At 39.2% G+C, this 288,358-nt stretch overlaps 1 protein-coding gene and 3 pseudogenes across 6 annotated transcripts; 1 reads left to right on the forward strand and 3 right to left on the reverse strand.

The window, feature by feature from the left end:
* The first annotated feature begins 3,209 nt into the window (after nt 1-3,209).
* LOC121233000 (nipped-B-like protein) lies at nt 3,210-177,280 on the forward strand. 6 transcript variants are annotated; one of them, XM_041121548.1, is made up of 48 exons: nt 3,212-3,515; nt 36,773-36,835; nt 74,668-74,811; nt 77,558-77,723; nt 78,927-79,057; nt 87,393-87,492; nt 89,082-89,233; nt 90,303-90,463; nt 93,742-93,835; nt 104,838-105,470; nt 118,257-119,762; nt 131,664-131,846; nt 135,588-135,785; nt 135,934-136,005; nt 136,091-136,180; nt 137,345-137,448; nt 139,052-139,138; nt 141,556-141,787; nt 142,091-142,242; nt 142,573-142,653; nt 144,345-144,448; nt 146,314-146,452; nt 146,657-146,739; nt 147,772-147,904; nt 148,828-148,971; nt 152,377-152,466; nt 152,691-152,905; nt 153,006-153,108; nt 154,051-154,149; nt 154,253-154,399; nt 155,587-155,721; nt 157,174-157,272; nt 159,088-159,141; nt 160,321-160,429; nt 160,986-161,122; nt 162,763-162,903; nt 163,232-163,325; nt 163,436-163,590; nt 163,854-163,944; nt 167,261-167,434; nt 167,981-168,171; nt 168,882-168,989; nt 171,514-171,714; nt 172,185-172,331; nt 173,799-174,094; nt 174,419-174,593; nt 175,235-175,420; nt 175,983-177,280. In XM_041121548.1, exons 3-48 carry the CDS (start codon nt 74,748-74,750, stop codon nt 176,346-176,348), a joined length of 8,322 nt encoding a protein of 2,773 aa, XP_040977482.1. In that variant the 5' UTR covers nt 3,212-3,515; nt 36,773-36,835; nt 74,668-74,747; the 3' UTR covers nt 176,349-177,280. The 6 variants fall into 6 exon arrangements, with proteins under 6 accessions (XP_040977483.1, XP_040977482.1, XP_040977481.1 ...); XM_041121549.1 differs by lacking the exon at nt 36,773-36,835 and having other exon boundaries at nt 3,210-3,515; nt 175,235-175,461; nt 175,983-176,155; XM_041121547.1 differs by lacking the exon at nt 36,773-36,835.
* A 9,765-nt stretch (nt 177,281-187,045) lies between these two features.
* Nucleotides 187,046-241,925, reverse strand: LOC121233028 (annotated as a pseudogene).
* Nucleotides 217,344-230,803, reverse strand: LOC121232996 (annotated as a pseudogene).
* Nucleotides 241,926-256,056: 14,131 nt separating the features above from the next.
* LOC121232997 lies at nt 256,057-266,154 on the reverse strand (annotated as a pseudogene).
* Nucleotides 266,155-288,358: the final 22,204 nt, after the last annotated feature.

Consider the following 288,358-nt stretch of genomic DNA (forward strand, 5'->3'; position numbering starts at 1 on the left):
CGCATACTGTCTATAACTAGAAAGCTTTTTATCTCAGTACACAGTTGTAAACAGCAGCAAGAGAGGTACCTACAACTTAACATATTTTTTTGTGAAAATTGCTTGAGAAATAAATTTTAAAAACAGTACTGTCTGCATGAAGGTCTTTAATTCCTGCCTTTTAAAGTTACACTAAAAATACTGAATTATTGGTTCTCTTTGAAGAACAAGAAATTAGTCTCAGAATAACTGACTGTGCAAATAGCTTAGATTTATGGGAGCCCAGTCATTTGTTTAGGGCAAAAGACACGTCCTCCCTTGACATAAAAGGGAGTGGGATTAGATTCTAAAGCTTTACCCTGAAACTTGCAGTTCATTTTCAGGACTATATAGGTGTGGATTTGTCAGAGGAATTCAGAGAGCTTTACCTTCCTTTGCACTGCCACCAGCTTTGTTTAGTGCAGTGTACACTCCTTAGTGTGCCACAGTCATGGTTGTATGACTTCATAGCTCCTCCCATACAGATTAGGGCCACCTCCACCCCATGACTAAGGTCTGGAACAGAAATAAGGTTTAAAGTATCTTTTGATATGCTTTCTGGTAATATTCTGAAATACTTGTTTTTTCTGGGAATTTCAGGCATAATGAGATGAACCCCATTCATACTAAAATATTTTTTAGCAACATAGTGAGCCTTCATTCTGCAATAAATTGTTGTGAGTGGACCTTTGAAGACAAAAGGAATACAAGGAACCACTTGTCCGAATGCAACTGAAGAATTTGCACTTTCCTTTTTAAAAGTGGATTACAGTAATATCTAATGGAATAAAACATATTTAAGTATTTAATTTCCCTTAATGAAAAAAAAAATCCTGATTTGCTCATGTGTGTTACAACACCACCTTCTAAAACAACTAATGACTTAAATTAATTGTTTTCTTGTGCAGGTAATAACATAGTACTCAGACAAAATAGCCATTTCTACAAATTCTTTTAGTTGAACGGGATTTTGGAAGCATAAAATGGTCCAGTGACATTCTCACTGGAAAATTCCAACAGAAACAAAGTAGTCAAATAGGTGTTGTGTTTTACCATGATGTTTGTACTGGCTAAACCATATTTGATACAGAAGATACCTGGCATTTGAAAAGCAAAATTTCAGTATTTACATTTTATTTACACACTAAATCACCAATTAAGAAAAAAAAAATCATTATATAAATAAGTTACTAAAATCACATAGAGTCCATCAACATGAATTGGTAACAGTCAGTTAGAAGTAGATTGAAGTAGTATTCCTGGGCCAACGTTGTCATTTTAGAATCACATTTTCCTTTGAATTCATAGGTGTATATGTCCACATATATACGCGTATGTGAACTTTAAACAGGTAGTTTATTAAACTTTAGTTTGTTACCAAAAGGAGATAAATATTTTCCCCCTTGACTTATAGAGTTGCACTGTATTAAATTAAGCACAAAGACTTATGAACATACTTAATTTACTGCACCAATTATTTATCTTTATTTCAAATGGATAACTTGAAGTTGTGAATGAATAAACAATTAAAGGATTGGGACCTTTTATATTAACTTGTAACAAAGGTATATAATACATTTCTTTCAGAGCCCAGTTTGTCTCCATTAAACTTACATGAGCATGTACCCATTAGATATTAGTATTTTCAGTACTGAATTACCGTATTCTCCAGTGCCATTTTCATTTCTGTACTTTCAAACAAAAACACATACACTTGTAAAACGAACTTTGATTCATCCAACATTACAAATTTAATAGTTCTTTAAGCTTGAGAGAGGCATTTTAAATCTGTATTAAAGACAGAGCATTATTCAGGAAATCCTAAGACTTGGAAAGATTCAAGTGCATTGGTGTAAGATATTATCCCTTTGTGCAAATAATATCCATCCAGAGCTTAAAGGGTGTGTTTATATGTCACAGGGTATTTAAAGTTAGCCGTGTCCAACTGTATGTCTGAATCCTGAAGTCCACAGACAAGGAAGGCTTCCTCTAAAAATCAAAGTACTGAGGAGCAAAACGACATGAGTAGGAAAAGACATAGTTAATTCATCAGATATAAATGCTATTATCCCGTTCTATGATTATTCACAGTTTTACCTGTACAGAGGAAAACCAGAAAATCTTTCAGACTAGGACATTCTCTTTCACCAAACACTCCTTCACAACCCAGAATTAAAATATTTCCAGTAAATCTGGTGGTGGTAGGGAGCATCAGCCTCCAGCAAAGGGCCCTTCATCTGAACATCAGCATTTTTCCCCGTGCTCGTCCAAAAAGGTTGTTTTTAAAAGCCGCTCCAGTTCGGTATGTCCAGCTGGAAATTCCTCGCCCCGGCAATGCTTTCAGCATCGGGTGTTTCAGTTCCTGCGACGCGGCCTACAGAGGCGGACATGAACGATAACAGTAACTCCAGCAAGTGTCTAAAGTCTGACACATCCGCTGGGGCGGGGGGACAGGACGGGACTACCACCTTTGTGGGTTCATTTTAAGATACCTTTATAAGTTTGCCTCCTGCGAGGTGGCATTTTGAAGTCCTCCTTCCCACCATCCTTAAGGAAGGCAAAAATAAAACCCAAAACGTGTGTTTTTTTCAACGGCCGCTTCATCACAAATCACTGTCTTCCTCTCAGCGCAGGCCTAAGCGTAAACTCCGGTTTTCTTCCGCACACCAGAAGGAGAGAGAAAAGAAAGAGAAACTCAGGCAGCAGCTGAAGGGGTGGGGAAGGGGAGAGACAGCCACGCAGCGGAGACTCAGTTGTGCCCGCCGCTACCAGGCAAGGCAAGGCAGAGGGAACCACTCTAGCGAGCGGAGTGGAGCAGTGCAGTAGCAGAGGCGGAAGCGACGCTAGTTGAGTGAGAAGGAGGTAGTGGAGGGAAGGGGGAGGCTGTTGGCGTTTGGCGCCGGTGGAGGGAGTCATTCCTGCAGCTGCACTTCCGGTCGGCATTTTGTTCTGAGAGGGAGCGAGAGAGAGACACACACAGGATCCTTTCCTTTCCTTTCCTTTCTTTTCTCCTCCTCCTCCTCCCCCTCTTCTTCCCCCACCCCCCGCTCGGTACCGACTCACTGGGCCCAGGCTACCACCTCCCCCATCTTCCTGCACTCGCATATACAGAGGGAGCGGCGGCGGCCCCTTGGCAGCTGCTTCCCCCCCCCCCCCCCCCCCCCCGCCCTCCCCCTGCGGCTCGGAGTGTGTCTCGGAACCGGTTCGGTTCGGTTCGGCCCAGCCCGGGTTGATGTTGTGAAGCAGGCTCAGAGGGAAGGGATTTGTCTCGGCCGCTCACCCCCCAGCTCTACATGTTCGCTGCACTGAGGAGGAGACGGAAGAGGAGCCAGCCCCCCTCCCGGCCCGGATTATTGTTGTTATATTATCTCCCCTCCTCCTCCTGCTCCGCGGTGGCGGCGGCCTAGCAGCAGCGGCAGCTCCTCTGAGGAGGGAGGGGGCGGATTTCTCTCCCCCTCTCTCGGATTCTTGTTGGATTCAGACGCCGATTTGCTCAGGTAATCCCCCCTCTTATCTCCCCTTCCCCTCCCTGCCCTCTCTAGCAGCGGGCTGGGCCTCCTAGCCCAGGCGGCCCAGCGCTGCTGGGTGCAGAGGGAATTAGCTGTTATCCGGGGTAGAGGGGAATAAGTGGTAACCGGAGATGTTTATTTCGCAGCCCTCCTTCCTGCTCGCTCGGGTTTGGCGGAGGAGATTGGTTCCTCCAGGGCTGCCGGGAGGCCTAGGCCCGGTAGAGAGCGCAGGCCCGCCGGCCAGCGCCTTTACTCTAGCTTGGGGATTAGGAAGGCATAAGCGGCTTCTCAGTAACAGGCCTTAACTCGGAGAGGAGCAGGAGGAAGAGGAAACAATAAAATTAGCTGCAAATGTGCACTTATCTTTTTGCCGTATTTACAACTTCACCAGGGCAAGGAAGGAAGGTCCCAGCGCAGACAGCCCTCTGAGGTGGGGAAGGAGTAAGTGGAGGAATAGGGGAAGAGAGACAATATAAATACCCAGAAACAAAAATACCAGCTCTCTTCGCTATTACCTTCTCCTTCTGACCAACTCTATTGTGAACATTCAAAAGTTCGAATGCACATGGATTTATAATGTGCCAGAGGTTTAATCTCTAAATAATATAGTGATTGATTAGTGTGTTAATCACTTAGTATATTTATAGCATAAAACTAGCGCTTGTGGGATGATTGACACAACATGGACACCTGCAGACCCAGGAAATACAGATAGACAAGCATATTATGTCAGGTACTCCACACAATCTCAGTGTTTATGTGCTGTATATGTTATGTGAATATGTACTAAATTCAGACGAAATACTATTTTATACTCTTAACAAACAGAAAACGGGAGAGGGGTCGTGTGTAAAGTGCTACATTTATGACATTTCAGGGGTCAAGGTGAAGATGAGATCTTACCCTAAGTACTTGAGAATCAAGAGTAAATTTAATTAAGTGAAAAGTAAGGAACGCTTAAAAAGTGTTATCCTTTCTTGTCAGGCCATATCACTTTGAGATCCTGAGGTTGTTATTGGCTGTTTGTGTCCGTGATGTTTGAATATGTAATTAGGTGTCATTTTAACAGGTCAAATGTGTTTTGTAAATGACATTTGATTAAGTGTCAGGTCTTTATAAATGGTAGCTAATTTACAGTAAAGTAAATCTTGGACTTACTGTATGGTAGAGTTGAGAGTGTTATTAAAAATTGAGGTAGATTTAAAACAAACACCCTGTGAACTAATAAAAATACTCCTACAGAAATTACATAATTGAGGGAAATTTTAAGATAGAGTTTCATCTTTCATATAGAAAGGAAATTTGTAAATGGCAAACAATTATCAACATTACATAATTTGTCTTTTTTTCAGTAGGTTTTTTAGTTGTTCAGGCAGATCTGTTGTAATAATAAGTGGTTAATGTATCTAATAAAGTAACTTGTTGGTATATTATGTTTAGAGTTATAAATTGTGCTATCATGTCTCTGAGTGCCCTGATACATGTTTAAAAGGGTGAAGTTAATATAGCTGTCACATAGAAGGTGCGTTTTTAATGCTGTAAATCCGTATAGTAGTCAGTAGCGTGTCAGTGATTTGTATTGGTCAGGGAGCAGTTTGAATTTTAAAAAGCCTGAAGATCCTGCTGAGCCCCAATCCCGGCCTCCCTCCCACTAATCTCCCATTCCTGTCTTTGTGCTGCCTGGTCCTGTTAGACACTGTTTGCAACAGGGCCTCAGGCCTATGTGCGTGGAGAGGAACCATTTACGCTTCGAAAAAGCAGCTTTTTATTTTTAAACTTTGTGAATTGCAGAGGGAGCCACTAGTTGTTTCTAACTGCCCCTATCTCTGTGTGTAGCTGAATTGCTGTTTTCTTTTGGTCCGTAGTGTAACTCTGCTTTACAGGAAAGAAAGGACTGTGCAGAAGTAGTTGTAGTTCTTGGGTAGTTTTCATCATCAGGAAGCGACATGAGCTCCAGCGTTTCTTTTGTCGTCTGTTTCAAACAGTTCTCATTTTAACAAAAATGGGTTTGTTAAGCTAACAGTAGTGAACTTCTCTGACTTATTTTTCAATTAAGGAGGTTTGCTTTAAATATACCAGATAAGAGCAGGAAATAAGCTACTGTAGTTATGTAGTTCCTGTCAAGTTTATCTTGCCAGGGTTGTGTTTATGGTGTGTGCTTTTTTTTTAATCAGAAAGCATGCACTTTTCTGGTATGACAAATAGGCATATTTATAGAGGGAAATTTAAGGTGCTGCCTATTTGTAATGAGTTTTTTTGGTTTTGTTCTTCTGAGCCATATGTGGTTAATCCTGAATTAGTTGCATTATCGCAGTTGTAAATTTCTTTATCTCAGAAAAATGTATTTGGCATACAGAAATACTTAATGTGGAAATGTTTGAGATGACTTATTTTTGGTTTAGATTGTATTTTTAGCACGTTTAAGTGTGTGTGGGAAGCAGGACTGTCACTTTCATACTCCTTTTTCCCTAGTGTTAGGAGTTTATACTGGTCCACTGTTATCACAAGAGCTAGCTGCTTAAGGAGGATGTAGTTATTTTATTCATGTTACAGAAATACAAAATTAATTATTCTCGAGGTGTTAGTTGTAACAATTATTTTAACTGAAAGAGGAAAATATTTTCTTCTTATTATCTTTTATTTTGTGCTTTCGAATACCTTGTACATTTTGAATTTTTCCTGTGTACAGGTTTTATTATTTTTATTTTATTTTTTTTTAGCCTTTGCTATCTTTTAAAGCTGGTTTTGTATTTTTTTTTTAAATATTTTTTACATTTTGATTTAGGAGAAACAGAACAGGATCAGAGAAGTAAAATTATACCACTGAAACCATTCGCAGATCCCTGTTCTACATAAGAGTACATGTACCCCGGTGCAACCTCATTGCGTGTTTGAGACTCCGTGTACATTAATGTTCATATGACTCTTCTTGCAGAATCAAGGCAATAGATGGTTCTAACCCAAGGAAATGACTGTGGGTTTTTTTGTTGTTTGTATGATGATGTGGTGGGTTGACCCTGGCTGGATGCCAGGTGCCCACCAAAGCTGCTCTATCACTCCCCCCCCCCAGCTGGACAGGGGAGAGAAAATATAACCAAAGGCTTGTGGGTCAAGATAAGGACAGGGAGAGTTCACTTGCCAATTACCATCACAGGCAAAACAGACTCAACTTGGGGAAAACTAACTTAATTTATTGCCAATCCAATCAGAGCAGGGTAATGAGAAATAAAACTTAATCTCAGAACACCTTCCCCCCACCCCTCCCTTCTTCCTGGGCACAACTTCACTTGTGATTTTTCTCTACCTCCTCCCCCCAAGTGGCGCAGGGGGACAGGGAATGGAGGTTGTGGTTAGTTCATCACACATTCTCTGCTGTTCCTTCCTCCTCAGGGGGAGGACTCCTCACACTTTTCCCCTGCTCCAGCATGGGGTCCCTCCCATGGGAGACAGTCCTCCACGAACTTCTCCAACATGAGTCCATCCCACGGGCTACAATTCTTCATGAACTGCTCCAGCATGGGTCCCTTCCACAGGGTACAGTCCTTCAGGAGCAGACTGCTCCAGCATGGGTCCCCCACGGGGTCACAAGTCCTGCCAGAAAACCTGCTCCAGCATGGGCTCCTCTCTCCGCAGATCCACAGGTCCTGCCAGGAGCCTGCTCCAGCGCAGGCTTCCCACAGGGTCACAGTCTCCTTCAGGCACCCACCTGCTCCGGTGTGGGGTCCTCCATGGGCTGCAGGGGGACAGCCTGCCTCACCATGGTCTTCACCACAGGCTGCAGGGGAATCTCTGCTCCAGCACCTGGAGCACCTCCTCCCCCTCCTTCTTCACTGACCTTGGTGTCTGCAGGGTTGTTTCTCTTACATATTCTCACTCCTCTTTCCAGCTGCAGTTTCTGTTCTGCAGCAACTTTTTCCCCTTCTTAAATATGTTATCCCAGAGGTGCTACCACTGTCACTGATCGGCTTGGCCTTGGCCAGTGGCGGGTCTGTCTTGGAGCTGGCTGACATTGGCTCTGTTGGACATAGGGGAAGCTTCTAGCAGCTTCTCACAGAAGCCACCCCTGTAGCCCCCCAACTACCAAAACCTTGCCATGCAAACCCAATACAGGTGATTAAGGTAATACAGCCTTAATCCTAAATGTTTCATGTATATGTTCCTCTATAATATAAATAAACTATATTTTGAAGGATACTAGATGAAAAATAGTCAGTGTGAATTGATTTGAGCCAGGAAGTGGTATAACAAGTTTCCTATTGCAATTTTCTGTGTGTTCAGTGGCAAGTGTGGTACTTTTATGTGTGTGTTATATTAAAAAGTGTTAAAGTCATGATGTTAATATAAATTTAATATTTACTTCATAACTATTGCACAAGAAATGCAAAGTTAGTCAACAGTTGCTAGTAACTAGAAGGAAAAAATATACTTCTCTTCTGAATATCTAGACATAGGAAAGAAATTAAGTCCTCATTCAGAAATTTATGCTTTCTAGGAATTATTATAGAGGAGTATATAATATTCATCAATGTGTGGACATTTTGACAGCAGTTATGGGCATACTTAATTGGAAAAATATGAGTCGTGATAACTTTAGAGTTTGTCTGGTAGGTGTGTGGTGGATCATCCAGTGTTAGAACAGCTATTTAGTGTCGCAAAATACATCACTAGAAATATTTAACAGTTGAAAAAAATTGTCCATTTGAATGTGATACTGCTTATTTTCAATTTTGCCTTTCATATGCCTTTATTAGAAGTAGTACAGGTTAGCTTAGCTTCTGATTTTGAATCATCATCAGTAACGAGCACTCAGTTGCACAGAGATACCCACAAGGAAATGCTCAAAATTGGTGATACATGTGTATTATTGCTAATAACCCTGTATAATAATGATCCTTTTTAATAATCAAAAAATGAAGTGTATGTGTATCGGTTCTAAGTGGTTTTCCAATCAGAGATCTCAGAATTCTTTATATAGGTAGATATTTTCATTTTTCAGATTATTGCTGTGGCTTGATTTGAAGCACTTTGTTTTTTGCAGGAGTGTGTATGTGTAGACATGCAATGCATTTTACAGGAACAGTGTTTAAAAAACACTAGGCTGCAAAGTCAGGGACTTGGATAAGGAAACAGCAGACTAAGATTGCAGAAACAAATGTAATCCAGCCCCCTTCTCCGTACGCTGGGCCTTTAACTATATTACTGTATTTCCCCCTTACCCTCATGGCCCTAATTCAATGCCTCATACAGTGCCTGGGAAATCATAGCTGAATGGTATACTGTTATAACCTAGTTGATATATTTGTTTTTCTTTGTCATTCAATGTGTAGCCTACTGCTTTATTATCTGCTGTATACCATCCAAATCTTTCATGAATGCTGAAGTGTTTTCATCTATTCATTTGTAGGAATTATCTCAAAATACATATCTGCACTTCACAAACATTAGAGGTTTTTTTTTGCACATCTGTAAAATATTATTTCCATTTTACAGATGTAAGACTGAAACCGAGTCAGCGAGTTTGAAAATTGCTTATAAATCTTGTGTAATTTGACATGCTTTATTCTTGAGGCTCTTAGAGTTACTTTACAGCACTTAGGAACTTCATAACGTTTTCTTTGGCTTTATTTGTGGTTGTGAGTGCCCTGTGTTTCAACATATCAGGCTCATTGTTTCTCATGGTGGATTCCTAATAAGTATAGAATGGTTTTTCACTGATGGTCTTAAACATCTATTCAGTTTTAGCTGTCTTGATCATGCCAAGAGCTGGACAAGAATAGATTTCCTGTCCCGAAAAATTAAAAAGAATCATCCTCCTTATTGTGAAGAAACCAAAATCTCTTAAAGTTTATCAGGAATAACAGAGACAACAACTAGATAATAACCCAAATCCTGCAAGTAATTAAATGGCTTGCCTGCAATATTGGAGACAGAGATTCAAAATATTACTCTGTTAACTTCCAGCAGGAATTAGCAACCCTGGAGAGTATCCTAAGTATTGGTTATTGGCTGTTAGGGATAAAACTCTGCCTCTTAAACTGATAATTGTTGCAGTTGATGTAAACTGGTAGAATGGAAACCTCTGCAGCCTAGTGGTCAGACCATTTCATTGTAATGTCAGTCTGTTGTCCAGCTGCTGTACAGCTCTGTTAGGAAAGCAAGACTATTCAGAGGTGTAGTAAGCATGTTCCTAGCCAGAACATTGCTTTTGGGATGTAGGAAGTCCAAGTTCAAATGCCTGATCTGTATCAGGCAGAGAAGTTCTTGAGCTTTTCCTCCCCCATATGGCTTTTTGTTCTAATCGTATGCTCTAGGCATGACCCTGAGGCTGTGGGTATATTATGGAACAGGTAGAATTTTTATTTCTTTCTTTCCTTGTGATGGAAGTTTTCTGTGAAAATAAGCGTCTTTTTTTTTTTTTTTTTTTTTTTTTTTTAGAAGAGTTGTTTTTTACAAACTGGCAGTTTCCAGCAAAAGATCTCTTGGATGGGAAACTTTTTTTTTAATTGATTGGATTTATTAACTATGTTTTATTCAAATTCCTTAGTAAAAAAGTGTAATGTCCCAAAGAAGGCATCTCCTTTTACTGTGTAACTGATTTGTTTCATGACATATACGTCATGTGCCATATATGAGACAGGGATCCTGTGAATAACAAAACCAATATATGATCATTTAATGAATGACTATTATAATGCACAAGGGACTGAATTGTAGGTGTAAGCAACCATAATTCTGATATTTCTTAATACTTTAATGCTTGGTTTTATCGTTCTAACCTTTTTTCTCTTTTTTTATAATGTAATTTAGCAAGCTCCTTGAATGTAAATGCGTGTCTGTGATAGTGCAACCCCTTTCTCTCATGATTGAGCTAACAATCTCTCCTCTGTGTTGACTAGGTACTTGGAAAGGATGAGGTTACAAATACTTTGTCTCCGAAATTTTGTTTTCAGGTCTTAGGTTTTAATAGAGACTGTCCAACTGTCTTGTATGTTATTTTCCATTCGGATATATTGCTTCCTCTTTTTCTTCAGATATGCTTTCTAGATATTAATGATGGAGGGAAAATTTAGAGAGCCCTCGTAGGATGCTACGTACACCAACTACCTTAGCACCTGTAGAAAAAAATAAGCTGGAACATGCTTTTTGCAGTCTAAAAGCTGGGAAAATTTTGATAAGACTCTAATAAGACTGTGGTGAGAACTTGTGGACAGTGCTTTGTGGAGATCTAAAATCAGTTTAACTTCAATTTCATTTTCTGAAGGGAAAATTAAAAATCTGCCTGATGATTTGTCTGTTAAATTCCTAGTTCAAACTAAGGAGATATGATTGCTTTTTATTACAGTGGATGCTAGGGTTTTTTTGTTGTTGTTGGGGTTTTTTTGTGGGTTTTTTTGGTGGTTTTTTTTTTTTTTTTTTAATAATGGGAAATGAATTTTCTTCTACTAGAATTCTCAGTGATGATTGGTTCTTCCTGGCAGGTTCCTTAAAAACTCTTGTTGAGGCATAACCTGTAACATAGAAAAACTTCAGTGTATCCTATTAAAATTTGGCAGTTATAAGCAATTGAAACATTGCTTAACAGAGTTGCTAGTCAACTTTAAGAATGCATGTTGCTCCCTGCTTGTTTTGTATAGGTGAGGCTGGTAGTGACTCCTCTCAGTTTCTTGACACTTACTATTTAAAGGCACTGATTTTACTTCTGACTTTGCTAAACTTCAGTCATTCGGGCCAAAATCTTCCATGTTGGGTGACTGCCCTTTATTGACTGACACTTTTAATAAAGCTTGAAGCCAAAATAGTTCACTGGCTCCTAAGGGTCATGGTAGAGGAAAAAAATGTTTAAAAAATAATTTCTGACCTTTTCTTCAAGTCATTTGAACACCCCCATTCTTTGTGAGAGGAACTTAAAATTTGAGTGAGGTGACTTTTTGCATTAGGGACGTGCATTTTGTTGCAATTTGAAAATCTGTCCAAAAATTGGGCAAGTTATTAGTGTCTGAAAAATTAGCTGACTTCTCTGATTGTAGGCATTAAAGCTGAAAAATTTTGTATGCGCAACAGGACTTTCCTAATAAGTATGGTTCTAAGCAGTGAGATGTGGTACAGACTCTTAGTTTTCTGGTGTCCATTCCCTGCTTATCTGCGGTGCTGATTCATTTGAATGTGGAAAAGACAAGAACTGAGGTTACAGATGGCTGGAAGGGTGAACACATGGAGGAGAAAAGTGGTGGACTGGAACCAGACTTGCACAGATGGGAGGGAATGGGAGTTTGAAGGGCAGGAATTGGGAGGAGAGTAGGAGCTTGGAGTTCCTAAGGAAGTAATAACTGAACTGAGAGGACTGGATAAAACAGCTGGTGGGGCAGATAAAAGTGTCCTTAGTGAAGATACAGGAAGAGCTGTGAAACAGCCTTAGCAAGAAACTGAGATAGAAGGGTACTCTGGAATTGGGTGTACAGTCAAGGGAAACACTTTAGGGATGGGAATGGGTGGGAATTATGTACTGAGAGAGACTAGAGAGGGGAAGAAGAACAAATTACCTGAGAAGCCAGAAGTATAAAATGAGGATTGGCTGAGCAAAGAAGCATTATTTCACACACAGGAATTCATTGTTTGAATTGTCTTTTTTTTTTTTTTTTTTCCCCCTGAGGAAATCACATAGTAGGAAAAAAAAACACCTCAGAAATGTGGAATACTTCTTGTAAGAGCAAATGGTAGGGAATCCTGTAGTTCAGATTACCTGTGTAGTCTGGATTTGGCATCTTTGTGAATGCATTGTGGTAGTCTTTAAGTCTGTCATAACTATTTTTTTTTTCCTAGAACAGGATGCCTATTTCATAGACTGTGTAGAATGAATGTAGCCTCCTTAATAAGAGATTAAAAAAACAAACAACCCCCCCCCAAAACAAAACCAAACCCAACACCCCACCCCCCCACCCCCCCAATAAAAAAACCCAGGTTATATTAATGTCTCCTAGGCTTGGCTTTAGATATTGTTGATCCTGCCTTGGGGAAAGGGATAGACTTGAGATTGCTTCCAGTCCTGTCTTTTATGATTAAATATTTTGATTTCTCTTGGTGTTCAATGTGTATCTTAATCACATCATTACACCCTGCTCCAGAGACAGAATTTTTAATTTTCTCACAGGCTTTTCTGTGATGTGTATTGTAATATTGGAATGCTTCACAAATACTTATTTGTTTAATGTTTTTGAGGAGAGTATGTAATCATGCAGGTTGGGAACTGAGATGCAAAAGTTGGTCTTTATAACTTTGGAAGTCCAACTGGAGCAACTGTAGGACCTGAATTTTAAATTAACTTGACTTTTTTGGTATCATAATGTGTGTGATAATATTATAACAGATTTTGTTAATTTTGGTTATGAATATGACTAATCAGTGCTTCTTCAAATTGGGCTTCGGAGCATGCAGGAAGAAAGGAACTGTCATGGTTTAACCCCAGCCAGCAACTAAGCACCATGCAGCTGCTCACTCACTTCCCCCCCACCCAGTGGGATGGGGGAGAGAATCGGGGGGGGGGAGTAAAACTCATGGGTTGAGAAAAGAACAGTTCAATAGGATAGAAAGGAAGAAACTAATAATGATAATAATAATAACAATAATAAAATGACAATAATAATAATAATAAAAGGATTGGAATATACAAAACAAGTGATGCACAATGCAATTGCTCACCACCTGCTGACTGATGCCCAGTTAGTCCCTGAGCGGCAATCCCTCCCAGCCCCACTCCCCCCAGTTTATATACTAGGCATGACGTCCCATGGTATGGAATACCCCTATTGACCAGTTTGGGTCAGCTGTCCTGGCTGTGTCCCCTCCCAACTTCTAGTGCCCCTCCAACCTTCTTGCTGGCTGGGCATGAGAAGCTGAAAAATCCTTGACTTTAGACTAAACACTACTTAGCAACAACTGAAAACATCAGTGTGTTATCAACATTCTTCTCATGCTGAATCAAAAACATAACACTACACCAGCTACTGGGAAGAAAGTTAACTCCCAGTCGAAACCAGGACAGATATATACATATATATATATATACACACACACACAGAGGTGTCATTCCCTTAGTCTATGGGCCATCCCTATAAAATGTCTATTGAGTTCATCTAGTCCATGACTCTGGGCTCCATCTGTCATACCAGTCTTTCTGGGCAGGAGGGATGGTGCAAAGTCCGCTCAGTTGGCAGAGCAGGATCAGGCTTTGGGGCAGCATGGCGAGTGGGTGACATTGGGCGCAGCAGGAGGATGGTGTGTAGTGTTGGATTGTTGCATGCTGGAGTCAGTTCTGGTCCCATCACTACTGCGCTTTGCTCAGTTTTATCAAAGTTAATTCTTGCTAAATCTAAATGATTCTTACTGTAGTACTATGGATATAGCATATAACAATTATAGTAATGATGACATACAGTAGCAGGGTTATATAGCAAGTAACATCATACCATTCAAATCATTGGCTATTCTCACCTAAAATCAAATCCCCTTGAGGCACACATCGGACTTCCCCATCCTTTCGCATCTCCCACCAAGTGCACCCAGGTCCTTGAGCAAAAGCAACCCCACGAATGGGTTTGCCTTTGCCTGAGGCAGGAGTAACCCAGACTGTCTTCCCTAACATATTTTTAATGTGCACTACAGGGACTTTATCCCCTTCTACAGTATGTAAAAGTTCTGACTGGGCAGGGCCACCCTGATTGGCAGATCCTCTGGTGTTGACTAACCAGGTGGCTTTTGCTAAATGTGTATCCCAATGGTTGAAGGTCCCACGTCCCACCCCCCCCCCCCCCCCCCCCCCCCGCTCTCAATGTAGTCTTTAACAGTCCATTGTATCGTTTCATTTTTCCTGGAGGCTGGTGCATGATAGGGGATGTGATATACCCACTCAATGCCATGCTCTTTGGCCCAGGTGTCTATGAGGTTGTTTCAGAAATGAGTCCCGTTGTCTGACTCAATTCTTTCTGGGGTGCCATGTCACCACAAGACCTGCTTTTCAAGGCCCAGGAGAGTGTTCCGGGTGGTGGCATGGGGTACAGAATATGTTACCAGCCATCCGGTGGTTGCTTCCACCATTGTAAGCACATGGTGCTTGCCTTGGCGAGTTTGTGGGAGTGTGATATAGTCAATCTGCCAGGCTTCCCCATATTTATGTTTCAGCCATTGCCCTCCATACCACAGAGGCTTTAACCGCTTGGCTTGCTTAATTGCAGCACGTTTCACATTCATAGATTACTTGTGCAGTAGTATCTATGGTGAAGTCCTCAATCACGAGCCCATCTATATGTTGCATCTCTTCCCTGATGTCCTCAGGTGTCATGGGCCCACAGAGCCATAAATAGCTCACCCTTATGTTGCCAGTCCAGGTCCATCTGAGCCACTTCAATCTTGGCAGCCTGATCCACCTGTTGGTTGTTTTGATGTTCTTCAGTGGCCCAACTCTTGGGTACATGAGCATCTACATGACGTACTTTTACAACCAGATTCTCTAGCTGGGACGCAATATCTTGCCACAGTGCGGCAGCCCAGATGGGTTTACCTCTGTGCTGCCAGTTGCTCTGCTTCCATTGCTGTAACCACCCCCACAGGTCATTTGCCACCATCCATGACTCAGTATAGAGATAGAGCACTGGCCACTTTTCTCTTTCAGCAATGTCTAATGCTAGCTGGATGGCTTTCACCTCTGCAAACTGACTCAATTCACCTTCTCCTTCAGCAGTTTCTGCGACTTGTCCTATAGGATTCCATACAGCAGCCTTCCACCTCCGATGTTTTCCCACAATGTGACAGGACCCATCAGTGAACAGGGCATATTGCCTCTCATTTTCTGGCAGTTTATTATACAGTGGGGCCTCGTCAGCACGTGTCACCTCCTCCTCTGGCGACATTCCAAAATCTTTGCCTTCTGGCCAGTCCATGATCACTTCCACAATTCCTGGGTGACTGGGGTTTCCTATGCGAGCCCGTTGTGTGATCAGTGCGGCCCACTTACTCCACGTGGCATCAGTCACGTGATGTGTAGAGGAGACCCTCCCTTTGAACATCCAGCCCAGCACTGGCAGTCGGGGTGCTAAGAGGAGCTGTGTTTCAGTACCAACCACTTCTGAGGCAGCTCGAACTCCTTCATATGCTGCCAACATCTTTTTTTCAGTTGGAGTATAGCGAGCCTCGGATCCTCGATATCCCCAACTCCAAAACCCTAGGGGTGGCCTTGGGTCTCCCCGGGTGCTTTCTGCCAGAGGCTCCAGGTAGGGCCATTCTCCCCGGCTGCGGTATAGAGCACATTTTTAACATCTTGTCCTGCCCGGACTGGCCCAAGGGCTACTGCATGAACAATGTCCCGTTTAATTTGTTCAAAGGCTTGCTGTTGCTCAGGGCCCCATTTAAAATCATTCTTCTTCCGGGTCACTTGATAGAGAGGGATTACAATCAGACTGTAATTTGGAATATGCATACTGCAAAAACCCACGACACCTAAGAAGGCCTGTGTTTCCTTTTTAATAATCAGTGGAGACATAGCTGCTATTTTTTTGATCACATCCTTTGGGATCTGACGACGCCCGTCTTGCCATTTTATTCCTAAAAACTGGATCTCCTGTGCAGGTCCCTTGACCTTACTTTCTTTTATGGCAAAACTGGCTTTCAGAAGGATTTGGATTATTTTCTTCCCTTTCTCAAAGACTTCTTCTGCCGTGTTGCCCCATACAATGATGTCGTCAATGTATTGCAGGTGTTCCGGAGCTTTACCTTTTTCCAGTGCAGTCTGGATTAGTCCATGGCAAATGGTGGGGCTGTGTTTCCACCCCTGGGGCAGTCGATTCCAGGTGTACTGGACACCCCTCCAAGTAAAGGCAAACTGTGGACGACACTCTGCTGCCAGAGGGATTGAGAAAAACGCATTAGCAATGTCAATTGTAGCATACCACTTGGCTGCCTTTGACTCTAGTTCGTATTGAAGTTCTAGCATATCTGGAACGGCAGCACTCAGCAGTGGCGTAACTTCATTCAGGCCACGATAGTCAACTGTTAGTCTCCACTCCCCATTAGACTTCCGCACGGGCCATATGGGACTATTAAAGGGTGAGCGAGTTTTGCTGATCACTCCTTGGCTCTCCAGTCGACGAATCAACTTGTGGATGGGAACCAGGGAGTCTTGGTTGGTGCAACATTGCTGCCAGTGCACCGTCGTGGTAGCAATTGGCACTTGTTGTTCTTCAATCCTCAGCAACCCCACAGTTGAAGGGTCTTGAGGGAGACCAGGCAGGGTAGACAGCTGTTTAATTCCCTCCGTCTCCAAGACAGGTATACCAAAAGCCCACCGATACCCCTTTGGGTCCTTAAAATACCCTCTCCTGAGATAGTCTATGCCAAGGATGCACAGAGCCTCTGGGCCAGTCACAATCATAGAATCATAGAATCATTTAGGTTGGAAAAGACCTTCCAGATCATCAAGTCCACCCATTAACCATGCCCACTAAACCATGTCCTGAAGTACCCTGTCCACTCGCTTTTTGAATATCTCCAGGGATGGTGACTCAACCACTTCCCTGGGCAGCCCATTCCAATGTTTGACAACCCTCTCAGTAAAGAAATTTTTCCTAATATCTAACCTAAATCTCCCTTGCCTCAACTTGAGGCCATTTCCTCTTGTCCTATCTCCAGCCACCTGACAGAAGAGACCAACACCCACCTCACTACAACCTCCTTTCAGATAGTTGTAGAGAGTGATAAGGTCTCCCCTCAGCCTCCTCTTTTCTAGACTAAACAGCCCCAGTTCCCTCAGCTGCTCCTCATAAGACTTATGCTCCAGGCCCCTCACCAACTTGGTTGCCCTCCTCTGAACATGCTCCAGCAACTCAATGTCTTTCCTGTAGCGAGGGGCTCAAAACTGAACACAGTACTTGAGGTGCGGCCTCACCAGTGCCGAGTACGGGGGAACAATCACCTCCCTGCTCCTGCTGGCCACGCTATTTCTGATACAGGCCAGGATGCGATTGGCCTTCTTGGCCACCTGGGCACCCTGCTGGCTCACATTCAGCTAGCTGTCAACCAGCATGCCCAGGTCTTTCTCTGCCAGGCAGCTTTCCAGCCACTCTTCCCCAAGCCTGTAGCGCTGCATGGGGTTGCTGTGACCGAAGTGCAGGACCCGGCACTTGGCCTTGTTGAACTTCATACAATTGGCCTCAGCCCATCGATCCAGCCTGTCCAGATCTCTTTGTAGAGCCTCCCTACCCTCAAGCAGATCGACCCTGCCTCCCAACTTGGTGTCATCTGCAAACTTGCTGAGGGTGCGCTCAATCCCCTCATCCAAATCATTGATAAAGATATTAAACAGAACAGGGCCCAACACCAAGCCCTGGGGAACACCACTTGTGACCCGCCGCCAACTGGATTTCACCCCATTCACCACTACCCTCTGGGCTCGTCCATCCAGCCAGTTTTTCACCAAGTGAAGAGTGCACTTATCCACGCCACAAGACGCCAGTTTCTCAAGGAGTATGCCATGAGAGACAGTGTCAAAGGCCTTGCTGAAGTCAAGGAAGATAACATCCACAGCCTTTCCCTCATCCACTAGGCGGGTCACCTGGTCATAGAAGGAGATCAGGTTGGTCAAGCAGGACCTGCCTTTCGTAAACCCATGCTGACTGGGCCTGATCCCCTTCTTATCCTGGACTTTCCATGTGAGTGCTCTCAAGACAAACTGTTCCATAATCTTCCCCGGTACTGAGGTCAGGCTGACAGGCCTGTAGTTCCCTGGATCCTCCCTCCGACTCTTCTTGTAAATGGGAGTCACATTGGCAAGCCTCCAGTCCTCTGGGACCTCCCCTGTTGACCAGGATCGCTGATAGATGATGGAGAGTGGCTTGGCAAGGACCTCCACCAGCTCCCTCAGTACTCTTGGATGGATCCCATCAGGTCCCATAGATTTGTGAGTGTCCAGATGGCGTAGTAGGTCCCTAACTAATTCCTCCTGGATTAAGGGGGGTATGTTGTGCTCTTCATCCTCGCCTTCCAGCTCAGGGGGTGGAGTACCCTGAGGATGACTGGACTCACTATTAAAGACTGAGGCAAAGGAGGCATTAAGTACCTCGGCCTTTTCCTCATCACTGGTTGCTACGTTCCCTTCTGTATCCATTAAAGGAAAGATATTGTCCTTGGGATTCTTTTTACTGTTAACATAATGGGGTGTTTATCCCACTCATTCCCAGTTAGACTCACTTTAGCTTCCAATACAGTTAGCTGTTGGGATCCCCCTGTCATACCAGAGATACAGATGGGTTCATCCCCTTTATAACTTGGTGGCATTAGGGTACATTGTGCACCAGTGTCTACTAGAGCCTTGTACTCCTGTGGGTCTGATGTGCCAGGCCATCGAATCCACACAGTCCAGTAGACTCGGTTGTCACTTTCCTCCACCTGGCTGGAGGCAGGGCCCCTCTAATTCTGGCCAGAGTATCCAGTATTCACTTCTCGTAAAATTGGCTCAGAAGTCCCTTCAAGAGGATCAGAAATAAGATCAGCCCTTCTAGTCTGGAAACTGGAGTGGCATTTTTCCTGGGAGAATCCCCTTTTGTGGTGGTTTTTCCTCACAACTCACGTACCTGTGCATCTAGGACCGAGGTAGGTTTTCCATCCCATTTCCTCATGTCCTCTCCATGGTCACACAGGTGAAACCACAGGGTACCCCGTGATGTGTACCTTCTATATTCTCTCTCTTGGGCAGAGGAACGCTCACTCATAATAGCTGAGACATTGCACCGTATAGGTGGGTAATATGATATTCCATCAAGTCGATCATTTTTTTGGACCTTTTTTCCACAGCTGAAATGCAGGCTCGTAGAGAGGGAGAGAGATTTTCTTCATATTGATGTAGTTGGCGAGCCATTTCATCCACCGTCGGTGCCTCTTTGTCTTTCCAGGTCAGTACTGCCAATGGATTGGCATAGGATGATGGTGTGCTCTGTAGAAACTTCTGCCACATGGGTCATGTGCATTGGATTTTGTCTGGGTCTTTGGGTAATTGTGCATTTTCTGGGTCATAATACATTATCTCTAGCATTGCTAATTCCCTCAGGTACTGGATACCTCTCTCCATGGTGGTCCACTTGCCTGGTTGACATACAACATCTTCCTTGAAGGGGTACCATTCCTTCACACTTGACAGGAGTTGCCTCCAGAGGCTGATGGCTTGTGTCCCTTTTCCAATTGCCTTGTCAATGCCACCTTCCCTGGCAAGCGATCCCAGCTGCTTGGCTTCCCTACCTTCTAATTCCAGGCTACTAGCCCCATTGTCCCAGCATCGGAGCAGCCAGGTGATAATGTGCTCACCTCAAGGACAGCTGAAATCTTTTCGCATATCCTGCAGCTCACTCAGGGATAGGGATCGGGTGATTACCTCTGGTTCTGCCTCTTCCTCCTGTTCCCGTGATGACCCCAGTTCATCTTCATGCTTCGCTAAGTGAACTGATTTTTTTTTGTATATTTCTTCTTCTGTATGGGGGCAAATGAGACTGGCAGAGGTTGGTTCTCAGGTTCAGCTGCAGTGCCTGTCGCTGGGGTTGGAGTGGCTGTAGTGCCTGTTGCCTTGTTAGATCCAGAGACCTTCTCTTCCCCTTGTGGGTAATGAATGGCATTGAACAGGGCTTGATAGGCATGGGCCAGGCCCCAGCTCATTGCAGTGATTTGTGTCTCCCTGGAATTGTCGGGGTGATGACAGCATACTTTTTCCAAATGTTCTACTAGTTTTTCAGGATACTGCACTTGTTCAAGGGTGAAGTTCCAAAGCACTGGAGGTGCCCACCTCCCTAGGCATTTGCCCATACTACCCCACACACCCTGCCACTCATAATTATCCAACCTCGGGGCATATCTCTGATCTTATTAAATAGTTGTTTAACCTTAAACAAGACGTGAACCACATTCAGGAACATGCTAGTTCTTAGCAATAGGACCATGCTGGTTTCAACATCCCAATGGTATTCAAATTTTTCAAAATTCTCAAATGCTATTGTAACTAGACTGGAGGAGAAGGGAAAGGGGAAGAAAGGTGTCTCCCCCATAGATTGGCTCTCCGAGGATGTAAGCTAAATGGTGTAATTATTAATAGTTTCCCACAGATGGCTCCCGAAGTATAGAGGTGACGACAGTGCTGAGTACAAATACTGGATTAGTCCCATGACCGATAATTTTATCATACTATAAGCCAGTATTACACAATTATGGTGGGTTGACCCTGGCTGGATGCCAGGTGCCCACCAAAGCCGCTCTATCACTCCCCCTTCTCAGCTGGACAGGGGGGAGAAAATATAACAAAAGGCTCGTGGGCCTCAACGACTTGTTGTGTGGGACTCCACACAGCAGCTTTCCACTTCTGATGGTTCCCTACCACACGACAGGATCCATCAGTAAACAAAGCATAATGCCTTTTGTCTTCTGATAACTCACTATATGGTGGTGCCTCTTGGGCACGAGCCACCTCCTCAGGCGATGCTCCAAAATCTCTGCCTTCTGGCCAGTCCATGATCTCTTCCAGAATTCCCGGGCGGTTGGATTTGCCCAGTCGAGCTCGTTGCGTGATCAATGCTATCCACTTACTCCATGTAGCGCTGGTTGCATGATGTGGAGAGGGGATGTTTCCTTTGAACATCCAGTGTAGCACGGGCAATCGTGGTGCCAAGAGGAGATATGCTTCTGTACCAACAACTTCTGCAGCGGCTCGAACCCCCTCATATGCTGCTAGTATCTCTTTTTCAGTCGGGGTGTAGTGGGCTTCTGATCCTCGGTACCCCCGGCTCCAAAACCCTAATGGTCGACCTCGGGTTTCTCCTGGTGTTTTCTGCCAGAGGCTCCAGGTGAGACCATGCTCCCCAGCTGCAGTGTAGAGTACATTTTGTACATCTGGTCCTGTCCGGACAGGCCCAAGAGCTACTGCACGAGCCATTTCCTGTCTGATATGCTCAAAGGCTTGTTGTTGCTCAGGGCCCCATTCAAAATAGTTCTTTTTCCGCGTTACTCGATAGAGAGGGCTCACAAGCTGACTATAACCTGGAATATGCATTCTCCAGAACCCCACGAGGCCTAGGAAAGCTTGTGTTTCTTGTTAGCTGGTGGAGACATAGTTGCTATCTTGTTGACCACATCCATAGGGACATGACGGCGTCCATCCTGCCATTTTATTCCCAAGAACTGAATCTCCTGTGCAGGTCCCTTGACCTTGCTTTGTGTTATGGCAAAACCAGATTTCAGAAGAATCTGAATTACTCTTTTTCCCTTCTCAAACACTTCTTCTGCCTTGTTGCCCCACACGATGATGTCATCTATGTATTGTAAATGTTCAGGGGCATCGCCTTGTTCCAGTGCAGTTTGGATTAGTCCGTGACAAATGGTAGGGCTGTGCTTCCACCCCTGGGGCAGTCGATTCCAGGTGTATTGGACACCTCTCCACGTGAAAGCAAACTGTGGCCTGCACTCTGCTGCCAAAGGAATGGAGAAAAATGCATTGGCAATATCAATTGTAGCATACCACGTGGCTGCCTTTGATGCCAGTTCATATTGGAGCTCTAACATGTCTGGTACAGCAGCACTCAGTGGCGGTGTCACTTCATTCAGGCCGCGATAATCTACTGTTAACCTCCACCCTCCATCAGACTTTTGCACTGGCCATATAGGACTATTAAAAGGTGAATGAGTCTTGCTGATGACTCCTTGGCTCTCTAGTTGATGAATCAGCTCATGGATGGGAGCCAGGGAGTCTCGGTTGGTGCGATATTGCCGCCGGTGCACCGTCCTGGTAGCGATTGGCACCTGCTGTTCTTCAACTTGCATCAATCCCACAATGAAGGGATCTTCCGAGAGGCCAAGCAGGGTAGATAGCTGTTTGATCTTCTCTGTGTTTACAATGGCTACACCAAAAGCCCATCGGTACCCCTTTGGGTCCTTGAAGCACCCTCTCTTGAGGTAGTCTATGCCAAGGATACAAGGGGCCTCTGGGCCGGTCACAATGGGGTGCTTTTCCCACTTGTCCCCTGTCAAGCTCACTTCAGCCCCCAATACAGACAATTCTTGGCATCCCCCTGTCACTCCAGAGATCCAGATGGGTTCTGTGCCCCTGTACCCTGATGGCGTACACTGTGCACCAGTGTCTACCAAAGCCTTATACCTCTGTGGGTCTGATGTGCCAGGCCTTCGAATCCACACAGTCCAGTATATCTGGTCATCCCTTTCCTCCTCCTGGCCGAAGGCAGGGACCCTCTATTGCTGTTCCTCATCAGAGTATTCACTGTCTGACCCTTGCGGTGCCAGACCAGAAGTCCCCTCACCAGAATCAAGGGAGGTGGTTTCAGTCCTTCTGTGCCTGGAGGATCGCTGATTGCTTTCTTGGGCCTCTACAGCAACAACACTGACAGCCGCCTTCTTGGGTGACCCCTTCTTAACAGCTGTCTTCCCTCTCAGTTCACGTACGCGGGCTTCCAGCTTAAAGGTGGGTTCACCATCCCACTTCCTCATGTCCTCCCCTTGGTCACGCAGGAAGAACCAGAGTGTACCACGTGGCATACGCCTTGGGCTCCCTTTCCCTCTGACCGGGGCAGGAGAGGACTGATTTCTTGGAGCATCCCTAACAGCCAAGGCACTGTCCTGTAGGGATGAGGAAGTACAGAGATTTTCTTCAAAGTTTTGGAGCCAAGACGACACTTTCTCCACAGTTGGTGTTTCCATATCTGGGCAATACATTGCTGCCAAGTTGTTAGAATATGACGCTGGGGCACCTTGAATCACTTTCCTCCACATGGCCCGTGTGCACAGGACATCCTCTGGATCTTTTGAGACTTCCTCATCATCTAGATCACTGTAGATGACTTCCACCACTGCTAACTCTCTCAGGTACTGGATGCCTTCATCTGCGGTAGTCCACTTTCCTGAGGAGTTCACAAGATCTTCCTTGAATGGATATCTTGCCCTCACACTTGAGAGGAGCCGGCTCCAGAGACTGCAAATTGCTGCCTCTTTTCCAATCCCTCTTTCAATTCCCCGGTTTCTAGCGAGGGATCCCAGCTGTTGGGCTTCCTTGCCTTCCAATTGCTGACTGTCGGCCCCGTTATCCCAGCATCGGAGCAGCCAGGCAGCAATCCGCTCACCTGGCTGGCGGCTGTAGTCTTTCTGCATGTCCCGAAGTTCTGAGGATGTCAGGGACCGGGTAGTTTCTGCTTCCTGTTTAAGTTCCCTCACTCCTTCCTCCAATTTCTTTATTGAAGGACCAGCTTCTAGATTAAGCCTTTCCTCTTCTTCCCTCACTAATTGATGGTATGGACCTGTTGATCTTGTCCACTGTTTCTTTTTCACTATTGGGGCAATTACTGTGGTGGTTGTTGTTGTTTGGGTCCCTATCTCAAGCATGGTGTCCTCAGATGCAGTCTGGGTCCCTGCCTCAACCGTGGTCCTCTGAGAGTGTTGAACTATGGCTCGGTAGGCATAGGCCAGGCCCCAGTACAGTGCGAGAAGCTGCTGGTTTTCATTGGGATAGGCAAGGCACCCCTCTGTCAGGTGGCGCGTCAGTTTGCCAGGGTTACTTGCCTGTTGGGGTGTAAAGTCCCAGATTATGGGAGGAGATAACCGTCCTAGGAATCTGCCCAAATCCTTCCATGTACCCTGCCACCCAGGGACCGGTCGCTTGAGGGCACATTTCAGTATTGCCTCACCCGAAACTTGTCTTCTCTTATACCAGGATGAGACCAGATTCCACAATACCCATAATATACCACCAGTATTGATTAGTAGTATTGAACAGGTCACATAAGGGTGAACAAGGACCTCAGGAGCCTGCATAATAAAACCATTCACATCAATGCCTGGTAGGGAGAGGGAGATGTATTCCCTCATCTCCTCCACAAGATAGCTCCCACAACACAGCAAAGCCATCAGTGCCAGGACAAAGTACATAGCCATTATTTGCATTACCATGTTCCCAAACTCAGCAAGATAGAGATAAGCAAGCAGTCAACAAGCTCCGTGACCTGCACAGGAGCTTGCCACTTAATAACTAGCTATGGCACGCTTAATGCAAAACTGCCATTGTCGAGCCCCACGTTGGGCGCCAAAAAGGACTGTGGTGGGTTGACCCTGGCTGGGTGCCAGGTGCCCACCAAAGCTGCTCTATCACTCCCCCTTCTCAGCTGGACAGGGGGGAGAAAATATAACAAAAGGCTCATGGGTCAAGATAAGGACAGTTTAATAAAGTGAAAGCAAAGGTTGCACACGAAAGCAAAGGAAAACAAATGATATTATTCTCTACTTCCCATCAGCAGGCGATGTCTGGCCACTTCCTGGGAAGCAGGGCTTCAGTACGCGTGGTGGTTGCTCCGGAAGACAAAAATGACCCCCTTCCGTCTCCCTTTACTTAGCTTTTATATCTGAGCTGACGTCATATGGTATGGAATATCTGTTTGGGTAGTTTAGGTCAGCTGTCCTGGTTATGTCCCCTCCCAAGATCTTGCCCTGCGCCAGCCTGCCATTGAGGGGAGGCAAAAATGTTGGGGAGACAGCCTTGATGCTGTGCCAGCACTGCTCAGCAGTAGCCAAAACACTGGTGTGTTATCAACACCTTTCTAGCTACTGATGCAGAGCACAGCACTATGATGGCTGCTATGGGGAGTATTAACTCCATCTCAGCCAGACCCAATACAACAATACATCGAAGCAAAAACCTTAATCCACCTCCCATGGATGATAAGCAGCAGAACAGGGACTACATACAGCAAGTGAGGTGATAAATAACAGAACTCTAAAAATGAGCGTCAGAACTCTAAGAGCCCATAAATCAACATTGTGACCAGTGACTATTAGACCAATATAATGAATGCTTGTAACAAATTTAACACGCTCTGGTCAGATCCGTCATTATCTCAACCCTTCGGGCCCCACGTTGGGTGCCAAAATGGACTGTCGTGGTTTAACCCCAGCCAGCAACTAAGCACCATGCAGATGCTCGCTCACTTCCCCCCCACCCAGTGGGATGGGGGAGAGAATCGGGGGGGGGGAAGTGAAACTCGTGGGTTGAGATAAGAACAGTTTAATAGGATAGAAAGAAAGAAACTAATAATGATAATAATAACAATAATAAAATGACAATAATAATAATAAAAGGATTGGAATATACAAAACAAGTGATGCACAATGCAATTGCTCACCACCTGCTGACTGATGCCCAGTTAGTTCCTGAGCAGCGATCCCCCCCAGGGCAACTCCCCCCAGTTTATATACTAGATGTGATGTCACATGGTATGGAACACCCCTTTGGCCACTTTGGGTCAGCTGCCCTGGCTGTGTCCCCTCCCAACTTCTAGTGCCCCTCCAGCCTTCTTGCTGGCTGGGCATGAGAAGCTGAAAAATCCTGGACTTAGCATAAACACTACTTAGCAACAACTGAAAACATCAGTGTTATCAGCATTCTTCTCATGCTGAACCGAAAACATATCACTATACCAGCTACTAGAAAGAAAATTAACCCTATCCCAGCTGAAACCAGGACAGGAACACAGAAATATTTACCATTAGTAATAGAAAGTGAATGAGATTCCCAAGAGCAGCATTTTTCTGTGTCCTGTGATCTGATCTGCAACCTCTTTCACTTCGTACTTCTCTTTCATTTTTACTCGAAGTTGGAGAGTCATGTATACAATTGACCATACAGCCTTATGAATAGCCTCTGATTCATTTCCAGAGCCCATCCTTCGTGTAAGCTGAATGAAGATTGGGCCCCGGGGGTGGGAGGGGAATATTACACAATTATGGAATCCGAAGTCTGTGTTAGAGTTCTTGAGCACAAGGGGAGTTTATTAACTTTTGATTGACTTTGCAAATGTGATCTTTAGCTGGGGGGTGTGGGATTTTCTGGTGGAAGTCTAGAAAGCTTTGAGTTGATACACAGAAAAAGTAATGTTTGAGTATTTGTTGATATCAAGTTTTCTGTTTTGAGTGTTGTGTTTTAGAGAGCTTTTTAAAAGTCAGGTCTTCAACATCAGTTTTAGTTATATGAATTTTAACATATGGAAATACATTTAATATATCTTTTTAATCATTGCCTTGTAAACCAGCTGTCACAGTGCAGTAAGTAAAATTTGTAATCTTGATTTCTGCATCACAAAAAGGAATTGGAGTGAGATCAAAAAGGGACTTCATTGTGATACTGCTGTTGAACAGGTCAGCCCCTGAGTGTCAATCACAAGTTTGAGATGTGTGAGCATGCAAAATGGAACTCACGACTCCTGTGGTACTGAGCAAAGGATCCATATTGGTTAGCGAATAGAAAACATTGAAGATATATTTACCTCCTGAAAGAGAGTTTAAATCAATTTATTTGATAATCATATTCTGTCTTTCAGGCTTTTCCCCTGTTGTAATTAATTTTCTTTGCACTGTGATGTAGTATTCCTTCAACAAGGGGAGAAGGGAGTGCTCGCTACCCCATAAAATCTTAGAGCCAATCGAAGACGCTAATGGATAGTGATAAATGCATGTTTGAACCTCCTGCTACTGAGGAGGATGTTAGTATCTGGGTGTGTGATATCATGAGCAAGTGCCCTTCCTCTGTCCTGCTGAGATTTTAGAGTGAAGGGATGGAAGCGGTGGCTAGTATGCAGTGCAAAGTACTCAGTTTTGTGTTAGGCATGTTCAAAGCATGTGTGTATGACTGGACTTTCCTACTCTGAGGATCTTGCCCAGGCTTAGGTGTAAAACAGACGTTGAGCTGCTTAGTTCTGCAAAAATAGTGGCTGTTCTGGCATACAGTGAAGCAAACCTGTAGGTGAACTTTCCTCGTGATAATTTAGGTGACTAATGGCTTAGAGAGTTGTAGGGACACACTGTGCACTCTAAGGTCACTATTATAAAAGATTATTTAGAGTAGTAGCAATTCCCTCTGGTTCTGTCTAGCATGATGTAAAGTTTAGTCGTGTTATTTACAGAAATAGGTCATTTATTTTTACCATGGAAAATATCATTAAAATATTTTAGGAATTGAAGTAAAAATGGTATAGTTTAAAAATCTGTTTTGTCTGTAATTCTCTAAATATCATTACACGAACAAGCCATCATAATACTGCAAGGTAAACATTCTCAGTTTTCACATCACACTGTAATCTTAGCTTGCAACCTGGAGGAAGAATAATGAAAGCTACTTATTTTATTTAGTGACATGTTAAATAATTATATTGAATTAGTAGACTTCAGAACAGGAATTCTCTCTTTTTCTGTAAATGTTTGTGTTTATTCCTGACAAATCCTTTTTCTAGGCTCGGAGTAGACATATGATGTCATGGGATTAAGCAAATTCTTAATCATATCTTGATAAATAATTAGCCAATGAAGTCTTATAAAAAGCTCTGTAGATGGACTTCTGAGGATTCAATATAACTAGTTAAGTCCTGGCAATTTGAAGTTATTGCATGCTCAGTTACAGTGAATGTTCAGTTGTATATATGTGGCCTGTGGCAATTGCACATAACTTGATTTAATTTAACCCTGTTTCATTGCTGGCTAAGGAAGGTTGAATTAGTTTGCGTTTTTCATGGGCTAAGTGTATATGTGCAATTATTGAAAGTCAGCTGATGCACAGTAACTTGAGAATCTGGGCTAATCAACTTGCCCAAATGTGGCTGAGACTCCGTGTAACCCTATGCGAATTTTGGGAGAGAAGGATATTTGTCTGAATCAATCAAAACTGTTGAAGGTCTCCTACCTGCACCTAATTACTGATACAGGTGTAAATTTGAGCAAGTGTTTTGGGAAGGACAGTAAAAATGGATGAAATATCTCATTGTAAAATACACTAATTTTGAAATCCTGTTAGAATATATCACAAAGCTTGTTATGGATATATGCAGATAACTTTTAAGTAACAACAACAAAACCTCATCTGTTTTACGATCATGAAGCTTACATGCTTATGCTATTTTGTAATGAAAACTGAAGAAAAATTAGAAGATAGATGTAGTTTAGTTTTAAAAGTGACCCTATAGAAATAGTATCAGTTATCAAAGATGCTAAATTTGCTGTACAGAACTTAGAGGTTTTATTAGTAAAATGACATTCACCTTGATAGAAAGAATTCAGTTTAGTTTCATGTGCATGGTTATGACAAATAAATATTCTGTAAACCAAGTTGCATACAGGTTCATTAGTGGAGTTGTGTGTCAAATAATGCTTTAAAATTATACTTCTGCAAATGGATTGCCTTCAGTGGGTTTACATAGGTATAATTACTTGAAACTGATATATATCAACATATTTGTTTCCTGAAATAAGTTAGAATTTCAGTTGGACTTTAAATAGGCTAGTCCCTAAATCTTAGGGTATTCAAATATAGTAAAATATTTATTCACTGAACTCAATGATTATAAATTGGTGCACACAAGACTATTTAAGAAGCATTTTTGTTTTTCTTTAAATAATGTATAATAATTTTGTAGATTAGATTTACCCTGTTAAGACCAACGGTAGCTTTAATGATTCTATCATAGTTACTTAGCATTTTTCTTGTGGTTGATTATGACAAAACCCAAATTATTGTTAAGCATTTTATGAATCTTTGTGAGTTAAAGATGCTTGTATTTTTTTGGGGTGGGGTGGGTTGTGGCCTGGAGTGCTAATTGCTAATATGTAGTGGTAGGCTCCCACTTGTGATTTCTTTGCAATAACTTTCTGAATTCTGAACATAGTTTAATAAATTCAATGCTCATGTAGCTTACTAACATACTCATCAGCAGTATGTTAATGTAGATGTTAATTAGCTTCAGATAACGAGAGAATTTTTATAATCACCTGTGTAAAAGGCTTATATATATGATTGGATAATAACCCGGATACTTTTCCACTGAAAAGGATAGAGTCATGTTTGAAAACTTGCCTTAAAACTTTTAGAAATAAGAAACACCTACTTGACAGCAAATGTCTTAGAAGATCTAGAAAAGTATGTTTGCTGTGAGTAAACAGGAATAATTAGCAGTGGGGGGAGCTCAAGTTGTTTGTAATATGAACCTGGAAAACACAAATGTAAATGAATATTGGATAATGTGAAATAGCAGTTTAGTACTATACAGAATACTACTGTCAGTATAAATTTGTGTCTCGGATATAAATGTTATCATGTATGCCAAAGCATGCAGAAAGTCATGTCAAATGTGTGGGCTGGGAAGGCCACTTGTGGTTCTGCAAGCTTTAATTTATGGTCTCCCATGGCAAATGTTAAAGAGAGAAAAAAGGTTTATGAATTGAGATGTGTCCCTGGATCATGTCCTGTGAGTTTAATGTCAAGAGTTTAATTTTTTTTTTTTTGAGGAGGTAAACAGCCTGTTCTCACAGGAACAGATCTTTTCCTTGTTGCTACTTCTTAGCTGCTCTCCTCTCAGTTGTATGTTTTATCACAGAGGTTGGTGGCAAGTTAGATATTACACTACTGGAAAACAGGACAGGAACTCAGTAGTTTGAAAGCCTGGGTGAATAGCTAGCAAAAGATAGTGTCCCTAACCATATAGGTGCCTCAGTGTCAAATGAAAAAAAGGAAAGACAGGGAACTGAGAACTAGCTACTCCTTATTGCTACTTGAGTGTATACGTCAGTCTTGATGCAAGTTTAAGGTAGTTGAGGCCTGATCCATTTTGGCTGCTTCTGGTCTCTGTTTAAATGGCATGTGAATGAAACTAGAAGGGTACCATGCTTCATTTTTAATGCTTCTGTATTGCCAGAATATTCCTATAAAGATGTGTAGTCTCTGGGTCTCCTTTGTGCTAAAGTAATCTCCAGTTTGGAAAAAAAGCAAATTGATTCTATTCCTTCTACAATAGCAAAGCTGCAGAGAACTGAGAATCTTCTCCAAAATGAGCCTGTGACTTGTGAAATAATGTTTCACACTGGAAAGATTGAGCTACCTCTCTAAAAGGTGGGTGTATATCACCTGCATCCCAGGGAAGACTGCCAAGATCAGCTTTAGTTTTCCCTCGCAGGTACTGCCCTACATATATATAGCAGTGCTGTGCTTCACATCTTTCTTTGTACATACTCATTTTCATTTGTCAGCGAATGATGGTAGGCAAACAGCTATAACTATTTTTCTCATAACAGGATGACCTGAAATACATAACATTTAGGATATTTTTAAATGTTTAATTTTTAAGTAATTAAAAGATATAGTGATGATAATTGCATTTCAGTGGGGGTTTTATGGTTTTTTTTTTCAACATACGTAAAACTCTGTGACACTTCAAATATAACTTATCTGCGTTTTAAAATCCATCCTCATTGCATACTTCATTGCAAATTGTTGCAGTTGAACAAATTACGAAAATAAAGTGCTCAGCATGCAATTGTGTAAATTCTATTAAAACTAAAAAATTAAGCATGACTAAGTAATCTAGTCTTCAGTTTATTTATTGATTTGATTTATCTGCATGGTCAATTGTGGCTGTTCATGTATCTAGCATATGGGCCACAGTCCATCTTTGCCTTAGCAGCAGCCAGGACAATAATGCTGTTTGAATTCTGTAGTAGAAAGTTTTGTATTAAAGCCTCAGAGAAATTGAGGGCTATAATTAGCCCTCTCTTCCACAGTAGTGAGTTTTAGATCCTTAAGAAAAGAAGATGGTAGTCATTTGGAGTGAAGTGCCTGGAGAATAAAGTACATAGAGGATAAGCAGAACATCTGTAGGTTGGATACAGGCAGAGATGGAAGGATTCAGTGTGGATTGTCTTGGTGTGATCCTGTGAGGACTGATCTAACTTCATGGAGCAGTTCTTGGGCCTTCTCCATATGCCCATAACATAGTCAGCTTGGCAGTTCAGTCAGTAACTTGGAACTGTGTCCCTGGCCTAAGACTTGCTTCTCTTTTATTTTAGCATATCAGTTTAGAATTGAGAGATGTATTTATAGGATGCATGTGGATTTTTATTTAATCAATAAAATGATATCTGCAACTCATACAAATAAAGAAAATTCACAAATAGGAAAATGCAATTTTTGCTGTTTCAGTCATTAATTGATGGCCAACTTTCTCATATTGGAAGGTGTGACTTATAAATAATGAAAAAATATTTGTCATATATTAATGAATAGTGAAGTAGTAGTAGTGCATTTATCCTCTCTGAGATTTTACCAGTCACTCCTTTGAAGAAGTAATTTTAAGAGTGCTTTTTTCTTTTACTATGTAGTTTTTTTGCCATATTTTTTATTTGTCAACCTCATTATCTCCTTGCTTTTGTAAGTGAGAGCTTGTATATGTGATATAATTTGAATATGCTTTTTGGAAAGACCACATTCCAACTTCAGTAACTGAAGTTGGAAACAGGTTTAACTAAACCAAAATAAGCCGCTCTTACACTGAGACTTAGATTTCTGCATTTCATTGATGTTATTTTTAATATTCTACTTGAAAAAGGATAAACCTTTTTTTTTTTTTTTAAATTAGTAAAGGCTTACTCATCTCTCCCCCTTCCTACCCTCCCCCCAATTTTGAAATTGGCTGTTTAATCACTAACTCTCATAAGGCAGTGAAGAAGCCCCATCATGAAAGACCTCTCGGGGGGGGGGGGGGGGGGGGGGGGGAATTCTTGTCCTGTTTTACTTTGGAGCATTGACAGAAGAGGTTGGTTGGGTGGAGTATGAATGTGGCTGTCTTTCTCTGGTTTGTGTGTTATAACAGATTAACAAATGAGAGCTTTGCAAGTGTGTGAGGTTAACAAGATGAAAGGCTTTAGTCCCTTTCTCACCTTGCAAAATATGAACAGATATATTTCAGCTTGGGTGAGTTGGGTAAGTTTGTGGGAGAAAACTTGATTTCTGAGGGTTTTCTGAGGAGGAATGTTTGTTGATTTGCAATAATTTCATTGTTTGCTTTACAGTATTGCAGTGTTTGGTTAAAAATATTTATAAATGAATTAGGAATACTGACTTTCAAAGTGTGTTACTAAAATAGGTCCTGGGAAATGTTTTGGCTGATTGGAAGATGTTGACAACTTACAAATTTTAGTATAATAGAACACATAGCTCTGCATGGATCTTTTTGTTTCAATATACCTCTTATTTCCTTGGCTTTCGGGGAAGTATGGATTAGCATATATGAATATGTTGTCTTGTTTGCTTACTTGTATTTAGTTTTAGCAATAATGTGAACTAGCGTGAACCTTCTCTCTGTATGGTATGTTGTACGATTTTCAATGATATTCTACTCCAAAGCAAAATAAAAAAAATGTGTGGCATCTCTGATCAAATTTCTAGAAAAGTTATGTCAGTAAAAATATTTAGATTGACATTTGAAAACGACATAGTGATATTTGTGGAAGAAAATAAAATCAAAGTGTGCTAAACCTTAAATTAGAATGTAACTGTTTTGTTTTAGAAATATTTTAATGGTATAAAATGGAAACACCTTAGTTCTGTTATTTTAAAATAAAATCTGTTTAAATGGAAGCATTTTCTATGTCCACTTTGACAGTGAAACTTTCTAATTTAAAAATTTCTCATTCAGTTTAATGGACAGCTATCTGGGGGCAAGGATCCACATAAATCCTTTCTCTCTAGCCATTAATGGTGAGGGAAGTGGAATTTTCACTAGTGTTTCTCCCCTGTACTTTATTTGTAGGGGCCTATTATTATAAAAAGTATTATAAAAGAAAAAAACCTAAAGACTTGCAACTTTTAAAGTTTCCAGCACCTTATCAGCAGAGAGCATTTCTGCACCCTTTATCTAGTCAGGTATCATACACAGCTTGTGCCTTATGACTCTTGAAATTGGATGACTGAGATTAAATTGTAAAGAAATGCCTTTTTCCATCTACTGGTCGAGAGATCTCAGTCATGTTGTGGCAGAAATCCTGACAATTGGATAGCAATTTTTTTTTTTAAGTTAACCAAGAGTTAACTTAAAAAAACAAACAAACAAAAACCACCAGTGAATTGCAGTACACTGTTTTTGGGAAATGGCATACATATTGATATTTTTAAAAAACACTTTCTTACAGTCTGTTGGTTAAGCTTTGCCTTAACCATATATTTTGAATTTAACTTTGAATTTGCCGTTTGCTTAGTAGGTCTCACTGAATTTCTGTGTAAGGTTATACAAAGTATACTTTGATCTCCAGAACTGTCAGTGGTACTTGATCTAGGCAGTTTCAAAGATTCTCTCAGTTTCTACAACCAAAGATGGACTTATAATGCTTGCTCATATTTTCTCAGAAGCACCAGGTGCTGGAGTATGCAGGCTGAATCTGGTAAAAGTGAGGGAAATCTTTCTTAGCTGACCTAGGCAATGAAATTGCTTTTCAGAGGTATTAAAACCACAAACAAGTATTATAAGAATTAACTGAAAAAAAAATTAATGAAAAGCTTTTGGGTAAGAAGGGCGTTTTCCTTTGTGTTGTGCATTACCTAACATGTGGAATCTATTCTTAATTAAACTCTGTTGCTAGTGGAGCTGTATCTGACTGTGAGTAGTATAACAACTGACACAGCCTATGATTAAATCATTTGCTGGACTAATGCAGTTTTGTAAAGCAGTCATAATTCTGAAACTGTGCCATATGTGCCTGGATAGGTTTGAGGTATTTTTGGTCCTACTCAAGCAAAAGCCTCTGTTTCTTCTTACTGCTCATGCTGACTGAAAGATTAGTATTGTTTTGAATATGTTATGCTACAAACAGCAATGCAGAAAATATAAGCAACTGCAGGTATTAATCTTTCATTTAATAAGTTACTTAACAGGCAGGTCCTGTTTTGCTCTGTTATGTTCGTAACATTTTTAAGTATTTGGTACAGTCTTTTTTCTTACGTGACCTACGTTAAATGAATGTAAGAAGATGAGAATTATGCATTCTATAAATTTATTGTAGCTCTATCCGTGCTTGTCAGTCTTGTGCTGAAGTGCTATTGCTATTCAGAACGTGAGCCTATTTTGAGCGGCAACTGCTAGTGATGTTTAATTATATGGTAATTTTTAGTTTAGTGGTGTGGACAGGCTGCTATCTTTCAAGTTAGGGTATGATCACTCAATTTGGATTGCTCTGTCATTTGTTAAAAGTGGGATCACTTAGCTATTTAGGTGGAGTGGCAAACCTAGGAATAAATTATTTACTTAGAATAGCTTATTCTTACCTCTGACACTAGTGTGGCTTATGGCTTTGACAATTTTAGACAGAATATGAGGAAAATTCTGTTAAGAAAAAAAAAGTACAAATGTAAACAGACAACCAACCCTAAACCTTGATACATTAAATTTAGCTTTATGAATGTATTATATTAATTCTTTGGCATATTTCCCTGGCTTTTCCTGTCATTGTTATGTTTAAATTTGCAGGGTTTGTTTTTTTTTTTTCTCTTTTATTATCCTGATTGAGATGGTGATGTCATTTCTTCTAAGGCTTCCCCTTACTGGCTTAGGAGAACCTTGCTTTAAGAGTTGTTTCCAATATTTTGCTGTTACTGAATGTACTTTGAATTTTTAACACCACGACATTTTCATGTGCAATGTTTCTCTCTACTATTTTTTCTTTCCTAAACTAAGAATCAGAGAAGGTTTTTTCATATTTTAATATTACAACTTTCAGATTGCATATGTTGTGTTCAGAATTATCCCTTTGTAATCGAGGGGAAGAAAAGCAACAAAACCAAACCATATCAGAAGTTATGGAATTTGAAAATGCTTGTTCTTAGTAAATTTGATCATATGTTTAATTTTGTGATGGTAATTTCCAAAAAGATGGAAAGGAGAGAGAGGTTTAAGGATGCTGTCATTGTACGAGCCATATTCCTTGTTTGCAGAATTCAAGCATAAGAATTTTTTGCTAAAAACTGGAAGGAACTACCTGCAGTTTAATGGACAAGTGTCTCCCTGTCCACCGCATCTTCTATTGATCAAACATCTTTGCCTACTACCTTCTAAAACCCAGACAACTTTCTGCTCCTTGACAGGCCAGTGAACAAGTCTGTAAGACCCATAAATATTTCTGAGAAATACTGCTACTCAAACCTGGGCCTCTTCATAAAAGTACTACTTATTTTCTAGTATTCATTAGTGCTGTTATTCATGAATCATAAATCATCTTGGGTCATTAAGCTTTTTGAAGAGGATTACCTGACAGTGTTGGAGGCATTGCCAAAGTTTTCCTGAAGTTTCACCCAGAAGCTGTTACTGCTTTGAAGGCATGTATGCATAATTTGGAGTTGGAGGTCAGGCTGTCCACTGAATAGAATTCAAGTTAGAGAAGAGCTTACCCTTAATATCTGAAATAGGAACCTGTACAAAATGAATCATTTTCAGTAGACAGTGAGGATCAAATTTGAAGTATGCTATATATTCATGAGTGCTGTCTACACAATGTTACATAATGGGTGTCCTTATTTCAGCTGGGATAGGGTTAATTTTCTTTCTAGTAGCAGGTATAGTGATATGTTTTGGGTTCAGTATGAGAAGAATGTTGATAACATACTGATGTTTTCAGTTGTTGCCAAGTAAGGTTTAGTCTAAAGTCAAGGATTTTTCAGCTTCTCATGCCCAGCCAGTAAGAAGGCTGGAGGGGCACTAGAAGTTGGGAGGGGACACAGCCAGGACAGCTGACCCAAACTGGCCAAAGGGGTGTTCCATACTGTGTGACATCATGCCTAGTATATAAACTGGGGGGAGTTGGCCTGGGAGGTGGATCGCTGCTCGGGAACTAACTGGGCATCGGTCAGCAAGTAGTGAGCAATTGCATTGTGCATCACTTGTTTTGTGTATTCCAATCCTTTTATTATTATTATTGTTGTCATTTTATTATTATCATTATTATTATTATTTTCTTCCTTTCTGTCCTATTAAACTGTTCTTATTTCAACCCATGAGTTTTACCTTTTTTTTTTTCTTTTTTTTTCTCCCAAATTCTCTCCCCCACCCCACTGGGTGGGGGGGGAAGTAAGTGAGCGGCTGCGTGGTGCTTAGTTGCTGGCTGGGGTTAAACCACGACAATGGGTTAGCTATCTACATATATACAGATGTTTTAGAGTTTAGCTGTGAGTTGTTTTCAGTCAGTCTATTTATTCAGTAGACCAAAACTTCCAATGAACTGCTATGGGTTTGTTGGCAAGTGAAACATCAGCTGGAGTTTGAGTCTGTTAGTTTGGTTTTCCAGAGACCACCATGGTTAATTCTTGTACGGTATAAAAATAGAAATAGTAGTAACTTGGTTAAGTCTTAGATGTTTTTTCTTTACAGTAGTACCAGTGAAAATGGCCAGAGCTTGCCAGTGTTATGCTGCTGTATTGCAGAAGGTGTAAGGTAAGGTTTCATGGATTCTGCAGAACAGCATGTTAGAAATTCTTCAATGACCTAAGTCAATTTGAATAGTGGATGTTATAGTGATTGTATGTCTTTATTTTGATGTGGATATAGTATATGGTGTTATTTTAAATCCAGCTTATTTTACATTTTTCTTGCATGTGATTTTTGACATACTGATGCTTGTCATTATATAATTATCCTGCTAGAGGTACAGGTAACCCTAGGATTGGGCTAGAATTGCTGAAGACTTTTGTCTGGTGCATGGGACCAGTAGGGTGTTTAACAGTGGACTGAACATTTGGATGTGAGTGTTTGAAGTGACCAATTTCCCTGTGTAGACCAACTCTTGATAAGATAGTAGCAACAGGTGAAACAAAAAAAAATCTACTTTAGATCATCAGATAGTCTCTGTAGTACTTGGAGATAAGAGGCCTTTCATTAGACAGTCATTTTCATCATTGATGATCAAGTTCCCATGACCTTTCTCTGTCTTCCCCCCCCCCCCCCCCCTTTTTTTTTTGTAGCTTTTTGCTCATATATATCTGGGGTCAAGTACACATCTCAAGTTTAAATTATTACCATATAATATTTAAGAATTTGGAAATATTGGCAGACTGGACAGAAGAATTCAGCACATCTGTGCTCTCAAAGATTGCATCACTTTCCCACCACTGTTTCTATTAATACTTATATTGAGTACACTACAGTGTTGCTCTACTGTCCTGAGGGAGAAAAGGAGCAGGATTAATCCTAGTTTTTCTTGGTGTTTCAGTAGTAATAGTTTTTCTTGATTTTTCTTTTTTTTTTTTTTTTTTTTTTTGCATGAAGCAGTGGGGACAGTGTGGAAGGAAACCTGGCTAATGAGTAGAACTGAGAGAAAAGGAAAGCAGTAAGACATAGAATACTTGAATTTGAGGAAAGATTTTTGCAAAATAGTATTTTTGAAGAGTTGCCAGTAGCAACAGTAGTAGGAAAGGAGGCATATTTGGTTTTGCTCTAGCGGTTGAAAATGCACAGGAGGCGGCAAAGGGAGATAAACGATTAGTGCTTTTCTCCCATTTCTCAGTCCAACTCTTAATTGCATTAGAAATTTAAAATAAAGATTTCTTCCTGAGTACTCCCTTTCAGGATAAGATTAGGTCATCTCATTCTTACCCTCCTATTTGTTTACTATATTGTCCTTTCTCATTGAAATTAATAACGAATCAGAGAGTGCTGTGAGAGCAGTAGCTTTCAGTGGCATTAAGCCACTGAAACAGTTCAGCTGTTACATGGAATTTTATCCTGTGCTTTATGTCAGCACCTTTAGTGGTATTACTTTCACTCAGCATCTCTGATTCTCAGGTTGTCCTGTACTTATTGTTTTTTATATTAATTTCTGTTAATTTATGTTTGGAGGAGTTGTGGACTCCCTCGAGGGCAAGAGAGGCCTTACAGAGAGATCTGGATAGACTAGAGAGCTGGGCAATCACCAACCGTGTGAAATTTAACAAGAACAAGTGCCGAATTCTTCACCTGGGATGGGGTAATCCTGGTTATACATACGAATTGGGGGGCAAGAGGCTGGAGAGCAGCCCCATGAAAAGAGATCTGGGGGTTTGGGTTGATGGCAAGTTGAATATGAGTGAGCAGTGTGCCCTGGCAGCCAAAAGGGCCAACCGTGTCCTGGGGTACATCGAGCACAGCATAGCTAGCTGGTCGAGGGAGGTGATTGTCCCACTCTACACTGCACTGGTGCAGCCTCACCTCAAGTACTGTGTGCAGTTTTGGGTGCCTCAATATAAGAAGGACAACAAACTGTTAGAGTGTGTCCAGAGGAGGGTGACCAAGATGGTGAAAGGCCTCGAGGGCAAGACTTATGAGGAGCTGCTGAGGACACTTGGTTTGTTCAGCTTGGAGAAGAGAAGGCTGAGGGGTGACCTCATCACAGTGTACAACTTCCTCAAGGGGGGCAGCAGAGGGGGGAGGTGCTGATCTCCTCTCTCTGGTGACCAGCAATAGGACACGAGGAAATGGAATGAAGCTGCGAAGCTGCGTCAGGGGAAGTTCAGATTGGACATGAGGAAAAGGTTCTTCACTGAGAGGGTGGTTGGTCACTGGAACAGGCTCCCCAGGGAAGTGGTCACGGCACCAAGCCTGTCAGAGTTCAAGGAGTGTCTGGACGACGCTCTTAGTCATATGGTTTAGTTTTAGTTAGTCCTGTGAGGAGCAGGGAGTTGGACTTGATGATCCTTATGGGTCCCTTCCAACTCAAGATATTCCATGATATTTTGATAAAATTACCATGCTAATGCAAAAGTAAATGAAATGGAAAGCTTCCTGATGTATAAAGCAGATGTTTTCTAGGGCTAAACTTACACTGTCAGAGTATGATAGCATAATGTTTTTGTATATTGACAGAGGCATATTTACACTTTTACTATATATCAGTTGCAAAGCTGCAGGAAGTCACATGCAGTTACCATATGTCGTGGTTTAAGCCCAGCTGGCAACAAAGCACCACAAGGCCACTCGCTCACTCCTTTCCTCCCCCAGTGGGGTGAGGAGGAGAAAATATAAAGAAAAGCTCGTGGGTTGAGACAAGGACAGGGAGGGATCACCTACCAATTATGGTCACAGGCAAAAAACAGATTCAACTTGGGGAAAAAACCAAAATCAATTTAATTTACTACCAGTCAAATCAAAACAAGGATAATGGGAAGTAAAACCATATCTTAAAACACCTTCCTCCCACCCCTCCCTTCTTCCCGGGCACAACTTTACTCCCGATTTTCTCTACCTCCTCCCCCCAAGTGGCGCAGGGGGACGGGGGATGGGGGTTGTGGTCAGTTTGTCACACATTGTCTCTGCCGCTCCTTCCACCTCAGGGAGGACTCCTCACTCTTCCCCTGCTCCAGCGTGAGGTCCCTCCCACAGTAGACAGTTCTCCATGAACTTCTCCGGCATGGGTCCTTCCCACAGGCTGCAGTTCTTCACAAGCTGGTCCAGCGTGGGTCCTTTCCGTGGGCTGCAGTCCTTCAGGCTCAGGCTGCTCCAGCACGGGCTTTCCCATGGAGTCACGGCCATCTTCAGGGGCATCCAACTGCTCTGGCGTGGGGTCCTCCACGGGCTGCAGGTGGGCATCTGCCCCACTGTTCACCTCTATGGGCTGCAGGGGGACAGCCTGCTGTCTCGCCATGAGCTGCAGGGGAATCACCTCCTCTGGCGCACCTCCTCCCCCTCCTTCTTCACTGACCTTGGTGTCTGCAGAGGGGTTTCTCTCACATTCCACTCCCCTCCTCTGCTGCAGGTTTTCCTTCTTAAATATGTTATCCCAGAGGCGCTACCACCGTCGCTGATGGGCTTGGCCTTGGCCAGAGGTGGGTCCAACTTGGAGCCAGGGAAGCTTCTAGCAGCTTCTCACAGGAGCCACCCCTGCAGCCCCCTCCCCCACTACCAAAACCCCGCCACACAAATCCAAAACACCATAGCTCAGCTGATGCACAGTAGCCTGAAGAGCAGCCCTAAGCTAGAATACTGACAATATATGGATAGAGAAAATCTTGATGACCACAGTTCTTGTACTGAACTAAATTAAAACTCATTCAGCAATTCATCAGGAAAATAATAAAAGCCATTCCTGAAATAAGCAGTTTTCAAAAATGGTGAGAGAGTAGCTCGTTACCTCTGCTGTGTAACTGCCTTCTAAACTAAAAGCTGCAATAACCTTTCAGTCTCAGGAAAGATGGGATAATTTGTGGGTACATGAAGTAGGGAAATACAGTTATGTTTACAAGTTTATGTAAATAGGGTATATAAGTTGTACCTTGTGTATGACAATCAACAAGTGTTCCATGCTTTTCAAGGAGAATATTGTTCACAAGAGATTTCATGGTGGAGAATGCAAAGGACTTGTGGTGAATCTAGGAAATGTACTTTGTATACAGAAGACAGAACAAAGCCTTTGGCTGTTAGTGTGAAAGGGGCTAATGGTAGAGGGAGCTGGCCTTGTTGACAGCATGGAGGAGGTGAAATGGACCATGTTGTGAGACAGTGTGTGACAGTGTGTAAGTGATGTGTAACATCAAGTGGGGAAAAAAACCATGCAAAGTCTTGTAGCTGTAACATAGTGGGGTAGAAATGGAAGCTGGTTGAAGGGACAAGACGAAAAGGTGGACTCAAAATGCCTAGAAGACAGTTGTAACAATGAAGTATGCTGTAGCCTGTGAGGACAGTCTGAAACCAGAATGTAAATGACATGATCAGTTAAAAAAAAAAAGATGCTGACAAACTGGAGGGAGTATAACAGAGGGCCACTAAGATGGTTAGGGAGCTGGAACATGAAATGTAGAAGAATCTGAGGTAGCTGGGTTTGTTTATCCTGGTGAAGAGAAAGCTAAGAGGGCTTGAAATGCTGCCTTTAGCTAATGAGTGTTTATATAGAAGGTGAAGACAAGCTCCTCTGAGGTGCACAACAAAAGAAGCAACAGCTGCTGTTGCAGTAAGGGAAATACTGATTGGATTTAAGGGGAAAAAAATTCACAATGAATCTCCATCCTTGGAGATATTCAGAACTTGACTGGGAAGGCCCTTAGAAACCTGATGTAACTTTGAAGTTGTTCCTACTTTGAGCAGAGGGTTGGTCCAGAGGTCCCTCTAAGCCTAAATAGATCTATGATTTTGTGGTAATTTCTGTTTAGAATCATTATGTATACTTGTGTAGCAACAGGAGTTATTGAGGGAAAGCAGTGTTAAAATACTGGACCAGTTAAATCTTACTTGGATGACATATTGAATGTAATCCAAGCATGAACATAAAGTTTCATTTAAGCACAATACTTGGCAGTTATTCTCCTGTCTAAGATAAGTTATATGGTAGCTCTCATGGATTTGATGAAATTAAATATTTCAGTTAGATTAAGATGCTTATTTAAAAGGTAGCTTTTAAAATTTCTGTATCTAACTTACTGCATTTGCATATCCAGTTTTTGAAATTCTGTGTTTAAATGATGAAAGAAAGAGTGGCAATAGTTGTACTGAAGTATCTTGCGCAGTGGTGTTTTCTACAGGGTGTTACTCAAAGCAATCATAATTACAAGTTCAGTTGCTACATAAGATTTTTATTCTTTGTCTCCTGTTCCTATGGATGGACTTTTTTTTTTTTAGATAGAGGCTGTTGTATAGCTTTAACTCAGTGTTCTTTCACAGTAGTGATATTTAAAGAATATAATTTGATCTTTTCTAAAGAACATATTCTCTTAACTACTGAAAAGTTATATGTTGGTATAGGATCTCATTTTGTAGGTAAGTGCAAGAAGGAATGCACTTTTATTGTAAAGCAGTGTTAAACGTTAAAAGATTGTTAATATTAAATACAAGTTCTGAAGATGGGTTGTTCAGCCTGGAGAAGAGAAGGCTCCGGGGAGACCTTATAGTGGCCTTCCAGTACCTAAAGGGGGCCTACAAGAAAGCTGGAGAGGGACTTTTTACAAGGGCATTAGATTAGATGTCAGGAAGAAACTCTTTACTGTGAGGGTGGTGAGGCACTGGAACAGGTTGCCCAGAGAGGTTGTGGATGCCCCATCCCTGGAAGTGTTCAAGGCCAGGTTGGATGGGGCTTTGAGCAACCTGGTCTAGTGGAAGGTGTCCCTGCCCATAGCAGGGGGGTTGGAACTAAATGATCTTTAAGGTCCCTTCCAACCCAAACCATTCTATGATTCTATGTAGTTAAGACCCTGTTTTGGAAAGCTTACTTTCTAAATACATGTTGTATTATTTGTTCTCTCTACCAAAACTATTTTTCTTGCTAAGGTACATTCCTTCATTTCAAAGGAATAGGCTTGTCTGTTTCATTTCTAGTCCAAAACAGTTTTAGTCTGTCCTCATGACTTTTCAGAGGGGACATTTATTTGTGAATGCTTTTGTGAATGACCATGTTGGATAGGTTTTAGAAATGTAAGAGTGTGGAGGGGATGAAGGAGGCTGAGGAGTTTTGTGTTTTGTTTCCTGTTTAACTTATGGTAGAAGTGCTTAGAGTCTCGAGCAGGTGTACCATTCCGTTTCTCTTCAAATTTGAAGAAATGTAGACAAAAGGGATAAAGACAGAAGAAAAATTGAGGCACCAAGAGGTGAATTTGGCTAGGTTGAAATCACATAGCAAATGAATTGATAGTCAAAAAAGGAACCATGGTCTTTCTAGCCCAATTTGAAGCCTCATTCTTTTGCTGATTTCAGCCCAAATGCTGGGAGCCAAAGAATGGGTTGGTTATGATAGAGAAACCTATACTCTATGAAAATCAGAGAACATGAGTTTTATTACCACCTTGGACTGCAACCCTGTAACAAAGGCAAAGGACTTGGTGATGAATCTTCCCTTCCTTCCCCAGCAAGGTCAGAGCTCCTCAGCTGAGGAGTGGAAGACACTTCTCCAATTCCCCTATCCCAACAACTTACTAAATAGAGTGAATAGCATCATGATACTTGGCTGTATCATTATTCTTTACTCGGTGTTAATATAATGAAAGTTTCAGATAGTATTACTCATTTTGTCTGAACCACTTGTAGTCAGCAGTATGCAATTTCTGTCCCTGGCAGTAGAAAAAGCATGAAAACTTTCAAGTACTAACTGCTTCTGTTATGCTTTTTTTTTTTTATCCCCCATAAGTTTTTTTGATTAGTTGGAAATTATTTGGAACTGGTTTAGAAGAAAAACTTTTAAGTCTGGCAGTTACAGAAAGATAAATATTTAAAGTTCTTGAAGTTTATAAAATTCATGTGAAACAACAAAATTTCTAGGTTTGCAAAAAGTTCATGCACACAGTTTCAGTTGTATCAGTGAAGTAAAGCTACAAATGAACAGGAGTTGAATGAGACTTTGATTATATTACTTTAACATTCTAGGTTACTGTTGGTTATACCACCTTCATTTTCACAACTTTCCAAATTGCAACAGCATTTCATCATGAGCCCTGTTCTTTTGAATCGGGGACTTGATTAGTCATCTCTAACTCTGACTTAAATTGCTGGTACGTTCAACTTGCTGACTGTCATATGTCACTGTGCTGGTTGGCTGGGATAGAGTTAATTTTCTTCATAGTAGCTAGTATGGGGCTATGTTTTGGATTTGTGCTGGAAAACAGTGTTGATAATACAGGGATGTTTTCATTATTGCTGAGCAGTGCTTACCCAGAGTCAAGGCCTTTTCTACTTCTCACACCACCCCAACAGCGAGGAGGCTGGGGGTGCACAAGAAGTTAGGAGGGGACACAGCTGGGACAGCTGACCCCAACTGACCCAAGGGATGTTCCAAACCATATGACATCATGCTCAGCATATAAAGCTGGGGGCAGAAGAAGGAAGGGGGGGATTGTCGTGGTTTAACCCCAGCCAGCAACTAAGCACCACGCAGCCGCTCACTTACTTCCCCCCCACCCAGTGGGATCGGGAAGAGAATCTGGGAAAAAAAAAGGTAAAACTCATGGGTTGAGATAAGAACAGTTTAATAGGACAGAAAAGAAGAAAATAATAATAATAATGATAATAATAAAATGACAATAATAAAAGGATTGGAATACACAAAACAAGTGATGCACGATGCAATTGCTCACTACTTGCTGACCGATGCCCAGTTAGTTCCCGAGCAGTGATCCACCCCCCAGGCCAACTCCCCCCAGTTTATATACTAGGCATGATGTCACACAGTATGGAACACCCCTTTGGCCAGTTTGGGTCAGCTGTCCTGGCTGTGTCCCCTCCCAACTTCTAGTGCCCCTCCAACCTTCTTGCTGGCTGGGCATGAGAAGCTGAAAAATCCTTGACTTTAGACTAAACATTACTTGGCAACAACTGAAAACATCAGTATGTTATCAACATTCTTCTCATACTAAATCCAAGACATAACACTATACCAGCTACTAGAAAGAAAATTAACTGTGTCCCAGCCAAAACCAGGACGAGAATGTTTGGAGTGATGGCATTTTGTCTTCCCAAGTAACCATTACGCGTGATGGAACCCTGCTTTCCTGGAGATGGCTGAACACCTGCCTGCTGATGGGAAGTAGTGAATGAATTTCTTGTTTTGCTTTGCTTGCGTGCACGGCTTTTGCTTTACTTATTAAACTGTCTTTATCTCAACCCACGAGTTTTCTCACTTTTACTCTTCCAATTCTCTCCCCTATCCTGCTGGGGGAAAGTGGGTGAGCGGCTGTGTGGTGCTTAGTTGCCAGCTGGGGTTAAACCGTGACAGTCACTTACTGTAGTATTTCCCTATCTATCGATAAATGTTTCTTAAGATCGTGAGTGCTATGCAATTCCTTAGCTTAATTTCTTACAGAAAGCAGCACAGTTGTACCAAATTCTGAACCTTCTCTGCCAGTATCAGCTGTATCTGGAAGAGGAGTGCAAGTCTTAAGTTTTAAGACAATTTATTATTGCAGGCTTCATGAAGAGTGTCTTGGCTGAATGTGGTATAAGCCCTAATTAGTCCTCCCCTGCCATGTTATCTTAGAATAAAATCAGTCATAACTTCACTTTATAGCTTTGACCAGCATCCATGTAGCACTGAATTAGGAGTAGGATGTTGTGTGTCTGTATATAGTATATCTAGATAGATAAAGGTTAGAGGATGATGTTCAAGTTAGTGTGAAGGTACGATACAAAGTTGCATGAAACAAGTTCTCCTTAGTTCTGCTGCATGTGGAACAGCTTGTTTTGTTCTTTGTATCTCCCTGTACCAGGGAGAGAAGCAGAGAAAGTATCTTGGGTCATATCTAGAGCTTCTGATGATAATGCCTTGCTTCTTTCCATCCCTGGCAAAATATTTGGACTCTATGAAGTGTGCCAGAATTCTCAGATTACAGGCTTAAACCTTAGTTGATTTTAAACTGTTCTGGCAATACTGGGACACCACTTTGAGAGGGCAAACCTTGCAATTTTAGGCTACTTTGCTACCAGGAGGTATACTTAAATAGCAAAACAGTTGGTTGTGTCGTGTCCGTCCCCCCCCCCCCCCCCCAACCTGAAGCAGTTTTACAGAGCTGAAATACAGTTTTTAAATTCTTACATGCTTTCTTTCTAAAATCTAAAAAGCCCCTTCTACTCTGTAATAAAATTGAGTCTATAATGGAGGAACATTTCTGACCCAAATTATGAAGACATTAATTTCCATTTTTCTGGTTACTTTTTTTACATACAGAGTTCTGCTCAACTTGATGAGGTTTTTTTGCATTAAACTCTTAAGTGGGTGTTAAAATTATGAAAAAAAAATCCATTCTCCTTTACATCTGTGACTACTATCAGTTTTCATTGGTAGCAAAGGGTAATTTATAAGGTAAACTGCCTTGACTTGCCTGTCTTTCTCTCCTACTCTCTGTGTAGCGTTTGTTACAAAAAGCAAGTGCTTCAGGTTTTCATGGTGTTGAAAACTTCCCAGCACTCAGCTTGAGCAAGAATGAATTTTGTGGCACTTGCCAGGTGAAGGTTGGGAGATGAGTTGACTGTGCAATGGAGGAGTACAATAGCTAACTTTGAGGAGGAGCAGATGACTTAAAAAACTGTGGATTCTCCAACAGCAGTTCCCCTCACATTAAAAATCTTGAAGAATCATTGGTACTCACCGCTGTCATCATCATCTGTGCCATCCATGGTTTAAATGTGCTTTAGCTGTCATGTAAGGTAGAATTGGAAATGCTGTGTTGTGTTTCCATTTCCAACATGATAATTCTACACTATATTCTTGAAATCTTTTAGTTATCTTAAAATATTTAAATTGCAACAATGTTACCATCTTATATTTTTTTTTAAAAATATGGATAGCATGAATTTGTGTAAGTTGTATGTTTTACTGATACTCTAAACTGCATTGATCATGTGTATAACTTCCATTGGTTTTTACTCTGTCTGGGATACCCACTGAAAATTTGTATTGCTAATGACTTTCAATTGTATAGTCAAAGTATGCAAGTTTAGTCTTTATTTTTTTCTACTGTAAATTCCTCCCAGCTTGTAAAATCTTGAGTTGCATTAGTTTCCTCGGTTTTGACTTGTGATCAGGCAGCTAGAACTGTGTGAGTCATCATTAGTGTAAACTTCATAATATGTTAAACATGTAGCCTATGCATTATGGACTTAAAATAGTAAACAAGCAAAATGAATGTTTTATTTTTAAAATTATCAAAATTAAAAATATAGACTGTCATCATCCATGATGGTATACCTTTTGCATGTAGTATTTATAAGTTTAGATGATGAGAGGATTAAATCTAGTTTACTTGAATTATTGTTTTTAAATATTATATTAATTGTTTTTAAATGTTATGTTACTGGTTTACTTAAAACATTTTAATAACTTTTTTTTTATCTTGACTACTTAATACATACAGACATTTCTCTTTTTTTTTTTAACCCCATTTAAACTATATCTGATGGCTTTACCCATACCCAGAGAAGGAGCCAGTGCTGTGATTTTTAGGATAGGCATTTATTAAAACAAGATTCCTGGGGATTATCTCTTCAGAAGATGGAAGGATTTAACATTTTGTTAATCCGTAGATAATTGATACCTGAAAGATGTAGAATGAAACTTACTATAAGTTGATCAGCGTCAAACCTGAGGAGACGCTTAATTTCCCTCTTATAAGACATTCTTTATCAGATGAGATACAGAATCAATTGGTGCTTTGGTGGGAAATTGAACTTAAGTAGATAATAAAAAATTAAAGGATCCATCATCCATTCCATAGAGGTTTTCAAAGACAAGATTTCAGTTGCATGGAAAAGCTATAAGAGGTTCAGCATCTCAGAAGAAATCTTACACTGAGATCCTGGCTGTTCATGATTGTTACTAATTCTATTTCAGTGTTATCCTGAAACTTTTAAATGCCTTGTATGTCCAACCAGAATTACTGGAGAAGTTGCATTTATCTGCAATTAGAAATTGTGTATCTATTACATAACAGTGAATGTGAAGCATGGGACAAAATAATTTTGTATTGTAATTTGTAAAATGAAATAAGTTCTGAGAGATCCTTCTTTATTGAAAGGCACATTATTATAAATGAGTCAATATCATTAGCCAAACACTTCAGTGAGATTCCTTATTAGTGTTTCTGCGTATTAGAATTTTGCATTTCTTTCACAGTGCTTTCTGTTTTTGTTTGATCTTTGCTGTATGAAAGTCTGAGATCTCATGCACGTTGCAAAAGCCTTTGCCTTTTTCTACAGTGTTTCTGATCTTTGATTTTGTTATTTGCCAATATAACTAATGCTCTGTTAAAGTGAGAAATTTTATTTTCTAAACTGTTGGCAATCAGTGTTTTCATCAAATTACATTTTATTGTGGGAAAATATTTTAGTGGATTTCTGAGTTAAAGATCATTTGAAGAGAACAAAAGGTTAGTGTTACCTCTTTCCTTTCAGATTACCTATTAAATTTTGTTAAACAATTAAGAAACTGAAGTAGTTCACTAACTAAATATCAACTCTATTTAAGCCAAAGTCCCTGTTTCAGATGGAGTAAGTAGGAACATTAAATTTTAAAATAGTGGCTTTGATTCCTTTTTTGCTTTACACATTCTTCCCCCATCTGCTTTATGGCCAGCCTTTGTAGATAGTTTTTCTGCTCACTGTATGTTCTTTTTATACATGGCTTTGCTGTCTGGATGAAGTTTGCATTGTTGCTTCCCTGTGTAGAGCAAAGGAAGCATACATACTGAGCCTGGGTGCCTCTGGATTATGGCCAGTAATTGTGATGTCATTCTTTAACAAAAAAGGAAATTGTGAGAACTTTGAAGTCAAGTAGAACTTCATGAACTGATAGGAGAAGTAGAAGACTATACCTTATGATGGATTCTCTTCTTTTAGAAGACATACCACATGCATTTGAAGACACCTTAGATTGTATTTAGGAGACCAATTTCTTTCCTGTGTGATACCTATTGCAATTTTTTTGCTTGTCTCTTTGCATAAAGTCTTACTTTAAAAAAAATCCTTTGCAGTCAGCATGTTTTCTGAATCAGAACTGTAGAAGGTGTATGTGAATATTTTCACTCAGTCTCATGCTGATTTTTTGAAGAGCTGTGATGTGCAGTACAGGCACAAGGAAGGAAAGATAGCTGCTGGAAGATGTTATACTGTGCATGTGTAGAGATGTTTTTAATAGGCTTACGTGGACCTATGCGAGTGTGTTTGTGGTGACATGGTAGTGGCTTCTGGAAAGGAGCTCCTTGTTTTTTCTCTGTACTTGTTGGCCAGAAAAAACTTCAGTTGAATATATTTTAGGTAATGCGTGTTTTATCATGGCCTACACTTAGTTTATTCTTATGCAGTTTTATCTAACACAAGGTTGCAACACTTTTGAGAGAAGAACATAGGAAGGAATTAGCATGATTTCAATTAACTTCTGAAGCTAAATAAAAAATAATTAAAATGAAAAACTGATAGTGGATGCACATTTTCCATCACTACCTCCATATAATAATAATAATAGAATAATTTGGGTTGGAAGGGACCTTTAAAGGTCATCTAGTCCAACCCCCCTGTAGTGAGCAGGGACATCTTCAACTAGATCAGGTTGCTCAGAGCCCTGTCCAGCCTGACCTTGAATGTTTCTAGGGATGGGGCCTCTACCACCTCTTTGGGCAACCTGTTCCAGTGTTTCACCACCCTCATTGTAAAAAACTTCTTCCTTATATCTAGTCTGAATCTACCCTCTTTTAGTTTAAAACTATTACTCTTTGTCATATACCCATTTCCATTTCTGAAATCAATGCCAGAAGCCCCCAAACCCATCTTCTTTGGCAGTAAAGACGAGGCAGTTTGAGGCTCTTCATTAGATGCTGGTTTAGAAGGCATGAGCTCACCTCAACAATATTTGAAACTGTCTTTCAAGCATTTCCTAAGTAATAGTCATTTAGTTAGAGAGAGGTTCTTTATTCCAGATGCTGTTCACACTTTTTTTCTGCTATGGATTTGTTTTGACTGTTTAAAATATTACCTATTCTAAGAGTTTAGATTTTTTAATTTTAGTTTAGATTTTTAATTTTTTTTTCTTTTTAAATCCACAGAAGAAACACAACTTCTTTAGCAATTTAAATGAGATACCTAACCCTTTGGTTGGAGGTTAGACATGTAAACCTCTATTCAGGTGATACTAGGTGAATTGCTTCGTGTGAGGAGTCATAGCACTTTCAGGTCACTAGGAAGGAACTGAGGTTTTTTTTTTTTTTTTTTTTTTTTAAATTTCTCTTCCTGCAAAATTAAACCCTTTGAATTGTGGAAAATATGTGTAAATAAAGCCTCAAGCTGGTGGTATAAGCATCTATTCTCCAATAGTCTAGTACACAGATACAGTGGGCCACATATTCCAGTTTAAATGCTGCTCTAGAATGTTCATGTTTGGATAAAGCCTTTCACCTCTCCATCAAAAATCATCCTGTGCTGGAAGGGATAGAACATCTAAAGCTCTTGACATCTACACCTGCAAATAGATGTTAGTGATTTAATTTATTCCAGCTATATTTGTTTATTTTTGTAATTCAGTCCATTTAAATGCGAGGTTGAAAACCTTTTATTTTTTGCGGGGGGAAGCGTGAATATGATTTTCATGCATCTTTAGCATGCAACACGGAAATGCTGAATTTATTACTGCTGTCCTGTAGTGTGCACCCAACAGAGCCCCACAGCATCCTGTGCTTTTCTGAACATGCTCCAATCCCTGGTACAGCAGTGTTCCCTATAACTTTTGTATTATGTAGTCCTGCCAGGCTGCTGTCATCATTCACAATCCTTTCCCTATCCCTCATGGATGTTTGGAAAATTGTTATTATACGGTACACAAATTTCATGCTTGAAGCAGGGGTGGAGGACAGAGAGTCATTCTTAAAGTTACCTTTAAAATGTTAATTTGTATAATGACAGTGTGTTTTGGTTTGATAAGTCAAGGAAAAATATCTTTTGCTCCTTGTAATTTCTCCAAGAAATTAGGGTGATATAGGATTGGTGGGGGTTACCCGGGTCATCAAGTTTAGCTCTTGCAATAGCTATAATGATACAATGGTTGTCTACCTCAGAAGAAGCCACGTAAAATTCACTCCATGTACTGTTTTAGTTTGTCTCGTAATTTCATTCTGACAGCATTACCATACAGACAGTATTACCTGTAGAAACAGAATTATTAGTAGAGCAAGATATTAAACAATTTGGGATGCAAGTATAAAACAGTGGATAGAGAGGTGATGGATGGCAGGGTATTCTTGTAGGGTTGTTTTGCAGTTTTTTAACTTACTTTCCAGCTCTTCTCTGTAAGAACACTGCCCTTGCTGCTACTTTGCTGCTGAATTGTGTGTTACACAGCTATGAAAGGTCCTGACTGGTGGTTAGTAGTTCCAGTAGCTATACCAAAACTGTTCTGTGGACCAGTAAATCTGTTCCTATTGCAGCTGATTGTTCAAGAGACATTTTCTTTACTAATTTGGGGGGGGGGGGAAGTTTCTATTTTGGGGGCAGAATATTTCAGTATGTATTTATCCTTCAAGTTTTAAAAATCTATTGTAGTACATTGCTGTACCCTAACAGTCATTTAATAATGAATTTATGATCTGGTAATTCTTGAAATTAAATTATGTGAAATAACACTAAAAAATTAGATATTTAAATGCAACTGTGACCTTTTCATTCTTAGCTCCTTTACTTCAGTAATGTGTAACATTTGCTTTTCTAGCTTAATAATGAATTAAAGCAACACTATTAGCTTTTAACCCTTTTAATTAATTGTCTGTCTTGTTATGGAATAAGCATATTGCAATTCCCAGCTGCATTTTGCTTTTTACCTAAGTGGTTACCTCTGCAAAGGCCTCATGGTTATAACTTTGTTTATTTTGGCCTTTTTCTTTCTTTGCTTTGTAAAATTAGATTTCCAAATGGAAAGCAGTATTTCAGATAAGGAGACTATTAATTTGTCATGTAGTTTACTAAGATGGAGTATGCACTAGAAACTTTTGCAGACATATTTGTTATGAATTTATATGTGTGTGATGTTTTCTTGGTGGTCCTAGTAAAGGTGCAGATTTTGCTGATGGGTAATTTCTGTCAGTGAATTGATATAAAATATATAAAAAATGTGCTCTTAACAGAAGTTGTTGAACTAGGGAATGTGCTTTTTTTATAGCTAAAAGCTTAAATGCTGACTGAAGCAGTAATCAGAGGAAAACTGATTACTTTCTGACTGCCTGCTCTTTTTTTTGAACATTTTGTAATGATGTATCTCTCTTCCCTAGTTTGTATTTATTTGTACTAGTTAAAGACAGACTGGGAAGTTCTGCACTCTTCAGCAGTGGACTGTGAAAAAGGGAAATGTCAGATTTTAGCAGTGAAGGATAGACTGTTTCTTCCTCACTTTAACCCCCTAATCATTAGTTTATAGAAATAACTTAGAGTTCTTCTGATTTTTACTATTTTTATTATTCTTTTGTATTGATCTCCATCTGTCATTCTGCTAGTTTTACTAGTTTTGGAAAGACATTTAATATTGAATGATGTAGTTAAAGCAAGATAAGGAAGCAATGTGTGGCAGATTTTGATAATGCCTTTAAAAGTATTGCTGAGTTCCTGATAAGTGTCTATGCTAAGCTCTGATCATTTACTCTTTCTTCAGTTTTCGTGCCTTAATCAGCTTTTAATTTACTTGTCTCCCTCTGCTTGGTCACCAGTTTCTATTAAAAAGTCTCTTACAGGTTGTTCTAGAAACCATTTGAAATCAGTTGTATGTAAACTATATATTCACAAGCACCATCTGTAGTCATACTTCTCATGCTTACATAATTCTTGCAGTTAAAATGCTATGACTTGGAATCTTCATGAGTTGTGGAGTTTGGTTTCTTAGTATCATAGTTGCATGTTTATTAGTTTTATGTTTTAATGGACATTTAAACTACTTTTTCAGATACTGAAAGTAGGAGTTGGTACTATAAAAATCAGAAGGTCATTTAGTGCCTTTTTGAAAGAGCTATGCAGTTTTGACCACTACACATCCCTTGAGAGACCTGTTCTTGATCATTTGCATTTTTCAGTTTGTTCTTTGATCTTCAGTCCTTTCAAAACTGTCAGATGAATGCCACCAAATTCTTGTCATTAATCACACTGCTTGAAGCAGCTCCTGTATTTTGGATGGACTCCTGTGTTTGACAATAAAATGTGCTAATAAGTGGGAAACTGTCTTACAGTTGTTGTCAAGACTCTAATGATGGTGTGAAATTCAGATAGTAATCTAAATTCTTCCATACCTGGAGATGTTTTTGATTTCCTGATATTTCTGTACAGGACTCATCAGTGCTGCTGTTATCTAAAGGCTATAAATGTATTTAGATGTCTTATATTATTCATAGAATTAAGGATTTAATTTAACTGCCTCCCTCTTCTTCATCACCAGTTTCTATTATAAAGTCTCTTACGGGTCATTCTAGATACAATTTGAAATCTGTTGTATGTAAGTTATACACTCAAAAGCACCATCTGTAGTAATACTTTTCATGTTTACGTAATTCTTGGATTTAGAAAGTCAGGAAGAAGTACCAGCTGAGGCCTTCTTTAGACAACTAGAAGAATCCTCACATTCCCAGGCCCTGGTCCTCATGGAGAACTTTACTACCCTGGTATCTGCTGGAGGGACACCATAGTAGGGCACAAGTAATTCAGGAGGTTTCTAGAGTTTATTGACAGCTCCCTGACACAGGTGACTGACTGGCTGATGAGTGAGATGCTGTGCTGGACCTTGTCCTTACAAACAAGGAAGAACTGGTTGGGGATATAGGTCAGGGCAGCCTTGGCTGCAGCAATATGAGATGGTAGAGTTCAGGATCTCAAGAGGAGGGAGCAAGGCAAATAGCAGGATCATAACCATGGACTTAAGGAGAGCAGGCTTTGGCCTGTTCAGGGGTCTGCTTGGAAGAATCTCTTGGGATACAGCCCTGGAGAGAAGAGACATCCAGGAAAGGTGGTTGATTTTTCAAGGATCACCTTCTCCCAGTTCAAAAATGGTCCATCCTGACATGCAGGAAGTCAAGCAAAGGTAGCAGGAGGTCTGCATGGAGACCTGACAAAACTCAAATGTAAAAAGGAAATATAGAAGTGTAAGCAGGATCAGGTGACCCAAGAGCATGCAGGGATGGGGTTAGAGAAGCCACATCCTATCTGGACCTGTGTTGTGAAAGCATGAAGGGCAACAAGAAGGGTTTCTACAGGTACATCAGCAGCAAAAGGAAGACTAAGGAAAATGAGGACCCACTGATGAATGGGAATAGGGACCTGGTGACAAAGGGCATGAAAAAGGATGAAGTACTCAATGTTTTCTTTGCCTTGGTCTTAACTGGTAAGACTGGCCTGCAGGAATCCCAGGCACTGAGGCCAGTGGGAAAGTCTGAAGCAATGAAGACTTACCCTTGGTGGAGGACGGTCATGCTAGGGAACATTTAAACAAACTGGACATGCACAAGTCCATGGGACCTGGTGAGATACATCCATGAGTGCTGAGGGAGCTGGCCAATGTCATTGTGAGACTACCCTCAATAGTCTTTGAAAGATCAAGGTGATCGAGGGAGGCACCAGAGAACTGAAAGCAAGCAAATGTCACCCATATTTCAAGAAGGGCAAGAGGGAGGATCTGGAAAATTAAAGGCCAGTCAACCTCACCTCGATCCCTGGAAAGTTGATGCAACAACTAATCCTGCAAACTATTTCCAAACAAATGAAGCACAGGAAGGTGATCAGGAGTAGTCAGCATAGATTTATGGAGGGGAGATCGTGCTTAATAAGCCTGATAACCTTCTATGATGAGATGACTAGCAGCATGGATGAGGGCATGTTCATTTTTTACTTTAATAAGGCTTTCAACACTGTGTTCCATAACATCCTCGTAGACAAATCAATGAAGTACAGACTAGATAAACGGACAGTGAGGTGGATCAAAAACTGGCTGAACTGCTGGGCTCGAAGCATTGTGAACAGTGGCATGAAGTGCAGCTGGAAGCCAGTCATCAGTGGCGTACCCCAGGGGCCGATACTGGGGCCAATACTGTTTAGCAACTTCATTAATGACCTGGATGGTGGGACAGAGTGCACTCTCAGCAAGTTTGCAGACAAAATGAGGAGGAGTGGTTGATACACCAGATCAGTGTGCTGCTATTCAGAGGGACCTCAACATGCTGGAGAACTGGGCAGACAGAAACATCAGTCAGTTCAACAAAGGGAGATGCCAAGTTCTGCCCCTGGGGTTGGATAACCCCATGCAACAGTACAGGCTGGGGGACAACCAGCTGAGAAGCAGGTTGGCAGAAAAGGACCTAGGGGTCCTGGTGGATACAGGGTTGAATGTGAGCCAGCAGTATTCCCTGTGGCAAAGAAGGGCAAACAGCCTCATTAAGAGGAGCGTTGCCAAGAGATTAAGGGAGGTGCTTCTTCCACTCTACTCGGGAGTGGTGAGGCACATCTGGAGTGCTGGGTTCAGTTCTGGGCTCCCCAGCACAAAGACAAACATGGACATGCTGAAGTGAGTCCAGCAAAGGGCCACGAAGATTAAGGGATTGGAGCATCGGGTATTTGAGGAGAGGCTGAGAGAGCTGGGACTGTTCAGCCTGGGGCAGAGAGGGTTCAGGGGGATGTTATCAATGTGTTGATAAGATACCTGATGGGAAGGCAGTAAAGAAAATGGAGCCAGACTCTTCTCAGTGGTGTCCAGTGGCAGGGCAAGAGACAATGGACACAAACTGAAATACAAGAAATTCCATTTAGATGAGAAACTGTTTGGCTCTAAGGCTGGTTAAACATTGGAATATGGGGGGTTGTGGAGTTTCCATCCTTGGAGTTATTCAAAATCTGACAGGACACAGCCCTTAGCAACCTGCTGTAGCTGACCCCCCCTCTGAGCAGGGGGATTGGACTAGACGGCCTCCAGAGGTCCCTTCCAACTTTAACCATTCTATGATATTTATTTTTTTATACATAACTCCCTTAAGACAGAAAAATGTACTCATGTTGTGCATATCATCACAGCTGGTAAGTGCCAGCTATCTATTACAGAAATCTTTTATAGTATTACTTCCTGATTTCAGTAACTTATCTTTCACATATATTTTACTGCCAGGAAATGCAAAATCTGCTTCTTGTCCCACATATATTTCAGAAATGGCAATTTATTGCCTAGATACTTTATCACCCCTTTACTTTTAAGGCTCTTGCATTAACATATAGGAAGCTTTATGGGATGTGGTGTTTTTTAAAAATATGTCTTTTCACATGTGCAAATTTTACTAATTAAAAATATCTTTTTCAGTCCTCTTATTTTTCCTTGGAAAGCCATTAAGTATTCAATAAGTTACTGGGGGCTTGGTTTTGTCTGTGTTCCTGCTTTAGAGCTGCTTGTGCAGTGTGAGAATATAAACCACTTTATTACAAAGAATATTCTTACCATCATAACTAAATTGCTGCTGACCATCTGTTTCCATTGGATCCTTCTGAGTCAGTAGCATCTATCACAAGTTTCTTTAATGGGATTTTGATTTAAAGCATCAGCTTTAAAGTTTTTTAGGTGTGTTAGTGGAAATTGTGATGACCGCTTTTTGCCACAGAGGAAAAACAGTGCTTTGAGCTTAAGGGCCACATCCTACCATCCTTATGTATGCAGTCTGTATTGATACTTCATTATAAGTAATAAACATAAGAAACTGGATTTAGACTTATGTCTGATTTCATTGTGGCAGAAGATGTATTAATTCTAAAAGGAAAACACAGTTATAAAAGATGGTACTGATAACTCATGAAAACTGAGAAAAGTTGCAGTGTTTCTCATGAACAGTGCTGAAAAAAACATTGCTATTGAACTGTTGAAACTTATCTTGGGTCTTCTTATATTTCTTTGGAGCTTAACATTTGATGAAAATTCTGCTTTAGAAGTGGTTATACTCTCTAATTTTTGTACTTACTGATATAGTATGTATCGTCATTCTTGATTTGGGAAAAAAAGAAGCTAAGCTAGGTCTCCTAAATGCTTTTCAAAGTAGAGCTATGCCCTAAATGACTACAGAGGGAATTGTCACTTTGGAGACTCGTAGTGTGAACCTTTTGTCACGACATGGGCTGGACAGACCAGGGATGGGTCATGTTAAGTTCGGAATTCCCTCGGGCTAAATTAAGGTGAAACGACACCAAACGATCAGTTAAACATTTTATTCATGGCAGAAGCAACCTGAACTTGGGAGGCATAATGATAGATGGTGGGGTTTCTCTCAACAGGAATTGGCATGAAACTACCTCAGTAAACCGTGGTAACCATATACATCAATTCAGGGAATAAAGAGATCCCTCCCGTTGAGTCATGAGGTTCAGAGTGGACCCCCTTGCTTTCTAGACTCCCTCTCAGAGAGGAGCCTAGGGGCAGCTAGATCCACTCCTAGTCCCAGACTTGGTCAACAGTTTATGTCTAAAGGGATGAGGTGTAGGGATTATGAAAAAGGAGAGAGAAAGAGAGCAAGACAGAGAGAGAAAAAGGAAAGATTTCACTGGTCCTGGGTCCAGCATTGGTCCAGTCTAAAGGTCCAGTTCCGGTGGGTGTGCCCATATGGGGCTTCAGTTTGTGTCCTTTTATCATCCTTGCCCCTCCTTCGGGCGGGCACTCGAATCCATTAGGCTAATTAGGTGTGATGAGCAGTTTGTGCTTTCAGAACCTTTGGGAAATGGGTTGTTGCGCTTGGGGGTCGTTTGGGGAGTAACTTCTCCTTCCCTGCAGACATGGCCATTGTTTGATCTTTGGCCATGCATGGTGAGCTGCCCTGCTCAGCATATCAGAACAGGAGCTGCACACCCTCTGGCATGCCCCACCACAATGTTTGAGACATTAACTCTTTCAGTCTCTCACACCTTTCCAGTTTCCTCAAATTATTATCTCAAATTGATTTTCAGCTAGAGTTTATTCTTGTATGATATGCAATGGAATTCAACTTTCCTTTAATATTAGAAACCCTTTTTGTCCATTATGTATTTAATAAGCAGTGAGGTCTTTCTTACTAAATTTACTTCAAAAGAGGTAGAAAAACATAATGGAAATTTTATGGGAGTGATTGACTGCTTACAGCTTTCCAAAATTGCCTGTCTCACATAATATCCTGGACATTGAAGTAACACTTGTATAAGAGGTTTTGCATGCTTTGTGAAGGCTGGATACCAAAATTGCCTTCTGAACTAAGAATTTGGAATCAGCTCAAGAGCTATAGCAAGTCCCAGTCCTTTTTCCATCTAGTTTCAAAATCTGTGGTGAGGAGTGATTCTGAAGGACTTTCTTCCACGAGGAACTGAGGTCTAGTAAAGGCATTTCTAAGAACCAATATCTTAAGAAGGTTTTTTTGTGTATGTGGTTTTTGTGTTGTGTTGGGGTTTTGTTTGTTTGTTTGCTTGCTTGTTTTTAAACCTAGGATGCGCTTTTCATCATAATTCAAGCTTTGGATGATGTACTGTGAAGTTTCGTGTGACTGATAACAATAATTTCCCTTGGGAGAAGGTACTCATGAAGTCCTGCTGGAAGACTGAATTGAATTGAGGGAAGTCAGATGATCATTACAAGTAGCCATATACATTTCTAAAACAGTTGCAAAAGCTGTGACCATTGCTTTGAAACCAGCAAAGAAGTTTCAGGTGTGCCACATGCAGTAAAAGGTACTTTGGAAGAATTGAGCAATTGGCAAAAATGTTTTGTTCCTTCCAGGCTTGGGAAGCAAACCTTTTGCTTGGGAATCTGTATGCTGAGTGCTAATAATGGTTACTTCAGCAGTTCAAAGGCATTGTATTTTTGTGATCTTAGAGAAGGGTTACCAGAAAAGGAGAAATCTTAGGAACAGGTAGATTTTCATCTTTATCCAGCACTGCACCTTATTGGAAATGGTTTGATCTTATTGGAGCTTTTCATTTCTTTTAGCATTCATAACAAAGTTGCAGGCATTGTAGTTAAGATTTTACCCTTTTTATTATGATTTCATGTTTGCAAACTGTATTGCATATTCTCCAAAAGAAGATAAACAGGAGGAAAGTACAACAGAAATAGCAGATGAAGTAGTTAGCTTTGATTAGATAGTGATTGATAACATCTTGTAATGGTAATGTCATGTTATGTTTAAGGCTCAGCTTTGTAGTACTATTCAGGGTAGGTTATCATCAGTAAAACTCTGCAGGTGTATTAAATGAAAGTTTAATGAAATAGAAGTTTTATATTTAAACTATTGTAATGCAGACTGACAATTTAGTATGGTACACAACTATTTTACTGCCTTTTTTTTTTTTTTCTCCCATTAGAAAGGACATGGCTTTGCTGGTTGGAGATACATTCTTTGGGGATTAACATACCTGTTTTTCATCCTGGTTGAATAATTGTAGTGGCTGTTCTAAACTATAGCTACAGTCTAATTGAGGAAGTAGAAAAGTTGGATCCTTGGATCCAGTGTTTCCAGTTCATCCATTTCATCTGGTTGCAGAGAGCTTATTTAACCAAAGGTCTGCATATTTGTCAAAGCAAGAATAGGAAGCCCATGGCTCATATACTCAATATAACTGGCACTTAAAGCTGGAAGCTGAATCTTTTCCACTTCCATGAATTTGTGAATAGAACAGTGATGACTTTGTTGCTTCCACTGACCACATAGGAAGAAATGCCTCTGTCATTATGGATACTTCTAATTTTGTTTAAAAAGACCATTCCAGTTGGAGATGTTGAGTTACTAGTTTCTTTTTGCAAGATGCATTTAAAAAGCCTCTGGTGGTTTGTGTTGGTTTTTTCGTTCGTTTGTTTTTGTTCTTTCTTACACTAAAAGGGATTTTTTTTTAAAATACGACTATTCTGTGTACATGTCAACTCTCTTCAAGCAAGTAACTTAGATTCTGCCTTCCATCAAAGTAATACGCAAATAGGAATAAAAGCCCAAAGTAAAATCTACAACATGGAATAGCTTTGGGAAATGAGTAAATTTAAGTGTAGACTTAATTCTTTGCAGAATTTAGTGCAATTTCTGGATTACTGATGCTCTCTTACCTTGTGATAACTTTTATAGCTGTATGTACTCTTGGTGTGTGGTTATGTGTTAATTGTAACTTACTCAGTCTAAAGAGGTTAGTGTGGTGAACTTCAGGGAAAGTTTTTGCCTTGTTACTGTTAATGTCAAGATTAGAAATGTTAGATGCAGCTTTCCTTGGGGCCTTTGTAATCTAAAAGTCTCACTATTTTTCTTTAAAATGGAGAAAATGTCTACTTTTAGAGGAGGATTTGAAAAAAATAGTGTTCTACAATTGTTGAAAACATTAATTTTGTTAATATAATGTTGCTCAATGGCTTGTTTATACTTTTATCGTTGGAATAGGGAGCCTCAGATTTTGGGAAGTACTTTCTTCCTCAGTTTAATAAAATATGTTGTCTAAATAAATGTCTGAATTGTTTTTGGATTAATTTTGTTATAGAGCAAGTCAGGTAGTTATATGCCATGTATAATAAAGATTACTGCTAAAGAAAATAAAATATGTAGTCAGTTTGAGTACACAGATTTCTTTCTTTTTTATTTTTTTTTTTTTTTTCCCCAGTTTCTGGGCAACCTGATTTTGGTGTCCCTGCTTGAGCAGGAGGTTGGACAAGATGACATCCAGAGGTCACTTCCCACCTCAACCATTCTGTGATTTTGGGAAAAAAGCAGTGAGATACACAAAATCATGGATGCATGTGCACATTAGTGTTACCTGATCAGAAAGTAACTCCCGAAACACACAAAGTATGTTTAGAGAGGAGACATTGCTTTATTCTGCGCAGGGTGCAAGGCAGAAGATTTCCACAAATGGAGCGCCCCTACTGAGGTTTTCAGTCCATACTTATACACTACAGTTAAAACACCACGCCTATCTAATACATGTGGTCCGCCTAACTGTTGCATATTCATCATGTTGAGCAATCATCCCAGTGTCTTCTACGCCTGTGCGGGGTCTTTGGTGGTCGTTTGGGGAAGAATACCTCTGCTCCTTTTGTCCTTTTATGGTCATGCGTCATCGGAGGACACCAGGGTCTTTGTTTCTTAATGCCGAAGGAGGATGTATGTCCTTAATTAGCAAGTCTGTGACTCTTTAAGCATCCTCTATTGTAAGCAGAATCTTAAACTAGATAAGCTTTACCTTGAATACACGTAATCTAAACAGTCCTTGAATAGCAAACACACCACACTTCTCATGTTTTAGGGTTTTTTTTTCTTTAAACTATCACCTTCTTTTTATTTGTTAATCAGTCTTTTGAAGGCTTGAGGCAACATTAGTAGTCCTCTATTCCTTTCTTCCCCCTCAAAGTGGGGGGGGGGAGGGAAGAGAGAAGGGAAAATGAGTATATGCAATGTCTTTGGTATTTGTTGCCATGGACTATCTACCTCATTGGTACTAAAAGGCATTGTTCAGTGCGGTGGAGAGTAGTTGCAGTGTTAGCTTGATGGTAATTTTTAGTCCCGTCAAATTTGAAGTGACTTGTTTTCTGCTGTTCCTTTGTGTTGCATACTGAAAAGGAGAGCTCTACAGAAATATCTGCATGGGCAGACCATGTTTTATGGAGGAATGGGATTAATACATAAATCATGGACATGAGGAAAATAAGTAGTTGGGGCAGGAGAAAAGCAGGTCAGGAAAAAGTAAGACTGTGTGTTGTGCCTTCAGTCACCTAAAAAGCTGTGTTCGAAAAGTTTTGGGAAGTGTAACTGTCTTTCATTTGACTCATTTGTCTTTGTGCTGTCCATTGAGTCAGCAGAAGCCCTGTTCCATAAGAGGACGGGAATCCCAGTTGTAGTTACTGATTGCAGGTATTTAAACTCATTCTTCCCCAGTCTCTATATGTGCACATGCATGTATGCATGCACACCTGTCTGAGGAACTGAGCTGCTGCTTTCTAACTCTGTGGTTCAGCCTCATAACTGGGAATTGTGAAAGACAGCTGGCGAAACATAGACGTAAAGGAGCAGAACAAAACCAGGCTAGAATAAAAAGACATGAAATTAAAACAAAACAAAACCTTGGGTGGGAAAAAGGGCAGTGAAGGATAACTTGTTTGGTTGGTAATCACAGTAAGTTTCATAGACTATTCTGTAAGCTCTTTGGCCGCCTTTGTCTCCTCTAGCCTTGTGCCTTCTGGAATTGATGTGGAAGGAGGAGGTAGCCATTATAGAAGTGCCCCGTTCTGTTTTTCAAAGTAGTCTGCAAATGAAGTGAAAACTTTTAGCACAGTTCCTCAGTGGGAAAGTTTCTCAGCTTTTTGTGTCATAGATTATGGTCCTGCTTTGCTCTTTTCAGTGAAAATAAAATCCAGGATTGATTGCCCACAGTCTAATCTCTTTGTATGACCTGCAGTGTTTTTACTTGGTCTCCAGTGATATGCCTTGGTTTTGACATTGTTCTCCCTCTAGATTGACAATGGATCAATCTTGAAATGTCATAATGAATCTCCTGGTTTCTTTTATTTGTTCTACCTACTTTTATTCTGATTGATAAGTTTATACCAGAAGTTATGATAGAAATTTCCAGTGTGATACTTTGAATTTTCCCTATTTCTTGGGAAACCAAAATTGAAGCTAGATCACAGACATATTATTTGTGTTCAGATGAACTATTTCAAGATGTGTGACTGACTTTGTCCAAGTAGTTAGAAATAAAGGGATTACTCAGACCTTGTCTATGTAAAGGCACTTAAGGCTTTTAATGTAAATTAATAGGTGAAATTAAAGTGGTTTAGTTGAGCTACATTAAACATTTGAGTTGATATTCAGAATTAGTAGCTTGAATTCAGTTGTTTTTATTTTACTGTAAAATTAAGTTGTGTTGAATGAACTCTATTTAATTTGAAGAAAATTTCCACCTGGTTTGAGTTGGTTAAATCTGTTAAAGAAAAAAAAATCAGATTAGTGTTTTTGGGAATTTCTATGCATAAGGATATTTTCTTCAAAGTAATGTTCTTCATTGTACTTGCTTTCTACTAACTGGTTTGTGGTAGTCCTTTCCACACAAATATTTAGCTGTTGTTTTGCTCCAAATTATTACTTCTACAAGAATGCTTTCACTGTTAACAGCTATTTCATATTCCTTTGTCTTGCTGCTGGGCTTGATGCCTTGTAGAATTATTCCTGCAGTACCCATTGGAGATGAGCTGAGAGTGTTTAACATGGACAGGTCAAACATTAAAAATCCCCGAGCCTTTTTGTGTGTGGCCATCATAATTTTGAGATTCCACCTGATTGTTATTGATGGAACATTGTTTATGCTGTGACATTGGTAATTTTGGAAAATTTGAAAGTTGGGAAGTTTAAGCTTGACTGAAGTGATCATAGCCTGTGAGCAGCTTTGCAAACCAATTGCTGCAATTGCCAGGTAGCTTTGGTTTAGATTTGTGACATCTGCAGCCTATCAAGAGTAGGATATAGAAGATGATCAGTAAGGTGAAAGAGACACTGCTTTAGAGAAATACTTTTCTTGGAACTGCGTCCCTCTCTTCAGCATGGTTTGTGAGCTTAAGAAACTTCTATCGCATTTGTGCTGCAGACGTAGGAGAACCAGCAATAGCAGCAGAAGTTCAGGATGACATAGGACACTTTCCTAGGTAACTGTATGAATCCTTCCCTAGACCTACAAAGGCCATACCCCAATATAATAATTTTTCTAGCTATTGAGAGAGACCTGATTGTTACAATCTAGCCCCAGTTGCTCATGGTGACCTGGTCATCATTTGAACTTAGTTGATTAACAGTAATTCTAACACAATACCTCTAGATGTTGTGTGCTGTATGCTTCAGGGCTTATTAGTAACTTCGAATACATGTGCTTTCTCAGCTGTAGCCTCCATTTGTTTCCTACGCTATGTCTTTGAGTTCATTGTGCTCCAAAAGTTTAGCTGACTATAATGTTCATATGAAGAAAAGCCTTTAGTCACCAGACTGTGTGCAGTTGGGAAAAAGGAATATCTTGGCTGACTAGTGATATTGTTTTACATGCTTGTTGATAATCTCTTTATTTATAACGTTAATAGGAATGACTACCTGGAAGATAATAAAAAAAAATAAAATACCTTAAAGTAAAGAGTCAGGGACTCCTAACACTAATCATACTTTTATAGCCACAAAATCATGGAGCTCTATGTTTTTAGGATTGCTAAATAGGATATTGTGTGCCAAAAAGTTTATGTAATCCTGAATTTTAGAATATAAATGCTAACTAAAATCAGTTATCAAGAGATGAAATTTTTTATATGTTTGAAATATCTTACACAATTATTTTATTTATTAGACACTAACACTGCGGGTTTTTTTCAAAGTTACTTTTGCTCTCATTTAATCTTTCCAAGCAATGTGGTTTTGCAAGATATTAGTAATCTTAATTAAAATGTCAAATTCCATTGATTATTTGGGGATTTTTTTTTTTAATAGTGTTAGCATACTTTCCTTTAGAGAGAGTATATCTTATCTGTATGTTGCATGAGCAATATAAACTACCTCTTCTAAAATGAACCAAATGGAACAAATTTTGGATAGTGAATGCTATAAAATTACAAAAATAATTGTGTTACCAGTAATTGTGCAAATGCATACAATAGGGCAGTACAACCAAAGCTCTTTATGTGGTTCTGCACATAGTCGGTAAAAACACTGATTTATTTAATAATTTTCTGCCTAACAATCATGGCACTTGTTTATCTGTAAGTCCCTCTGTCTAATACTTTTGGAAAGCATCAGCTAATTTCAGTTATATTTTACAGGGGGTGAAAGTCTCAAGACAGTTTAATTTGTGAAAATTGGTTGTTGGATAGAGGAGATACCATTGAGGAAGAGGCTGCAGCATGTGCCCTCTCTCTTCCATCTAGCAGCTCAGAGATGTGGGAGTGGATTTGATGTGAGGGGAGGAAACTGGGTGTGTTACAGAGGGCTGTTGTAGAGCCTTTGGATGGAGGAATTGCATCATTGTGGTGAGGGGATGAGGGGGAATAATACACTAATCCAGAAGAAAAGCATCTTAACCACCTACGGTTCTGTACAGCATCTCTCTTAGATGTGTATGGAGCTTAAGTTGAAAAACAGGCAACAAGATTAGGACAAAAGGGAATAACATATCACAGGTCAATATTAATTCCAATATAAAAAGGCAGTGAGCTGCTTTTGAAATGCAACACACTAAACCTGTTTATATAGAGTTTTCCATTGGCATTTATTGTGGATCTAAAGAAATGTTATAGTTGTGCATCTGTTTTCTTAGTGTGTATTAAAGAAGCTTAGAGGTATTTTAATTCTTTTTCAAAGCCAAAAAAGAGGCAAAAATGGTGTGACTGCAAGACTTGTGCAAAATCAGCTACTGCCTCACAGGTATATTTCTTCCCAGTTTTGTTTTATAAAGGTTATGGATCATCTGAGAGAGTTCAAGGACAGAAGTGCAAGATTAAAAGTTGGAAAAGACTCCTGAATTAAATAGATTTTTGGTCCAGTGTTTAGTCACTAGGTTTTCAGCCTGGTTAAGATCCAACCTAATTAAAGAAAGAAAAGTCTTTAAAATATAAATAATGTAAATACACAGTTGTTTTTAGAAAAGGGTAACACTACTACCAGCTAACATAAATGAGACATTCAAGAAAAAGTTGAAAAAAAACAGTTACTACTTCCTCTCTCATACCTGTCACAACTATTTTGTTAATAAAGATGTTGCAACCTAAAGTGTTCTCCATCTGACAGAGCTGACCTACCAAATCCTTTTAATTGCTCTTGCTCTTCTACACATCTCAGCTATTTTCTTTCAATAAAATGAACTGTATCTAATATCAGCCGCTGCTTGTGTGCCTGAGTAAAAGGGCTGTGCTCACCAAAAAGAGCACGGTTACAGGTGTACTTTCTTTGTTGCAATAAAAGTTGCATGTGGAATATGTAGTGCAGATGGGAAATAAATGTATGAACTACTGAAGTAGCTTGGGGTTTTCCCTTTATGTTTGAATTTCTCAGCTATGCTTAATATCATGACTGCTTCCAAGCAAAGTTAGGTTTTTACAGTTTAATTCTATGGTCACTTCTGCAGAACAGAAAGAATTCAGTAGCTCTCAGTAGTGTCAGAATCTTTGATGTGGAGAGGCTCATAAAGAGGATATTTATTGTTTAAAAAGATGTAAAGGAGCAGTAATAAACTCCCTGAATAACTGGATTCTCCCTGACAGAAGTTTTAGCTGCTTTATTTTGCAGAACTGGTGAACATAACTACCCTGCTAAGGTATTTCATGTCTAATAGCTATTTATGTTATTGTGCCTGCAAAAATAATGTGTATTTTATATAGCTTAACTTTTTGAAACATACCAGTTCTTTGGTTTAGGTTTTGCTACCTTATCAGTAGGACTTGATCTTGTATCACTTTTCTAATGAGAAGGAGCCAGTAGTATCTTATTTTGGAACCAGGTGCAAGATTTCTGTTCCATTCACTTAAATTTAATCCCCATGTTTTAAGACGACAATTGAGCTGCCTAACAGTAAGGCTCTTCAAACAGATTCTGTTTTGCATTAGTTCTCTAATGAAATAACAGGAAATACGCTTTCCTGTGGAACAGTATTCTTGGTTATTTGCATAGCTTCATCAATGCACTGGGTATTTTCCTTGAAAATCAATAATTCTGAGATTTGCATTTTCCTCTTGGCTGAAATAATCTACGCTTGTTGATCATCACAACACTTTGTAAATATAATTTGGTTTTCTGCAAATTTTTGGGACAGTTGTGTTGCCCTAATGAATAGGCTTTTACTTGATGCTTAAATGTCTTATTTGTATATGAAGGACTTGATATGGGCTCATTTTAAAGAGTTCTTGGTGCTAAGACAACTGAATTAAATATTTGAGATGTTATTTTTAAGTGGAGAACACTGTTTATAAGTGCTTTTTAATTTTTATATAAAATAAAATGAATAAAAAGGAAAATCTTCCTGTGCTTACGAGAAGGAAATGGCTTTAACAGAAAAAGGTACTAATGCTGTTGGGGACCTATTCCTTCTTTTCAGGAAACTATGTTCTAATGAATTTTCACCCTTTGTGATTGCAGGGTAGCAAGAAGGGTAAACATTTCCTGCTAGCCATTCATGTAGTGTAGATCAGGGAAGCTGCATACTACCCATAGGTATCTGCTTTCTGCACATGGCTTAGTCTGTTTTTGGGGGGGGGGGGGGGTGGTGGTGTTTGTTTGTTTGGTTTTTTGTGTGATGGTCTGATTGTGTCAATTCCTCTCATCCCCCAGGAAGAGTTATTACAGGTGCTAAGCACAATTATGCTTTATGTTAGTTTACCCTCGTAGAAACTGTGCATGTGCTCCTGCATTAGGGGGCATCTTTCCTTGAATCCACAGACCTCTTATGCTGTGTATGCTTCCACCACCTTTACTGGGGTTTCTCTTGCCATTTACTGTGGTGTCACTGCCACTACTAGCACATGGGCAGCAGAGGCATCAGTGTCATTGTTATTGAATAGAACAGCAGAGACCAAAGGAATGTGGCAGTAGCTACAGAGGAAGAAGCTGGTTGCTCTAAAATTTTTTTCTAAAGCTTGCTTTATATTCAGAAACAACTTACACTGGGCCCAGTACAGTACTTTTCACTAAGATTTCTTTTCTTACAGTAGTTGTAGTTTGCAGTGATTTGAGCAGCTACTATTGGCATAGTTTTAGGAAAACACATTATGCTAATACTGGTTTAGAAATTATACTAAATAATTTTTATCTCAAACTTTTTAATTTTTTACTTGCTTTGTCAGCATCACTCAGATTCCGCTGGCTGATCACTTTATGAACCAAGCATACAGATTTCACTAGTACACTGAATTTCATCTGGTTTTGTGCTTCTGGGATTTCTGTATCTCTATTTTCAAACTTAATTTTTTGTAGCCAGTATTGTAGAAGGTGAAACTATTCTGTATATGCTGTGAACTTCCTGGTTTTATAAATGCTGTTTTCATGGGCTTTTATCATTAATAATGAGTCTTCTGGATTTCTGACCCCCCCCCCCCCCCCCCCCTTTCTCTTTGCCTCCCCCCACATGCTGCGTGGCCCCCCCTCCCCCATAGTTCAAGTCAGGTTCGTATCAGGTTTCTTGCATTATTATTTTAACCTTAGGCAGCTGCATCAGTGATTAATTACTGTTCAATTCCAATACTGACTTTTTTCTGAGATTGAATTAGTGTTAAGATGCTTTATATTGTGAATGTGTATGCTGCTTTTTTCCACGTAACTTAAATGTTAGACTATGTTTTGGCAACCATATCTCCATCCTTAGTATTTTTTTAAAGTATTTTAAAAAGCATTTCGTTCTGGAAACTTGTAATAGAAGTACTGTCATTGTATCAAACTGTAGCTCTGGTATGGAAACCAGAAATCTGCCCTCTTGTGGGTAAACCTGTATGATGTACTCAGTCGTGGTATCTTATTTGAATGGGAACTAGAGGTATTAATTCATTCTCTTTCTGCCTCTCTCCCTCATTCTTTAAGTGATTTTTTTTTCTATTATTTTTTATATTTTTTAGGACAGTTTATGGACTGATAACTAGCTTCATGTAGTATCTAACAAGAAAAGTAGTTTATTGCAAAATGTGGAAGCTTAAAACTGGCTATGAGGCAAGCCTTTTTAAATTTATAATAGCATGTTTGCTGTTTTAAAAGAAAACTCCACTGCTCACCTAAATTATAAAGTAGCTAATAAATGAGTTGTACTAGTTTACTTTGTGCAGCTGCAGAAATCAAATTTGATCATGGTGCTGTGGTTACATCAATACAATGCTACTCAACATATAAAAAATTAAAACCACTTTTAAAAGTATTTTCATTCTAACTAAAGATTTCATAATCTAAACTAAATAAAACATAACTATTTAAAGTATTCTCTTTAATAGAATGCTTTTAAAAAAGAAAACTATAGAGACCTAATAACCCTAGCCCTTCTTTAAAATTTAATTTTAATCCACCTAATTTTATCTCTAATCTTCTCAGAAATATATTAGGTAAGTCATATATAAGTTATTTTTTAAATCTAAAGATATAATAAGTTAAAGAATACCCTGGAGTATGGGGAACGAAACATTTAAATGTACATAATACATTTCTGAATCCTGAGGTGTGTTACTTATCTTTGCATTACTACTGAGCCTGTGTATTACTGCACATAAAAAGATTTTTCTCTTTATTTTGTTTTCCACCATTCTTATGCATGTACGTAGCTAAGCCATGGAAGAACTGGTATTTTTGTTGAGGAGACAAGAATGTATTTAAACCAAGAGGAATGTTTCATAAATGCAGAGCTTGTTGAACCTTCATATGGTAACTAGTGGTCAGAGTCCTCTGGTCATTCCATTGATAGTCAGATGCCGCAATATTTGAAAAAAAATAAATTGCAGTTTGTTTCTTTTTTCTTGGCTTTTTTGTGGGTGGTTTTTTTTTTTGTTTGTTTTTGTTTGGTGGTGGTTTGTTTGTTTGGTGTGGGGTGTTTTTTTGTTTGCTTGTTTTTCTTCCCTGGTTGTAGTCTGTCTGTCTTTTCACTGAATGATCACTGATTCTTTACCTAAATTGTTCACGACTTACTTTTGTCCTCTCTTCCTCCCTTAATTTTACCCATGCCTGTCCATTCTCTCTAAAGAGATTTTTTTTTTTTCCCCTGTTAGTTTTCTACTCTGCCATTAACCCAGCACTACAGTGAGAAATGCAGTATATACAGAGATGAGTTGTTGAGAGGATCTGCAAGACATGGTCCAAACCTTGTGCCACTGAAGGCAGTCAGTATTTTCCACGTCCATGTTATGGACTGTTTTACTGAACACATTGTCCTGGTTTCCACTGGGATAGAGTTAGTTTTCTTCCTAGTAGCTGGTATAGTGCTGTGTTTTGGATTTAGGATGAGAATAATGTTGATAACGCACTGATGTTTTAGTTGTTGCTAAGCAGTGCTTACACCAAGTCAAGGACTTTTCATTTTCTCATACTGCTCTGCCAGCGAGGAGGCTGGGGGTGCACAATAAGTTGGGAGGGGACACAGCCAGGACAGCTGACCCCAACTGACCAAAGGGATATTCCAGACCATATGATGTCATGCTGAACAATAAAATTGGGGGGTAGTTGGCCAGGGGGTGGCGGTCTGCTGCTCGGGGACCGGCTGGGCATCGGTCAGCAGGTGGTGAGCAATTGCATTGTACATCACTTGTTTTGTATATTCTTTTATCTTTGTTATTATTATTATTATTATTTCCCCTTCCTTTTCTGTCCTATTAAACCACCTTCATCTCAACCCAGGAGTTTTACCTTTTTTCCCAGTTCTATCCCCCATCCCACTGGGTGGGGGGAGTGAGCGAGCGGCTGTGTGGTGTTTAGCTGCCTGCCAGGTTAAACCACAACACACATATTTACTTTTGTCCTAGTTTCAGCTGGGATAGAGTTAACTGTCTTCCTAGTAGCTGGTACGGTGCTATGTTTTGAGTTCAGTATGTGAAGAATGTTGATAACACTGATGTTTTCAGTTGCTGCTAGTAGTGTTTAGACTAATGTCAAGGATTTTTCAGCTTCTCATGCCCAGCCAGCGAGAAAGCTGGAGGGGCACAAGAAGTTGGCACAGGACACAGCCAGGGCAGCTGACCCAAACTGGCCAACAGGGTATTCCATACCATGTGACGTCCCATCTAGTATAGGAACTGGGAAGTGGGGGCGGGGATTCGCCGCTGGGGGGACTAGCTGGGTGCCAGTCGGCGGGTGGTGAGCAATTGCACTGTGCATCATTTGTACATTCCAATCCTTTCATTATTGCTGTTGTCATTTTATTAGTGTTATCATTATCATTATTAGTTTCTTCTTTTCTGTTCTATTAAACTGTTCTTATCTCAACCCGTGGGTTTTGCTTCTTTTTTCCCGATTTTCTCCCCCATCCCACTGGGTGGGGGGGGAGTGAGTGAGCGACTGTGTGGTGCTTAGTTGCTGGCTGGGGTTAAACCACGACAACTTTCTACTTTAAAAAAAAAAAAAAAAAAAAAAGACCCCCCACCAAAACATGGAACAACCCGTGACATTTTAAATTTAGCATTTTGATAGCAATTTTCTTTTGAATGTTAATTTGCAGTAAAAGCAAATATACATAATTGACAAAAAAAGGGAAGAAGATAACATACAGAAGTAGCACTTTCAATGTGTAGTTATTATCCATAGCATAAACTTTTTTTAATATTACTTTCCGTGCTATCTTGGCTTGGCTTCACTTTTTAAATTGTGTATTATGATGATAGCTTTTTAGATATTATTCTCAATATATGCTGCCCTTTCACTGTTTTCCTTTCACTAAGGGATTTGTATCACTTCCTTCGTACACTGTAGTTTCTTCCTCCCTGGAATGTCTTTTACAATATGTGTTGTTTCTTATAAAGCAGCAAGAGTCTAAATATGTATATACTGAATATGCAAGACCTCCTTTGCATATATGTAAATCGGGTTTCTACTTCTCTGTTTGAACTACTACACTCTGATGCATTGTTTAAAAGCTTTCCAATGCAGCAGTTCTTTGATTTCCTTAGTTCAGCTAATATTAACTAACGGTTTCATTTTTTTCAATCTAGAGGTAGAAATGCTGTACTACTGGTAATAGCTACTGTACAAAGCTGATAATGTAAAATTTTCTAAATATTGATAAATGTTGTTTCTTCTTGACTAATTGCAAGTTGCTAAAATGTATTACTTTTAACTGTTGTTACAGTTGGGGAATGAAAAAAAACTAGAAAGAAAACACAACAAAACTTATCTGTCAGTCAAGCCATTAATTGTTCTATGCTGTTCTGATGTTTTGTATGAAAGAATGTATCTTGTCTTGCACTGTCAATTTTTTTTCTCTAACTGCTTGATATTTTGAATTCTCTAAATGAGTTTAGTAATGTTCTCAGTGACATCAAATTTGAGTTCTAGTTTCACTGGACCTCAGTCTCTAGTTCTGGAATTGAATCCCACCTTGTTTGCCAGTTGTATAACAGATGCAGTTTTGCTCTCAACACAACAGATATAATATTTGGACCCAAATATTCCTATTCTTCATATTGTATTTGTTGTAGAAACTAATCCCATCACTTAATCCCATCTTTCTTTGTCTTTTGTTTACTCTCATCTGTTTACCCACATCATCATAGTTACAAAAACTTCCTAGTGTAAGAGACAGACTTGAATTGTGTGCTTAGTTCCCAGCTGGTGCAGGCAACCACATCCTGTCCCTTCTGTAACATCTGTATGATCCATCTTTAAAGTAATGGTGTTGCTTATCTGTGCTACTACTCCTAATGGAAGGCTATTCCAGAAAGTGGCAGCTCTGATGGTGAGAAGCTCCATTCTGATTTTCTTCTTGCTTGCATTTATGGCCCCCATTAATTGTGTTAGCATTGCCCTGTAGCATTCTTCCTTCCTAACCTTCTTTGACTGCCTTAGAGAGAGCAACCACGTGTCCTCTTGACCTTTTCTTGTTAGCTAAACAAACCAACCCCTTCTACTCTCCTCTTAGAAAACTTACTCTTCCCCTGACCATCCTAGCTCTCTGCACTTGTTCCACTCTCAGATCTGGATCTTGCCAGTTTGTGTTTCTTATCATGTATCTGTGGAGAAGGTTTCTAATTTAAGTGTCTCGTTTTGGAGGAATTTTTCCTATTGAATAGCTGTATAATTTAATTATTGTGGCAGTAATAACAGGAAAGAACTTGCATTAGTAGTGACTGCTGCTGATGTTTACAGCTTTTCCAGGTGATCAGGAAGGGAAAGTGAACAGATTTGCCCCCCCCCCCCCCCCCCCCTTGTTTCTGTGTTACATACAGGATTTCAAATAATACTGACTAGTGACGTGGCCTTAGTCAGCTTTGATGCAATTTCAGTCAGGAGAGGAGAGATCATCAGACATGACGTTTTTCTTCTATATACAACTTATCTGTGAAAGGTGTTCTTTAACTACTTACCTTTCAATGAAAACTTAAATTCTAAAAGTGATGTTAGCTCTTGTGGGTTTGCTGTTGCAGACTCATTGTGGGAAAAGTTAGTTGTTTGTTGTTGTTTTTTCTTTCTTTAAGAATTGCTTATTTATGGAACTAAGAAACCACTGAAATTCTGTGTATATTGGTATTCATTTCGGGTAAAGAAACTCCAATATCAAGTAGTATTTGAAACTGCTCTGGGTGTTTGAAGGCTGTTTTCTCCTGGATTAAAAAAAAAACCCAAACACAACAACCCACGCAGCATATCTATCTGCAGCAGTTTCCTTAACTAGATTTCTGCACCTGTAATGTACTATATTTTTGATAAGAAATGTAATTTAATGGTGGGAATGAGCCTGTGGCAGGTGCAGCAAAGGAAGTCAACTCATTGTCAGTTCTGTTTAACCTCAGTGTTGGGTGGGAATTTTTTTTGTGTTGGTTGCATCTCCCATCACCACCACCACTACCACCCCCTTCCCCCGAAGAATTCAATTGTGTGTAGATAGGGAAACTTTGAAAAGTTAACTTCAGTGGTTCAGGAAAACGTTGAGCAGGAAAAAGACTTATAACATTCAGTTTCCTTGTCTTGCTTGGAATTTGTACATATGTATTAGCAGTGGTGTCTTATATATATGTTGTCATTGGTGTGGCGTAAGAAAGAATGAGATAAAAATTACTAAGGAAATGACAGTGATCTTTTGGTTTATATGTATTGTGTATGTAATTTGCAAAAATGTTGGCTTGTAAAGTAAGCGTAAGCAAATCACGATTTCAGAATCTTCAGTAGACAACATAAATGCTGACAGAAGAAGTCTTTTTACTATTTCACGAACTGTTAACATAGGAGCCTGTCTATAATAGGTAAATGTATATATATCAAGTTCCTTTAATTTATTTTGTTTGGCTTAAGAAAATATCATGCTCAATTTTTGTCATTTCATTAGTATAACAACAGTGGATTGTAATGTGTGATCTTAGTAAATTTTTGTTGGTTTTGGAACTGCAGTTGAAATTATTGTGATGATCTTTTGTGGGGGGTTGATGCTGGGGGGTTTGTTTGTTTGTTTGTTTGTTTTTTTAATAGTGTGGACTTCCTTACAATTGGGATCTTTATAGTTAGTGAAAACTGGATGAACAAATTCCTTTTCAGTAGTTGAATATAAACTGTGCTGTTTTACAGGAAATAAATGAGCTAGTTCAGTGGTGACTAAACCTTTTCTTTCTGTGGAGTGGCTAAAACAGTTCCTGGTAGTAGTTTGACCAGAGAGTGTTTAATATTAAAGAGATATTTTCAGATCAGTTTTGAAATAGCTACTACTTTTAAAATATACTAAGATTTTTTTATTTGTTGCTTTGTTTACTACTTGACTTTTGCATCTGTAAACGATCCCTTTTGGTTTTGCTAGCTTCTTATATGAAAAATATCTCCTCCAAAACTGGGAAGTGAATATAGCAGCTAATTACTTAAACTGGTTATGGATTAAGTGCTGTCCACTGCAATATGAACCAACAGAAATTTTGTTACCAATTTTTGAGTTGGTACTGTATAACCTGAGCAAATTTTCTTTTGATTGCCTTATCTTGCATCTTTTTTGGTGAAGGGCTCTGCTTCTGAGACCAAAAGCTTGCCTTTTGATTGCTTAATGCCATTTGATATTTAAATTCTATATTGTTCTACCCACTTTTGACAAAATTTACTTAGTATGCAGCTGAGGTTATGGTCTGTGTTTCATTTATGTTATTGAATTTAAAATTCTTTTAAGTAAACCGAGAATTTTAATTTGGTTTTGTGGGTTTTTTTTGTTTGTTTTTGTTTTTGTTTTTGTTTTTTTAGTGCTTGGGAGATGGGAAGTAATGATAGCTGGCACCTGAACTAAAATATCTGTGTAGGCGCTACCATCCCAGAACTTCAGGATGAATGGGGATATGCCTCATGTTCCCATCACTACTCTTGCAGGGATTGCTAGTCTTACAGACCGTAAGTACTCTTCTTTTTTTTTTGTCTTTGCTATGTTCCCTTCTACCTCTTCAGTAAATACCTGCATTTTCAAAATACTAAAAATACTTTTATTTTTAAAGCTCTTAAAAGTAAATCTGTTCAAAATCAGATTTGGTATTAAAAATGTTAATTTTGTCATTGCTTGAATTTAAAAAATATATTCAAACAAAATATGCTAATTTAAACATGAAATGAAATGTAGGTTAAAAAAAAACCCCTTAAGTAAACCCAAAACACAAAATATAAGAATTCATTGTTTTTTTGGAATATCATTCAGTAACATATCTGGGTACCCCACAAATAAAGAAAAACATATAAATGAAAAAATACTTCTCTAAAACATACATCTCATCATCTTCACTGAAGAGAGAGAGAGAGAGAGATTAGACTGATGTTCAGCTAGAGTGAGTTGTGGAATAAGCTGAATATACTTGAAACCTAGTTCCTTAGTTTTGGACAAAGTACAAAAAAGTTTCTCTAATTAACAGGTGCAAAGAATGGCTGCTAGAATGGAAATAAGCAGCTGAATCTATGAGGCTTCTTTCTTGGCTGTTCAGCCTACAAAAGGAGCAGATGAGGTGTGTGTGCTGTCTTTAAATACATCAGGAAGACAAATGCAAGGAAAGGAAAAGAACTATTTACATTAAAAGCTGATACTGGCGCAAACCCAAATGGTTATAATCTGACCAAAAATAAATTTCTAGTGGAAACTAAGAGGAGATTTATCATTACTATAATGAGCTCCTAGAACAACCATTCCAATAAGAGAAGTTGGGACAAAGATGCATCTTGTTTATAAAGTATAAGCAAGAGTTTATAGCTCGGTTGTCTGTCTGAGGATAATTGGACTCACTGACCTGAGTGCTTCTTCTGAGCTCTTGTTTTTATTATTATACTGTTGAAATTTGGAGACTTTCCAAGAGATGCTGAAAGTATATACGCAGCAATTGAATTTAATTGCCTACAGTAAAAAAAGCAGATGTACTCGAGGGTAAAAAAACCACTTCATGTCTTTCTGATATTCTGAAATATCAAATTGGAAGATGCTGTTTATGTATTTATATGTGTATATATATGTATCATTATGTGTGTCTAATAATGGGCCATTAGGATGCAAATCATAAGTTTCTGGGCTATGGGTAGTTTTCCAGCACTAAGTATTTGCAGGTAAGGTTCTAAAGGAGTCAAAATACTTAACTGGTAGAGGTCATTGGTCAGAGTCCTGGCGCAAGAGTTCCTTGAAACACTGAACTACCTTTTGTGGGATTAGCCCTTGTGTTAGGTGCATTTGCTTCTTTATCTGTTGTATTTATCTGATGTTTAGAAACTCAGGAGTAGGTGAAAGAGAAAGGCTTGTCACTGCTTCACCTTATTTTTCTCTATGTGAAAAGAAGGTACTGGAATGGACAAGTCCTGTTGCCCTAAAAACATGGAGGATGTGATGACTAGAGGCAGTAGAGTAGGCTCAGTTAACTAGCTGAATTTATACTGTTTTAATAAATATGTTTTGCTGATCTTGCTAATTTTTCCAAGTTTCAAGGTAATCTAATGCAAGTAATGAAAGGTAGCTATTTTAATATATTATATGCTTTTATTTGTATTGCAGTTTATTTCTAAATACAGTAATGATATACATTGTATAGGGGGGAAAAATACTGGAATTCTGCCCCCCCCCTTAAAAAAAAAATAATTTCAAAATATAAAAGAGCCAAAAGAGTATATTTCACAGTTGTGTTTTTCTGAAGCTATTTCTAATGTAATCAGCCTGGGAACCTGAGGTCAGAGTCAGCTTATTTTCGTGGACCCATGAAAAGTGACTTTCCTATGTAGCAGGCTTTTTGGCCTCTTCTGGCTTACTCTCATCTCTGTAGCCCTGCCAAATCATCTGGTCAAGGCTTCTTATTTGGTACACTTCCTTGTTATGCCTGTAGACCTAAGAATGCCCTCTGAAATTATAATATGCTCGTTTATAATCTGATTGAAATATTGTGATAGGTGTTTTCATTAAACAAATCTTTTTACCAAGATTTGTGAATAGGTATATTGACTGAATTGACATTTTGGTGATCATTCCAACCAACGATACTAGCCTTTTCTTGAGAAGATTACTTACATAAAAATGAATACAACAGAAGAATAAACTGAGAATTTAATTAATGGCTTAAATTGGTTGTTGGGTTGTTTAGGCTTTTTTGGTGGTGGTTTTTTTGGGGAGAGTGTTTGGGTTTTTTTGGTTTTTTTTATCTACCCTCACCATACAAAGTGGGAACACTAATTAAATATGAAGGTCAGAGTAGAAAACTTAAAGTATATGATCAATGCACTTACAGTACTGCATGCAGCTACAAGGATTTTGCGTTTCCTTCCTTCCCTTTATCCATGCTTTCAGCTCCGAGAGAAAACTGCCATAACATTAAATACCTTAATATTCTGGAATGTTTAAAAGTATGTTTTTATTCATAATACTTGCCTTAGCACAGTTAAATATTTACAATAATATAGTAATATAACTTATGGATTTGACTGCATTACTTTGTTTAAAATGGAGTCCAGCCTTTGTGCATGTGTGTTCATGATTAAAAAAAAAATCCGGAAATCTTTCCTATATTTCAAATGTAGTTGTCAGGTTTTCTTTCTTAATCACATGAGGGAGTAAGAAGGTGTCCATCTTTGTATGCTCGTGTTTCATGAAATGATTCTGAATTACTTTGTTTCCTGATAACAGTTTTGAACCAGCTGCCTCTTCCATCACCTTTACCTGCTACAACAACAAAAAGCCTGCTTTTCAATGGACGGATAGCTGAAGAGGTGAACTGCCTTCTGGCTTGCAGGGATGAAAATCTGGTTTCACAGCTTGTCCACAGTCTCAATCAGGTGTCAACAGATCACATGTATGTATTTTGAACTTCAGCTATATCAGATCACCATCCTTATTCCTTGAAATTAAAATGAACTGAATTGAGAAGGGTGTTTGTGAGAATCTGAAAATTAGAACATGCAGGTTTTTTATTAGGCTAGTTTAGCAGATTACCGCTGTGTATAAGTCTCAATTGTTTCAGTCAATCAGAATGTTAGTAATTGTCCGACAGCCCTTATGCATAACTAATTTTTTTTAATTTTTTTTTTTAATAGATCTGCTGCTTGTTCCATTCTTGCTAGTTAGGAGTGCAGACTTTGTGGTATTGATTGTGCAATAGTCATTTGTGTTCCACTTTGGTTAATAATGCACATAGACAAATTATATACCCAGTATTACACAAAAAGATACTTTTTTGAGACACCCATGTAAGACCCATGTCAGTTCTGATTAGATATTGAACTTAAATATTTTAAGAATTGAACCAGCAAGTATGCTAACATATTCTCTTTTTGTTAATATGCTTTTTTTTTTTTCTCCATTTTTCCCTGGTGTCTTTTGAATTGTCTTATGTTGACAGCCCTGTCTTTTTCCTACATGTTCCAATCAATTGTTTTGATTAAATGGAAGTAGCTTTTAAAAGTCCTCAAAGCAAACAGTAAGTGAAAGCACAGATGCATTTATAGAAAATCCATTACATTTTTGATGGTTCAAAGGGAATCCTGTGATGTCAAAGATATGCCAATTTTCCTTTTTAAAATAAAAGATTCTCAAAGTGTTGGGCTGCAACCTGAATGTTATGCATTCACGCATATCTTATTTTCACTCCTACAATAATACTTTCTTGATGTTATGCCAAAGTGTTCTTCTTTTATGGAGAAGATCACGATACAAAAGTGAGCATAAGAAACTTTTTATAATAGTCTGAAACTGACAGCCATGTATATATAAGTGCTTATTAACAGAAAATAATTTTGAAGGCTAGTAGGAATAATTGTTCTTCCATTCCTTAAACAAGAGAGGAAAAAAAAGAGGCAGGGAACAGTGCTTTGCAGACTTGGTTTTTTTCTATATTTTAACAGTAAATTGTCATCTTTTGTTTTGTTTTGGTTGGGGTTTTTTTGTTGTGTGGTTTTTAGTTTTTTGGGGTTTTTTTTTACTTGACTCATGGTTTCTTATAATTTGAAAATGCATTTGCCTCTTTATTCTCTTTATTTTCTTACTTCTACAATTCCAGAGAATTGAAAGATAACCTTGGCAGTGATGATCCAGAGGGAGATATACCAGTCTTGCTGCAGGCTATCCTGGCAAGGAATCCTAATGTTTTCAGGGAGAAAAGCATGCAAAACAGATACGGGGTACAAAGTGGTAAGGATTTTTGATTATTTATTGATTGTGTTTTATGTTGTTCTGTAAGTTTAGGGGACTGATACTAACCACAAATATATAGAGAGCACAACTGTGATATTTATGCCTTACCTTGTATTTGATAGTGATATAAAGCTATGTATCTTGACATCTTCTAAGAGCAATTGTATTAGAATAAGCATGGAAATAAACTCTACTGGGTATTTTTGTAAAAAAACCTGTTTAATTTCACTACAGCGTTTAATTTCTAGCATGAGTGATTGGATTTTATTTTAAAGTAATTTTATTTGAATTTCTTTATAGCTAGGTTTATATATTTGTCTTAGTAAATAATTGAAGTTGGGAAAATATGCCTTGATCTTACTGAAAATCTGTACGATTATAGTGTATCATTGTAGTGGTAGTTCTTAATAGTTCTGGGGTAAGGAATAAGGTTGAATGACCCATACTTAACAACTCCTCCCTGCCATTCCTCTTCTCAGCAATTTGTGATGCCCTACAGATTTTACTGTTTCGACAGCTAATTCTTTTCTGAGGTTTAGTAAGATATACTGCTGGATAGCAAAGATGGAGAAGGGGAGAGACCAAGCAAAGGATTAATCAGACAGATTCTGCTTGTAGATCTGGAGACTTCTTCATTTGCACCTGAAATCTTTTCTTTAAATACTAAACTATGAAATGAGTAGGAGAATTTTTTTTTTTTTTTTTTTTTTTTTTCATTTTTGCAGTGTGAGGATAAAGCTTTGCTAGCACTGTAGAGATATAGATAGAAGTGTTACTGGAGTCCACAGGGGATAGAAAGTGTAGGGTGTTTTTGGAGGGGAAAAATAATAAAATGAGATTATTAAGTTCATTCACCTAGGCTAGTGAGTAAAAAGCCATACAATATTTGAAAAGAACTTGCTAAGGACAGAACACATATTGTTCCTTGAAAGAATGCAGAAATTTCCTGGAATGAAAATGTGAAAGGCAGTGCTAAATATTCAGTAACTCATTGATACATATATCCCAAAATTTAAGCTCTGAAAGCAGTCTCCAGATTCTGGGTTTGGTGGTAGCCATGGCAGAGTATGATTTTTCTAGCTGCGGGAAGAGTTGTGACTGTCCTGCCAGTTTTTGCAGAGTGGTTCCACAAAGAACATATGCTTGAATCAGAGTTTTCCACCAGTTTTGTAGAGTAAAATAATTTTTTTGCCAGTGCAAAAGGGAGATGTTGTTTTTGAAATTATTTGTTTTAGCAGAGGCTTTTGAAAGAAAGAAGATAAAGTGAGTTAATTTCTTTCTAATTTTTGCTAATTCTGTGCTTCAGAGAGGGAAACAATTTTGCAGCTTGATTCAATAGGTTAAGAATAATCCTTAATGAAATAAAAGCACCTCTATCTTTAGTAAATGTGCTTTGGCCTATGCTTGAAGGAAGGTACTAGTACAGAATTAAAAATAATTCAACATGAAACTTAAAAGAATAGTTGATGTTATTTTAATAAAGTTAAAAAAGTGGTTTCAGAGAACCAGAAGAGATCAGACTTTAAAACTTCCTTGAATATTTAATTTTATTTTACATAATTCTGAATAAATGTACCAGTGCAAACATTGCAACGTCAGTGTGAAATCAGGAAAAATTGAAAGAAAGGGAGAAGAGAGGAAAAGCATAGCTGTAGACCAAGTATTTTGAGAGGAAGAAGGCTCTGGAATGAATGTTTGGAAAAGCTAGGCAAAGTGTGACTTCATTTTCTATGGAAAAAGGCCACACTTACTGGAAATAGGGGGATCTTTAAGCTAGATGCTGGCAAATTGTGGTAGCCTTATTAGCTGTTAATACATCCCATTCTGATCCCCAAGGCCAAAGGAGGATATACTGATGTGTTCTGGCAGCAAAGGTTTGGTTTTCTTCTGCTTTCTGAACAGATATTGTAATCTCTGTAGAGTCATGATTTGTAGAACAATTGGGGGTTTGCTAGAGATCTTATGTAATGCATTTTTTCAGCTAGAAGAATGAAATTTAGGCTCTTTTCTAGTATTTCAAATTCATCTCTTCTGCTCTCCTTACTGTCTTCCTTCTGAATATTGTCCTTCTGCTTTCTGTTGAGTCCAGCATGCGGTGAAGTCAGCACCGGGTACTGTGATCCAGTATTTGTACTGCCCAGAACTGAGAAGGAAAGAAGGCAGTAGGACCCCCTGTCTATTTACTCAGCCTGGGGTGGGCCTCTGCACCATGATCCCTTGAGTGTCAATTCCAGCGTTAGTATGGACAAACTGAACTCAAATTAATTTCTCCCAGCCTTCTTTTCTAACGCAAGAACAGCAAGACCACCTGGCTAAAGAATTATACATTAAACATGGAATAAAATTCTTGGTTCAGTACAATTTGTCAGGAAATAAAGGCATCTTCAGAAAGCTAAATATTATGTTTTGAATACTTGTGAATATAAGGTAAAGCACAAGCAGAATTCTGTGCTGATGTTTTTTTCCAAGGTCATATTGATTTGTAGCTCAACACTAAGTTTAGAGCGAGAATAGTTCTTAGTTATGATGAACAAATAGTGCAAGAAAGGTGTATTATGTGGACACTTTTGCTTTGTGTCCTGGGTGCACTTTCTGTGATCTTGAGCTGTTTTTACGTAGTGCGTTCTTTGGCATTTAGTAGGGATGCTAAAATGGATTTATGTGTATCACTTTTTTCCAAGAAAAAAAAAAAATATTGTCGAGACTGGGAGTATGTGTTAAGGAAACTCATTCTAGGAATGTTATTACTAGGATGATGTTTTCTCAAAACTGAACATTACCAACAATCAAAATTAAAGTTGCATTTAAAAGAAATTCTTAAGTATTTTAAGGTATGGAAACACACAGTAGAGCCATAAATCTGCTGCTTAGTCATATGACAACAATGTAAATAATGTACAAGAAGATATTTTAGTGTTAATGGCCACAGACTAATTTCAACTCCTTTTTAGACTAAATGTTTGGGGCTTATTTTTACTCCTTCCTCATTACATCATTACTAGGCAGACTTGTTATCTGTCTGGAAACTTTGGAGACACTGCTGTGGTGGGTTTTTTTTGTTTGGTCTTTGTTGTTGTTGTTGTTTTTTGGGGGGGGAGGGTCATGGGGGTTTTGGGTTTTTTTCTTTTTTTTAAGTTATCTAGATTGTGTCCCCCATGTCACCCCTTCCCCCACCCCAACAGAGATAGAGAGGTTTGTCACAGAATAGGTTTTAGGGTTTTTTAAACGGCATTAAAAATGGATTCATTTATATATTTTCTGTTGTTCTTTTACTCATAGAATCGTTTAGGTTGGAAAAGACCTTTAAGGTCATTGAGTGCAACCGTCAACCCAACACTACCATGCCCACTAAACCATGTCCTGAAGTGCCTCGTCTACGTGTTTTTTGAACACCTCCAGGGATGGTGACTCCGCCACTTCCCTGGGCAAGCCTGTTCCAATGCCTGACAACCGTTTCAGTAAAAAAATTTTTTCTAATATCCAATCTAAACCTCCCCTGCCGCAACTTGAGGCCATTTCCTCTCGTCCTATCACTAGTTACTTGATAGAAGAGACCAGCACCCACCTCACTACAACCTCCTTTCAGGTAGTTGTAGAGAGCAATAAGGTCTCCCCTCAGCCTCCTTTTCTCCAGGCTAAACAACCCCAGTTCCATCAGCCACTCCTCATAAGACTTGTGCTCCAGGCCCCTCACCAGCTTGGTTGCCCTTCTCTGGACACGCTCCAGCAACTCAGTGTCTTTCCTGGAGTGAGGGGCCCAAAACTGAACACAGTATTCGAGGTGCAGCCTCACCAGTGCTGAGTACAGGGGAACAATCACTTCCCTGCTCCTGCTGGCCACACTATTTCTGATACAGGCCAGGATGCCGTTGGCCTTCTTGGCCACCTGGGCACACTGCTGGCTCATATTCAGCCAGCTGTCGACCAACACCCCCAGGTCTTTTTCTGTCGGGCAGCTTTCCAGCCACTCTTCCCCAAGCCTGTAGCGCTGCATGGGGTTGTTGTGACCGAAGTGCAGGACCCAGCACTTGGCCTTGTTGAACCTCATACAGTTGGCCTCGCCCCATCGATCCAGCCTGTCCAGATCCTTCTGTAGAGCCTTCCTAGCCTCGAGCAGATCAACACTCCCGCCCAACTTGGTGCCATCTGCAAACTTCCTGAGGGTGCACTCGATCCCCTCATCCAGATCATTGATAAAGATATTAAACAGAACGAGACCCCAATACTGAGCCCTGCGGAACACCACTTGTGACTGGTCACCAACTGGATTTAACTCCATTCACCACAACCCTCTGGGCTCATCCATCCAGCCAGTTTTTCACCCAGCGAAGAGTACACTTGTCTAAGCCATGAGCCGCCAGCTTCTCAAGGAGTATGCTGTGAGAGACAGTGTCAAAGGCCTTGCTGAAGTCCAGGTAGACAACATCCACAACCTTCCCCTCATCCACTAGGTAGGTCACCTTGTCATAGAAGGAGATCAGGTTGGTCAAGCAGGACTTGCCTTTCATGAACCCATGCTGGCTGGGCCTGATCCCCTGGTTGTCCTGCACATGCCATGTGAGCGCACTCGAGATGAACCGCTCCATAATCTTCCCCGGTACTGAGGTCAGGCTGACAGGCCTGTAGTTCCCTGGATCCTCCCTCCGACCCTTCTTGTAAATGGGAGTCACATTGGCAAGCCTCCAGTCATCTGGAACCTCCCCTGTTGACCGGGATCGCTGATAAATGATGGAGAGTGGCTTGGCAAACTCCTCCACCAGCTCCCTCAGTACTCTTGGATGGATCCCATCTGGTCCCATAGACTTGTGAGTGTCCAGGTGGCATAGCAGGTCATTAACTGCTTCCTCATGGATTAAGGGGGGTATATTCTGCTCTCCATCCCTGTCTTCCAGCTCAGGGGGTGGAGTACCCTGAGGATAACTGGTCTCCCTATTAAAGACTGAGGCAAAGAAGGCATTAAGTACCTCAGCCTTTTCCTCATCTCTGGTGGCAACGTTCCCTTCTGTATCCATTAAAGGACAGATATTCTCCTTGGGATTCTTTTTACTGTTAACATATTTGTAAAAACATTTTTTGTTGTCTCTTGCGACAGTGGCCAGATTTAGTTCTAGCTGAGCTTTTGCCTTTCTAATTTCCTCTCTGCATGACCTAAGAAGATCCCTGTACTCTTCCTGAGTTGCCTGCCCTTTCTTCCAAAGATGGTAAACTCTCCTTTTTTTCTTGACTCCTAGCAAAAGCTCCCTGTTCAGCCAGGCCGGTTATCTTCCCCGGTGGTTCATCTTGCGGCGCATGGCGATTGCCTGGTCCTGAGCCTTTAAGACTTCCTTCTTGAAGAATGCCCAGCCTTCCTGGACCCCTTTGCCCTTCAGGACTGTCTCCCAAGGGACTCTCTCAACCAGTGTCCTGAACAGGCCAAAGTTTGCCTTCCAGAAGTCCATAGTGGTGGTTTTGCTGACCCCCTTCCTTACCTCACCAAGAATAAAGAATTCTATCATTTCATGGTTACTAAGCCCGAGACAGCCTCTGACCACCACATATCCCACCAGTCCTTCCCTGTTCGTAAACAACAGATCTAGCGAGGCTCCTCCCCTGGTAGGCTCACCTACCAGCTGTGTCAGGAAGTTATCTTCCACACACTCCAGGAACCTCCTAGACTGCTTACTGTCTGCTGTGTTGTATTTCCAGCAGACATCCAGAAAGTTGAAGTCCCCCACGAGAACAGGGGCACACAATTGTGAGACTACTGCCAGCTGCTTGTAGAATGTTTCATCCGTCTCTTCAACCTGGCTGGGTGGTCTATAACAGACTCCCAGCATGATATCTGCCTTGTTGGCCTTCCCCCTCATCCTTACCCATAAGCACTCCACCTTGTCATCACAATCGTGTAGCTCTGTACAATCAAAACACTCCCTAACATAGAGAGCCACCCCACCACCTCTTCTACCTTGCCTATCCCTTCTGAAGAGCTTATAGCCATCCATTGCAGCACTCCAGTCATGGGAGTCGTCCCACCATGTTTCTGTGATGGCGACTAAGTCATATTTATCCTGCTGCACAATGGCTTCCAGCTCCTCCTGTTTATTGCCCATGTTGCGTGCATTGGCATAGATGCACTTGAGCTGGGCTATCGTTTCCACCCCCAACATTGGCATGCTGCCCCCAGGCTCATCTCTGGTGAGCCTAGTTTTATCCCCTTCCCTCTTCAAACCTAGTTTAAAGCCCTCTCTATGAGTCCCGCCAACTCATGCGCGAGAATCCTTTTACCCCTTTGAGATAGCTGGATACCATCTGTTGCCAGCAGGCCCGGTGCTGTGTAAACCTCCCCATGATCAAAAAACCCAAAATTCCAATGACGGCACCAGCCTCTGAGCTACGTATTAACCAGGTGTGTTTTCCTGTTCCTTTCAGTATATTTCCCTGCCACTGAAGGGATTGAGGAAAACACTACCTGTGCTCCCGATCCTTCCACTAATCGCCCCAGTGCCCTGAAGTCCCTTTTGATTGCTTTTGGACTGCTCTCCGTGACCTCATCACTGCCCACCTGCACAACCAATAGCGGATAATAATCAGAGGGCCAAACCAGACCAGGGAGTTTCCTAAAACTAAAACCTACTGCATCTGTGGTTCAAAATGTGTTTAAAATTTAAGGAGGAGAAAACAAATAGATATGTTTTAAAAGTATTTTAAAAGTACAGTCTTTGTTTTAAGCATAAAATGAAACTTCATCTGTATAGTTCATACTCATATGGGCACATTCTGTTAGCTTTCTGTACATGAATGTTAAGGGTTAATAGTTTGACTAACTACTACCTAGTTGTGGTGAGGGTGGCTGTGAGAGGTGAGCAGGCAGTGGGCATGTCGGGTGCTGCCTCCAACACAAAACCCCTGGAGTTTCCTCCTCACAGGCCTCTGTGCGAGGAAACCAGTGTCCATTTAAACAAATTTTGCAGGAGTTGAGGAGTCCCCTTCTGTTACTCGGGACAATGAAATGTCCTCTGTACTGAAGTATGGAGGTCTCTGGTTTTTTTTTTTTTTGTTTGTTTGTTTTTTTTTTTTCAGCACAACATGGGTCTTTCACTCTTGCTCTGGGCTAGTTTGCCTGTGCTAATGTACTTGGAATGCAGCACTTCATACCTACTGGGAGGTAGTAATGGCTGCATTCCTGGGGGATTATCCCATCTCTTCTTTGCTGGGGAGAGGGGAAGAGAAAAGAGGATGACAGGGAGGATTTCTGAAACTAGCTTTGCTTGTGTGAATGTTGCAGTAATTGAAATCAGTGATAGTAATTCAAGGATTGATGTCTCCCAAACACTCTGGATTGGGGACTACTGTCAGCCTTCTATCTAACCTTTGTTTTAAAATATTTGCATTACTGATGTGCTTTTACCCAGGGCTGTGGATCACTTGCTGTGGCTTCCAAAGCTGCAGTGTGCACATGAATTCTGATGCTGTTTTAGCTGCAAGACATTAAATTCTGTCATTAAAATCACCTGGTTAAAAGTCATATAAGTTTTTGTGTACCTGCACCACTTCAACTTCCAGTGTCATGTGGTGGTTAGGAAATTCTTTATACCTGTATTGGAGAGGAAAAAAAGATCCCTTTAAATTCTCCCTAATAAAGATGCAAGTTAGTTTCAAGCACATTGGTACTTGTGGCTTGCCATCTAGTACAACTCCTGAATTTCCAAAGCGTGACTGTGGGAATCTACAGGTTGTAGGAGTCTACAGGTGGGATATTGGTGGTTCTTTGCAATTGAAAATATTTCAGCACCTTCTTTGATAACGTTCCTTATAAGTGATGGTGGAGGTGGAATAGAAAGCTTTTGTCCCTGGGTAGAAAGGAACCACTAAGGCATTATGGGAGCAGGGAGAATATCTTGCACCGCTCAGCCAGAGATGATTGTTTGCTGTACTTGTTCTAAAAATGGGAGATAATTTTTCTGTGTTCTTCTGACTTGTGAGGTTTCCAAATCTTTTACTTATTGGCACAATGAGTACTGTACACACCAGTCTGAGGTGTGGAGCATATGTTCTGTTATAAAATGTTTCTATTTACTAGCAGGTTTTTGGCTAAGGAACAGAGGAAGGAACTACCGTTGATATTTATAATTGAATTAATACTGCTTTAGGGAACACTCTTTTTATGTCACGGTGTAAAATGGACATCTTGCATGGAATCGATCTTTTTTTAATGTTTTCTAACAGTTGTAGGTAGATGTTAATGTCTGTAAAGTTTATAATCTCTTTGTATATAATAATTTCTAAAATGAGAGACTTCATTGATTAAAAAGGAAATGCATGTAAAGTAATGCTGCTCTCTTCTTCTTAATAGGGATGATGATGTCGCAGTTTAATATTTCTCAGAATTCCATGCGAGGTAGTCCTGCATCTTCCAATTATCAACAAACCACTATCTCACATAGCCCTTCAAGGTAACGCTTTCTTTTAAATGGGGTGGGATGGGCAGCAAACTGCTAATTCTTCCTACAGTGACAGTCAGTTTTTGTTGCAAGTATGTGAATGGAAGATGATCAGTGTCAAGACAAATTTTGCATTTGTCTGACAGCAGGGTGAGTTTCTTCCAGCTGGCAAAGAAACATCTTTTTGTTAGTGAGCTAATCTTTGTATTCTGACTAGTTATGATTCCCCACTGTCTCTCCAGCTGTTCTCTACCTGTGGCAGAGGCTGAGACTGGTGGCAGGGGGATAGGAGAGAAGAGGCTATGTGTTCCGGCATGTATACCAGTGTGACAGGAGGGTGGGAAAGAAGGCTTGTAAAAGCACAGAGTACTGCTGTAACAGTTATGCAAAAGGCTGCTCAGAGGAGGCTAGGCCCAGTAGTTTGGCCAGTCTTCCAGCAGCTTCCTCATCAACTTTCTGGTTCTTTTTCAAACTTTTGAGTGTCAGCAAGTAGCATGTACCTATATTCTAGGCCTCTGTTAATATAATAAAGTACTCTGGACTAGAGGAAAGAGTTCTGCATGTAGTTTCAACCCAGTTACTGGGCTTTAACAGATTTCATCTCCAGTTATTAGATATCATTATTAAAATAAACTTATTTCACTTCAAGTTAGTGTAATTGTTTTGGCAAATTAAATGCTCTATATCTGCACAAAAACCAGTACACTTTTTTACTTTTATATCTAAAAGTGATATGGAAGAAGGTGTTTTGAATTGTGAATATTACAATGTGCTAAGTCTTCTCGAAATCCTTGCAAAATCCTTGTGTTATATACTTTGCTATTTCTTTCTATGGAAGCTTACCTTCATAGAGTTGCTGTCTAGAACTGAGGGTTGTGAAAGCATGTATTGTACTTTCTGAAGTATTTATTTGGTTTGTTTTTATTTTGAAAAGATTATATAAGAATGTAAGTTATAATGTACATGTATTATTGTCACAAGCTTATTTTATTTTTATGGCTTCCTATCTTTAGGATGAGTCTAAGATAAAGCCAGTGAAAGAATAAGTTGTATTCAGTGGACTTTGGGTCAGCTCCTACCTAACTGCCTATCACATTCCTATATCTTGGCAGTATAGTTCTGTTAGATCAAGTTCTTTGAAATCTTACTGGAAAAATCATATTTAGAGTAGATGGCTCCTTGTTAATCCTAGCAAGCGAGTTGTTATATGATAATTAAACCTTAGCTGTCACTTTCATTCAAACTTCTAGGACTAACTTTTGGAAATTGTATATCTTGTTTTAGTAAATCTGCAGATCTTATTTTAATAAATATTTGTGTCATTGTTTCCTTTCCCTAGGTGGAGGTCTTATGAATGCTTTTTATTCTATTCTTTACTTTTACTAATGCAATACCCAAGCTGTGGCTCTTAAGTAGTAATTGAAGCTGGGAAGGTATCGATAGCTTAAAATACTGCTTTTGAAGGGGTTTCTTGATTGTGTTGGAATTTTGTCTCTTACAGAAGTTATAATGTTCCAAAGGTATAATATTCCAAAGGAAATAATAAATTTGTCTAAACTTCCTTTTCCAACTTTTAAAAACTTTTTAAATTTTATTTTTAGCCGGTTTGTGCCACCACAGACAAGCTCTGGTAACAGATTTTTGGCACAACAGAACAGTCCAGTGCCTAGTCCATATGCTCCTCAAAGTCCTGCAGGATACATGCCATATTCACATCCTCCAAGTTATACACCACATCCTCAGATGCAGCAAGGTAAGTCTGTGATGTTTGTTTTATTCTCCTGTCTCATGTCAGCTTTACCTTCATGTGCATGTTTCACGGCTCTCTAATTTCTTTGAAGGAGTCACATGCTTAATGCAAATCTTTGAGTTGATAGGGAATTTTAATTTTTTTGGGTATGTTTAAGCTTTGCTTTCCTGACTGTACAGAGTGGTAGTGTATATTTTATTTAAAAAAAAAAAAGGAAGAAGAAATAGTCAAACACATGTTCATGTTACACTGCTCCTCCTCTATGTACACCCATTTTGTATAGTTGTCACGTATACATGACAATAGAAAAATCAAAACAAACCAAAAACTTTTATTTGTTAGCTATGGCAATCATTTATCTGTACTAGCAAAAACCTAATTTTTGCCAGTGTAACGTAAGTTTTGCTGCCAGCTTATTTAGCCTTACCAAACCTTTGTAGTGTAGACTAGACTAAGTTGGCTGGAATTATGCTCAAGGTATGCAGTAACTGGCAAAGATGACCTTCAGAACGAATGGATTTCTTTGTGTTTCCCTTTCTAAAAACAGTCTTGAACAACATGAACACTGTTAAGTATCTAGGCATTTTTTTTTTTTTTTTTTGTAAGTAGAATTCTCGTTTGATTCTTTTAAATCATCTGTTCTTAAAGTTTAGCAATGTGCTTAGAATTTATCTAGCTGTTCTGTATGTAATGTTGTGTGTCTCATGAATACCTTGGAAGTTACTAAAGATAGTGCATACAAATGATATAGAAGAAAATAAAGTTTTCTATAACCTATAAGAATATGATACTGACTGTAATTAGGATAGATGTGGAGAGAAGCTTGGCTAATCTGTACATGGAATTTAGGTTTTAAATCCTCTTGAAAATTCAAATCTTAGATATCTAATTTTATTCAAGGTATTTGTGGCAAAAGGATTCAATCAAGAAAATGGATTCTTGTTCAGATTCTAGACCTCTTGCATCCAACTCATTAATATCCGCTATTATGGTGTTTTCTGTGAAATTTTTGAGAGATAACGACTGTGTGAATATATCAGTATAGTTATTTATATTTTTTTTTGTATTTCAGCTTCAGTATCCAGTCCCATTGTCACAGCTGGGATGAGGAATCTCCATGAAAATAAAGTTTCAAGTCAATTGTCTGGAAATTCAGCTAATCATCATGCTGATAATTCTAGACATGGCTCAAATGAAGACTACCTACAGATGGTGCACAGGCTAAGTAGTGATGTATGTTACCTAGATGAGTTTATTATGATAAAGCAAATATTTACTATGATAAAGCAAGTATGTGTTTAGCTACCTTAGAAGTCAGATATTTTACTATGTTGTTGTTGATGAATAAAACCACTGAAAATATATTTCAGTTTCAGATGTGTACACTCAGCTGTGCAACTTTAATATGTGAGTTTTAATTTTTTCTAGATCTCTCTTTCCTTTGGAACAGTTTGTAACATTGATTCTGATGAAATTATGAAAAGTAAAAAATCTTACTCATATGTGAGTTTATTTTAAAGAAATGGTAGAGTATCTCTGCAATTATTATAGCAATATGCTGATGCAAAAAATACTAGATTTTAAATAGGTGTATAGTTAACTTGTCTTTCTGAAGATTTCCATAACTGTCAATTAGACTTTACATATTTGAATAACCTATTGGGTAATATAGTAGTGTTTTCAAAGGCAGAAATTCCTTTTGACACTTTTTCTTACTAGTCTATTATGTGCTTTTATGGCCTGGTTTCTTTAGAAGACATTTTCCCATAGTGACTTCAGTTCATGTGGGAGAAATTCTTGCTGAAATCTTGAATCTAAAGGAAAAAACAAGCAACTTTCTCCCACAGTGTTTTGAATTTCTTCATTTTCTTCTTAATGAGCATCTCATCTTGTGGATGAAGCATGTTGGGATTCTTCTTTACAAGTTTGGCACAGTCTCTTAACAGCTCTTAAGGGGAGAGCACTTAAGTTTCATTTTTATTTTTTGACTTTAGCTTTTTGAACAGTGTGGTCATAGTGATGCCTACAACAGTAGGCATAACAGTAGTTACAAAACTTCATCAAAACCTGGTGGCAAGCAGGCCTTTTTTTAATCTTTTTTTGTGTGTGTGTGTTTTATTTAGCTTACAAAAACTGTGGGCAACTCTTGTCTTCCTAAATTAGCTTGTGAAAGCAAAATAAAGTGTTGTATTCAACAAGTGTACTATTAACACCAGGCTCCCTAAATCCCTTACCAGGATTAATACACTAGAACTCCAAGAGAGTTATTAGTTTTATTAGTAGTCATTTTTTTTAATGCAAGAATTATGCTGATTAAAAATATTAGCTAAGAAGTAGTATCTTAAGAGAGTTTTGTAATGAAGGAATCTATCATAATACACAATCATCAGATGTTTTTTTCAGTCTCTGCTTCAGCAATGCAAATTCTTCAAAATAAGAAGCTGTTCTTGGCATTAAGTGTATGTATATTCCCCAACTATGTTAAAAGTACGCTTTCAAGAGAATCTTGATTTTGTTAGGACAAGATTTTTGGAAAACTTTAATATTAGGATAATTTATTTCACAATGTTTAAAGAGGGAGTATTTAAAAATATTCACTCCTAATTTTGTGATCCAAGCAATGCAACCACATCCTAGTTCATGAGAACTTAGAAATGAAACTCATTCAAAACTGACAGACTATGAAAACATAAAACATACCATCATTGTTTGGTTTAATTGGAGAAATACTAAAGGTAAAAAGTAATTATAACTTTAAAAGCTGATTTTAGTAGCTATCATGCAGAAAACAATTTGAAGAATTTGGATTAATTAAAGTTTTGCATTTATGTATGAATAATAAGCTTAATCATAATGTTGCAGCCTTTTCAGAAGCAGTGTGACCTTTGGCACAGATAGTTATGAATGAGGATTATTAAATCATAAAACTTAAAAAACTTTAATTATTGTTTAGGTTTTTTTCTTATTTTTAGGATTTTGTTGCTTTAAAAATTATGAATAGTTACAGGATATTGTGTATTTGCAATATATGATTTTACAAAATCAGCAAGTATACCCTTGAAGGCTCACTGCGCATATATTCAATTTAAGGACCATTTTTTGATAAACTTGAGAACGTTCCTAGAATATAAGTTCGTGCTTACATTTCACCATTTGATGAAGTTGTGAACTAGGAAACAGTAAATGAGCACTTCTGAAAATTTGTCAGCTACAGCAGGAATGGCATGTGTACCTGAAAGGTCATCTACCTAGTTAGTCTGTTTAGTTAATTTAATAAAAGATGCCTTTGCCCTTTGCCTGTGTCCTTGGCAATCATGGATAGAGGACCTCTCCTGTCTTAATAAAACATATATGTTAAAAAGTTACTAAGCTTCCTCCCCCCCCAATATTTGGGGGTTTCTGAGATTTATTACAATTCAAAGATAAGTCAGGTTTGAAAAAAATCAGCTCCATAATTTCAATGTATTAAATAAACGAGTAACTCGTACATCAGGAAATTAATTCATTTTGACTTGCAATAAAGCACATGTAAGTTTAGGTTCAGTTCTTTTTATTGCATTGAATCTGAATATTAGATTTCTTTGCACGAGGCTTTCCTCATGTGAGGCAACAAGTCTTTTTGCAAGTACTGTTGCAAAAATAAGTAATTAACAGCACAGCATGAGTTTTAGATTCATTTTACTGTGGGAGGGGGAAAAAATATCGAATAGAATTTTTTTTTGTAAGTGCCCATGGATGGTGAAACTGATGAAATCTGGTTTATTACGGATTTATATTCTTTGCCTTGTAAGCACCTTCAGTCCATAAATATCAAACTTTTTTTCCTTTTCCCTAAGCAGTGTGAACTACGCCTTCACAAGGCGTAACGTGTATGGCGGCTAGTCTACTGCTATGCATGTGGAAATTGGCTGTTTGGCCATTGTCAGAGGGAGTGTGTAGTTGCCATCCATCTCAGCTGCTGCAATGGGAGTGCTACAGATTTTGTTCAGTCCCGATGTGTGTATGCTGGAGGGTATAAATACAAAGTGTTAGTTCGCTTAACTGTAAAAGTAAGATGGCATTCTAATAAACTTTAAGGGTAGGTTAAGTGAAAAAATGGTGAGTTTGATTTAAAAAAAAATCTTTTTATACTCAATTTCTTTCAGTTGGTATTGTATAGAGTTAATCTTTCTGCTTTTCAGCTCTTTACTATGAGTGCATATAACAAAAAACTTCTAAATGGAATCTTAATGTCAACCAAAAGTGCTTATTTAGCTAGAAGACATATACATAGATTTATTTTTGTGTGCATGTTCTGGTTCTAGATTCTTCTTAAGGCTCTGGAATGTTGCCTATATAGTAGTCTAATAACAGTCTAAATTACAAAGATTTTTATATAAATAAATATTTTTCTAATATTTGTTGTATGCTTTTTCATCCAATCCATTTTATCAGTATATGTACTAATTTCAGTCTTTATTTTATCAAGTGTTCATGTTCATAATGTTAATTTTTTATCATTGTCACTTTAGGATGGCGATCCTTCAATAAGGAATGCTGCATCTTTTTCCTTGAGGTCACCACAGTCAGTCTGCTCTCCAGCTGGAAGTGATGGAACCCTTAAAGGTAGTCTAGCAGTCATATATATCAATGTATTTTTTTTCCAATTTTAAAGAACAGAGAGTTTAAAGAGGCATTTAGTTAGTTCTTCCGACTTCTGTATTCCAATAGTACTAAAGAGTATGTCATTAAGTTTTGGATACAAAATTATTTTGAGCCCTGATCCAGAAGAAATTTCTGAAGGTCCAAAAATTGATTAATCATATTTCAAAACAAAGCTCAAATTTGTGGAGGACAGAAGAATTTTAAATCCTTTCCAATATGAGGATTAAATTCTTTATAAGAATGGTTTCAGTTGCTCTACATAAGAAATGGTTTAAAGGCAGCATTACGAATATTGAACTCTTAACCAGCTCAAAAGTGTTTTAACATGCAACGCTTGTCTTGATTGCAATCATCAAATTTTAAGAATGTGAAATTAAAAGTAGTTCAATGAACACAATATATATAGCATAAATGAAGCCTGAAAGCCTTAGCTGTGGAGAAGGAATAGGGTGAACTGTCAGTCAGCTGCGAAAATAATTCTTTATGCTAAAATCTGGAATGCATACTGCTGTTTTTAATATTATCTCTAAGAAGCAATGACTGAGATACATGAGACTTAGCAAGGTAGGGGTTTGGGCATATTCTTGCTAATTTAGGTTTTCAGTGCTTATGTATTTACATGGCAATAGTAAAAAGATGCAACAGTGCTTTCTTCTCTCTAGCCCTGAAACAAAATTAAGTCTTTCTGGATGGTCAGGTTAGGTGGAGAGGGAGAACAGGAGAAGGGGGAGATTCTAGAGAAGGTGAGGGTATTGGGCTTGTGCAGCCTGGATAAGAGAAGTCTGATGGGGGGAACAGACGGGATGACACACAATGGATGGACATGACCTTAGAGCAATCTCCTCATACCTATGAGGAGATTATCAGGAAGACTTGAGTCAGGTTTTTCACAGTGTTGTGGAGGAAGGATGAGAGACAATGGACTTAAATTGAAATGGGAGGTTCTGACTAGGTATAAGGAAAAACTTTTTCGCTGTCAGGACAGTCGAGCATTGGAAAAGCCCAGAGAATCTGTGCATTTTCCATCCTTGGAGGTTTTCAAGACCAGGCTGGATAAAGCCCTGCATAATGTGGCCTTGCTCACCCTGCTTTAAGCACGAGGATCGACTAAAGACCTCCTGAGGTCCCTTCTTAACTGAATTATCCTATGATCCTGTGACTGCTAAATGATCTCTGTGGTTCATCTTCTGTAGGCATATACTGTGTTAAACAGTGATAGAAGAAATGTGGCTCAAATGCAAGTGAGAAGTACTTGTATAGCATGCCAACAGCATCAGTATTTTAGGAGGTCTTGTGCTAAAGGACTTGTTGTAAGACTTGTGTGAATGGCAAAGACTAAATGTGGTTGTTTTTCTTTAACTCAGTACACAAAATCAACGTTTGTTGAGCTGATCAGTTTAACAACATTGTGAATCTAATCTACTTCCACTCAAATATATGATTACCACTCAGCCAGAAGAATATTTGAATTATTTTTTGGTTAAAGTTGCTGCTGTTTCAATTGGTTGTCTCAGAACCCATTTTTAAGGGATACCTTTTCAGATTATTTCTGAAAACAATCTGATTGTACAGTTCAGATTGTAACATTTCAGCATTAGAGGGGCTGAAAAAGTGCAAGAGGAGCTTTTTGATTTATTTACCTGTATGTTAGCTTTACTTTTCTCATTGATAAAGCACACAACTGAAATACTGTTACTAATGGTGCTACCATTTTGCCTTCTTAAAGAGATTAATGAACCTTGATTGAGAGAACCAGTTCTTGATGCTGCAAGAATCTTGCGAGACATTTACCTCCTCTAATCTTACATTTTAGAAATGTATTGAAGAGGTGTGGATAATTACAGTGTTACTTAGAATATGTGATCCGTGACAGTGAGTTTTTGGCCTATGATTTGGAGTGAAAGCGATTGGTTATGCTGATAAATTTTCCAGTGATGAACAAACAGCAAGTATCTACGCTGAGCTTTTTGTTGCTACTCTCATTAGTCCTTGAAAGTTTGGTAAAGAAAATTAGCAAAATATTTAATTGTTTGTTTGGGAGGAATGGCACTAGACATCATCAGTCCAGAGAAAGATCACAGGAAAGATGTTATAATATCCAAGCTTTCTTATATAACATAGAAATGTGAGGCAATCGCTGAAGGTACGTATACAGACTGCATTTCTGTACTTCTGACATGGAAGTAGCAAGGACTTCTGGAGACTTGGAGAATGTGATTGTACAGCCTTGAATTACTTTAAGACTGAATGATAGCTGTCTGATTGACAGAATCTGAATGAGGAAGAAGTTTTGTTTGCAATTCAGGCAAATATTTGAGAGATGGCAGAAGTAATATTTGTTCTTTTGGTTGGGTATTCACTTAATGGAGTAGAATTTCTCTGTTATAGAAATTTTTGCCTCACTTCTACTCCAGTAAAGGTACCAGAGCAGCTGAAGTTTTATCCAGAAGTTCTAGGCTGGCCTTTATCCTTTCTTTTTTATGTAAATTTTATATTTTTAGCTATGCAAACAGAATAGTGGCTCTGCTTTCATGCTGTCATCTGTTATCACATCTGCTTTCATAGAAAATTCATTTCTATGAATTCATCTATGAAGAATTAACATGAAGTATTTTCCTTCTGTTGAGCTCATAAAATATTCTGTGGTATCCATTACTCAAGATCAATTACTCATCAAAATCCTTTATCCATTTGGTCTACTTTCCCACTACTTTGGAATCTCAGAAAAGATTTTTTTTTTTTTTTTACTTAAGACAACTTCTAAAGATCTGTATAAAGGAAAGCCTTCCACAATGTTTTTAGTCCATTGCTTTCCAAAGAGAAGAGTTCATATATTTACAGTCCTGTTTCCATACAGTTTCCTAAACTCCTGGGAAAAAAATCTGTAAGGAATAGCAACAACCCTTATGAAACTATATAATTTTGCACTCTTTAGCAGAAATAAGTTGTATACCCTCCAGAAATTGTTAATGGGCACTTGATTATTTTCTGAAAAATTTGGAAAGATTACTTTTACTTTCTTGGGGATTTATAGGACTTCTCCAGAGAGATTCCTCTACACTTGATCTTTGAATGTATAGTGGGTGGCAAGAAGAATTAGGAATCTTCTCAAATCTGTAGTACAGACTTCGGTGTACTCAAAGGTACTTGTTAAGAAAAATTATCATCTCACCCTCTCTCCTTCAAAAGAAAGGTGGAAGAAATTTATTCAAAGATATTTTCTGACAGGGCCAAAATAAACATTCATTCTTGTTTCTTTCTTCAAGTCTTAACTTTATACAAGGATGCTTCTGAATACAGCAGGTCTAAGATAGAACAGCCAAAGGTGAGGTTTTTTATGAGGCATTTGAAGCTCTGGAGGAAGTGGTGGGACTCTTCCCTGAAAATTATTGGAAGAGTATGTGGAAAGTGAATACAATCTGTCCTGAAAAACCTCCCAAATGTATGTTGTTCTTTGTCTCATATGCTATCCCTTTAAGTTTGAATTTTAAATTAAGTTATGCTCTTTGAAAACGAATGTCAATATAGTCTGTTAATCAAACTAAGGAATAATTTCTTTATATCTAGTACAAAACTTGGGGAAGATTTCCAGAGGAAGATTCTGTGATTTTAGAAAATACAGCAGGAAAAGGCTTGGGGGCTTCCCATCTTCTTACCCTCATGTTGGATGAGCTGTACCAGTATCACTCCCAATAACTTCCATCTTTTTTTTTTGTGAAAATGTCAGTAACGGAGTTTCCTTACTCTTGCCATGCAACCTGTTCAAATTCTTAGTGCTAGAAAGCTTTTCTCCTAATGCTTAGCCTGAATCATTTTTGTTGCTGTTAGGCATGACACTTCTTGACTTCTTTCCAGTAGGCAAGGAAAAACAATTCACATCCCTTTTTTTTTTTTTTTTTTTAATTTATAGCAATCATTTACATATCAAAGAATGTTATTGTGTCTTGCATTAATCTAATCTTCTACAGACTGAACAGCGCGGTTTCTTTCTATCATCTTTACATAAGTAATAATTTCTGAGATTTTAATTCTCTGATATTTTTATCTGAATTCTAATTGGTCTGCATTTGTCTTGATGTTGTACTGCCATAAGTCGTAGATGCAACTCTACTTGAAGACTTAGAAGGATGAGTAGTCAGAAAAGTACTGTAGACGACCTTGTATGATACTACTGATATATATGAATATAGCTGCTCTTTGGTGATAACTCAGATTCGTGTTGCAAGCTGTTATAAACATATTGCTGTTTTTCCGTAGAGCTTATCTATCTTCCTCTCATGTTGTTAAAATTGCTCTCTCTCAGATGAATAAAAAGTTTGTGCTGCAATTAGTCAAGAAAACGGTAAATTTTGATTCTGTTTTTAAAAGCAGTTGTGGGCCTCTCTCTCAAACACTTGACACCAAAAGCTTGTTATGATCTTTAGATTAATAAAATACTCTCTAATTCTGTTACATGAAAAGTTATTGATGACAAATATTTTATACTACTATTCTTAAGACAGTGCTCTGGAAAGCTGCACTTGTTCACCTATATTCTGTTCACCCATTTTTACCAAGAACAGCTGATACTCTGAACACAATTTTGCAATAGGGTATACTGCAATTTTGCAGTATTTTTGTCTAGACCATACTTCCTCAGCTTGTTAGTGAAATTGTTATGAGAAGCTATATAGAAAGCCATGCTAAAGTCCAGGCATGACACTCAGTTCTCCTTAATCCACAAGACCTATTGCTTTACAGAATAAAATTATTTTGATTTGATGATACTTATTCTTAACAAATTCACTTTGGAATACTACCTCTTTATTATTATCTCAATCCTTATAGAGAAATTGTTCTTCTAGTATGTACTTAAATCATACAGACTATATATAATACTCTGGGCAGTCCTTTACCATCCTTTTGAAGGGACTGTTTTTCCCTTTTTGAATCTGCTGGAGGCACAAATTCTCAAGATGATTATTATCAATTCTGAGATTGGTTTAGCCAGGGTTCCAGAGTGAATTTGTCTGATCCCATTTTCATGAAAACACTCCATTTATGTGAAGGTGGTAAATAGGATCGTATTAAATCAAATGAGACTTTTCCATTTACACACTGTAACTTGCAGTCTCTTAAAATATTTGGCAGTAGTGTGTAAATGTTCCTCAGGATCTGTCATCACCAGGTTCTCAGCTTTTTCCAACAAACATCAGTATGAGTGCAATATGGATACTCTAGTCTTTTCCTTCTCCAGCTTCTGCCTTCAAGAACTTATTTACAGAATAATTACTCAGATGTGAAGTCTAATAATCCACATGTAGAAAATATGCATTCATTAAAGCCTCTCTTTCAAAAGACTTTTTCAGTAAAAAGTCTGGAATGCTGCGTCCAGGTTTGACTCCTGTGCTTCTAAAAGGTGGTTCTTAAAAAATGACTAGCACTCATGGACCCCTAAGCCCTCAAAAGCAGATTCCGAGGGGACACTGCTAAGTAGCTCCCTGAGTAGCTTAAAGTTTGCTTTCTTGAAATCCAGGGTAGCAACTCTGCTGACCTTTTTTCTCAGTACACTGAACATTTTAAACTCAGCTATTTCATGATCGCTGTGGCCAAGACAGCCACCTACCATCACATCTCCCATGAGTCCTTCTCTATTCACAAACAACAAGTCTAGGAGGGCATCTTTCCTAGTTGGCTCCCTGAGTACTTGTGACAAGAAGTTACCTTCTGTAAACTTCAACAGTTGCCCAGATGTGCTTGTCACAGCAGTATGATATTCCCAGTTGATGTCTGGGAAGTTGAAATCTTCCATAAGGACAAGGGCTACTGATCCAGAGATTTTCCTAATTGCCTTGTCGTGGTTTAAGCCCAGCTCACTCTTCCCCCCCCCCCAGTGGGATGGGGAGGAGAATGGGAAGAAAAAGGTAAAACCTTGTGGGTTGAGATAAGGACAGTTTAATAGGACAACACAAGGAGAGAAGAAATAATAATAACAATAATACTAATAAAAGACTATATAAAGCGAGTGATGCACAATGCAATTGCTCACCACCCAGAACCCGATGCTCAGCCCGTTCCCGAGCTGTGATCCCTCCTCCCCCTGGCCAGCTCCCCCAGTTATATACTGAGCATGACATCATATGGTATTGAATATGCCCTTGGCTAGTTCGGGTCAGCTGTCCTGGCTGTGCCCCCTCCCAGCTTCTTGTGAAAATTAACTATTGTAGCTGAACCCAGGACATGCCTATAAAATAACTCATCAGTGCTATCATCCTGGCTGGGCAATCAGTAGTAGGCACCCACTACGACATCTGCTTTGTTTTCCATTCCCCTAATCCTCACCCAGAGGCTCTCAACCACATCATCCCTAACTGTAAGGGCTGTGCAGTCAAACCTCTCCCTTACATACAGTGGCACTCCTCCACCTTGCCTGCCTTGCCTATCCCTCCTGAACAGCCTGTAGCCCTCCATCCCAGCACTCCAGTCATGGGACTCATTCCACCAAGTCTCGCTAATACCAATGACATCATAGCCCTAGGAACTGACCAATGCTTCCAGTTCATCCTGTTTGTTTCTCATACTGTGTGTGTTGGTGTACAAGCATTTTGGATGTGCTCCTGAACTTTCTGTGCTCCCTGGAGCAGCGTAAATGTTCCCACTAGCATTGCCACCCTCAGGGGATGCTATGCCAACCCTTGGCTTACCTTCAGCTCTCCTGATGGTATCCCCTTCCCCCATCGATTCTAGTTTAAAGCCCTCTCAGTCAGTCCTGCCAGCTTATAAGCAAAGTGTTTCCCCCATCAGGACAGGTGGATCCTGTCAGGCCCCAGCATACCTTGTGTTTCAAAGACTGTTCCATGGTCATAAAACCCAAAGTTCTGGCGGAAGCACCAGTCCTGGAGCCAGGTATTGATATCCTGGGCTTGTCTGTTTCTTCCAAAGTCTCTCCCCATTGCTGGGAGGATTGAGGAAAACACTACCTGCGCTCCTGAATCTTTTAGCATTCTTCCCAGGGCCCTGAAATCTCTTTTAATCGACCTTGGACTTCTTGTTGCAATGTCATTAGTGTCCACATGAAAGAGCAGGAGTGGGTAATAGTCTGAAGGCTGTACTAAGCTCATCAGTCATCTGGTGACATCCCTGATTTGGGCTGCAGGGAGGCAGCAAACTTCCCTGAAAAGAGGGTTGGGGCTGCAAATGGGTGCTTCCGTTCCCCTCAGGAGGGAGTCACCAATGACCATAACTCACCATTGTTTCTTCTCATGCTGGTCTTAATGCAGGTCTTGTTGTGAGGGGTTGGTTGATCTGACCTTGGTGAGAGTACTTGCATAGGTTCCTCCTCATCTATCTCATCATGCGCTTTGTCTACCATACCCAGAGCCTCATACCTATTCTGTAAAGGTATCTGAAAGGGTAAGGAGGGGTTTCTCTTACAGCTCTGTGCAGAGTATTGTGGCATAATTAGAAAGTGTGCAGACAGAAACTGTAAGATTTAGATGTCAGTGATGTGTGGAATCCCCTAGACAGAAACTTGTTTGCTACCCAAGTTACTGATGTACAATGAGCAAGTGAAGCTATTCCATGGTAAACAAACAAGAAGTGTTTTTGAAACTTTATGTTTTTAAGAAGGCTAAGTTACTGTCAATGCAATGCATGTTATAGTTGCTTGCATTATAAAGGATATGATAGGAAATCAGTCAAGAGTCACAGAAAAAAAAGTGTTTGCAAATTGCTACAGCAGTTGATAAAACTTCTTCCATACTCAGTGCCATCTACCACTAGGAATCAATAGGAAAACTAATTAGTACAGAGAACCAGTCCCAAATTATCATGGATGGTCAGGATGATTGTTACTGAAAGAATATGGAGGTATTGTTGATGGGTGTATTTGATCTCTGTAGAGGCTTTTATTTCCTATGATGTTACCTGCTTCGCAGCTACATTTGGCATTATCTGGATGACTATCAGTATTTCCTGTTCCGTAATGATACAGTGACCTTCCCAAATCAGTGGAGAATATTTTTCTCTCACAAGTTTTGCATATTCCTGCCACACAAAAAGAGTTTGGACAAAGTTCTTTTACTGATACTATGGAAGATCAGCTACAGAAAGTCAGGTTTTTTTTCCTGAATTACCACACAGCCCTAGATTTAGACTCAAAATCTGCCTACATATTTCTCTGTTTTAAAAGAATATTCTGAAATTCAGTTAATTCCCAAAGATAATTTCCAAAGATCATTATATGATTTACTACATTGATAGCATTTTGTAGAACAGACCTTCTCAACCTTGGAATCTCGACTGGTTCAGCAAACAGATCATACCTGTCTGTCTGTGTATTCTTTCCATAAAAACATTTCTTCTGTTATCAGCAAGTCTTGTAAGAGCTTTGTTCTCAGACGTATAATGGCTCAAGCCTTCTCCCGTAGGAAATATTCCAGACTGACTTCAACAGTAATAGGCACAACTCTCTCTGTATAATGGGTGATGTTTTGTCTGAAGTCTAAGCATCCAACAGAATGTGGTACATGTTCAATGTGTGATACCTATTCAAAACTGTTAATGTCTGTGGTAGAATGAAACTGTTACAGAATGCTTCATCTTTTTCAATTTCTTTTCACCTCAGTACATAGGTATTGTAGCTTCTAAGCCCCTTTGTTGCCAGAGGCTTAGCCATCATTAGACATTTCGGAAATATGTGAAGTTATTGCCAGAATATGTACTCTTAAAATGCAACTTATGGGCCTTACTATCAACACCTTTCAGGAATTTCCTTCAGGAGGAAGATACTTTCAAATAGCTATTTGTAGTGCTGCCTAGGAGAGGGAAAACTTTACTTTTGTTTTTTCATTTACTGGATTCTAAGTATGTTCAATGGAATGCACTGAAATCCTTCTGACTTCCTCAAGTCTACCCAAAGATAAAAAGAACCACCTTATCTGTTGCTGCAGTGTTATTTTTCAGCATGAGAAATACCAAATGAATACAAATCAGAACAATCTTGTCAAATTTACTTAAAAGTTTAGGACAAGGGAGAATCAAATCTGTCCCCTATTTGAAGTGTAACTGTGAAAAATGGTAAATGTTCCATTGTTGCAACTTCAGAAGTATTCATTTAAGAGAAAATGCAAGAGTAAGATGTCAGCAAGATCTCTTTGAACAGTTTTGAGCTGCCTCTAATATTTGTAGAAATAAAAATGCAGCCTGTATTTCCAGTGAGTGGTAGTCATTGCCTTAAAAGAAATTAGTAGCTAACAGTTTCTGCTATACATTACACTGAGACAATCTTGTAAATTATTGTCTAAATAGACAGTAATTAGGAGAAGTGTGTGTGTGGAGGGGGCATCACAAGAATAGGAATCTCTGGTGGAAGGCAAGTGAGAGATCTTCGTAGGGTGTAGCCAGGTCTTCAGCACTAGTGATTGAGCGTGGTGTCTAATTTGAGGAGGGGAAATGGAGTAGTGAGAGATCTTGAGAATCAGGATGAGTCAAAACAGGGCTTCCCAACATTGTGGATTTTATTGGCAGAATATGGAGTTGTTGCTGATGGTCAAGAAAGGGTAAGATAAACCCATTTTATACCCTGCTCTACATACAGAGGTTATAGGACTTCTCACAGAATGTACTAAGGAGAGAAAATAAGTATCGTAGTCTGTGCAAAGAAGTAATCAGTAAAGGCACACCTTTCATTTGAATTGAAGCTTTTCTAGAGGTATCCATTCTTTTTTTCATCTACAGGTCGGTACATTGCTTAATGATTCTTAATATTTCTTAAAATATCTGATAGAAATTTAAACTTCAGAATAAAGCTGCTTTCTTGTTTAGTGGTATATCTTGAATGAAGCACATGGGGACTTGTATTCCAATTAGTTTTTGAGTGTTGTTAGATGTATTGACCTATGATGACCTAAAACAGAATGACTAATAATAATCTCAGTCACTGCTTTCTGAAGATCAGTATTCCCCAGTGGATGAATGGGATCAGATAAATGTTTGCTTTGTTTAACAAGAGGAGGCTGGCCCTATTGGTCCAGCCAATAGGCTTTTCTTTTTTTTTTTTTCCCACACCAGTATTCCTTTTTAAGTCAAAAATTATAGCTCAAAATTATAATTGGGACAGGTTGAAAAGCTTCTCTGTTTTTCAAAGCTTTTTCTGGGCTAACAGTTATGGGGAGCTGGTTTAATTTGAGGAACAAAAAGTTTCATGTGATTAATTGGAGAATGCTTTTAATAAAAAAAGTCCTCTTTTAAAAATTTCTCTAGATATACTCAAAGCCTGAAATGGGTGCATGTAGAAGTAAAAATTCATACGTTTAAAAAAAAAGAAAAAAAGAGGGGAGATGAGGCAGGAAATGATAGAAAAATGCCCTAAGACAATTAGTGGGTTTTAGATAGTAATGAGTGGGGGAGGCTGGAATGAGTTTACCTAAAATAAAAAAAAAAAAAAAAAAAAAAAAAGTTGAAAATGAACTGTCAGAATCAAAGTTAAGGAGGTTGTGTATGTTTTGATTTTTTAATATATATATTTTTTAATTACTTTAAAAATGTGTGGCTGAAATGGCTAATGCCTATACACTGATAATTACGTCTTTATCACTGGACCTTATTAAGAATCTTTTTGATATTTCCTTTTTCTCTAGTCAACTTGCTTTCATTGACTATTTTCTAATAGTTGATATTCTGAACCTGCAGGTACTATTTTTATTTATACTTTTTTTGGTGGTGGGTTTTTTGTTCCATCTTCTCTGAAATGATCCCTTCTCTACCTGCACTGGAAAGCTAAAATTCCTAGGAAATACACTGCAACTATCTGGATTACATCTTGATCTAGGAATGATGTGCTTCCTACCAATCTCACTTAGACCTTTTGTGAACACAGATATATGTACAAATACATATTAAAATTATGTAGGTTATATTTAGTGTGTTTTGATATAAACATGGAACAACATAACTGTTCAGTTTTTCTGAATTATTATTCTAGGATCAAGACAACTTTTAATCCAACAATCTCAGCCTCCACCTTATTCATCACCTAGAGATGTTCCCCCAGACATATTGTTAGATTCTCCAGAAAGAAAGCAAAAGAAACAAAAGAAAATGAAGTTAGGCAAGGATGAAAAAGACCAGACTGAAAAAGCTGCAATGTATGATATCATTAGTTCTCCTTCCAAGGACTCTACTAAGCTTACATTAAGACTCTCTCGTGTAAGATCTTCGGATATGGACCAGCAGGATGATATGCTTTCTGGTTTGGAAAACAGCAGTATATCAGAGGGTGATATTCCTTTTAATGTGCAGTACCCAGGACAGACTTCTAAAACACCCGTTACTCCACAGGATGTTAACCGCCCACTAAACGCTGCTCAGTGTTTGCCGCAGCATGAACAGACAGCTTTCCTTCAGGCACAACAAGTGCCTGTTTTACAACAGAACACTTCAGTTGCTGAAAAACAACCTCAAACTCCTGTGGTACAGACACAGCAACAGGTTTCGCAACAAGGAACTATAACGTCATATGATGAAGTAGAATTGGATGCATTGGCTGAAATTGAGCGGATAGAACGTGAATCAGCTATTGAAAGGGAGCGATTTTCAAAAGAAGTGCAAGATAAAGGTAAAAGGATTGTGTGTGTGTATACACTATATATATATAAAATATAAATATATATATGCATATAAACCCCATATATATATATAAACCTTCCTGTCATTGTCACATAGTTCAATTCTGTTTACTTAGTGTAGGTAGCTCTACGACATTCATCTCCATTCCCCTCCAACAATGAACTGTAATCTCTCATATATGCACATTTTTAATATCTGGTATTCTTTATTTGGGATCTTAATGGATGGAAAGTGAAGTTCTTATGTTTCAGAATTCTTTTTAAGCTACACTTATTTTGAACCATGAGACTGAATGAAGTACAATTGACATTGTTTATAGTTTCTAAAATCCCAGCAGTACCATAAGTAAAAATTTGTAATAAGTTTTGGTAGTTGAATTATTAATTAATTATCTATGTTGCCTAATTTAAGAAAATACAGGAAAACTCTTTTATGCCATTTCTATTCATATCCCAATTTGAATGTAATGTGAAGGAGGTGTTAGACTAAAATCACATCTATTCTTTTAAAGGCACTGTAATGATTGAGTAATATATACTACTATATTGTCTCCAATGTTTGTTCAACTGGATATTCATTATTATGTAGGCATTACAAGTTTTATAGAACTACCATATATCTATATGGTCTCTAGCACAGAACCAGATGAGCCTCTGAAATGTTTGCTCTTCACTTCAGTAGCTGTACTGGTTGTCTTAACTGATTTCATTGAATCTATCCTCTTTGATTTTTTTTCTTCCCCCCCATTGTTAACTGGTTTGAAGGTCTTAGGCTTCAGAAATATCAAAAGTAGATGCAAAACTCACATGTAAATCTTGAAGACGAGATGTGGTTTATAAAGTACATAGTGATAGGTTAACATATATATTTTTCAGAAGCGTCCTCTGCACTGTGTTTAACTTCTGAGGAAAAAATCTTTTATAGTATAATGCTAATTTATTAGATACTCCCAAGAAAAATCTTGCAGAGTAGAAAACAGCGCAGATTCTGATTTTGAAAGTTCATAGGTGAAAATGGTCGATTTTGGACATACTTGGGTGCAGGCAACTAAATTTACATACGGTTTGGGTCTTTAACCAGCAGAGAGAGCACAAGTTTTCTCCCTGTTCAGAGATATATTTTTTTTCTGTTTTTAAAAATGCCTGGAGAGAGAGAGAGTTTGTTGTGTTTGTGTGTGTGTAAATGTTCTTGTTGCAATTACTAAAAGGTATTTCTTATTTGGTAACTAAATCAAGTCTTGTTAGAAAACATTGTGAATATATGGAGAAAATGGGTGCTCACCTCAATAGAGATCTCTACTGCCTTTAATTTTGATTTAATGAAATGGTGGAATTTGTTACTTTGCTTACATTTCTTCTACTAATTTTAAATTTATTTATGGAGAGCTTGTAGTTTGTCTCCTACTACTTAAAAAGCTACTTTTATATCCCCACACTGAGTAGATTCTCCAGCACATTTTAGCTGAGAAGCATCTCAAAAAATGCAGTGTATTTTTGATAGTGCACAGCAGCCTTCAAACACTTAGAGCAAGACTAAAACACTCTTTCTCTTTTGTTCTGGCTTTCAGGAGATGTTGAACATTAGTTGTGAAGTTTGTTTACCATAATTACATAGCCATGGGCAGGCTCCAATTTGTTTCTTTTGGGGAAAGGAATGATTTTTATAGAATGTGATCTCTCCCTTTCACCACTGCTCAATAACCGTCTTACCAAATAAGGATTCCAACCTTATGCTTCCCTTCTACCTGCATCCTCTGCCAGGTCTCAGTTCTTCCTGAGTTCCTGCAATTGCTATGGATCAGGTGCAAGAGTTGCTGCCTTATATTGGGACAAATGATCACCATTTATTCACTGGTGGTAAGTTGCCCCTATGCTAGACAGCAGCTCTTTTCACTTTGGCTGCTGAGGTTTCAGCCATGAATGAATAGTATTGAGTAGAAGGATTTTTAGCAGTCTTGGGACAGATTTCCTGAAAAGCTGTTACCTTGGAGAAATATGATTCTTATTTTTTGGTAACGCTTTTGCCCTTGCTTGTAAGTTTGTACTATGTCTGCAAGTTGATACACTCTGGGATTGTTCTAGTTATAGCCATTTGGTTTGGTGTGACTGCAGGAGGAAGCTTCCTCTATTGTTCCTATGGGAATATGTCTGTTAGAAATATATCCAGTAACTCCTAAATATGTCATTCATTTTTGTGAAGTTGCTTACTGTATTTATGCAAAACCTGGTATTTGTGCATTTTAGTACATATACTGTAACTTTAGATCACATTATGTCAAGAAAATAGTGTGATTGTAGCATGTACTCAGTCTAATTAGAATGGGAATGTATAGTGCTAGCTGCTGCTGTACATAGCAAGCGTCCCTATAGAGATCTTACTCTAGATGCTAGCACATGCATGAAAGCATCTTTGCTACTTTTGTAATTGAGGCATGGGAATACATATTACAGTCACACTACACTCTCTGTGTAGGCACACGTTGTCTTCCATAAATTACTTTGAGTAGAATTGTACTCGCAAGTTTTGATAGAAGATTAGTGGTCTCTTCTGTCCTTTTTTAGACATGAAATCTCTACAGTACTATGCTTCATCAGAGGTTTTCAGATGCTTCTTTTTTAACAATAAGGCTTTGGATGGATATGACATGTTTTTTCTGAGGTTGGGAACCAGTAGTGCAGTGGAACTGTTTATTCCAGAGGAGAGGCGGAGATATTTTTTTGGGAGGTTCTTGCTAAAAATTATACAACTACTACACTTGCCTAAGGCAATGCTAAGGTCTTTTTTTTTTTTTTTTTTTAATGCTGAGGCCCTTTTATAATGTTTGGTACAGGTGAGAAATGGAGATTGGAATCCTTTGGAAATTATAGTACTTTCTGTAATAAATTCCTAATTCTAACAAAACTGTTAAAATATTTAGCTTCCACCAAACAAAGTCTCTCAAAATAGGAGGCAGTCTCCATTCCAGAGGTGGAACTAACACAGGGTTTTGCAGAAGCACTGCTTTCTTTGAAAAGCAGCGTATCTTTCTGGAACCTGATTGTCATGCTTTTGCTTTCTGAAAAAAGAATTCTTAGTGCAAAAATCACTAATGCAAAATCTGGCAGGTTTGACCTAATGTCTATCAGATATGCATAAAGAGAGATTTTATAATATAGACTTTTTGCCTCCATATCTGAGTGCTTTTCAGAGCTCTGTTTTTATAGTTCTGTCCTTTTGGTCTATTTGGATCTTGGATTAAGTGGATTATATGGTCTTTTCATCATGATAGAGACGTGCAAAATTTGAAAAAGTTGGTTTTGTCCTTGTCCTCTGTGTGGAAGGACAAGAGTCCATCCCCTCTTCCTACTTTTTCCATCAAGAAAGTCTCTCTGTATGGATTAATTTTGCAAGTAATTTGTCTGTATCTGTATCTCTTGTTTGGAGATCAAGGCACTCAGCACCACAAGTTACATTCTAATACATCTTTTATGTTTAATAGCCTCAGAACAAATAAATAAGTCCATGGAACATGACAAGCCTCAGGTTTTCAGTTCCCATTGCCTCCCTCACAATGGCCTCTATACCCTCATCAGGTACAAGTTGTCAATCAATACTAGATCATATCTTCTCTTTTGAAAGGATGTGTAACATCACAGATAGATCCAGCTATTGTTTATCAAGACTCAGATTATTTGAGTTGAAAAAAAGTGATTCAGAAGGGTTAATACAGAAAGGGATTATCTTTTTCCACAACAGTTGACAACAAGTGAACCATCCTCTGCTTAGGCACATCAGGATACCTTTCTAAAGAAATTAGAAATAATGAAGCTTCACGCATACTTTCTTATAATCACTGCCAGTAGTCACATTTCCTGTACTACTTGGTGCTCTTGAATGCTTTCGAAACAAGCAGAGGTCCATATTCTGAACCTATTTTGTTCACTTAACTGGAGCTGTTCACATCCTGAAGTCGACTACACCAAGAAAGTACAGGGAATCCTGTGGAGTTTTAGAAAATTATGTCCTGGGAATTTCTGTTCTTCTCAGGAATCTTTTTTTCCTTGGGGGGGGAGGTGTTTAGGGAGAAATTTCATTTTGGTAACCTCAGTTCTTTGCATTAACTCATACTTTGCCACTGTTCAGGTACAAGTGGGTTGTTTTTGTTTATGTCAAGTACTTCAAAGCTAGTCAGTCACTTTCAGTCTAAACCTTTCCCAGAACATTACATTAAGTTCTTCTTGTTCATGAAGACTTAGACCTGCTACTGAATTAATTTTCAGGTTCAAGGTTTCTACCTCAAGATCTTTCATGCTTTTCTAAAAACCCCAAATACTGTGAATCAAAAATATTTAAGATATTAATGTTAAAAGGAGCTCTGAGTCTTCTAGAAAGGGGAAAAGGGAAGATAACCTTGAAAATTACTTGAAAAAACAGAAAGCAACCCATCTTTTTTCAGAGACTCTTTTTCAAATTGCTTTAGCTTTTTATTTTATTCAGATTTGCTAAATTTTAGTTTGAGCTCTTCCATACATAGTATTGTGTGTTCACTGTTAGATTTTAGGCTACTTCAAAGACACTTTTATATAATGCAGCTGTGTTAACAGATTAAGGAGTTCTACTTTTACTTGTAAAAGGCACTGTTCTCTGGAGTTTGTGAGAAGAGTCATGAAATCATTAATCACTAACCATTTCATTGGGAGGCTGTTGTTTTTTTTTTTTAAACTTAAAAGCATTAGAAGCATTTTTTTAAATGAGACAAACCTACTTGTTTCTGTGGGGTTTTTTCCCCTATATATTTCACCTCTGAGGATCCATTTTACCCACTTTGGAATCTTACTGTAGATTCTTTGAATTAGGAAGAAGTGAAGCTGTAATAACTTTATTTCTAATAATTGGATCAGTTAGGGGGCATTTGGATGCCTGCTGTGGGCCCTTCTTTTTTTAGTTCATTCTGAGCCCATAGCAGCAGACAAACACATCCCAAGAGTGTGAATCTGTCGGAGCAAAACTCAAAACTACAGTTATAGGTAAGTAAACTTTTTCTCTTACCTTTTAAGTTCTTATCCAGCTCCTCTCCCTTTCTCCCCATTACCCATCTCCCCCCCCAAAAGTCCCCCAAAGAGGAGACTAACAGAAGAACACTATTAAGAATTAATAGTTTGTTTACATCTAATTTTATGTAGCCAATGAATGAAATGACAGAATGTGTAATTATAACCAGTATATTACCATTAATTTCCAAAAATATGTTATAGGGGTTTTATTTACTTAAAAATGGAGATACAAGTGTAGTCATTTGTATAGTAATCTTGCAGAAGATTACAGTCACTAATACCAGAAGATGAAATGAGACAGTGTAAAATATAAATGATTGTGTCTCTATGTAGTAGGACAGTGTGAGAATCAGGTATCCTGTATTTTGTGTATATAAACTTTCATTAGGTCTGCATTTTGTAGTGTTAGGTAATGGATGAAATTGGCACCTTGTGTAGCTTTCCCAAGAAAAAGCAGGTTTGCAACGTTCAGTTCCTATAGATGAGGGACTTTTTTTGGTTTGTGTTCAGATGTGTTTTAAGAAAAGTAAGGGGAAGAAATTCCTCTTCTATCTAGAGAAATTGCAATGAAGTGTTGCAATGTTTCCATCTATCTAGGAAAAATTACTTTCTTTTATATTTTTGTAAAGAATGAAATACTGATTGAGTGAAAAATATGTTTTTTTTTAAAAAAAAAGTAGAGGCACATTTTTTTAATGGTGTTTACTTTCTTTTGGTGCTCTTGAGTAACATGAAAGCAAATTCCCACATTTATCCCAGGTTGTGCTTTACGTAGGGTAACACAGAAACCTGCTCTTGTAAGCAGGTGTAGAAAATAACTAAAACCCAGAAGTTTGGTAAGAAGTGTATTTTATTTTTATCTGTAGTGTAAACTAAGATTAGAAAATTAAATACAGTTTGCATGTAGCATATGCCTTTGATTGTACCTGTTAAATGGATGGGAAGATTTATAATATTACTTACCCAGTAATGACTTAATTTTGTTCTGGGACAGTCACTTCTCTATAATGGATTTAAATCTTGATAAAGTAACAGCATGTATAATTAATAAAGCTTATTGACAGTTTAAGCCTGGCATTTCTATAGTTCATAGTCACTAAGTTCACTCCAACATCAACCTAAGATGACACAGTCTTTTTTTCATTATCATCCTGTATAAATGTTACTGGATCTAGTTAATTGAAGATATTTTTGAATGCAAGGTATGATGTCAGAATGAAATCAACATCTGGAAGGGAGATTAAAAGTGTTCACCAATAAATTTCAAATTCATTTGCTTATTTCTAAAGTTTGTTGTTCCTACAAATGAATTTGAAACTAATTGGATATGTTAATCTGTAAGTGATACATAAAATAAAAGTAGTTTTCATTAAGTCTTCTGTTAGTGTGTTGCATTTTTCTTGTGAAATTAGGTGCTATGTGTATTTCAAAAGTAATTGCACTTCAGGTTTTGCTCAGGTTTTTTAACAATTAAGTTTACAAAACTGTAATTCTTCACAAAGCAATCACACAGATAAAACCCAGAATTTGTGTCAGAAAAATCTATCTCATAAATACATTGAAATCATATTGTTTGTAAAAGCAATATTAAATTCAGGGAGGTTAAATTACAGCTTCTAATCTCTAAACAAGTGGAGATGCTTGATTATAATTTGCTGTAGTTCAATTCTTGTTATTTTCTAGTGTAATATTTCTTTTGTATTACTATAGTTAACAGGGAATAATGAGTTACCAAACATCCTTAAGTAGAAAAATTCGTAAGATCATATTTCATTCTCCAGTTATGCTGATTACGTTATTGTCATATTTAAGAAAACAAGCAGAACTTTACCAAAATGAAGATTCTGAATTCTGCTACACCCTAAGGCATGTCAGAGACTCCTGTAGTCTTTTTGGTGGTTTTTTTGGTTGTTTGTTTTTTTTCCTGAATTAGTTTGGACATCCCTCCTGATGGGCTTTCTTTTTTGCATAGCGACCAGAAGTTTGATAAAGTCTCTTAACAGATTGCTAAAAATTAGCAGCTGTTTCTGTTCAGATTCTCAGAAATCCCTTCCTCTGAACTGCAGCAGCTGGAAGCCCTCTGGTCTCTACTTTGGAGCCTTTGGAATTATGTTCTGTTCTATAAAGCTTCCTATACCAGGATCATGACTGTACTTTCTTAGTTTCTTCTGTAAGGGAGCAAGCAGTGAGACTAAAATTTTTGACTTATGTTTGCTGAGTCTCTCCTTCAAAGGTTGGAGCTAGCGCTGTGGGAATCTCTTCTACTGATAGGAAGGGGTCTCTTTGGTTTAATTCTTTGCTTATTAGAATATGGTTTGGGGGGGAAGTCAGGTGAGAGCAAACTCTCATGGCCAGTAATGCTGAATGTTCATGAAAGAGTAGAAAGATAAGAATGGATATTTGCCCTCACTCCATTGATAGGTCATCCATCAGTACCATTAAAGTAATTTTAAATCTTCCTTGTATCCAGATTATATTGATTGGTTTAGATTCTTGTCTACAGAACACTGTTGGCTGGGGGGGACAGGGTGCTTGGACAGCTTTGAAGAGATCTTTGAAAAATAACTAGGAAAAGAAAACAGTTGTCAGTAAACATAGATTTGTTATTTAGGCATATGGTTATGTGTTATTGGTTGAAAATTCCTAGTCTTGACTGTTAGCTTAAATAAGATAAGCTTGTAATTGGCCTCTGGCTGACTTGTCTTTGATGTTCAAAAATGAAAGGTTTGACAATAAGTAATAACTGCTTAGGACTGGCATATTTGGTATAAATTTATTCATTGCTGATTTAAATAATGCAAATAAGTGGTATTTCAAATGAGTGGAGGCATATCCCAATAATCTCTGAAGAGTGTTAGAGCTTTAAAATATTAAACTCTTAACTGTTATGCTTTAAAAAAAGAAAGTTTGTACTGGAGTCATCAAAATGGTTCATCCAGAATTCAGCATTAGAGGATCAATCTTCTTTGTGGTTCTGAAGAGGAGTACATTCACATTTAACCATCTTGGATATGAAGTCTCCAACTGAATCCCTTACAAGGTATAAATGGGGAAGTGGTAATTTATCTGTTGTGTCTTCAAGATCATTCAAGATCATTCAGAAATCTCTGGATTTTAAAGTCTACCAAACAGTATTAATAGAGCAGAGTGTTACTATTCTGCTAAAACAAAGCTCAGCAACTATGCATGTGGTTCTTATTTAGACTTGTTACCTTTTCACAGGTATTTACAAAAGGTCCATTTCAGTTTGCTAGGACAAGCAGTTCTAGAAGTTTTTAGGCTATCATCCTATTATACTCATTTGTTGAAAGAGTTTAATCTGGGACTTAAGACAATCATCGGGTTTGCAAGAAAGCAGTAACATCGGAGACTTCAGCACTAGTGGTGTTCTGGCTGCTGCTTTGGAAAGATTTCAGATTAAATGGAAGAATGGAGATACTTCTTTAATACAGCTCCCCTCATCCAGCTGCTGTCCCTAATACTTGCTCAGCTTCCGAGTATATCCGTTTTCAGGATGGATATTCTTCAAATCACGATTGACTTGTAGTTTCAGCAGAAATGTATTCAAAGGTATCTGTGGTTATTCCAGTGCAATGTGTTTTTGCACAAAGGTTCTGCAGTAATTAATTAATTTCTAAATCTGAAAGTACTCATTGTTTTGACACGCAGATATTTCCAAAGATGAAGGCCACAACCTGTCTCCAGGAATACTGTTCATAACAGGACAGGTGAGACATAACTGCTTGGAAATCCAGCTAACCTTTTTTTCCATGTCAAACTTGTGGTTCCTGTAAAATTTTGTTTCTTGCACCACAGTGACCCATTTAATTTGACAGAACATCTCTGCTATTTTTTAGAATAAGGTAGCTTATGATCTTGCTTTGAGTACCAAGGTACTGCTTTTTGGTGAGCATGTTGCAATGTAAAGAGAACATCCATGCAGATTTGCCAAGCCAAAATAATGCATACATAGGAGAATAACTGGGATCAGACTGTACTCTGAACTGTCATAAATTTGTTCAAGGAGTTGGACAAAATGTAGATACATTTTGGATGTATCTACATTCTTGGGGGAGAGGAGTGAATAATGTTTCTAAAAAGAAAAGAATCTGAAAACAACAAACTTGGATGCCTGATCTCTAATATAGTCAGAAAGCTCTTCTGTGGCTTACTACGTATTCCTTTTATTATGAAAACTGTTACAAAGAGTAAAGCAAAAAGATCCTGATCACACTTTATTGGTCTCAAGAGCTTGCGAGCCTACCTGTTCAGAACTGTGGCAAGCTTTGAACCTAGGTCTGCAGCATTTGAAAGAAAAATATTAGTCTGATATTTTGGCAAAGTCCTAGATCCTGATAATAAAAAGAAATTCTACTGTCTATGGAATGAAGTGGACGAAGCTTGGATGCTGATGCCTTGAAGGATATGAAGTATATTTGAATGGATATTGTAAAAGTTCATCTGTTTATTAAGACCCTAAGGGGTCTTGGGACTCATGCCTTAACAAGGCAGATTTATGCAAACTTGCATATATTTGATTGTAAAAGAGAAGACCTGAAGACATCTGTTTTCAGAGGTTAATTATTCTCTCCTCACTTCTCTGATACTCTATTGATTATCCTCATATAGTTCAAAGTGAGTTCAAGATTTGTTAAAGCCCTCAAAGCCCAATGGTGTTTTTTACCTTTCATATTTCTGCAGCTATGATGGCAACCTAAAAAGTTTTTGTGCTCATTCAGTGGAGTTTTTCCATTATGCTCAATAAAGATAGTGGTACTATGTACTCATCCTACCTTTAATGCCCTAGTTCAACCTGATATTTTCATATACTTGGGCCAGCTTTTTTGTCCTAGATCCAGAAATCTCACAGAGGCAAAACAGTAATGATCAAGTCTAGTTCTGAGGATCACCATCAAGATGCACTGGAAATATGAAGAAATCTGTAATCTGTAACTCCATCTGCAATCACCTTGTCATTTAGGAAAAGAAAACTTTGAAGGCATCCCTTTCTTCTCAGATAAGATGTCAATAGGTTGTGGTTATAACTTACTAAAACATCAGTACTCAGTTGTCAAGAGAAATGAAGAAGGTGCATCAAAAGAGCTCTGTATTTAGAGGGAATATGCCAAGTTGTGATGTGATCATCTATTTATATGTTCTCAACTTACAATTTGACATTTTGGATGATGATGAAGAGCAGCATTTTGAGCCTGGTCAGTTATGGAAGTTCAAGAGAGAAAATTGGTCCTACCTGAATTGTTTTGGTTGTTTAATCTTGGAGCCCTCAGCATGAGGGCTCTGAAAGGTGAGTTTTGGTTGATCCAGCTACAGCAGTTTAAGGCATCACAGCTCCTGGCCATTTGCCTTGCTCCTACAGTAGGGGTAACAGAAAGAAACGTTTGCTTGGCTCTTAACTGACTTGTTCAGTCTGGTAGGTTAATACAAACCATCTTCACTAGTGCCTTAAGCTGATGCACTGGACAATGAAATGCACTTGTGGAAATGTGAATGTGTGTTCCCTTCTGCTACAGGTGATAACTTCAGTTAAAGGAACGGGGCAGATAACTGGTAACAGTAATGTCTTAAAGGCTACTGTTAGATCCACCATCAGAGCTTTACAGGACTTTTTCAGTGTGGCTGACATTTCTGGGTTAAAATGAAAAAGCTGACTGACTTTTTCCTAAGAACACAAGTTTCTCAATTTGTGTTTCAAAATTTAAAGAGTTTTAATTGAGAAATAAGGTAGTGATATGTGTGTGTGTATGTATGTATATTAATGTATATGTTTTAAAAAAATAAATCAAATTTGAAATCTGTCAGTCTGGAAGCTTCTACTTCATGGCCATTCCTAAGACCTGCCATGAAGCTCAGTGAGGTCAAAGCCCTTTTAGTCACAGGGAGAAAAAGAATTTTTGTCACTGCATGAAGGTTTCAAAAAAAATACATTTGTTTTAATAAGTAGTGTAGGGAAGTTAATCTATATAAACTCTCATATGAATCCAACAGTAGTTGTTGTACAGAAAAAGCAAAAATCGCCATGCTAAAAAGCTGCACCTTCGATTTGGCAAATTTATTTTGCTTCACATGTCTACCATAAAGTTGGCAGGCGTTCCTACAGGTTTTTGTTGAACTTTTAAAAATTCCTTATTTGCAGTTGACCAGTTTCTGCATGGAGTTTATTGTATCTGTCTTTACTGTCTTCCAGCCATTAAATGTTGTACATAATTTTGGAGTTTTAGGAAGTTAGAGATATACAAATAGATTTGAGAATGAAAATGATGGAAAAAACCCACAAACCTGTTCACGTCACTGGAATTGACCATATTGCTACTTGTTACTGTGTTCTAATGTTAATTTTGGAGATGATCCTTCAAAGTTTTAATTCTTCTGAATAAGAATCTTCTACAAATATAGAAGAAATTAGAAGTCATATGTTATAATTCTGGTTTACAACTTGAGAGGTTGGGGTTTTTTTCCTTAGAGTTTAATTCCCTCTTCCTTGATTGCATCCTCCTTACCCTTCCCCTGCTCCCAAAAAGAGAGCTGGCTCATTGCATCTGGTGATAAAGCATCACAAATCTAGGCACAAAATAAGTTATTTTTCTTATATTGCATTTGTGGTCTAGACATTTTGACAACAGATCTACAACAGAATTTCCAACCTGTGTTTGGTCATTACTTAGACTTAAAATCATATTCCCTGATTACAGAGAAAATCATTGGGTTTTTTTGACAAATTACAAAATGATAGTTGAGAAATGAGAATATAAGCCTTAGTGCAGGTAGGGCTTTTGAGTTTCATGGCAGAAATTAATTTTAGAGTACCATGTTGGTAATATAAATAGGTTGTATTTTAAATTAATAGAACATACTCTTTTTGATATTTCCATGTGCTTCTCATTTTATGAATTCTACCAAATTACAGGGTGTGTGGTTGGCTCACTTTTTATTTTTCTGTATTCTACTCTTAATGATTTTTTTTTTTAGTGTAAACTGAAAGGATTATTGCAGAGTCAAGCTCTTGACACTACATAAAATTATCACTGAACTTTTTCTTTCATCCATGAAAAGCATTATGGTTGCAAAGGGAAAATACACTTTTAAGTGTGTAGTGGCCCCCCACCTAATACATATGTGTTATGGTATAGACTCCAACTCTTGATATACTCTTTGTTTCAAAGAGAAGCATGGAGTGTTGGAGTTATTTTAATAATTTTTGTTCATTGCTCATGTGTTCTGTGGCTACAATATGTGTGAAGTCCAACTGATGCACTGAACCAAGTAGGGAAAACCTCTGTCATTGCAGATCCTTGCTTAGTTCATGTATAATGAAGCAGGCTGAATCTGCAAAAGATAATCTTTTATAGTAGTATTCCTCAAAACTTGCTTCAAGTATAAATTGATTTTTTTTTTTTTTTTGGTTGTTATGTATTGCAGCTGCTTTCTTAGATGGTTCTCTTGGGAATTTTACAGGGACTTTGATTTCATATGTTTTGAGGGTGTTTTTTTAATGATTAATTGGCACATGTGGTAGACTGACAACAAATGATAGTCTGAATACATTAAAAAGTATTAGTTAGAGAAGTTATATTCTTGCTTTTAAATTCAATGAGTTTTGTTGTATGTGCACATACATGCTGAGGAGGATTAATTGGTGGGGGTGGAGGGGAATGGACATTTTCGCTTGGACTTTTACCTGTTTCTATATACAGCATTTGTGATTTTTCTCTTTTAATTTGCAGATAAGCCTCTGAAGAAGCGAAAACAAGAAAACAAACCACAGGAAGCTGGAGGTGCTACTGGAGGAAATAGAGCAGCTTCTCAGGAGACAGGTTCTGCAGGAAATGGGGCGAGGCCAGCGTTGATGGTTAGTATTGATCTGCAGCAAGCAGGAAGAGCGGACTCTCAGGCAACAGTAACTCAGGATTTGGACACCATCAAAAAACCTGAAGAAATTAAGCAGTATAACGATGGGTTTCTGTGTGTTCCCCAAGAAGACACTGTTGGAGTTCTTAAATTTAAACCTGAAAACCATCCCGAGATTTTTAGGAAAATGTCAGACTTCGAGGGTCAAAAGACAGATATCCAGCAAAATGAAAACAGACAAATGGAATTTCAGCAAAATGTGAGCAGGTGGTTGGAAAGTAAACACAATGAGAACAAACAGGTAGAAGCTAAACATGAAAGCAAGCATGAAAGCAGACAAATGGAAGTGCAACACAATGAGAACAGACAGACAGAATCAAAACAAAACGAGAGCAGGCAAATGGAGATGAGACAAAATGAGGGAAAACAAAATAATGGCAAGCAGGAAATAAGGCAGAGGCCTGAAATGACAAAACAGAAGAGTGAAGGCAGGCCCGAAACACCAAAACATAGACATGATAACAGGAGGGACTTGAGTAAACCATTGTCAGATAAGAAAATTGAAATATCTAGGCATAAACTAGATGTGAAATCTGATCCTTCAAGGATAAAATCTGAAAGTAGATCTGATCCAACAAAACAAAGGCCTGATGGGCATTCAGTTTCTGATACACCGAGGCGTGACCATGATAGCCTTAAACAAAGATCTGAGGACAGGGAGGAGTCAGAGAGATACAGAGGAGATCCATCCAAGATTAGAAGGCCTGAATATTTGAGATCCTCAAACAAAAATGAACATGATTCTAAGCATAGTATTAAATCTGATGGTTCAAAGATTGAGAAATTTGAAAGGAAACATAGACATGAGTCTGGTGAATCAAGGGAAAGGTTTTCTTCTGGAGATCAGAAATCAAGACCTGACAGCCCTCGCATTAAACAGGAAGGTAAAGGAGATTCTAGTAAATCAAGACCTGATAAACCTGGTTTTAAATCACCCAACAGCAAGGATGAACGAAGGACAGATGGTAATAAGAGTAAAGTAGATAGTAATAAAGCACATGCTGACAATAAAGCAGAGTTTCCCAGTTATTTGTTGGGGGCAAGATCTGGTGCATTGAAACATTTTGTCATTCCAAAAATCAAGCGTGATAAAGATGGCAATGTCACTCAGGAGTCAAGGAAAACTGAATTTAAAGGTGGACAGAAGGACAAAGTAGAGAAGATTGGGCTAGTTGAAGATCTAAATAAAGGAGCTAAGCCTGTAGTTGTCCTTCAAAAGCTTTCATTGGATGATGTGCAGAAATTTATTAAGGATAGAGAAGATAAATCAAGGGGCTCTTGTTTTAAACCAAACAAGAACAAGTCATCCAAATCTAATAAAGGTAAGATTTTTTTAATGTTAATTGCATTATATCTTGTACACTCCTGTTCTTTTAGATTTGCTACTCCTGTGGTTAGAAATTAAATACAAATGTTTGATAGTTAGTTTATATACTTGCTTATATGGTGATTTTGGGGAACAAAGTGAAACTTGTCTATGGGATTGTCATTATTGGAAATCTTGCTACAGTGTAACTGAAATGATTTGTTTACTCCAACGCAAGTTCCTAATGTGGGAACACTTAAATAGTCTTAAGCTGTACTTCAGCTACATTAGTTTAATCTGGTAATTTATCTAGTTAAACATAACTGCTATATGAATGATTTAAACTGGTTTAAGTGTGTCTGTATAAGGGACTGGTACTACTGTAACTAAATCAACGTAGCTGGAGTGATGGGAAATACTGTGTATACAAGGCCTAAGATTCTTGTATCTTTTTAATTGGAAATGAAATATGGTTTTTCCAAGGGATGTTTTGACATGATGAAATAAGAAGGCAGTTACAAAGTCCCATCTGCCTCTTTTACACTATAAATACAACTCTGTTGGGAAGCCTCCACACTTTAGGCTGTGTGACAATAAGCTTACAAAAAGGTTCTGTCTTTAGAAGTCAGATATAGTTGTCTCTATGATCCAGTGTATGTGGAAAGAGGAAAGGAAGTTGTAAACAATGGGCTGGCATTTTCAAATTATTAATATGAACAGGAAATTATTCAGAATAGTTTGTAGGTTTAATATTTGATTGATTGTCTCATCTGCAGATTTAACAGGTTTTTTTATAAGATTGCTTTTCTTCTTGGTGCTATAATTTTGGCTTCTTTGGTTTCAGACTGAAGTAGATCATTTCACGCTGTGAAATCAATGTTACTAACTGGTCAGGGTTCCTTTCTTTTTTAATGTTTAGCATTTAAAGCATTTAAATTTCTTACGTAGTTATGTTTATAGAGCTGTCATGTCTCAAAAATAGACAAATAAAGTGGCAGGGGAGAGGATTTCAGCTGTATACAGGATTATTTATGAATGCAGTTCCAGGTATATCATTGCTCATGAATTCGAGAATGTTTTCTTACAAAGTTGATCTGATAAAAAATGATGTAGAAATCATCTTTGTGAATGTATAACTATGTTTATGTGCATGTATACAGAGTTGATATCTGTATAATGAATTTATTGTGCTACATCTGTTCTTTATCTACTAACCTGATTGTATTGACTCTTAAAGACTTAATAATTCAGGATGAGTATTACTTATTTGTAAAATATTAGCCTCCTTGTTAAATATTTTCTCTTTATCCTGGAAATATGAACATTTCCCCTCTCCCTTTTTGAGGTTCAGAACAGGCAAAATTTCCATTTCTAACAATAATAGGTATCTAGAGTCAGACATAAAATTATGACATCTTTGCTGTCAGCTTAGTCTAAAGATTTCAAATGAAACTTTTATGTTCTTGATAGGGAATACTGAAAACTTTCTGATGGAATTCAGCTCTAGTCTCAAAAGGATAGACTTTGAAGTCACACAATTATGTGCAGAAAATCAGTAATTTTGAGAGCCCTCAGAGCCATATACAGTGCATGTATGCTTTCTAAAATGTTTCTGAAGTAGACTTTTTTGTAGTCTGTATTGTATGTGGTTATTTATATAGTATATTTTAGTAATGTGTAAAGGTTTTAATGACTTATCCAATTGGCATGACTCTAGTAGCTGTGTCACACATGAGCAATGCATTCATTTTAAAGTCAGGTTTATAACTTTTCTGCCATGTTTTTGTGTATTTTGTGTTTTCTGAAGACATATATTTCTTACATATTCTGAAATAACTTGGGACATATTTTCCTGGGGAAAAAAAAAGTTTGAATCTGATATCAGTCTCTGCTATTGTATCTAGAATAAGATTCTTACAATGATACTAGAAATAAGTTTCGTGGAAAGAATAATGTTGTAACTATGTTTCTCTTACAAATCAAGTTTTGAGTGTTTATCCAGGCAGATTTTGGAGAAACTGTCTTTGAACTTCAGATTTTTCATGTGTATTTTTAGTTTTAATTTTTTTTGCCCAACTTCCTGGTAACCTACTTCCTAGGATATATTATGCTAAATAATTAGGTGAGCTCCTGTGTTTTAAAAAGTTCATAATTCATAAAGATATCTGTTCATAAGCCAAAGTCTATTTGTCAACAACTGACTCATATAGAAAATATTCATGTCATTTCCACAATGTCCTCACTCCAATGGAGAGAAATAGCATTCACTGTTTTACTCCGTGCCATTTTTAGTTATAAACATTTTAATACACTAGATGTAATTTTCATAATCATTCTTTATTTAGTTCATCCTATATTTCTTAATAGGTTGTAGCAAATCTTTTCTAGTGTTGCCTTTTAGCATCATTATTCCACTTCTCGCATCCCTCTTATTCCATGTAGCTTAGTATGTTTTGCTTTATCTTTCCTTCTTTTACCTCCTTGTATTTCTTGTCCTTTGTTTTTCCTTTCTCATCCATCCCTCCCCCAAGAAAATGTCTTCTCCTGGCTTTGTCATGTACAACATCATTGCTGTGATTTATCTGAAATCCAGTTTAAAATAGGATTAGGTCAGCTAGTTCAAAACACCATTTAGATAGTCATTCTGTCTTAAGAGACTAATGCCCATTCATTATAAAACTCAGTAAAATTCACTTGTTTTAATATAAAATTAATGCTATGTATACTGAAAGTCTATACAACTTTTTACATTGTTTCAATGAACTTTAAATTTGAAAATCATACCTTTATTGTGCACGTGGATAAGCCTTGCATTGTACTGTAAAAAAAAAAAAAAGTAACATTTTAATCAAATTTTATAGACAGGTTTGAAATTTTGTTAAGCTATTATATGAATGGGATAGCCATAGTACGTGATTGTTAAGATTGAACCATCCCAACAGTACCTTTTGGCATTTACAAGGAAGCAGCAACATTTTTTTCTCTCTCCTGATCTTTGAGCATTTTTCTGAAAGATGCACTCTAGCTCAGAGGAAAGTTATGGAAGTTTTTTTTCATAGTATTTTTGTTAAGGGTGAAATTTTGTGGCCTGTTTTGTCCAGGTCAGAATGAATTGTAACACTTTTTTTTCTTCTGGTTTTAACATCTGTGAATGCCTTTTATCCTGGTTTTAAAATGCAAATGTATGCTGTTGGGGAATCCATGAAACTTTTCCCTTTGAGTTTGTGCCTGCAATGAGGAGGTCATGTTTGCTATCCTTTCTTTTCAGAGCTTCAGCGAATACCTTCTCTGCTGCTTCTTATAGCTATACTGATCAGCTATGTTGAGATGTTTCTTGATGCTGAAACAGACATACTCTTGTACTCACTGAAATCAGTGGGGCAAACAGCTATGCTGCAAGGAAATAACTGGAGTAAAAGCATATTTCCTTTGCAAAGGAAAAGGCTGCAACTCAGCTTGCTTACTACAGATTGTGCTTTTGTAAAGATAACCATTGTGAAAGTCTGTGTCCTGGTTTCGGCTGGGATAGAGTTAATTGTCTTTCTAGTAGCTGGTATAGTGTTATGTTTTGGATTTAGTATGAGAAGAATGTTGATAACACACTGATGTTTTCAGTTGTTGCTAAGCAATGTTTAGTCTAAAGTCAAGGATTTTTCAGCTTCTCGTGCCCAGCCAGCAAGAAGGCTGGAGGGGCACAAGAAGTTGGGAGGGGACACAGCCAGGACAGCTGACCCAAACTGGCCAAAGGGATATTCCATACCATGTGAAGTCATGCCCAGTATATAAACTGGGGGGAGTTGGCCTTGGGGGGCGGATCACTGCTCGGGAACTAACTGGGCATCAGTCGGCGAGTGGTGAGCAATTGCATTGTGCATCACTTGTTTTGTATATTCCAATCCTTTTATTATTATTATTGTCATTTTATTATTGTTATCATTATCATTATTAGTTTCTTTTCTATCCTATTGAACTGTTCTTTTCTCAACCCATGAGTTTTACCTTTTTTTTCCCAGATTCTCTCCCCCATCCCACTGTTTGGGGTGGAAGTGAGTGAGCGGCTGCGTGGTGCTTAGTTGCTGGCTGGGGTTAAACCACGACAGTCCGTAATTCCACAAATCTGAAATTTGGAATCACTGTCTTAGAGTTCCTGGTAGCAACTGCATTTGCATGTGGGAAGGCCAGAGTAATAACCCACTAAGCATTTTGCATGTGCATGCACTGCCAGGTGGATCAAGCATGTCATAACTTTCTCTGAAGTTCTCTAGTAAATTATGCCACATTTCAGAGAAGTAAAGGATATATTTCATGGTTTACAGCAAGGAGTTGATCATGATTCTTCTCAGCTGAAGTCTTCAAAGCTTCTCTTAAACTCTAAATTTAACTGAATTTGTAGAAAAAACATCACTTCCATGAGAATTCTACAATCTTCCTGGTTTTCCTCTTTTCTGAGATATTAGTGACTACCTCTTTTCAACTTAACTAGTCTAGAAGAGGAGCTGGCTGTCCCTCATGACATTTAGAAGTATTTAAAGATATGTTGCGTTTGCTGAGGATCCATTTTAATATAGACTTTGTCCATTTAGCCCCAATTAATTTTTTTTTCTCCTTTCTGGACTGAACAGGTTCATAGTTTTAAAAATATTCCAGGCATTGTTTAGTCAAAAGCCAAAACCAAACTATATATAACCAGTTAAATCCAATAGTCTAGGAAGATCTCAGTTCTCTAGCCTGGATTGTTCCTACTTGCAGGATTTTTTTTAGGCATGGTGCGTCTGTCCTATCCCAAAAAGTATGTTGGGATGTGTGTGGGCCTTGTATGTACTCTCTGAGGCCTTCGTTTTTGGTGTTAGTTTTTCAGAAGTAGATGTTGGATAAACTGCTATCGGTAGACAGCAGGAAATCAGCAGTTGCACACTGGAGTCCTTTCTTGTGTTGATCTGTTACCAGTACAATAGGAGACATTTTTAGCACAGTGCTTTACCTGGAGGCTGCTTGAGTTATTTCCTATTTTTGTCTTTGCCACTAAGGTAAATATTTTGATTCTTGCTTTCACAGTTGTTGTTAAGTCTTCTCTGGATAATAAGAGAGAACTTTACGTGTTGCACATCTAGTTCTTAGCAGCAACAATAAACTTGACCAAATCTACTAGTTTCATTGTACTTTGGTTCATCTGAAATATGCTGCTTTGTCTGTTTGCAGATTTAGGAGTGCATTGTTTAATTAGTTCACTTTTGAAAAATTACTTTGGCACATGTAAGCGATAGAAATTTATTACCTAATTTGTCAGAGCAATTTGTTGAAAGTCTGAAACTGCCTTTGGTTCATGGGCTTGGATGCTTGATCAGGTTCCTCTTATTTCTGGGAAAAGCTAAAGCTATTTTGCATAAATGATTTTTGCAACAATGCATTGCAATATGTAAAAATGTGGGCCAGCAATTTGTCCAACATTACAATATGCAATGCAGACCTGTTCATGTGTCTAAGTATCTAAATATGGATGTTATTTCTTGGCTTATGTGCAGGGATATGCGATCAAAATTTTTGGTTTGAATTTTCTTCTAGACAAAGGGTAAATTTGGCAAAATACAAATGGGGAAAGCCTCACATTTGCTTCTGGTAAATGAACTTTTCTGTTGCTTGACATTTTCAACCATTTTAGGTGACTGTTTTTGTGTAAGAAAATTTAAACTATTTACTTGAAATTTGCAATTTATTTTTGCTCCATGGGAATATTACCAATGAACATAAAAGAAAAGGATGAGACCTTTTTTGTTCTTCAAATTACTGAACTGTTGTTTGCATCAAATAAAGGTTCCTTAAATATACTTACTGTTTAATTATCTTCTGAGCAACTTTCCTGTAGTATTTTATATTAAAAGCTAAAATATCAGCAATTTTTTGTTCTTGTTGTTAATATAATTAAGTTCCTTTGAAAAAGCAAAACAAGAGTAGCTTCATGTGATATTTTCAGTGATAAAGGCTGAGAATCTTTCCATGATAGAGTGAGGTAAAAGCAGGTCTTCTTGATGTGCCTGGAGTCACAAATCAGATATAAATCATGGTATTTGTCTTGCTTGTTCTCTGCAAAGATCTTGGTTGTATTATATTGATTATATAGGACTTTTTCTTTTATGAGAAGAAAAATTGAGGTTTAATTTGATTATATTTAATGGAGGTCTTTTTTCTTAGGTGAGGCCCCATGGCTCAGTTTTTAAATTAATCAGAATACATGGCTGGGAAAATGCATCAATCATAAATTTCAGATTCCAAACATTAATAGTAACAGAAAATTACATGCTGTGTTTTGCAACTGTACAAAACACCTTAACTTTTTAATACAATAAATTGTGTTGGCTTAAATTTCAATGCATATGTTCAAAAGCAATGACAATGAAATCCAAAAGCAGTCCCCTGATAGTCTGATTCATAAAAGTGAGGTTCTTCGTGCAGCACTGCATTTATTTCAATTGCTGATCTTGCTCCATTTTACTGAGTACTGCTATATTTTTTGTGAAGTGTCTTGCAAAACTAGACTGCTCTAGCCTTCTTTTATCGATTTTTATAAAGACGAGAAGTCAATGAATAGCAATAAGGAATAAAATAACTTGTGGCTATAGTTGCTGCAGCAATCGGATAGCTTGAGGAAATCATTAATACCAATGTAATGTGAGTTCTCATGCTTCTTGGCATCTTTGGAGAGTGTGTGTTGGGTATATTCCTTGCTATCTGTTTGGATCCTTCAGGGTGCTCTTTGGAGATCTCTTCCCTCTGTCAAAAAATGTTTCTTGCTTCTAAGAGTATTTTGTGCTATTGTAAAATCCTTTTTGAATCTGTGCTGCTTAGCCATGGGCAACGATGACCTCTGCTACATCATGGAATTATTCAGTTGCTGTGTCTAGATTCTTCTCTGACCCACCAACCTGACTGGGTCCCATTTCTCAAGGCCAGAGCTAAGGACTGGAATATAACCAGGGAGCCTGAACCTCAACTTTTGTTTAGCCCGAGGCTGAGAGCCTTCCCTTTGTGCCAGTATTAGGGTAGATGAGGAAAAATGATTTTGAAAGATGTGTTCAAGCAGATTCTATGGAATGATATAGGACATACTTCTTCCTAACACTACTTCTCTCTTTCCTGCTAAATCCATTGCAGCAGAGAATCCTGTGGGCGCAGTCCCTTGGGCAGTGGTGAGGGGATCTCAGTCTCCCGCCCTCTTTCAAGCATGTGTGTGTGAGCTGAGCTCAGCAGTTATCCCTTCATGGATGTAGTCAAAAGGTGAGGGTAAGGGGCTCAATAGAGGGTTATATCCTGTTTATAGGATGTAGCTCTATACCCTTCCACAAACTTTAAGGCAGAGAATGGGAGAGGAAAGAGGAAAGCCACTGAAGTAAATGGATGACTACTCAGATTATTTTCATCAGTATTCATCTTGATGGTGTGTTTTTCAACTGATGATATGGTATTGAGATAAAAGCAGAACTTCTGTCTTATGAGCAGATGTACTTTCCTCATACCTTAAATTCCTCTTTGAGAAAAGGTTTGCAATTTCCCTGTGTTTCCCCTTCTGTTCTTAAAACTCTCCAGGGCACAGAATTATTTGGAAGAGTGTGATGCTGTTAGGCAAAGGACTCTGATCACCAAGGACTCAGATATAAAGAACATACTGGAGCATTTTAAGGGAGAGCACAGTGGAAAGGATATAATTAAATTTGCACACTAAGGGATAGCTGAAAATTTTCAGCTTTAACCAGTACGCTGTTAATCAATCACAGGTAGTCATGTGGCCCTTTGCACTGTAGAGCCTGAGTGCTATACTGTAACAGAACTTAACTATTTTAAAAGGGTGTTTATTTTCCAAGCATCTTTATAAAGTAGGGAAGTACTTTTATCCCCTCTTTTTTCTTTTACTTCTTAATCTAAAATAGAACCTTATCTGCATGAATGGTTGTAGTAGAATTAAGCTGTGAGTCTGTGCTGTTGTAGTTACGACATGGCTATCCAACAACAAGAAAGGCGGCACTCTTGTTACGGAGTAAGAGTGTATTTTATTTGATTTAGCACAGAGTTTGAAGGTTGTTTGAGCTAATCCAGAAAGAAACTGCTTTCCTTCCTGTATATACATCTGACACGGGGTTTTATCAGTGTGACCCAAAATGACTTGAGAAAGTTAGACAGTAAGCTGGTGATACATAAGGGAGGTAAACCCAAAACCACTGGAACATCCTCTATCAAATGCTCAGAGAGGACATGTAAGGAAGGTGAGCTTGGCCTCTGTGGAATAACAGCAAGACTGGATATACTAGTCATCAGCAAAATAAGAAGAGTCCAGTAGGCAGTTAATGTCTTCTGTGTCTAAAAAAGAGTGAGGGGAGGGCAAAATTGAGCTGTAATCTGTAAGTTTTTATTTTTAATGTCAAAATGAAGATTTGTGGCAATTCATTAGTGTAAAAGTTCCAGAATGTGGGGAGTGGCTAAACTTAAATTTCTAAACACTGAGAAATGCAAAGTTAAGATTCATATCCCCATCCTAAACAAGTGGCACTGTTCCCTCTTAGACCCTTGTGTGTTCTTTTCTATAATGTCTTGATATTTGGAAAAAGTTGCATTTTAAAATACAAGGTATATAGAGAGATTACAAATATGAAATTGCATTAACTACAGTTTTGCTTATTACAAAGTATTAGCACACAGAAATGGAAAAGACAATATTTATGGGAGGCTAATTTATGCAAAAGACTTCATTAACATAAACCTTAGTTTTGAAATTAACTTCAGGGGCAGTTTTTCTTCAAGCACTTGTTCATTTGTTGCAATAGATGTATGTGCAAACAGGCCATTTTGATGTCATGAGTATTTTAAAGTAACCATATAAGCAAACTGATATGGATTGTTTCCACTGTATTAACTGTCCCTTATAGTTATGGAAGTAGCAGTAGTAGTTATTTACAGTCCTCAGCAGCTAAGGAAACTGGGCATGCAGCAGACTTGTTCCAGGGAACATTGTGACAGAAACAAAAACTTTATAGATGGCTTATAGAGCACTTTACAGTAATTCTATTTGTTCTCTTTTCTGCTATTCCCTTCTTGAATAAAGCAAGCTTTTCATATTCCCTAATAAAAGAAAAAGGGGGAAGCTTATACTGTCATCTGAAATATCTGTAACAAGAGCAAGTGCAGTTTAAGCATTAGTTGAATTTAGCATTGGAGAACATAGAAAACTTGGAACTTTTGAGAAGGAAATAAAGTTATTTTTCCAAATATTTAAAGTACTTGCATTTTTATTTTTTCGTTGATGTCTAATTAACACTGTGGTAATTGACTTATTTTTAAAGATTGAGTAGTGTTCTACCCCAGGAACAAAATCAGTAAGGAAAGCAAGAATAGATATTCCTAGGAGGTAAGAGAGTAGCCTGTGATTTTTGTTTCTTGTTTCGGGTTTTTTTGGTTTTTAAGGGTTTTCTTACTTAAAATATATCACCTTTCATTTTACTAAGATGTTCTTTGTGCACAGTATAAGGAAAATAAAGAACAAATTCTGTTCTAACAGTTCCTCAAAGCAATGATCACAATCTTAAAATTACATCATGAAACACTCAGACATAGTTTTGAAATTGAGTTTGAAATTGAATTAGAATTTGGTCATGGAACTCTTGCCAAGCTAGGTATACAATCCATTACTGATTTGTTTCCTTTTCTGATTTCCTCTCCAAGCAATCTGTCTTACTAGTTATTCTGTTTTTAAATTTACTTTTCATTGTAGACTGGGAGAGGCTTAAAGATATATTTGTAGAAAATACTCCTGTTAGTGTAAGTGCATCTAGCCCATCTAGCTTTTAAGCATCTGTATGAATCTTAATGCAACTTTTGTTCCTTTACTTGCAGCTGGTTTTTGCAGTGTCTTGGCCAAATTTGCTGTAGGCTTTATGCTCTGTGTGTTGTCCCACTGATTTCAATGAAATTACCAGCAGTGCATGAAATTGAGAATATGTGTTAAAAAAAACAGGATCTCAGGTCCTCTAGCAATTTCACCTGTGGAAATTGTCTTAAAACATATATGTGCAAATTTTCCTCCAGTCTGGGGCTGAATGTAAGCTAACTCTCTTCAGACACTGTATAGGTGTACAAAGAGACATGGAGTATTAGTGTGGGGACACCACTGCTCAGACATGACTATGCAGCATCCAGATTAGACCTGGCTGGCATCCAGTCAGCTGGTGGTACACACAGAGGAACTGATCTGTCTGTGCTGTCATACCTCTGCCTATCTTCAATCAAGTGCCCAGTCTGCAAAGAATAATCATTTCACAGCGCCATGGTAAACCACACTGTGAAATGTTTTCTAGCGTTTTTGAAAGCAATGTTGAGAATTTGGGTAACTTTGGCAGGTGGTGATTATCAAAGGATGGCAACTTAAAGCAAATAAATAAGAGTGACCACAGCATGGGGGAAGCAGGGACAACTTTTGCTATCAGTTTTACTTTATAGATATTTCCCTACCTCAGTTTGAAAACCCCAGAATTTTAAGTTAAATCTTTTTTTAAAATGCACTTAAATGAGATGACTTGCTGTGAACATACCTGAGAATTATAGAAAAATAATTTTCTCATCATTAGTTTCATTGCTTACAGGCAGTTTTTATGGATGTAGAGGTATGTGAAGCCAGTAATATATGAGACTTTTAAAAAAAATTTTGTTGCTGGAAACTATTTTCTCATATTAAGGCTCTTCTAATTCCACTTAAAGTTGTTTAAGGGGGGGGAAGACTAAGCTTGGATTAGAAGATGGGATATTAGTGTAAAAATGGAAATAAATTTTAGAAAATTATGTTAGTGATATAGTGAATGCAATTAAAAAAGTGAATTATCATCCAGAAGATGATTTTTTGGAGGATTTTTTTGTGTGTGTATAGCAATTGGCAGGTGATTTCTTCTCTGTCTAAATAATATAGTATGCCTTGGGAAGGAGAGAGAGGCACTTATGACAAAGGCATTTGTTCTGTTTTTGGAAAACGGTTAACAGTTTAGTCCGATAATCTTAAAATCTGTGCAATAGATTCTTTGATAAATAAAGGTAAGACATCAAATAAACAAAACCCCAAGAAATACTTTTAAATTAATTTGGTTTCCTTGTGTCACTTGTAAAATATTTTGACTGTAAATCTCCTTCATACTGACTGCATATGGGCCTAATTGTAGTTTCAAAATGTGATGAGAATTGTGTGATGATGTCTAACTATTTACCTCTGTGGAAAAGAAACCTGATGTGGTTCAGCTTGCTGTTTGTTTATATTAAATAAAAATCTTTCAACTATGCTTTGTAACAAAATCAAGCAAAAATTTGGGTTGCATTATAAAACTACTAGGAGGAGGTAAGAAAAAAAATCTGAGGCAGAGGTTGGGATGTCAATGATTTGGTCTGTATTTAGGGATAAGACCCCAGAGATTCTGCCACAGATTGTCTCTACCTACTGGAAAAGGGAAGATTACTGTCTTGTGTACACAAAATAATATGAATGAGAATAAACAGAACTGTTAATGAGGCATAATGAATCCTTAATTTACCTACACTGTTAGAAAACCTGGTGAATTCAGAGGATGAACCAAAATAAGAATAAATTTTGTGGAAGTAGAGCAAGGATGTCTTTTTACAAAGGAAATTCACCAATTTGAATTTGTTTATGTGCCTGACAAAATATTTTATTGAAGAAGATGTATATGCAATTTATTATGTTAATTTCTAATTGCAGTGTGAACAATAAATGCAACTTTAGAAAGGGCTGTCAAATACATCCAAGTATATCTAACTGTGGTATTATTTATTAGTGGGTATACCATAAGCAGTTCCTGAGAAAGGACTGTAGTGTTGGGCGCTTATTATTATCTTCAGGTTCACATTTACTCTTCTTGCTCTCCATTAATAGGTAGCATAGATCAGTCAGTGTTAAAGGAGTTGCCTCCTGAGCTCCTGGCAGAAATTGAATCCACCATGCCGCTTTGTGAACGTGTGAAAATGAACAAGCGCAAACGTAGCACAGTTAATGAGAAACCAAAATATGCTGAAATCAGTTCTGATGAAGACAATGACGGTGAAGAAGTTTTTGAATGTAAGTAGTACATCGTTCTGTTCCTACTCCTAAAGAAGGCTAATATTTTGCTTTTACAAAAAGATATACTGGGTTTTTTTTGTTGGCTACCCTAAAACATAAGAAAACAAATTTGCTGTCCAGACAACTACTTGGCCAAGAACCTTTTTTTCTTTTAAAAGAAAAGTTACTTGGTTTCAATTTGTTACTCAAGATGAAAAGCAGCTAGTTGTTAAATTTCTTTCCCTAATTACCTTATGGGAAGCCACTGCCTTGATTTTTTTTAGTTGTGCAATGAAACATTTTTAACCAATCAAAGAAAATATCCTGTAAAGCAGCTCAGAAGACTTGCACACAAAGCTATGCAAAGAAAAATTTCAGTAAATACATTTTAAATTATTCTGAGTTTCATTGGTAAGAAAAGCAAATGATCCCCTCTTGAATTTTTCTGACATGATAAATTAAGAATGTTAGTGCCCAGAAGTTTCTTAAAATATTTTTTCTTCTATTATTTCCATGCTATATTGCTTGAAAAACTGGAATTATTGCCAGTGGTTTCTCAAAATAGCATTTGCTGATGGTACTATTTTCGAATTAAGTGATTTCAAAGGAAGAGGAAGCTTGTAGTTAGACTTTTGCTGTGCAATCAGGTAAAGTTCATAAGTGTCAAAAACTTGTTATATGCCTCTAAGTTAGGAAGGGATTTCCCACTTACAAATAAGAGTGTAGTTAGTTTGTCTCTATGGTAGTTCAGTTAGCCAACACTGAAAAGAAACTCCATTAAAATGGAATGAATCAGTTCAGTCTGAGTAACATCTTAGCTCTGTTACCTATGTAGGGCTACAGGAGAAGTGCCTATTGCTGTTAACCTGAGAAGGCATCTTGCTTATAATGATTTTTTTCCAAGTTTAGACTCTTTTCACCTTTGCTTATCTAAACATCTTACTGAACTTTTGTAAAACATAATGTTTTGCTTCTTAGTCTTTCTTAGGGTTTGTCCTGTTTTTTTAATACGTTTCAAGTTCTTGTCCAACAGATATGCAATGCGTATGCACACATACACGTAAAAATTATAATAGCGATACCTCTGATCTTTATCAAAGAAGCAGAAAAGAATGTCCTTTTGTTTGTTTTTCATTTAAAATATAACTGAATAATGCTGCTGTGACCATGAGTATGAGATCTTGAGGTAACTGGTAATCAGATGATTTGCTTCATTCAGGATTCTATATTCTCTGTTTACTGTATCATTTCACCTGTTAATGATGTTAATAATCTGAAACAGTGAATTAAAAAAAGAATAAGTAAAGCAAAATTATTTAAGTTGGTTGGGAATGGAGAGGATTGTCAGGAATTTCAGAGAGATCTTAATCTACCTATTAGCCACAGTGGCTGTTGAAATTCTTAAATACAAAGTAAAGCGAATTAAGGAAAACTTTCACAGTAATTATATGTTTTAAGGGATTCTAGGTTCACTATATCCACTTGAGATCTGGCCATCATTCTAAACAATTCATTGAGGACATCTGGTTTAAAAATAAATTATAATATTTCTCAAAGGATACTGTAGAACTGAACTGAGTTAAAATGAGACAAAATGATCAAGAGAATGAAGGATTTGTGACAAGTACACTGAATAGATTTGTACTGTTACAAATATGTATTTCAGAATTCTTTTGGTTGTCTAAAATTGAACTGTAAAAAATATGAAATAGTGATTGTTATAGAAGAGGAATTTCTTTGAGTATCTCATGAAGAAGGGGCATTCCGTTAAATGATGAGAAATTAAAAATTGATTAAATCATTCTCATACAATTAGTGCTAAATGTGTTATTGCATAAATGTTTGGCAGAATTCAGAAGGAAATTGGGTGTTTATATTCCAGATAGTCTTTGTTTATGTATAAAATTAATAATAACTCTTGAAATATTATTAATACTTACATTTTTAGTAATTTTTATCTACTTCAAAATAAACTTTGTAGAGCAATGACTGATTGTGAATAGCTGTTCCCATGTTCATCTTATTTGCCTTGTGGAGCCAACACAACTGTAACACATTCTGTTGTGTCATGCAGCACTGATAAACTGGTCAATTTAAATTTCTGCTGGAAAGCAATATTGGAAGTTACTTTTCTCATGGAGATGTAGCTGGGGTCAGAATTTGTCCTACAGAGCTTAAATTGATACTGATGATTTGTAAACTGTGGAGACAGATTTCATCTACCTCCACAAAATACTATCTCGTGGGGGGAAAAGAATCAGTTAAGATGTGTAAAGTCTTTTCCCATAAACCCCCTATTTTCTTCTCCAGTATGCTCACTTCAAGTATCCTAGACAGCTCTCCGATTCTTCACAGTTAACTCTCAACCATTTTAGAACTACAGTGTTAATAGCTCAGGCCTTGTGAACATGACTGTACTGCCTCCAGAAGCAAGTCTGGTCCATAAGCAGAACAGCTCAAAGCATGAACTAAGTTATTACCTTAAACACTTGGACCACCTCTGTGCAGAAGTTTCATACTATGTTTTCAGAAGTGGGAGCCCTCTAGGGTGCAGTGCAGAGCATTAGTATCACCACAGGTTCAATGTTGTTTTTACTAGTTCTGAGCCTGGGCTGACTATTGACTATATCCTGGTACTATACCAGGTGTGACTATATCCTGGTATGTTTCCTATGCTTCTCAATAAACTGGGGTTGTGGAAAGAACTTGTCAGTTCTGTTCCAGTTCTGTCTGAATGCTTGGAGCCATTTTGCTCAGAAACACCCCTATATACAGTCATACCTCTAAACTTCAGGAGACTTTGGTAGAGACACACAGATGTCAGGGCTGTTATATGCAAGTTCACAAGAATAATAAACTCTGCTAGTCTAGACTGTAATGTTTTGGAGCCATTTTGATCTTCACAGCACAGTCTCTGTTAGACATCTCTTTGCTAGCCCAGTTACCTTAGATAATGGAGAGTTGGCTGATTTCATGGATGAAATTACCTCCTCCTCCATATCCTTTTTCTATTACATCTTAGCACCCTCTCCCCTTCAAGACTGTCTTTGAAAACAACAAAGAACTCTCCATTCCCCCTCACACACACACACACTTTATTTCCACCAAGTTTCTGTTTCTGTATAGAACATTTATCCCAATTTTTTTAACATTCAGTTCTGCAAGGCTTTTTGGTCCTGACTTAAAACTGGTTCTAATAACCTTCTGTGGTATATACTCACTGCCTGGCCCAGAATTGTGACTCCAGCTTTCTCATTTACACTGAATTTCCTGCAATATATATCAAGACAAAATTTTAGTTGTCTTGGCAAAACAGAGTATCTTTAAGCAACTAGGTTGCCAAGTCTCATTGGAACTTGCTGTGTTAGATGGGCAAAGCAATCACTGAGTTGGAACATGGACACCCACTAATAGTCACAATTTAGATAACTGAAGAAATTATCTCAGTGTTCTCTTATGAAAGGATGAAACTTATTTTGATTTGTTCTACTTTCCTGACTTTGTTTAAAAGGACAAATGCCCTGTAAATTTGTATTTTTAAATGTTTGCTGGTGTCTTTGCCAGTTTCAGGCACAGTTTTTATGTAATTCAAAAGAAATTGTTAGAATAATGCCATAACAGAATTTTATATGATAGTTTTAGAGTGTTTACTTGTTTTACAGAACATCTATATGATGGTGTTTAACTTGCAAATGTATAATTTTGAGCTATTAAAAGTAGAATTTTTGTACTTATAATGAAAATGCATTTCATTTCTAGCTTCTCGTAAAAGACATAAAAAGGATAGAGATGAAGCTTGGGAGTATGAAGAACATGACAGAAGAAGTTCTGGTGACCATAGGAGAAGTAGTTATTATCATGAAGGAAGGAGGACTTCTGGTAGTGGCCGTTACCGTAATCGCAGTCCCGATGACTCTGATATGGATGATTATTCTCCTCCTCCTAGCCTCAGTGAGGGTAAATGATTATTTTAAAAAATTTCTTTTCTTCCATAATACTAGTGCATTTTTAAAGGATATATTAAACATTTTAAAATAAACATCTTTACATGCAGTATTGAATATAAGCCTTAAAAATGTAAAAAATCATTTATTCTCTTAATTAGTGGCTAGAAAAATGAAGAAAAAAGAAAAACAAAAGAAGAGGAAAGCTTATGAACCTAAACTAACACCTGAAGGTAATTTTAGAAAATTTATTTTCTACAGTTTGTATTTTCTGGTTTGTATAGAAAATAATTATATACACATTTCTTTTTTCACCAGAAATGATGGATTCTTCAACTTTCAAAAGATTTACTGCTTCGATAGAGAATATTTTGGAAAATTTGGAAGACATGGATTTTACAGCTTTGGGTAATATGTCAGAAATTTTCAAAATGCTTCCCCCAATTAGAAACACAAGAAACAAAAAAATTTGCATCTCAGTATTTTCAAACTTCCTTCTTTGTGATTTAATTGCCTGTGATACATGCTACAGTATACTGCATTTATATGTCTTCTACCTTGAGTGGAGGCCTTTACCTTTCCGATTTCACTTGCTGCTACAGGAAGAAGATCCTCCTTCTTCCTCCCTGCAGAATCCAAAAGGGACATAAATCACAATGAGACAAATAATAGTCTCCTGGAGTGGAAAGGATACATACCTCTTTGGGATGTCATTAGGGTGTTATCTTCTGTCAAACATATCTTTGTAAACAACACTAATGTAAGATGGTTCTCTTGCCAGTAATGTCTGAGGTGCATAATTTTGCATCTGTTGTGGCCTTTGGCCCAACAGAGCTTCATTATTCAATTCAGCAGCAGAGTGCTTATGCACTTATGGGTGAGGCACTGAATCACTGTATGCTCCTTATCTATTTCAGTGGAAAATAAGCCAGCTTAGCATAAGTGTCTGATGAAGTAGTTCAGGTTGACCAAGATGACTTTCTATTGAAATGGATAATGGAGCATTTGTTAATTTTTTTCCTACCATCTTTGTTACAAGATTAGAACAAGGGGAGGAGCATAGTAAATAAATCACTACAGCAATGGTGTCTACAAACTTGGATTAAAAAGTGAAGTAATTGGTTCTTTCTATATGTCTTGTAACATCATGGGTTTTTTTTGTAAGGGTAAATGTGATTAAGACATAGTGTATCCCAAGGTACTTAATTTCCTGTGTTTTTCATCTATTGCCCTTCCCCAGATTTGAACTTTAGAATTAGGACTACAATCATTTAATATTTGTTTTACTGAAATGAGGGTGATGGCACAAGAGCTGCAATAAATGGATTTTGCTATATTAAAAATATTTTTAATTTATGACTTTCAGTCATATTTAACAAGTCATCATTTTAACACAACCAAAAGTTGTCATCATCAGTCTTCATTAGATGGAAGTATTAGATGCTAGCTATTTGGAAAATCAGTTCTTTTTCTTCAGTTGGCTTTTTCATATTGGCTGTAAAATACTGGTTTCCTTGAAGTCTTATTAGAAATATGATTGTTAATTTTTTAATTTTTTTTTTTTTTTTTAAGGCGATGATGATGAGATTCCACAGGAATTGCTACTGGGAAAGCATCAGCTTAGTGAGTTGGGTAGTGAATCTGCAAAAATCAAGGCAATGGGCATTATGGACAAGGTACATCTTCATAGTATTTAACTCTTTTTGAACATTTAATTTTGTTAAACATACAAAAACTTGTGTCCCCTGTAATATTCCACCCTCTTCAAGTGTGTATGTGACAGATACTGTGAACAGTTGTGCTTCTGCTGACTTAGCTGAAGTGCTTAAAAAGTTACCACATCTTAACTGTTACTGTCTCTGAAGCTGAGACATTTTTGTTGAATTGTCCTTCTGTGTTAGCGCTGACTCAGAGCACTATATGCCAAGAGGTAACACATGCCTGAGCAGTAAAATCTAAAATAATTAATCTACTTTCACAAAAGCACATCAACCTATCGGCTTTGCTCCTTACAGCTAGTGTTGAGCAACCACGGTAAAACAGAACCTGCTGGCAAAGTCAAAAACCCCACCCTTTCTGATATATGCCATTAGTGCAATGTAAATGTATGATGTCCATCCAGCATCACACTGAATTGCCTACTTCCTTCCTTTCCAAAGAGTCCTTTCAAACTTAGAAGATTTAATGCGCCAGGTGATAATAAGATTAATTTTCTGTAGACTGCATATTGTGGTTTCTTTGCCATGCTCTTCCCGACTTCAGTTCAAGGGAACTTTCTTTTGGCACAAACTGTTGGTATCACGCCTCTAGAAACAATGTTCTTGCTTTCCTTATCTTCCTAGAACTCTTTGCTTTGGACAGTCTTGTGTTAAATTCTTACTCTGCCTGCTCATGACCACTTACTATGTTTATGAAGTATCTGTGAAGCCACTTATTATATGAGTCACTCTGAAGGGTTTTCTTTAATCCAAGATTTAGATAGTCTTCCTGGCCTTTTTTTCGATCTCCCTACCTTCCTTTGTAGCATGTTATCAGCCTGAGTGTTTCTCTTTTCTGATAGTTCTCACCCTTAACCTCTGTTCTCTGTTTTTCTCACATACATACATACATACATACATGTATACATAAAATCAGAATTTTGTTGCTTCTAAAGGTGAGCACCAATAGTATCTGGATGAATGAAACTGACTTTCCTGGAGTTTAGCATATTCTACAGATTATTTAATTATAATTCTGTAGAACATCAGTAAGTGAGTTTGAGTTACTTTTTTTTCAACATGCTAGTTTTTCAAAGTTAACACAGTTATTAAGAATACATTTCCTTTTTATTAGCACTCAAGTATCAGGGAATTTTATTTCTGCTTGTCCATAGAATTTGGATTTTCTCTTAATAAAGCTCTACATGGTCAGTTAGAATTTGTGATTGATACTTGGATTTGGTAAATTTCTGTTTCTAGAAGCAAAAGTGTATAACTATACAACATTAATTACAGATATGCAGTTTTAAATACATTTCTATGGATTTTGCTGGTTAAAAATGCAGTTTGATTGCAGTCTTAGAACATATTTCACTAGTTTAATTCTATTATCAGCATTCTCAATCATGCTGTGTCTGAAACCAGACAAGTCAAGATCCACTCCCTATCTCAGATTACTTACTAATTTAAGTTTGTCAGATTACATAACATGTTCTATCCTTCATCCATGGACATTTTTTTCAGCAATTTGGAAGCCTTTATGTTCCTACAGTTGTTTGATGTGTTTTGTTTCTTGTTTTAGCTCTCAACAGATAAAACAGTAAAAGTCCTGAATATTTTGGAGAAGAATATTCAAGATGGATCAAAGCTTTCTACATTACTTAACCATGTGAGTTTCAAATTACATCGTTTCACACTATTGTGTAGAATAGGGTTTTCTTCACTTGAGTCCCATATAGTGATAGTTTCAAATACTGTGTGTGTGTGTGTGAGAAAGGAATTTCTGATTTAATACGTATGTGATTAAGAGATTGCCAAATTTTAAGATTTGAAGTAAAATTCAATTCATTATATTCTTTCAATACTAAACATGTTTTACTATAGTCCTGATAACGAACAGATGTATTAGGAGCAATTGACTTGTCTTATGACTTAATTTTAAATATTATAGTTTCATCCTTAAATATTCATGGTAACTGGTGTAACTTGCACCATTGGACATTTCTTTGCTATTTTTCTACGTGTCCATAAAACATCCCTTACACAATGGAAGAAGTATTACAGCTTTCACATAGAGCATATTCTTCTGAGCATTAAGAACTGAGAAAGTGCTTTATTTAGGTCTGCTCTTATGCTGCAAAGTTGATGTTATCAACATAAACAAAATTAACAGGAAATTTAAGTTTGGGGGGGGGGGGGGGCTCTGCTATACCTAAAACTACATGGGGATTCGGAGTTTTTTATGAAGCCGAAATGTGATATTACACATTTTATTTATTTATTTATTTATTTCTACACTTTCTAGTCAAAATGATATTCTAGCAAGAATAGAGTTCTTGAATTTTATGGGGAAAAAAGTGAGACAGAGGGGACTGTTTGGTGGCTAGGGAAGCGCAGAACCCCAGTGTTAGTGGGGCTGTGAGAGGGCTGCAAAGAGAAGATGAGTGCCAGCAACAGCTTTCAGTCCTGGCACCTTCCGTGTATGAGCAGTCGCTAGATGTTTTAAATTTTGGAGCTGCAGAAATAGAGAGTAATTATGTATATCGGAAAGGAAGAATTTGAAAATGAAAATCAGAGACACATTATTTGTACCTAAATATTTTCATCTAGATAGTTTGTTGGGTTTTCAAAGTTTCAGTATATGGTTCTGAATGTCTTTAGCAGTATGAAAAATAAGTGAAAAGAAGGTGCTGGTTTACCTGCTCTAATTCAATATGATTGAGTCTTTATGCCAATGCTTTTAAAGTGATATTTTTCTTTTAGTTTTTTGTAGTAAAACTCAAGATTATTAAGCAATTAATGAAATTGTCCAATGATTGCAATTCAGAGACAAAAGCTTGGATTAAAAAAGAAGCAATCTTTAGCCAAACAAGTTTTAGATTTTTCTTAAAACCCATTAAATATGATTCAGGTCATTATGGCAAAGAAAGCCTCTGCTAAGGAGTAAGCTTATTTCTTTTACAGTGCAGTGAAAATATCCTACCTCTGTGTCAGGATATTTTTCAGAGGCAGATTGCACTTGCAGATTTGTTTTATTTCCGAGATTAATGAGCAAAAAAAAAAAAAAGAAAAGATTTAAAACTACTTGGGTTTTTGTTTTGTGGGGTTTTGTTTGTGTTTGTTTTTTTTTAAAGCCTCCTTTATCTAAGGAACAAATGATTTAAAGCCATTCTATGCAAGAAATTTACAGGGATCTCCTGATTTGCAGATTTCTGTTGATTTTTCAAATATATATCTCTCTCTCATATATATATAATGCACTGTGATATTTTTAGATTCTCTTACCCCAAAGGGAAAAAGTTGATATGGTTTCACCAACCCCTTATTTTTACAAGGAAAGCCAACAGTGTTGAACTGTGCTGTTATACAGGCAGGAAAGATTCTTTTTATCTGTATCAGAGAAATTATTAAAAATTCCACCTGGTTTTACTATTAATAATGTTATTACAATATTTCAGTAGTGCTGGGTGGTCATAATTAACCTCATGTATGTTTGTTTTTATAACTTGTACAAACACAGAAATACAGAGTTTCTATACCCTGTGATAAATCTAAATGGTCATATTTGATAAGACATGTTTTAAACCCATTGATAATAGATGAGTCGGTCTGTGGAGAAAGTCATATTCTCATGAGTTTTGTGTGACTTAACAGTCTTTTTGTGTAAGAATTCCCTCTAGTGGCAAAAATTAGACTGATCAAAGCAGCAACTGGTGTGCATAGGCCACTGAAGAAAACACTAGATGAATGAGTTTAGATTTTGATTAAGGTACATCATTCTTAAGTAGAGAACGTGGCAGTCTTCCTTCATAGTGCTTCCTGACAATACACAGAAAGCTTCTTTGTGTTTTACCAGAAGAATACAGTGAGATATTGAAGACTTGTAACTTAGGGTTACAAACCTGTTGCTAGTAAAAAAACCCATTAGTTGATTTCTAAAACAAACTATTTTTGTATCATAAAGGAAATACATCATTTTGCACGTGTGTGTATTTAAGTATATTAAAATAATGTTATCTTTTACTTGGTAAGGATAAAAATATGACTTCTTGTTCACACTATCTTGTTTTTTATTGCCTGTTACAGAACAATGACACTGAAGATGAGGAGAGATTATGGAGAGATCTTATTATGGAGAGAGTGACAAAATCTGCTGATGCTTGTCTTACTGCTATCAATATTATGACATCACCAAATATGCCTAAAGCTGTATATATTGAGGATGTAATAGAAAGAGTTATTCAATACACAAAATTTCATTTGCAGAACACTCTCTATCCTCAGTATGATCCTGTGTATAGAGTGGATCCTCATGGTGGTTAGTATGCTAAATATTTTGCATTTAGCATTTTGTTGTCATATACATACCTTCAGATGTGGGTGTCCAACTTCAAGAATGGTTTTAAAAATCTTGGATCCAGAATTCAGAGCATTTATGAAAATATGAAATTTTTGCTTTCCAGCTGATTCTACTAAATAGTTTTTCTTCTGTAAGCAATTGCATTTACAAAGCTGTAGTCATGGAGTTATTTTGGGGACATTTTTTGAGGAAGATGATCATCTTTCTAATATTTGATGTGAAACACTGAAAAAATTAATAAAGATATTTTTTATTTTCTAGGTGGTGTTTTAAGTTCAAAAGCAAAACGTGCCAAGTGTTCCACCCACAAGCAAAGAGTTATAGTGATGTTGTATAACAAAGTTTGTGACATTGTCAGCAGTTTGTCAGAGTTACTAGAGATACAGCTTCTTACCGATACAACTATTCTTCAGGTAAGTTTTATCAGAAGAATTTCTGTCATGAAGTATGAAATCAGTACAAACTTTTGAATTATTAACATCAGTGACTAGTTTGTTGTGTAGTATGTAATCTGCAGGAGAAGAGCATTTAATGCTCAAATCTTTAATGGCTTTTATTGTACACTTAAGAAAAGTTTAACTTGATTGTATTCAGATATCCTTTAATAACTTTATTTGCAAATAATATGAAGTAATACATGTTGTTGAATACCTTACCTGCTGAATGAATAACCTACTTGTGAAACTGCATAAATATCAGTTTGTTAGTCAAATATACTTGCAATAACTTCTTTCTGTTGATAGGTATCATCTATGGGAATAACACCTTTCTTTGTAGAAAATGTCAGTGAACTACAGTTATGTGCCATCAAATTAGTGACTGCAGTAAGTAATTTTTAATTTGCAGTTTCATGTTCCTGTACTTCTGAGAATTATTAAGGCATTTACATAGGCTGTATTTTTGCTGGTAGAGAATTGGAGTTTAGAACTAATTTTATTCTTGCATGTTTTTGCAGTTTGGTATCATAATCTAGGAACAATATTAAATCTATCTGAGCTCCTCCTATTTGCAGAGTACTTGTCGTGGTTTAACCCCAGCCAGCAACTAAGCACCACGCAGCCGCTCACTCACTCCCCCCCCACCCAGTGGGATGGGGGAGAAAATCGGGAAAAAGAAGCAAAACCCACGGGTTGAGATAAGAACAGTTTAATAGAACAGAAAAGAAGAAACTAATAATGATAATGATAACACTAATAAAATGACAACAGCAATAATGAAAGGATTGGAATGTACAAATGATGCGCAGTGCAATTGCTCACCACCCACCGACCGACACCCAGCTAGTCCCCCCAGCGGCGATTCCCCGCCCCCACTTCCCAGTTCCTATACTAGATGGGACGTCACATGGTATGGAATACCCTGTTGGCCACTTTGGGTCAGCTGCCCTGGCTGTGTCCTGTGCCAACTTCTTGTGCCCCTCCAGCTTTCTCGCTGGCTGGGCATGAGAAGCTGAAAAATCCTTGACATTAGTCTAAACACTACTAGCAGCAACTGAAAACATCAGTGTTATCAACATTCTTCACATACTGAACTCAAAACATAGCACTGTACCAGCTACTAGGAAGACAGTTAACTCTATCCCAGCTGAAACTAGGACAGTACTCTATAGGAAGAAATAGCCTACTTAAGCCAAGGAATTTACTTAATTTTGGTTATGTTGTTTAAAGTGTAAACACAAACCCCTTCCTCTTACCTGTCCTTTCTTGTCTTAAGAAATCTTAACAATGTGGTTTTCCTTATTTCCTTTGTTAATATTTGAATTTATGCAATGGGTTATTCCATTAAATAGGTGTTTTAATCCTTATGCTATAGGATACTTCTATATAATAGAATAAGTCCTTTTCCTCAGAAGAGATGGCTATGTGAAAAATTCATGGGGCAGATAAAATATTATTTCAGGAAAACTGCAGTGCAACACAGATGTGCTTGTTCAAGTGGAAGTTTTCCATCTTTGTAAGGATGATGTATTCCAGTATTTATAAAAGTAATTCTGCCTAAACAAAAGGAGAGGCAAACTCTACAATCCTGATCCCGTAAATTGAAAGAATATTTCATGTCAGGCAAACATTAAAGCTTAGGATATGAAGTAAAACTGGTTTCTCAAATGTGCTCTAAAACCATACATGTGTTCATGTTAATTTATGTTACCATAGAGTTTTGCTCTATACTGGAGTCTGAAAGCTTAGCATTACACTGTTTGACTTTCTCATACAGTGTATTGTACCATTGGCAGAAATTTTTAAAACATACCGTATTTTTAAGAGCTATTACACATTTATGCTATTTGAAGATTTTTAAAAACCTATATTTGAAAAAGTTTTTATGTATTTTATAAAGAAATGATTGCTTTGAAAAAAACAAAGCAATGCATTAAAAACAAGGTATGCACGAAATAATTTATTTAAATGTCATGTAAAGTGTATGTTTCTATATATAATTTTTAACAATCTATTTAACAAGTGATATTTTATGTAACAATAAATAATTTTTTAACAATCCTGTAACTGTTAAATAGGTGTTCTCCAGGTATGAAAAACATAGACAGTTAATACTAGAAGAAATTTTTTTCACTTCCCTTGCGGAGACTACAACTAGCAAGAGGAGTTTGAGAAACTTCAGGTAATTTCTGACATAGATTGATAATTTGTAGACAGTAGCATTTACATTTTGTAGATGTAGGATTTTAGGCTTTTCAATATTAAATCGTTCTTTAAAAATCTGTGACTCCACAAGCTGCACTTTGTTAGAGGTTGATATTTCAAAACCTCTACAGTGAGAGCAGAATTGCCTGACAAATGTATTTTGTAATAATCACTGTTTCTTATGCCATCATATTTATGCCTGCTTACAAAAATAATTGAAATATCTTATTATTTGTCTCACTGAGGATGTAAATGAGTGTAATGTTAGTGTGCATTCAAAGGTTTTTTGTTGGAAAATTCTTTGGTTCTGTTTATATGGATTTTATATAATTTCTTCATTGCTAAAGCTTAATAGGAAAATTCTGGCTGAATTTCTTTGAGGACACACTCAGAGCACTCTTTCCAGGAAATCAGTCTAATACTCCTTTGAATGAGTTTCATTTAGGAACTACTCGGTTCACTTCAACTGTCTTTTAAGCGCTTCAGCTGGATTTCATTGCATCTTCTGAATAATAGTATAGGTTCAGGTTCAACTTGAGAAAGAATCTGACCTGAACTGGATTTCTGTTAAAATTGAGGTTAGACACTTTAAATGATTCTAAAACATTTGTTGTTGGCATTGATTTTGTTCCTTGCTTGCATACGTCTTTTCCCTGGAGACAGACAAATTGTCAATGAAATAGGTTGTCCAATCCGGGGTGGATGAACAGGAAATATCCAGGAAAAGAAATTCACTGAAACTTTGAAGTTGAATTCAGCAACCCTAATGTTAACATGAGTGCTTGTTCCTAGTATTTCCTATTGTTTGGTTATAGACATCAGAGAGATCTAGCAAATAGGAAGGTGGTAGGCATAGGAGCATAAATAGTAGATACCACCTTTGAATTAGGACCTTTACTAGAAGGAAGTCACTATCTCAAGGCCACAATGACTGCACTGTTTATCTCTAGTCCTAGCTCTGATCTGTTGAAGGACATTCCCTGTCTGTGGCTACAGTCATGAAGGGTACAGCTTACTTAAAATTTGATGTGAAAAGATTTTCTCTGTACAAGTAGTCAAAGATAACTTCATAAAGACAATAATTGCAATCTGTTTTGTGCATAATTATTATTTTGATAATTTGAGGAGAATGATGTCAGAGATTATCACCTTTTCATATCGTTAAGGGTGGCATTAAGTGGTGTTGATGTACGTATGGGTAGTAAACACTGTACTATTTGTCAGGTTAAATCACTTGGAAGGGGAGAAATGTGAGGTGGAGTGTATTCGTACTGGTCATACCAACTTAAAGACACTCTTGCATGCTGAAGTTTATAGTCTGTTATGCTACCTGAGATTCCCATAAGTGTAACTCTTGTAGAAGTCAGTCCGGGTTGTGGTCACTATTTTCTCTTGTTTAAAAGTCCTGCACATTTCACATATATTAAATAATACATAAGTAACAAATTATTAGAAAGTTTGGTCTATTTTTTTTTAATGTTGCGTTGGAAATGGATATGGCATTATACGTAATAAGCCTATTAGTAAGTGCCTTAGCATTTAGGTGTTTGATTTATTAAATATTTCTGTAGATTTTTCAGCTGCTGAACTTCACAGATACTCTGATAGCCCATCTGTGAGCTGTTTCAGTTCATCTCTTCAGCCTGAGGATACTTACTGTTTTTGTTAGACCAAATCTTTCACTGCATAAGAGAGAAGCAAATGACTAGATAAATGTCTAGAACACGTATTTCTAGCTGTGGTAATAATTTTAGAAAGATGTTATTTAGGACCAAAAATTTTTGTTTTGTTTTGTGGTTTTTGTTTAGTTTTAGTGTTAATGCTGTCTTTTCTTATTAACAGGTTAAACAGCAGTGACACTGATGGAGAGCCTATGTATATTCAGATGGTAACAGCACTAGTTCTGCAGCTTATTCAGTGTGTGGTGCATTTGCCATCTACAGAAAAAGATTCTAATTCAGAGGAGGAATCAAACAAAAAAGTAAGATTTTTTTTTTTAGATAACCATAATTTTTTTTTATGCAGGAATGACTTTGTAGGTATAATATTTTATGATGGTGCTCTAGTAATTAAGCATTGTAATTTTATGTCTGCCATAATTATTTGGTGAATGAGAAATGCTGATCTGGAAATCATATTTCTGTGTATGCTAAAATATTAGACAAATAAATCTTGTTATTTTTAGGTGGATCAAGATGTGCTTATTACTAACTCATATGAAACAGCCATGAGAACAGCACAAAACTTCCTTTCTGTTTTCCTTAAGAAGTAAGTACTGTTGCATTCTTTAGCGTATTGATGAAACCAACTCCAAATAAAATCTGTTACACCTTAAGACAAATCAAACCACTTCGCAATGCTAAATGCCTACTAATAAAGTTACTTATAACAATATATTTTATAGATCCCTAAGAGAGCTACCTGTCTGGACAAAAATTTTTATGGAACAGAAATTCTGCAGAGAGTTCTTTACACATTTAAGAATCTGTCTGATAGTTTATGTAGGATCCTTTTATCAGGGGTCTTTTACTCATCTGAAGCATGGAAGAGAAGACTGAGTAAATATTTAAGTGATGAAACCAGATTCTTTCAGTCATCAGAATGACAAAGATATAAAAAACCTAAAATTACTTTCATTTAGATAAAGTTAGGAATGTCAATAGCTCAACAGGGGAAAAAAAACCCACCTGAATAACCAAAGGATTTGTAACAAAAAGTCCTGAGGTTTTTATCGTGTTAATTTCTACTGTTAAGCCGAAAGGCTATTTACGAGCAATCTAGCCATATCTCTGCATACTTCCGATATCATTAAAGTTAGGGATGCCGCATATAAGTGAAACACTATCAGGTATGTTATCTTTTGATTTTTTTACATTCTGATTTTAACCTTTGTGGAGTGTAATGCTGAGATGTCTTATCACTGTGAGATAAGTCAGACCAGGCTTAAGGACACAACACCTCCTAAATACCCCACTCTAGCTTGAGCTTTAAAATTTTACCTACTTTGTCCATCCAAGTTAATGCAGACTTTAACTCAAAACAATAAATAAAAAAATCTTAGGAACAAAATTCTACTATCCTGGATTAGCTGCTTTACTTGCAGCGCAACTTGGAGTGATAACTGTTTAAACTATTTGTCTGTAAATGGATAAAATTTTTTCTGCTAATATTTTGGATTTTTTTTTTAGAATTGCATAAAACTGGTTTTCTGGTTAAACATAGGATTACTTCTGTTTGCATCAGAAGAAAAGCTTAAATGGCTCTTAAATTCACTTACAAAATGCATTTTCTTTTAAACAGGTGTGGCAGTAAACAAGGGGAAGAAGATTACAGACCACTGTTTGAGAACTTCATTCAAGATCTTCTTTCCACAGTCAATAAACCAGAATGGCCAGCTGCAGAGTTGCTACTTAGCTTATTAGGAAGGCTATTGGTAAGGGATTCTTGGTTTTAACTATTATATTAATTTATTTCTTATTATAATGAAACTTGTTTATTTCAGCTCAAACTATTACAGGAATGCTTTCTGATTGTTGGCACACACATGCAGCATTTAAGGATTTTCTTTACATGTATCGCTATTATGTAATGCATAGAAAATAAAATTTAGGTCAGAAGATCATTGATATGGAACTTAGTAAAGGTCATATGTATACAGTTTCTCATGGAAGTCCACTTCTACTATTCCATGACATTTTCCACATTAAAAAATGCCATTTTATAGCATCTAATAAGTGTAGATATTCATTGGGAATAAATTCAGACTAATAGCTGTAATTATTCAAGTTACATACTTCTCTGAGCTATTCCTTTAGCACAGAACCTGAAAAAAATTAAGTAGTTTGGTCTTTTACCAATAATAGTACATTTACTTATGGAATGTGACATTTTACAGAATGTGAATATTTTAGTTGACGTGGTTTTTGAGAGTTGTTCTTCAGTATTACAATGTAATTAACACTAATTTGAGCTGTTTCTTGGAAAAATATTTTATGGTCCTGTTCTTGGTAAAATGTAGATTTCTTTATACTTGTGTGAATAATGAGGAAGTTGCATTATGGTGCTTAAGATCTATGCTATTGCAAAGGATATCTACTAGATGTCCAGTTTATTTTATAAAAATACATATTTAAAAAAAAAATTCTAACTGGCATATTTGTAGAGAGAGAGACCCAATAAAGGAAAAACATTAATGGAAAGTAAGGAGTGTATCTGTGATGTAATAGTAAATTACATAATTTTATGCAGCATGGAAGTTAGGTGGAATTTTTAATAAGGTCAGGCAATGTCTTGTGAGAAGAATCTCAGTTGCATAAATAAATAATTTTTTATAATAGTTTATTCTGCTTTTCTTAGGTTCACCAGTTCAGTAACAAATCTACAGAAATGGCATTAAGAGTTGCATCACTTGACTATCTTGGAACTGTAGCTGCAAGACTCAGGAAAGATGCAGTCACTAGCAAAATGGATCAAGGATCTATAGTCAGAATCCTCAAACAGGTGTGTGAGAGATCCTGTGCCAGCTGGATTGAGATGTATCCATTTAAAAATTTGAACATTTTAAAGATGTGTAAAAAACTGGCATTGTGGAGTTTTCATTGTTTTTCAGAATTCTGAATCAAATATACTCAATTTATAAGTACACATTTGTTAATTCATGTCTTTCTCAAACCATCTCCCTAGTGATCATATTAAGTGGTTAATTACAATGGTAAGAACAGTTTTCTTGTGACAATATAGAGGAAATAATGGAGTGACAATTGGATTCTATCTTAAGAGGCCTTAAAAATATATATATGTGTGTATGTATGTGCATTTGCTATTGCAAAGTGGTAATTGAGCTTATGGCACTCATACACAGGCTTTAGATAGTTAAACTGTTAGGCCTGTAAGGTTAGTTTTTATGTGATGTAGCTGGTATTGGTTGGGGGTTTTTTTTGTGGGGGTTTTTTTTGTTTTTTTTTTACTGGACTTGCATATATCTTTCGTTAGAGAATGCATATTTGCATTTCTGCTAATGCTGCTTATCAAAATGTCTCCAAATCTGCAAGGGTGGCAGCAATTAACAAAGCAATGTATGCATTTGGGCTCTCTATAGTACATAGTATGATGAGAAAATCTCAGGTCTTATGTGTCCTTTTAAAAATGTGGACTTGCACATTTCTTATGGATGCTATACATTTCTTTCTGAACTACTAATTGTTCTCAGCATGGTTAGATCTAAAATTGAGTAGTCATATCAAGTTCATTTCCCTTTCAGTTACCTGAAAAGACTCCAGATCTATTATATGTATTTTATAATGACTGTTACAGATTTATGTTGAAGGAAAAACTTGTGCAATTTATAGGCATTCAAATAGGGAATCAAAATTCATCTACTTCTTTATGAGGCTGATACTTCCCATAACTTTTGTCAATTAGAATATTGTACTACATATAGCATCAAATCTTTATGTCCGTGGCTTAATATAATTTATACTTCTATGTGCTAAGGGGTTATAGTTCTCCTCCATTGGCAGTGATTTTGACAATTCTACATTAGACTTCATAGGGAAATATTTTTGAAGAATCCTTTTCTCTTTCCTTATCTCCAGAAGTTACATAATAGTATTGAAAGATATTCTAAAAAGATACATACCTGAGTGGTGACCTGAATTTTTCTATTTGTTTTGGGTTTTTTACAGGATCAGGCAGTAACTAGGCATTGGCATCTGCAGAAAATAAAATTGCTGTGGGCAATTGAGTGCTAAAAGCATTTTTTCAGTTACTTCGGAAGCTTAACATCAATGATGTTAGTACCATCCATACATTGTGGAAGGTGTATACTATATGGTACCATCAGTCAGGGTAGACAGTGTGTTGTTTATAAATGATTTGTAACATAAGAACAAATAACTACTTGGAAATGTGTACGTGACAGCTAAGCTTCACTTTGTTGTTCAAATGGCAAGAAAATAAGATCCATTGATAGACATATTCAGCTTTAGTTATCAGAAAGATCTTAAATTATTGTTTTCATTCAGAAACAAACTTATACGTCTACAGATTTTTCTTTCCTGCTGAATTGAATACTTAGACTGTTGGATATTTCCTTCTACCCTCTGATATCATTACCAGGATATTCCCCAATGATCGATGAATGCTTATAACTCTGTCTACTGTGGTTTGGACTCATGAACTGTAGAATTAGATTTAGGAGAAAATCTATTCTGTTTTGACATTTTTAAACAGTAGATTTTTTTCATAGAAATCTGTCATAGATTGTCAAGTTGATTTTAACACTTGCGCATGCTTTTCATTAGTTTATCTCTTGATACGCTGATCTTCTGGACTTGTAACTATACCTTTTTCCACTTGCTGATGTTTGCAAGCTATATTATATACTGCATTTGTGACAAGATTCTCAATCTATGCTGTTCATACAGAAGTTAAGATGGTTATAAGTTACAAGTTTTATTGCCAAAGAAGAAAAATGTTTTGTTCTGGGTTTTTTACTTGTTTGAAAATAGTTAGGCAGTTAAGGTTCATCAAGCAACCTTTTTTTTTTTTTCCCATCTTTTATCCACAGAATTTAACGTTGGTTGAAGGCCAGACTTTCAAATCACAATTTGCACATATATTAGGGTGCCAAATATATATTAATAAACCTATATTAGTATTATGTGCACTGTAGACATGTTTTGAATTCTTGAACTCATTTATTTTGGAAAAAAAAAATCCTTTTTTCTGCTGTAGCATCAGCAATTGCAAGGACCTGCGTATTTCAGTATAATACTAAGGAAAAATGGGTGGTTTATGTTTTTGGTTTTATGCTGTCTTGTAGGTGTTGAGAAAGTTAGTTTCTGATTCATTAACAAGTTAATTGATACTGATTTATTCTCTGTAACCCCTATATGGGGAGAAGTACATTGTCTGATGGTCATATACAAAATTGTTGTTCAATTTACATAGGCTAGAACTATTTAAGACATCAGGATATACATATTTCCTATAAAATAGCCTCTTGGAAAAAATACATTCTGTTTTTAACATTCATACAGTTTAGATATTTACAAATCTGATACATAGTCTCTAGCACTAGTTCTCAGATTAATATTTCATATATAATCCTTTTTGTGCATCTTAAAAGTGCTTCACAGGAAAATTAATATTACCCTGTTCTGTAGATAGGCTTTATGCACTAGGTGGCATTTTTATAAAATGTATGTTTGTTCTCAAGGTTTTTCACTGATAGAAACTTAGTTGAGTCTCAGAGAGCATGATTCTTTAGTGCTAGAGCTCAGGGGTGTTTGGGAACAACCTCTGTAAGTTCTTTCCTAGATGGATTGAGCGTACTTGCTGTGCTTTCTCTGTATGGATGCTTTATCCCTGAAAACAGTTATACCAAATATTTTTGCAAAGGGATAAGTTATTTTTATTTCTTTGATGTTTCCCATATGTTTTTACTGTTGTCTGTGTTTCATATTTATTTTCATTTGACATTTTTGCCTTTTATCCCTTGTTCACCTGAGAAGTCACTGTTTCAGTATTGAATATTGGTGAGAGAGCTAATGATGAATTTTATAGGTTAAACCTTGTGTCAGTCTATTATGTGTGATTTCAGCCCTTCTTTTTTTCTCAAGGACAGAGGGTCTTCACACAAGATCATAGAATGAAAATTAATCAAATCAGTCAGTCTGTTTTAAAACCAGTCTTATACTGTTAATCTTTTTTAGACTTTGGAGCCACAGTCTAATTTGGTTTAGTCTGTATAAAGTTTAGAAGTAATTGATTAAAAAATTGTTAGTTATATTGGTAATTGCAGAACATTAACTTCAGTGTATTTTATATGTGGACATGCAGATTTTCAGATTATAATTATCACTATAATATTCTATTTTATAACTATCTTTCTATTTCTGATAGGTTTCAGGAGGAGAAGATGAAATTCAACAGCTGCAAAAGGCTTTGCTAGATTATCTGGATGAGAACACAGAAACTGATGCATCATTAGTGGTAAATTTCAGCTTTCTGATGTCAAGTGTATATAAAAATAATTTCAGTAACATGTACTGAATAAAATGATTTTCAGTCATGCATATTAGTGCTTCAATTAAATTGTCACCCTAACATATACTGGTTGATGCATTAGACTCGCTTAATCTCATTATAAATGTGTTAATTTCTCTCTTCTGTATCTGTTGGTTTTGTTTTCTGTGTATCCTGCTGTATTTCTCCAGTTTTCTCGGAAGTTTTATATAGCGCAGTGGTTCCGTGATACAACTATGGAGACAGAGAAAGCAATTAAATCTCAGAAGGATGAGGATTCATCTGAAGGAACTCATCATGCAAAAGATGTTGAGACCACAGGACAAATCATGCATAGAGCAGAAAGTCGCAAAACGTTTCTTCGCAGCATCATTAAAACTGCTCCATCTCAGTTCAGTACATTAAAGTACGTTTGAGCACCACTGATTTCTTTATTAACCATGCATTTGATATTTTTAATAATTTTTTATAAACATGTCCTAATTAAAACATTGGATTTGTTGCAGGATGAATTCTGATACTGTGGACTATGAAGATGCATGTTTGATTGTTCGCTACTTGGCCTCTATGAGGCCATTTGCTCAGAGCTTCGATATTTATTTGACACAGGTAAACTGTGCTGGAAGTCTTAGTACAGTGAAACACAGTTGGTTTCTGATTCCAAACACTTTTGTGGTAGTGTGCAATATCTGTTCATTGCTGAGCACAGGTATTTAACAGGCCATGATAACACCATGTGCTTTCATATACTGTATTGATGACATAAGTGCTTATATGTCTTTTTCTTGCATGCATTTCATATGTCATATTGTACATACATTATTTTATTTGTCCATGTATGTATATGGCAAAATCATTATCTTAGATGTACACAGTAAAAGGATAATTACAAAATGTTGAAATCTTTTTTACAGTTTCTGTAAGATGCATGCTCATTTGGTAATATTAACTCATTTAATTTATCTTAATTTGATTTGAAAATACAAGCCAACTTGGTCATTCCTTGCAGTGCATGTTACTGTCACTTTGGAAGCTGTTGTTTGACCAGTGTGGTTTCTTTCCTTTTTCTGGGAGAAGAGCACTAACATGTTGTCATGGTGACATGTTTGAACTCCAGTACTGGTTTACTTGTTTAGTTTAGTTTAGGTTGTGTTACTTATATTGATCTGCATACAGAGCCATTCTTAAAATTATAGTGCCCAAATCCAACTTTCCTGTTGAAAGAACCATGGCGAAAGCCACAACTGAATGGCAAAAGTAGAGTTTAAAATGAAGGGACTTAAAGTGAACATATGGACCCTGTGTAAATCCTGTTTGGACCAGTCTTAGAGATGTAGCAAATCCTAGTAAATATCCATGCTCAGTTATCAGTGCCATGGAACATTACTTGCATGCACCTTTTTACTGTCTGAGAAGATATATACAATTTTTAGTAGACCGATATTCTTATTTTAGTTAAATCATTTGCATGTTATTCTGCTGCATTTTTGCCTGTTAAACATTGTTTGCTACCTTCCCAAAGCAATTGAATCTTTGTTTTTGTTCTCTTAGATTCTGCGTGTACTTGGTGAAAATGCAATTGCTGTTCGAACAAAAGCCATGAAGTGTTTGTCTGAGGTTGTTGCTGTAGACCCCAGTATTCTAGCCAGGGTAAAAAAAATGAAATATCCATCATGCACATGCGGTCTTCTGTCATGCTTGAAAGAAATCTTTATTTCTTATTTTGGATCTGTGTTTTATTTGTTCTTTTTAGCTGGATATGCAACGAGGTGTTCATGGACGGTTAATGGATAACTCCACTAGCGTACGAGAAGCAGCTGTGGAGCTGCTTGGCCGATTTGTGCTCTGTCGTCCTCAGCTTGCTGAGCAGTATTATGACATGCTGATCGAAAGAATATTGGTACGGTGACTTGTGATATATATGATAAAATAAGTGTCATTGGAAAATTTGTTTTCAACTGAGTTTATATGTTTAATAATATGGAATGATGATCCCAAGAGTAAATTATTATTTTAATGGGGAGCATCGTACTTTTAAGACCAACCTTGTAAAATGCATCACTTGTTTCCAGTGAGGCTTTGTTACATCAAAAGGTAAACATACATAGAAAGTTGTACCGCATCAGAACCAGGATTATATTCCTTTTGATTCCTTTATTAAGGCACAAATTAGGTGAAATGAGGAATTTTGCCACATCACTGAAGTCTGAGATATGGGTTATTGAGGGCAGTTCAGTAGTGTGAGTGATGAAGAAAGATCTACAACACAGTAATCTAAAGTTGCTATTTGTAATCCAAAAGAAAAAAAAGATAAAACTATTTTGTTTTTCTATGCTATGTTTTAGTGTTTTAAAAGGCTTCTTATTAGAGTTTTGTATAAAAAGTGGTTTTTGTCTGGATGTTCAGATAAAATACAATGTTAATTTAACTGTAAGATACCACTAGTTTTTAGCATCCATGTCAGGTTTTTAGTCAAATACTACTCATTTGCTATAGTTACATGATAAAACATGTTTGTGAAGGGTTTTGAAGATGTGCATATGAGCGTGCATAAAGTCGTTCATCCTGACATTCAGATTAAACAGATTTTGAATAAGGTAATATGAAATAAAACTCCTCATCCTTCTCCTTAGACAAAGCCTAGGAAAATGGAAATTATTTGCTGCACGTATCTTATTCATAAGCTTTATCCAAAGGCTTTTGAAGTATTACAGTCCAGATCTACAAAGGGTCTTGCGTGTTCCAACAAAGTAGCTAAAGCATCATCACATCTAGCTTGTAAGCTCTTGAATTAAGAAGTGGAATTATACATTTGCAACATCATGAGCTCTTAAATGGGAGGGTATAAATGGAGGAAGCGTTTCAGTGTTCTGGGGACTCAGCCAGAACCTTTAGAATTGTTGCGAATAAAGTGGTACAAGTTATGCTGACCTTTTGTATAAATGCACTCCAGAATATTTTAGCTGCCTTTTCTAAATACGTTTTGCAGGTCAGATTGGGTGATCTTTAAATATTAATTCATATAATACATACATTAATTAATGTGTTTGATTTGTTTTCAAGAGCACAATGCTTTTCTCCTCACAGGATACTGGTATCAGTGTCAGAAAAAGAGTCATAAAGATACTTAGGGATATCTGCATTGAACAACCAACATTTCCCAAAATTACAGAGATGTGTGTGAAAATGATTCGGAGAGTCAATGATGAAGAAGGCATTAAGGTAGAATGAAACATATCCTTCAGGATTTTAATTATCATAATGTGTTTCTATATTTTGACAAAAAAAAAATCAAAAAAGTATTTCATTGCTCCTTTGTAATTTTTATGATTTTTATTCACTTTTAATTTTTGAGAGCAAATATCTTAGCTTTCTACATTGTTGTCTGACTTGGTTTTCTTTCTTTTCTTTCTTCTATTTTCTTCAAGTTCATGCTGACAATCAAAAGATTTTAAAAAGTTATTGTCTAGATTTTTTTTTTCTTCTTGCAAATGTTGTCTCTCGTACTTCTCTTTTCTAACAAGTAAAATTAGCATATGAAACTCCTTTCTGCAAACAAAATAAACTTTAAGTCAAAATTAAGTACTTGATGTTAGTATATGCCAGACTTGTAAGTTCTGTGTATAAAAATTATAAAGTATTAATCTGTGCTAATTTTGCATTAATTCTGAATGTTTAATGAATCAGTTATTCCCCCTAAAATGTTACTTATGTGATCATATTCTTTTCTTTGTGCAATGTATATGCAGAAGGGCATAAAACTAAGATTATGTGTTGAATCATAAACCTGACACTGATGGTTTTGGTTTGATTTGGCAAAAATAATTTTAAAATTGCTAGGTAATTAAGAATACACCTGTAATTATTTTGTATCACACTTTCAGTGGGATTTGAAATCTGCAACTTTAAAGCTGCAGCATATATTTTAACCACTTGAGATACGTTAATGCCAAGTGGCTTTCAGAGAAGACTGTTAATCAAGAAGTAGATGAACAGCTGGATCCAAGGTGCTGCTAGGAAAGGAGGATGACCTTGTTCTCTTTCCTCCTTTCCCTTGCCTTTCCAACAACCTCAGAAAGATGAGGCAGTATCTGCAGTATATTTTTTTATGTCTCCATGGATGAGGAATGCTTCTTACAACCATATGCTTTATAAGTAATTTGGGAATAATTAGTTTACTTTCCTTCTATTCCATCTTTTCCTCCATCCAAAAACATTGGAAGGGAACCAACTTCCTGTGTTTGGGTAGGGAGACTTGGCTTCTCTCTCTTCCCCACCTTGTCACAGCTGTTCTGAAAATGCCAAAGTAATCTACAATTGCTGCTAATTCTGCTATAGAAATTGTAATCTTGTGTTTGGTTGTCAGCTTCTCAGGGTACAATGTTTTCCTGAGGAATGCAAATTAGTGCAGGAAAGTGGTAACTCCATTTTCTGTAGCATCAGTTCCCAGTGATCATTTTAGTGAAGCTTGCTTAGAGGCCGGTATAACAGCTGTAATAGTAGATCTGGGTCTGTCTCAGATAACATTCTCTACAACAGTCTCACTTAGGTTGAATAATTCCTTACAAAATGTCATGTATCGTCAACAAATCTATTGTATGGATGTATTAGAAATAATACCTACATGCCGAGATAAGCTTATTTATTTCTGCTAATATTTTTTTTTTCCTTCAGAAATTAGTAAATGAGACATTCCAGAAGCTCTGGTTTACTCCAACTCCACACCATGACAAAGAAGCAATGACCAGGAAAATACTAAACATCACTGATGTGGTATGTTAAACAAATTTGAATTAAGTTGCATGCAAAATTTGATTATGTTTTTAGTATCTTTGAAATATTGTCTCTAGTCTTTTAGAATACAAAAAAATATGCAAGTAATTTAATTATCTGATGGTTTTCTTTATATGTCTCCTGACATTTAATTTATGCTAGAATTATTCATCTGATGGAACAGGCTGTAGGAATGCTCACTAATCTGCTGGCAGTGATAACTGAGACCACATTATATTCATCTTGTGTAAAATACTTGTTCAGTTAAAACACAACAAATTTCTGTTATATTTAACATTTTCCAGGAAAAGCTAGTAGCAGCATACAGTTAAGCCTAACTAAGAAGTTGTCTCTTAAAAGAAAAATTTCCTCAATTGATAACATTTATTTTGAGAGGTTAATAAGCTGTTTTAACAAATACAGGATCATGTTCTCACCCAGGGTAAACTAGTATCTGCATAATTTTATCTACTTTTTAGGAGCAGTAAATTGAATAGTATTTCTCAAAAAAAAAATATCCCTGTTTCAAATAAAATGCTTATACATTTGTAGTGAAAATGTGTTGTGTAAAACCACTGTGCTGAGAAGATATTTTAATATCAGTGTCATGGTTTAACCCCAGCCAGCAACTAAGCACCACGCAGCCACTCACTCACTCACCCCCCCCCACCCAGTGGGATGGGGGAGAGAATCGGGGGAAAAAAAAAGTAAAACTCGTGGGTTGAGATAAGAACAGTTTAATAGGACAGAAAGGAAGAAACTAATAATGATAATGATAACACTAATAAAACAACAATAATAATAATAAAAGGATTGGAATACACAAAACAAGTGATGCACAATGCAATTGCTCACCACTCACTGACTGATGCCCAGTTAGTTCCCGAGCAGTGATCCCCCTCAGTCCAACTCCCCCCAGTTTATATACTAGGCATGACGTCACATGGTCTGGAATACCCCTTTGGCCAGTTTGGGTCAGCTGCCCTGGCTGTGTCCCCTCCCAACTTCTAGTGCCCCTCCAGCCTTCTTGCTGGCTGGGCATGAGAAGCTGAAAAATCCTTGACTTTAGACTAAACCTTACTTGGCAACAACTGAAAACATCAGTGTGTTATCAACATTCTTCTCATACTAAATCCAAGACATAACACTATACCAGCTACTAGAAAGAAAATTAACTCTATCCCAGCCAAAACCAGGGCAATCAATTATACCAAGATGTAAATATCAAATAAAAGCACTCCCTTCACTACTTAAAATTATGGTTTTAAACTCCATCCTGCTTTTCAATATTTTTACTAAATGGTAGTGTAGTGTGCATTTTTCCAGACTGAGAAGTCAGTTGATTTGACTTCAGCTTAATTCACAGTTCTCCTGCCAATTCTATTTTGGAGCACCTGTAAGCTGTTCCTGACATATGATACCAGTGAAGGCTTAGTTTGTTTATATAAAAATATGTATATGCATATATATATACACACACATATGTTCATTTGTAATGTCAGGCTTGTATTTATGCTTTAATCTGTTCAAAATGTTGTTCTACGAAACCAAAATTTGGTTTACATTAGAGCCAGCAATCTCCAGTAAAATGTGTAGGCCTTGTGTTGTATGGGATACAAATTCTGGGATCACTTAAATGGTGAGAACTATTTTTCAAATGCAAAGGACAGTTTCTGATCTCCAAAGATATTGTACTGAATGTATACGAAAATATATCTATGCATGTTTACTGATCTTTTAAGATGACATCTGTATTGAAGTAATTTTTCTTCAGATGCCTTTTTTTAACCAGTTTATTCTCAAAACTACTTTTAGGTTGCAGCTTGTAGAGATACAGGGTATGATTGGTTTGAACAGCTTCTTCAAAATGTAAGTAATGAATTTTGAATGTATGGCACAGTCATTGTAAGAATTTTAACATTTCTTTTGGTATTAAAACACATTGAAGGGAGACTACAAGAGCAGTCCTTTACAGTAGACCAATTCATGCCCTTTAAACATCTGACCTTTTTTAAAATCTTCATTGGTGTAATTTTCTTTGTCTCCAGCATTAGTTTCTTTCTTTCCATATGATCTGTTTTAAAAATAGTTCACTTTTTGTTTTGGGGACAGTTTTTGTTTGTTTGTTTTTAATTTCATGGTCTCTTCAATAATGAGTGACATAACATGAAGTCCACAGCTAAGATACTTAATTCTGAAATGAGGCCTCTAGTGTAATATAGATTTTTTTTAAATGGTAGATAAGTGTATTTTCACATCAAATATATTTGTTACACAGTTTATAGAAGCAGTGAACCTTCAGAGTATAGCTTACTTCTACATTATATTTTACTCTGATTTTTCTAAGAAATGAGCTTGCTTTGTTTATATCTCTTAGCCTGTGTTATCTTTCTCCTCTACAACTTGTATGCGCTCGTTAATTTTCAAGCAAAATTAACAAAAGCACGCATGGGGGAATTAGAGGTCTCCAAAGATTTTACTTTAGCTTGGAGTGCCATGAAAATAGGTAGCCAAGTAAACCAAAGTGCCTCTTAATGCCTGCACTGAAGAAAAAGCTATAGTATGGGCTCAATTAAATTAACTGATTAAAATATTCATAGAACTATGTTTCATCTTAGTTTGATATTTTTGCTTAGTGTCAAAAACAACGTTCCTTTTGAACTTGCTTTTTTTTCTAAGCATTTTAAAAAGCTACCTAACTCCTTTTAGTTGCTGCTAGCAAGTATGACTACATTATTGTTTTCTGCATTATTTCATTAAGCATAAAGTTAGTTTTCATCCCAATGCAAAAATCAGTAGAACTGTTCTCTTCTGTCTTTTTGTCGCAGTTAATTTTTCTTTACTTCTCTTGCATTTTGGTTTGATTTTTTTTTTTTTTTTTTACTTCCCTTATTTTTTTCTTCACCACATAACTTTTATGGAGAAGTTAAATGCTTTTGTAGTACAAAATCCTTGTGTATCTGTAGTAATTGTTATAAAACCAGCATGTATCCTATATAAATGAATGCACCCTTAATACTAAATCATTTTCTGTTTCATCTGCTATAGCTGTTGAAGTCAGAAGAGGATGCCTCATATAAACCTGTGAAGAAAGCCTGTACTCAACTTGTTGACAATTTGGTTGAGCACATTCTTAAATATGAGGAATCCTTATCAGGTAATATTGTCTACAACCCAGTAGCTCCTTTGAATTTTATATGATACTGTAACAGTGGTGGTTCAAATTACTATCGCGAAAAGTTACTGTTACAGAATTCCTATTACAAAACTGATAGTAATGAATTATTGCATTTAAGTTCATTATGAACTTTTGAGCACTGTATACTAAAGCTTCCCTAATTTTCTCTAGCTAACCACAATAACAGAACTACTTTTAAAATAACTTGTTCAAACTTTTAGATCACTAAAAACAAAACAAATGTGGCAAGCTTTATTTGCATTAATATGTTCTACAGTTGTAATAGGAATCATTGGCTGGGCCAGTGTTCTGTGTACAGTAAGTAGTTTAAAAACTAGTGATGTCTTTGAAGCATCTTTGCTTCTTATTTCACATATTTTGTGATCACGTACAAATGTTAACACATTATGTTCTCATCTCTAATCCAATAAGAATATTCTGTATTGATCTTGAAAGATATGTTATGAAAGATATTCTTATGATGTTTTAGCCATTGCTCAAACATTACTTTGTATATTTTCTAATTTTTTTGCAGATTCTGACAACAAAGGCGTGAATTCTGGTCGCTTGGTTGCTTGCATAACCACTTTGTTCTTATTCAGCAAAATCAGGCCCCAGCTAATGGTCAAACATGCCATGACCATGCAGCCATACCTGACCACTAAATGTAGTGTAAGTAGAGAAAATTAGAAAATCAGTCTTTTTTTTTTTTCCCCAGATAATTAAGCATGGAAATTAATGGCTGTCTTGTATGCTTGATAAAATTGAAGGTAGGAAAAGAGAAATAAAAATTGTGTTTCTATTTCATGAGCATCATATCTTCTGAAGATATTAGGTTCTTTTAATGATCTCTGTAGCTTCTAAGATGCTGTTCCTCACCCTCTACCTCTGCATTTTACAGCCCAATGAAACTGAAACCTGTGCTGCCTCTTTCCCTTGAGGACTAAAACCCAGTTTTTCACCTGTTATGATATAATTTCTTAAAATTGTTTTGTTTTCTAGTCACAGTCTTAAAAGTAGTTAAGATTTAACATATGAATCTTAACACTAAAGGTATGGTTCCATAAGATAGAGTGATCTAACATATAGGAAATATATCAGAAGGAAAATGTCCGGCTCTGTCTGCTTCAGCACGTCACCTCTCCCTTCCCTAGCTATGTTTTTTTTGTATTCCCCTGTAAGACAGTTTAGCTCACAAAAATGGTAGAGAGCTATAATGCTGAACCCCCCACTCTGGTAAAATGGACCCCCTACTCTGAAACATTGCGTCGCTTTCTGCCATTTTGATTAGCACAGTTGGCTCAGTGAAGGTTGTGTTGAACCCCTGATCTGGCAGAAGGAGCAAGGCAGGATCATGCAGCCATGGCTCAAGGAAGAGCTTGGCTGGGTGGGTGGCAGCAATCCATTATGTTGGGTCAGCTGCCCAGGGAAGGGTGGGCTTGAGAATACTTGTTATTGGCTTAGCTTGTAGGTATAGCCTAGCATTTTACAGGTTCAGTCCTGGAGCATTCTCTAGGCACATATACAACAGACTTTTATAGCTGCTTCTGATCAAACAGTATAGGAAAGGGTTATCTGATTATTTACTTGCTGCAACATCTCTTTAGTGTGTTACATAAGTTTTGTACTTATACAGGTTGAGATGAATTGTAGAATTACCACCGTCAGCTCGAATATGTTAAATAGCTTGATAGTAGCATTTGGGAATTGTCCTATCGTGATTAGTGAGCTTGATTTGTCAAGAAAGTCATTTTCTAGCAGGATGTATATTTAATATATAAATGTTTTCCATAGATTCCTCACAATACATATACAGTCATGATAATGCAAAGCAGTAATCATTTTAAGTGTAATTTCTATATTTGTGTGCATTATTATATATTTTGTTTAAGCTACATTCAGCCACAGCACAACTTCATTTGTTGCCAATACCTGTTGCCAGATGCTGTGTGTTCTCTAGTGTGCATATGTCAGGAAGAGTTCCTAGATTTGTTGTAGGACTCCAAAAAATTATCAGGACCAAAAGTTTTCGGGTCTGTCACAGCCTTGATGAGAGGTGAAGTTCTGCTTCTACAGTTTTTTGTTTTGTTTTTTTCTTTTAAATCTTTACCAAATATCTTACATAAGATACATAATTGTATTATACTATTATGTAATTGTATTATATTAATATGTATTTGTATGTAATTGTATTGTATTAATATGTATTATGTAATGTTAATACATATGTATTACATAATACATATTCATAATACTTAGCTTATAGGTAACACAGCCAGAAATGTTAAATGTGATAAATACTCTTGTTTCAGACCCAGAATGATTTCATGGTGATCTGCAATGTTGCAAAAATCTTAGAACTTGTAGTGCCACTAATGGAGCACCCAAGTGAGACCTTTCTTGCCACTATTGAGGAAGACCTCATGAAACTCATCATCAAATATGGCATGACGGTAAGCTTTTAATTGCTACTGTTCAGTTGATTCCATTTCACATTGTGAAATACATGGTTTTGATTTAAAGAAAGGTCTGTCTTCATTATGAAGATAACTTTTGAGCCATGAAAAAATCAATGTTCTTGTTTTACTGGTGTTTGTATGTGTTGTTACTATATTTTAACAATTATAAGTTTGGGCAGGTTTTCAGAGCAGTCAAAGAGATGGACATTGCATCTATTAGATCGTTAGTTTTAGTTCTACATAGCTTTTTCCTACATAGCTTCACAAAAATCTCAGTTTTAACTTCTAAATATATAACTCATTTGTTCTTTCTTGATCCTAGGTTGTTCAGCATTGTGTGAGCTGTCTTGGGGCTGTTGTGAACAAGGTCACCCAGAACTATAAATTTGTGTGGGCCTGTTTTAATAGATACTATGGTAAGTAAAATCACAACATGTAATTGTCACTCTTCAGTTTTGGCTACAGGTCTTGTCTCAGGGATACACCATGATTAAATACTGTGATCAAAACTTTTATCTTACTGTAGGTGCACTTTTGAAATTAAAAAGTCAACACCAGGAAGACCCCAACAGTACAATACTTACTGCCAATAAACCAGCACTCCTTAGATCACTTTTCACTGTTGGAGCATTGTGTCGGCATTTTGATTTTGATCAGGAAGATTTTAAGGGCAACAGTAAGGTAAAATAACTTGTATTTACTCTCCATGTCTTATGTATATTGAATGCTCCACTTCAATTTGAAAGCACAGTATTCCTAGTCCCTCAAAGCTATGTATTTTTTCATAATGCATACAATATAGCTTTTTGGTTTGTAAATATATGGTTTTGCAAAGGCCGTGCAGTAAGATTGTGTTTCTCCTTTTTGATATTTATGCTTTTTATAAGAGATTAAAAACATGTTTCATCTTCAAATAGCTATTATTTTTGTTTTGATTTCCTCAGGTTAACATTAAGGATAAGGTACTTGAACTGCTGATGTATTTTACAAAGCATTCAGATGAAGAAGTACAGACAAAAGCTATTATTGGCCTTGGTAAGAAATATTAATACTTTTTATTATTCTGCTATAGTAAAAAAAACCATGCATTTCAGCAGGAATTCATTTATTTGTGTAGTGGCAGGGGACTTTGTTTAAAATCAAAGTTCACTGCATGTTTTATTTGAGAACTGGCTATAGAAATGTAGTCAAAGGGATACTTTGAAGTTGCATACTTCTGCAGCAGAGTGGATGCTTTTGACAGTGAATGCCTTTTTGATGTGTGACCAAGTCTTAAAAAGCATCAGGTTTCCAAAGTAATGGAGGTGTTATTTTTTTCCCACATGCAGGTATGTTGTAACTTCAAATCTTGTTTTTCAGTCCACAAGGTATGGTTAAAGAATAACTAGAAAAAATGCTGCAAAAACTTTGAGAATTTTAAGTGTAGGGGCAGATATTCTGCAGGAGTCAAGGGAACTCTGGCAGTTTATACCAACTGGGGGATGCTCTGTGAGATTTCACGAAGCATTGAGATGATGTCATAGTCTAAATATTACAGTTTGGTTTGGAATTTTGGCAGTATTTCAATTTTAAATAGATTCTTTATGTGAAGGCATTAGTATGGTATCTCAGTGACATGCAGTAGTGCATGAACTGCCATTGAGTGGTTTGTATCACATTCATCCTCTGCTCAAGGACCAAAACTGTACATGTGAGTGAATCTTGTTTGGGCAGATAGGGCTTGGTTTCTGGAAGAGTTCAGTTCATGGTTATAGCTTAGTCTAAAGAAAGTTATCTCCCATGCGTGTGAGCTTGCATTGTATGGTTTAACTGTGGACAAGAATTTGCCTCCTTATGCTGCTGTTTAGGTGGCTTTTTAGATATCCTGCTTCAGTTCAGGCTAGGGAGGACTCTGAGGATAAGGACTGAATCTTGATTTGATATTCTGTGAGGAAACCATTTCAGACAGCTGAGTGGGATTAATGGCTTTAGAGTTGCCTCTGTTGCAGGAGCAATGCTACGATGTTCTGGACTAGCTGGAGGTTTTTCTAGGCATTGTATCAAGATGCACAACACTTACTGTAGTCCATTCTAATTTAGTTGTCCTCTACAGAATATTGCATGTGGAATAGGGGCTGTCTTCCTAACCATAGACATGATTGCTTTACTCATGGATGCTGAGAATGTTGCATTTGTCAAAAATGTTTCTAAATTACAGACTGAACTGTGATCAGTTTGGGGGAAGAGGAGAAAACAGGGGTGGCTATCTGTAGGCATTCTTCAGATTTATTTTTTTTTTTCCTCTGCCCGTAAGCATGTCAGTCTTTATTTTAATTAAACCTCAGACAACTGTTTTCAGTGATATATTAATCTCATCTAAGTACTGGTTCTGTTTTGAGGGTAGCTGCTGGATGTACAGAGACATGGTAGGCAGTGCAAAGTTCTACCTTACAGGCTGGTAATTGACCCAAGTTGTCAAATCCATTCAACACTTGTGTGCAGCAATAAGGTGAAAATGACTAACAAGCTAATTCAACATTTATATACAGTGAAGGCATCACATAGGTAATTATTAGTGTGTCCTTTCAGTAAGGACACTCAACAGTTTTAGCCTTTGCTTTGGGATGTGTCACTGCTATTGAGGGATTAAGCTTAACTATAAGCTTAATGCTTACGGTTATGCTTCTCTTCCAGATGTGTACTTGCAAGGCAGATACAAAATTTTGTTAGTAATTTTAGCTAAACCTGTATGTATCTAACAGATAATGTCTTACTCAGCCAAGTCCAGTGCTTACTCATAACAGAGTAAAAACAAAGGTATGAAGAGAAGTGGTGTGAGGGCAGCCCCGAGACATGAAGTCAGTCCTTAAAGGAACACAGCAGATGCCTTTTTTCATCTCCTATGACAAATTCTTATGCCAAGTAAGATTTCTTCCCCGCTTACAGGGGATGGAAAAATAAGAATTTCCCTGAGAATACTGGTGGTTTTAGACTCTTTTAAGTAAGTGAATGAAGGAAAGAAAGTTATGGATTGTTACACATACATGCAAGTGCTTTTCATTTTTAAAATTAACCTTAAGAAATGGGTTGGACTTTCTCAGAGGTGGTCAAGTTATAAACATCAATATACACCTGTATAGAGTGCACAATTATACTACATACTCCAAAGAGGGGCATCATTCCTTTTTGTTTCACCTCTTTCCCCTCCATCTCCCCTGCCTTCTCTCCTCTTCCTGTTTTGAGACTGAAATGAGATCTTAAACACACTGAGGTCTTGTCCTAGACTTAGCCTTTACCTACACTGTTTTTTCTGTGTGCACAGAGCCAGTTTTAAAAACCTGACTCAGTCTTCCCTTTGTTACAGCCACTTTTATACATTGCTTTTGCATAATTTTATTTACTTTCATTTTTTTCCCCCATTTTTCTTTTATGTTTATATATTTTCTGTGTGTTCATTCAGAATCTTAGTTTCCTGTGGTCATGAAAAATACACTTAATGTCTGCTTTTCTCACAGTCTTAAAAAAAAAGAATCAAGTAGTTAAACATAGTTTAAATAGGGAAGTTATGTTCCCATTACTTTTTTTTATGATACTCTGTAAGAGTTTGTTGGCATCACTTCTAAATCTACATATGTGATCTAAAATGATATATACTGTCACTAATTTAGATCAAAGTTTTTATGAAATAAAGACTTCCCTGACTAAGAATAACCAGTTCTTTGTTAAGAGTAGGGCTGCAGCTAAAAGCAGTTCTATAGTGTGTATCTTCCAACAGATGTAGTCTTGGGAATGCTTCAGATAGTTTTCAAGAGAATACCTTAATAAGTATATGAATAATGACAGTGAGAGGTATAAATTTTATTTTACTGTTCTCACTATGTTTTTTTTCTTTTAAGATTTTATTTTTTAAATACTCATATTTATCAATTTTTCCACATTTGCTCTGCCTCCATATGAATAACTCTTCACAGTTTCAGCAGAATGTTTTTCTCCAAATGTATTAGAAAAACAATGGGTAATTTTTAGCAATGTTCCTCCCTTGCTCTTGGGAGACCTCCTAGTCATTCAGATGCAGACCAGTACACTGGACGTGCTTCCAGACCTGTATAACTCTTCTTAGTGCAACTGTCCTGGGTCGGCACCCCATCTTTATCTATCAGAGTCATGGCTAATAGAACTGTCATGGCTAATAGAACTCCTTATAAGCTTAGAATGGTGTCCATATGAAAAAGCAATACTGTTTGTACTAGAAAAAGCTATGCTGTTGGGAGGAGATAAATTTTATACCTCTATTTTGAAGAAAGACTTAAAAAGCAGAAATACAATTTCTAGATAATAACGTGGAATATTTCCTCTTTTCTTCCACCCTTAGGATTTGCATTTATACAACACCCAAGTTTAATGTTCGAACAGGAAGTGAAGACTCTGTACAACAGCATTCTTTCAGATAAGAACTGTTCAGTAAACTTAAAAATCCAGGTGTTAAAAAACCTCCAGACCTACTTGCAGGAGGAGGATACACGTATGCAGCAGGCAGACAGAGACTGTAAGTGTTGAGTTCTTCTGTGCTAATGAGGCATGCAAAACTTAACTTTCTTGCATACAATTACTGTATACATGAACTGAGTCACTTAAGATTGTTATCTAATCAATAATGTACACAAAGTATCTTAGAATAATTTTCAAAAATTCATTATGTGCATAGGTATATTGAGAAGTGTAGCTTATTATTTACTTTCAAGATGTATAAATCCTGAAAGCAATCCAGAATGCATAATTGCTGTAATGATGGTAGTAATACTTTTTATCAAAATCTTCTCTAAGGTTAATTTGCAGATACAAAATAAATTAAAAATAAAAAATTTTAAAAATTGAAACCTTTATTGAGGAACAAGACTTTAAAGTCATGTCTCTAGTTTTTTGAAGTATATTTGCTATCAGACTGTTCTATGTTTCATGAGATCATAAACCCATTCTAAGACAGCTGAAATGTGTATGTATTCTAAAGCTTAAAGATCAGTACGCATCAAATAATGGCAAAGTAAATGATTATACTGTGGTGAGTGTGCTATTGCTTTTGTCCTTTTTACAGGGAAAAAAGTAGCAAAGCAGGAAGACCTGAAAGAAATGGGTGATATTTCCTCAGGGATGAGTAGTTCCATCATGCAGCTATATCTCAAACAGGTCCTTGAGGCTTTCTTTCATACCCAGTCTAGTGTACGCCACTTTGCTCTAAATGTCATTGCACTGACGTTAAACCAGGGTCTCATCCATCCTGTTCAGGTATGGCAGGCTTTTATGATGGTGGTTTTTGTTATTCAGGTTTTCAGAGGTTTTTATGCTCGCTAGATACGTTTCTAGTTTTTCTCTTCCAGCTATGTTACAGTAATTTCTTATTGTAGCAAGGGGCCTTTACAGAAAGCATATTTTGAAATCTGTTTTATGTTGTTTAGCCAGTGAGATTCCAAATGCTGTATTTTCTTGTCTTTGGATCAAGATGTAAAAGCCCAGCCAGTGCCTAAAGAGCACTTAGAAATGTACATTGGAGCATATTTCCCCATGTCTTCCAAACACTATGGAATTCCAGAGTCAGTGTCAGAACTTTGGTTATCATCTCCATTATTCTTTGCTTACATAATATTTTTGTAATTATTTGTTTATACCACAGCCATTGTGCATGTTCAGTCATAAGTGGTGTTTTCTTTTTTTTTAAATGGCTTTTTTTTTTTAGTGTAAATTGACTTTAGAGTTTGAGAGAAATGGAAATACTACCTGAAACCTCACACAACTTCTATCATTTATAATGCTGGTCTCTTGTGTATTTTGTACTATTTGCTTGCAAAAAGTAGTCAGGTAGTAAGTTGCATAGAGCTTCCTATTCTAGTTTCTGCAGTAGTCAGAATATAACAAGAACAACAGTGTAATAGAAGAACAAAGAGTGAGAAAGAGGAGGTACAATGACTCTGAATAATCATTTCATTTGTTTTTTCAAGTGTGTGCCGTACTTAATTGCTATGGGCACAGATCCAGAGCCCTCTATGCGAAACAAAGCTGACCAGCAGTTGGTGGAAATAGACAAAAAATATGCTGGGTTCATTCACGTAAGTAATTCTAATTTATCATTTTACAAAATACTGTTATGTTCTCTGGTGACTTAACACTTGAATAGGCCTCAGCTGCAGAAAAAGAATATAAAGTAACAAATAAACAATAACTATAAGCAGTTGTAAAGAAGATCCCGACTCTTTCCCCTGTTTGGAGATTTCTGTTCTTAGAAATAGAAAGGATATAATATTTTGAAGCATCTCTTCCAGTCTAAAAAATCCTTCAATTTATAATTCACAGTAGTGTTTTCCTCACTGAATAGTACATAAGAGCATTTATTTGATAAGAGGCAAGGACAGCTGTTTCATAATGTTTAGCAATGATTTTCCTGTATCAATAGACTAGGGAAGAGAACACCTTGTAAAAGTAGAGGTCCTTAGTGTATATGTATTAGAACGTTAAGGCATCCAAGACTTTATAAATTGTAATCTAAGCAGAAGGAGCATAGGAAGGTGTTAAGAACTGAGGGATCTTGCTGAAAGGAAAATCTGAGGGCTAAGTGAGGACTTGTGGAGTTGTGGCATAGTGCCATTAGTTCTGCTTAAGATCTGAAATTGAGCTGCAGCACCCTCTCCTTATTTCGGAAGGCCCCAGTCTTGGTTCAGTGCATGTACTACATTGTGGGACTTCCCAAATCTGATTGTATTCCACTGAAATTGGAGCATTGCACTGTTCATGGCATCCAAACAGATACCTAATCCAGTAGGTGAAGGCTAGCAGATTGTGATGGGTTGACCCTGGCTGGTTGCCAGGTGCCCACCAAAGCCGTTCTATCACTCCCCCTCCTCAGCTGGACAGGGGAGAGAAATATAACAAAGAGCTTGTGGGTCGAGAAAGGACAGGAGAGATCACTCACCAATTACCATCATGGGCAAAACAGACTCAGCTTGGGGAAAATTAACTCACTTTATTACAAATCAACCAGAGTAGGGTAATGAGAAATAAAACCATATCTTAAAACACCTTCCCTCCACCCCTCCCTTCTTCCTGGGCACAACTTCACTCCCGGCTTCTCTACCAACCCCCCCAGTGGCAAAGGGGGACGGGGAATGGGGTTTACGGTCAGTTCATCACACGTTGTTTTCTGCCGCTTCATCCTCCTCAGGGGGAGGACTCATCACACTCTTCCCTGCTCCAGCGTGGGGTCCCTCCCATGGGAGACAGTCCTCCACGAACTTCTCCAACGTGGGCCCTTCCCACAGGCTGCAGTTCTTCACGAACTGCTCCAGCATGGGTCCTTTCCACGGCGTGCAGTCCTTCAGGAGCACACTGCTCCAGCGTGGGTCCCCCACGGGGTCACAAGTCCTGCCAGAAAACCTGCTCCGTGGGCTCCTCTCTCCACAGATCCGCAGGTCCTGCCAGGAGCCTGCTCCAGCGCGGGGTTCCCACGGGGTCACAGCCTCCTTCAGGAACCCACCTGCTCCGGCGTGGGGTCCTCCATGGGCTGCAGGTGGATATCTGCTCCACCGTGGACCTCCATGGACTGCAGGGGGCCAGCTTGCCTCACCATGGTCTTCACCACGGGCTGCAGGGGAATCTCTGCTCCGGCGCCTGGATCACCTCCTCCCCCTCCTTCTTCACTGACCTTGGTGTCCGCAGGGTTGTTTCTCTTTCATATTCTCACTCCTCTCTCCGGCTGCCGAATCTGCCTGTCCCAACTTTTTCCTTCTTAAAAATGTTATCACAGAGGCGTTACCACTATCGCTGATTGGCTCGGCCTTGGCCGGCGGCGGGTCCGGCTTAGAGCCAGCTGGTATTGGCTCTCTCTCGAACACAGGGGAAGCTTCCAGCAGCTTCTTACAGAAGCCACCCCTGTAACACACCACACCCCCCCCGCTACCAAAACCTTGCCACACAAAGCCAATACACAGATGAAATTTGATATGTAGGCAGCTGAGATTTAAGACAATGTATAGATGAACAGACAACTACATTGAACAGAAGCAGAGGTGGTATGAGGAGAGCTGGATATGCAGCCTAGCTAGAGATTGTTTGTTCTGAAACTAGAGCAGGAGCCTTGAAGTAAGTAAAATCAGCTGGAAATTAGAGAATATATGCAAAAAAACTCATTTCCTGTTTGTCAGTCCTATTGTACTAATATGGACTCAGTTGTTGGTTTCACTACAAGTGACATCACGCATACACATTTGGTAAAATATTCTGTTCACGTATGAAAACATTTCAGTATTCTTGAAAATTGTTTAAATTAGAATACCTGGCTGCAGTGGGTAAACAGATTAGCTGTATGTTTCTAACACAGAATTTACGGTGAAAGCAGTTCACAAGACATTTTGATCTCTGCCACAAATTCTGTTTTAATCTGTTTGCCAACTCAAAAGGTAGTAGTGCACCTTAGTGCATGTTTGAAAATTAAACTTCAGATGAGCATCCACTTAAAAGGAAAAAAGCTAAAAAATGAGCTAGCAGTTTCTGTTGACAGGCATTTGTTTAATTTTCCACTTTCAGTTTTACTGCTTGAAAGCAATGGTTTAAATAAAAATAAATACTTTTCCATTTCAGATGAAAGCAGTGGCTGGTATGAAGATGTCTTACCAGGTACAACAGGCAATCAATACCAGCCCAAAGGATCCTGTAAGAGGTTTTAGACACGATGAATCATCCAATGCATTGTGTTCACACCTATACTCCATGATCCGAGGGAACCGTCAACACAGACGAGCGTTTCTAATTTCTTTACTCAACCTCTTTGATGATACTGCAGTAAGCATCACATTTCCTTCACTTAAAATGAAAATAAAATATAGCATCACAAGCTTAAATTCTCCTTTTACAATGTATTTTTATGACATAATTATTGATAACTTTATTTCCGTAAGGTACTTTGCTTTGTAATATAAGGTATTTACCTATATAATAGAATGCATTTGTTACTTTTGCATCATTCTGTACCTTTCTGTACTCAGTTTGGATTGATCAGAAATAATGTATCTTCAGGTATGACTAAATTTTGCATATATACATGTTGTTTAGAGTGGGTTTGGAGGGTATGTAGATGTCATGGTAGCACCGTACCAGCTACTAGGAAGACAGTTAACTCTATCCCAGCTGAAACCAGGTCAGTATAATAAAATTTGTGATCATGTTTTTGCTCTAGACTGTTAGGAACACAGTGTATAAATCTAAGATATTTGTATGTATATTTATATGTACTTTTTTTTTTAAACTTCCAGAAAACAGAGGTGAATATGCTCTTGTATATAGCAGACAATCTAGCCTGTTTTCCTTATCAAACACAGGAAGAGCCACTGTTTATAATGCATCATATAGACATTACACTATCAGTTTCTGGTAGCAACCTACTACAGTCATTTAAAGAGGTATGTGCATTTATATTTTAGTATATTTATTATGGTGGCAACATAAGCTTCTCTATAATTTGGTCAGTTTTTCAGTGAATACAGTATCATTATTATGATATGGACCAGTAGTGTTACTTTGTAACCAGTAGTTAAAAAACAAACAACCCTTTCTGTTCTGGCCTGCATCTGGTAGATGCTAGTTAAAAACTTTCCTTACATTGCTGCTTATGTTATTAAAAAAGAATGATAAATTTTGAGATCTTAATATTAAATCTATATCATTCCCTAATATTGCTGAATTAATTGGAATTAATATTAATTGCATGCATATGGGAAGTACATGAACCCAGAATCATCATGAAATATTGGTTTATTTTGGTTGTTTGTATAATTTTAATAATAAAATCCAGTTTGCTGTTTCTTTTGTTGTCAAGTAGCTGATGGCAGTTGCATGTGTGTCACCTGGGAGACTTTAAATACATTGTTTATTGCAAGAAAAGAGTGCTCAATATGTCTTGTCTTAAGGTAGCATATAAGAACCCCAATAATGATATAGTATCTGTTGTTATGGCAATACACAACCCTGTAATAAAAAGGCCTCTCTTTCTTAAAGACTTCAGTGTCTTCATTTCCTGGACAACTTTAACAGTAGAAGGTCCAAACTGTCAGGAAACAAACCCATTTCTAGAATTTCCAATCTGACAAGTACAAGTCAGAGTTGATACCTGGAAGGTACACTGCTTTGAATTGTCACCCTACTAAAGTCGATTTTTAATCTGCTAGAAAGAGACAGTACATTCTTTAGATGGGGGACCAGTGTGTAGCACCAGCACATAGAGGATGAGATCCTACTTGGGACATCTTAAGTTCTGTGTTATGAAAAATCATACTATGTGCAGTAATAATGCAAGTGTGAAATTCTGTAGCTCTACAAGTAGTAAAACTGATTATTAGTAATACTGTATATGATGACTTGGGAGCTTCTCTGGTCAACAGTGTAATTAGTGTCATAGAATTTTAACAGAGACAAGGATTAAAACCAGCTTGGACTAGTTTGTACCAAAGTACATATGGAAATATATGTAACATGCAAAAATTATATTTAGGTGAAACAAAAATGGAATCTTCTTCCTGATTTATTGTATTTAGCCTTCTACTTGCATTTTACCTTCTCCACTAACAAACTTGAACAGTCTTTTTAAGAATAACATGCCAGTGGAGTACTTATTGCTTCAGTTCCTTCTGTAACCACCTTGCAAAAAAATGTAGACTTTAGATCAATTTTTCAGGGGCCTTGGGTTATAATTCAGCATCTTTTTGCCATAAATAATTTTAATCTTTGAATATCAAGTTATGAATTAATAACATTGTTCAGGGAATTCTTCCTAATTTAAGCCAATAATGATTTTGGAAAGATTTTTTAGAAACGTACATGATGCTACTTACCCTAATTTTGGAATGTGTGTTAACTTCTCTGTCTCACAGTCTATGGTGAAAGACAAAAAAAAGGAAAGAAAGCCTTCATCAGACGAGGAGACTGAGAGTGACAGTAACAGTGGTAGTGAGAGCGAAAGTGAGGAAGAAGCTTCTAAGCCTCGGAAGTTACGGAAACGAGTAGACTCTGATTCAGATTCTGATGAAGAAAATGATATAAATGCTGTGATGAAATGTTTGCCAGAAAATTCAGCTCCTTTAATTGAATTTGCAAATGTCTCCCAAGGCATATTATTACTTTTGATGCTGAAACAGCATTTAAAGAACCTCTGTGGATTCTCTGATAGGTAAGGATATTTAGATAATAGGCCATCTTGTTATCTAGTGAGTTCTTTGTAAGGATTAAGTTTGGAATTTGTTTTTTTGTTAAAGTTGATTTTTAATAATTGTTTAAGCAATAGATTTGTATAAGAGAAAAAACATAAATGTAATAGGTTGAATGTAATGAAACTTTGGCTTAGAAAAAGCAATGATTTCTTTTCTTACCAGGATGTCTTTTGTATACAGAATGTTTAAAATATAACTACTTACATTGAAGACTTTAAAAGCTTTTCCTTGAAATTGCTTTGGACTTTCCTTAAAAGCTCTTCCTTTTTGTTTTCTTTAAACAGTAAAATTCAGAAATATTCTCCATCTGAATCTGCAAAAGTTTATGATAAAACAATAAACAGGAAGACAGGAGTACATTTCCATCCAAAACAAACTCTGGATTTTCTGCGGAGTGATATGGCTAATTCCAAGATCACTGAAGAAGTGAAGAGGAGTATAGTAAAACAGTACTTAGATGTAAGTAAAGTTGCTTTGCAGAAAATCTGAAATCCTTTCAGACTAGGTAACACAGTATAAACTTGAAAGTAAATGCTGATGTATTGGATGAACATTTCAGAATGTTAAGTTCCTGGTAATCTTATGCAATATACTGATAACTCACCATTTCCTTTCAGAATTTTTAGCAGGATTATCTTTCAAAGTCTTCTAATAAATTTAAAACACAATAAAAATTAATTTCAACTAAAGGATATTCATCTTTACAGAGTATTTTCTAATTTCTGGTATCCATCTTGTATACCTCTACCATATAACTTGTTCATTTTATCCCTGACTCTTTCCATCATAGGAACAGAGACTAGATCTAGTGTATTTACCTTTTTTTTTTAAATTTTTCCCCCAATTCTTTAAAATATTAGCTAGAGAAAACTTGCAATTTTGGAAACACAGAAAGAAAGCTTTTACATATCTACTAGAAAATGAAACTAAAAAGTTTGTAGAACAAAACACAAGCTGTTGAAGTTTGAAGTTGTCTGCCATTTGTTTTACCCTGTTTCTTTATCTTTTCATTTGGTTTTATTTAATGTAGTGTGATATGAATGTCTATTTTTAAAGTTAGAATGTGGACTGATCTGTTTTGTTTTGGTTTTTTTTTATAGTTCAAGCTCCTTATGGAACATTTGGATCCTGATGAAGAGGAAGAAGATGGAGAGGTGTCAGCTAGCACAAATGCTCGGAACAAAGCAATTACCTCGCTGCTTGGAGGAGGCAGCCCTAAAAACAATGCAGCTGAGACAGAGGACGATGAAAGTGATGGGGAGGATAGAGGAGGAGGCACTTCAGGGGTGAGGCGGAGGAGGAGTCAACGTATTTCGCAGCGTATTACGTAAAATTATTTTTATGTGCTTATAAATGTCAGTCTATTATATTAAATGTACACCAAGTAATGTAATCCACATGAAAGAAAGCATTTTGTAGATAGAGATTCTCTACTTAACCGTTTATACAACTTTTGTAGAAAGTTTAACAGAAAAGACAATAAAAAAAAACAAACTAGAAAATGAGATTTATCCCGTATAAAAATTTATTAATTTTCCTTTGGAATGTACTGTGTGTTATCCTTTTTATTGTTGCCAAGTTTTTATGTAGCTTTATGATTCGTGTGTATATATAATTTTATATATCAATAAGAGATAAAGACACGGGTACAAATTAAGAGTATGTGGTTTTACAAGGATATGTTAACCCCTTGGCGCTGGCGGTCGCGGTGCGTCTCATTGCCGGCAATGGAATGTGTGCCGGGAAATCCCAACTCCCGGCGTCAAGGGATTAAAAGCAATAAAAGCAATAATTTCACTAAAGTTCTTTTGTGTAACACTTGGTCTTTTTTCCCCCCCAATGTTTTAGTCATTGAGAAGGTCAAAACGAAATTCAGACTCTACGGAGTTGGCAGCACAGATGAATGAAAGTGTTGATGTCATGGATGTCATCGCTATTTGCTGTCCAAAGTACAAAGACCGACCACAAATTGCAAGAGTAGTACAGAAAACCAGCAATGGCTTCAGTGTTCAGTGGATGGCAGGCTCCTACAGTGGCTCCTGGACTGAGGCTAAGCGCCGTGATGGCCGCAAACTGGTGCCTTGGGTAGACACTATTAAAGAGTCAGACATTATTTACAAAAAAATTGCTCTAACGAGTGCTAATAAGCTGACTAATAAAGTTGTTCAGACTTTACGATCGCTGTATGCTGCCAAGGATGGAACTTCCAGCTAATGAATTTGTACATGCAGCCAAATTTACAGAAATTGAAATAACAGAAAAACTTGAAATATCAACTTTCTGGCAAAAAAAAAAAAAAATCAGTTAAATGAAGAGTAAGAATGGAACCTGGGACGCAGGAAAACAGAAGGAAATGTTTGGTAAACATTTATGTGGGAGCTTCCTTCGCTGTTGTGCAGCAGAAACTTCTCAGTTCATTTTTACTCCCACTGTATTATAGTTTAACAAAAAATTGTTTATATCTTGAAAAAAACCTTTCTGTTTAAAAAAAATAAACAAGTGAATGTTGGAAAGTAGTCTGTTAATGTTCTTAATAAAGTGTTCTTGGAGTTTAACCTAGCAGCGGATGGCTTTCTTTAGCTTAGCCCAGTTTCCAGGGAAGCATTGTTTTTCCAGACTGTAAAATGGCAGAATCTCCTGGATATATAATTTATTCTGTTGAAGAAAAAAAGAAAAAAAAGCATGCAGTATCTATGACCTATCTGCAGGAGGAGTTTTTGTAAATGTAGATTTTGATGTATTAGGTCACCCTGAAATAATACAAGAAAAGGGATCCCCAGCAAATCTGGTGGAACGAATACTGCAATAAATTTTTTTACTTCTCTTTGTTACTTGTCTGTTTCCATTTGAATTTCTTATTGTAAAGATCTGTTTAAATCCATTTATATTATTTTGCAGTCTTTTATGTAAAATTTACTATATTAGTGGTTTTCAAAACAAGACATAAAATATTGTTTATACAGTTTGTATAGGCTGACTTCTGAATAATTGGTATCTTTTTATTTTTATCCCTTAAAGGGTGTAAACACAAGTTAACTCCAGGGTTTTATTGTATCCTGCAATATTTAGTATTAACTATATGATTTAGCACTGTGCCAAACACATTTTCAAGAGTACATTTTGATATAAAAAGAAACTATAGTTTATTCCTTGTATGCTTCAATTTCTTTCTAATGCTGTCCAAATGGTAATTTATGATAGTTTAAATTTGGGGAAAGCTGAATGACTATTCTGCTTGGGCTAACTGGCCATGTATGCATTTCTCTGGGTTAATATAGAGAGGTTTGTGTCAAAAGGAGATAGCTACCAGTATCTGAGGAGTGAATGGGTATGAGTCTGGGTAATTATGCTACATTCCTTCACAAATTAATTTTTAAAAAAATGTTTGTATATTAGTCTATATTTTACTAATTGAAAGATGTTTTCACATTTTGTAAATTGAAAAAATGCTATTGAAAGCTTTCAGAAGCATTTGTTTTGACTATGTTGCCACAAGCCTTTCGTAAGTAGTTTGCCTTTCTAGAGAGTAACAAAAGCAGCAGATTTGCAAACAGAAAAAAATCTAAAACTAAACTTTTTAGGGGAGTATTAAACCCTGCTGTGTTTTCAAATGTGTTTATCTAAAACAGGTGTTCCTCAATAAGTAAATCTTTCTCTTATGTTTATTTTCTTTTATGAATTTAATTTATGGTAGGAGGCTGTTTTTATGAAACTAGCTTGCAGAATTCTAATGCGTTATTCGATTTGTGAGGAATAGTAACAGTATTCCAAAATATTCTCATGTACAGAAAAAAAATTAAACTGAATTGATTAATAACTCCTCAGAATCTAGTTAGTAATTGTTCCCATGGGAAATGCCTTTTTGCTGTTTCACCACTGGAATTTTCTAAACAGAAATATTTTCTCACCTTTTTGTTTTCACTGTTCATGGTGTTTTCTTCACTGTACAAAAAGCCACATCTTGTGCTAAGATAGGTATTGTTAAAGTAGGGAGAAGTAGAAAAAGCAGAAATCACTCCTGCAGCTCTGGAAGCAGGACATTTTTGTAGCAAATGATGAAATACTGTATTTCTCAGGGCCAGGAACAGCTTTTATAGTGGGAATTTCATACTTTGAGAATAGAGGGGGTTGTATGACATGTCACATGTTACTAGTAGAAAGAGTTGAAAATACTTCACAAGGAAACTCCCAAATGGTTAAAAACAAGAATTTCATACAGATGCAGTCTAAAATGTTGTCACTAGTCTGTTAGCCATTTCTGATGCTATTTATATTAAAGAATCTTATTTTTAATAGGTAATACAAACGTTTCCTTGTTCATAAACAAATTGTTTCCTGATCATGTGGCTTTCCCGATAGCAGAGGGGTTTTTATTTCAATTTGTTTGGTATTTATTAGAATAAAATTATTAGAAAGAAATTATAATTAAACAATAGAAACCTGAAGTCTAAAGTTGTCTTAGTTGAGAGGATTTGGACCATTACTATATTGCATAATATGCCAAAGGGCATACATGCTCCTTGATGGGATCTGTTGGCTATAATATATAATATAGATTTCTAAAAGTAATTATAGATTATTGAATAAATTGAATAAGATTCTCACTAGTTAAAAGTTGAATTTTCCCCTTCTGTACTACCCAGAGTAATATCTAGTTTTGTTTTGCCTATCACAAACATTCAGATATTACTTACTATGAAAGAAAAAGGTAGCAGAGTTCATTTTTGGGAAACAAATTCCTGTTAGCTGTGTATAACGGGCTGATGATTTTCAGAGATATGAAATAGAAAGCCTGAGGCTGCAGCTGTAATCTGTGCAGTAGTCTCTGAGTAGCAGTCGTGGGTTTACCAACATGAACCACATTATTGGCAACAGCATGTACCAAGATAAGGGGTTTTTTTTACATAAAAAAAATTTTTTAAAAAAAAGTGCTGCAGTGCAGTAATTGATACAGTAACAGAATTTTACTCCTTCATGTTGACATAGCTTTGTAGTATTTTTTTCACTGCATGGCTATAGAGTTTCACATACATAACTATAATTATTGAATTTTTTTATTCTTACTGCTTTTTCCCTTTGAGTACAAGTTCTGTACATGGAAACTTGTTGCAGTAGCTTACCTAACCAAAGGGATATTGTCAAGCTTTTAGAATTAACACTAACCATATTGTACTCTTTAAGAAAACACGGATACTTCCACAATTTAAATAAATAAGAATTAAATTATTTTTTTAATCTTCCACTTCAATACTGTAAAATTGCAGAATAATTCTTGAGTATTTTCATTATCTGCAGCTATAAAAGATCACAATAGTTTTTGACAAAACTTTAATTACAAATAAGTATTTTTTAAATTATTCAGTAATGCATTTTTGTATTTTTTTTTAAGTTCTCTATTGCTTATATTAATGACTCTAACATGTATAAAGGTAGGCATGGGCAATATTCAGCATAAGTATTTTAGTGAGGTGTGGCCATTAAAAAGCTATTTAAGATTTAAGCCAAACTTTAGCCTTTGTTTTGCTGTTGTGTCACTAGTGAGAATATTGTTACTGTAAAATAATTGGATTGTGCTAAACATTAGCTCTAACATGAAATACCATGTAGCACTGAAATAGTTCTTCAATGTATTTGTGGCTCATGACAAAAAAAAAATTTGTAATTGAGTCTGACTCATCTGGTGCTAGTTAAACAGCAAGATGTTCTGCCTAAATGCAGGTGTTAATAATATTCCAGAGTAATGAATGGATCAGGTCAATTGATCCTTACTGTAAAGATAACACATTTTAACTCTGAGCCCCAGACAGATATTAATGGAATTGAACTCAAACAAACACCTAATGCTTTTGTTATGTGCCTGACACTCCTAAGTCTCATGCACTAGAAAGAGTGAGAGCCCAAGGCACAAGTTTTGCTTCCACTCACCGAAGAGCCACACTGGGGGTTTAATCCCAGCTGGCAACTAAGCACCACACAGCCGCTCGCTCACTCCCCCTCGGTTGGATGGGGGAGAGAACTGGAAGAGTAAAAGTGAGAAAACTCATGGGTTGAGATAAAGACAGTTTAATAAGTAAAGCAAAAGCCATGTGCGCAAGCAAAGCAAAACAAGGAATTCATTCACCACTTCCCATCGGCAGGCAGGTGTTCAGCCATCTCCAGGAAAGCAGGGCTCCATCACATGTAACGGTTACTTGGGAAGACAAACACCATCACTCCAAACATTCCTTCCTCCCTTCCTCCCTTCCTTCCTTCCTCCCTTCCTCCCTTCCTCCCTTCCTCCCTTCCTCCCTTCCTCCCTTCCTCCCTTCCCTGAGCATGATGGGGTGGGGTGAGGAGCAGAAAAGGCCTTGACTCTGGGTAAGCACTGCTCAGCAATAACGAAAACATCCCTGTATTATCAACACTGTTTCCAGCACAAATCCAAAACATAGCCCCATACTAGCTACTATGAAAAAAATTAACTCTACCCCAGCCAAAACCAGCAAACAAACCATAATCATACAAGTGTTTCCATATCCCTCAGAGAATTTGTCATCATTAAAGTACTGAGTTGTAATGGGTGAGTTCTTAATGTAAGTAGTAAGTTTTTAGATTTCATGGTTCCTTGACTAAATATTAAAGTTAATGTTATATACAAATAAATTCATAGTATTTTCATATTTCATTTATTTAAAATAAATGTTGTAAGAGCTTAGTTTGGATCCTTCCAAAATGAAACTTGCAAGTTTTTATCCTAGAATGCGCATACTTTGTTGATCCCTTTCTCATTGTGCTCACAATGCTCAAATTATACCTGAGGCACCTATAAGGCATCCAGGGAATCAATTTTTTTAATTATTCTGAGGGAATTCTTGCCAGTCTATGTTCAACCCATCAGACATAACTACGTAGTTTCTAGCTTCTACATGAGTCAAATGTGGTTTCCCACCTAATTTTGGACTTCTCTATATTAGGAAGGAATAATTTTCATTGCCATACATGCAACTGCATACACTACTTGCAGCTACCATGTTAAATGTCTCTTCCAAACATCGTCTTCAAAAAAATCCTTAACCTGAATGTTGGTTTTGGGGGAAGTGAGGGGGTGGGAGAGGTGAGTTTATCCTGTGCAGAACAGCAATAGCTTAGGCAACCAAACACCAGGGCAGTGGTTGTACAAATGTGTGGCATGCATTTCAGCAATCATCTGTCCAGGCAAGGGAGTCTACAACACTGGAGTTGTGAAAGTATGTTACCAAATAAGTGACTGTCTCAGTTACAGTTTGTGACAGAGTGGCAAGTATTTCTCAGTATTTCAGTGACTATTAAAAAAAATTTTTTTTGTTTTGACTTCAAAAGAGCTTTTCTCCATAACTGTACTTACTTAGTGAAGCTGTGTTGAAAGGCTCATATTTTTGTTTTGAAAACAAGTATCCTAGTTGCTAAAAGCTAGAATGATGATTTAGCTGATTTCCACTCCCACCTCCCCAGGGGACTGACTATTAAACAGGATACTACTTCTGTGTTTGTAACGTAGCCTATGTCTTTTGGAAGCTGTAGTTATGAGCACTAAACCATGTATAGTGCTAGGTTTGGATGTAACACACACACACAGAGCTTTTTTTTGTCAGCTCATTTTCAAAGCACTTCCTCCTTACCCTTCCCCCAAAATAACTTCTGAATTTGTTTTACTTATCCCTTATTTGCAATACTCTTCCCAATTATAGAGGACTACAAAATTTGTTGGAAACAACCCAAGTCTGTCACTACAATTAATTTAGTTTTGAGGAATCATCTGTTTCTCAATTTGACTTCACAAGCACAGACTGAAGACTTACGCTGTCTTTGGACAACAGTCTTCTTTCTCTCTCTTTTACTTGTTTAGTTCTCTTGTTAGGATTTATGCTTGTACACAAATAATACAAAACCTGAACCACGCTTAAATTGCTATAAGCTAGAAATACATGTGTAGAGGAGCAATTCAATGGATTTGTGCTTCCTGCTTAGACTAAATATGCTCTGTGAGCACAGACAAACAAAGTGTAATAAATCCTTGAGAAAAATCAATTTGGTTCAAATTCATGGGAATTTTTTCAACATTATTCTCATCCTAAATCCAAAACACAGCACTATACCAGCTACTAGGAAAGAAATTAACTCTATCCCAGCTGAAACCAGGACAATATCCAACCCTTATTCTACACCATCTACATCATGCCCAGGTCCCACACTTTCCAATACATCCTTTCCTGTCTTTTGATATATACACACAGATATCATTCCCTTAGTCTATGGGCCTTCCCTCTAAAAATGTCCATTGAGTTCATTTAGTCCATGACTTTGGGCTCCATCTGTCACAGTAGTCCTTCAGGGCAGGAGCAATGGTGTGTGGTGTTGGATTGTTGCATGCTGAAGCCAGTTCCAGTTCTATCATCACTGTGCTTTGCCCAGTTTCATTGAAGTCCATCCTTCATTAATTTGGGTAATTTTTATTGTAATACTGTTGATATGGCATATAGCAACCATAGTAGTGATGACATACAGTATTATATAGCAATTAACATCATACAATTTAATTCATTGGCTATTCTCACCTAAAATCAAATCCCCCTGAGGCACACATCGGACTTCCCCATCCTTTCGCATCACCCACCAAGTGCACCCAGGTCCTTGAGCAAAAGCAATCCCATGAATGGGTTTGCCTTTGTCTGAGGCAGGAGTAACCCAGACTGTCTTCCCTAGCATATTTTTTTATGCGCACTACAGAGGCTTTATCCCCTTCTACAGTACGTAAAAGTTCTGATTGGGCAGGACCACCCCGATTGGCAGATCCTCTGGTGTTGACTAACCAGGTGGCTTTTGCTAAATGTGTATCCCAATGGTTGAAGGTCCCACCCCCCCCCATTGCTCTCAATGTAGTTTTCAGCAGTCCATTGTATCGTTTGATTTTCCTGGAGGCTGGTGCATGATAGGGGATGTGATATACCCACTCAATGCCATGCTCTTTGGCCCAGGTGTCTATGAGGTTGTTTCGGAAATGAGTCCCGTTGTCTGACTCAATTCTTTCTGGGGTGCCATGTCACCACAAGACCTGCTTTTCAAGGCCCAGGATAGCGTTCCAGGCGGTGGCATGGGGTATAGAATATGTTTCCAGCCATCCGGTGGTTGTTTCCACCATTGTAAGCACATGGCACTTGCCTTGGTGAGTTCGTGGGAGTGTGATATAGTCAATCTGCCAGGCTTCCCCATATTTATATTTCAGCCACTGTCCTTGTCGTGGTTTAAGCCCAACCAGCAACAAAGCACCGCTCGCTCACTCCTCCTCCTCCCAGGGGGATGGGAAGGAGAAAACACAACGAAAGGCTCATGGGTTGAGACAAGGACAGGGAGGGATCACTCAGCAATTATGGTCACAGGCAAAAGAGACTTGACTTGGGGAAAAAAAAACAAAACCAAAAATCAATTTAATTTGTTACCAATCAAATCAGAGTAGGACAGTGAGAAATAAAACCAAATCTTAAAAACACCTTCCCCCTCCCCCAACCCTCCCTTCTTCCCGGGCTCAACTCCACTCCTGATTTTCTGTACTTCCTCCCCCCAGCACACAGGGTGGGACGGGGAATGGGGGTTGGGGTCAGTTCATCACACATTGTTTCTGCCGCTCCTTCCTCCTCAGGGGGAGGACTCCTCACTCTTCCCCTGCTCCAGCATAGGGTCCCTCCCACGGGAGATAGTCCTCCACGAACTTCTCCAGTGTGGGTCCTTTCCATGGGCTACAGTTCTTCATGACCTGCTCCAGCGTGGGTCCCTTCCATGGGGTGCAGTCCATCAGTCACAGACTGCTCTAGCGAGGGCTTTCCCATGGAGTCACAGCCTTCTTTGGGGGCATCCCCCTGCTCTGGCGTGGGATCCTCCACAGGCTGCTCCACGGGTGGGCATCTGCTCCACTGCTCACCTCCATGGGCTGCAGGGGGACAGCCTGCTATCTCACCACAGGCTGCAGAGGGAATCACCTGCTCCAGTGCACATCCTTCTTCAATGACCTTTGTGTCTGCATAAGTGTTCCTCTCACATTCCACTCCCCCCCCCCCCCTCCACTGCAGGTTTCCCCTTCTTAAATATGTTAGCTCAGAGGCGCTACTACCGTTGCTGATTGGGTCGGCCTTGGCCAGAGGTGGGTCTGACTTGGAGCCAGGGAAGCTTCTAGCAGCTTCTCACAGGAGCCACCCCTGTAGCCCATCCCCTGCTACCAAAACTCCACCACACAAATCCAATACAGTCCTTCATACCAAAGAGGCTTTAAACACTTGGCTTGCTTGACTGTAGCATGTTTCACATTCATGGATAACCTGTGCAATAGTGTCCACAGTCCAGTTCACCCCTTGATCAGGAGACCATCTATATGTTGCATCTCTTCCCTGATGACCTGAGGTGTCATGGGCCCACTGAGCTATAAATAATTTACCCTTATGTTGCCAGTCCAGATCCACCTGAGACACTTCAATCTTGGCGGCCTGGTCCACCTGCTGGTTGTTTTGATGTTCTTCAGTGGCCCGCCGCTTGGGTACATGAGCATCTACGTGACGTACTATATTGGGTTTGTGTGGCAAGGTTTTGGTAGCAGAGGGGTTACAGGGGTGGCTTCTGTGAAAAGCTACTAGAAGCTTCACCTATGTCCCATGGAGCCAATGCCAGCCGGCTCCAAGACGGACCCGCTGCTGGCCAAGGCTGAGCCAATCAGCAATAGTGGTAGCACCTCTGTGATAACATTTAAGAAGGGGAAAAAAGTTGTGGCAGGCACAGAAACTGCAGCCAGAGAGAGGAGTGAGAACATGTGAGAGAAACAACCCTGCAGACACCAAGGTCAGTGAAGAAGGAGGGGGAGGAGGTGATCCAGACACCAGAGCAGAGATTCCCCTGCAGCCCGTGGTGAAGACCATGGTGAGGCAGGCTGTCCCCCTGCAGCCCATGGAGGTCCATGGTGGAGCAGATATCCACCTGCAGCCCGGGGAGGACCCCACGCCAGAGCAGGTGGATGCCCAAAGGAGGCTGTGACCCCGTGGAGGATCCATGCTGGAGCAGTGTGGTCCTGAAGGACTGCACACCATGGAAGGAACCCACGCTGGAGCAGTTTGTGAAGAACTGCAGCCCATGGAAAGGACCCACGTTGGAGAAGCTCATGGAGGACTGTCTCCCATGGGAGGGACCCCACACTGGAGCAGGGGAAGAGTGTGAGGATTCCTGCCCCTGAAGAGAATGAAGCAGCAGAGACAATGTGTGATGAACTGACCACAACCCCCATTCCCCTTCCCCCTGCACCACTGGGGAAGTTAGGTAGAGAATCTGGGAGTGAAGCTGTGCCCGGGAAGAAGGGAGGGGTGGGGGGGAAGGTGTTTTAAGATATGGTTTTATTTCTCATTACCCTACTCTGATTTGATTGGCAATAAATTAAGTTAATTTTCCCCAAGTTGAGTCTGTTTTGCCATGATGGTAATTGGTTGAGTGATCTCTCCTGTCCTTAGCTCGACCCATGAGCCCTTTGTTATATTTTCTCTCCCCTGTCCAGCTGAGGAGGGGGAGTGATAGAACGGCTTTGGTGGGCACCTGGCGTCCAGCCAGGGTTAACCCACCACATGTACTTTTTACAACCAGAGTCTCTAGCTGGGATGCAATATCTTGCACAGTGTGGCAGTCCAATTGGGTTTACCTCTGCGCTGCCAGTTGCTCTTCTTCCATTGCTGTAACCACCCCCACAGGGCATTTGCCACCATCCATGAGTCGGTATAGAGATAGAGCACTGGCCATTTCTCTCTTTCAGCAATGTCTAACGCTAGCTGGATGGCTTTCACCTCTGCAAACTGACTCGATTCACCTTCTCCTTCAGCAGTTTCTGTGACTTGTCGTGTAGGACTCCATACAGCAGCCTTCCAGCTCTGATGTTTTCCCACAATGCGACAGGACCCGTCAGTGAACAGGGCATATTGCCTCTCATTTTCTGGCAGTTTATTATAGTGGGGCCTCTTCAGCACATGTCACCTCCTCCTCTGGTGACATTCCAAAATCTTTGCCTTCTGGCCAGTCCATGATCACTTCCACAATTCCTGGCGAACTGGAGTTTTCTATGCGAGCCCATTGTATGATTAGTGCAACCCACTTACTCCACGTGGCATCAGTCGCGTGATGTGTAGAGGGGACCCTCCCTTTGAACATCCAGCCCAGCACTGGCAGTCAGGGTGCTAAGAGGAGCTGTGTTTCAGTACCAACCACTTCTGAGGCAGCTCGAACTCCTTCATATGCTGCCAATATCTCTTTTTCAGTTGGAGTATAGCGAGCCTCGGATCCTCTGTATCCCCGACTCCAAAACCCCAGGGGTCGTCCTCAGATCTCCCCCGGTGCTTTCTGCCAGAGATTCCAGGTAGGGCCATTCTCCCCTGCTGCAGTGTAAAGCACATTTTTAACATCTTGTCCTGCCTGGACTGGCCCAAGAGCTACTGCATGAACAATCTCCCGCTTAATTTGTTCAAAGGCTTGTTGTTGCTCAGGGCCCCATTTAAAATCATTCTTCTTCTTCCGGGTCACTTGATAGAGAGGGCTTACAATCAGACTGTAATTTGGAATATGCATCCTCCAAAAATCCACAATGCCTAAGAAAGCTTGTGTTTCCTTTTTACTAGTCGGTGGAGACATAGCTGCTATTTTGTTGATCACATCCATCTGATGATGTCCATCTTGCCATTTTATTCCTAAAAACTGGATCTCCTGTGCAGGTCCCTTGACCTTACTTCATTTTATGGCAAAACCAGCTTTCAGAAGGATTTGGATTATTTTCTTCCCTTTCTCAAAGACTTCTTCTGCTGTGTTGCCCCATACGATGATGTCATCAATGTACTGCAGGTGTTTCAGAGCTTCACCCTGTTCCAGTGCAGCCTGGATCAGTCCATGGCAAATGGTGGGGCTGTGTTTCCACCCCTGGGGCAGTTGATTCCAGGTGTAGTGGATGTCCCTCCAAGTGAAAGCAAACTGTGGCCTGCACTCTGCTGCCAAAGGGATTCCATTATTTCTCCAAGGCCAAATTTCGGAGAATGGATTGCATTTTTTTCCTCTGGTAGGACTAAATATTGTGCTGAATTAACGTGCTAGAAAGAAATAAGTCTTTATATGGTCTATATATGGTCTTCATTTTGCAAGCTAGAAATATTGTAAACATTCAGTTTCTTTTAAATATAAGAGCCTTAAGTTTCATGACATTAGAACATGCAAGCAAATAAAATTGGAAGAATATCTTTTAAAAACAAATAAAACTGATTTAGAATTTGAAAGCATTGGTTATGGCATTCTTCTGATTAATCTAATGAACAGAAATCACTGTGAACCATAGTCACTGAAATTCACCCAACATACTCTCATTATTTCCTGAAGTCCATTGTTTATAAACATAAATATAAGATTATAACTTATTTTTAAGAAATCTTAAAATACTTCTATAATTTTCAGGAGAATTATTCTGAGTTTACACATAATTGATACGAGATCTTGTTTGCCTGCATCTCCCTCCACACTAATACCCTGAAGACTGACTATCCCAAAAAAAGGACTGAATATCAGTTGTATATCTGGAAAGGTTTTCCTAATTTTCTGGGGAGAGATCCCATAAGCCATGATGCTGTAGCTTCTATTTCCCAAAGACTACACAAGTTGAATTGTCTTACTATAGAATTTTCCTTTGAAATCTAACAAACTTCTGTTCCTTGATTTATTTTATTTCAGCACTCAAAGCATTAATAATACTTGTACTTGCCCATTGAAATGAAAAAATCATCTCAAAGGTAAGAGGTAGATTTTGCTTGTTGATCCCAATATAAGGAGAAAAAGAATTATCTTAAAAAATAGTTCCAATCCCAATTAAAGGATTTCTTGATGCTTTTAACTTTCCAATATACCTCCTTTGAGTAATGATTTGAAAAAAATCATTTTAACGTACTTTTCTTACCCCTTTTTTTTAATTCTTCTGATCCATTCCTACTTAGTGGAATTACTAAGTAACATTCATTCTTGTATGTACCTTGGGGGGATCTGCAGTAAATCTGAGGTGACAGTAACACAAATTCCTCACTTTTCTTTGAGCATGTGCTGTATCATAATTAACATCTCTCAGCTCTGGTGAGGCTTTCCAGCTGCTGTGCTGAACAAGGAAGTCTCAAAGAAGGTACGGTATGGACCAGAAATAGAGCCTGCTGTTCTGGGTAGTGAACACCTGTAGCGTGGCTACATATCAAGGTGCCGCGATTAGATCACTGGTCGGCCCGGACCAGGGAAGAGACAGATAACACACATGGTGTGAGTGTCAACTTCCTCTTTTATTGCGCAGTTAATTCCTTTTATACTAACAACAGTAGGTGGGATCACAGATACGTCATAGGGAGGCGACGACTAGCCTTCTACCTTTCCGTGACATCGCGAGATCTTCCGAACGCCGTACCCTACATCTCCCCCTCCCCATGTCTAGCTAGCTTCTATTGTTATAAACAGTTACCACTTCTATCACCCTATAACAGGGTTTCTTCTGCTAAGGGTGTGTAAGGAACATAAGCATATGCAAGCATGGTTTGCTGGACTAGTCTATTTAACAAGTTTCTAATAAACGCTAAGATACAGGGGATGAGCATATAAATAATCACTAACATACATAGACCTCCTATTATGAAGGAACCCCACCTTTTCAGCCAGCCAAACCAATCTCCGGTAATGCTCGGAAGCCCTACCACTCTTACAGCTTCTTGTAGTTTCCGAATGACTTCGGCCTGCTGGCGGATGCTTCTTAGCATGTCAGTTACTTGTAAAATCTAGACAACAAAACTCTATAAAGGCAGAACTATTTTGCTTGCAACCTACATCAAACTGAGCTAACAAGAAATCTATGGGTGGGATCAGTGCTTGAAGCTGATTCGTTGTTGTTTCTTGAAGTGCTGCTAATTCCTCAAGAGCTTTGGCCGTGGCATTTCCTTGCCACAAAACTAAACATGCCAAGGCTTGAATATTCGCCGGATTCACCCAGGACCCCATGGGAAGGATTGCTGAAAGCATTAAGAACAAAAAGCTGGTGGGTAGGCGGACAGTTGGGTCACAAGAGCCATCCAACTTTACCATCTCTAGACTCCTTTTCTGATGGGTTATGTTGCCCAAGTCTGTCTCTTTTGGCGCCCAGGCTCTCAACCGCCCTAGGGAGCATAGCCCTCCCTTTAGCCCTGGAGGTATCACCTTGTATGCAGTTAGACCGCAAAGCAGCACCAGATCATCCAGCAGTTCCCACGGTACGGGGGACCGGCCTGAAAGTCAATTGATGAAAGCTGTACTGCTATTGCTGGTAGCACGGTCAGTGGTGTGACTGTTAAACTGTAACCAGAAATATAAGTCGGATGGTAGAACATCCTCACTGGCTGTGGCCAAGTTGTTTTGGTCGGGGCTCCCCTCGGACCAAACCCAGGGCACCGTCCAATTAGGTCTAAAGGTCCCGGCCAGTTGCCATGGTTGCGGCTGAAACCCAGGACGGGGTCTCCCTAGTTCTATCATTTGGATGGTCAGGTTCACCCTCCTCCCCAGTGTTCCCTTGCTCGGCTGTATGCTCAAAGGCATGGAATTCAACCAGAGACTATCGGCGATCCTCTGGCCAATTGTATCACCGATATTATTCGTAAAGACCTTCTGAAGTGAGTCTATCGTGTCGTTCACAGTCAAGTTCATCGGTGGTATGCTGATGTTAAAGCTTACTGTCTGGGGCGTTCAGATTTCCGCCTGTGAGCGATTTCGACTCTTCTGTTGACACTTGTTCGTACACAATGTTTTCAGCTCCGTCTCTGACAGCCGGATCCCATAAAGACACGTATTGATGGGCTCTGAGAGGGATGTCAGCTGGATACACATCAGGCCCCCCAATTGGTTTTGCATCCACTGCCAGAAATTCGTAGCAGATACCCAGGACATCACAAGCCAGGAAAGGATGACAGCGATCTGTAAAGAAAAACACTCAAACACTAGGAGGTTAGGGCAGGACGAACCATATGACTAGGGACCTATTTCAGTAGCCCTTCAGGCGTCTGTACACAGGCGTACCCCCACCCGAGCAATAACCAGAAACGCTGTGGGAGCTGCTATGATTTCTCCCTCAATTAAGGCATCGCGAATAATTCCCCGCGCAGGTAAAAGGGGTGCATCAAAGGATATGGCTGGCGGTTTTTCTCGCTTCACAGCAGGCTCCAGCTGTGCCAGCTTTTCTATTACTGACTGCAACTGCTGCGAAGTGAGCTCCAGCCCCTCTTCGTGCTCTTGAGGCGACCCGGGCGTAGACGAAGGCAACGGAGGGTATATGCTAGGTATAATTTGTTCATGTTGAGCGGCGATATCTGGGGGCTGTTTTTTCCTAGGCAGATTTTTACTCGCTTCCTGATTCTGTAGGGTTTCCTTTAAGTGTACGGTTAGGGAGGCTTGGGAACTGTCAGATGGCTGATTAATATCGGCAGTCCCAGGGAGTGGAGCAGAAGTCAAGGGCACAGGAGCAGGCGGACAAGCTCCAGGGAAGCCAAAAGTCTCTCTCGCTGCATTATGTTTTTCTCCCTGCATTTCCCCTTCGCTTGAGGTTGGAGAGAGAGCAGCAAAAGCAGAGGCAGACACTTTACGATCTGCTTTCATTTCTTGTAGAGTTGTCTTAATTAATGTCCATAAAGTTGCAAGACCTTTAACTTCTTTAGACCCGTCACTAATTTCATCCCACAGGGAGGTTCCGATAGCTTCCCAGGTACTAAGCTCAAAAGCTGTACCCACACTAATTAAAAGGTTTCTGTCCTTGCTCCATTGTAAAAGCCGCTTTAAACAAGCCTCATCATATTTTATGCCTCTCTTTGAGAGAATATGTTGAAGGAGATTTAGGACCACTTCTTGCTCTGTCCAACCCCATCTCCTTCTCTGACTGCTCACCTGATTAGGGCGAGATTCCCTTTTTCTATTCACTCGCGCGCGCGCTTCCTTGTCTTCCCCAGCTCAGCTGGTCATCCTGCCAGGGCAGCAGGAATAATTTCGGCCGGCTTCTCCACTCCCTCTCTCCATCAGCGCCTGTCATAGAATGCAACACCGATCCGAGGGTCCCTTGTTCGGGCGCCAATTGCAGAGGCTCAGGACATCACACACAGACCAATGTGATCAGGTGAAGCCCCCTTTACTAGAGCATCAGACATCATTTTATACATTGATTACATCCATACATGCGTTTAGCTATTTTACTATTGGTTACACACATTATTCACGCACTGTCCACGCATCTAGTTACACTTAATGATTGGTTATATCAACACTGTACACGCGCATAAACATAAAACATAATTGGTTATACTAACTAAAACATGCGAGACTTGTCTCAGTCTAATTGGTCAAGATAAACTGCCGAATTGAGGTTGTTTGTGCCAAGTTCTCTTTATCGTGGAATGCGCACCTGTGTTTTTCTAATTGGTATCTTTCTTTTTTTGTCTTCTTGTTTATTCTGTTCAAGGCCTTCTAAAGGCATCTGGAATGCTCTTGTGACCGTTAGCTAAATATGTTCCCACAACAATTCCCCCCTTTTTCTATTAAAAGAGCATTAACAGATCTAGTCACCACCATCCGCGAACTCAGCCCAGCAATCGGTAGGTGCCAGCTTTATGTGGGCGTCCCCACAGAGGCAACGATGGCCTTGCCGTACACCAACCCAATGCTCTTTGGAAAGTCCCGGTATTTATACATTTGCAGAGGAACGGATTTCAGCACACGTGGCCAGCGGGTGCCGAAATTCGCCTCGGTTGAAACATGGGGAGCCTATGACGCATGCGCTTGCTGGCCAGGCGCGCTGCACGAGTCATAGCCATCCTGTCTATTGGTTCATGGGCTTTGTGATGCGGTTGCAATGCACAGAGAATCTTGACCTGTTATGTTGGTCAAGGTGACCTACACGTTAGTTTTTGGCTGAGGTGGTATTCACATTGTCGCACCATCTAGGGTGTTCCAGATGATGACGGTCGTACAAATCGAGCGGGAGTCCATCGTGGGCCTGTGAACTCAGCCCTTTGCAAATATCTATGAATACAATTAATTAAAACACAGTAAAAGCAACATTATACCTAATAAAATACACAAGACTAAAAGAAACCCCGATTTTTAACAAAGATACAAACCAACTCCTAAGTCCCCATCCCGCAGCTAAATGCTCTAAGCCGAAATGACAGCTTTCTTAATTGCGTTGAAACTCTTGCAGCTCCTTCTTGCCTCTGCAGTTCTGTTATCTTGTTTATTGCTCCACTGTCCAAGTTCCTCATGTCCGTTGTTTCTCTGGTGGTTCAAAAGTCCATTCATACTGCAGCTGTCGTACTCCGGCCCACTCATGCTAACTGCGGCCTACTTGTGCTAACTCTAAATAATCAGGCTCAAAGAAATGTTCCCCTATTTTCCATGAAATCTCCCACATTTTCCCCTTTTTGTTTTGTTTTTTTTGTTTGTTTGTTTGTTTGTTTTTTTTTTTTTTTTTTGCAAGCCAAGTTACAAGAAATGCTTTTGCAATCATATGTTCAACTATTTTATGATACATGGTACAATCATTACAACTGCTAATATTACAATTAAAATAATTAAGCCATGCATAAGCAAATCTTTCAACCATCCCATAATTCCCAAACTTCTTAGCCATCCACTTAAACCTGTGTCAGTTATCGTGAGCCTTTTACTGTGAATCATATTAATATCAGGTGTTAATAATGTAAGTCGTCCGAGGCTACATGGCCTCCCGTTAAGTTTTGATGGAATTCCTCTCCCACGCTCTATTCTCTCAAATAAAAAAAAACATCACCGCAGGTAAAGCAGCTGGAATAGAAAAAAGAGTGTGATATTCTGGAATAGATATAGTTACACCAAGCTGTAGCATTTCTATATACAGGCAAAATAGCATTTACATTCTGACCCTTTCGAGTGGTGTTATGGGTGTAATTAAACATCACACAGGGATTCATGATGACTGATCCTAAGAACTCTAACTCTTGAGGTTCTTGTAATACTTGAGGCAGGTGTGCATACAACAGGAAAAGTAAACATGGTATCTCCTTGCTGTAGAGCTTTTTCTCGACAGCGTTGCATCAAACTATGTGTATTTTTTCCCAAATCATTAAGTGAATCGTCACGGATTAGACAGAGGCACAGAGTTAGAGGGATTAGCAGGAGAAGGAGATACAGGTAGTGTAGTAAAGTCAGGTTCTGTTTTAAGTTCAGCAAACCCTGGAGAGGGAGTACTAGGCGATTGGGGTGGGGGGGGGGGGGACGGCCGCGGCAGGCAGCGGTGGAGGTAATGAGCGATATAAATCCGGCTCTTTTTCAGAGTCCACCCTGCCTGATGCAAAAGAATTATTATCGGAATCAGAATCCTGCTCGTTAGTGGCCTGCTTACAGACTGCCTCCTCAAAAGCAGTATCAGGTTGTATTGATATGATTTTCTCTGCCAGCTGTAAATGTACCAGCGTAGTAGAAATAAATTTCCATGTCGACAACAAGGTTTTAGCAAGCATTCGTGAGTCATGTGGAGTTAAGGTTGACCCAGAAAATGTATGGGACAAAACTGCCTGTGTAAAAGGAGATTTTAAACCATACTGAGCAATTGTAACTTTTGTTTCTTTTATGATTTTCCAATCAAATAGAACCCATTGATTACCCCCAGCCCCAATCAATTGACCTCGTACTGTAATGGGCCACTCTGGGGGCCAGACATGAACTGGAATCACGGTAACATCTGCTCCTGTATCTAACAGGGCTAGCAGACTAATGCGGGGTGGAAAAAGGGGTAGTCCCACCTCTAGAACGATCACCCTTTCCGGACGGGTTTTCATGCCCATGGTCAATGCTATTTGGGCAGTAGGAGGAACCGTTGTCACATTGCCCTGTTCCTGCCCCTCCCCTTCAGCGGTCAGTTCCACGGGAGCACTGTTTGATCCTGGGTTGTTGTCGCTGGGCCCTGTACAAAAACCGAAGGGGAGGGCCCGGCCCCCATCCCTCCCCTCGTACCGTTTCCCGACATGGGTCCCCGTTGTTTTGCACACCGCGGAGCCCCCTGCTGGGCCCCGGTGCGGCATTCTCGAGCTCTGTGCCCGAGCTTGCCACATTTCCAACAACGGAGGTTGCCCGCCCCCACCTCCTGGGCCGACCCTTCGGGTTTGGTTGCGCAATCCCTCGCTATATGGCCTCTACCCCCACATCGGTGACAAGCGCCTGCACCCGCCTGCAAAACTCGTTGCAAGGCCGCCACTACCGGACGCGCTTCCCGGTGTTGCTCTCTCTCCAGTACATGGCGTATCATGTTACCTAGGGACGAACCCGCTGGCAAATGAGAGACAAGCGCTGCGCTCTGTGGGTTAGCTTGAGCCCTAGCACATTCAAGCACAATCGCCTCTTTAGCCGCCTCCGGAAGGTTTGCCGCCTACACAGCAAGCTGAAGCCGATCTAAAAAGGCAGTAAACCTCTCGGCAATCCCCTGCCGAACTTTCACGCAAGGGGGGTCCGCTCTATCCATGGCCGCGACACGCCTAAGAGCGGCCAAGGCAGTTGTTGCAACTGCCGTAAAGTCACGCCCGCGTATGCCCTGTGCCTGTGCCCGAGGCGTTGCAAACCGTCCCTCCCCCATGAGCTGCCGAACCACCCGCCGCAACTCCTCTCATGGATACTGGGGGGGGGGGGGGGGGGGGGGGGGGGGGGCGCATCAGGTCCCGCTGGTGCCGCCTCTGCAGGAAAAACCTCCGTCTCCGCCGCACCCTCCGTGCCCATGTCCGCAATTAAGGACGGACCACTCTGCGAGCCCCGCTCCACGGCCGCCCGCTCCGTCTGAGTCCGACCCGCTGTCCCCGAGGGCACTGTCCCCGCTGTCCCCGAGGGCACTGTCCCCGCTGTCCCCGAGGCGGCGCTGCACCCACAGACACAGCAGCTCGCGCCGCCAACCAGCACGCCTCAGCCTCCCGTCCCGCCGCGACCACCTGCTCCACCTTCCCCCAACTCTGCAATCGTTCAGCAGCCCCGCGCTCGGATCGGAGCAAGGACTCCCGAATCTCTCCCCAATTTGGGGGGCTCAAAACTTCTCTAGGAGACCCAATGTCTCCCCGGCGCAGCATCCATTGGATGCGTTCGCCCGTGGAGCCCTTCCTAATCGAACCGCGGGCACCCACCTCATCAGCTAACACCTTTAATACCTTAATCGCTTGCGCAAGCTCCATTGTCGCCTGTGCGACCGATCACGTCGGGGTCACCACTATGTAGCAGTGCTACATATCAAGGTGCCGCGATTAGATCACTGGCCGGCCCGGACCAGGGAAGAGACAGATAACACACACGGTGTGTGCGTCAACTTCCTCTTTTATTGCGCAGTTAAATCCTTTTATACTAACAACGGTAGGTGGGATTACTGATATGTCATAGGGAGGCGACGACTAGCCTTCTACCTTTCCGTGACATCGCGAGATCTTCCGAACGCCGTACCCTACAAACACCCTAGCTTTAAATCTGGTACTTGCAAGGATAACCCTCAGAGATGTTAAAAGATATCAAAAAGGCCTAGACAAACAAACAGTAGATTTGTATAAATGAAAACCCAGCTTGAGGAAGTGTTTCTCTTAGTTTCTTGGCTGAGACAGAACTGAAACCTCGTGCTCCCCACCCTCACTCTTATATTGTCATTATCTAGCCTTATGTGAAAAGAGTAAAACCTGGGACATTTGTCCTAGAATTACTGCTAGGCTAAACTTTTTTTTTTTTTTAGCAATTAGTGTTTGTGTATATATTTACTTTAAACGTACATAGAGACAAATATCCTATCAAAATAGACAAGTTCATGTCCCAGGAAAAACAAAAGCAACCTTGGAATACTTTATAAAAATGTGAAATATATTAACCTGATTCGTGTCAATATAAAACAATGATAGGGCCGCATGGTGAAATGTGACCCTCTCTGCCTATGTAATCTTTAACCGTTTTGCTTGATCTTGTATAACCGTAGGCCTAAGGGAAGTAGGAGAGTATGTATATAGTTCTTGCCTCCTGCAAAAGCCATATAACAGTAGGAAATTACGAAAGTTGGAAACGAAATAAAATCAGACATCAAGTAGAAATCGAAAAATACTTTACACGGTCTCTCGGAAGCAGTGGAATCCTATAGTTGCAAAAGAATTTGCAAAGGTTTAAAGAAAAAGGGGGGGGATTGATATAGAGAACGAACTGCTTATTGCTTAATGATTGTCTCTCTGTAACTTTACATACCAAGGACTGGTGTTTGTCAAGGATTAAGCCTGTCAGAGACTGGTACTTGGGAATGATGAGCAAGAAGGAACCAAGAGCGATCACAAGACTTAATTAAGTGTTCGATGAATTTACGATCTTGTTAAGAAGGCACAAGTAGAGGCCTTGCTTGAATAGATAAGGCCGGAAAAGATAAGAACTCCTGCCTTTGTTCCCATCCTTGTAGATAATTTAGTTTAAACTACCCATATGGTTCTATACCACTAATGAGAACTTAGATAATAAGAACACTAACAAGCACTAATGTATCAAAACATGTAAAGGACCATACTGCGCAGAATCACCTGAGGAGGGTCAAATAGCGGACAAGTGAGGAAGACTATGGAAGACCACCAGAGGACTCCTGAAGACCACCAGAGACCTCCAATGCGCCTGCGTAAAGGACATTTGCATATGCTAACAGTTTCCCGGAAAACTAATGAATATGTATAACATTTCTCAGGAATCTAGTGAATATGTATGTAGAACCTGTACTTAACCTGCACAATTAGACCTGATGGGGTGTGCCTTGGTAGAGCAGAGGCTCCCGGTGCACCCAGCGCTGTTTGCTTGCCTCTATTCATGTAATAAATTGTAAACTTTAATTAGAATCCTGTTTTGGATATGATCATTTTTCACAAAAATAAATCTTGTTTACAGGAAATGCAAGTATATGAATGAAAGATGTATACTGTTTTCTAGGGTAGAGCCTGGAAGAGATTTACATGATTGTTTTGGTTTATAGTTTGCTGCTTTTTTCTTTCCTGTTAATATTTGAATGGAAAAAGACAAAGAAAAAAACCATTTTTCTATACCCCAGTCTCTGATTCAACAACCATCACTGTATTGCTAATACTGATGATGGAGTCATCTGAGCAGAAGGACACACTTGGTTTCTTTTCCTCCTTCTCTTTCATTTGTTTCTTATCATGCCTCTTTTGTCTGTCAACATATTAATTACAAATAAAAAATAAGAACTGCACTGAAATAATAAAAATATCTATCATTGTTTTCTAAGAAATATTACTATGAAGAAATATATACTGAAATAAAAGTGGAAAAGACAAACACAACTGTTGCATACAGATCAGTTCAAAACATTACTTTTGCCTACCAGAAATCTAACTAAAATTGTTGCAGAACCTCATAAAAATATTCAATCACACAAAAAAATCTGTTAATAGTGTAATAACTTATTTATATCAAATATTAAAAACTGTATAATAGTCCATATCTATATTTTGTGTATAATAAAAAAAACATTACTACACAAAATGCCTGTAGGAATCTATAAGAAATACTCCTGCAAAAAACAAACCTCTGATATCATTGAAACTTTCTAATTAACTATTTTACTTAAAAAGTTGCAAATTTTCTTTAATATCTGATAAGTAGATTATGACAAGAATTGTAGCTTCAATTGTTTCAACTGATAATATCAAAACAGGTATTCTAAACTCCAGTTACAGTTACTTATGTATCAATTGTTTTTCTTCGAGTGAAAAACTCATCTTAGAGTCTGTTTCCAACTGCCAGAGTTAAAAGCATCATAATCAGAAGCAAGTGTTCTGTTCTAGATGCAATGATGCCATTAATTCTTCCCTGGAAAACATGGATCTGTGAAGCATTGGGACTCTACTGACATTATATAAGAACTGAACAAAGATATACATGCAGTTTAAACAAACTGGTTTAAGTGTTTGTGCAATCAATGAAGTATAAATCAAATTTCAAAAGTCACAAATAACATACCTAGCAAAACAAAATAAAATATCCCTTCAGCAGAAATTTTGCTGATCACTGGTTTCAGAATCAAAGCTTATATCTTGAATTATATTAAAAGAGTGTAACCCTTTCCTTCTTGAAGATTACTACTAACAGTGATGATCTGCAGTGCGGACAGTAACCTATTAAGATTCATTGTGTAACCAGCAAAGCATTTCACAAACAGTATATAGCAAACAACCAGATGATAGCAACATTTTAAACCACAGATACAGGTACAAAAAACATTTCCCCTTGAATCTTCTTCCTATCAGCCTGGTAACAGCAACAACCTCTTCATGCCCTAGTGCTATACATTTTCTGTCTTTACTAATATTTGCTATGCTATTCTCCTCCAATAGAATTACATCCAATCCCACTTTCTTTGAAGCTGTTGTAAAAACTCCCACTGATTTCAAAGCTAGAAGGTATAGGTTACCAGTAAGTCTTTCAAAATGAAGACCCGCTTTAAATGTTTGGCTTGCCTTTTTCTATTATTCTGCACATCTCTTAGTTCAAATGGTTCAACATCAGTTTTTAGTAACTGGATAGGTTCAGTTTGGTCTTGCCCAAAGGAAGTATTTGGCATAGTATGATGCTGGTGGCATTGCTCAAATGCAATGAGATCTTGAAGTGGAATGAGTTTTGGTGCCTGAAAGTGTTCAGAGAGAGAGAGAGAGAAGTAAAAATGAAACAATGATAAAGGAAACAGAGGGGGGAACCCCAGTCAGATTGGATGAACAGAGCAGGTCCAGTTTGGATCGCATTATATAAACACAACTCCTGCAGCAATTTGTGGAGAAAGTGAAAAGGTAATATTAACAGCATCAGACCAGAATCTCAGCTAATGCGCACATATGTAAACTATTTCCTGAAAGTAATCTAAAAGATATGAATTTTCTCCACAGAATGTATTTCACTAATATTTCCATTTCTAATGTGTGTGGTTGAGGATGAAGTTAGGAAGCATGCAATGTAGACAAGGACTGAAGCAACAGCTTTCAAGAAAAACATTTCTGTTCTTTTCAACTGTAGTGGGCCAGCATATGAGAGTCTATCAGAACATTTCTCAAAACATCAAGTTCTCAACATCCAGAAGACAAAGTTTTCTTACCAAGCCTTTTCACATTCCATTTCTGCCCTTACAACAGAGGATTTCTTACTGCATTTTTTTGTATTTCTGTAAATAATTCTATTTAAATTTCTGTAAAAACATAATTATTTTTTTAACACATATTATCCAGTATTTTAGTTAGTAGATTCCTTATACATTCAGTACTAGTGGTCTGAATGTTGAACTATGGAATGTGGAATCAATCTAAGGTTGTTAAAAACATTTCCAAGCTTGCAGCCTGTCTCATATTGACATGTCAATAAGAAGGTACCATAGTTCCGGACCCCTTCTGGTAGCTGTGCTGAACACTTGCAAATTCCATACTCTGGAAACATTAACTTATTTTTGATGAATAAGAAACCATGAAACTGAAAAAATCCCTGCAACTTAGAAAAATATATTATTAAAATCCAGTATGTTCTTTTTTTTAATGTAAATTAGCATGGAGTAGTGATATTCCTGTGCGTTGTAGTGTTTCTCTGCAGTCAGTCTCCTTTGTTACAGGTTTAACAGGTAATTAAAGTAGTGATTGGCTGTCTTACAACTGGTGGAAGTCTAGGTACTGGGTCAAGTTGCAAGTGAAATAGTGGAATACCAGCAGGGTTCTGGGTAATCAGTGCTTTGTCCATATTCACATTTGCAGAAAACTGCTACTGAGGTGAAACTTCTTGCTGTCCTTCATACTGATCTAGATTCAGGTGTTTGGGAGGTCCCTTATGCACAGTTTCTGCCCATCTTTTCTCTTCCTCATGCATTTGCCTTGGGATCTCAGGGTCATATCTACTCATGTTCAAATGTGCTGTTGACTTACTCTTTCTTGGTGTGTATGATGATTGATGGTTCCATAAGGAATCTGATGAACTCCAAGCTACTCATGGTACTGGGGGTGGTCTAGCAAAAGCTGATGACATTCCTATTGGATGTAAAAAAATGCTGGTTTGAAATAATAACCTAATTCAAGCTTAAGCAAATTAAATCCATTTGAGTAATTCAGGTTTTTTTCAATAGGGATAAACTTGTGTGTTTTCTGGATGTCTGAGGAAGGAGCTAGGAGATGAAGTGGTTTAGTAGGTGCTGAAGAATGCAAATCTTGAGACAGTGGCATAAATCGTGTTTCTCTGCTGTGGCTTTCTAATAGGCTTAAGGAAACATTCACATTCAGATGATTCTAAATCAGAAAAGCAGACAAAACAGCATTTACAAGTAACTTGAAATAGCAACCATGCATTAAATATGCACAAAAATGGTATAAATCTTTTTTGTCTATAGCAATCACTACAAAAACTTTTCCTAATTTAACAGGACAGATAACAGATATATAGAACAGTCTTCATAAATGACACTTTGATATACCTACTTTTATATGGCCGTTGTTCCTTTCATCTCTTAAACTATTCCTTGGTTGAAAATCAGAGCTCTTTTAACCAGTTTTTCCTTTATCTTCTTGAGTGGGCAGTTGTGTTTTTTAAGGGCCATTGCCTTTGGCAGTGTGTGCAGGCTAGCTTCCTTCCAGGTGAACAGATGGATACCGTTGCAAAATTTGTTGCACATTTGGCAGGTTGGCAAAGGATGACTGCACTATTTGCATTAAACTCATGAAGTTGATTTGCTGTAGCTGGATACACACACAAAGTTAACACTGTAAAAACCTTTAACAGGGATCTTAGCAAAAATTCTATGCCTAGACTATGTTATAACTGTTCATTATCCTGTTAACATAGGTGAAAAAAACAACCCCATCCCAAAGTTTCAATAATGATTCATTTGTATGATTTTTATTGTACTGGACTTTCTTTTAAGATACATTAAATACCTGCCACAGACAGATTATGCTAAAGCAAGACCAATTCCTTCACTATTTTGTGAAATTTAAGTAAATGAAAGGTCACACAGAATTGTTTCAATATACTAACAAAAATTAATTTCTAGTATAGCTACAAAGTTATTACAGCTTCAGAATCATTCCTAATCTATACTATTAGAGCACACCAAGTTATGTGAACTAAAACATACTCAAACTTTTATTATAATATTACACATTTTCTTGAGTCAAAAGCAAGAGTTAAGTCTAAAAAGTTTTCACAGTAGTTATGTGGCACTGGAAATTTTTAAAAACAACAAAACACAGAATACCTTTAAAACAGTGTGGTGGGTTGACCCTGGCTGGATGCCAGGTGCCCACCAAAGCCATTCTATCACTCCCCCTCCTCAGCTGGACAGGGGAGAGAAAAATATAACAAAGGGCTTGTGGGTTGAGATAAGGACAGGAGAGATCACTCACCAATTACCATCACAGGCAAAACAGACTCAGCTTGGGGAAAATTAACTCAATTTATTACAAATCAACCAGAGCAGGGTAATGAGAAATAAACCCAAATCTCAGAACACCTTCCCTCCACCCCTCCCTTCTTCCCGGGCACAACTTCACTCCCGGATTCTCTACCAGCCCCCCAGCGGCACAGGGGGACGGGGAATGGGGTTTACGGTCAGTTCATCACACGTTATTTTCTGCCGCTTCATCATCCTCAGGGGCAGGACTCATCACACTCTTCCCCTGCTCCAGCGTGGGGTCCCTTCCACGGGAGACAGTCCTCCATGAACTTCTCCAACATGGGTCCTTCCCACAGGCTGCAGTTCTTCACGAACTGCTCCAGCATGGGTCCTTTCCACGGCGTGCAGTCCTTCAGGAGCACACTGCTCCAGCGTGGGTCCCCCACGGGGTCACAAGTCCTGCCAGAAAACCTGCTCCGTGGTCTCCTCTCTCCACAGATCCGCAGGTCCTGCCAGGAGCCTGCTCCAGCATGGGCTTCCCATGGGGTCACAGCCTCCTTTGGGCATCCACCTGCTCTGGCGTGGGGTTCTCCACGGGCTGCAGGTGGATATCTGCTCCACCATGGACCTCCATGGACTGCAGGGGGCCAGCCTGCCTCACCATGGTCTTCACCACGGGCTGCAGGGGAATCTCTGCTCCGGCGCCTGGAGCACCTCCTCCCCCTCCTTCTTCACTGACCTTGGTGTCTGCAGGGTTGTTTCTCTTACATGTTCTCACTCCTCTCTCTGGCTGCCGTTTCCTGTCCCAGCAACTTTTTTCCTTCTTAAAAATGTTATCACAGAGGCGTTACCACTATCGCTGATTGGCTCGGCCTTGGCCGGCGGCGGGTCCATCTTAGAGCCGGCTGGTATTGGCTCTGTCGGACACAGGGGAAGCTCCCAGCAGCTTCTTACAGAAGCCACTCCTGTAACCCCCCCCCGCTACCAAAACCTTGCCACACAAAGCCAATACAAACAGTAATTATCCCTATTGTTTTAAATAGCATAGTTTATACTGTGAATGCTATTTTCAATAATGAGATGCTCTCACCTGAACTAACTTAAACATTTCATCTTGGAGCATCTGCCTGACAGTTTCTGATGTGTTTAGTTTCTCTTCTGTAGGGACTTCTTTCTTGATGTCTTGCTTCTTTGCACAAACGGAAGTACTGGAGGCAACACTTGACATAGTTGACACAACAGTCTGAGAAGGCTGACCATCGCTTAGAGAAATCTCTATATAACTTAAGACCAGAAGGAAAAGAACAACAGTATTACAAACATTTGTAGTTCAGAACACCTATGCTAGGTTGTCTTAAATCAATCCAGAAAATTTTAGACATCTTCATTTTTCTAAAGCATAATTAATTTGTAGGATCAATTTAATAATTAACACTGCAAAATCTTCATTGAAGAGCATGTATGACATCTTTTTTCCTAATGATTCCTAATATACTGGATGAAAAACAGTAGTAAAGACATAAGCTCTATCTGATTTTTTTAGTCACAGGGTTATCCGAAACATTATCTTTGCTAGATACAGGCAGAAACCAATGATTTGACAGAAAGGGGGCCTGTTAGTCATAAAACCAAACAGGTGATGGAAAATGAATAAGGACATTATTAGCTGAAACAAGAAAGATAGCAGATTTACTTTCACTTAATTAAATGTGCCTTTATCTATTTGGAATTAAAAATCAACAACAAAATTTCAGATCAGAAAACAATTAAAATAACATGTACCAGATGATACAATATATTGAATTTTCCAATTACTCACAGAGATAATTAGATCTTATAGTAGGTAAAGACTGTTAAGTAGATTAAGTACTTAAATGAAGAAGAGAGGGTTAGGATTGACATGAAGTTATAAAGAAACTGAAGGACTTCATCTACATCAATAGAAATTGACCCAAAAGACATTTCTCTAAGAAAAATGCTGATGTTGCTACAGGTACAGGCAACCTTTGGAGGATTTTTCACAACTGAACAGGATGGTCTCCAAACATATGAAGAAATAAAACAGAAGTGTAAAGCAATAGCTACCGAGTAATATTGGAAAGGGTTTTGGATATGTAATGGGTGTGAGGGGCACAGGAAATCTTTTGGAAGACAATTAGAATGTGTAAGCATGGCACAAAACCCTAAAGTTGGAGAAAGGTTTTTTAAGAAAAGCTGGCATTAAAAACTCAAGAAGGAAAGGAGACTAGAGACACATGAAAATGGAATCTGAAGGGATGTGTACTTCAGATCTTTCTCTAAACTGAAAAACCCCCTCATATTAGAGAGGACTGTTCTAGAAGTCTGAGGCTGACTCCTGACCCCTTTTCTCAATTCCAACTTTCTCCTTGTTTATAGAAATATTAGGTATATGTTTATGCAGTTACTGTAGGACATTGTTTTGGATTTGTGTGGCAGAGTTTTTGGTAGCGGGGGAGGGGCCGCAGGGGTGGCTCCTGTGAGAAGCTGCTAGAAGCTTCCCCGGCTCCAAGTTGGACCCGCCTCTGGCTGAGGCCGACCCAATCAGCGACGGTGGTAGCGCCTCTGGGATAACAGATTTAAGAAGGGGAACCTACAGTGGGGAGGAGATTGGAATGTGAGAGAAACGCCTATACAGACAGCAAGGTCGGAGGAGGTGGAGGTGCGCTGGAGGAGGTGATTCCCCTGCAGCCCGTGGTGAGACGGCAGGCTGTCGTCCCCCCGCAGCCTATGGAGGTGAGCGGGGGAGCAGATGCCCACCTGCAGCCTGTGGAGGAGCCCATGCTGGAGCAGGGGGATGCCCCCAAAAAAGGCTGTGACTCCATGGGAAAGCCCTCGCTGGAGCAGTCTGTGACTGAAGATCAGCCCGCGGAAAGGACCCATGCCGGAGCGGTTTGTGAAGGACTGTCTCCCGTGGGAGGGACCCCACGGTGGAGCAGGGTGTTATAGACGCTCGTGACAAATTGGAGGAGCCAATTTGTATTAAATAAAAGATCAAATTTATTAGCAAGCGATAAAAGAGCAAAACAGCACTGGGCGGCCGGGGAGACAGTGCTCCGCCACAAGCTCCACCCAAACTGGGGAAGAGCCCCTTTATTTATTCAGTCTTTTTAGTCCCCGATACTTGACGGCTGGCTGGTATCTTCGGTATCTTGTGCCATCAGGTGTTAGGTGGTCGTAATTTGCCTTCTGGTGGTTGTTGGGATGAAGGCCGAAGTCTTCCTCAGCTGTTCTTTAGGTGACTCAAGTCCCATTCATGCTCTGTAAACGTCTCTCTACATATGCTAATCATCGGTATGCAATTGTCTACTCAACGGATACTCATGGTCTTAGATAAGTGAAGAATATCCCTACCTCCACAGGTTTTAGATAAGCGAAGAATGTCCCTACCCCCACATGAGATTTCATGAACAAAGTTAACCCGTTCATTACAATCCCCCCTTTTCTATTTTATCCTGATTTTGTTCATTAAATCGATCTAATACTTCTTTTGCCCTCCCGAGGATAGGATTAATTCCTTCATCCTCGATTTGTTCATATTGTTTTCGTAGCAGCATTAAGTGTGTAGCTTCTAAGCGCCCTTTAACAATAGCGATATTCAGTTGGGTGATTGCAATATCCTTTTCCTGGATTGTTAGCTGGACACATATAAAAGGCTTTATGCTGAACTGTATACTTGCGAGTATTCTCATCAATGGGGGCCCATCCATGGTATGACCTTACTAGGGAACTTAAGTGGGCCGTGAAAGAGGGAGCGCCCGGGGTAATTCTGTTTTGTATGATAACTGAGTGTTCTAGTTGTATTAGTGACCACTTGAAGGGTTGATGGCTGACATTGCCAGATACCATAGGCCCAACAAGCAAATACCACAGTAACATCATCCAAACACGGATTGCTGGTGGGGTTTCCCAAGGAACACCAATGGGTGTCGATGTCAATTCCCGATTATCTCTTTGCCAGGGCATACCTGGTCGGGCTCCCAGAGTCCATTCCTCCTCTCGAAGTGTCTGTTTTTCGCCATTACCCGCCGATGATCTCACGGTGTACTCACACTCCCTTTTCCGTACGTCTCTGCCTACTTCGCCTACTCCGGTGCCTGGAGCAGCGAGGTTTCTCACCTTCTCGGCAGCAGTCGTACTTCTTAAGGGCGTGTTTTCCACTTGCAAAGCCCTTACGGGACTTAGCTCCTCCCCGGGAACTGTGTAGAATATTTTATATTACCTGGGAAATGACACACTCGCAGGATTCAGGGTTATAGGAGCTTCGGGTTGGTTAGGGATTTCCTGTAGCTACCCCCCCCCCCCCAGTAAGGCAGATGTGTTTAGTCCCCTTCTCCTTTGGGTACACTGTGTACAGCCATCCCTAAATGGGTGGCTGTTCCTGCAGTGTGTCCACCAGCATTCCTTATACAAATTTTATTTAAGAGTAGACGCTATTTTAGTGATAACGTCTAGCTCGCTTCCACGCGAATCTGATAGCACACTGCCTTATAGTTTCAGGTACTAATAATTCTCACCCACAAATTAGTCTATTAATTTCCACTCTATTCAATTGGTCTCCACGGGGAATTGGTACTCTCGACACTTCATACAATAATAATGTCCCCTTCTAGAACTACAATACCATTTCTGACCCTACAGTTACAAAACACCCAACTCCAATGGTTATGGTTACGATGCTTTAAACACGGAATCCCGCTAAATATTCCGGTGGTTTAGGGACCTTAGTCCCCACTTCACAATAAAAAGGTAAGTACATAAAAAGGTAAGTACTGAGGAGTTCCTGTTAATTTATGTATATATACCAGCTCCGCTGGTTTGATGAGGTATCCGTTCTGTACGCCAAGGAGTAAAGTTCACCACCTGTAAATTCTCTCCAGGTGATACCTGGAACCACTGGTATAAACTAGGTTTTACCGTTCTTCCAAAAGGATTTATTCATTCATGCAGTTCCTTTTTCTTCCTTATCACTAGTTTTAAGTCCTCTGAAGTCTTTGTTACTTCCCACTGATCTCTGGGTAAAGGTCCTTTAATTCGCGAGGCGTGCGTCCATCCTCGTTCTGCAGTCCGGACAGCAGTTTCTGTGGTAAGTAAAACAAGAAAGGGCCCCTCCCACCTAGGAGTGAAAGAGGATTCTTTCCAGGCTCTGATTAATACCATATCACCTGGCTTTACTGAATGTATGGATATATCTAGGGGTGGCCTCTGTACCACCATTCCCTTCTTTCGCAATTTCTCTCTCCTTTTCATCAGCTGAACAATATAAGGGTTAATACTATCTTCATCTAAAGTAGGGTAATTGGCTGGGCATTCCATATCATAAGGTATGCCATATAACATTTCAAATGGGGAAATTCCAGTATCCGTTCGGGGCTGAGTCCGAATATTTAATAAAGCAATTGGCAAACATTTTACCCATGACATTTTGGTTTCTATCATTAACTTAGTTAATTGTTTCTTTATTTTTCCATTCATTCATTCTACTTTCCCGGAGCTTTGGGGGTGCCAAGGTGTATGGAACTCCCATTTAGTTCCAAAGGGGGCTAGAGCTTCTTTTACTACTTTGGAAATGAAATGTGGGCCTCTATCTGAATCAATAGTTTCAATATTTCCATATCGCGGTATGATATGTTCCAAAAGTACTTTTACCACTGTATTGGTAGTTGTCCTAGCAGTAGGGAACGCCTCGACATAGTGAGTGAGGTGGTCCACCAATACAAGTAAGTGTTTATATCGCCCTACTTTAGGGATATCAGTAAAATCAATCTGTATTTTGGCGAATGGTCGGTGTGCCAATTCCCGTCCCCCTTGTACTTTTTCTCTAAGATGCTGCTTATTGATCCTCTGACACGTTAGGCACCCCTGTACGATTCCCTTGGCTACATTATAAACCCCAATACACATGTATTTTATTGCGAATTGATCAACCAGTGCTTGGACACCCCAGTGAGTCTTTGAGTGCATACCTCTCATTATTTTCCATGTTAGTGCTTTTGGTAATACTTGTCTTCCATCGGGTAGTTCCCAATTACCCTCTTTTTCCACTACTCCCATTTCCTTCAATTTATCCATTTCTGGTTTACTAAACTGTGGGCTAAGGATTTTTGCCGGCGTTTCACCTGCCAGCGGGGCGGTGGTCACAGCAAGTAGTGCTGCCGCCTTGGCTTCTTGGTCAGCAAGATTATTCCCTCGAATTTCAGGGGGTTGTTCCTCTTTGGTGTCCCTTAACATGTATTACAGCTATTCGCTTGGGCCCTCTTATTGCTTGTAGAATTTTGACAATCAGTTCCTCATGAACCAAACCCCTTCCTTGAGAATTAATAAGTCCCCGTTCCTCTCAAATTTTTCCAAAAGTGTGTACCACTCCATATGCATATTTTGAATCAGTGTACACGGTTCCTTCTTTGTCCTTCAAAAGTTCCAATGCCCTAAGTACTGCATATAACTCACATGCCTGCGCCGACCAACTAGGACTGAGGGGTCCAGATTCCTTTACTTTTAGGCTCCCTCCGTCCACAATTGCATATCCTGACTTCCTTTTCCCTGCTATTACTCGAGATGACCCATCAGCGAATAGCTTTTCTCCCTCCCCCAATTCTACCTCTTCTAGATCTGGCCTAATTTTCGTTTGTTGTTCTATAGTTTGGAGGCAATTATGTGTTAACTCTTCTTCAGGACCTCCATACAAAAATTGCGCCGGGTTCTGCAAGCTCGTTGTTCCGATCTCTAATTTAGGGGAATGGATCAGGATCCCCTCATATTTTAAAAGCCTAGCATCGGTGATCCATTTTTCAGCCTTTTGTTGGAGAACTCCTCAAATATTATGGGGGGAGAACACCTTTAATTCACTTCCAAATGTTACCTTATTCGCTTCTTCCACTATCAGGGCTACAGCAACGACTGCCTGTAAACAGGTGGGCCACCCTCTACTGACGGGGTCTAATAATTTGGAAATATACCCTACAGGTTTCTTTTTCCCTGCCCACTCCTGGGTTAAAACTCCGTATGCTGTCCCCTCCTCAGTGGCCACAAATAAATAAAAGGGTCTCCTCACATCAGGCAGACTCAAGACAGGGGCGTTAACTAGATCAGCCTTGAGACTCTCTATAATCTTTCTTCATCCTCCGGGGTCCATTTAAGCAACCCATCCATAGTTAACTTTTGATACAAAAATCGTGCTTTCGCACTAAAGTTTTCAATCCACTGCCTACAATACCCAAATAGCCCCAACAATTGTCTAATCTGTCGTTTACTCCTCGGGGCTTTCAGTGATAAAATTCCATTTACTCGTTCGGGGTCCAACTTCTTAGTCCCCTTGCTTATCCAGTGTCCTAAATATTTCACCTCCTTTTCCACAAACTGTAGTTTTGGCCGTGATACCTTGAGGCCTTGAAGGCCCAAGAAATTTAACAACCGTATGCTTTCTTTTCTGACTGTTTCTTGATTTTCTCCTGCCAACAATGTCATCCACATAGTGGATTAGTACGACCCCATCCTGCAGTTGGTATTCCCGTAGAACCCGTTCTAGGGCTTGTCCAAATAAGTTTGGGGATTCTGTAAACCCCTGGGGGAGTACAGTCCACCTTAACTGCTGTTTCCTATGAGTGTCTGGGTCTTCCCACTCGAAGGCAAAATAATCTCTACATTCCTCCTTTAGAGGGCATGACCAGAATGCATCCTTAAGATCTATTACGCTATACCATTGGTTCTCGGGTCCCAATTGACTCAGCAGGGTGTGTGGGTTTGCCACTACTGGGAACTGGCTGACAGTCCGTTTATTGATTTCCCTCTAGGTCATGCACCAACCGATAGCTACCATCGGATTTTTTTACTGGTAAAATCGGGGTATTAAAAGGGGACATGCAGGGTTCGAGTACCCCCTTTTCCAATAGTCTCTCGATCTCAGGTTTTAGTCCCCTTTTCCCTTCATTAGATAAGGGATATTGTTTAATTCTCACTGGAATCTCGGGGTTCTTAATAACCACCTCAAATGGTTCAATATCCAGTTTTCCAACCGTTTCAGGAGTATACCACACTTCGGGGTTAATCTGTTTCTCGTCCACCTCTGTAAGGGGACAAAGCCTAATTTTTAACTCTTCCTCTTCCACGTCTACTTGAATCCCCATTTCTATGATTAAATCCCTACCTAACAGGTTATATTCCGCTTCAGGTACTAACAAGAGCGTTCCGATTCCGCATCTGCAACTTGATTCCACCGCCACATCTTTTATCACGGGGACCCTGAAAGGTTCCCCTTTTGCTCCAATTACATTAACTTTATCCCCGGATATTTTACATCCCGGAGGTAATGATTGTACAGTAGACCTTTCGGCTCCGGTATCTACAAGAAAGGTCACCTCCTGGCGCTGAGGACCCACTTTTAAAGTTATCAAGGGCTCCTTCTTACCAGGGGTCCTCAGCACATAGAGCCCCTGACCCCGCTAATCCTCCTGGAACATTTTTTTCATCCTGAATCCTTTTTCTACATTCTTTCTTCATGTGTCCTTTTTCCCCCACAATAGAAACATTCCACGGCTTTATCTCCTCTCCTCTCCATTCTTCCCTTATCTCCCTGTCGTGGTTTCAGCCCAGCCGGTAACAAAGGACCACGCAGCCACTCGCTCACTCCTCCCGCCCCCCTCCGGTGGGATACGGGGGAGATGGAGGAGAGAAAAGAAAAAACCTGGAACCTCGAGGGTTGAGATAAGGGCAGTTTACTGGGACAACGCAAAAAAAAGTTACAACAACAACGACGGTACTAATGAAAGAGTATACAGAAAAGAGTGATGCACAGTGCAACTGCTCACCACCCGGGACCCGACACTCTGCCACTTCCCCCACCGAAAGTCGAGAGCAGGAGCCCCCTCCCCCCGGCCCACTCCCCATTTATATACTGAGCATGATGTCACATGATATGGAATAGCTCCTTGGCTAGTTCAGGTCAGCTGCCCCGGCTATGCCCCCCCACCTCCCAGGTTCCTGTAAAAATTAACTCTATCCCAGCTGAACCCAGGACACTCCCCCACCAGGCCTACCGGGTCTCCTAATCACACCCTTTCGTCCTTCTCTTACTGCTGCAACCAGCAGCCTAGTCTGCCGCTTTTCCGTTTCCTCTTCTCGCCTCACATACACCTTCTGAGCTTCTCTAAGTAATTCATCCAACCCCCGCTCCTGCCAGTCCTCGATTTTCTCCAACTTCTTCCTAATATCTCCCCACGATTTGGCCACGAACTGAGTTTTCAGCAACGCTTGTCCCACAGGAGTGGCAGGATCTACCCCAGAGTATAACTGGAAGCTTTTCCTTAACCTTTCAAGCCATTCTGTCGGGGTCTCATCTTTTTTCTGCCGTTCACTAAAGGCTTTATTAATATTCTGTCCTCGGGGAACAGATTCCCGTATCCCCTGAATTATAATTGTTCTCAAGTCTGACATATTATTCCTATGAGCCGGATCCTGATTATTCCAGTTTGGCCGATTTAAGGGCCATTTTTGATCCGCCGCCGGGCCAGCCTGATGTTGCTGGTCCCACAGTCTCATCCCAGCCCCTCTAATCATGTCCCTTTCTTCTACAGTAAATAATATGCCCAGGATAGAGTGTAATTCATCCCACGTGTACAAATTCGGTCCCAAGAATTGATCTAGCCTCTCGGCTACCCCCAGGGGATCATCTAACAAACTCCCCATTTCTTTCTTAAATTCCCTTACATCCCCTGTATTAAGGGGAACTGCCACATACCCCGTTCCCGGTCCCCCCTGTCCATCCCCACCAGGCACTAACATTTCTCGAAGAGGAAACAATCTTTCCTCTCCTCTCCTTATTTTATTGCGTGCAGACTTTCTGGGAGGGGGTGTCGGGGTCGAGGAATTAGGTTCCGAATCTGACCCTTCCTGGGCCTGGGCTATTTCCTGGCCTTGGAGTGGGTCCTGAGGAGGAGGGGCCTGAGGGGCATAGGGAGGGGGCCAAAGGGGGTCCTCATCATCTTTTCGAGGTTTATCTGGTCTGTTTTCCCTTAAGGCAAAGAGGAATGACAGTTCCCAGGATTGGGAAATCCATAAGGCAGCATATTCACTTTCCTCTGGGCTGGCTGGTGGTCTCTTATTGTTTACCCATATATTTAATTGTTGACACACCCAATCCTCAGAGGACCCGAACACAGGCCAGAGTACATGAGGATTGCTGAGAGGTTTTCCACCCCAAATCTCAATACAATAACTAATCATCTTTTCTTTAGACCTATCCTTTCTCCTTGGTGAACTGTCCCAATATCTTAACATCAGGCCTAGGGGACTGTCCGGGGGTATGTCTGGTAACTTATTTCCCTTCCCCATCCCCATGGGTCCAGAGGGCTTGCTTTTCCTCTGTCCCATCTTCCGAGGTGCCTTTATCCACACACACACTCACTTCCCCTCGGTCGTGACTCGCTCCCTCGCGGGCTACGAGAACTGCACTACTGGAGGGTCCGCACTCGCGTGATCTCAGAGAGACCTCTCACACAATCGCACCTCGGGATAACCACCCCAACCAAACGGCTCACGCTTTATATACTCACCCGCTCCCGGGGTCTTCGTTTGGTCTTCGTGCACAAAATTTAAGGGGTCCTGCAGGTTCTTTTGCTCAGTTATTGTAATTTAGAGGGGTTCGTGGGTCCAGGGTATGGCGGCGGCACCTCTTCAAGACGGGGCTATCCGGGGATAGGGCGCCTCCCCGCTTGCAAGGGTCCGCACCAAAGAAACTGGATCCGAGTCACGGCACCAAGTTTGTTATAGATGCTCGTGACAAATTGGAGGAGCCAATTTGTATTAAATAAAAGATCAAATTTATTAGCAAGCGATAAAAGAGCAAAACAGCACTGGGCGGCCGGGGAGACAGTGCTCCGCCACAAGCTCGCACCCAAACTGGGGAAGAGCCCCTTTATTTATACAGTCTTTTTAGTCCCCGATACTTGACGGCTGGCTGGTATCTTCGGTATCTTGTGCCATCAGGTGTTAGGTGGTCGTAATTTGCCTTCTGGTGGTTGTTGGGATGAAGGCCGAAGTCTTCCTCAGCTGTTCTTTAGGTGACTCAAGTCCCATTCATGCTCTGTAAACGTCTCTCTACATATGCTAATCATCGGTATGCAATTGTCTACTCAACGGATACTCATGGTCTTAGATAAGTGAAGAATATCCCTACCTCCACAGGTTTTAGATAAGCGAAGAATGTCCCTACCCCCACATGCGATTTCATGAACAAAGTTAACCCGTTCATTACAAGGGGACGAGTGAGGAGTCCTCCCCCTGAGGAGGAAGGAGTGGCAGAGACAACGTGTGGGGAACTGACCCCAACCCCCATCCCCCCTCCCCCTGCGCCGCCGGGGGGAGGAGGTGGAGAGAACCGGGAGTGGAGTTGAGGCGGGAAGGAGGGAGGGGTGGGGGGAAGGTGTTCTAAGGTTTGGTTTTACTTCCTAATGTCCTTGGTTTTTATTTGATTTGTAGTAAATTGATTTTGTTTCTTCCCCAAGTTGAGCCTGTCTCTTGCCCGTGACCATAAGTGGTGAGTGATCCCTCCCAGTCCTTATCTCGACCCACGAGCCTTTCTTTATATTTTCTCCTCATCCCACCGGGGCCGGGGGGGAGGAGTGAGTGAGCGAGCGGCTTCGTGGTGCTTTGTTACCGGCTGGGCTTAAACTACGATAGACATATACATTTTATTAATTTTAAATAAAATGAATTTTATAATGTATTGTTACATAAACCAATAACATCTTCTATAGTAATATTATATAATTATAATGATTCTGTCTAGAACCAGAGAACAAGAATATCACTTCTCTTGAAATCTGGTAGCTCTGAATTAACTTGATTGATTCATGTGATATTCTGGACAACATGCAAGAAAGAGTACATGATCCTCAAGGATTACAGTACAAAGAGGTTTCAGAAAAGGCTACTTAGTACTACAGTTTGCAGGTACAATATACTATACCTGCAAATATTTTGTACTCAGATCTACACATCATGTTACTTGAGACTGAAAATTTAGTAGGGGTAGTCCATTATTTATTGTATAAAACATTATAGGTTTATCTTACCCGGGAACTTCTGCATCTTGTTCTAAAGAGAATAAGTGAGAAATGGTGCTAGTAACAACTTCAGTCATGCTATAAAGAAAGAAAAAAATTAGTATTGTAAACACTACAATAATTTGTGGTTTATTTTCATTTTATATACGTATATTTTAATATATATAGAACCTTTTATTATTATTATTGGTTTTTTATTATTGTTGTTACCGAAAAGCTCGGAATGAAGAACTTATCAACACCAATTTAGTGTAGATAAGCAGACACTTCTTTATTGATGGCCGGGTGCGCGGGCGAGTCCTCTCACAAACCATGCACACCTGTCACCAAAACAATATACCTTATATTAAGACTTATTGATACATATTCATTAGATTTCCAAGAAAAGTTATACATATTCATTAGATTTTTGGGAAATCATTAGCATATGTAAATATCCTTTACGCAGGCGCAGTGAAGGTCTCTCCGAGGCGTGGTAAGTCTTGGAGGCGGGTAGCTTTTGACCAGGAGGTGTGTTTTGGTATTATAATGAAGCAAAGTTCGTCTAGAGTTTATGATTTCTTCATCGATGTTATGGCAACAGGTGCAATCCATCCTTTTTGACAGTAGCTATGCGGTTATCTCTAACGGCTCTAGCCAGGGACCTTCCAGGAGCCTTGTACCGCACATTCTATCCTTGGGGATCGGCCGCTGCGTTCCAAACAGGCTGTTGTCAGGTAACGTACTGACAACTCTTACACCACCCCGTTGTCAGGTATTTCTTTATCTTGTTATCTAAGTTCTAAATGTTCCTACTAGATGATTTTAGCCAATTTCTCCGGCCTTGGTACGGGGCTATACAGGGGATTTCACAGCAGACACTGGTTGGTGGTGGTTAAATGTATAAAATACAACATACATATGATTTTGCTAAAATATTAAAACTAAATATGATTAATTCTAACTAATAACAAATCAATGACAAATCAGTAACATTGTTATTATTATCATTATTAGTTTCTTCCTTTCTGTCCTATTAAACTGTTCTTATCTCAAGCCACGAGTTTTACTTCCCCCCCCCCCCCGTATCTCTCCCCCATCCCACTGGGTGGGGGGGGAGTGAGCAAGTGGGTGCATGGTGCTTAGTTGCTGGCTGGGGTTAAACCACAACAGACAATCAGGTTTATGGACTGTTTCTATCATTTTATATACATTATATTATAAATGTAAAGATATATTTTAAAACAGAAATTTTTTTAAAAAAATCTTAATGAAGTAAATTTCTTAAGTTGCGTAAAATATCTCCCTCCCTCTTTCAGGAACTAACCTATCCATTTTTATCTTACCTTCTGCTTCCTAGACACCAATCTCTTTCTTTTAAATTGTGTAACAAATTAACTGTTAAATTTCCTAGAATAACAGCTCTCCACCTGTATTTAGCCTGAAGATGCTGCTCCTATTTCAGATCTGGAGAAGGAATTGTATATCTGAAAGCTTTTCCATTTATTCTCTATCCTTTGCCCAGATATAAAATACTACACCTTCCCACAAACCATGCCTCTTTTATTTGCTCATTACTAAAATAACCAGTCATCCATCCAGCACTTTGTATATGTGAAATAGATTTTGTTTCAAACCATGACTTTGTTGCTATAAACAACAGCAAGAACCCATTGAGATTGGACTGGATTCCATAATTAACAATACTTTAGATTTTTAAACAAAGTTAAAAGAGATTAAACCAACAAAAAGTCTCTCACATTCTGTTCAGCCTTTCCTTCCTTTGTTTTTTTCCACCTTTTGGTTTTCCTGGGGACTATCTACATCCAAAATGGAGACATGCTGGAATATAAAAAGATGCATCTGAAGTTGTATAGTTTTATATCCCCCTTCTGCTTCAATAAAGTATTATTGTATTAGCCTAAGGCAAACATACTTTTGATTAATCAGCCACTTGAAAAAATCTGACTGAAAAATAGTCAAAATTACATACTTCTCAGAGGACAGCTACAGATCAGAAATAAGGAGATATCCTACTGATTCTTCTGAGCATCTTTTTAAGTCATTATTATGAGTTTTTATTTTCAAATTCATATCCATATAGTACCTTGGAAACATACTCTGCTAATCTCACACCTCCTAGGTAAGGATGAAAATGTAGAAACAACCCAAAAAACCCTATTCTACACAAACTATTTACAAACTAAGAAATTAAAAACAAATGCATGATTTTACACATGCCAGAGATTCACAATAATAAAATGCATTGTAGAATTAAGAGCACAATACACTAATTGTTTCTAATCCTATTAACTGCATTGAATCTAGAATACTACAGGTAAGCAAACCAATGCTATTGCAATTCACATTTCAGCATAATAGCCCTTAGCCAATTTCAAAGACAGGAGACTTATAACCAAAGATGATGCATGAGAACAAGGCTCATTTACAGATCCAGATTGAGTTTTCAGACAGGAGCAAAATAAACATCTTCAAAGTAAATGTATAAAAACAAGCAAGCAAGCAAGCAAATATGTGGTAGAATCTTTACTTAATCACCCTGTGACAACTTCAGAGACAGCACACGTTTTTAAAGAAAAAAAAGTTGTTAATAGAGCTTGCTAATACAACAAAATACACATAAGAATCTGGTCTATTAACCAGAAGACCATCTGTATTTTTTTAATTTACATGCTTTTGTATATGTGTGTGCATGCATGATCTTATATGTTGATAGTGTTATGCATTATATAGATTTAATGTAATTATATATAATGTTTATATAGGCATATATACACGTTTAGTTACAATGAATCAGTTTTCGAAAGTGCTCACAGCAGATCTCACTTTACTACTGTTTAATTATTTGTGACTTTTATTATTCATTTAAGTAGGTGTCCCGATCCAATGTCGGGGAAGGTTTCGATATGATCCCAAGAGCGAGATTAAGACACAAATGAGGTCAAATGCCGTATAGTCAAAAGAGTTTTTATTATCAAAAGTATCAAAAGTGGAAAATGGTAGCGATAGGATAGAATGGAAGAAAAGGTAGAAATTAAGCAAGCAGTCGGGATAGAGTTGCAAGGATAGTCACCACCATGGATCCAGCGGCGTCCCGTCGGCCCTCAGGCAAGCAGTCGGTGGTGGGAGTTGCAAGGATGGTCACCAGCACGGATCCAGCGGCGTCCCGTCGGTCCTCAATCTTCAATTCTTTGGTGAGGAAGAAAAGGCCCCCTCACCACTTGTTTCTAGGGGTTCTTTATAGGGCATATTTCGATGATGTCATGCGCTGCAGGTTTCATTTATCACACGACCTTCCCGTGATCGATACCAGAAACCAATATCTTATCAGCTCCAGCCCAGTTTCCTCCCCTGGATGCCTCAATGGCCTGGTAATCGTCCTTATGGACAGAGGAGTGTCCCGCTTAAACCGGCCATCTTGGAGACAAAGGGCTCAAGATGAGCAGTTCACAGTTCCTTGATGACAGCCCAGTCCCTCATACCTAACAATCTTTGAGGCAAATGGTTCGAGATAACAATTCAGCCTCTTACAGTAGGGAAACAATTTCACCAATTCTAAAGGTTTTAAGTCTTCCATTTCTTAAATATATTGAGAAATTCAGGATATTTTGAAAAGAATATGCATAATAGTTTGCCACTTCTATGCAAGATAGTAACTTGCCTTTCCTCTTTGATGTTCTACAGGTTTGATCCTGACAGAGCTATTGGAGCTTCATATAGCTCCTCAACGAACTCTACAAAATAAACACAATTACTCTAAATCAGAAAACTACATGACATACAGCATTGTTATGTGATTTCTGTCAACTGGCCATATTAGTCCACTTTTTCCCCTAGCGAGGAGAAAGGGGTTGAGAGAGATCTTGGCAAATTCAAAATTTGTGTTATTGCTAGTGATGATGCATGCATCAGAAGAAAAAAAAAAAGGCTTATTTTCATGGTATGAATATGATAAACTTAATCTATGCATACTCAGCTCTTTCTTACCATTTTCAAATTGCATTCACATGAATATTTTGAATGAAAGTAAATAAGAGAATTAAATATGTTAATACACATTGTCCTATCTATAGCAGTTACATAAGTGAAAAAATGATCAGAAAAAGTCTTGAGAAAGCAATTGTATAAAATTTACTTATAAAACTGATACAATAATAATAAAATAATAATTTCAATAGAACAGTGAAAACATTTCCATTTCTGATTAAATAGAGGGACATATAATCCTATTCAGGCAAAACTCGTACTGTTTTATATGTCAGACCATAGTAAAAGGATATACCATAAAAAAAACCCTTCACTTTCTGATGTTAGTTATGTCTAACTCCTGAACAAATGGTCCCACTTCATTAAGATCTTCATATGAGGTACAGAATAATTCCCATGATTAATTTCCTTCTTATAAAAATATTTTGACTTTGTAGTCATTCTGGTAATTGCAATTAAAAACGATAATAACAGTAGAAATAATGTAAGTATCTGACTTTTAGTTTAAGTATGCTGTTCCTCTCAGATTGCAGGCTAGTATGTAACTGTAAAATAAACACTGCTGTGATATAATCAATGTTCATGTAAATTTTCTCTCTAAATTTCACTTAAACCAAGTGTGGTGGGTTGACCCTGGCTGGATGCCAGGTGCCCACTAAGCTTCTCTATCGCTCCCCCTCCTCAACTGGACAGGGGAGAAAAAGTATAACAAAAGGCTCATGGGTCGAGATAAGGACAGGGAGAGATCATTCACCAATTACTGTCATGGGCAAAACAGACTCGACTTAGGGAAAATTAATTTAATTTATTACCAATCAAATCAGAGTAGGATAATGAGAAATAAAACCAAATCTTAAAAACACCTTCCCCCCACCCCTCCCTTCTTCCCAGGTTCAACTTCACTCCCAAATTCTCTACCTCCTCCCCCCCAAGCAGTGCAGGGGGACAGGGAATGGGGGTTGCGGTCAGTTCATCACATGTTGTCTCTGCTGCTCCTTCCTCCTCAGGGGCAGGACTCATCACACTCTTCCCCTGCTCCAGCACGGGGTCCCTCCCACAGGAGACAGTTCTCTATGAACTTCTCCAGTGTGAGTCCTTCCCACGGGCTGCAGCTCTTCATGATCTGCTCCAGCGTGGGTCCTTTCCATGGGGACACAAGTCCTGCCACCAAACCTGCTCCAGCATGGGCTTCTCTCCACAAGGTCTGCAGGTCCTGCCAGGAGCCTGCTCCAGCACAGGCTTCCATGGGGTCACAGCCTCCTTCGGGCACATCCACCTGCTCTGGCGTGGGGTCCTCCATAGGCTTCAGGTGGATATCTGCTCCTCCGTGGACCTCCATGGGCTGCAGGGGGACAGCCTGCCTCACCATGGTCTTCATCACGGGCTGCAGGGGAATCTCTGCTCTGGCGGCTGGAGCACCTCCTCCCCCTCCTTCTTCACTGACCTTGGTGTCTGCAGAGTTATTTTTCTTACATATTCTCACTCATCTCCTCCGGCTGCTGCTCCACAGCAATTTTTTTTTTTTTTTTTCCCCCCTTCTTAAATATGTTATCACAGAGGCACTACCACTGATGCTCATTGGCTCAGCTTTGGCCAGCGGCGAGTCCATCTTGGAGCCCATGTCGTGAATGAGTGGTTTGGGCCGCTCAAAGAATCACCATCAAGGGTATTAGCAAAAGTGATTTAACAGGAGTTTATAAAAGCACAACTTCACAAAGTTTGATGGCAAGGTTCACTCTATTACTTAATACATGGATGAAGCGTACAAAGGAAAATCAAGTTAGAATAAAACTAGAATGATTTATACAGAGACCGAAGACACAAAAGGGTAAGGGAGACCCTCCCGTTGAGTCATGAGGTACAGAGCAGACCCCCTTGCTTTCTAAACTCCTGATGGAGCTTAGGTGTGGCTGGATCAACTCCTAGTCCCAGACTTGGTCAACGGTTTATGTCTTAAGGGATTATATGTGTCTAGCAGCAGTCTAAGGTTCATTCACAGTTTAAGGTGGATCACAAGATTTAGCAGAACTTAATCATTGACTAATTTAACATTTACAACGTGATTAAGTAGAATTTACTACAATCACAACGGTGACTTGATTATAGATTTGAAATGGCAATATTTTTACTATACTTGTGCGGAGGCACAGGACAACACACACAGACCAATGTGATCAGGTGAAGCCCACTTTACTAGAGCATCAGACATCATTTTATACATTGATTACATCTGTACATGCGTTTAGCTATTTTACTATTGGTTACACACATTATTCACGCACTGTCCACGCGTCCAGTTACACTTAATGATTGGTTATATCAACACTGTACACACGCATAAACATAAAACATAATTGGTTATACTAACTAAAACATGCGAGACTTGTCTCAGTCTAATTGGTCAAGATAAACTGCCAAATTGAGGTTGTTTGTGCCAAGTTCTCTTTATCGTGGAATGCGCACCTGTGTTTTTCTAATTGGTATCTTTCATATTTTTGTCTTCTGTTTATTCTGTTCAAGGCCTTCTAAAGGCGTCTGGAATGCTCTTGTGACGTTAGCTAAAAATGTTCCACAACATTTCCCCCCTTTTTCTTTAAAAAGAGCATTAACAGATCTAGTCGCCACCATCCGCGAACTCAGCCCAGCAATCGGTAGGTGCCAGCTTTACGTGGGCGTCCCCACAGAGGCAACGATGGCCTTGCCGTACACCAACCCAATGCTCTTTGGAAAGTCCCGGTATTTATACATTTGCAGAGGAACGGATTTCAGCATACGTGGCCAGCGGGTGCCAAAATTCGCCTCAGTTGAAACGTAGGGAGCCTATGGCACATGCGGTCGCTGGCCAGGCGTGCCGCATGAGTCATAGCCATCCTGTCTATTGGTTCATGGGCTTTGTGATGCGGTTGCAATGCACAGAGAATCTTGACCTGTTATGTTGGTCAAGGTGACCTACACGTTAGTTTTTGGCTGAGGTGGTATTCACATTGTCGCACCATCTAGGGTGTTCCAGATGATGACGGTCGTACAAATCGAGCGGGAGTCCATTGTGGGCCTGTGAACTCAGCCCTTTGCAAATATCTATGAATACAATTAATTAAAACACAATAAAAGCAACATTATACCTAATAAAATACACAAGAATAAAAGAAACCCCAATTTTTAACAAAGATACAAACCAACTCCTAAGTCCCCATCCCATAGCTAAGTGCTCTAAGCCGAAATGGCAGCTTTCTTAATTGCGTTGAAACTCTTGCAGCTCCTTCTTGCCTCTGCAGTTCTGTTATCTTGTTTATTAATTGCTCCACTGTCCAAGTTCCTCATGTCCGTTGTTTCTCTGGTGGTTCAAAGGTCCGTTCATATTGTAGCTGTCACGTACTCCAGTCCACTCATGTTGACTGCGGCCTACTTAACTCTAAATAATCAGGTTCAAAGAAATGTCCCCTGCTTTCCATGAAATCTCCCACAATTCCCTTCTTTTGTTTATGAGCAATCCAGACTTGACTAATAACTTGGGATGCCATTTTCCTCAACAAGCTAACCAAACAAGGTAAAATTATTGCAATAGCTAAAATCACGATAACTACAACAATACCCATGCGACATAATTCTTTAAACCAACCTGTTATCCCTAATGACCCAAACCATTCATCCAAGGGGTTCTTCTCTACTACCACTTTATTCATGTTATCTTTCAACTGCTGCAACTTTTCATGTATAGACTTCGAATGACCTGATATGTTCATACAGCACATTCCTTCAAAATCCTCACAGCCATGTCCTTGTGCTAACAATAAAAAATCTATAGCCACCCTATTTTGTAAAATAGCATGCCTTATGTTTTCTGTGTCTTCTAAGAGATCATTTATAATACTAGATGTAAGATTTAATTGCTTCGACGTCCAACATGCTAAACGTTGCAACTCCCGTAACGCATTACCCGCTGCAGCCCCCGGTGTAAAAAGAGATAGCAGCACTCTTGTGGCCTTGCCTAACCGTCGTACGTTATCGTTACAATCAGGCCCAAGATTTTCTATAGATCGCTTGTGTCTTCGATTGTCTGTTAAATTCAGTAACTGAATAATAGAGGGTGCAAACAATGTAAGCTTACCCAAGTAACATGGTCCGCCAAAAGATCTCACTGGGATGCCGTGCCAAGCACGATCACCGCATATCAAAAAATATCCGCTTGGTAAAGCCTTGGCGGTATAATTAGTACCTATAAATATCTTACTCCCCTGGGTTTCTGCTCCCACGGCTCCTACACAATAATCCCTACTATCCATAAACTTATACCAAGAGCTTGGACTAGATACATTTGTCCACCCCGACATATTGTGTTGCCGATAATAATTAATTCCTGTGCTAAACCCTCCTGCCAAATATACACATGACTTATTACCATATGTTGATCCTACTAAATCAAGCTCTTGCGGATCCCAGGGCAATGTAACATTAAGAGAATCGATAATCTTTGCAGTTGCTACCCCTGTAAGATTTTGACAATGCTGCTGTGGGATGTGCGACGAATACAAGCTGTAACAGGTCTCATTGATCTTTGTTTCATTCAAAGCACTGCCATCAGAAACCCATGCTCGAAAATCTGGCAGGTACAAATATGGCACTCCCACCAAACATGTTCGAAATGGATCTGAGGGTGTACTCATTGAGAGGCAAAAAGACTGTTGTCCTGTCTGGGTGGCCCAGGTTATCCACATATTTTGCCTTGGGTTAATTCGGTGTAATGGTAATGCTGGCTGTACCAGGGCACATATTGCGATGAGGCAGCAAAGTGTTTCCACCAACGGTGGCGCACCTAATACCTTCTTGTGTCGTTCCATGTCTTGTCAATAATCTGATAACTTCTGGGCATCCAGACGTTTACCCCACACTGTTTCCCCACTTTTTTTTTTTTTTTGCAAGCCAAGTTACAAGAAACGCTTTTGCAATCATACGTTCAGCTATTTTATGATACGTGGTACAATCATTACAACTGCTAATATTACAATTAAAATAACTAAGCCATGCATAAGCAAATCTTTCAACCATCCTGTAATTCCAAAACTTGTTAGCCATCCACTTAAACCTGTGTCAGTTATCGTGAGCCTTTTACTGTGAATCATATTGATATCGGGTGTTAGTAACATAAGTTGTCCGAGGCTACATGGCCTGCTGTTAAGTTTTGATGGAATTCCTCTCCCACGCTCTATTTCCACAAATTAAAAAAAAACAAACCATCTCCGCAGGTAAAGCAGCTGGAATAGAAAAAAGAGTGTGATATTCTGGAATAGATATAGTTACACCAAGCTGTAGCATTTCTATATACAGGCAAAATAGCATTTACATTCTGACCCTTTCGAGTGGTGTTATGGGTGTAATTAAACATCACACAGGGATTCATGATGACTGATCCTAAGAACTCTAACTCTTGAGGTTCTTGTAATACTTGAGGCAGGTGTGCATACAGCAGGAAAAGTAAACATGGTATCTCCTTGCTGTAGAGCTTTTTCTCGACAGCGTTCCATCAAGCTATGTGTATTTTTTCCCAAATCATTAAGTGAATCGTCACGGATTAGACAGAGGCACAGAGTTAGAGGGATTAGCAGGAGAAGGAGATACAGGTAGTGTAGTAAAGTCAGGTTCTGTTTTAAGTTCAGCAAACCCTGGAGAGGGAGTACCAGGCGATTGGGGTGGGGGGGTGGGGGACGGCAGCGGCACGGCAGTGGCCGCAGCCACGCAGAGGCCGCGGGAGGCAGCAGCGGGGCGGCCGCGGCAGGCAGCGGTGGAGGTAATGAGGGATATAAATGCGGCTCTTTTTCAGAGTCCACCCTGCCTGATGCAAAAGAATTATTATCGGAATCAGAATCCTGCTCGTTAGTGGCCTGTTTACAGACTGCCTCCTCAAAAGCAGTATCAGGTTGTATTGATATTATTTTCTCTGCCGGCTGCAAATGCACCAGCGTAGTATAAATAAATTTCCATGTCGACAACAAGGTTTTAGCAAGCATTCGCGAGTCATGTGGAGTTAAGGTTGACCCAGAAAATGTATGGGACAAAACTGCCTGTGTAAAAGGAGATGTTAAACCATACTGAGCAATTGTAACTTTTGTTTCTTTTATGATTTTCCAATCAAATAGAACCCATTGATTAGGTCTACCCCCAGCCCCAGCAATAATCAGAAATGCTGTGGGAGCTGCTATGATTTCTCCCTCAATTAAGGCATCGCGAATAATTCCCCACGCAGGTAAAAGGGGTGCATCAAAGGATACGGCTGGTGGTTTTTCTCGCTTCACAGCAGGCTCCAGCTGTGCCAGCTTTTCTATTACTGACTGCAACTGCTGCGAAGTGAGCTCCGGCCCCTCTTGGTGCTCTTGAGGCGACCCGGGCGTAGATGAAGGCAACGGAGGGTATATGCTAGGTATAATTTGTTCATGTTGAGCGGCGATATCTGGGGGCTGTTTTTTCCTAGGCAGATTTTTACTCGCTTCCTGATTCTGTAGGGTTTCCTTTAAGTGTATGGTTAGGGAGGCTTGGGAACTGTCAGATGGCTGATTAATATCGGCAGTCCCAGGGAGTGGAGCAGAAGTCAAGGGTACAGGAGCAGGCGGACAAGCTCCGGAGAAGCCAAAAGTTTCTCTTGCTGCATTATGTTTTTCTCCCCGCGTTTCCCCTTCGCTTGTGGTTGGAGAGAGCGCAGCAAAAGCAGACGCAGATGCTTTACGATCTGCTTTCATTTCTTGTAGAGTTGTCTTAATTAATTTCCATAAAGTTGCAAGACTTTTAACTTCTTTAGACCCGTCACTAATTTCATCCCATAGGGAGGTTCTGATAGCTTCTACAATCTGTCTATCCACATTAATCACTTCCGAGTCTGCCTCGTCCGAATCAATCGGACGAGAAACGGCCCCCCCTAATTCCTCCGTCTCTTGTGTAGTAACAGGCAGGGGGATACTTTCAGCACCAGCGACCTGGCTGGGTATAGGCAAAGGCTGTGTCTGTACAGACGTCTCAGCACTAGCAGAAATGGATGCTCGGGGGGGTAGAGACAGCTGCGTAGAAAATGTTCCTCTAACTGCAGTGGGATAGGCTGACGCGGCTGACATGGAGGCATCAGAAGGGGTCACGGCCGCGCAGACAGCAGCGGCTGCCTGCTGTTCCACCCTCATTGCCTGCAGCACATCCTGAACTACCTTCCAGTGCGTTGCGTATTTGACTGCTTCCTTTGTCTTATCTCCCCCGGCGCTAATAGTGTCCCACAGCGCCTTGCCTACATCGTCCCAAGTCCCTACTTCAAATGCAACATTTATACTCGGAATAAGTTCTCTCTCCCAAGCCCATAAAAGTAACTCCTTTATAATGGAGTTATCACATTTCAACCCTCTCTTAGAGAGAATATGTTGAAGGAGGTTTAGGACCGCTTCTTGCTCTTTTTCCAACCCCATCTCCTTCTCCGACCGCTCACCTGATTAGGGCGAGATCCACCAGGGTAAGATTCCCCTTTTCCGCCGCGCGCGCGGTCTTTGTCAGCCCCAGCCCAGCTGGTTATCCTGCCGGGGCAGCAGGAATAATTTCGGCCGGCTTCTCCGCTCCCTCTCTCCGTTGGCTCTCGTCGAAGAATTCAACACCGATCCGAGGGTCCCTGTTCGGGCGCCAATTGCGGAGGCACAGGACAGCACACACAGACCAATGTGAACAGGTGAAGTCCACTTTACTAGAGCATCAGACATCATTTTATACATTGAATATATTGAATATACATTTTATACATTTCCTTTATAAAAAAGGAAAAAAAATTGTCAGAGAAGACACACACCAATGTCTTAGAATACTAATACCAAAAATCTTTTGTTTCTTTAGTGCAGCAGAAGATGAAATGTCACAAATGCCTTTAGGTTATGGAATCTCCATCTCCAGAATTGTGTAAGATATTAACTGCCTTTTCCATCTATTTTTCTGACATGCACACATATGAACATAGCTAGATTACAGATCCAGGGAAAAAATAAACTAACGTTGTGAACTCTCATCCCAGCATAAGGAAAATTACACTAAAGAGAGTGGAAGTTATCTGAATTCTTTGAGAAAACCATGATATCAATTATATCAGAAATCTAGAGCCCATTTGCATATCACTAAGTTTATAAACAGTCATGTACAATTCACTTCATATGCAACAGATACTTTGTTTTCTACCTAGAGGTATGCCTGCTGTTGGAGAATATTTAATGTGCTTTTCTGTCTCGCAAGTGTTATGTTATGTCTCACTACTGATGTTCTATAAAAAGTGAAGTCTTGTAACAACTACGTAACAATATTCAAGACTGTCAGCTTCCAACACTGTTAATGCTAATAATGCTTAAAGAGGGCACCTACGATTTTTTCATATTTTCATTAAAAGTAACAGGAGCACAGAACAGAATCACCAAAATCATTTAGATCTCCTGAATATTTCATATTACAAATTTGGTCATTTATTTGAGAAGATCTGACACAACTGCATGTGATACTACAAGGAATAATAAAATTCAGATTCTCTTTTACAAAGTTGATAATTGTAGCAGGAATTATGCAGCCACCACCTAGTCCATGTTAGGAATTATACGGATGCCACCTCCTCCATCCGAGACATAAATTCTTTCAGATATTGATTACCTGGACTCTATTAATAATAACAATAAAAATAAAAACATTCACTAGTTAAAGTATCAGGTATCTTTTTTAAAAAAGCAATCCAATTTCATATAGTATGTTTATGCTTAACTTCATATCCTTTTCTCTATTATAGAACTGAGAAATTCTGGATTTACAGTTGCCTGTGGAACCTGAGTTTTGCCCCTTTGCATTGTGAAGCAATGGTCCTCTGAATTATCTAAAGGAATCATGAAATAAGAGATATTTGTCAGCGTCAATTAAGCATCAATTCTCACTGATGCTATGTGACAATTAAATATACTCTATACAAAGATATACAATAAGATTTGGCCTTCAGCACCAGTAATACAAAACTGGTATTAAACTACTCCAAATTATTATCACTGAAGACATTATGAGAGGCAAAACCCCCATACATAATTATGCATAGTTAGAAGCATGCACAACATTTTGGCAGTAAGTTGTAAGTAAAATAATACAAGTGGCACTTGTCAGAAAACAGAAAATGCAAACCAAAACCAAGAGAAAAATCTCTTTTGATGTGGGAGAAAAGCCTTCTCAAAAGAAAAAAAACGAAAAACCCCCACAGCCCTCTCCCCCCAAAACCTTTCATGTAGACTTAATTAAAGAGGATAAATGATCTAGCTGTTCCTAAATATAAAATAAAGCAATACTCATTGGGTTCTTTTGGCAAATATCTTCTTTTTTTTGTATTAACACACATTCTCCAACTCTAACAGTATTAGATGGAAATGCAAAATTTATTTTTCACCAATCCACAGCTACTTTAAATACTTTAGTCAGACTGTATCTGTACTGTCCTCAAAGACAAATAAATCTAAATTCAAGTCTCCTCAGAGAAACTATTTCTTTATTCTTTGTCTTGATTTTCCATAGTCTATCATCTCCAATACTAGCTTTCTTCAAAGTTGATGTCTAGTTTTAGACACAGTGATTTAACTTGTAAGCATTTGCTCAAATAATCTGGTATCTAGATAAATGAGTTAGATTTTAAACAGGAATTGCAAAGAGCACTTTAATCTCCAACCAAAGTCTTCTTACAGACAGAATTCCAGTATTTGTGATGAGAATAGTTGATTACTGCTTTTATAATTACCCATCTCTGTAAATAGCAACCCAAACATCTGGACAGTATTACCTCTGATTAATTACCACTTTTATCATTGTCCACCTCTGTAAATAGCAATATGAACATCTGGACAATATTACCTATGATTGACTACCATTTTTATCGTTATCTTCTTCTGTAGATAGCAACATGAACATCTGGACAATATTTTATTGTGCGCTGACTGGACATGGTTCATTTCTCAGTCACACCTGGAACACCTGGCCAGTGTTCCAGATGGGATTGATAAGGGAAGCATAACAGTCTGCACATTCACACTGCCAAAAAGACTTACGTAAGATGTTTGTTACTTACTATAAAAAGCAGGAAACTCTCGGGTTGACTCTTGAAGCCTCACCTACAGGTGGATGCACGGCATAGGACCTTCCCAATTACGGAGGATATCCAGGGGCCGGCTGCCAAGGGGCTTTCCAGCCTAGGTGTGAACCCGGATGATGGTTTTGAAGTGGTAATTTGTGATGTATCCTTTTCTTAATCACTGCCTTGCTTTACAGTAATGAACTGGTGCATCGCTACTCTACTTATCTTTCCTTTTTGATTATTACTATATGTGTGTATATATTAAAGCATATTAATTTTTATATATTAGACTGGAGTCTGTGTTTTTACTTGGAATCCTGCCATTCAGCAAAACAGTATTCCTGGGATGTTTCTTTCCCTAGCAACCCTTAAAGGGAAGGCTATTAATCAATATTCCATGTTTTATTGAGAATGGAACTATGAGGTAAAAGATGTGTGTGATTTTCTTTACTGGCATAACTAATTCACAGATTTCATTGACACCAATCCCATCCTCTTTCTTACCTTAAATTTTATGCTCTTTGCTCAAGATCCATCCCTGTATAACTGTTCTAACAAACAGCCATAAAGAAGTACAGACAGCAGCTGCTGATGTTTTCACATGTATCATTGGGAGACTCTCTTCTAAGGAATCTTGTTTATTGGAACCACAGAGCAGTCTTTTATCAGACCACCTGATCATCCACTCAAGCAATTTTGCAATATTGCTAAATTTACCCATCAATTCTATAGCTAGTTCCTCTCCTGGTACAATATCAACTATATGAACAGTTTTGTAAACGTATTTAGAAGTTGCCAGAGTTTGCAGGCTAGAGAATGTATGGTTAGGAAAGGTCTGGCTTGCTGGTGTAATAGTTACACCTTGATTGTCACTCTGAGCTCTGTAAATTTGTGGCGGAAAAAGACTTAACTGCAAGGTTCAAGCAAATGATTTATTTGAAATTCACTTACAGACTTAACACGCCACTACTGCAGGTTTTACAGATACAATGGAGGAATGCACTATTGCAATTTTAAAAGCAAGAGTAGCACACTATTACAACCACAAGCAATTCACAGACAAACACAAGCACACACATGTTTACAAACTTAAAGCATAAACAATATTCACTTACCCCTCCAGGTAAGGGCTCTCAATCCCAGGGAAGCTACCTCGACTGGCATCCCGATCAAGGTGGGGAAGGGTCTCCTTCACAAGCCAACTGTATAGTTGGAGAAGTGACTCCCCCATTTTCAACCTGAATCTTAGAGTTTTTATCCCCTGACTTGTGGAATGGCGTGTATGACTATGTCTGAGTGGATTATGATATAGGCCTAAATGGATTATGTATATCTGAGTGGAGTTTCCCCTTATCTTTCCTTTGTTGGTCTGTGATTGTTTGAATACACAAGGTTGTCCTTTGAAACTGAAGCTGAAACCCTCCAGCTTTTGGGTTTTTTTACCTTGCTTCCTCAGGCAACTGAATAGTGGTTGGATTGAGACTCAGGGCATACTATTTGTTAAGGGATTTCAAGGCTCAGTTCAGGTTTTGGTTCTTTGAATGGTGCAGCCACCGCCCTGTTTAGTTTAGGGTTTATCAGACAACCCAGGGCTAAGCTGGCTACACAGCTCCCCATGAGTCATCTCTGCAGAGAGACAGGGCCTCAAGGCAATCCAAGGCTGGGCCGCTTTTGTAACCCCCCATGAGTCGCCTGTGTGCACTAGACATGGTGAAACTCATTTGTGAACTATGAGCCGGACAATCCATACAAAATTGACTTTTATTTTAAACCAAATAATCCTTCATTATGTCCTCTCATTAGGTTCCACACAGAAGATTCTATTGTCTATACAATGGGCTGTACAATGGTTGGAATTTTCCAAAATATTTTGGTTTTCATTATAGACAGACACTGTTTCAGGATTGCAAGACACCAGAGTGACAGTATAGCAAGGCCCTGCTCTAAACACACTTTGGCTTCTAGCTTTGCTTTGTTGACGTTTTAGTGTTGTATGAACATCAAAAAAGAGAGTTTAATTCATGCTCTCGAAGAAGTCCAGAAAAGCTAGTAAGAAATTGAATTCCAAGGTCACTGTACTTTATCAGGTCTCTCTCTCTCAAGAACATAACTCAAAAAGAGTTCTAAAAAAATAATGTATTCATCATCATCACCACGTTCAAATTCCCATGCACCAACTATAGGCAAATTACACTGATTATTCGTGTCCATTCCTTATACTTTGTCTTTATGTTTTGTTTTCCAGTTAAGAGCTTTTATCTTGTGGGCAGCATTTTTTTCTACCTATCTCAACTTGTCTCTGATGTTCATTATCCCTGTAAGACAACACACAAACATAAGTACTGTTAATGCCCAAATCAATTTTAAGAAGAATTACATGAAAAAATAAGTAAATGCAACATTAGTTCCTCTTCTTCCTCTGTTGTTAAAAACAGGAAACTAACAAAACCAAATTTACATTAATACAATGTTAAGGTGGCAAGTTAATCAAATGCAAAATCCATAGTTTTCACGCAGACAGCAACTTAGCAGTATCATATATGGAATTTGGTCATAGCTGATAATAATTTACACTTCAAGAACATATTAGTCACAGAGTAACTGATATAACACTGGCAGTTCTAAGATTTAACAAATTTGTAATTATTAATTTGATACATTACACAAAGTGACAATTATCCTGTTTGGTGAAAAGATTACTTGAACAGTAAGAGGCAATTTATTTATTTATTTTTAATAGAAAAGCTTTCTGTTGCCACTTTTTTCATACCTTTGGAGTGAAGGTGTTTAAGCTCTCGTTTCTTCAGTAAGCAAAGCATCAGAAAGTGTATCTGCTGTTTCAGCATTCACTATATACCTGAGGATTCCCAAGATCAGTAAGTGTGCTTCTGCTTGGACTAGTGCCTACTAAGAATCTGTCATTTTTCAGTGTCATCACAGTGTTCCTCATCATCTGATGCTCCCTCTTCTGCTGGCTCCCAAATATTAATTTCTATGGGGCCTATGGACTTCATTCGCACTTTTTCAGTAGCCTGTATAACAACAGACATCATTTCTTCACGTTAAGGACCTACCCAAAGAAAGAAAACCAAGAGATTTTTAAATGCAAACTTCTCAATTTTCACTTATTCTCTCAAATTGAGACATAATGAACTTTGAATCATCATAAATTATAGGCATTCAGAAATACAGACAGAAAATGTGATAAAGTGAAGAAACACCATCAACTTGGATATTCTGTTATTGGTATAGACATATCAGAAAGAAAATACAGAATTTGCCTTATGGCACTCTGTCGTGGTTTAACCCCAGCCAGCAACTAAGCACCACGTAGCTGCTCACTCACTCCCCCCCCCTCAGTGGGATGGGGGAGAGAATCAGGGGGGAAAAAAAAGTAAAACTCATGGGTTGAGATGAGAACAGTTTAATAGGACAGAAAGGAAGAAAATAATAATTATAATAATAATAATAATGTGTCCTGGGTTCAGCTGGGATAGAGTTAATTTTTACAGGAACCTGGGAGGTGGGGGGGGCATAGCCAGGGCAGCTGACCTGAACTAGCCAAGGAGCTATTCCATACCATGTGACATCATGCTCAGTATATAAATGGGGAGTGGGCCGGGGGGAGGGCTCTCTTAGCTTTCGGTGGGGGAATTGGCGGAGCGTCGGGTTCCGGGTGGTGAGCAGTTGCACTGTGCATCACTCTTTTTGTATACTCTTTCATTAGTACCGTTGTTGTTGTTGTAACTTTTTTTGCGTTGTCCCAGTAAACTGCCCTTATCTCAACCCTCGAGGTTCCAGTTTTTTTTCTTTTCTCTCCTCCGTCTCCCCCCTATCCCACCGGAGGGGGGCGGGAGGAGTGAGCAAGCGGCTGCGTGGTCCTTTGTTACCGGCTGGGCTGAAACCACGACATAATGATAATAATAATAAAAGTATTGGAATATACAAGTGATGCACAATGCAATTGCTTACCACCCGCTGACCGATGCCCAGTTAGTCTCCGAGGCCAACTCCCCCCAGTTTATATACTAGAGGTGACGTCACATGGTATAGAATACCCCTTTGGCCACTTTGGGTCAGCTGCCCTGGCTGTGTCCCCTCACAACTTCTTGTGCCTCTCCAGCCTTCTTGCTGGCTGGGCATCAGAAGCTGAAAAATCCTTGACTTTAGACTAAACATTACTTAGCAACAACTGAAAACATCAGTGTTATCAACGTTCTTCTCATACTGAACCCAAAACATAACACTATACCAGCTACTAGGAAGAAAGTTAACTCTATCCCAGCCGAAAATAAGACATTTATCTAACTGAAAACTATAATAACTATCTTACATGGGGTATGAAAGAAGGTATTGTCACAAGTTAATTACTAAGTAGGGTAAAAAAAGAGAATTAATTTAATATTTCCTGAAAAAGGATGCACATTACCTTTAACAATACTGCGTCTGAGTTGCTGCTGAAGACCATGATATTTATTCTCTTAGTGGAACCCTTATATCTTCAGGATTAGGAAATGCTTTCACGAAAATCTTTGCCATATGCACAAAATAAAATATCTTTTCAAGTAGCTAACATACAAGTGTAGTGGGTTGACTCTGGCTGGGTGCCAGGTGCCCACCAAAGCTGCTCTATCACTCTCCCTCCTAAACTGAACAGGGGAGAGAAAATATAACAAAGGGCTCGTGGGTTGAGATAAGGACAGGGAGAGATCACTCACAGGCAAACCAGACTCGACTTGGGGAAAATTAACTTAATTTATTACCAATCAAACCAGAGTAGGGTAATGAGAAATAAAACCAAATCTTAAAACACCTTCCCCCCACCCCTCCCTTCTTCCTGGGCACAGCTTCACTCCCGATTTTCTCTACCTCCTCCCCCCCAGCAGCACAGGAGGACAGGGAATGGGGGTTGCAGTCAGTTCATCACATATTGTCTCTGCTGCTCCTTCCTCCTCAGGGGCAGGACTCCTCACACTCTTCCCCTGCTCCAGCACGGGGTCCCTCCCACAGGAGACAGTTCTCTATGAACTTCTCCAGTGTGAGTCCTTCCCACGGGCTGCAGCTCTTCATGATCTGCTCCAGCGTGGGTCCTTTCCATGGGGACACAAGTCCTGCCACTAAACCTGCTCCAGCATGGGCTTCTCTCTCCACAGGGTCCACAGGTCCTGCCAGGAGCCTGCTCCAGCGCAGGCTTCCATGGGGTCACAGCCTCCTTCGGGCACATCCACCTGCTCCGGCATGGGGTCCTCCATAGGCTTCAGGTGGATATCTGCTCCTCCGTGGACCTCCCTGGGCTGCAGGGGGACAGCCTGCCTCACCATGGTCTTCACCACGGGCTGCAGGGGAATCTCTGCTCCAGCACCTGGAGCACCTCCTCCCCCTCCTTCTTCACTGACCTTGGTGTCTGCAGAGTTGTTTCTCTCACATGTTCTCACTCCTCTCTCCGGCTACAGTTGCTGTTCTGCAGCAACTTTTTTTCCCTTCTTAAACATGTTATCACAGAGGCGCTACCACTATTGCTGATTGGCTCAGCCTTGGCCAGCGGCGGGTCCATGTTAGAGCTGGCTGGCATTGGTTCTATCGGACATAGGTGAAGCTTCTAGCAGCTTCTCACAGAGGCCACCCCTGTAGCCCCCCCCGCTACCAAAACCTGGACACGCAAATCGAATACAAGGTATAATTTCCAACAGAACTTACACCACCAAAAAGTCTATCCAGTAGCATTTACAAGAAGAAACATTTGTGATAATCAATACTGCTTTTGTTCTAGTTTTAATGTCTTTCACCTTTTTCGCTGGTGGCAATTCTCCAAATAGACTCAAAATTACATCTTGAACTAATTCTTCAAAATTCATGAACCTGCAGAAAGGAAGCATTTGACAAGCCCACTCCACTGCATTCAGACAATGCTCAACTGTGGAGGCATCATATTCATTCCTCTTCAGATCCCAAAAAACCCACCTTGCTATATAAACTTTAATTGATATGAACAATGTATTTCAGCTAAATTATTCACACATTGCAAATTGTATTGTTTCTTCCCTAGCTAAGAGAAAATAAAACCAGCTAACTTAACTGCCAAACAGAGAAGAACACAATGCTAGGAGACAGATCAAGGTTGTAATGGACCATAACCTATGTAAAAATAAAATAAAAGAAGAAGAGCTTTTTTTAAACCAGCTTAGGAAACAATTCCATTACCACTCTGCTGAAGAGTCTGTTTGCAGTCATTTAGAGTAAAACCTAAGGATTTGATTAAACTAGCTGTAACTGATTAAATATACTGAATTACCAGATGAAGTAAATAATTTTACTGTGACTTAAGGCGATCATAAATTCTTTCTTGGGAGTAAGATAATTAAGACAACTGAGAGGCTTTTAAGATGGATCAGTTTATTCTGAAACAGTCAGTGGTTTCCATCTCATTTGTCACTGTTGCATGAAGCACAGAAAAATCAGAATATTGTACTATTTGAAACAGAGCCATTCTGTTTATTTGAAGCTTGATTTTTCTGGTGAAGAGAAATTTTGGACTCATTTTAAAAAGGAAGCAACCTTTTCTAAGGACAGCTGAGTTGCTAGACAAAAATCAACATCTGTACTGTTACAGAATATATGACAAATATCATAATGCCAGTAGTTTCTTTTTCTTCCTTGACCTCTAACATCAATTGATGAGGGTATAAGTAGAGAAAACATGATTAAATTTTAGTATTTTTCATTATTCTTCTGAAAACCAAAGACCCAACCTTCATCATAAAACCTGCTTCATGCAAAGATAGTACATTAAATACACATTGGTCAGGAAACACCCAAAATAACTTAATCCAATGTTAAAAAAAAAAACCAAAAAACACTTTAGCTAGACAAAAAGCATAGAAACTATTGTGCTTCTGGCAGTCTCTCTCTTCAATTATCTGAATTAAATACAAAGCAAAAGCCCAACAGAAATACCATTAGGAAAGATGTAATTCACATGGACAGCACTATTCTGTATCATCAAATACTTACTGCACATTATATCACTATGCTAATTTTGTCCTACTAAGCAATTAAGAGTCCTCACAGAAATGTATAGCACATCCTTAGAATTCTTCTTACAGTTCTATGTGATTAAAATGTATCTTTACTATATTAGTAATATAATTACCTTATGGTTGTTCATATTTTCCCTTGCAGTTTGGTACCGCCTACAATTGTGAGATAATATTTCACAAGCGTGAAACATCCAACACAATGCACACATCTCTCTGAACCAACCTACAACAGAAACATGCAATATCATGAGATTCTGTTAAAATAAATGAAATAAAACAACTGGAGATATTTAGCTAGAAGAAAGAAATTAACATTATTTATATTAACAGTAATTAAAAAAAAGAATTGTGCATTCTTGAGTTTTCAATAGTGCTCTACAGCTAGAGCTCTTTAGTCTCACTTAGTGTTCATGTTCTTTCACATCTTTCAGATCTATAACAAAAATCTAGAACAGGAACTTCTGGATTAAGAGTTTTGATAATGAACATAATTAAAAGCTGGAAAGGGAATGTGTTTCTGCATACATTACAGTATAATATTTCAAGCTGATTAGAATTTCTTTGCACCTGTGGATTCTCTCTTGTGTTCTTTTTTCAGCTCTAAATTATTCTATTTTATTGCATACAGACCTAAAATTTTACAGGAAATATCATCAAACTGATGGTCTCCAGAAGATGTAGATCTATAGAAAACAGTGTGGAAATTGGAGTAACAAAGCAAAGTCTCTGGGAATGGACTCAGTGAAGGAAAAGATCCTTTCATTCAAATCTACAATCATTTATTTAAATATAATTTGCCATTTTATACATGTATCAACTAATTTTGTTTGCATGTCAAAATGGAAATAAAAATCAGTTAAAGTTTTGTATTTATCACTATGAAATGTACAGCTTCTCAGTTATTAGCAGAATACTACCAAGATCAGTAAAATTCCCTTAAGCTTGCTTTCCATTTTCTTCAAATCAGTATTCTGAAAATTCATTTAAAGGAATAACTTTAGTATGAGCTATGGCACATAGAATGCTTTTGCTTGCATGATAATCATGCGTACCATGAAATACAAGAGCAACAAAGTATAAGAAGAACTAAGACCACAATTACGAAACCAGTTTAATCCAGCACAGTCCAGGCTGCTGTCAACCAAGGCAGACTATTTTTTCTTCCTGTTTCAGCTGCTACTTCTGATCACCTCCATGTGCCAGCATTAAGCGTTTGTGTGACCATGCAATGAGCAAAAAGAAGGAAATATTTATTTGTCAGTCAGACCAGTTCCTTATCTGAATCTCTACATGAATGCTGGTGCAAGGGGGTTGAGGGAAGGCAGATAGTCACACACACCCCCTTCTGTAGCAAGTCACCCTTCTTTAAGTGGCTGTGTAACAATGACCTAAGAAAAGCCTGAGTTTACACAAAAAATTTTTATCGGTATATTCCGAGCTTGGTTCTGTGCAAACAAAATGCACGAGTAGAACGAGATCTTATAAGCCCTGTGCTTTGTGCACTAAGATGACCGCTTTACCTGAAGGGAGCATCACGTTCTCTGTTACATATTCAGCCCCAAGTGATCTGGAACACACTTCCAGTTAGCAGCTATAACTCACAACTAAAATTAGCTTGTTTCTTTCATGTGGAGAAAGAAATGAGTACATATTTTACCAAGTAGGTACAGAAAGACAGGTAAAAGGAGACACTTTTATGAAGTTGATACCTTATATCTTTAAGTTCTGGTTTCCTAAAAGGAGTGAACATGGAGTGTAAAACTATGAGAAGACAACATGTAAAAAACATTACATCAGCAAAGTCCAGATGAGACTGAATACTCAGGCAATGCAATTGCAAGCTTGTCAGTAATATTTACTACTGACAATCAAGTTACAAAAAACCAAGTTAAATGCTTACTTTTTGCATAACTTTTCTTGCCCACTTCAGTTGTGCAATATACCACTGCGCTGCAGGGCAGGAACAACAAGCAGCCCAGAAGAGCAAGATAATTCACTGAAGAACTCCTGACACTTTCTGACGAGTTTCTTGCTCAATTTTTAAAAGAACGTCATTGCAGTCTTCCTGAAAAATGCAAATTCCAAGACAAAAACAAGCCCCCAAATTAGAAAGAACATATACAATAAGGAATCTGACTTAAATGTTGTTTCTGCTCCTAAGAATACTTCCCTTCTTCCTTAGAGCACAGATCCTATATGGAAAAAGCAGAGGCACGCATACTTTCTTATCACTATGGTGCTACTTAAGTAAATGAATGGACATGGAAAAAATAGACAGAAAAATGAGCTGAAAGGAACCAGAACACAGATCATGATTATTTCATAAATACATTCAAAGACCCAAGAAACTTCTATCAACATCTATACAGCTCATGCTATGATATAATACTGAGGTCAGAGTAGGCTATTTTTCTGCTTAAGAATGTGGAGTATGCAAGCATATGCAAAATTTGTTGGTTATTCTTACTTTAAAGATTTAATTCACACTGATGGAACACTTATAAGTATGCTACATATGCTTATGATATTGCAGAGGGTACACCTGAGATAAATAGAAGTTCTGAGAGTTTTCCTAGTGTACCCATGTTGTGTGTACGCACTACGCTGCTTATTGCAGAAGACAGAAAGCTACAATGCATTTTTGGGAAATAATAGTACATTATTGGGCAATGATTAATGGGATGAAATTTAATAAGTCCAAATGCCAGATTCTGCACCTGGGATGGAGTAATGCCAGGCACAAGTATAGATTGGGAGAGGAGTGGCTGGAGAGCAGCCCTGCAGAAAGGGATCTGGGGGTGCTGGTTGACAGCAGGCTCAATATGAGTCAGCAGTGTGCCCTGGCAGCCAAGAGGGCAAACCGCATTCTGGGGTGCATCAAACACAGCATAACCAGCTGGACAAAAGAGGTGATTATCCTGCTATATTTAGCATTGGCGCAGCCTCACCTTGAGTATTGTGTGCAGTTCTGGGCCGTGCAACTTAAGAAGGATGTTCAGGTCCTTGAATGTGACCAGAGGAGGGCAACAAAGCTGGTGAAAGGGCTGGAAGGCATGTCCTATGAGGAGCAGCTGAAGACTCAGGGTTTGTCTAGTTTGGAGAAAAGGAGACTGAGGGGTGACCTCATTGCTCTCTACAGCTTCCTGAGGAGGGGAAGGGGAGAGGGAGGTGCTGAGCTCTCCTCCCTGGTTTCCACTGACAGGACACATGGGAATGGTTCAAAGCTGCATCGGGGAGGTTCAGACTAGATATTAGGAAGCATTTCTTTACAGAGAGGGTGGTTGGACACTGGAACAGGCTTTCTAGAGAAGTGGTCGATGCCCCAAGCCTGTCAGTGCTTAAGAGGCATTTGGACAATGCCCTTAATAACATGCTTTAACTTTTGGTCAGCCCTGAAGTGGTCAGGCAGTTGGACTAGATGATTGTTATAGGTCCCTTCCAACTGAAATATTCTATTCTATTTTAAGATAGCATATGGAGACAAACTAAGACAAATTTAGTATCATCTTGTTTCTTGAGGTTCAAATTTGTTTTCCAAGTTTTTATTTCTTGGTTTTCCTGGAGAGGTGCTGATCAACATTAACTCTACGGAGTTCTTTGCTTCTCCCGCCATTTCTGTTTACTGTTGAGTCAATGATATTATTTAGGGAAATATTCATACTAATCCAGCTTGTGCAACACAATTTTTCCAAGACTTTCTCACCAGGTACATGGATCTTTGACTAATGCAAATATTGAAATCAAGGTCTTATTTTGTAGGCTTTATATAAAAAAAAAGTCTGATTAAAATATCCAAAAAGACTATGAACAAATATATACCAGTGCATGTTGCAGTACAGAAACATTAAAAACAATCAATGCGCTCAGATACTTCCAGAAAATCTAAGCAATCAAAATAAGTTGATATTGTAGAGACATATCTGGCATTATAATATCAATTTATTAGTAGAGTATTTAAAATACTTCCAAAATAACTCTTTATTCCTGTGGATATTTAATAACTTCAAAAAATTAACTTGGAAATAAAAAATTCCCTAACAAGGGAAATCTTTAAACAGAATCTCTTACAGAAAATAGATAAACCACCCACTGTGATAAATACTCATTCTTAGAAAAATGTTGAAAGCAGGACTTAAACTAACAAGTACTATTTGGGTTCAATAACAAACCAGCTTGACATTCCCACTTGTTGCGATTACATGGTGTCTGAAGCATTTTGGCTTCCAAGAGTCCAGTTGTTGAATAAGAAAAAAATGCTTTCCTCTGGCTTTTCAGTTTGCGTCACACCATATCACAGATCCAATTCGAATATTTTTTTAAGCACTGCTTTTCTCCCACTTTTGGAAGGATCAAAGTCAGAGCCACATGTCTAGGCAAAAGTAGTGCAAGAACCATGAAATTCTAATGTTGCTTAATTTGGGTGAAAAAATACAGCATCCTTTTACCTGAATATCAAATTTAAATGGCTAAACTCAAAGCATGGGGTGGGGGGTGGGGAAGTAGAGGAGAGAAAAAAAAAAAAAATCAATATATGCATGACTGTTGTGGTTTAACCCCAGCCAGCAACTAAGTACTATGCAGCTGCTCACTCGCTGCTCACTCACTTACCCCCCCACCCAGTGGGATGGGGGAGAAAATCGGGGGGGGGGGGGGGAAGTAAAACTCATGGGTTGAGATAAGAACAGTTTAATAGAACAGAAAGAAAGAAACTAATAATGATAATAATAGCAATAATAAAATGACAATAATAATAACAGAATTGGAATATACAAAACAAGCGATGCACAATGCAATTGCTCACCACTCGCCGACTGATGCCCAGTTAGTTCCCGAGCAGCGATCCCCCCCCAGGCCAACTCCCCCCAGTTTATATACTAGGCATGATGGCACATGGTATGGAATACCCCTTTGGCCACTTTGGGTCAGCTGCCCTGGCTGTGTCCCCTCCCAACTTCTTGTGCCCCTCCAGCCTTCTTGCTGGCTGGGCATCAGAAGCTGAAAAATCCTTGACTTAGTCTAAACACTACTTAGCAACAACTGAAAACATCAGTGTGTTATCAACATTCTTCACATACTGAATCCAAGACATAACACTATACCAGCTACTAGAAAGAAAATTAACTCTATCCCGGCCAAAACCAGGACAATGACATAATTCAATTGCGCACATCAAACTACTAACTTTAAATACCCAAAATATTTTCCATAATCAAGAGATACAAAAAATTAAATCTCACACACAGACACACACTTCTCAACAAAAATATCTGGAAAAACTAGGTTATTTTATCTTTACAATTAATGATGCTGAAACAATAAATCACCAAGTTCAAGCACAATAGACAGCATTAATATACATGTAAAAAAAAAAAAAGATGGGTTAAGCACAAGAAATTAAACTGCTTTTAAAGAAAATACCTCATTTGATGCAAAGTGGATGCAGGATGTCAACATTGTTGGGGGGAAAGATATAGAGCAGCTGATTTGTGAAATAAGCAGCCATGAATTGTGCCATGGATCGAATCACAGCCATGGCAGTTTCAGTATGAATATCTGTTACCATCCATAGTTCATGCTGAGAATACTTGGTATCTAAAAAAATAAAAACAAAACCAGATGTGAAATTGAAACATTATGAGGAAAATTATTTTAAATTTGAATGCTAAAATTGTTTAATCACAGCTTATAAAACTTTTTTTTTTAAACAAGTAAACTATGGTTTTACTTAATTTCTTGACAAGCATTCAGGACCTACAGAGCTTAATCTTTTACACTAATTACACATTATATTAATATTAAAAGACTTTTATATTAGGTTTTAAATGACTGGAGATGGACCTCTAGTATCTCAGTTTAGATCAGTGCTGAGTCAAAAAAAAATGTTTCAATTTGGAAATTTAGATTTCATACTCTGACTTAATAGAAAAAGTTACAAGCATCTGCAAAAAAAACCCTACTGTCAATTTAGGATTGATGACCAATCTAAAAATCAATGATTTCATCATATTGTATCATTTAAAAAAAAGTTAGATGAATACAAAAAGAAATCACATCATTTCTCCCTTATTTTTCTTATCCAAAGTCTTTCCTTGAGCAGATTTGAATTTAAGAATGTTTAACAGGCCATGCTTTCACTATTAATTATACAATGAAAATTATCTAAACACTCCAAGTGCAGCTGAAAGAACATCCGAGGATCAGAAAAAGATCTTTAAAAACCACTGAAAACAGACTTCAGTCCAATGTAAAGAGAAAAGCATGGTGTCAAGTGCGTGTGTGATGGCACAGAAATTAGATACTAGGTTATTTAAGCAATATCAACATACGTTATCACGCTTTTATGCAATATAAACATACCAGAAATATTTTCCATCTGCCTCATTAAGATCTGCGATCACCTTAGAATCTCTCCTACCAGATGATCACAGAGTCCCTGAGCCTCACACAAGTTATATTGTACAGGTGGCAAAATAATATTGCAAGATAATATCTACTCTGAAGAAAACATGTTCTTTTTCCTCCTGCATTAAAAGAGAAAAGAAGGGCAGAAGTCCAGTTGTGTTGTGTGATTTGGTATACTACTTATATAGAACTTGTTTAGCATAGCTTGCTTAGCATTAGTAGCTAAATTTGCTGAAGCCTTAGGGCATAAGCTGTGAACTTTCACCTAGTTAAGTAAAGGGATGCCTAAAAGACAATGAAATTGCTTAGACATCCACCAAACTTCCAATATCCTGAATTCTTTCTGCATGAGGTATTCCTCATCACAATAACTAGAATGTTTTTTTTCTCATGATGCCTGGGAAGAGTCTCTGGAATATTTGTTTCAAATCAACGCCTAAATAAACTCCTGTCACAAATTATTTTGTTTTGTTACTCCCCAAACACTAAGACTTTTGATTTTACAGCTACTAAAAGAATTGATTTTTGTTCATCTGTTTTTCATTGTCTCTTTCTTTCTCAGAAATATACTTAGAACCTTTCTGTACCAAGTACTTCACAAGAAAACTCTGATATCAACATAGACATGCATGGAATTTTCTCAGGGAAAAGATTTTATCCCTTATCTTTTGCCTCAATTTCACAAAGAGATCTTTTCCAAATGTTCACAGATTCTCTGTATGAGCCTAAAAGGAACTTCTCCTCACCTTTAAAAACCAAATACACAACAAATTAAAAGCTCTACATAGTTACAGTTTTACATGTGCAAACACACATGCACTTACTTCAGTATTACAGATTTATGAAAAGCAGAGTAAAACATGCGAGTCTCCAGCAAATTTCTATTGTGTTGCAAGGAGCCACCCGGAGACGTGAGCCGAGTAACAACTGGACACCGATACGGTTAAGGTTGTTCTCCCTTTATTGCCCAAATAGCGTGCTTATATACTTTATTAAGCTAAGCATCAGCTGTCCACGCGCCATAAGCTAAAACACCACTGGTTAATGTCTTTCTATCATGCTCCCGGCTCATCCTTCTGTTGGCTGCTCAAGCCTCTTCACGAGGCATCCCGCGGTTGCTTATCTCATTCTTCAGCATCCAGGAGTTGTTGGTCAGGCCCTTCTTATCTTCCTTTTCCCAGCGTACAAGCACACAGCGTCCTTGTCCGTTTCAGCACTTTGTATGTTTATGCTTCGTTCCAGCTAAAGGCTGGATTTCTCACACGTCCTTGCTCAGCCAAGAAATCCCCAACAATTCCCCCTTTTTGTTTTAAGCAATCCAGGCTTGATCAATAACTTGGAATGCTATTTTTCTCAACAAGCTAAGTAAGGTGAAATTACTACAATATCTAGGATCACAATAACTACCACAATACCCATGCGACATAACCCTTTAAGCCAACCCGTTATCCCTAATGACCCAAACCATGAGGACTGTGAGGAAGGTGGACCATCCGTACATTCTTGTGCCGTCTTGCTCCGCAAACTCAGCCCAGCAATCGGTAGGTGTCAGCTTTACGTGGGCGTCCCCACAGAGGCAACGATGGCCTTGCCATACACCAGCCCGATGCTCTTCGGAAAATCCCGGTATTTATACATTTGCAGAGGAACGGATTTCAGCACACGTGGCCAGCGGATGCCAAAATTCGTCTCGGTTGCAACATGGGGAGTCTATGATGCATGCGCTCGCTGGCCAGGCGCGCTGCACGAGTCATAGCCATCTTGTCTATTGGTTCATGGGCTTTGCGATGCGGTTGCAATGCACAGACAATCTTGACCTGTTATGTTGCCCAAGGTGACCTACAAGATCTATGAACACAATTAATTAAACACAGTAAAAGCAACATTATACCTAATAAAATACACAAGAATAAAAGAAACCCCGATTTTTAACGAAGATACAAACCAACTCCTAAGTCCCCATCCCGCAGCTAAATGCTCTAAGCCGAAATGACAGCTTTCTTAATTGCGATAAAGGTCTTGCAGCTCCTTCTTGCCTCTGCAGTTCTGTTATCTTGTTTATTAATTGCTCCACTGTCCAAGTTCCTCATGTCCGTTGTTTTTCTGGTGGTTCAAAGTCCTTTCATACTGCAGCTGTCACGTACTCCGGCCCACTCATGCTAACTGCGGCCTACTTATGCTAACTCTAAATAATCAGGCTCAAAGAAATGTTCCCCATTTTCCATGAAATCTCCCACAATTCCCCCCCCCCTTTTTTTTTTTTTGCAAGCCAAGTTACAAGAAATGCTTTTGCAATCATATGTTCAACTATTTTATGATACATGGTACAATCATTACAACTGCTAATATTACAATTAAAATAATTAAGCCATGCATAAGCAAATCTTTCAACCATCCCGTAATTCCCAAACTTGTTAGCCATCCACTTAACCCTGTGTCAGTTATCGTGAGCCTTTTACTGTGAATCATATTAATATCAGGTGTTAATAATGTAAGTTGTCCGAGGCTACATGGCCTCCCGTTAAGTTTTGATGGAATTCCTCTCCCACGCTCTATTCTCACAAATTAAAAATATCCCTGCAGGTAAAGCAGCTGGAATAGAAAAAAAGAGTGTGATATTCTGGAATAGATATAGTTACACCAAGCTGTAGCATTTCTATATACAGGCAAAATAGCATTTACATTCTGACCCTTTCGAGTGGTGTTATAGGTGTAATTAAACATCACACAGGCATTCATGATGACTGATCCTAACAACTCTAACTCTTGAGGTTCTTGCATTACTTGAGGCAGGTGTGCAAAGAATTTACAAGATGTTGCACAACACTTTCCAAATACTGTGTTGTTTCTGTTGCAATTAAAATATCATCCATATAATGATATATTATAGCATTTGGAAATGCATCTCGGCTCGGTTGAATAGCCGCAGCAACTACTATCTGACAGATAGTAGGACTATTCATCATGCCCTGAGGTAGCACTGTCCACTGATAACGCTGCATAGGCTTGGCATTATTTACACTAGGAACTGAAAAGACAAAATGTGCACAATCATCAGGATGTAAAGGAATCGTGAAGAAGCAGCCTTTTAAATCAATTACTTGTAATTCCCACTCTTTAGGGATCATTGCAGGATTTGGCGTTCCCGGCTGGGTAATCCCCATTGGTTGTAACACTGCATTTATCGCTCGTAAATCCTGCAATAATCTCCATTTTCCCAACTTTTTTGGAATAACAAAAATCGGTGTATTCCATGGACTAGTTGAAGTGACAATGTGTCCTTGCTGCAACTGCTCTTGAATTAATTTATGTACTTGTATCAATTTGTCCCCTTTTAACGGCCACTGATCGAACCAAACAGGCGCAGAGGTTAGCCACATAAGTTTGAGCAGGGGTTTTACATCAGTGACCCTTAGGATAAATTTGAAGTGACTGTGGTTAGGGTAATGTGCCATTGTTTCAATAAATCTCTGCCCCACAAATTTACAGATGAATCAAGTACATAAGGCTGAATCCATGCTTCATGCTTCTCGGGCCCCTTTACTGACAAAAGTTTGGCACTTTGCATGGGCTGTCGAGTGCCTCCTATACCAACAATTGTAGAAAGAGCTATTTGCAATGGCCACGAAGTTGGCCAGTCCTTTTTTGATATTATAGAAACGTCTGCTCCGGTATCTAGCAATCCCGAAAACCATCTACCCTCAATTTGCAATTTTAAAATCGGCTGTTGCTGTGTTATTTCCTGCGACCACAATACAAAAGGACTCCCGGTGCTATCAAAGCTACCATCGCCTCGATTATTTTGCATGTTTTGAGGTACCCAACAAGGAAGCAATATTAATTAAACTATTTTTGTGTTTGCCGGAATTGTACATGGAATTTGCATTGAAGCTAGCATGATTTTAATTTCCCCTTGATAATCAATAACTCCAGGGTATACAATTATTCCCTGTGTCGTAGCACTAGATCGTCCAATTATTAATCCTAACATGCCATCAGTCAAAGATCCGAATATTGCAGTCCCCACAATATAAATTCTCTGTTCTTTTATTGAGAGGTCAGCTGCTGTTGCCAAATCCAGCCCGGCACTCCCTGTAGTTGCGGGCTGGAGGTCATAGATGGTTCTTGCGTGCTGCCTGTTTGTGTAGCAGTCCCATCGGTTAGCGGTGCCTCCGCTGAATTCCAGACCCTGTTGGTTTGCAGGGCACCGGGTCTCGTGCCCCTCCTGTAGTTTCCCTGGAAGAGATTACCTTCTTTGTCAAATTTCGATTTGTGTTGATTTGCCCAATGATATCCTTTACTACAATGAGGGCAGAAGTGACTTACAGGTTTATCACGTTTGGATTTCTGTCGTTTAGGACAGTGCTTAGCCATATGTCCCAATTTTCCACACTCAAAGCATTTCACAGTAACTTGATGAACATTTAGTTGCTGTGACAGTGCAGCAGCTAACATGTTAGCTCTATGAGTTTCTGTCCCTACGTTTTGACATATCTTAATATACTGCCCAACGTCAGTAGCTCTTCCTCTAACTGATTTCAGTGCAGCCTGACAGTCTGTATTTGCATTCTCATAAGCCAATTGAAATAATAATACTTTTGCAGCTTCCTGATTTTCTACCTGCCGCGCTATCGCGGCTTGAAGGCGATCAATAAAAGATACATATGGTTCCTGAGAGCCCTGTCGTATAGAGGCAAATGAAGCGATACCTTGCCCAGTTTCGGGTACGCGTCATAAAGCCATGATCGCAATACGAGTAGCTTGATCGAAAACTTGCTTTGGCAAAGCTGCTTGTGCCTGAGGTGTAATGTAAGGGCCTGTTCCTTGTAACATATTTTGATCTATAACTATCCCTGATGATAAGTTGTCCGTAATTTGTTCCACTGACAAATCATTGTATTCTAATTGCCATACAGAATACTGAGCAGAAGTCAACACCATTTTCATAAGCAATTTCCAGTCCCAAGGAGTCATAGTATAAGTTCCTCCAATTGCTTCCACTAGTCCCATTGTAAATGAATTGTGTAACCCATTTTCACGAATTGATTTCCGTAATTCTTTTATCATTTCATAAGGTAAACCGTCATGCTGTGGTGAGTATGGGGTTTGTATATAACCAGAAAAGTGAACATGGTATCACCTTGCTGTAGAGCTTTTTCTCGACAGCGTTGCATCAAGCTATGTGTATTTTTTCCCAAATCATTAAGTGAATTGTCACATTTAGTATCAAAGTCTGGTAAGGGCGGAGCTGAAGGCACTATAATGTTTTCTCCGCACCGCTGTAAAGCAGGAGCCACAGGATTAGACAGAGGCACAGAGTTAGAGGGATTAGTAGGAGAAGGAGATACAGGCAGTGCAGCAAAGCCAGGTTCTGTTTTAAGTTCTGCAAACCCTGGAGAGGGAGTACCAGGTGATTGGGGTGGGGGGGCGGTGGCCGGCGGCGGCACGGCGGCGGCTGTGGCGGCCGCAGAGGCCGCGGGAGGCGGCGGCGGCGAAGTGGGTGCGAAAGCGGCGGAAGGCAGCGGCGGGGCTGCGGGGACCTGTGTGCGGTGGTGAGGGTCGGCGAGCCCGCAGAGCCCGTGCTGTCCGCCCGCTGCCTGCCTGGCTGCCTGCCGGCGGGGTGTGCGCGTTAACGGTGTTAGTGCAGGCTGTGGTGGAGATAATGAGGGATATAAATCCGGCTCTTTTTCGGAGTCCACCCTGCCTGATACAAAAGAATTATTATCAGAATCAGAATCCTGCTCATTAGCGGCCTCCTTACAGACTGTCTCCTCAAAAGCAGTATCAGGTTGTATTGATATGATTTTCTCTGCCGGCTGTAAATGCACCAGCGCAGTATAAATAAATTTCCATGTCAACAACAAGGTTTTAGCAAGCATTCGCGAGTCATGTGGAGTTAAAGTTGACCCAGAAAATGTATGGGACAAAACTGCCTGCGTAAAAGGAGATGTTAAACCATACTGAGCAATTGCAACCTTTGCTTCTTTTATGATTTTCCAGTCAAATGGAACCCATTGATTAGGTGCACCCCCAGCCCCAGCAATAACCGGAAACGCTGTGGGAGCTGCTATGATTTCTCCCTCAATTAAGGCATCGCGAATAATTCCTCGCCATCTATTCTGGGGGTCCGTTGTTTCTGGAAAGGTGGGGATCGGTTCCCTGGGAGGTGGAGAAGGCAGAGGTATAGGTGTAGGACAAGGAGAGGGCAGAGGTAAAAAAAAGAGGGTTTGAAGGAGGAGGAGGAGGAAGCGGGGGGGGGGAAGAGGTGCATCAAAGGATACAGCTGGCGGTTTTTCTCTCTTCACAGCAGGCTCCAGCTGTGCCAGCTTTTCTATTACTGACTGCAACTGCTGTGAAGTGAGCTCCGGCCCCTCTTCCTGCTCTTGAGGCGACCCGGGCGTAGATGAAGGCAACGGAGGGTATATGCTAGGTATAATTTGTTCATGTTGAGCGGCGATATCTGGGGGCTGTTTTTTCCTAGGCAGATTTTTACTCGCTTCCTGATTCTGTAGGGTTTCCTTTAAGTGCACAGTTAGGGAGGCTTGGGAACTGTCAGATGGCTGATTAATATCGGCAGTCCCAGGGAGTGGAGCAGAAGTCAAGGGCACAGGAGCAGGTGGACAAGCTCCGGAGAAGCCAAAAGTTTCTCTCGCTGCATTATGTTTTTCTCCCCGCGTTTCCCCTTCGCTTGTGGTTGGAGAGAGCGCAGCAAAAGCAGACACAGACGCTTTACGATCTGCTTTCATTTCTTGTAGAGTTGTCTTAATTAATTTCCATAAAGTTGCAAGACCTTTAACTTCTTTAGACCCGTCACTAATTTCATCCCATAGGGAGGTTCCGATATCTTCCCGGGGAACTAAGCTCAAAAGCTGTACCCACACTAATTAAAGGTTTCTGTCCTTGTTCCATTGTAAAAGCCGCTTTAAACATTACATCTTTCCACACTGGTCCCAGCTCCCGGGCTGTTTTACGCTCCTTGCCACCTTCAATCGTGTCAGCCCAGAGTAAATCCCCAACCTCTCGCCATTCTTGCGGACTGAAGAAAAGTGGAGCTGACTGGCACCGTCCCTTCTCTCGGGCCCACTTAATAAGGGCTTGAATCCCTTTAATATCTGCCTCGCGCCCTCTCTTGGAGAGGATACTTGCGAGGAGACGAACCGCCGCCTCGTCTTCCATGACGGTTCTTACCTTTGGCAGAGGGTCGCTCAGCTGCGTGAACTCCAGGCTCCGATGCTTTACTTTCGGCTCGTGCCCACCTCTGCCTCTCACGTCCCCAGCCTCCCGGTATCACTCTTCTGTGATGCTTTGGAGGTTCCAGCAAGCTGCCCCGGCCTCCCGGTATCACTCTTCCGTGATGCTTTGGAGGTTTCAGCAAGCTGTCGGGTCCCTGCTCAGGCGCCACTTGTTGCAAGGAGCCACCCGGAGACGTGAGCCGAGTAACAACTGGACACCGATACGGTTAAGGTTGTTCTCCCTTTATTGCCCAAATAGCGTGCTTATATACTTTATTAAGCTAAGCATCAGCTGTCCACGCGCCATAAGCTAAAACACCACTGGTTAATGTCTTTCTATCATGCTCCCGGCTCATCCTTCTGTTGGCTGCTCAAGCCTCTTCACGAGGCGTCCCGCGGTTGCTTATCTCATTCTTCGGCATCCAGGAGTTGTTGGTCAGGCCCTTCTTATCTTCCTTTTCCCAGCGTACAAGGACACAGCGTCCTTGTCCGTTTCAGCACTTTGTATGTTTATGCTTCGTTCCAGCTAAAGGCTGGATTTCTCACACGTCCTTGCTCAGCCAAGAAATCCCCAACACTATTGTCACAGCGAAATCCAAGTTTTGAGCATCTGAGAGAAGGTGACTTTGAATACCCCCTTTTTTTCTTTTTTTTATTTTTTAATTGCCAAGTCACTGTTAAATTAAATTAAAAATCTATTCAGTTTATAGTCACTCCTACAAGGTTTTCAATAATTAGGTTATGTTTTTAGATTACACACAAGGTTACAAATGTTAAATATAGTTGGAAACTTAAATATTTAAAACCCACAATAGTTTATTAATGAGGAAAAGCATTTTCTCTTATCTGTTTTCAATTTCCTATGATGTGGAATAAGTTTTTTCATTGTAAAAAGTAGTTGTAAAACTATTTAGCAAGTTTAACATATATATTTTGTTTCACTGTAAAAGCACTTCTGAAGAACAGGTCTATGGACGGTTACATATTTCATCTCTCTAAATTTTACTTCTCTACCTCTAGTCCCATTCCAATTCTTAATCTATTTGTCAATTTCAAAATACTTTGACAAAAAGGTAGATTCTCACACCCGTATTTATATTTCATGAAGTTAAGCTGAAATAAACAAAACTGTAAAAGAGCACAGCTCCTAGGCAGAAGCGAAAGAGGGGAAAGAAAATAGTGCTACCATAGAAGAAAAGGCAAGGACAAATTTGCCACTGTCTTGCTTATCAGCAGCTAGCTAGTTCTGATATTGGCTGGCCCATCAGCATATATGTTACTCCAGATCATCCACAAAACATGCCATATCTATTTGGCAAACTGAATGTAAATAAAGAACATAAGGAATGGGTGGGAAGTTGCATGTATTGTTAGGATGAGTGAAAGAGACATGAAGGAGCTGATGTATTGTACAGTGTGATACAGAAAGAAAAGCTAGAAGTAACATTTAAGAGAAGGAGATCAAGAATATGGAGAGGAAACAGAATTGTGGTGGGAGACATAAGTGGGAAGCTTGGGTTTATTACTATGTGGAAGGGGAAAGGAAGATAAAGCATAGTATGCTACTGTGTATGAAATTAGGCTACAACTATACACTATCTGCAAAATAAATATACTAGATTAAGTCTATTACATTAGGCTACACTAAATTAGATGCTTAGCTGAGGCTAACTAGATTCATGTACACATGACATGTTCATGCCCACAGCAATCACATGGAGTGAACAGGATTTCTGCATAGAAATTCAGTAAGATGCATTGTGATGCCCACCTACCTCAGAGGAAATAACACAGTACAAATGACATCAGAATTCAGATCCTGCCTTCAGATTCTCTAGGACATGATTCAAAGCAAACTGAAGTCAATATAGTCTTCTTATTTAGCTCAAAAAGCTCTAAAGGACATAATACAATCTACAGGTGTACTGGGACATTAAATATTTGAGAGAGTTCTGATCAGAATTTTAAGAAAAGTCCTGCTACTAACTTTTTTTTAAATCTGGTGGTTAGTTATTGATTGTCATGAAGTTGGATCTAATTTTCTAGTATTCAGTTAACCATGCAACTACCTAACAGTTGTAGTTCTTTCCAAAGTACTAACCACATACAGAATTAATCTTCAAATGTTGTTTCTAAGGTCACTCCTGAAGACTGTAGGATTGCTTGTATATGACTTAAAAGCGATGAGACAACAGACTCTTCTGCATTCTTGTACACTTTTTTGTTCAGCTGCATCTGATACCAAACCACTTTTTTTTATATAATAATTGCCATAGTACAATCAACCTGTAGTTCAAGAAGTATAATATTACAAAAAACATCAAAAGTTAACACATTTTCTTACATCTATTCTGTATACAATACAGGTTAAACTATTTTCTTATATTTTTGCATTATGTATCTGAAAACTAAATTATATTTAATGTTAACAACTATTTTCTTGACTACAATAAGGGAAAAAAAAAAAACCAAAACCAAAAACCACTTTTTGCCCTGGTGTGCTGGTTTTGACTGGGGTAGACTTAATTTGCTTCATAGTAGCTAGTATGGGGCTATGTTTTGGATTTGTGCTGGAAATAGTGTTGATAATACAGGGATGGTTTAGTTATTGCTGAGCAGTGCTTACCCAGAGTCAAGGCCTTTTCTGCTCCTCACCCCACCCCACCAGCAAGTAGGCTGGGGGTACACAACAAGTTGGGAGGGGACACAGCTGGGACAGCTGACCCCAACTGACCCAAGGGATGTTCCAAACCATATGACATCATGCTCAGCATATAAAGCTGAGGGAAAAAGAAGGAAGGGGGGGGACACATTCAGAGTAAGGGCGTTTTGTCTTCCCAAGTAACTGTCATGCATGATGGAGCCCTGCTTTCCTGGAGATGGCTGAACACCTGCCTGCCAATGGGAAGCAGTGAACAAATTCCTTCTTTTGCTTTGCTCATGTGTGTGGCTGTGGTGGGTTGACCCTGGCTGGACGCCAGGTGCCCACCAAAACCATTCTATCACCCCCCCCCCAGCTGGACAGGGGAGAGAAAATATAACAAAGGGCTCGTGGGTTGAGATAAGGACAGGGAGAGATCACTCAACCAATTACCGTCACAGGCAAAACAGACTCAACTTGGGGAAAATTAATTTATTGCCAATCAACCAGAGTAGGGTAATGAGAAATAAAACCAAATCTCAAAACACCTTCCCTCCACCCCTCCCTTCTTCCCGGGCACAACTTCACTCCTGGATTCTCTACCTACCCCCTCCAGTGGCGCAGGAGGATGGGGAATGGGGGTTACGATCAGTTCATCACACATTGTCTCTGCCACTTCATCTTCAGGGGCAGGACTCATCACACTCTTCCCCTGCTCCAGCGTGGGGTCCCTCCCACGGGAGACAGTCCTCCACGAACTTCTCCAACGTGGGTCCTTCCCACGGGCTGCAGTTCTTCATGAACTGCTCCAGCATGGGTCCTTTCCACAGCGTGCAGTCCTTCAGGAGCACACTGCTCCAGCGTGGGTCCCCCACGGGGTCACAAGTCCTGCCAGAAAACCTGCTCCAGCATGGGCTCCTCTCTCCACAGGGTCCGCAGGTCCTGCCAGGAGCCTGCTCCAGCGCAGGCTTCCCACAGGGTCACAGTCTCCTTCAGGCACCCACCTGCTCCGGTGTGGGGTCCTCCATGGGCTGCAGGTGGATATCTGCTCCACCGTGGACCTCCATGGACTGCAGGGGGCCAGCCTGCCTCACCATGGTCTTCACCACGGGCTGCAGGGGAATCTCTGCTCCAGCACCTGGAGCACCTCCTCCCCCTCCTTCTTCACTGACCTTGGTGTCTGCAGGGTTGTTTCTCTTACATATTCTCACTCCTCTCTCCGGCTGCCGTTTCTGGGTCCACTGCAACTTTTTTTCCTTCTTAAATATGTTATCACAGAGGCGTTACCACTATCGCTGATTGGCTCGGCCTTGGCCAGCAGCGGGTCCGTCTTGGAGCCAGCTGGTATTGGCTCTGTTGGACATAGGGGAAGCTTCTAGCAGCTTCTCACAGAAGCCACCCCTGTAACCCCCCCCGCTACCAAAATCTTGCCACACAAACCCAATACAGTGGCTTTTGCTTTACCTATTAAACTGTCTTTATCTCAACCCATGAGTTTTCTCACTTTTACTCTTCCAATTCTCTCCCCCACCCTGACACGGGGGAAGTGAATGACCAGCTGTGTGGTGCTTAGTTGCCAGCTGGGGTTAAACCACGACACCTAGTTTTTGGTTTTTGACAAACAAATACTGAATCTTCTGAATTTGTGTAACCATAGCAACCTACTTCAAGCACCAAAATGCTGGCTACAAAATGAATCCCTGGTTATCTAAGCAATGAGGAAATTAAATAACCTAGATAAACCTCAAAACAGGTATCAGTGTCTTTATAAACAAGACTGATTAAAACTAAAATGAAAGCATAACAAAGAAAAGCAAAGCCAGGGGAACAGCTGACTGCAGAGTATGTATCTAAGGCTGGCAAGTCCCTGCTGCCCAGCACAGTACTATTAGACATACCAGCTGAGATATACAAGCAAATATACATTGCCAGGGACCTGAGAAAGCTTGCACAGAACTGTAACACATTTGCATCTTGTTCTCTAGCACTACTGCTTTTATTATGAATACATACAGAGCCGGTCATATTAATACATGCACAGTGCTCAGTACCTGGAGCACAATTAATCCAGAACGTGGATTATCTTCTTGGAGACAACTGAAAGTTGCCTATCAAATTTACAATGAACATATTATATTTTAAGCTTATTGAAAAAATACATTTTACTGTAATAAGATGAAATTTGTGAGTTATAATGATTCTTGGGCTTCTAGATCTCTGGAAAGGAACAGCTTACCTGTATGATTAACACATTTTGATTCATTTGAGTTCTGCAGTAGAGAAACACTCCAATGATAATAATGTATTTTCCCAATAGTTGAATAACACACTTCAGTTTAGGCTTCTTTCAAGTTTATGTGTATATCTTCAAAGAAGAATTATCTTTGATAGTTTAATGCTTCCACACATTGAGGTTTTTCTTATTGCTCCAGGACACCATATCCATAATCAAGTGCAAACTTTGCTGACTAAACTGACATTGTAGATATATTGCATATGAGCAGCCTCTTGGCTCCATAGAGTTTAGAACTTCTGCATGGAAAGTAGTGGAATGAGCAAGAGACAGTAAATACATCTTAAACTGTAATACCTGGATTGATGCTGCACTGCCAGACCTGGTGTGTGCTGTTAACTCACCAATTATCTCTGAAGATTAGCAGTCATTAGCTAAGTCACCATAACTGAACTATATTCAACTACAGGTCTGAGCCCTAATCTGCATGCTTTAATAGATTATCACACTTTTCCATAGAGTATGGCACAGAAAAGAAACAAAAGGATGTTGTAATTACTGTATAACTGAAAAATAAAATAGTTGTTCCAACATTTTTTCCCCCCATGCAAAGATCATTCATACTTTTTTGGGTTTTTGGTTTTGTTTTTTTTGTTTTGTGGTTTTTTTTTTCCATCATGGTTTACTGCTTGAGAAGGCTATCTAAGCAGAGATTTCAGCGTGCTGAATTGCTGAGTAGTACTCCCATCAAGAACTAGGAAAATAGGCACAGTGAGGGCATCAAGCTCCACAAGACTATTACCATCATGAAATGCAAAAAAATTTTCTCTTACTGTAGTATGCACACGCTACTTAGAACGTGAGAAACCATCTTCAAAAGACAGAAGCATGCCAAAAGGTTTTTTGAGAACAACTGATCTTGTTGCTGTATAAGCATCAGTTTTAAAGTTTGTAATGTCAGCTTTGCCACATGTCCAGTCAGACTGGCTCTTGAATGCCAGTACAAGACAGTAATTAATATACTTTACAGCCCCTGTATATTTAGTAATGTTACATTTTATTATACAGTGAAGCTAAAGTCTTAAACTACAATAAACTGATATACATGTAGATTAGTACATATTTTTTAAAAAGTTAAATGCATTGATGAAAGAAATCAGATGTTCAAAACCAAAAATCAAGTGTCAAGAAAAATAATCATATTCCTCACACTTATAAAGAAAATGAGAACTTAACTAATATTTAAGTACTTTAAATATACCTAGTAAGAGCAAATATACCTAAAATATTATTTGGGGAAAAAAATATTCTTTACATATAGAATACCTTAAAATTAAAACATTTGCATAATAAGTGGAAAAATGCTACTAAGTACCAGTAAGTCCATGGTTTTCTCACTCATTTCTGTTATGTCCTCTTCCAGGAATTTCGGAATGGTGGAAAAGATGGAACTTTGGTTTTGAGTGTTTTAAAAGACTACCTTTTAAAGACAACAGTGATCATAAACACAGATGTCTCCCTTTAGACTAAAAGAAACAACAATAATACAAAACATATTATTTGTCTACAGCAAGATCAAACCAGATAGATACTTTCTAAACAAAACAAGGAAACTGGTCCCTTCTGTAAAAAGCTTCAGTTTAAAAGTCCCAGACAGAAAGGGAGAACAGGTCAGCAGGCACCTGTTGCACAGAAACAAACGACCATGCTTTGGGAATGCAGAATTTTCTCAGCACCAGACAACTTTATTTTGCTTCATGCTGAAAGAATCTGCTTGCTTGATCCCTCAAATGATCCTACAAGTTTGCCAGTATGTAGGACTTCATTGCACTCTTCTAGTAACATATCTCTTTAAATCCTCAAATCCTTGCCCACTCTTCTAGCTTATGCATGAATACCATCATATCTCACTTCTCCAAAAATCCAAAATACAAACTAAATGGGAAGAGAAGGGGTATTCCATCAGCAAACACAAAACTTCTGAACTTAGTGTGGTTGGCAACAGTTGCAGGACCTCTTCCTTCAAAGGTTTCCCTTCTCCAAGACTTAGCTCAATTTAGAAGTGACAGAAAAATAAATGAAAAAGCTTTTAGCAAGCCTTAATCGACAACCTCAATTGAGGACCTAGTGGACACATGCACACAGCACCATTGGGACTGCTGCTGACTGCTCTAAAACAGTAGTGGCCCAAGATAGAGGGGTTTTACAGAATCCTTTCTGCATCATTCTGAAAGGATGAGTTGGTCAGAGTAGCATACCTGTCAGTGCTCTGAACCAACTCTATAGATATAGAAATCCCAATTTCTTTTACAGTTCCAGAAAGAATATATAGTGACAGTTTAGACTGTCCCCTTTACTACATTTTACTGAAATGTCACCCAGACAAAGGAATAAAATTTCAGAGAAAACTGTGTATTCATTGTTTTCCAGATCAACACTATTCTCAAAACAACTTTACAATTCAAAGGAATTTATAAAAATTTCACAGTAAACTGAGGTACTTGGTTTTAAAATTGTGCATTTTTTTTATACACGTGGAGGTTTTTTTACTTAAAGCCTACAAAAAAATTCATAACCCTACCTTGGAGTTCATCAAATTCTGATGGATATTTTCAAGCCATTGGGTTGAATCAAGCAAAAGAGATCTTATAAATCCAGATGGTGAAAGGCTGTTAGGAAATCTAAGCACTGTTATCATGTATCCATCAGAGACAATGAGGTAGAGTAATCTTGAATGTGAAGCAACAAAGAACCTCTGTCTCATAAGGTCACTTTCAGAAGCTGAAGAACCAAGAGACTGACTAGCGTCTTGACAGAGAGAGTGCTGCTGTCTAAAATAAAGATACATCAAAAAACTAAAAAGCAACTATCATATGTAATAATCATGAATGGAATAGAGAAGAAATAACTTATGAACATTTAATATCACTCACACTACTGTCCCAATAGGTCCATTCAGAATTTTAAGGAAGTGTCTAAATTTTTACAGGATGAGCACGCTGAATAACACTATTTCTGCTTGCAAGATGCCAGTATTTTGCTGCAGTTGCAACTGTCTGAGTTTAAAGAAAAACAAAACCAGCTTTCAGTATTTTCTTATTATTTCATTAATAAGTATTATTCAGGTTAGGATAATTAAAAAAAAAAAAACACAACCCAACAAAAAACAAAAAGACACCCCAAAAACCAACAACACAAAACCAAAACATGCACAACAACAGCAGAAACATCAATTACTGACTCAAACTTGGATGGGACCATGCTATTCTTGCTACTACAGCCTTTAAAGGCTACTTGAAACAGTTACAAAATTCAGTGTGTTTAAAAACAAAATTTGAGTTGCCTAAAAAGAAAAAGTAAATGTAAAGAAAACGTCAATGTTTTTGTATCAAAATGTCATTATTGTAAAAACCAATTTCTATTAGCAAGTTATGCATTACATTTGACATACTGGAAACATTATTATATATGAAAGTGACATTGCACGTAAATATTTATCACTATTTAGAGTATTTATTAATTTCTATACCTATTTTTACATTTGAAAAATAATTAAAGATTATTATATAATCAATATAGAATTCAATATTGGTTTTAACACAACTTTTTTTAAAACCCTCAAAATAATGTAAGATCAGTCTTCCCCAGTCTTGTTGGTGAACAACAACTGGAGCTTTGAAGGACTGTATCATCCCATCCTGGTACACTAAATAAGCTGGTCCATATTCCTTGTCATCATTAGCACTAAAAACTACATCAGGATTTGGACTGAGATTTGGCCTCTGAATTGTTAGGAGGAATAACATTATGAAGTGGGAACATAACCTCCTCTACATCTTAGGCTGAGGCCTGATTGAGAATCATCCAGATACAGTGCAATAACTGAATTTCTTTATTATTGTATTTCTTGGAAATTAGAAATAAGAGAGGAGCTGACATTGATTTAACTGAACAGCAGCATTCAAAAAAATTACAAGTTGTGGCACAATTTCTTAGCTATAGATATCAATGTGAATATAATCACATGTATCAATATGAATGCTGAAAAATCACTCCTAAAAATGTGTTATTAAATCCTTGTTACCAGACTTCATTCAAACTGAACTATTAGGTTAAGTGACATATCATTCATACCTTTGGATCATTTTGATTAACAGCTACTGCTGTAAAAGTCCATCTCTTGCAAATGCACATAGCAAAGCTCCTCTTGACTTTACAGACACACCGAGGAACCAAATTAACAAGAGAACAAGTCTGCTGCACCCAGTGGATCTGGTATGGCAAAGAACCAAATACCAAAAAAGACAACAAAACCAAGAGGTTACTCAGATATGCTGAATGGGATGATTCGTACATAGTAAAAAAACCCATGCAAGACAAAGATGCACAAAGCATGTACAATTAAAAAAAATAAATCAAATTTTCTTAAAAAACCTTACAAATGAAAAACATTTTGTATTTACATGAGTTTAAAAATGATGTCTGAACAATAAGAATTATTTTTATGGGACAGGAATTTGGGCTATATGTATAGAACATGCAAATAAATATAGATGCATGCCATATAATTAAGGCACTTGCATTCTAGCTAGCAACAGCTTCCTCAGACAGTGTAACGTCATCCAATACAGGAATACTCAAGAATTAAAAAATGAAAATCAATGGTATGGTGCTCTAAACAAAGAAGTTGTGGATACCCCATCACTGGAAGTGTTCAAGGTCACACTGGACAAGGCTTCAAGCAACCTGATCATGAAAGTGAAAGATGTCCCTGCCCACAGCAGAGGGGTTGGACTAGATGATCTTTAAAGGTCCCTTCCAAACCAAACCATTCTATGGTTCTATGATTCTAAAAAGATTCAAAACATGATAGAAAACACAAGAGAGATTCTGTTTGGAAGCATGCCACCTAACAGACAAAAAACAAAAATAAAAAATTAAGATGATAAAATGAAGTAAATAATAGTAAGTAATGAAACTGAGCAATAGCTGGCATAAAAAAAATTAGTAACATGGCTGAGAAATGTGGTTACAATTTCAGGCTGCAAGTACTACAGTGTATATATATACACACTTTGTGGTGGGTTGACCTTGGCTGGCCGCCAGGTACCCACTGTGGGAGATTTCATGGAAAATGGGGAACATTTCTTTGAGCCTGATTATTTAGAGTTAGCATAAGTAGGCCGCAGTTAGCATGAGTGGGCCAGAGTACGTGACAGCTGCAGTATGAAAGGACTTTGAACCACCAGAAAAACAACGGACATGAGGAACTTGGACAGTGGAGCAATTAATAAACAAGATAACAGAACTGCAGAGGCAAGAAGGAGCTGCAAGACCTTTATCGCAATTAAGAAAGCTGTCATTTCGGCTTAGAGCATTTAGCTGCGGGATGGGGACTTGGGAGTTGGTTTGTATCTTTGTTAAAAATCGGGGTTTCTTTTATTCTTATGTATTTTATTAGGTATAATGTTGCTTTTACCGTGTTTAATTAATTGTGTTCATAGATCTTTGTAAAGGGCAATACAGCAGGTGTTAATTGACGAAAAACAAAAAAAAGGGGGAATTGTGGACACATATTTAGCTAACGGTCGCAAGAGCATTCCAGACACCTTTAGAAGACCTTGAACAGAATAAAGAAGAAGACAAAAAAAGAAAGATGCCAATTAGAAGAACACAGGTGCGCATTCCACGATAAAGGGAACTTGGCACAAAGAACCTCAATTCGGCAGTTTATCTTGACCAATTAGACTGAGACAAGTTTCACATGTTTTAGTTGGTATAACCAATTATGTCCTATGTTTATGCGCGTGTACAGAGTTGATATAACCAATCATTAAGTGTAACTAGGCGTGTGGACAGTGCGTGAATAATGTGTGTAACCAATAGTAAAATAGCTAAACGCATGTACGGATGTAATCAATGTATAAAATGATGTCTGATGCTCTAGTAAAGGGTCTTCAACTATGATCATATTGATCTGTCGTTGAGTCCATTACTATGCTCCCGCAACCCACCAAGCCCCTCTATCACTCCTTCTCCTCATCTGGACAGGGGGAGAAAAATACGATGAAAGGCTCACGGGTCGAGATAAGGACAGAGAGATCACTCAGCAATTACCATCACAGGCAAAATGAACTTGACTCGGGGAAATTAATTTAACTTATTGCCAATCAAAAGTCAGAGCAGGATAATGAGAAATAAAAAACAAATCTTAAAAACACCTTCCCCCCACCCCTCCCTTCTTCCTGGGCTCAACTTCACTCCTAATTTCTCTACCTCCTCCCCCCCAAGCAGCACAGGGGGACAGGGAATGGGGCTTGTGGTCAGTTCATCACACGTTGTCTCTGCTGTTCCTTCTTCCTCACACTCGTCCCCTGCTCCAGCGTAGGGTCCCTCCCACGGGAAACAGCCCTTCAGGAACAGACTGCTCCAGCATAGGTCCTTTCCACAGGGTCACAAGTCCTGCCAGAAAACCTGCTCCAACGTGGGCTCCTCTCTCCACAGGGTCCAAAGATCCTGCCAGGAGCCTGCTCCAGCATGGGCTTCCCACAGGGTCACAGTCTCCTTCAGGCACCCACCTGCTCTGGCGTGGGGTCCTCCACGGGCTGCAGGTGGATATCTGCTCCACCATTAACCTCCATGGGCTGCAGGGGGACAGCCTGCCTCACCATGGTCTTCACCACGGGCTGCAGGGGAATCTCTGCTCCGGCACCTGGAGCACCTCCTCCCCCTCCTTCTTCACTGACCTTGGTGTCTGCAGAGTTGTTTCTCACATATTCTCCTCTCTTCCGGCTGCTGTTGCACAGCAGTTTTTTTCCCCCTTCTTAAATATGTTATCACAGAGGTGCTACCACCATCACTGATTGGCTCTGCTTTGGCCAGCAGTGGGTCCATCTTGGAGCCGGCTGGCACTGGCTCTATCGGACATCTTCTCACAGAAGCCACTCACTACCAAAACCTTGCCACACAAACTCAATACACACTTCTACACTGGGAATCTTATGCTCCATCTCATTTTTTGTATTACCAGAAAGGCATTACCACGCTACTGACAAACTGAGTGAAGAGTGATGCTGCTTAGTAGGGCAAGGACGACATCATTACTAAGTTAATATCAAAAGGGCATCATTTAACAAAGGCAGTTGTACCATTTTAAATGTAGGGCATAATTTTAGCAAGTTATACCTGCAGAGGACATATGGATTTAAACTCACACATACATGTATCTCACAGAGGAAGAGGAATGGACTATACATACACTCAGGATCATTACTCAGTTGCACTTTTAAGTGGTTGTATCAGTATAACTATTTCAGTACATGGTCCCAGCCCAGATAAAGAAACATATGTGTGTGTATACACACGCACACACACTCTTACATAGTCCAGGCATCAAGAGATGAAAAGGGGAACAGAAAGCAAAATATACAAATATGGATAATAAAGAAGAGAAAGATATTTAGGGTATTCATAGCTGCACAGTATGCACTAGTAATATAAGAAAAACAAGAAAAGAAAACTACTAGCACTATGCAAAAAACTTCCTGACACTAACACAAATGTGTGTGCAGGCACATGTATGTATGCATAGCCACCTACATACAGTGATAAATACACTCAATTTTATTTAGGTGTAAGTTAATACTGAAGTATGGAAGACATACATAAATGCCATTGCATTAACCACATTAAATACTTGAAAACAACTATCTTGTCCATATATGCATATATTGTGTGGCATGCTATGAACGTACACATGCAAACATAAGCAGGTGCTTGTAACTATAAGCTAATTGGATGTTAATGTAAGAGTGTTCAGTTGCAGCTCTGAATCCCCACTCTAAAGCACTTATAAAAATCTTCCTCTTAAGCTAATGTAACTTCAAATATCTTTGAACTTGCCTAACATATTTAAAGCCATTTTCATGCCATCAAAGAATCAAAAATGTGAGCACCAAACATTCTCCAGAGTAAAACACAAAAGAGCACAAACAGAAATCATCCAGTATCTGTGGGAGAAAAAAAACCACCAAACAAAACAAAAACAAAACAACCCTTCCCCCCTCCCCAACCTGGTTACACACAATTTCCTTTTTAATTATTTATATATTTAGATAATAGCTATTACAATTGAGATTAAATAACATAATGTTGTCATTCAGAAATATAAAGACTGGCAAGAATATTACTGGGCCAGATGAACTTTTTTTTTTTCAGTAAAAGGCAACATGACTGATTCATCAGGCAGAATTTGCATCCAACGCCCAGAAGAAGAATTTTTATAGGAGGATGTATATTCATGTTCTGTGGTCTCCCACAAAAAGATTAAAAAAATTAAAATTAAAAAAAATAAAGTATGGACTGTATTTAAAAATTATACAGGAGATTACTAAATGCAAAAAAAGTACCATTCAAGTGACAAAAACGATTTGTCAAAGCTTAACTAGCACACAAATTATACAAACGTAAACCAATGTGAGAATATAGCTTTTACTTGAGCAATAACATTTGACAAAAGGAAAAACACTTTCACTCTATTCTATTTCTCAAAAGACTAATTGAAAAAACCCTACCTTGTGCTGCTGCAACTACTTTCCTAGACTCTTTGATTGCTGGCGCAATTTTCAAGCAGTCCTGATCTTGATTCCAAAGAAATATCTCTCCTGTTGTAAGTATTCCTGACAACCAAACACCTGTGTTCATCAGGGGAGAGACATTTTGAAGGATACTATTGAGAAGTACTTAAAATTACTTCCCTTCCATCTCAGCCACAGTTCTAAAGCTGACAGCAAACTGGCAGATCCTTTAGATATTTTATCTTTCTAAACTGTTACAACTATAAATAAAATAACATGAGTTTGTAATATATAGACTAGACTATTTCAGTTGGAAGGGACCTACAGTGATAATCTAGTCCAACTGCCTGAGCAACTCAGGGCTGACCAAAAGTTAAAGCGTGTTGTTAAGGGCATTGTCCAAATGCCTCTTAAACACTGACAGGCTTGGGGCATCAACCACCTCTCTAGGAAGCCTGTTCCAGTGCTTGACTGCCTGCTTGGTAAAGAAACGTTTCCTAATGTCAAGTCTGAACCTCCCCTGACACAGCTTTGAACCATTCCCATCTGTCCTGTCACTGGATAGCAGGGAGAAGAGATCAGCACCTCCTCTCCACTTCCCCTCCTCAGGAAGCTGTAGAGAGCAATGAGGTCGCCCCTCAGCCTCCTTTTCTCCAAACTAGACAAACCCAGAGTCCTTAGCCACTCCTCATAGGACATTCCTTCCAGCCCTTTCACCAGCTTTGTTGCCCTCCTCTGGTCACATTCAAGGACCTTAACATCCTTCTTAAATTGTGGGGCCCAGAACTGCACACAGTACTCAAGGTGAGGCACTTAACCAGTTCTTGATGTTGTTAAAACAACTACATTTTTCAACAGTGATTGCAGTCAAGGGGTTTTCTTCTTTGTCTTCCCTGATGCCAGGTTAATTTCGTTTATATATGCTTATCATCTAGAAGAAAAATAGCCTCTTTTTCCTATTGAAAGAAAAAAAAAGAGTATTTTATTTTTAAAATATTATTTTCTATTTAAGCCTGCAAAATAATGCAGACAGAAATAAAAAATATTAGTGAAAAATAATTAAAAAAAAAAAAGATATGTTACAGCTGCAATTACCACATGTCACGGAGGGAATTTAAAAATGAGAGAGAGGTTCAGATCGCTTAAAGAATCACCTCCAATTGTATTAGCAATAGAAAAATGATTTAATAGAAATTTGTATAAAAGTGCAACTTCACAGAATTCGTTGGCAAGGTTCACTCTATTACTTAGTACATGGATAAAATGCGCACAGGAAAATTAAATCAGAAACAAACTAAACTTATGTATATAGGGACCAAAACCACAATAGGGTAAAAGGAAATGTGGAAAAGGGTCATTGAGTCACAAGGTTCAGAGAAGACTCCCTTGCTTTCTAAACTCCTGTCGGAGTCTAGGTGCGGCTGGATCGACTCCTAGTCCCAGACTTGGTCAATGGTTTATATCTAAAGGGATTATGAGTATAATAGTAGCCTAAAATTCATTCACAGTTGAATAAAAATCACAACAGTAATTTAAGTATAAATTTGAAAGTAATAACTTATATTATATCTTATAATGTACTTACTATAACTTACTTGCTATAGACTATTCAGGTTAGTACACATGCATGCATAAAGACACTAAGAGAAATACATAAGAGAATAAAAGAGAGAGGAAAAGAGGTATACCTGTTAAAAATTCCCCTCGAGGTCAGTGAAAATATTCACGTCGAATGCTTCGGTATTTGTCTCAACGGGTGAAGGGTCAAGCCTCAAGGAGCGAAGAGAATCAGCCCAGGTCATGTCGGCTTTTGGCGACAGACCTCCAATTTTCACAAACTGGAATGTTTGCGAGCTCTGATGAGAAGCGTCCCACTCAGAGGGAGATGTGGTTGCAGCCTGCTGCAGTCCAGGAGAGCTCAAAGGGCCTCACTTAGTACTGCTGTTTATAGGTTCAGGAGATGATTGACTTTCGTCATCAACAAATTTCTAGAATCCCAGCTGCGCTGGAAAATTCCGAGACTGTTGGAGAATAACTCAAAACATAGATATGAGATGCTCCAAGATTGTCAGGGGAGGATTGTAATGTCTCAAGGTAGTTATGAGAAAGAACTGGCTGCAGGTTGTTATGAGAACTGGCTATCTCTACTCCCATTCCCCTGCCTTCGTTGGGCAGCAGGAGTCCTTGAGACACACAGCATATCTCCCTGTCTTAGCTGTGTAAGAGTTCCTGGCACAGTCAAGGGTCGCTTAACTGCCCGACTCATTACACTTATGCTAAGGCCTAGCGAGCCTTCCTGAGTTCGTAAATCAGCCTGGAGAGGGGGAAAGAAATGCACCACCACACCACATTAACTTCATTCTTTGGCATATTTGCTTTACAGTACATCATCATATCTAGCATCAACCTACACTGATGACAAATTTGGTTTACAGGTTTCAAGCTATTAAACTAAATTTACAATCATTATTAAAAAGTTCGTTGAAGTACCTCAACTGAACTACTTGCCAACAAATACAAGATTAGACACTAGTTATCTCGTCTTGTAGTGTTAAATTCAATTAGATTTTTGCCAGTAATTTCAACAGAAGGAGGAACGGGCCTTAAATAGTTACCTACTTAAACTCAAATCATACATTAGAAGAGGAAAAAAAAAAAATTAGTCTCATTTTATCAAAAAAGCTTAAGAAAGCATGTCTTTCAACAGATGCAGCAGGGAATAGGAAAAAATATTTTTGTTCACGATTTCCAATAATGTACTGTAAAAAAAAAAAGTTATGAAAAACTAGAACCATTAAAATAAGAATATCATGTAAGGGACACGTTTTTTGAAAAAAACCAAACCAAACCAAAAAAAAAAAACCCCAAACCCCACAAAAAAACCCAACCCACAACAAACCAAAACATAAAAACCCCAAACCCACCAAACCAAAAAACAACCAACCAACAAAAAAATACCCAAACCACACCAAAACCAACCACCACCACCACAAAACCCTCCCCATTGTTTATCTGAGAAATTTGAATCTCTGGCCTCAAGTCAAGAAGATAGAAAAAGAAGCCATTTATTTCAATAACTTTCAAATCACCTCCTGACACTTTTTTTTTTACACCCCCCCACGTAAATAGAAATGCAAAGTGTTATATAACCAAAAAAAACCCAATTCTTTGTAGAGTTTTATTTAAATAAAAGTTCATTACACTTATCTGTCCAATCCAAGAGATGCGAGGCCATAGTTTTCTTTGCTTGATATGTGTAGAGATGAGAACATCTAGCTTAATCTCCATTATTATTAAACCTCTAGATAACCATTATAAAGAAAACCAAATAGTGGCTTTTTCACATACCCATAGAGAATTTGAAGAGAAAAAAAAGAGAAAAAAAATTTATTATTTGGGGGGTAGAGGATGGGAACCGGGACACAAACTCTTAACTATAGCAGCTCCCTGTTAAACACAAACAGAACTGATGCTTACCTGTATTTCCAAACTAAACCAGCTATTTTCATTCACGTAGCGCACAGGCTATTTGCAGTTCAGCCGTACAGATTACATACTTGTTCCAGAAGAAGTTGAGAGAAAGGAGCCACAAGACAAAGTACCTTGCTAGAAGCTCTAATAAGAACGTAGAAAGCGAGGAAAACGTACTATAGTCTCCTAAGCGCAAGAGATCAGAAACTCAAGCAAAACACCAGCTGGGCTCCTTGGGCACAGAGGGCCGGCTACGTTTCAGACCCGAGGCCACGCAGAGGGAGAGGGCAGGAGGAGGGCATCCCAGTCTCGGAGCCACCTCAGGCCGCGGGGTGACAGAACACGGTACACCCCACAACCGAAGGGTACCAGTGACGGTCGTTAGGCTACTGCCTCACATTTCGGGGATTTATTCGGAGGGCAGCACGGCCCCCAAAACAAGGCAGAGCGCGAGTAAGCCGCTTCCCCCTGCGCAGGGGGGGACGGGACACACGGACGGGACAGACTTCCACTCCTCCAGGCGCCATCCACGAGAATCCCACCACTACTTTTGCCCGAGTCAGGGAGGAGACGGTCCCTCAGGACATAGACAAAGAGAGATCGTGCGTGCCCAAATCACTACTCACCGCAACCGGCAGAGCCGGAGCACTGATAGGCCGCCACAACACCCGGGAACGGGAACCCGAGCCCCAACCCCAGCACCGCCTGGACCGCACTCACTCTATCACTACACAAACCACTACCTGCTGCTGAGTCAACGGCCAGAGACGGGGCACGGGTAGCGCAATGCGCAGGCGCGAGCCCCACCCGACGGATTGCCACCGCCCCAGCCATAAACCCAGCCCTCATCCCGGCAGTCGCCTTCAGGTCGTCTCCCTGACTAGAGCTCTCGTCATCGCAAGAGTGGATCTCCGTTTGTCTCCCCGAGTCCCCTGGCTGGGCTCAGAGTACGGTTTCCCTCTGCCCCTTCGCTTCTGAACCTGCCGGCTTTGGCAGGAGACCATGGAGACCTGATTAGCACCTCTTCCCCAAGGGGGAAAGCCGGGCATTACGTACCACATACGGCGACAGCTCAGAGCACCCTGCTGAGGTTGCCATAAGGGAGAATTTGTATCATCATCAGTATTTGGGGATTGGGGGATGAGTGACAGTAGGAGACACAGCTATAAAAGACCAACACTCCCTATCACATATAAGAATTTAGGTGAAACAAGAAGTAGGGTTAGCAGTCACTTTGTATTTCATCACCTTGAAATGTATCTTGCGGCTATTCCCTCAAACCACTTTAGACCAAGTCCCTTTCCCCCTTCCCTTAACCACAATCTTGACTGAGAAGAGTAACATTGGGACAGAAGAAAAAAAATTACCAACAAAAGTAATAATCCAATTGTTGATAATTTTGTTAATAACCTACTCACTTGAGAAATGGTTCACATTGGTCAGTTACTTCCTTGTACTTGTCACCGTTTGTTTCACCTACTGCATTAATCCACCCCACTCTTTCCCTCTGATCTCAGGTTTCAACATCCCTCCAAATTTAAATTGGGAAACAGAACCTACCCTTTCTCCATGAGAGCAAAGCAAGTGCTATGAAAACAAAAGGCAATGTCTACATGTGACGGATGCACTCCTCCTGTTTGAACTAACTGAACTTTGGTCTAGGCAGATGCTCAGCAAGTAGGCCTAACCGAAGTTAATCCTATTGTGTGAGGCTATCAGTGAGAACTCAGCACCAAACCCAAAAAATCGGTTTGGCTGGAGACTGGACTGATAAGTGGCCAAAACTGCATGAACACAGCAGAAAATCTGACTATGAATCAACCACTTTACGCTATAAATACCTGCAGCCATCAGGGTCCATTGAGCTCTCCCTCCATAGCAGCTGGCTGCACAGCCCCTTGAGTAGGGATGCCTCTCAAGGTTATCCCTTGAGGCTGAGAGATCCCTTACCTGACACCAGACATCAATGGGTTGGTAAGTGACATTTTTTGCATGCATGTAACATTTAAGATACGTATAGTAAGCTTATGCAATAATCTTTGTATCCCATACTAACTTTAAGTATAGTAAATAGTAGAGTATTGACCACCAATCCATCTGTACTTATGAAATATTTTATGTACCTAAATTTACTGATTAGAACTCAATAAACTAACTACTAGCTCAGATCTGCCTGAATGACCTCTGACTTTTCTCCTGTGACACTACACTGAAATTGCCTGCAATCATCTGAAAATATCAGAGTATTTCAAAGTGTATAAAGAGTTACTCTGAAAAACTTGTAATAGTGCTAGAGGCATTTTTACTTGATAAACTGAGAAAAAAAAGAAGAGCTGAACCTCAAGTCTGTGACTTGTGCCTGTTCCCAACTCTTTGGTAATTTCTCTGGATCTGAAAATAGAAATCTATTTATCTAGATTACAGAATATGGCTCAATACAATATACTTTTGTGCAAATATTAAGATTTAGGAAAAAAGTTAAATACATCAGGCAAGACTTGGGACATTACTTGTATGGGGTATGAACACAACTGCAATAACAAGACTAGGGTAAATGTACATGACATCCTTGGTGTGAAACATAGCTACCAGCAGAAAATAACTTGTAATAGCTAAAGATAGTCTACTTTATATGGAAAGACACAAATATTTTTCCCAGGACATAAAGTAATTCCTCTATTTAAATAAATTGTGAGGAAATTTCAACGCTGACAAGAGAAAAGCCAATATTAAGATTTCAACTCTATTTTTATCTAACAAGAGATAAAAACCAGATTTATTTTAATTTACATATTACTTCACTGGGTGCATTCTCTGGCTGAAAACCATCACAATGTACCTGGCAGTTCACAGGGAAAGAAATTTAATGGCTGCACTTTAAACAAAACTTTAGAGCATAGCAATCAGAACTGGTAGTAAAGGCTACAAGCAGATAACTTGCATGTAAATAAATGTCTTACTCCATAATAATTTTTTCTGTTTTTTGAACACCTGTGATATGTGTATCAACTACTCATTCTCCTGGAAAAAAAATACATTAACCTACTCTGTATACCTATATAAAGATATTTGCTTCTTTCCCCCATTAAAAATCTATCCAAACTCTTTGACCATTTACGTACATGAAAAAGTTATTTGAAGAAGACTAAAGACCAACATGAACTGGTAATTTCTTGTGCATGGTATATAGTTTATGTTGTTGTTATGCATAGCAGTAAAATGGAAACTGTGGGAGAATTTGTGGGAGAAATTGTGGGAGGACGAAGGAAACTGCACAAGGCACAACTGTTGTTGTAAGTTTACTAACTGCACAAAGGCACAATTATTATGAGCTTGCTGAAGAATGCACAAAAAGTAGAACAAGGTCGGGCGTACGTGACTGATAACAGGAGGGTGATGTGACTGAAGACAGAGTGCAAGACAGCATGCAGGTGGAGGAAACTATTCGCGTGATTAGAGGACTTTATCCAATTAGACTACTGTTTAAGCGCGTGAACGGCACATGTTAACCAATCAACAAATGGCTTATGCGTGAGTAGATACTAGAAACACATATAACCGAGTGTTGCGCAGTTAATAAACGGAGAAATCGTTTGATCCACAGTATCTGTGTTGGTCCGTTTTCTCCCCAGGGCGAGTCCCTGGCGATATGTCGTTTTCCCTAGATTGTCGCAGCGGAGAAAGTGCGACAGATGGCTTGTGTTCCTTTTCCAATTGCCTTGTCAATGCCACCTTCCCTGGCAAGCGATCCCAGCTGCTTGGCTTCCCTACCTTCTAATTCCAAGCTATTAGCCCCATTGTCCCAGCATCAGAGCAGCCAGGTGATAATATGCTCACCTATACGGCGGCCAAAATCTTTTCACATATCCCGCAGCTCACTCAAGGATAGGGACCGGGTTGTTACCTCTGGTTCTGCCTCTTCCTCCTGTTCCCGTGATGACCCTGGTTCGCCTTCATCCTTCGCCCATCATGTGATGGGTTGACCCTGGCTGATTGCCAGGTGCCCACCAAAGCCGTTCTATCACTCCCCCTCCTCAGCTGGACAGGGGAGAGAGCAAATATAACAAAGAGCTTGTGGGTCGAGATAAGGACAGGAGAGAGATCACTCACCAATTACCATCAAGGGCAAAACAGACTCAGCTTGGGGAAATTTAACTCACTTTATTACAAATCAACCAGAGCAGGGTAATGAGAAATAAAACCAAATCTCAGAACACCTTCCCTCCACCCCTCCCTTCTTCCCGGGCACAACTTCACTCCCGGATTCTCTACCAACCCCCCCAGCGGCACAGGGGGACGGGGAATGGGGTTTACGGTCAGTTCATCACACGTTATTTTCTGCCGCTTCATCCTCCTCAGGGGGAGGACTCATCACACTCTTCCCCTGCTCCAGCGTGGGGTCCCTCCCACGGGAGACAGCCCTCCATGAACTTCTCCAACGTGGGCCCTTCCCACAGGCTGCAGTTCTTCACGAACTGCTCCAGCATGGGTCCTTTCCACAGCGTGCAGTCCTTCAGGAGCACACTGCTCCAGCGTGGGTCCCCCACGGGGACACAAGTCCTGCCAGAAAACCTGCTCCGTGGTCTCCTCTCTCCACAGATCCGCAGGTCCTGCCAGGAGCCTGCTCCAGCGCGGGGTTCCTACGGGGTCACAGCCTCCTTCGGGAACCCACCTGCTCCAGCGTGGGGTCCTCCACGGGCTGCAGGTGGATATCTGCTCCACCGTGGACCTCCATGGGCTGCAGGGGGACAGCCTGCCTCACCATGGTCTTCACCATGGGCTGCAGGGGAATCTCTGCTCCGGCGCCTGGAGCATCTCCTCCCCCTCCTTCTTCACTGACCTTGGTGTCTGCAGGGTTGTTTCTCTTACATGTTCTCACTCCTCTCTCCGGTTGCCGTTTTCTCTCTGTCCCAACTTTTTTCCCTTCTTAAAAATGTTATCACAGAGGTGTTACCACTATCGCTGATTGGCTCGGCATTGGCCAGCAGCGGGTCCGGCTTAGAGCCGGCTGGTATTGGCTCTCTCTCGAACACAGGGGAAGCTTCCAGCAGCTTCTTACAGAAGCCACCCCTGTAACCCCCCCCGCTACCAAAACCTTGCCACACAAAGCCAATACATAAGTGAACTGATTTTTTTGTATATTTCTTTTTATGTACGGGGGCAACTGATACTGGTGCAGGTTGGTCCACTGGTTCAGTTGCAGTATTGCTCACCGGGTTTTGGATAACCGCAGCATCTGTCGCCAAGGTTTGGGTAGCTGCTGTGCTCGTTGCTGGAGCTGGAGGGACCTCAGTGCCCATTTCCAAGGTTTGGGTAGCTGCCGTGCTCATTGCCAGGGCTGGAGGGGCTGCAGTGCCTGTCGCTGAGGTTTGGGTAGCCACAGTGCTCTTTGTTTTGTTGTTAGGTCCAGAGACCTTCTCTTCCCCTTGAGGGTACTGAGTGGTGTCGAACAGGGCTCGATAGGCATGGGCCAGGCCCCAGCACGTTGCAGTGATTTGTATCTCTCTGGAGCTTCCGGGGTGACAGCATACCTTTTCCAAATATTTTACTAGTTCTTCTGGATTCTGCACTTGTTCAGGGGTGAATTTCCAAAACATTGGAGGTGCCCACTTTTCTAGGTACTTGCCCATACTACCCCACACACCCTGCCACTCATAATTATCCAGCCTCGGGGCAGACCTCTGGGTGATCTTCTTAAATAGTTGTTTAACCTTAAACAAGAGCTGAACCACATTCAGGAGCATGCTAATTCCTAGGAGTAGGGCTAGGACCGTGCTGGTCTCAACATCCCAAAAGTATTCAAATTTTTCAAAATTCTCAAACACCATTGTAACTGGACTGAAGGAGAAAGGAGAGGGGAAGAAAGGTATCCCACTCATAGACTGGTTTTCCAAGGAGGAAAGGTAAATGGTGTAATTATTAATAGTTTCCCACAGATGGCTCCCGGAGTATAAAGGTGACAATGCTGAGTGCAAGTACCAGATTAATCCCACAACTGATGACTTTATCATACCATAAACCAGTGTTATACAATACATCAAAGTGAAAACCTTAATCCACCTCCCACGGATGATAAGCAGCAGAAGAGGGACTACATACAGCAAGCGAGGTGATACATAACAGAACTTTAAAAACCAGAGCAACAACTCTAAGAACACATAAATCAACATAATGACCAGCGACTATTAGACCAATATAATGAATGCTTATAACAAATTTGTTTTAACGAGCTCTGGTCAGGTTTGTCATTATCTCAACCCTTCGGGCCCCACGTTGGGCGCCAAAATGGACTGTCGTGGTTTAACCCCAGCCAGCAACTAAGCACCATGCAGCCGCTCACTCACTCCCCCCCACCCGGTGGGATGGGGGAGAAAATCGGGAAAAGAAGTAAAACTCGTGGGTTGAGATAAGAACAGTTTAATAGAACAGAAAAGAAGAAACGAATAATGATAATGATAACACTAATAAAATGACAACAGCAATAATGAAAGGATTGGAATGTACAAATGATGCACAGTGCAATTGCTCACCACCCGCCGATCGACACCCAGTTAGTCCCCGAGCGGCGATTCCCCGCCCCCACTTCCCAGTTCCTATACTGGATGGGACGTCACATGGTATGGAATACCCTGTTGGCCAGTTTGGGTCAGGTGCCCTGGCTGTGTCCTGTGCCAACTTCTTGTGCCCCTCCAGCTTTCTCGCTGGCTGGGCATGAGAAGCTGAAAAATCCTTGACTTTAGTCTAAACACTACTTAGCAACAACTGAAAACATCAGTGTTATCAACATTCTTCACATACTGAACTCAAAACATAGCACTGTACCAGCTACTAGGAAGACAGTTAACTCTATCCCAGCTGAAACCAGGACATCCACCACAAGTGCTCCAACGAAACGATGATTTCAAACAAGTTATATTTACAAAGTTGTTACATATTCATGTTATTTTCCCGGAAATATTTTACATAAACCCGCCTATTCTAAAAAAAAGATGTCATGTTACAGTCTTTCATTTCATGGTCTTTGCTGCCATCTAGTGTCCTTTTCAAAAATCTCAGCCTCTCCGGTGGTCTTTTACTTCATCTTGTGGTTGTATCATCTTCTTCATCGTTTGTCCTTTAGTTGAACTTTTCTTGTTGGCAGCTCCTGACGCATTCGTGATTTGTTATTGCTTACATCAAGGTTTCACTTCTCTTTGTTCTTCTTATGGTTGACTTAATCTGTTTGCACATCTGTGGGTTTTGATTCCCCATATCATGAGAACATCCTGGTTTGTAATTATTCATTGTATAACTTCTACACAGTTCTTTGTTCAATTACAAAACCTAATTAATTTTTCATTAAAGTATAATCTAAACATTCTACTTTTAAACAATAGGTTATTGATTAGTGTTAATACATAGGTCTAGGGGTCTTGGGAGTGATTAAGATAAACTTAATTACATTATACAAGATTCAGCAGCTTCCTTTCAATCCCCCCCCCCCCCCCAATATACTTGCGAATTCTTTCGCAAAAGTTCATATTGTTCATATTTGACTATTGTGGGTAATGCCCAAATTCTTTTAGTTAAGGTTCTTAATTTGCACCGGAATATAAAATCAACTGTTGTCAGGACTATAATTATTATCAATAACACAAGTAAAGGATGGAACAGGACATCTAGTACCTTTGTGGCTGATGGAGAGTAACCTACAAAAATATCCCACCAATGATGAACTGTTTCTGATTCAATTTGTCCAGAAATTTCTTTTAATTCATTTTGGGTCTTCCTGATTAATCCATTTTCTAAATAATTGCCTCCACATCCATTCATTGTTGCTCATTCAGATACGATTGTACCCTATCTTTCTGTTGAATTTGGTATATGGTCTGCATAGTACAAACTGTCCAATTAAACAGTCAAAATTTGGTTTAGAAATACAGTCCAGTTAAACAACTGCAAAAACTTATTACCATAATTTAGGGTCAAAAATTGTGGGATTAAAGGTAGGCATCCAATCAGCCTGTATTCGGATGGATTGTCCTACATCATGTCCGGTTCGACTAATTTTATTTCTAATCATCTCTAAATCTACTTAATTCAACACCCGTTCCAACACCTCTCAGAAGGGTATCACACCATGCCCTTTTAACTCTACAGGATGGTGTTTTAGGGAATGTGTTATTAAATTTTAAAATATGTTTCTGTCATTGTTGTGCCACATTGATACAAGTTGAAGGTAATCTTTGAATTTGTTCTGTCCTGACAATAGGTTTGGGATTTAACATAGTCACCATGTCTCCCCAGGCACTGGAATTTTTTTAATTTCCGATGCATTTCCACACATTATCAAATGCCAGGTAGCATTATAACTTAGTTGAAGAGTACTGTTTCCCTCAATTTGGAAGGAACCATTTCCCTTAGGGCAATTCCATATTTGTTGTAAGGTTCCTATTCCCAAATTTAAGCAACATTTTACACTAACATTAGTTTCAATCGTCAAATTGGTCCATTGTGCACATAGTACCATAACCCAACCTTGAAATCCCATTTGGTTATTAGTTCCAATGGGAGAATACATAGTACAATTAGTTCCAAATTCCAATCTTACAATTTTACAAGGTTGGTTAGGTGGACAGGTGAATTTATCTTGCTGTCGAGGACGAGTATCAGTTTTCCACCCCCAAATGTTAGCAGATCTCTGTCCTCGGTTTTTGATTGGCCAACTAGGAGTGTGTCCTGGGTTCAGCTGGGATAGAGTTAATTTTTACAGGAACCTGGGAGGTGGGGGGGCATAGCCGGGGCAGCTGACCTGAACTAGCCAAGGAGCTATTCCATACCATGTGACATCATGCTCAGTATATACATGGGGAGTGGGCCGGGGGGAGGGCTCTCCTGCTCTCGACTTTCGGTGGGGGAAGTGACGGAGCGTCGGGTCCCGGGTGGTGAGCAGTTGCACTGTGCATCACTCTTTTCTGTATACTCTTTCATTAGTACCGTCGTTGTTGTTGTAACTTTTTTTGCGTTGTCCCAGTAAACTGCCCTTATCCCAACCCTCGAGGTTCCAGGTTTTTTTTTTCTTTTCTCTCCTCCGTCTCCCCCTTATCCCACCGGAGGGGGGCGGGAGGAGTGAGCGAGCGGCTGCGTGGTCCTTTGTTACCGGCTGGGCTGAAACCACGACAGTCCTTTTTGGCGCCCAACGTGGGGCTCGAAGGGTTGAGATAACGACAGATCTGGCTAGAGCGTGTTGAAACAAATTTGTCATACGCATTCCTTATATTAGATAAATAGATGTTAGTCACAATGTTGGTTCATTTGTTTACATGGTGGCGTTTTGTAAGTCCTTATATGCTCTATGTATTGCCTGTAGTTACGTTTCTCACCTCTGGGAGAGTGATTGGGATTATCATTTGCTGTACTGGGCAATGTCGACTTGTGAAATGATTACATCACTGGTCATGAGGTTAAGCTGGTATCTGTATGAGGCAGTGATATCATTTCCATACTTTGGGCACCTTCTATCGGATTTTATTGGTAATTACAGCCAATCCATGGGGGAGTTAGGGGGGGATACTTCCCCCCGTCCGTTCGCCTCCCTTTTCTCCTTCCGACTAATTACAACAGCTCTTGAGAACTTTGAATATCCTTGGGATGCACAAGCCAGTGTGCTGTTAGTGCTATGCCTCCTGAATATGTTTCAGGTCTTGTTTAGGGCTACAAAAAGGCTCTTTAAGAGTACCACCCAGAGATCTGCCCCAAAGCTGGATATTCATGGGTGGCACGGCATGTGGGAGGATATGGGCAGGTATCTAGAGAACTTCTCACCCCCAGTGGCTTGGAAGTTCACTCCCGAACAACTACAGAACCCTCATGAAGTGGTAGAATATTTGAAAGAAAAATGCTGTGGCTATTCCAAAGACGTACAACTCGCTGCACTGTGCTGGGCCCTGGCCAGTATCTACCAAACACTGCTTGATATTAGGCAGCACCCTCAGGGAGAAAAGGGGGAAAAGATGGAAAACAGGACAGCAGGCACCGTGGCTACCCCTACCCCTACAGCAGGCACCGTGGCTACCCCTACCCCGGCAACAGGCACCGTGGCTACCCCTACCCCGGCAACAGGCAGCGCGGCTACCCCAACCGCAGTGACAGATACTGCAGCTAAACCAGAGAACCAACCTGTGCCAGTATCAGTCACCCCTGTACAGAAAAAGAAACACACAAAGAAATCAGTTCGCTCAGTGAGAGATGAGGATGAACCAGGGTCATCACGAGAACAGGAGGAAGAGGCAGAACCTGAAATAATCACCCGATCTCTATCCCTGAGTGAGTTGCGTGACATGCGAAAAGATTTTAGCTGCCACCCAGGTGAGCACGTTGTTACCTGGCTGCTCCGATGCTGGGATAATGGGGCTAGTAGTGTGGAATTAGAGGGTAAGGAAGCCAAGCAGTTGGGATCTCTGTCTAGGGAAGGGGGCATCGACAAGGCGATTGGGAGAAAAACACAAGTCCTCAGCCTCTGGAGGTGACTTCTGTCAGGTGTAAAGGAAAGATACCCCTTCAAGGATGAAGTTACATGTCACCAAGGCAAGTGGACCACCATGGAGAGAGGTATCCAGTACCTGAGGGAATTAGCCGTGCTGGAGGTGATTTATAATGATCCAGAAAATGCGCAGTCACCCATAGACCCAGATGAAGTCCAATGCACACAACCCATGTGGCGGAAGTTTCTACGAAGTGCACCACCAACCTATGCCAACTCATTGGCAGTAATGTCCTGGAAAGAAGGCCGTGGACAAACGGTGGATGAATTGGCTGTCCAACTCCGGCAATACGAAGGAAGTCTCTCTTCCTCCCTACGGGCCTGTGTCTCGGCTGTAGAGGAATTGTCCCGAGAGTTCCAGCAATTCAAAGTGGATATGTCCTCCTCCCCACCTGTACAGGCCCGCATCGCAGCTATTGGGAGTAAGCATTCCTCTGCCCAAGAGAGAGGAGAGAGAAAGTACACACGACGGGCTAACCTGTGGTTTTACCTGCGTGACCATGGAGAGGACATGAGGAAGTGGGATGGAAAACCTACCTCAGTCCTGGATGCACGGGTACGGGAGTTGCGAGAAAAAGCAACCAGAAAAGAGGATTCTTCTTGGAAAACTGCTGCTCCAGTTTCCTGTGAGGAGTCCGCCAGATGCAGTAGATGGGCTGATCACATTTCTGATCCTCTTGAAGGGACTTCTGATTCACGTGTGCGAAAAGTGAGTAACGAATATTCTAACCAGGATTAGAGGGGCCCTGCCTCCAGCCAGGTGGAGGAGAGGGACAACCGAGTCTACTGGACAGTGTGGATTCGATGGCCTGGCACATCAGACCCACAGGAATATAAGGCTCTAGTAGACACTGGTGCACAATGCACCCTAATGCCATCAAGTTATAAAGGGGCAGAACCCATCTGTATCTCTGGTGTGACAGGGGAATCCCAAGAGCTAACCGTATTGGAAGCTGAAATGAGTCTAACCGGGAATGACTGGCATAAACACCCCATTGCAACTGGCCCAGAGGCCCCATGCATCCTTGGTATAGATTATCTCAGGAGGGGATATTTCAAGGACCCAAAAGGGTACCGTTGGGCTTTTGGTATAGCTGCATTGGAGACGGAGGAGATTGAACAGCTGTCTACCCTGCCTGGTCTCTCTCAAGACCCTTCGGTTGTGGGGTTGCTGAAGGTTGAAGAACAACAGGTGCCAATTGCTACCACGACGGTGCACCGGCGGCAATATCGCACCAACCGAGATTCCCTGATCCCCATCCATAAGCTGATTTGCCAATTGGAGAGCCAAGGAGTGATCAGCAAGACTCACTCACCCTTTAATAGTCCCATATGGCCCGTACGGAAATCTAATGGGGAATGGAGACTAACAGTAGATTATCGTGGGCTGAATGAAGTCACGCCACCGCTGAGCGCTGCTGTGCCAGATATGTTAGAGCTTCAATATGAACTGGAATCAAAGGCAGCTAAGTGGTATGCCACAATTGACATTGCTAATGCATTTTTTTCCATCCCTTTGGCAGCGGAGTGCAGGCCACAGTTTGCCTTTACTTGGAGGGGTGTCCAGTACACCTGGAATCGACTGCCCCAGGGGTGGAAACACAGCCCCACTATTTGCCATGGACTGATCCAGGCTGCACTGGAAAAAGGTGAAGCTCCAGAGCACCTGCAATACATCGATGACATCATCGTATGGGGCAACACGGCAGAAGAAGTTTTTGAGAAAGGGAAGAAAATAATCCAAATCCTTTTGAAGGCTGGTTTTGCCATAAAAGAAAGTAAGGTCAAGGGACCTGCACAGGAGATCCAGTTCTTAGGAGTAAAATGGCAAGACGGGCGTCGTCAGATCCCTATGGATGTGATCAACAAAATAGCAGCTATGTCCCCACCAACTAATAAAAAGGAAACACAAGCTTTCTTAGGTGTTGTGGGTTTTTGGAGAATGCATATTCCAAATTACAGTCAAATTGTAAGTCCTCTCTACCAAGTTACCTGGAAGAAGAATGATTTTAAATGGGGCCCTGAGCAACGACAAGCTTTTGAACAAATTAAGCGGGAGATTGTTCATGCAGTAGCTCTTGGGCCAGTCCGGGCAGGACAAGATGTTATAAATGTGCTCTACACTGCAGCTGGGGAGAATGGCCCTACCTGGAGCCTCTGGCAGAAAGCACCTGGGGAGACCCGAGGTCGACCCCTGGGGTTTTGGAGTCGGGGATACAGAGGATCCGAGGCTCGCTATACTCCAACTGAAAAAGAGATATTGGCAGCATATGAAGGAGTTCGAGCTGCCTCAGAAGTGGTTGGTACTGAAACACAGCTCCTCTTAGCACCCCGACTGCCAGTGCTGGGCTGGATGTTCAAAGGGAAGGTCTCCTCTACACATCATGCAACTGATGCCACGTGGAGTAAGTGGGCCGCACTGATCACACAACGGGCTCGCATAGGAAACCCCAGTCGCCCAGGAATTGTGGAAGTGATCATGGACTGGCCAGAAGGCAAAAATTTTGGAATGTCGCCAGAGGAGGAGGTGACACGGGCTGAAGAGGCCCTGCTGTATAATAAACTGCCAGAAAATGAGAGGCAATATGCTCTGTTCACTGATGGGTCCTGTCGCATTGTGGGAAAACATCGGAGGTGGAAGGCTGCTGTATGGAGTCCTACACGACTAGTCGCAGAAACTGCTGAAGGAGAAGGTGAATCGAGTCAGTTTGCAGAGGTGAAAGCCATCCAGCTAGCGTTAGACATTGCTGAAAGAGAGAAATGGCCAGTGCTCTATCTCTATACCGACTCATGGATGGTGGCAAATGCCCTATGGGGGTGGCTACAGCAATGGAAGAAGAGCAATTGGCAGCGCAGAGGTAAACTCATCTGGGCTGCCGCACTGTGGCAAGATATTGCTGTTCGGATAGAGAAGCTAGTGGTAAAAGTACGCCACGTAGATGCTCATGTACCCAAGAGTCGGGCCACTGAAGAACATCAAAACAACCAGCAGGCAGATCAGGCCGCCAAGATTGAAGTGGCTCAGGTGGACCTGGACTGGCAACGTAGGGGTGAGCTATTTATGGCTCAGTGGGCCCATGATACCTCGGGCCATCAGGGAAGAGATGCAACATATAGATGGGCTCGCGATCGAGGGGTGGACTTAACCATGGACACTATCGCACAGGTTATCCATGAATGTGAAACATGTGCTGCAATTAAGCAAGCCAAGCGACTGAAACCCCTGTCGTATGGAGGGCGATGGCTGAAATATAAACAGTGGGAGGCCTGGCAGATTGACTATATCACACTCCCACGAACCCGCCAAGGCAAGTGCCATGTGCTTACAATGGTGGAAGCAACCACTGGATGGCTGGACACATATCCTGTGTCCCACGCCACTGCCCAGAACACTCTCCTGGGCCTTGAAGAGAAAGTCTTATGGCAACACGGTACCCCAGAAAGAATCGAGTCAGACAACGGGACTCACTTCCGAAACAACCTCATAGACACCTGGGCCAAAGAACATGGCATCGAGTGGGTATATCACATCCCTTATCACGCACCAGCCTCCGGAAAAATCGAACGATACAATGGACTGCTGAAAACTACATTGAGAGCAATGGGGGGGTGGAACTTTCAAACATTGGGATACACATTTAACAAAAGCCACCTGGTTAGTTAATACTAGAGGATCCACCAATCGGGCGGGCCCCGCCCAACCAAGACTTCCACATACTGTAGAAGGGGATAAAGTTCCTGTAGTGCACATGAGGAGTATGTTAGGAAAGACAGTCTGGGTTAGTCCTCCCTCACGCAGAGACAAACCCATCCAAGGGGTGGTTTTTGCTCAGGGACCTGGGTACACCTGGTGGGTGATGCAGAAGGATGGGGAAGTTCGATGTGTACCTCAGGGAGATTTGATTTTGGGAGAGAATAGCCAGTGAACTAGGCTGTATGATATTTAACTGCTAAATAACCTGCTAATGTATGTCATTGTATCTATAGTGTCTATATGCCATATCAAGGGTATTACTGTAAGAATTACCCAAATGACTGAAGGATGGACTTTGAAACTGAGCCAAGAACAACAGTGATAGAACTTGAACTGGCGCCCAGCAATTTCCTCAAGATCAACATCTTTGACCTGCAGACCAAGGGTGTGGGTTGCATCAAATGTACCAGCCAGAAGTTCCAGAGACAGCATACAACAACCCAACACCTCACACCATCTCTCTTATCCTGAAGAAGTGTTACAACAGATGGAGCCTCAAAGTCATGGACTAAATAAAATTGATGGACACATTGGAGGGATAACCCATTGACTAAGGGAATACTATTTGTATGTGTGTGTGGGGGGGGGGGGGGGGTCCATATACATATATATCTATATATAAGACAAGGAAAGTGGTAGTGGTTGATTGGAAAATGTAAGATCTGGGCATGATGTAAATGGTATAGAATAAGGGGTGGATAATGTCCTGGGTTCAGCTGGGATAGAGTTAATTTTTACAGGAACCTGGGAGGTGGGGGGGCATAGCCGGGGCAGCTGACCTGAACTAGCCAAGGAGCTATTCCATACCATGTGACATCATGCTCAGTATATACATGGGGAGTGGGCCGGGGGGAGGGCTCTCCTGCTCTCGACTTTCGGTGGGGGAAGTGGCGGAGCGTCGGGTCCCGGGTGGTGAGCAGTTGCACTGTGCATCACTCTTTTCTGTATACTCTTTCATTAGTACCGTCGTTGTTGTTGTAACTTTTTTTTGCGTTGTCCCAGTAAACTGCCCTTATCCCAACCCTCGAGGTTCCAGGTTTTTTTTTTCTTTTCTTTCCTCCGTCTCCCCCCTATCCCACCGGAGGGGGCGGGAGGAGTGAGCGAGCGGCTGCGTGGTCCTTTGTTACCGGCTGGGCTGAAACCACGACAGAGTGAAAGCAGTTACAGGCATTATTATACTTATCAAAGTCACAACGATTAGCATCGAAGAAGTCTTTAGTTTTGCTGGTCCCACGGGTTTCGACGTCCATTGTTTTCCTGGCGACTTCTTCACCCACATGTAATGGATCCTGGCAGGTTGTTCTCCAATTTTGATTGCAGTGAAGGTTGTCAGTAACACCTGGTATGGTCCATTCCACTTCTCCTCCAGCGGTTGACCTGAAAAAACTTTAATATATATACCCAATCTCCTGGTTTAAATGGGTGAATTGGCTGATCTAAGCCTTTAACCCTAGTTCCCAAAACTATTTTGTTAATTTTACTTAATTGATTTCCTAATACTATCATGTATTTCTGTAAATATCCTTTGCCCAATTGGTTCAAATTTTCCCCTTGGTATTGGGACTGATAAGGTCTACCATACAAAATCTCAAATGGACTTAAATTCTCCTTAGATCTGGGTTTAACTCTTATTCTAAGCAAAGCAAGAGGAAGTGCTTGGTACCAATATATGTTGACCTCCTGACAAATTTTAGCCAATTGTTATTTTATCAAGTGATTCATCTTTTCAACTTGTCCACTTGCCTGTGGTCGGAGTGTGTAATTGTCAATTAATTTTTAGTATTTTACTGACCTGTTGCACTACTTGTGCACAAAAATGAGTACCTCTATCCACCGATATTACCGCTGGTATTCCAAATAGAGGGATTATGTCATTTAACAACACTCACGTGACTTCTCTTGCTTTGTTTGTTCTGAAGGGGAAAGCTTCTGGCCAACCTGAAAAAGTATCTGTTAGTACCAACAAATACCGATACCCCCCTTTTCTTGGGAGTTCAGAAAAATCGACTCGCCATTTTTGTCCTGGGATGTTACCTTTCCAATTGTCCCGATTCTTGTTCTATTTGTTGTGTTAGGATTATTCCTTAAGCAAATTTCACATTGCTGAGTGACTTTAACTGTCGTGTATAGGTTATGACCTATCAACCTTTCATTCAAATATTTGTATAGAGCATCAGCTCCCCAGTGAGTTTTATTATGTTCCTCTGTAATTAGTTTCCATAAAATACTAAAGGGTATTATAACACATCCATCAGGTGTATATACCCACCCATCTGTTTGTTCTTTTCCTCCTAAACTGTTAATCAAATCCCTATCTTCTTTAGAATAGTTCACAGATTCTGATACTAAATTTAGAGCTTGGAGTTTACCGTCTGGAATCAAAGTCAGTGTGCTAACTTCAGCTCTTTCTGCAGCCTGTTTGGCTTCATGGTCTGCTGAGGAGATTGAAGTAGACGGATGCCTGTAATCTTGAGAGCAGACAACAGACGACACCTTATTGCTAAAACACACACATACTTATAGTCACATATTCTGCAAAGTCACTGTACACGCGCACAAGCATAAAATATGATTGGTTATACTAACTCTGTACACGCGCATAAACATAGGACATAATTGGTTATATCAACTAAAACATGCGAAACTTGTCTCAGTCTAATTGGTCAAGATAAACTGCCAAATTGAGGTTCTTTGTGCCAAGTTCCCTTTATCGTGGAATGCGCACCTGTGTTCTTCTAATTGGCATCTTTCTTTTTTTGTCTTCTTGTTTATTCTGTTCAAGGTCTTCTAAAGGTGTCTGGAATGCTCTTGCGACCGATGTTAGCTAAATATGTGTCCACAGTCTGCCAATTTATTTTCAATTTCCTGTTCAGTGTTACCTTTTTGATGTCCTCTACAATGCATTACAGACACTTTCTCTGGCAATTTTACAGCTTCTAAAAGTCGTAAGATTTCTTCAGCATGTTTTATTTGTTTTCCTTGTGCTGTAAGCAGTCCTCATTCTTTCCAAATTGCACCATGGGCATGTAACACCCCAAAGGCGTATTTGGAATCAGTCCATATGTTGATTGTCTTCCCTCTGGCCAATTCTAAGGCTCTGGTTAGAGCTATTATCTCCACCTTTTGCGCTGATGTTCCTGCAAGTAATGATTTAGCTTCAATTACCTCGTGGGTGGTAGTCACAGCATACCTTGCTTTATGGTTTCCTTGTTTTACAAAACTGCTTCCATCTGTGAACCATGATTCCTCAGCATCTTCAAGAGGTTCCTCCTTCAGATATGGTTGGCTGGAGTAGACGGTTTCCATCGTCTCCAGACAGTCATGTGTCACAGGCTCTGAGGTATCTCCGCTGCGAAAAGACGCTGGGTTCACAATATTAGTGAACAATATTAGTGAACAACCAGCTTCCTTTCATGCCTTTTGCAAATCAGAACATAAATGGCTCTTTTCCTATCACTTTGGGGAAAAGAGGTAAGATTTAAGGTGTATTTTGAGAGAGACAGTGAGACAAGGGGAGTCAAAAGAATCTCAGTAGACATAATAAAGGGGGATGAAAGATGATGTTTAGCGCTTACATTGTTGAAATTAGCTGACATAGAGACAGTCCTTGATAAGAAGAACTGGTCCTAAGAACCAGCCAATAAGGTAAAGACAGTTCCTGATAAGAAGCAGGAGCAGGCCCCAAGAGCCAGCTAAGACTGGTCTTGCGGCTTGGGTGAATACCAAGAAATCACTGAGCCTGCGCAAGAAGAAAGGTTACTAGCGGTGACGGAGTCATCTATCTTCATCTCTGCGACCACCAGACGACCACCATAAAGAGGCACTGTGCAAGCGCAGTTGAGAGGAGACTATGGAAATGACCTCTCGGAGCTAATTTTAATATGAAGCGGGGACAGGTCATGCATATGTATAGGCGTATTGTGAATATGTAACACTTGACTGTATAAACTTGAAACTAACTGCCGAGTTGGCGCGCACGACTTTGGTGGGACTACCCCCCCCCCCCGCCCCCCCCCCCCCCCCCCCCCCCGTGCTGCCCAGCGCTGAATAAACATACCTACTTTACAATCTCACTGATTGTGGAGTCCGTTTCCGCACGTCAACAGGGAGAATCCTTCCACATGGGAAGTGAGATTTTTCCAAGCTCTTGAGGCAATATGAGAGCAGTCACTGAATTTCAAAGGAGACAAAGCAAGCTCTGAAAAGAGGAGTGGGCAAAGCTGCAGTAATACTGAAAAATGAATGCAAATAAATTACCTTGACCTGTGGTACAAAATAAATTGATTCAGCTGCTTCTACCATGTATTTTTAATTTCTGAGTTGAGGTCTGAGGAGAGTGTCTTTTTGGTGATTTTTTTACTTCTATAGCATAGAGCTACAAGGACCAAAACAAAGCAGCAGGTATAACATAAATGAAAACAATATGGTCAAACATTTTATTTAATTGTGAAGTGACTTATTCCCAACACTTGACTTAGGATAACAACCTCATCAACAATGAACGGAGAAGCTGCCATGCCTGCTAGCATTACAAGCTTGTTTCAGTACTAAGAGTGGAGATGTCTGGTTCGTGAGAGATCTTGCACCCTTAGGGAAAACAGACACAGATGCAAAGGGTAGAAGTAAGCTCAGGTTCTGATGATTATTTACTGAAAACAGCACTGAATCGTTGGTGCCGAAGATCTCATCCTAAACTAAGTCAACGCTGTGATCAGGAAGTCCCACCAGATGTTCACAGGTGGGAATACAGACCACATCAGCAATTTCTAATAGTACACACCCTTGCCACGCTGAGCTGCAGTGCAAACTAAACACTCTCAAACTTGGCTGGAGACAACAGTTTATTGTTAGGTTTTCCTACCAGTGTTGTCTCTTTCATCGTAGCTAGAGTGAGGTTATTTTACCAAAATGCAAGGATTATGGCATCATTAGCATCTTCTACAGATTGTTTGACAATGCGGTTTCAAAGACAACATTGAAAGAAATGTATACTCCTTTCTTCCATAGTGATCAGGGAAGATAATCTGGAGCTAGCTAATGGAAACTTCATTTTTTCTTTGCTAGCTTTATAACAGCCATATCAGACCAAATCCTCAATTAGTGTAAATTGGCTTAGTTCCACTGAAATCAATGACACTTGACACTATACAAAGGCCTTGGCCACTGTATATAGATAATGCCAAAGAGTCCGTCAGTGTTGCTTGATTGTTTGAAGTTGTTTGCTTTTGATGAGTGATATACATTTCCTTCCCCCCCCCCCAGGTGGTAAACAGTGAACATCCCATCCAGCCCTGAAGGCACAGGCAGTGAGAGATAAGGACTGGGAGTCAGGACCTGACTAAGTGATTGTTTGAATCATTTACAAAGTGTTCCATAGTCTTTATTGCTTGAGTTGCTTTTTGGAATTTCTCAGATCCTCTTTCATCAGTCTCAACTTGAGATAATTAAAGAAACTCCGAGGAGTGGTTTACACTTATCAGCTTTTATTTATATATTTCAATAGCTTGGGTTTTTTTTGTTTCTTTCTATTTCATAAGCTACATTAATAGTAATACAATCTATAATAAATGTTCATCGATTTATTTAGTAGGATTAATTTCTAGGTGCTATTGTATTCTATCTGAGTTTGCTAAATCATTCTGTGACCTGACTAGATATAAACCTGCTAATTTTAAGTAGCACAAAGAAAATTTATCACCTATGATAGAGTACTAAGACATCCTCATAGACCATTACAATCTCATACTGATGCTTTAAATCCTGCCAAACTGTAAGTTTGCTTATTACCTCTGAAGTATAAAAAATAGGGAGATATAAGGCATGCATAACTTTAAATTCAATATTTTGTTGTTCTCCTTCCTCCCTGCAGAAAAAAAGGTTGAAAGAAGTTGCTATAGAAATGCAGGCGTCTCAGTTAAAAACTTCTGAAGTTACAGCACGAAAAAAATTTGAATGAACTTCCTGTTCCTCTAGTTAGCTCCCAACTAAACATTATTTTATTAGGATATATGATTCCAATGGCATTCATGATGAAGGATGGAAGAATCTGGATCTTAGCTAGTTTCAAACCAAAGACATAATAAAATGCATTAGTCTTAAAGATATTATAGATTCTAAACCAACTCTTAGAGCATAACTATTCCATCAACATTTTTCAAGGGAGATAAATAAGAGAAAATAAACAGCAACTAATTCACTAGGATTATAGTTATATGGAACATTTACTGCTGTAAAATGAATCACACAGGAGAAAATTTCAGAAGCAGAGCTGGGAAATGGTCCTGTCTTCATAGACTTGGTGGTATAATTGAATGTCAAACTGACCTTTAGACCTTCTAGAAAAAATTGGGGACCATTTTTTTCATTAAAGATATGAAAATAAGAAACTATGAAAATAAACATTTTGTTGTTTACTAATACGAGATTAACAGTAAACTTAATATTTGAAAAAAAAAAAAATCCTCAAATTTTCTGGAGAATTTGATGGAAAAGGATGAGAATATCTGACAAATGACTAGCTGCTATTCAATTTGTAATAATTCAAATTATTATAAACATAGTTCTTTAATATTTGCATTACTGTGTTGGCCATACACCTCCGTCAGGACCCAAATCCTATATACCTCTATATTCAAAAAGACATTTAACTCTGGAGGAATTAAAATAAAATGCTAGTGAGATAAGAGAGATGACATCAGCAAGGACTTTCAGTTAATTTAATTCTTCCTTTCTTGATTTAATAGAATTTTTCTATAATTAAAATAGCTCTTATATAGCATTTTCATCCATAGATCTTAGAGGATGATGAATAAAATTATCTTTATATAATTAATTATGTGGATGATATGCTTAGTCAAACACAAATCACCGGGCTTAATGTAACAGGTCCCTTTGGCCTTAAAAATCTTGGGATGTTTGTACTTAGTTTACAAATGAAGGTATAGAGGATGGAAATGAGTCAGCAGAGTGAGATGCAGCAAGGCAGAGCAGAGATGACACGTCTCCTGTTTGTACATCAAACATCCTCTCAAGCCCTTGCCAAATTTAAACAGAAATCAACTACTCTAACAAAAGTTAATGGCATGATTAGGGCCTCTGAGTGACGTAGGCAAAATCAGAATATCTCCTTCTACTTAGGAAACTAATAACTCTCAAGCTGATAAGCAGCACTTGCTACAGTCAATTGTGTCAAAGTCCCTTTGACAACATTTAGTTTGCAGATCAATAACTTGGAAGACCATAACTACTCAGAAGCAGTTGCAGTCAGTGGATCAATAGAAGCATTGTTTACTGATAGGCTATAATAGTTAGGCAGGAGATGTTTTTATCTGTTGTGCCAAAGATGATTGCATCACTGACTTCATAAAGTCCTCTGAACTGTAACAAGCTATCCAGTCAATGACTGTGACAGCTGAATCATAATTTTGCTATTGTCCATATATACATGTATATTATACAGACTAAATAGTGTGCATTTTTAAAGATAAGTCCTGGTGTTACCCTGTGCTCCAGACAGTCATTTGCATGCAAGTGCTCCCCATTAGGGCTCTCTTTCTGTTACTTTGGTCATTTTGACTGAGGAGATCCATGCTGCTCTGTGTGACAGCTAGCAGGCATCACTCAAAACTGATTCAAGGAATATTGCACACTGAAACTTAGTTGCTCCAAGACACCCTAAAGGATATATAATTCCAGTAATTTCCACAACATTAAAAAAGTGTTATCAGTCTCTAATTTGAAAATAACTTTGCTTAATAATTTTATAAATTTTTTTTTCTTTGTTTCCAGAAAAGGTATAGAAATTTAAATAAATCACACATACATTTGCCCTTTTCTATGGTCAAAAGAAAAAAGAGATCAGCCTTTCCCAAAACAATTCCTGCTCCAGTATCTGCAAAAGATGGTCTCCTGAGGAACAAAAAAGAGGTCTTTCACTGAGTTTAGAAATCAACAAAACCTGTCAGTCAATTTAGAAGCAGCTTATACTGTAAGTGGAGGTCTTTTGTGGAGGATAAATAAATAACAGCATCTTTACATGTCTGAATAGGAAATTAAGTATCTTAAGGTACTATCTGACCTTAATTGTCATGTAGGTCAGTGACAGATAGGTGATGTCTTTAGACCATCTCTAAGACTGTATAGTCCAGAACTTCAATGGGGAAGAAAAGAGGAAATCATTGTAGCAGGTACAACCAGTTGAAAAATTGGTGTAACTTCTGCTCCTTATAAACCCTCAACTAGTAAACATTCAGTCATCTCCTTTGTGAATTTATCTCTTTAGTGTCTTAAAATGCATTCAGTGCAGAATCACCTGAAGTGGTTCAGTCCAGATGTCAGAGGCATGGGGAACTGAGGGAGCTCTATAACGAGAGGAGAAGCCTACAAGAGATGCCAAGATACGTGAAAACAATTAATGCCACTTGTGTTTTGAGAAATGACTTGGATCTAAGAGCATATTGCAGCTCAAACAATTATTAATGGGAGCAGAAAGCTGTGCCAGTCAAACGTAGGATATTCTTCTGCAAACTAATGTCATCACTATAATCTTGTTTGGCCTGTACTTCATTCCTGTCATGCCTCCTTGTTCAGTCATACTTAGCAAAGAAATTTTCAGCTGGCTAGTTACAGCCATTCTCTATGTTTTCTGAACAGAGCAAAGGGTCTATATTTTACTTGGCTTGCAGCATGACCACTGAACTTTGGTCTGTTGCAGACCGTTTGCAGGCAGAGATGACCCAC

The sequence above is a fragment of the Aquila chrysaetos genome (assembly GCF_900496995.4).
Source record: "Aquila chrysaetos chrysaetos chromosome W unlocalized genomic scaffold, bAquChr1.4 W_unloc_3, whole genome shotgun sequence".
Lineage (NCBI taxonomy): Eukaryota > Metazoa > Chordata > Aves > Accipitriformes > Accipitridae > Aquila > Aquila chrysaetos.

Coding starts and splice junctions, on each gene's coding strand:
- LOC121233000 (XM_041121548.1), top strand. CDS start 74,748: ATGAATGGGGATATGCCTCATGTTCCCATCACTACTCTTGCAGGGATT. Junction 162,904..163,231: donor TCATCAAATATGGCATGACG/GTAAGCTTTTAA, acceptor TCTTGATCCTAG/GTTGTTCAGCATTGTGTGAG. Junction 167,435..167,980: donor GCAGCAGGCAGACAGAGACT/GTAAGTGTTGAG, acceptor TCCTTTTTACAG/GGAAAAAAGTAGCAAAGCAG.